General features: G+C 40.8%; 3 protein-coding genes across 22 annotated transcripts; 1 reads left to right on the forward strand and 2 right to left on the reverse strand.

Moving 5' to 3' along the window:
* Positions 1-29,821: 29,821 nt before the first annotated feature.
* Positions 29,822-150,019, reverse strand: CERS3 (ceramide synthase 3). Of its 8 annotated transcripts, none has more exons than XM_042988196.1 (14): positions 149,934-150,019; positions 146,324-146,386; positions 133,643-133,729; positions 129,628-129,744; positions 110,548-110,721; positions 98,728-98,845; positions 93,306-93,424; positions 86,550-86,607; positions 85,605-85,655; positions 81,323-81,415; positions 78,326-78,454; positions 75,993-76,099; positions 64,061-64,214; positions 29,822-32,135 (listed from the first exon to the last, which is right to left on the reverse strand). In XM_042988196.1, exons 5-14 carry the CDS (start codon positions 110,718-110,720, stop codon positions 31,971-31,973), a joined length of 1,167 nt encoding a protein of 388 aa, XP_042844130.1. In that variant the 5' UTR covers position 110,721; positions 129,628-129,744; positions 133,643-133,729; positions 146,324-146,386; positions 149,934-150,019; the 3' UTR covers positions 29,822-31,970. The 8 variants fall into 8 exon arrangements, with proteins under 8 accessions (XP_042844130.1, XP_042844132.1, XP_042844128.1 ...); XM_042988198.1 differs by lacking the exon at positions 149,934-150,019 and adding an exon at positions 149,493-149,856; XM_042988194.1 differs by lacking the exon at positions 149,934-150,019 and adding an exon at positions 149,322-149,856.
* An 8,941-nt stretch (positions 150,020-158,960) lies between these two features.
* LINS1 (lines homolog 1) lies at positions 158,961-181,784 on the reverse strand. 10 transcript variants are annotated; one of them, XM_042988203.1, is made up of 10 exons: positions 181,669-181,784; positions 180,879-180,914; positions 169,881-170,045; positions 167,262-167,762; positions 167,063-167,152; positions 166,071-166,212; positions 164,599-165,189; positions 162,789-162,960; positions 161,959-162,054; positions 158,961-160,947 (listed from the first exon to the last, which is right to left on the reverse strand). In XM_042988203.1, the coding sequence occupies exons 4-10, from the start codon at positions 167,682-167,684 to the stop codon at positions 160,065-160,067; spliced, it is 2,397 nt and encodes a 798-aa protein (XP_042844137.1). In that variant the 5' UTR covers positions 167,685-167,762; positions 169,881-170,045; positions 180,879-180,914; positions 181,669-181,784; the 3' UTR covers positions 158,961-160,064. The 10 variants fall into 10 exon arrangements, with proteins under 10 accessions (XP_042844137.1, XP_042844136.1, XP_042844140.1 ...); XM_042988202.1 differs by having other exon boundaries at positions 181,327-181,784; XM_042988206.1 differs by lacking the exon at positions 180,879-180,914.
* Positions 181,785-182,066: 282 nt separating this feature from the next.
* ASB7 (ankyrin repeat and SOCS box containing 7) lies at positions 182,067-233,903 on the forward strand. Of its 4 annotated transcripts, XR_006218452.1 has the most exons (7): positions 182,067-182,590; positions 182,754-182,847; positions 190,078-190,199; positions 192,588-192,849; positions 214,362-214,967; positions 217,332-217,477; positions 230,003-230,434. XR_006218452.1 is itself a non-coding variant. In XM_007095863.3 (6 exons), exons 4-6 carry the CDS (start codon positions 192,639-192,641, stop codon positions 230,595-230,597), a joined length of 957 nt encoding a protein of 318 aa, XP_007095925.1. In that variant the 5' UTR covers positions 182,067-182,590; positions 182,754-182,847; positions 190,078-190,199; positions 192,588-192,638; the 3' UTR covers positions 230,598-233,903. The 4 variants fall into 4 exon arrangements, 3 of the variants coding, with proteins under 3 accessions (XP_007095925.1, XP_042844145.1, XP_042844146.1); XM_007095863.3 differs by lacking the exons at positions 217,332-217,477; positions 230,003-230,434 and adding an exon at positions 230,458-233,903; XM_042988211.1 differs by lacking the exon at positions 217,332-217,477 and having other exon boundaries at positions 230,003-230,432.
* The last annotated feature ends 54,455 nt before the right edge of the window (positions 233,904-288,358 follow it).

The following is a 288,358-nucleotide window of genomic DNA, read 5'->3' on the forward strand; positions in this document are numbered from 1 at the left end:
GCATTGTAGGGTGACAGATAATGGCTACACTAATAAGCAGAGTATAACTTGAAGAGAAATTAAATCACTGTGTTGTATACCTGAACTAATACACTCAAATTTTTTTTAAATGAGCAAAAGATTTGAGTAGACATATTGCCAAAGAAGAAGCACAGATGAATAGTATCTGAAATATGTCCAATTTCATTAGTCTTAGGGAAATGCAAATTAAAAACCACAATGAAATAACAACTCTGTATCTGTCTAATGACTTAAAACAAAAAAAAGAAAAAATGATACCAAGCATAGTGGGGATGTGGAGGAACAGGAATTTTTATGCGCTACCAGGAGAATGTAAAATGGTACAACCACTTTGGAAAACATTTTGGCAATTCTTTTAAAAGTTAAACATATGCCGGGGCGCCTGGGTGGCTCAGTCGGTTGGGTGACCGACTTTGGCTCAGGTCATGATCTCGCAGTCTATGAGTTCGAGCCCTGCATCGGGCTCTGTGCTGACAGCTCAGAGCCTGGAGCCTGTTTCAGATTCTGTGTCTCCCTCTCTCTCTGACCCTCCCCCGTTCATGCTCTGTCTCTCTCTGTCTCAAAAATAAAAATAAACGTAAAAAAAAAAAAATAAAGTGGATTGTGCTCAAAACATCACACATAAGATGTTAAAAAAAAAAAAAAGTTAAACATATGCCTACCTAGTCATTCCACTCTCAGGTATGAAAGTATATCTCCACACAAAGACTTGTAAATGAATGATCATGGCAGTTTTATTCATAACAGTCAAAAACTAGAAATAACCCAAATGCCCATCAACAGGTGAATGGATAAATTGTAGAATACACAGTATACAGTGACGTGTACACACAATACACAATGAAATACTACTTGGCAATAAAGAAGAATGAACTATTCATACTTGTGACAATAGGAAGGAATCTCAAAATAATTGAGTGGAGGAAGCCACATATAGAAAACCAATACATAGTGTAAGCATCCAGGATCACATTTACATAAAATTCTAGAAAATGCAAACTCATCTGTGGTTGACAGATCAATTGCCGTCTGGGAAGGGGTCCGCACAGGGAGGTACATGGAAGAAAATACAAAGGGATAGGAGGGAACTGCAGGGAGTGCTAACTATACTCATCATGTTGATTGAAGCGGTGGTCCCATGGATGCATACCTATGTCAAAGCTTATCAAAGGACACGCCTGAAATATGTGCAGTCTGTTGTATGTCAACTATAGCTCACTAAAGTCGTTTCAAAAGCAATGTTGAATTTAAAATACAAATGGGATGAAATGTTGACGATACTTTTATGTAGTTAAAGCTCAAATCAACACTGTATTGAATTCAGACAGAGAGTGGGCTGGAAAGACATACATTAAATATGCAGATTGAATTCCTCTATCAGGGAGTGGGAAGTAAAGGTTTAAAAAGAAAATAATGAAGAGGGCGTTGGGGGGCCCAATGATGATACCGTGCAGAGAGTATGATTAAGTCCAATCTGTCCACTATTGTCCTGGGAGAGGGGAGGGGTGGTGCAAGGGAAAATTGGAGGGAGGAAGGAGAGAAAGAGAATTGAAGGCAGGGAGGAAGAAAAATAAAGGAGGACGAGGTGGGGAGGGGGCAGCCAGACACACAGATCTCAAAGATACATGGAGTCTGCAGAAAGGCCTCTCGCAAGCTGGGCTTGGCAAACACGCCCCTGGCGAAGGGCCAGACAAGGCCTGGGCTACATCTAAGGGTGAACTTACACGGGTTATCAAATTCCCCTTTCCTGGAGCCTCTGGAAGTTGTTGCCAAGAACAGAAGGGGGGAAAATCCGTCCCTTTGTCTCTCTTTTTTTCCCCTTGGACCTGATTTCGTGTTTTCCTCCGTCTTACTTCTCCCCGGGGACCATCCGGCCCCAGCTGCGGAGGGGGTAAGACGTGGGAGTTGGGCAAAGGGTGGGACCAAGTGAGGCGCGCTGCACCGGGTCCCCCAAAGCCGCAGAAGGGCACCGAAGGCGGGGATGCAACCCCAGCCTCTGCCCAAAACCGCTTCCTTAGAGGCGGGAGGCCAGGTGCGCCGCCGCCGCTCCCGGGCGCCAGGAGGAGAGGCCGCGGCGCTGGTCCGGGGCTCTCCAGGAGCCGCCCCTCTGCGTTCCCCCGCGTGGCGGCGGCGTCTCCACCCGCGCGCGCGCCCGCCCGCTCCGCCTTCTTAGCCTGGCCCGGGCGCAGAGCAGGAAGTTCACACACGCGAGGAGAAGCCTCTCCAGAAGCATTTGCACAGCTCTCCACCATCCGGCCAAGAGCCGGGCCGCTGGGGTAGCCTGGCAGGGGTGCGTGTGTGTGTGTGTGTGCGCGCGCGCGGGCGGGGGGTGGGGGGAGCCCTTGAACTTGGCGGGCGCTGCGGCTTGCTCTCGAGGAGGCTTGCTCCCATTCTTTTCCGTCCGAAAATATTTGTATTGTGATAATACACAGTCCCCGAAGCGAAAGTCAAACGGGCACCCAAAGATACCTTGGGGATCTTCCAAGCGGACAGATGGACAGAGCCACCCGTGCACCGAGATGCGGACAGAATGCAGAGGTGCAGAGAAGTGATGGTGGGGGGTGGGACGGGGGTTGGAAGGTAGGAGAAGTGGAGAGGGAAGCCGGGAGGGAGGCTGGGAAAGAGCGCGAGACGTCGGGAGGTGGGGCAGAGGGGGCGGTGAAGGCAGGGCTGAGTTGGGAGGAGCCAGGAGAGAGGGGAGGAGGAAGGGGACCTCTCGAACACTCTGTTCCAGATCTGCTCCACCTCCCGGGATCTGCCCTTGTCCCGCTTTCTCTCCCCACTACCCCAACCCACTCTTTCTCTTTCTGGCCCTCTGGCTTTTTGTCCTTTGCTCTCTGTTCACCCGCTGCCCCCAGCCCCCATCTCCCACCCCATCCCTCTCTTGTTCTCCCTCTCTCTCATGTACTCTTTTTAAAAATAATTTTTAAATGTTCATTTATTTTTGAGATGGAGACAGAGCACGAGTGGGGGAGGAGCAGAGAGGGAGACACAGAACTCCAAGCAGGCTCCAGACTCCCGAGCTGTCAGCCCAGAGCCTGATGCGGGGCTTGAACTCACGCACTGCATGATCATGACCTGAGCAGAAGTCAGGCACTTAACCCACTGAGCCACCCAGGTGTCCCTCTCATTTACTCTTTTTGGGTTTACTCTGTTCTCTCTCCCCCTAGGTTGCCTGTGCTTGCACTCCCCCGCCCCCAGGCCCTCTCTGACTCCAGTGAGAGCAGTGCGCTTGAGCTGCCAGTTATGGGGGCCTGAGGAGGCTGAGCTGGCCTCTGCAGGAGACCACAGACTCTTCCCAAGGTGGACCCCAGCCAGGCATTTTCTCGAAGACTTCTAATCAGAGTGACCACATTGACCACTGTGTTCTTGGATGTCCATCCTGCGCCAGAAGCCCATAATATATCACTTTATAATTGCTCCAGATTTTTTTTTTTTTTTTTTTGCCTTTTAGGGATAGGTGTAATGAATTCATTGTCATGGCCCATTTAATATAATGGGGGGGAGGGGAGAGTTAAAAACACCCATCATTCATCCCCCTATTTTGTCACCCTAAGCTAAGCTCCATTACTGGGAAGGGGAAGGAGCCAGCCTTCCCTGTCATTTACCCTGACCAAATCCCAACCTCTGTTCAAAGTCCACACCTCTGCTGCATTTGCAATTATTCCCAATTAATTACAAAAAAGCTGAGCTCCCAAAGATTAAGAGGAGTTCACCAAAGCCCAAGATAGTGGGGAGCAGAGTTTGGAGTTTCTGACTCCAAAGCTCTACTCATTCGTGCCTACTCGTGCCTACTACTCGTGCCTTATTTGTATTAAAAAAAAAAAACATTTTTTAAATTTTTATTTATTTTGAAGTGAGAAAGACAGAACACGAGCAGGGAAGGGGCAGAGAGAGGGAGACACAGAATCCAAAGCAGCCTCCAGGCTCTTGAGCTGTCAGCACAGAGCCTGACACCAGGGCTTGAACCCACAAATGGCGAGATTGTGACCTGAGCTGAAGTCCGACACTTAACCCACTGAGCCACCCAGGCGCCCTGTTGTGGTTACATTATTTTTAAACTGTAGAATGCATCCCATATACAGAAGTGTACATAAAACCCATATACAGAAGTGTACATAAAAGGTATGCGTACATTTAACAAATAGTAAAATGAGTACCCATGAACCTATCACTAAGCCCCTGCCCCCCATGCTCCCTAGATTTATACACCTCCTCCTCTCCCAATAGACAACTGCTCTCTGGACTTTTACATTCAATTCATACCTAAGTATGTATCCCCACATAATATGTTGTTGAAGTTTAGAAAACCAAATAGCAGAATAGCCCCTGTTAGGGAGAGGCTCTCTGGAGAAAAGTTGCTAAACAGAATCCCCAGGTCATAGTTTGGTTTTGGCTCCCCTGAGAGCTTCCCAAGAGGCCATTCTCAGAAAGTATCATGGCAGGGCGCCTGGGTGGCTCAATCGGTTAAGCGTACAACTTTAGCTTGGGTCACGATCTCACAGTTCATAAGTTTGAGCCCCACATTGGGCTCTGTGCTGAGAGCTCAGGGCCTGGAGCCTGCTTCAGATTCTGTGTCTCCCTCTCTCTTTGCCCCTCCCCCACTCACGCTCTGTCTCTCTCTCTCTCTCTCTCTCTCAAAAATAAATATACATTAAGAAAAAAAATTTTTTTAAGTATCGTGGCAAGATCACAAGCAAGCCCTAGAAACACAAGTCTTACCTCACTAAGCTTACAGAGAATGACTAGATGTTGGTCTTTCCTCAGTAGTATGTAGGGTAAGGAATGAGATGCTTAATAAGTCTGGCTTCTAGGCTAGCCATTGCTGCTGGAAGACAATTCTCACAGGCCTTTTGCATTTCTGTGAATTTTAAAACATTGATCACTTCTGTTCCAGACTATCTTTTTAAGGGTATTTGTACAAACAAAGAAACAAAGGCACAATGTCTTGGAAGTGGAGATAGTATCTCTGTATCAAAAAGATCTGTTGGCTGTCCTGTGTAATACAAATAATATCTTCCTCTGGGGCCAAGATCAAACAGGTTTGCTAGCAGACCCTTTGCAATGGTTAATCTTACATGTCAACTTGACTGACCATGGGCCACTGGATTAAACATTGTTTCTGGGTGTGTCTGTGAGGATGTTTCTGGATGGATTCGCATTTAAATTGGCAGTCTCGGTAGGGTGCCCTCCTTGCTGTGGATGGGCATCATGCAATCCACTGAAAGCCTGAATAGAACATCCTGAGAATAAATACACTTGAAGTTCATTTTCAAATTAAAATGTATAGTGATACGGTTATCTTGACACTACAAGCTTTACAAGATAAAACAAGAACATTCTGCTTGGTTTTCAAGCCCAGCTCTGCCATACTCAACTGGGTTACTTTTTGATCAATGACTCTTATCTCCAGGTTTTGGCTGCTTCTTCTTAAAAACAAGAGAGTTATGCAGTCAAGGTAATGGCAGCCATTTAAATACAAATCTCCAAACACATCCTTGGAAAAGTAATACAGAACAACATGAAGAACAACCATAACTTCGGAAAACCCACATCCTCTAAAAACCTAGAAGACAAAAAATGTCCAAGTTCAAGTATCATGTTGTTAGAAAAATTAACACTAAATCCCACTGAACAATCAGGCTCTCACCAGATGCCTCCAAGGAGAGCAAGTATAGTACATTAAAAAGGGGTGGGGGGCTCCTGGGTGACTCACGGCTCAGGTCATGAGCTCATGGTTTGTGAGTGCGAGCTCCACGTCAGGCTCTATGATGACAGCTCGGAGCCTACAGCCCGCTTCAGATTCTGTGTCTCCCTCTCTCTCTGCCCCTCCCCACTCACGTTCTGTCTATCTCTCTAAAATAAATAAACATAAAAAAATTTTTAAAAAACAGTAGAAAAGAAGGGAGCTATCAACAGGTCCAAGATTGATAAAATTATTTCCAGAAAGAGAATGTCCACAAAGTGTGAAAATCCTGAAACAAGGCTGGCAGACCAGAGCACGTACTACAGTGTGACTGTCTTGGAAGGACATCACTTCTAGAGACGCTTTGCACACATTTTTTTATGTTTATTTATTTTTGAAAGAAAGCATGAGCGAGGCAGAAAAGTGGGGACAGGATCTGAAGCGGGCTCTGTGCTCACAGCAGCGAGCCTGATGTGGGGCTCGAACCCATGGACCACAAGATCATGACCTGAGCCCAAGTCAGATGCTCAACCAACTGAGCTACCCAGGTGCCCCTTTGAGAACTTCCTAGGTGCCGGGCCCCTGGTGTTGTTCCTCACAGTGGGCTCCAGGTGTTCCTGGTTTCTGACTGTGCCATATCTCTGGGAGCAAAATAGAAGAAGTAACACTCCTGGGAAGAAGCTGACCTTAGGATCCACAGTATCTCAAGTTTCTCAATGAAATTTCTCAAGTTAAAGTAAGAGGGGGTTTTGGCAAAATGCAAGTGGAACCTAGCCAAGTTCCTTTGGTCAAAGATAGAATCCAGGGTGTTTGCCAACTCGAAAGCATCTGGGTTTATCACAGCCTTTTCTTTCTTGAAAAGCCCTCAAGACCACCTATAGGTGAGAACTTACATTGTCTAGCTAAGCTTGGTGGAAAATCCAGGGCCTTGGTAGCAGAGAGAACTTTCGGTTGTGGCCCATCCCAGGACAAGCAGGCAGGCTGGAGTCTTTCACCAGGGTGACCAATTAGTTGTGTCCTACAGACAGGTGTCGAGTGAAGGGCTGCCCGTTCCAAAGAGAGGATGGCTGCTTGGAAGATAATGACTCTGGAATCAGGACACATTGATTTTTCTCAAGAACGCTTGCTTATCAGGTTCTTTTAAAAATATTTACTAAAGTAGAGGCACCTGGGAGGCTCAGTCAATTAAGCATCTGACTCTTGGTTTCAGCTCAGGTCATGATCTCGGGGTTCATGAGTTCGAGCCCCGAGTTGGGTTCTGCACTCATAGTATAGTGCAGAGCCTGCTTGGGATTCTCTCTCTCTCCCTCTCTCTCTGCCCTTCCCTGCTCGCATACTCTGTCTCTCCCTCTCAAAATAAATAAATAAATAAACTTAAAAAAAATAAGAATACAAAAATCTTTACTAAGGTATAACCCACATATGAAAAATGGGCAAAATGTAAATGGAAGGCTCAGTGAACCACTACGAAATGAAGACCCATATAATCAACCTATAGAATAACAATATCATGGCCATCAGATCAGGAGCCCCATTGGCACCTGCCATCACTGCTGTCTTAACTTTGATGCTATAGTTTAATTTTGTGATTCTTGGATTTTACATGGATGGAATCACACACTATTTGTATATAGCTACTTTGACATAAGTCACATGTTTGTTAAATTGGTCCATGCACACATCATACTACGTACAACGGCAGTTCATTTTCATTGCTATTTATTCTTTCACTGTCTAAAATTACCACAATTTGTTTTTAACAGCTTTATTCAGATATAATTCACATATTACAAAACTGACTTTTTTAAGGCATACTGTTCAATTTTTTTTAGTACATTCACAGGGCTGCGTACTCATCACCACAATCTAATGTTAGAATAATTAATCTTTGGGGTGCCTCGGTGGCTCAGTCGGTTGAGCATCCGACTCTTGATTTCGGCTCAGGTCATGATCCCAAAATCGTGGGATTGAGCCCCTCGTTGGGCTCTGTGCCAATTGTGGAGCCTGCTTAAGATTTTCTCTCTCTCCCTCTGCCTCTCTTCTCCACTTGCTCACTGTGTCTCTCTAAAATAAATAAAAAAAGAATAATTAATCTTGATCCAGTTATCATTAGCCATCACTTCCTATTCTCTCCATGACACCCCTACCCTGAGGATATACTTTTTGTCACCATGGATTCAGCTATCCCAGACATTTTGTGTATATGGGATGAGTCTCTTGTGACAAGTTTCTTTAACATAGCATAATGTTTTCAAAGTTCATCCATGTTGTAGAATGTATCAATACTTTTATTTCTTTTCTTTTTTTTTCTTTTTCTTTTTTGTCAAATAACTCTAATGTGTGGCTGTACACATTTTGTTTTACTTTTTGGCTATCATGAATAATGCTGCTTTGAACATTTGTATACAAATTTTTGTGTGCCCCTGGACTGGAAGACAATATTTATAACATGTCAATTGTATGAAGGAGCTGATCTACAGATTCAGCATAATATCTGTCAAAATGCTAGTTGACTTTTTACAGAAATCAGCAAGGTGACCCTAAAAGTAATGTGGAGATACAAGGGATCCAAATAGCAGAACAATTTTGAAAAGGAACAAGTTTGGAAGGATAGACATATAAAGGGAGTAGACTTGAGAGCCCAGAAATAAATTTAAAAACAACTCTAATTTTAGCTAGTATCGTGCATCTATAATTGTACATCAGTAGTAGTTTTAATGTCCACTTCCCTAATGACTAAATGTGGGGGATAAACTTAGGAATCCCCCAGGCCTACACCAATGGGTTAACAAGGCATAAAGAAACACAAAGTCATAAAATGCTCACACCCGAGTTTGGGTAACCAGATTGGCACTCCAAGAATAGGGAGGCACAAAGGTGCCAAGAATAGGGAGGTGCAAAGGCACCCCAAAATAGGGAGGGGGTGCTGAACTCCCCAAAATAGAGGCAAAGGCCTGAAATAGAATCGGCACAAAGGTGCCCAATACATAGGAATAACAAGATTAGATATTCAGGGTGAAAGCACCCCAAGTTTAGTACTATAGCAGAAAGCTGCTTTCATAGGAGAATAGGGCCAGATTTGGTAAATTGGTGAATTGGACTTTGGACCACTGGGCTTGTAGGCAAAGCAGCCCGGAGTGGAGATGGTTAACAAAAGAAAAGGTGTCTTGTTAACTCTGAGGTTATTTCCCCTATCTGTCTCATCCCCTAGGATAGCAAAGATCAACAGGCACGGCGCCTCCTGTCTGCTGTTAACAACCATCTACCCATCTGCCCGGCGCATGGATTTTTTTTATATTGACCCAAACCCCAAACAGTGTATATCTTCAAAATCCCCTTTCCCCCCTCACATCCACAAGTTAATGTTCCTAGTTTCTTTGTCTCTTTGTACATGCCCATCACGTTTGCAAGCCTTCTGATCTGAATAAATACGGGGCAAAGCTCTTGTCTTTTTCCTCCGGACATTAGCCATCTCTCTTTTTAATCCCGCGTCCGCTCTCTTGCTAGGCAAAAGAGAACTTTAGACTTAGAGTCTACGACAACTAAAAAATTTACATTTTAGATTTTCTTGGCCATTAAGCTATTTTCTTTGTAAGGTGCCAATTCAAGTCTGTTGCCCATTTTCTATTCTTTTTCTGGTTGAGTTTTAAACTTTCCTCACATATTCCGGATATGAATTTTTGGCCAGATATATTGCAATTATGTTTTCCCACTTTGTTGGTTTTATTTTCACTTGATTAATGGTGGTTTTTGAAGCACAGATGATTCAAATCTTAGTAACGTCCAATTTACCAATTTTTGCCTTTGTTGTTAGTGCTTTTGTGTCCTACTTAAGAAACATTTGCCTATTGCCAAATATTGAAGGTTTTCACCTATGTTTCCTTCCAAAAACCTATAATACATTTTTAAAAGCTAGAAACCATTCTAAAATCTAGAAATGTTCCCCAAATCTATGTTTTCTTCTGGAGTTATTTTATCTTTGACATTTAGATTAATTATCTGTAGAATTAATTTTGCAGAAAAGGGGAAAAGATATTTTTCTATTTATGTTTCCAATTGAACCAGTATTATTTATTGAAAATAATTGTGCCAGTGATCAACTTACTGCCTCTCAGCTCCAATTACACATTTCAATGCCTTCTCTGCAGTAGGGCACAGAGCTTCTTAAGCAGTTCTCTGTTATGTGAACTCCACACTACCCTTTTTCAGTAGAAAGAACTGGAGGGACACTGAAAGGGGAGGGGCCTCTCCTGCTGCTTTCAGTGGCTGCAGTGTGAGTTTGAGGACATCCAGTGATGTTTGCCTAAGCCATAAGCCCACTTTCTCAGCAACTTGGCAATACCAGCCCAGCCTGGTGCTCACATTTCCATGGCTCCCTTGGGCACAGGCACTGCACACTCCGACCTCTCACTTCCACCAGTGCCCCCTTCTGCACATTTATATGCTTGGCCTTCAGCTGTGGCTCATTTGCAATCTAGGGGTTGCGTCCTGCTTGCCCAGCAACTGTTGTCCAGCTCTGGTTGGGGAAAACCAGAGAATTCTGACATCCAGGGGCTCCAACCATGCCTTATCTGAAGAAATCTGAGCCTCAGTCTGAGAATGGAACCCTTCTCCCAAGTTTGTACCTCCCTGAGTACTCTTGCTCAGACCCAGCATCCTCTTATATCTTATGTTATCTCATGTATCATAGCTCAATCAGTTATAAAGAACTAAACTTCCCTTCTTTAAGTCACTGGGTTTCCGTGTCCTGATTGGACACAAACTGATACAATAACCATCATTTCCCCATTGTGCTTTGGGGCAGCTTCCTAGGCATGTGTGGGTCTGGGGCCAGACTCTATTCTGTTTCATGTATCTTCGTCTAACCTTGAGCCAATAACCACAATAATGTCATAACGATTTCAATACTGAGGTCCCGGAATTTTTTGTTATATTTTTATTCTCATATATTTGCATTGTTATGTCATAGTAAATGGTTTAAATCTTTAAATTTTGACTTTCTATCTTTTGTTACTGGTATGTAAAATACAGTCTTCGACTAACAGTGGTCCAACTTAACATTTTTTACATGTTCAGTAGAAACAGTAATTCAAATTTTGAATATTGATCTCCTCCTGAGCCAGTGATAACGTGGTACAATATTCTTTGATGCTGAGCAGTGGCGGTGAGCCCCAGCTCCCAGCCAGCCATGCTGTCACGAGGGTAAACAATCCATATACTTACCACCATTCTGTCCCCATACAGCCATCGTATTTTCCACTTTCAGGGTGGTGTTCAATAAATTCCATGAGCTATTCAACACGTTATTATAAAATAGGCTTGTGCTAGGTGATTTTGCACAACTGTAGGCGACTGTAAGTGTTCTGAGCACATTCAAGATGAGCCAGGCTAACCTATAATGTTCAGTAGGTTGTGTGTATTAAGTACAGTTTCAACTTAATGATGCGTTTATTGGGATGTAGCCCAACGCAATTTGAGGCAGGTCTGTACAATTGACTTCTGTAGGTTGACTTTACATTTAGAAAGCTTAGTAGATTCACTGACTGACTAATTCTAATAGTTTGTAAGTAGACCCTTTGAACGTTCTATGTATATAATAATGTCATTTGAGAATAATGATTATTTTATTTCTTCCCATTTCTTCTGCCTTTTCCTTTTTCATTGTAACTTATTCATTAGCTAGGACCTCCAGGACAATGCTGAATAGGAATAATGATAGAGGGCATTTTTGTTTCACCCTGGATCTCAGAGAGAACATCTTCAACACTTCACCAATACATACTACAGATATAGTGTGTATCTGTTGGTGCACAAACCAATTTTCATCCCTTTTGGAGTAATACCATCTCTACTGAGAATGCATATAGTAACATCATCATATTATTTGTTTCTCATTTTTTCCTGTTAATGTGATAAGTTGCATTAATTCAATTTTGGGTGTCAAACCATGATTGCATTTCTGGAATAAGACCCAGTTAGTCAGGATGTATTATCTTCTTTATATATCATTGGATTCAATTTGCTACTATTTTAGTAAGGATTTTTCATCTACGTTCATCAAAGAGATGGGCTATAATTCTTTGTCAGAACACCCATGTCAGGGTTTGAGATCAAGATCATGCTGGTCTCATGAAAGTGCTACAATGTTTCCTCTTTTTCTGTTATCTGGAAGCATTTAGGTGCAATTGGTGTTATTTTTTAAATATTTAGGAAATGTCATCAAGAAAGCCATCTGGGCTTGGGATTTTCTTTGTAGGAAAGTTTACAATAACAAATTAGTTTGTGAGGAGGATTTTAATTTTATTATTCTTTTCAAAGGACCCACTTGTGGCTTTGTTGATTTTTCTAATGCCCATCCATTTGCTGCTTCATTAATACTTGGCTTGTCTTTTTTGTTTCTTTCCTTTCTCTCACTTAAGTTTGATTTCTTTGCTTACAGCTCTTTTGATGGCATCTAATAACACTGGGTTTATGTTTTTGTTTTTGCTCTTTTTTTTTTTTTCCTTTTGGCCTTTCATGTATATATATATGCATGTGAAGTCAAAATTCCTCCTGGCACTGTTAACAGCTACTGCCCATGTGTTTTGATCTCTTCTTTACCATTCATGCTAAAATATTTTCAAATTTTTGTTTGGAACTTTGGACACATGGACTATTTATAAGCAGAGTCTTTAATTTCCAGGCAGTTGAGAATTTTCTGACTCTCCCATGGCTCTGTTTTCTGGCTTACTACCCTGTGGACAAGAACATACTCTGTCCTGTTGAAAAGAAATGTATTGAGGCTTTCTTTCTGGCCCACATATAGTCCATTTTAATATGTGCTCTATCGGCATTTGACAAACATGCAAATTCTGTCATGGTTTGGTAAAGAGTTCTTTGTGTATTAACTAGGTCAGATTTGTGGATTGTCTTATTCAGATCTTTTATATCTCTATTAGTTTTTTTCTCTTTTTTAATGTTCTGCTTATGTTATTTAGAGAGGTGGGTTAGAGTCTTCCACTTGAGTGAATTTGTCTATTGTCGTTTTAGTTCTGTAAGCACCTGTTTTTTATTGCTTTTAGAGAGCTGTTTTCTTTCTTTTTTTTTTTTTTTTTACAGTCCAGTTGACCTTTAAAAAACATGGGTTTGAATGGCACCAGTCCACTTATATGTGGATTTTTTTATGACTACAATACAGTATTGCAAATGTATTTCTTTTCCTTATGATCTTCTTAATAACATTTTCTTTTCTCTAGCTTACTTTATTGTAAGAATACAGGATATAGTACAGACGATGTGCAAAATAGTGATAATCAGCTGTTTATGTTACCTGTAAGGCCTCTGGTCAACAGCAGGCTAATAGTAGCTAAGTTTTGGGGGAGTCAAAATTATATGTGGACTTCTAGCTAACGAGGGATCAGGGCTCCTAACCCCTGCATTGTTCAAGGGTCAAGTATAAATTATTTCCCTTGCTTTTAGTACAACTTTCTACGTCTTTGTATTTAAAGTGTATCCCTGTAGGGGCACTTGGGTGACTTCGTTGGTTTAGGCATCTGACTCTTGATTGCAACTCAGGTCGTGATCTCACATGTTCATGAGCTCAAGCCCCACATTGGGCTCTGCCCTGACAGTGCAGAACCTGCTTGGGATTCTCTCTCTCCCTTTCTCTCTGCCCCTCCCCCCACTCGTGCAGGCGGGCACACACGTGCGCACACACACACACACACACTCTCTCTCTCTCTCAAAATAAATGAATAAACTTAAAAAAATAAAGTGTATCGCTGTAAATAACTTATAGCTGGTAAGAAATAGTCTGCATTTGGGTCCCCTCGTCTAGGCTCTCCTTTGAGATTTGGAGGATGATTTTCTCCACGACACTTGGCACTACAGGAATGTCCTTGCATTTTGTCCTGCTGTGTGGTTTCAGAAGTTGACACACATCTCAAGGGTCCATCTGGGCATCTGTCTGCAACTTGCAAGTCCAGCCCCAACTAAACAAAAAGTTGTTTGTGCTGAGTTCTTTGTCCCACAGAAACAGCCCTCTTCTGGCATCTCCCCATGGATTCTGGGACCCTTACTCACCCCAAATTGAGAAGTGTCCCCAGGGAAAGACTAATCTCAGCAAGCCAGTATCAACTCACTCTTCCCTTGAGGACATTCGGTTCTTACTTACTGTCCCCCAGGGCCTCTCTCCCTCCTGAGTCTTTTCTCGCCCAAGCACTGGTCCATTTCTCTGCTTTTCTAAAGTTTTTTCTTCACTCATTAGCTTCTTGCCTGCGTGCCTTCAGAATTCAGCAAATGTCTCCAGGAAACACCAGCCAGGGGCTTGAGGCCCTCAGCTTTATATTTCATCACTCCAGGGTGCTGCCCAAAGCCAGGTTGGCTTTTCTGGCCCTGGGCAGCAGCCCGGGCAGCAGAGGAGCAAATGCAACCAAATTCCCTGCAGGCAGAGGCAGGGGAGTATCCTAGCTGAGGTTCTGTCTTCCCCCGAACTTCCACTCTCTTCAGCCCTCATTGTTTTCCTAGCTTCCCAGTGCTTTTGCACACAGGATTTAAAAATACGTTCACCCAGAGGATCCTAGGTGGCTTAGTCAGTTAAGCAACCACCTCTTGATTTCGGCTCAGGTTATGATCTCATGGTTCGTGGGTTCGAGCCCCACACCAGGCTCTTCATTGACAGTGTGGAGCCTGCTTGAGATTTTTTCTCCCTCTTTCTCTGCCCCTCCCCTGCTCATGTCCTGTCTCTCTCTCTCAAAATAAATGAACTTAAAAAAATGTTTTAAAAATGTGTTCACCTTTTCTAGTTGGTTGTCAGCAGGAACATTAGCTGGCTGAGGCCTACTCCATCCTACCCAGAGGCGGAGGGAGAACTATATTGACTTTTTTTTTTTTTACATCCAACGTTCATAAAATTTTAAAAACTTTATTCAGGTAACATTGACACATAATAAACTTCACATATTAAGTTGTGTACAATTTTATAAATAAATAAATAAATATACGTACATGTATGTATATATCTGTGTACATATATAAATGTATGTATCTGTGTTTTGTGTGTATATCTAATATATATATATTATATATTATATATATATATATATATAGTAAAAATGGAATATCAGAGTTTGTGCTCTTTCTTGTCTGGCTTTTTTCGCTCCAGATTCATTCTTCCATGTTGTTATGTGTATCAACAGTTTATTCTTTTCTGTTGCTGAGTAGTATTTCATTAGTTATGGATAATCCAAGTTTATTGAACCATTCATTTGCTCATTGACATTGGGCTGTGTCTAGTTTTTTTCTGTTACAAATAATGCCTCTATGAACATTCCTATAAAAATATTTATATAGACATATGCTTTTATTGTTTTGAGGTAAGTACCTAGGAGTAGAATGACTGGCCCATATGGTAGATGAGTCTTTAACTTTTTAGGAAATGCCAAATGACTCCTGAGTGACTCAGTCGGTTAAGCATCCGACTTTGGCTCAGGTCATGATCTCACTGTCGTGAGTTTGAGCCCCGCATTGGGCTCTGTGCTGACAGCTCAGAGCCTGGAGCCTGCTTCGGATTCTGTGTCTCCCTCTCTCTCTGCCTTTCCCCCACTCACACTCTGTCTCTCTCTCCTTCAAAAATAAATAAACATTAAAAAAAAAAAGAAATGCCAAATGATTTCCCAAAGCAACTGTACCATTTTACAATCCTATCAGCAGATGAGATTTCCACTTGCTTCAAATCCTTGCCAACACTTACAATGGTCAGTCTTTTCATTTTGAGAAATTCTAACATGTGTGGTTTTAGTTTGCTGACTGATAATGTTGGGTATTTTTTAATGTGTTTATTTGCCATTCATCTGTCTTATTTGGTTGAGGATCTGCTCAAATCTTTTGCCCATTTAGAAATCTAGTTGTTTGTTTTCTTAATATTTAGGCTTGAGAGTTCTTTATGTATTCTGGATACAAGCCCTTTATTAAATATGTGATCTGAAATTATTTTTTCTCCCACTCTGTCACTTGTCTTTTTGTTTTCTTAGCTATGTCTTTTGAAAAGTAAACATTCTTAATTGTAATGAAACCCAGCTGATCATTTCTTTTCTTTTATGGATCCAGCTTTTGGGGTTGTACTGAAAAAATATTTGTCTCTTCCAAGGTCACAAAGATATTCTTCTATGAGTTCTAGAAATTTGTATTTTAGATTTTACGTTTAGATTTATGATCATTTTGAGTTAATGATCATCTTGAGTTAATAAAGAGATGTGGATCCAAGTTCTTGTTGTGTTTGTTCTTTGCATGTGCCTCACCAATTATCTCATCACCCTTTGTTGGACAGTAATTTTTTAAAGTTAAACCACTCCTGCTTTTCTACAATAAACTTAACTTCGTATGGTGTATTTTAAAATAAGTTTTTAAATTTTTAAATTCTGTTTGTTCGTAATTTGTTTTGGATTTTTTAATTCATGTTCATGAGTGAGCTCGGCCTGCAATTTTCCTTTCTCACAATGTTTTTGTTAGATAATCAAGATTATTATAGTCTCGTAAAGGAAACTGGAAGTGATTCTTCTTTTCCTATTCTCTGTAAAAGTATATATATTGAATGGCATTATTATTGTTTAAATATTTGGTAGAATTCACCAATGAAGCCATTGGAACTGCAGTGTTCTTTATGGGATGGTTGAATTTAATGTTTATGCAGTCGTAGGATTATTTCACGCAGGCCCCAATCCCGACCCTAATAGAGCATAATCCCTGATCGGTGCAATTCAGCTAGAAAATGACAATAAAAATATCACTAGGAAATGTATATGTGTTTAGAAATTAAGAGATATACTTCTGAGTAACCTATGGGCCAAAATAGAGTCATAATGGAAATTTTAATATATTTTCAATTAAATGACAATGAAACAACTATGTATTAAAATTTCTGATTTGACTAAAGCCATCTGTAAAAGGATAATTTATAGCCTTTATAGTAAAACGGAAGAAAGGCTGAAAAACCTATAAATACTCATATCAAAAGGGTAGAAAATATCGGGTGTGTGGGTGGCTCAGTTGGTTAAGCGTCCGACTCTTGATTTTGGCTCAGGTCATGATCTCACTATGGTGAGAGGAAGCCCCACATCAGGCTCTGTTCTGGGTGTGGCATCTGCTTAAGATTCTCTCTCTCCCTCTCCCTCTGCCCCTTCCCTGGGCTTGTTCTGTCTCTGTCTCTGTCTCTCTCTCTCTGTCTCTCACTCTCAAAAAAAAAAAAAAAAAAAAAAAAAAGGTCGAATGCCAATCTTCCACACATTCTGGAATAGAAAGAGTGATAATGTCCTAACTTGTTAAGGAAATTTATAAATTACGAATACTGGTCCTTTGACTGTAATGAGGATTATAGCACTGTGTAAATAAATGTCTTTGTTGCTTGCCCTTTGTGTGTGTGTGTGTGTATTTGTACTAATTTTTATCTCTTCTTTTTCAGTTGCATCTTGTTAGGCAGAAGCATGACATTATCATTGTTGTATGGAATTCTGAATATGTGTAGAAGGTCCTGTGTGGGTGCTGAGTTGTCAGATGGAGAAGCTGTGTTAATTATTTACCTATTACCGCTCAGCTCTAAATGCCCCCTTTTAAACTCTGCTCTGTCTTGCTGAGGCCGGTTCTCTCCTAACTACACATCCTAGACCTTGCCACTTGGCTTCTTGTTAGGTTTGCTTATAGGAATACTTAGGAAGGCACTAACTGCAACTAGTTAACTAATTAGTTAACTGGGAATGTAGGAGGAAGTGAGAAGGATGCTCCTTCCTAATTTTAAGCTTCTTTCTTTTAATGTTTGTTTATTTGAGAAAGTGAGAGAGAGAAAGAGAATGTGAACAGAAGAAAGTTAGAGATAGAAAGGGAAACAAGAATCCCAAGTAAGGATATCCCAAGTAGAGCTAGAAAGGGAGACAGAGAAAGCCCCCCATGGGGGGCTCCAACCCACGAACCAAGAGATAATTATCTGAGCTAAAATCAAGAGTCAGATGACTAAGCCACCAAGGTGCCCCATTTTCCAGCTTCTGTTGGCAGCAGCTGACAGCCTGGCCCTAGTGCTCAGAACCAGCTTCAACTGAGCCCCTCAGAAATGCCAGCAAGAGCCAAGTGCTGCCCCTTTGAGAAACAGAGTGCCAGCCCTCTGCCTCTTTCTTTCTTTTTTAAAAGTATTTATTTATTTATTTATTCATTTAGAGAGAGGGAGTGGGGGAGGGGCAGAGAGACAGGGAGAGAAAACCCCAAGCAGGCTCTATAATGCCAGCACAGAGCCCAGTGTGGGGCTTGAACTCATGAACTGTGAGGTCATGACCTGAGCTGAGATCAAGAGATGCTCAACCAAATGAGCCACCCAGGTGCCGCAGCCCTCTGCCTCTTTCACCTGCCAGCCTGGGCTTCCTCTATGGAGGTCCCAGCACTGTGTCCCCTTCTCAGAGGTTCAAGAACCAGCCACAGGGCCTCCTCTCCTCAGTGGTACAAGCAGCAGCTGCCTGGACTTATCACCTACCCAGAGTATGGGGGCCAGCAGTGCAGAGTCAATTCTCTGGGAATTTATGCATTAATCCCAGGGGGGACCTCTCCTCCAGGCACTTACATTCTGGAAAAGCTTTTGTATCCACTTCCTGCATTTACTATCTCTAGGTAACTTGGTGTCCCTTTGACCTTTCTCAGTCTTCAGCCCCTTTAGAGCCAATTCCCTGCATTAAATCTCTTCTGTTTGAAATACCTTGAGTGATTTCAGTGCTTCTCTGACTGATACACCTGTTTTCTGTGTCCCTTGCCCACTAGATTTAGCATGAGCAAGGTTGGGGTGTGTTTTGTGATAATGTGTGTCTTGGAATGACACATAGTAGGCCTTGATAAATATGTTTTAATCACATCAATGCAAAGAGTATCATTCTTAGAGATCAGTCAAAAGTGCAGATTTAAATCTAAGCTCTGCCATTTACAAGATGGGTGACTTCTGCCTGTATTTCAGAAACAAAGCTAGTACTATTTTTGTGTCATTTCAAAAGAGATCTCATTTAATCCTTACAACATACCTTAGGGGAAAGCATTATTCTTAGAACCAAGAAAATAGTGGTTCACACAGATGAAGAAGCTTCCCCAGGCTGCATATTTCATAAGCGGTGTGCTGTGACTCCGAAGTGGGGACACCAGACTCCAGAAACCATCCTCTGTTGTATGGAGTTCAGCTTTACCTAGCTCCCCACAAACCCTTGTCTCCTCATCTGCACACTGATGACCTATAATTCATCATTTGGGTGAAATTATATGAAATATCACAGATGAAATTATATAAATAAAAAAGTGAATCCACTTTTTAAAAAAAATTTTTTAATGTTAATTTTTAGAGACAGAGCACAAGTAGGGTAGGGGCACAGAAAGAGAGAGACACAGAATCAGAAGCAGGCTCCAGGCTCTGAGCTGTCAGCAGAGACCCTGATGTGGGGATTGCACTCACAAGCCATGAGATCATGATCTGGCCTGAAGTTGGATGCTTAACTGAGCGACCCAGGTGCCCCGTTTGTTTTTCTTTTTAAAATAAATAATCTGTGGCTTCATAGTTTAACCTTAATAGTAAATCCCAAGCTAGCCCTACCCATGGGCCTGGCCTTCCCATACCTTTCCTTGGTGGCCACCATGCATATTCTGTTGAGTTATCCTAATGTACCATCTGACTTGTTGCCCTCTTATCTCTAACCTGACCCCAGTGGGGCTGTCTTTGGATGCCTAAGGGGACAGATTCTTCTGCCTCTGCAGAGGATGACTCGGTTGGGTCCAGGTTAAGGGCTCCTACTCTAGAGTGTGTTGGATACAAAGCCCCAACAGCATCCAGACCCTTCAGTGGTATTTACAGCCTGCAGTGAGAAGCACTGAGTTCTGTCTTCTAAGATCAAATTCATATCCTAGGATCTCAATATAAATGTTACAAAGCCCTTCCCTTACCCCTTCGCCTTCCTCCGAACAGCAGCATCCGAAAGCCTGGGGCAAAGAGACTTTGAGCCCCAACCCAGCAGCCTCTGTTGGGGGCAAGGCGTGCATGCAGTTCGTTCCATGTCTGTTCCGAGAGGTCTCTACCACGTCTGCTTCAACCCATAGGGCTGGTGCAGAAGCCCAAGGATGTGGCCCAGGGGCTCCTGTCTATCAACGGGTTTGTTCACTGATGTCATTGTTATAAAAAGGAAGGGTGCCCATGGAAGACCAGTTCTTTCATTTGGTAAGGTAGTGAGTTCCAGGGGATGTTTCCACCACTTACAGCGACCAGTGGGAATAGCACGTGTGAGGTGATGCCCAGTGTGGAAGAATGGCTGGCCAAGGATCTCAAGCACTATTGTCCCAAATCCCAAACTGCTTGGGCACCCACAGCACCAGCCCAGGGACAGATGTCTTCCCAGAGCAGCCCTGGTCGAGGCTTCCTGATTTATTCCTTTCTCTTTGTGACCTACCCTCTCTCTTGGAAAGCCTGTGGATTTTGTCTCTACCCACTTTCACCCTTCTCCTTAACAGGAGCTTGAGGGCCACATGGTGGAAGGTTTTATTTGCCCTAAGGACAAAGGACAGTGACAACAGGTTGTGAGGAGCCTGGATGGCTCAGTCAGTTAAATGTCTGTCTCTTGATCTGGGCTCAGGTCATGATCTCATGATTTGTGAGATAGAGCCCCATGTTGGGCTCTGTGCTGACAGTGCAGAGCCTGCTTGGGATTTTCTCTCTCTCTTTCTCTGCCCCTCTCCAGGCTGGCACACACTTTGCTCTCTCTCTCAAAATAAATGAATAAACATTAAAAAAAAAATCAACAGGTTGTGTGTGAGGAAGCAGCCAGATGGCAACTCACAGGTCTAGGCAGGTCTAGGCTTCACTGGGACATAGGACAGATTTACTTACCAATGACTTAACGTTCTCTGCACCAGCTTGTGTGAGACAGGCTGAGTTACTTGCTCACAGGTACTGGGGCTGAATGGTGGCTGTTCGCAGGGACCCAGGGACATTAGCTGGTAAGCCTCTGGAGATATATGGCTATCACTGGTGGGGAGGTGGGGGTAAAGAGCCAAGAAAACTGCCAGAGTAAGAAAGCTGCTTGTAGTGTGAGGGTTTAGAGCCAAGTCTTGAGGGGAAGGTGTGGGGTTTCCTGTTCAGATTTCAAGTGGGAAAGTTTCAGCCCCTTTGTATGGATTCTGTGTTCTGCCAGGCCTCTGTCACTATCACAAAGGACCTGAGTCCTTTACCAAAAGGTGCCCAGATGGGACCTAGTATGACTTAGTCACAATGGGCAAGTCCCTTCTCCTAGGTGGACTTAGGTTTCTTTATTTAAAAACTGACCCATCCATGCAGTGCCTGGGTGGCTCAGTTGGTTGATTGGCTGACTTCAGCTCAGGTCATGATCTCACAGTTCTTGAGTTCAAGCCCCACATTGGGTTTGCTGCTGTCAGCTTAGAGCCTGCTTTGGATCCTCTGTCCCCCTTTCTCTCTGCACCTCCCCTGCTTGTGCTCTCTCACTCAAAAATAAATAAACATTTAAAAAATAAATAAAAATAAACATTGGCCCATCCAGGGATCCTCAGTAATGGCCTGTTGTTTTGTTTTTAACACCTGGGACAGAAAAGAAAGTTCAATAAAATCATCTTACTGATGGGACTAGTGGAAGATGGAAGACAAAGTGTTGCCTTCCCCAAGGTCAGCAAGCAGTGGGTGGAACCAGCTCCCCATAGACTCGGGATCCCCAGACCTCCTCAGGGATTTGGTTTCCCTCTTCTGCAATTCCAGAATGTATGTGGGTTTCCAATAGAAAATCAAACCTTGTTACACAAAATATTCCTAAGTGGTTGCAGGGTGAGTTAAATGTAAGAAAAATACTCAAGTTGTACTATTTAAAATATATATTGGTTGACCCCAATTATCTCTTCATTTTCCAAAGGAGCACATCCACAATTAGGTAGACACCAAGGTTTCCATGTTAGAAATTTGAACCAGATTTCACTTCCCTTTCAAGACATTTAACATGGAAAAAGGAGGAACTAACCTTCTTCAGGGCCTGCCAGAGCCAAGTGTTATCTATAGCTCTTGGTCTGGATCACCCTGAGCAGGAAGGCTCTCCCCAGTTTCCTGGTGTGAGCCAGAGCTCTACTAAGACTGGAAGCTAGGAAACTCTAGTTAATATCTGAAATTATAACCTCACACATAATATGTATAAAGTTAACCATTCAGAAGTCTAACATGACTGTAAAGCTTCCAGATTCACAGAAGGGAAACACATACCTACATGCACTGCAAAATAATCCCCACAGAAAAGGTAAAAAGGAGGAGAAATTTAAAATCTGAAAATAAGAGAGAACTTAGACCAAATATAAGTGTTATACCAATAAATATGAATGGAATAAACTTAATTATTACAAGAGAAGACTTCTAGACAAGATGGAGTAAATGCACTTCTTCCTATTCTGCCCACTAAGTACAGTTACAAACCCTGGATACAAAACATCAAGCAAGCATGAGAAGACACTGAAAGGTGGAGAAAAGAACGCAGACTGGCTAGGGACCTCAGGATCCAAGGAACAACAGTAGTGACTTCCTTGGGTTTTCCTTCTACCTCATAAGTCCAGGACTGAGTGCTGGAGAAGCTAGCAAATCACAGGCACAGACAGCCCTCCAAAAGCCCCATTCTCTCTAGCCAAGAGACTAGCAAAGAGAGCTTAGCAAGACATTGAACAATGACAATAACTTCTCTACCCTAACACTATGGGAAAAACTATGCTTTCCCCCTACTTCTATCAGCAAAGATCAGTGGAGAAGTCTAGATTTTCAGCAGCTGTAACAAGGCATACTGCCCCCCTCCCTACACTGGGCTGGTGTCAGAGAAGGCAGAGTGAACTAGGACTTTCACTACACTCTATCAATAATGAGAACTCACCCTGCTCTGCAGTGTCAGTGGAAGCCACATGGGGAAGCAATGAGGTGTCCCTACCAGCCAGGGTGGCATCAGTATATCAGCCTAAGTCTGGTGGGGAGCCTGAGAAAATAGAGTGAACCAACAAACAAAAACATGCGGTGCCTGGGCGTCTCAGTTGGTTGAGCAGCTGACTTTGGCTCAGGTCATGATCTCATGGTTCGTGAGTTTGAGCCCCATGTTAGGCTTGTTGCTTGTTGGCGCAGAGCCCACTTCAGAGTCTCTCTCTCTGCCCCTCCCCTGCTCACATTCTCTCTCAAAAATAATATAAACATTAAAAACAAACAAAATAACCCCAAACAAAACCATGAAGATAGCCTCATGGACCTGTGTAAGTGTAACTGAAGAGCTAATATGTGTGTCATTGGACTCCCAGATGGGAAAGGAAAAAAAAGAGAGGGGCTGGAAAAGTCTTCAAATAAATAATGACTGAAAATTGTCTTCATTCAGTTAGACATAAGCCTATAGATTTAAGAAGCTGAGGAAACACAATATAGGATAAATCCAAAGAAATTCATATCAACATGTGTCATAATCAAACTTTTAAAAACTGAAGACAAAACTTACAGTGTCAAGAGACACATGACATCTATCAATAGGGGACAGACAATTCAAATAAGGACAGATTTCTCATCAGAGACCATAAAAACTGGAAGGAAACAACATTTTTCAAATGCTGAAAGAAACTAACTATAATTATATAGTTATTTATTCTATAATTCTATACCCAGCAAAAATATCCTTTAGGAATGAAGGCAAAATCAGAACCTCCTTAGCTAAAGGAAGCAAGGAATTATGAGCACCTACCCCAAAAAAGTGTCTAAAGAGAATATTCAAGACAGAAAGGCATGATAAAAGAAGGAAACTTAGAATACCAGGAAGGAAGAGAACACAACAGAATGAGTAACAATATGGGTGAATATAACAGATCCCTTCAACTTTTCTTTTTTTTAACCAATTTTTTAAAAGTTTATTTATTTTGAGAAAGAGAGAGAAAGCGTGAGCAGGGGAGGGACAGAGAGAGAGGGAGGGAGAGAGACCTAAGGCATGTACATGAACATTATGTGCATCATGTGCATTTATTATTTTACCTTATTATTTATTTTATTTGTTTGATAGAGACAGAGACAGCATGAACGGAGAAGGGGAAGAGAGAGAGGGAGAGAGAATCCCAAGCAGGTTCTGCACTGCCAGCCCAGAGCCCTATGCAGGGTTGGAAGTCAGGAAACTGTGAGATCATGACCTGAGCTGAAACCAAGAGTTAGATGCTTAATTGACTGAGCCACCCAGGCACACCTATATCACGTTATTATTATCCCAAACTGCCAGTGCAGAGCCCAACGCAGGGCTTGATCTCATGAACAAAACCGTGAGATGATCATGACCTAAACCAAAACCAAGAGTCAGATGCTTAATCGACTGAGCCACCCGAGCCCCTCATTTTCGCAACTTTTTAAGAAACTTATACCTACATAAAAGCATACAAACCATAAGTGTACAGTTTGATGATCTATCACAAACTCAACACACTCATGTAAGCCCTATCCAGGTCAAGATGCGGAAAGTCACTGGTACCTTAAAACCCACTCTGACCCAATCCGGGCGCAGGATCTCTCTTCTCCCCAAAGGTAACAAGCATCCTGACTTTTTCTTTTTTTAAGTTTATTTATTTTGAGAGAGACAGAGAGAGCATGAATGAGGGAGGGGCAGAGAGAGAGGGAAAGAGAGAATCCCAAGCAGGATCTGCATTGCCAGCACAGAACCCAATGCAGGGCTTGAACTCACAAAACCGCAATATCATGATCTGACCTGAAACAAAGAGTTGGATGCTTAACCAACAGAGCCACCCAGGCACCCTCTGACTTTTTCCATCATAGATTGGTTTTGTCTGTTTTTGAACTTTATGAAAAGATGGAAATGTAAATTATATATTCATTTTCCATTAGCTTCTTTTGAAAAACAGATAGGAAGATGAAGCTACATTGTTGTAAATACCAGTTCACTTCCATTGCTATATTGTATCCCATAATATAAATACAATAAAACCTTGGATTGCCAGTAACTTGTTCTGCAAGTGTTCCACAAGACTACCAAACACATTTAATAAATTTTAACTTGATAAAATGACCAATGTCTTGCAATATGAATAGTATGGATGCTGAATATCACTTGATCACGGTTGTGCCAATGATTCTTCTCTCTCTTTCTCTTGGTCTCTCTCTGCGAGAATGTGGGTGATGGTCTCCTATGCTCAGATGCTTGGTCTCAGGCCAAGGTGTTTGGCAGAAATCAGTGATTTTTTTCAGAACATTGGAAGGTACCCACAACTAATACTAGTGTATTTTTTGTCACTGCGAAGCACCTATAGACAGTCCTTTGCTTTTCCATCCAAGAGTGAGCTTAAGAATGCTTTGCTTCGTTCTAGGTCAGGCTGCCTGCAGATATAGACCCTTTCCTCTACCACCTTATTACCAGTTATGTTAAATACAGTATATGACAAGAGTTTATTGATACTGTACTGTAGTCAACATCCATGCAAGCGTATACAATGGCCCCCAGGCAGAACAAGGTTGAGGGGCATCTGGGTGGCTCAGTCAGTTAAGCATCCGACTTTGGCTTGGGTCATGGTCTCATGGTTCGTGGGTTTGAGCCCTGCGTTGGGCTCTGTGCTGACAGCTCAGAGCCTGGAGCCTGCCTCTGATTCTGTGTTTCCCTCTCTCTCCAACCTTCCCTTGCTCACACTCTGTCTCTCTCTCAAAAATAAATAAACACTGAAAAAATTTTTTTAAAAAGAAAAAGGTTGAAAAGAAAAGCAGTGAGAAGAAGGAGATGATTACAGTGGAAGTTAAGAAGTCATCAAGAAGTACAAATGAGGTATGCGACTGGCCAAAATCGCAAGATTTTGTAAGAAGTCTTCATCTGCATCTTGTCTGCAGAGGAGGAGGAGGAAAAGGGGGAGGAATCCCTCACTTCAAATGAGATTAGGGAGATGTGTAAAATGTGGGAGACAGTGCAAAGTTTTGTAGAAAAGCACCACCGAATAAGGCTGTAGCATTGCGAGGGATGAATCTAGCGACAACGCAAAGTCACATTTCTGCGAAATCCTCAAAAGGCTGCAAAAGGAAGTGTCATTGGATAGATTCCTTATTAAAGTTGCACGTAAAGAAAAGATTCCACTGAGCCAATAGCAGTGATTCCATTAGTGACAGTGAAAGTCATAATAACCCTCCTCTCTCTTGTCTCCCTCACACCAGCTGTGAAGGTCTTCAAAAGTAAGTGCAGGTTAATTTATTTTTCTTTGTATTTTCTATTTTTTAAAATATTTTGTATTATATTACTGTATTGTAATAATTTGTATATGAATATTTTTGGGTTGTAGAATGAAACATCTGAGTTTCCATCATTTTTTATGAGGAAATTTGCTTTGATATACAAGTGCTTTGGATTACAAGCATGTTTACAGAACAAATTATGCTCGTAAACCAAGGTTTTACTGTCTACCACAATTTACTTACCCATTCTACTCTTAATGGGTATTTGGAAATGACTTGTTTAGGCTATCATGAACATTGCTGGTAAGAACATGCATATGCATTCTTTTGAGGTTCATGCATGTGCTTTTTAGATACGCACTTAATAGTAAAGCTGCTGGATTGTAATATGCACATACATCCAATTTTAGGAAATGACAAACATTTTCAAAGTGGCTGTAATGATACTCCTGCAGCAGTATGTAAGTTCTTATTGTTCCACGTGATCGCTGCTTGGTACTAGCAGCCTTCCTAATGATTAATGAAATTGAGCGCCTTTTCATATATTTACTTAACTGTTATGGTATTCTGTAAAGCATCTGGTTAAGTGCCTTGTTGATTTTTTTTAATTGGGTTGTCAGATTTTATTTGTAGGAGTTCTTTATATGTGTTGGATATGAGTCTTGTCAGTTTTAAGTATTGCAGATATTTTCTCCTGCTCTATGGCTTTCCCTTTCACTCTCTTCATGGTGTCTATTGAGAAATAGAATTTCTTTATTATTATTTACTCTGATTTGTTAATGTTTTCCTCTATGTGTAATGCTTTATTTTTTTAAGTTTTATTTCTATTGAGACAGATAGAAAGAGAGAAAGAGAGCGTGCAAGCAGGGGATGTGTGGAGAGAGGGAGAAAGACAGATCCCAAGCAGGCTCCACAGTGTCAGCAAGAGAGGCCGACTAGGGGCCGTGAGATCATGAACCGTGAGATCATGACCTGAGCCAAAGTCAGATGCTTAACTGAGCCACCCAGGTGCGCCCCATATTGCTTTTTGTTTTAAGAATCCTTTGCTTAAGGGCTAGTATCCAAAATCTATAAAGAGCTCACCAAACTCCACACCCGAAAAACAACCCAGTGAAGAAATGGGCAGAAAACATGAATAGACACTTCTCTAAAGAAAACATCCGGATGGCCAACAGGCACATGAAAAGATGCTCAACATCGATCCTCATCAGGGAAATACAAATCAAAACCACACTCAGATATCACCTCATGCCAGTCAGAGTGGCCAAAATGAACATATCAGGAGACTATAGATGCTGGAGAGGATGTGGAGAAACGGGAACCCTCTTGCACTGTTGGTGGGAATGCAAATTGGTGCAGCCACTCTGGAAAACAGTGTGGAGGTTCCTCAGAAAATTAAAAATAAACCTACCCTATGACCCAGCAATAGCACTGCTAGGAATTTACCCAAGGGATACAGGAGGACTGATGCATAGGGGCACTTGTACCCCAATGTTTATAGCAGCACTCTCAACAATAGCCAAATTATGGAAAGAGCCTAAATGTCCATCAACTGATGAATGGATAAAGAAATTGTGGTTTATATACACAATGGAGTACTACATGGCAATGAGAAAGAACGAAATATGGCCCTCTGTAGCAACGTGGATGGAACTGGAGAGTGTGATGCTAAGTGAAATAAGCCATACAGAGAAAGATACCATATGTTTTCACTCTTATGTGGATCCTGAGAAACTTAACAGAAACCCATGGAGGAGGGGAAGGAAAAAAATAAGAAAGAGGTTAGAGTGGGAGAGAGCCAAAGCATAAGAGACTCTTACAAACTGAGAACAAACTGAGGGTTGATGGGGGGTGGGAGGGAGGGGAAGGTGGGTGATGGGTATTGAGGAGGGCACCTTTTGGGATGAGCACTGGGTGTTGTATGGAAACCAATTTGACAATAAATTTCATATATTGAAAAAAAAAAGAATCCTTTGCTTATCTTAAGGTCATGAAGATGAATGTCCTCTTATGTTTCCCTCTGGAAGCTTTTTCACATTTAGATCTACAAAAACACCTGGAATTTATTTTGTATATGGTATTAGGTAAGGATCAAGTTTAATTTTTATCCTTAAGATAGCCAACTGTGCATATATGCATGAGTTTGTTCCTGGTCTTTATACAATTTTATTGTTCTATTTGTCTATGCTCATACCAATCTCACACTGCTTTACTATCCTTTTTGGTAGTATGTCCTGGTACTTAGTAAAATGAGTTCTCTTGCTTTGTTATTTTAAAGATTGTCTTAGCCAGTCTTGTTTCTTGACATTTCTGTATAAATTTAAACACACACACACACACACACACACTATGTGTGGGATGTTTTGCATTTCATTTGTAATATGAGTTTTTATTTACTTTTTTCAAGCCTCATAATTTTTATTTCTTGAAATATTACATTAGGCAGGATGAAAAATACAATGTTGAATATATTCAGGATGATGGGCATCATTAATGGACATCCCTCAGTGATCATCCCTTTGGGGAAAGCTTTCAGTATTTGGCCATTATAGCATCATATGATGCTGGCTTGATGCTTTTTGAAGGTGCTATTAAATCAGATTAAGGAAGTTCCTTCTTTTCTGTGAAGTTTTTTTTTTTTCAAATAAATAGTTGTTGAATTTTATCTAAAGCTTTTGAAGATACGGCTTTTTCCTTTACTCTTTTAAAATGGTAACATTGATTTTCAAATAATAAATCAACCACAACTTCCTGAAATAAACCCAACTTGTCTGTCATGCATTCTCTTCTTTACATATTGTTGAATTCAGTTTGCTTTGTGTTGAGGAATTTTGTACTTAGGTTCACAAATGATTTAGCTAATAGTTGTTGGGTTTTTGCCTCCTAATATTCTTTTCAGATTTTAGTATTGAGACTATGCAGGCCTTATGAGACAGGTATGGATGTGTTCCTTTGGTCTCTACAGAAGTTTGTATAATACCTGTGTTAATTACTCCTTAAATATTGGAAGAATCCACTGGATGAACCATCTGGGCCTAAAGATTTTGTGTGTGTAGGGGGTAGAGGAGTGGATTTCAAAATTTTGGATTGAATTTTGTTTCATTTAGATGGCTATTTAAATATCTACTTCTTTTTGTGCCCATGTTAACAAGTTGCATTTTTCTAGGAACTTACACATTTTGTTCACACCTTCAAATTTAGTGACATAAATTTGCTCGTAACATTCTCTTATCTGTTGAATGTCTACTTGCTCTACAGTCACAGTGAAAATGTAGTCAAGAAAGTTCCTTTCGGATCAGTCCCCTTTCTTAGCACTTCAACATTGCCTTGCACCACAGGCCCCAGATGCCATGACCCAGGTTAGACCCCAGCCCACACTGGTCTGTCCGCACTGTGTACAGCCAAGAAGGTTACCCCCGTCAGGCCTATTTCCTCTTGTCTGGAGTCTGATATGCCAAAGGCAGCAGCCTTAATGTCCTAACTTGGTTCTACCCTTCTCCCTGTTCCCTCTGATTTCCAGCAGGGCATTTCTAGAGGCAAATCTTTTTTTTTCCACTTGTCGGTGAGAGCGATAATGATCTCTCAGAAGCCAAGCAATGTGTGTGCTGAATCTACTCCTCCGGATTCTGCCTTTGCTTTATTGTAAGTCTTCACCATTATAACATTGGTGGCACAGTGGACTGTGTTTTTATAAAGTCATCTGGCATAGTGTGAGCCCTTGGTTCTGGTACGAAGAGAGGTGACCTTTAAAATGACCACAAAAGCCATAGAGGATGTTACAAAAATGCATATCTACCTTTCCAGAGGTAGTTCAGTGCTTCCGGTTGTATCAGAGAGAGCTGAAGTTGGCCTATCAAGTTTACCTTTCACATTTAAATAAGAAAAAAAAAAAAGAACTGGAGGCTAGAGCAGCCAATAAACATGTTTTTACCTTAAGTGAGAAGATAATTTGGTACAGAGACAAGACCAAAATAAATCAAGGAAAAAAACAGTATGTTAACTGGAAACATAAAACATAGTGTCTCAATGGGATTTTTCTTCCACCAATAATAATAATATAATATAATATTAATAATAATTTAACAGCTATGTCCTAAAGGGAGTGGAGGCATTCTAGATTTATAATATAACATTGTACATATGATGCCTATGTCATTGTACTCATAAAAGCAAATAACAGGCAGAGAAAACTTGACATAGGTTTTCCTGTTGTTCTAATGACTCCTCAGGAAGAGATCTTGATGGGGAAAGAATTAGCAAGGGTTTTGAGTTTTGTCTTTGTTTATCCTGAAGATTTTAAAAACATCTTTTTATTAAAGAATAAAAACCGGGGAACCCTTGCTGGGCTGTGCCTTTCCACTCAGCAGCAGCAGCCTGCATCAGGGGGGCCTGTGTGGATGTCTTGCCAGCCCTCACAGCCCTAACTCCCGCTTGGTTTTATAATAGGGGCCCCAAGCAAATGGGACAAAAGTGCAAAATGTGGCCCCCAAAATATGAGAGATTGGTGTGTGTGTGTGTGGAGGGGTATCTGTGTGTTCCGTTCAAGCTCTTCCTCTGCAAGGCTCAGCCTCTCCTCAGCCAGCTGAACCCTAAGTCTCAGGTCTGCCCTGCACTCTGGGCTCAGATGTGCCCCCTGAGGGGGCCACCAGCAGGCTACTGACCCACCAGCCTGTATTGGTATCTGTATCTGTATTGGTATCTGTATCTGTATTCCCTGAGTGGTCTGCAGCCCCAAGAGCTGCCATTGACTCTAACACTTGTCCTTGGACATTTCTCAGGGGGTATTTTGCAGCCTTTTGTTTTGTTCTGTCTTACTGTTGAGCAGTCTGATTGGGTTGCATAGCAGAGATGAAAGAGTGTGGCATTCTCTTTCTGTTTCTAAGATTTCACTTGGGTCAACAGCTCGCACACATGTCATGTCCCAAAGGCTCAGGTTTTCCGGGAAATAATGGCTAGGTGAGCAGCCTGCCCTGGGTCTGACTCTCCGGGACAGGCCCCCAGAGGGATCCTACTGCTGTCTGGGCAGCTCTGCCAGCCTGAAGGAGGGGCTCAGGGCAGGGGCAGGGGCAGGAAAGCTTCCTTCTCAGGAAGCGAGTGAGAGGCCAGCAAAAGACAATAAGGAATTGGGGCCCAGGCTGCCTCCACTGGCCAGGGGACCTGGGGGTAGAGAATTTGGGGGAATTTGAGAATCATCCCTGGGTAGCTGTTACCAAATATAATGGAAACAACCTTCTGGATATTTGAACTTCTGGGTATCTCCAGACACATTTAAAATAAATTTTTTAAGATTGTGCCTTTTGTTCAGGCCCATTCAGTGCCAAGTGTAGCCAGATTTCTGTCTCCCAGAGTTGGCATCATAGTGAAAACAGGGTCAGGTAACAGTCACATTGCAGTTGGCAGTTATACGCTTTCCTTCTGTTGTTATCTCATTTGATCCTTACTCCAACTCCATGAGGTAGGCCAGGCAAATATTACTATTCCCACTGGACACCAAGGCTTGGAAGGTTTAAAAAAAACCACACACATCAGAAAGTGGCCAGTGAGCCCTGGAAGCCTGGTCACCTCCTTTGGTCCTTCTGCCACTGTTGCATTGCATCCTCCACATCACTTTGGGAGGCAATGAGCTGTTCTCTGTGGCTGAACACACCTGAAAAAGTGGGTTCCCCTAGAACCTCTCAAGTAATCCTGAGAGTGAGCAAGGTGGCAAGGTGCAAAGTCCTACTGGCATGACATGAGCGCATGGAAAACCACCAGTCTCACATATATGAATGAACACAAAACTGAAATGGGCCTCTGGAGAAATCCTTGAAATCTTTGACCAGTCTGAGTCCTAACTGCAGTAAAATCCATAGGGATGCTATATTTAACATTTTAACACAAATTAACAACATTTTGTTAAATACATCTCAGGGGGAGAGGAAGGTAGTGGTTGAAAAGAGGAAAGGGCAGAATCTGGGGTCCCTGTGGCTTCTGTAGGCCACAGCTGTGGAGGGGGAAGCAACTCTGGCTTCCAGCAGCCCTTAGAGGACACTGTGACCCGGTAGCTGCATGGACTTCAACCTAACGGCCATGTTGACCATTGAGAATGAGATGCCTGTTGGCCCCAAGGCCATTCTTCAAACAGTCTCTCTCTTTGCCTTTGGTGGCTTCTTCCTCCTCCTCCTCCTCCTCTTCCTCGTCCTCTTCATACCCATCCTCATCATCACTCCGCACATCGTGGGTGTCCTAGAGAAAGAAAGGAATGGGATGTGAGTGACAACCTTCCAGAAAGAGGCTTGAGTGATTAAGAAAACCCAAATCCCAAACTCAGAAAGAAAATGCAAATTTAAAAAACCAAACATTCACCAAGGTAGAACATATCATGGGTCACACAATCTCAACAAACTTAAAGAATTGAAATTATGCAAAGTATACTTCAGATTATAATGGAATTAATCTAGAAATCAATACAAAAAATAGGAAAATCTCAAACCAGTTGGGAATTAAACAACACACACTTGACAATGGATCAAAGAGTAAGTCACAATGGATATTAGAAAACATTTTTATTAAAATGAAACTACAGCATATCAAAATTTGTCAAAGGTAGCTAAATAGTGCTTATAAGGAAATTTATAGCATTAAATGTTTATATTAATAAGAAGACAAGTCTCAAATAATTTGAGCTTCCACCTTAAGAAATTAGAAAAAAGAAGTGCAAAATAAGCCCAAAGCAAGCAAAAGGGAGGAAATAATAAAGAAATCAATGAAACCGAAAACAGAAAAAACAATAGAGAAAAAGCAGTAAACCAAAAGCTGGTTCTTTGAAAAGATCCATAAAATTGATAAATCACTAGCAAAGGAAAAGAGAGAGAAGGCACAACTTGTCAGAAAATAAAAAGAGGATTCAACTATGGATACTACAAATATTATAAAAATAACAGAATACAATGAGCAATATTATGCATATATATTTGACAACTTGGATGAAATGGACTAATTTCTCAAAAACTACAAACTACCAAAATTCACCCAATATGGCATAGGTAACCTAAAAAAGTCATATAACTATAGAATAAATTAAATTAGTTATAGATCTTCTGGAAACGAATATCATCAGGCCCGGAAGTTTTCACTGGCAAATTCTATGAAACATATAAAGAAGAAATAGCACCAAAGTTCCACAATATCTTCCATTAAAAAGAAGAAGGAATACTTCCCAATTTATTTTGAGGCTAGAACTACCCACATACCAAGGCCAGAAAAAAGACAGCATAAGAAAAAACAACTACAGACCAATATCTCTAATGAATATACACATAAAAAAACCTCAACACAATAGTCCAAATCAAAACCAGCAATGTATAAAAATAATAATACATCACAATGAAGTGGGGTTAGTCCCAGTAATGCAAGGCTGTTTCAATATTTAGAAATCAATGAATGTAATTCAACCTATTAATAATCTAAAGAAGGAAAAAATATATAATTATATCAGTTGATGAAGAAAAATCATATGACAAAATTCTACATCCACTCATGATCAAAAAAAATTCAGCAAAGAAGAAATAGAAGCTAACATCATACTTAATGAGGAATGACCAAATGAACGCTTTCCTCCTAATATTAGGAACAAAGCAAGAATATCTACTTTCACTACTCCTATACAACATTGTATTGGCAGTCCTAGTCAATGTAATAAGGTAAGAAAAAGAAACAGAAGTCAAATAGATTGGAAAGAAAGAAGTAAAAGCATCACTATTTGAAGATGACATGATTATCTATGTAGAAAATCCCAGAGACTCTACTGAAAGCTCCTAAAATTCATAAGTGAGTTTAGCACAAAGTTGCAGGACACAAGGTTAACACACACACACACACACAAAATCTTGATTTCTATATGTTTTTTAATGTTTCTTTTATTGCTTGAGAGAGAGAGAGAGAGAGAGCATGAGCAGGGGACAGGCAGAGAGGGAGGGAGACCCAGAATCCGAAGCAGGCTCCGGGCTCTATGCTGTCAGTACAGAGCCTGACGTGGGGCTCAAACTCACAACTGCGAGATCATGACCTGAGCCGAAGTCGGAAGCTTAACTGACTGAGCCACCAAAGTGCCCTGCATTTCTAAACAATAATGTAGTAGCCTGAAAAATGTCCTCAAAGATATTAAGTACTAATCCCTAAAAACCTGTGACTGTTACCCGATATGGTAAAGTTTTTGCAGATATGATTAAGAATCTTGAGAAGACTGTCCTGGATAATCTAGGAATGCCCTAAGGCCATCCGAAGTGTATAAGAGAGGCAAAGGGAGATTCAACACAGAGAATAGGCAATGTTAAGATGGAGTTAGAGACTGGAGTAATGTGGTTGCAAGAAGGGAATACTGGCAGCCACCAGAAGTTGGAAAAGACAAAGAACAGATTCTCCTACAGCCTCTGGAGAGAACACAGCCCTGCCACACCTTGATTTCAGCTCAAAACTGATTATAGACTTCTGGCCTCCAGAACTGTGAAAGAATAAATTTGCTGTTTTAAGCCATCAAGTTTGCTGTTTTAAGCCATCAAGTTTTGTTACAGCAGCCACAGGAAACTAACATGACTAGCAATGTCTGACTAAAAAAAGAAATTTAAATATATGTAACATTACAAAAGTTTCCAAAAAATAAAATGCTTAGGTATAAATCTAACAAAACACATATAGGATCTGTATATAAAATCTATAAAACTCTGACGAAAGAAATCAAAGATCTAAATAATTGGAGAGATATACTATGTTCATGGATTGGAAGATTAAACATAGTAAAAATGTTAATTACCCCCAAGTTGATCTACAGATTCCACACAATACCAATTAAAATCTCAGCAAGATTTCTTGTACATATAGACAAGCCGATTCTAAAATTTATATGGAAAAGCAAAGAGACTAGAAGAGCTAAAGCAATTCTGATAAAATTGGAGGACTTAAACTACCCAAATTTGAAACTTACTATAAAGTTATAGTAATCAAAGCTGGGTGGTATTAGCTAAGGGATAAGCACATAGATCAGTGGAACAGAATAGGGAATCTAAAAATAGGCACACATAAATATGGCCAATTGAGTTTTGACAAAGGTGCAAAAGGAATTCAATGGAGAAAGAATAGTGTTTCCAACAGTGTTGGAACAATTAGAAATCCATAGGCAAAAAACTAAACTTTAACCTAAGTGTCATATCTTACACAAAAGCCAACCCAAAATGGATCATAGATCTAAATGTAGAATATAAGACTATAAAACTTAAATTTTTTTTTAAGTTTATTTATTTTTGAGACAGAGAGAGACAGAGCATGAACGGGGGAGGGTCAGAGAGAGAGGGAGCCACAGAATCAGAAGCAGGCTCCAGGCTCTGAGCCATCAGCCCAGAGCCCGACGCGGGGCTCGAACTCACAGACCACGAGATCGTGACCTGAGCCGAAGTCGGACGCTCAACCGACTGAGCCACCCAGGCGCCCCAAGACTATAAAACTTTTAGAAGAAACACGTGACCTTAGGTTGGGTGAGGGGTTCCAAGATGTGGAACAACAACAATAACAACAACAAAAAACTCCATTGGAAAAAACCAATAATCTGGACTTCATCAAAATGAAGTCCACTATAAAAGACACTATTTAGAGAATAAAAAGACAAGGTGCAAACTAGGAAATAATATTTGCCAACCTCATAGCTGACTTGTATGCATAATAAAGCACTCTCAAAACTCAACAATAAGAAAAAAGCAAACCAACTGAAAAGTGGGCAAAATATGCAAAGAGAAGCATTTCCTTAAAGAGGATACAGGATGTCAAAAAGCATTTGAAAGGATGTTCAATATCATTAACTGTTAGCAAAATGCAAATTAAAACCAGGATGAGATACAACTATAAACCCATTAGAATACCTAAAATTAAAATTACTGACAATACCAAGTGCTGACAAAGACGCAGAGTGACTGGAAGGAACTCTTACACATTGCTGATGGAAATACAAAACGGTACAGGCACTTTGGAAAATAGTTTGACAGTTACTTATAAAGTTAAACACACGTTTACTATATATGGCAGCAATCCTATTTCCGAGTATCCACCCTGGAGAAATGAACATTATGTTCACATAAAAACAAATGTTTATAACATCTCTATTCATAACTGCGAAAATTGGAAGCAACCCAAATGTTCTTCAATCAGTAAATGGATAAATGGTGGTGCATCTGTACAATGCAACACTACTTACCAATGAAAAAGAACCAAGTGTTGACATTTACAAGAAATTGGGGGAATCTCAGAGGCATTATGCTAAGTGAAAATAAATTAGTTTTAAAAGGATACCTACCATATGACATACTAATGTTATTTACATTCTCTTCTTTTTAAAAAATGATACATTTTTCTTAAAGTTTATTTATTTTGAGAGAGAGAGAGCAAGGGAAGAGTGGGGGGGGGGGGAGAGAGAGAGAGAGAGAGAGAGAGAGAGAGAATCCTAAGCAGGCTCCTCACTGACAGTGCGAGTGCACACTGACACTGACACCGGGCTCGAACTCACTAACAGCGAGATCACATTTACATGCTCTTCTTGAAAATACCACCTATCTGGATGGAGAAGGGATGCCAGGGGCACCATTATGGTGATGGCTACACAAATCTATACCTGTGTATAGATTCATCAAACTTTATACAGATGGGAAAAAGTCAATTTTCCCGATGGTGTTTAAAAATTAATCATATTTCTTTTCAGATAGAAAATACTATGGTTTTCCCAATATGCATTTGCTAAGTAAAGTATTACTCATGTAGGCCTTTTGGTTGTCAAGATGCTCTTATTGTCGGGAATTAGGATGGGTTCTATTTTCTTTATGCAGGGACTCTTTCAAGGGCAGTTCTTTTTTTTTTTTTTTTTTTATTTATTTTTTATTTTTATTTTTATTTTTTTAAGTTTATTATTTATTATTTTTATTATATTTTTATTTAATTTATTTTTTATTTTTTTTATTTTTTATTTTTTATTTTTTAATATATGAAATTTACTGTCAAATTGGTTTCCATACAACACCCAGTGCTCATCCCAAAAGGTGCCCTCCTCAATACCCATCACCCACCCTGCCCTCCCTCCCACCCCCCATCAACCCTCAGTTTGTTCTCAGTTTTTAACAGTCTCTTATGCTTTGGCTCTCTCCCACTCTAACCTCTTTTTTTTTTTTTTTTTCCCCTCCCCCATGGGTTTCTGTTATGTTTCTCAGGATCCACATAAGAGTGAAACCATATGGTATCTGTCTTTCTCTGTATGGCTTATTTCACTTAGCATCACACTCTCCAGTTCCATCCATGTTGCTACAAAAGGCCATATTTCATTTTTTCTCATTGCCACGTAGTATTCCATTGTGTATATAAACCACAATTTCTTTATCCATTCATCAGTTGATGGACATTTAGGCTCTTTCCATAATTTGGCTATTGTTGAGAGTGCCGCTATAAACATTGGGGTACAGGTGCCCCTATGCATCAGTACTCCTGTATCCCTTGGATAAATTCCTAGCAGTGCTATTGCTGGGTCATAGGGTAGGTCTATTTTTAATTTTCTGAGGAACCTCCACACTGCTTTCCAGAGCGGCTGCACCAATTTGCATTCCCACCAACAGTGCAAGAGGGTTCCTGTTTCTCCACATCCTCTCCAGCATCTATAGTCTCCTGATTTCTTCATTTTGGCCACTCTGACTGGCGTGAGGTGGTATCTGAGTGTGGTTTTGATTTGTATTTCCCTGATAAGGAGCGACGTTGAACATCTTTTCATGTGCCTGTTGGCCATCCGGATGTCTTCTTTAGAGAAGTGTCTATTCATGTTTTCTGCCCATTTCTTCACTGGGTTATTTGTTTTTCGGGTGTGGAGTTTGATGAGCTCTTTATAGATTTTGGATACTAGCCTCAAGGGCAGTTCTTAATGAAGGGGTATAGGCTCCCCCACCTCTCTCAGGTATTCTCAGAGAAATTCTGGGAGGAAGACTCTCAGAAGAATGACATTGCTACAGATCAGGCTTCATTCCAAAACAGAAAAGATGGTATGGATTATTAGAACAATACTGAGAACTCAGGCTCTGGGCAAGGCCAGTGTTGGCCATGACCCCGCACCCCTCTAAACCAGTTCACAGACATCTCTATTAAACTTAGACTAGAAAAGAAAACAAACAAACAAACAAACAAACATGGGAGCATCTGGGTGGCTCGGTTGGTTGAGCATCCGACTTCAGCTCAGGTCGTGATCTCCTGGCTCATGAGTTCACCTTCATCAGGCTCTCTGCTGTCAGCACAGAGCCTACTTCAGATCCTCTATCCCCCTATTTCTCTGCCTCTTCCATGCCCCCCTCCCCACCAAAGCGAATAGAAATTTAAAAAAAGAAAAAGAACATGGAAGATGAAGGCTGGTTCCTGACACCCCATTTTTTGAGATGCCATCTATAGCCATATGAGTCACTTTCTCCTTTTGTGACCTCCAGACTAAACCTGACCACCTCTGGGTATATGTAACCGAATACCTCCTCTGTGTACAATCTTCCTGCAAACACAGCTTTTGAAAAAACCCAATGTACCCATATTCTGCTGCCTTAATCACAGAAATGTCACGTCATGGGCTCTTCTCAGTACGATCGGTTCTTTTCCGCAACAACACAGAAAGGGTCTTAAAGTAAAAAGGCTCACTGTAAACATGGAGGCATAAACTTGGTGTCTCATCTGTTATGCAATGGAGAAAGGCAATCTTTTTATGATATGCTGGGAGCAGGGATCAGAAGTGCTGTTCCCCTCTGCAGATGGGGTCCTTCAGGGAAGGATCATGCGTGGCTGATGATTGCTTTCATGGACCACGCCCCTTGAGTCTCCTTCTTCAAAAGATTTTTGTAGGGAACAAGGGGAAATTTGAGTCAGAATAAAGAAATACATTTCTCTCCAGAAAAGCAGACTAGCATCTACTGTCCCATTTCTCCAGGACTTAAGGAGCTGCTTCAGCTGAGATATGAACTGGTCCTAGAAGATGCTTCCCATTGCCCCAAGCCACATCACCAGCCCTCTTACCTCTAGGAAGGGGTCCTGGACCAGTGGAGCCTTCTGGAAATCAATGGCGTCTAATGGTCACAAAGGTTGGGGAGCATCACTGATTTTCAGTAAGCAGTGGCTAGAGATACCATATATCCTACAATGTGCCTGACATCCTAGCATCCTGCCAGACCTCTGTGTAAGTGAAACTGTGTTTCTGTGTTTAATCATCCAAGCCTAGAACCTAATTCCATTTTACATTCAAGCATAGTAATTCTTGTGTGGTTTTAATATACTCTCAATTCTCCAGGAACATAACTATGTACACAATTCAAAGGAAGGCTATACTTTGTTTTGTTCAGGGCTTCATAATTTCAGAAAACCATGTCACAGATGACACAACACTACCGGGGGGAAGTTGAGTCCCAGCACAACATGCCTGCATCAGTCTGTGTTTACAGCTGCCCCATTCATGGTGAGTCTCCACATGAGCAAGCACGGCATCTGTTGACCCCAGGATCCTTTTGAGTGTAGTTTTGCACGTAGGTTACACATGAAATGAATGTTTTATCAGAAATGCCTCTTATATCTTTTTCTATTACAGTTGTAGCATTATATTAATTTTGAAATTATGATTATAGGTGAGTTATATTACCTGGGATTTTTTTTTTTTAATTTTGAGAGAGAGAGAGAGAGAGAGAGAGAGAGATTGAGAATCTTAACCAGGCTCCACACTCAGCATGGGGTCCAATGCGGGGCTCAATCCTATGACACTGGGACCATGACCTGAGCTGAAATCAAGAGTTGGACGCTCAACCGACTCAGCCACCCAGGCGCCCCCTTAACCTGGGAATTTAATTTCAGGCTAGTGAATGAGATATAGGTCCAGTAGGATTGAGAACCATGGCCCTAGATGATGCATCAAGCTCAGAAAGGATTTTTGGATAATGAGAGTTTGTTAGATGGATGTACAAGTGGTTGCATGTTATGCAAGCTTACAAAATATAAATCGGAAATGATGGGTATTAAAGTATTGCTAAAAGCTCATGTTATATTCAATTTTATCTTGTATATGCCGTCTATAATAAAACCGTAACAGCAGTGGAAACCTCAAACGGATTTTTTTCCTCTGCTCTAAAAGTCCGCTGTGCTCCACCTATTCATCCCTCCCTCTTCCCCAACCCCTCGTGACCACTGACCTGTCTACTGCCTCACAGATTTGTCTTTTCCAGAATGTCATATAGTTGGAATCATAGAGTATGTAGTCTTTTAAGATTGACCTCTTTCACTTAGTTATGTGCATTAAGGTTCCTCCATGTCTTTTCATGGCTCAATTGCTCATTTCTTTTTATTGCTAAGGAATATTCCACCGTCGGAGGTACCACAGTTTATGTACACATCCACCTACTGGAGGACGTCTTGGTTGCTTCCGAGTTTTGTCAATTGTGGATAAGGCTGCTATAGACACTCATGCTCTAAATGTCTATGTGCTGAGCACTGGACCAAGCAGCTAGTGTGAACAATAACATTCCCTCCTCACAGTAACCCTAGGACATAGGAGCCAGTCTCTTTACTTTACAAGAGAGGAAACTGAGGCTCAGAGGGATTAAGTAACTTAGAAGGCCACACAGCTAAGAAAGGCAGATCGGATGAAAACCCTACTCTAAGCTTAGAAACTGTGAACCGCAGTGCTCTACAGACCCCTGCTGGAGTCTTCTGCACACACACTTGAGACAGGGCACCCAGGAGGCAGACACTCAGTTCTGTTTGAGGTCAGTTCTCTGCATAAGAAAGCTCCCTCTCCTTTCCTACTGAACAGAGCACCAGTGGTCTCCTTATACCTCCTCACCCTGTTCTGACTCTGCCCTTGGTACCAGCAGGACTGACTTCGAAGCATAAAATTGGAAATAATGAAATTCACCCCTAATTAATTATTTTTACTCTGTGAGACAAACACTGACATGTTTTATTCTGTTCTGTTTCATTGCAAAAACGGTGGTTGAGACCTAGGAAACTGGATTACTGATCTGCACAGTTTGAAAAACTGATCCACAGTTTGAAAAAAGCTGACTTCGGGTATGCCAGAAAAAAGAGGTTTTTCTAAATAGCCCAAATCAGAGAATATTAAAATACAAACCATAATGCATGTTCTGCAAAGCACCTTTTCACAACTACAAATCTTTCCCAGCAATTACAACACTTAACAGAAATCAAAAACAAATCAAGCTTGCTCTAGTGGAACAAGGAATTAAATACTTGCTAAAGGTCAAGCCACAGTGTTTTCTGGAACACTACCTGTCTGCTTTGACAGAGTGCCAAGACTCTGCTTACACAGCAGCATTGAGTCTGTCTCTTGGAATCAGCCCATTTCTTTTCCTGCATTGCCTTTCCCTACACTGTTCTCTGCACACTTTTAGTTGTCACTGGGCTAGTAGAACTTGTCTCATGCAAATGTTGGCCTGAAACCCTCCCACAAATTATTAAAGGCCCAAGAAAATGCACGCATAAAGAGGACCCAGAACCTTTTGAAGAGTGAACTGGACCTTGGATCAGCAGCCAAAGGGTCACAGCTACTTGGTTCAGTTCTCCCACTTGCCCAAGCATATGGGCTCACATGCTCACCGTGATCTGCCCACCTGAGCTGCCCCTCAGTGAAGGTCTCAGCAGCTGCCATTACAGAGAGCACATCACTATCTGATCACTTTAGATAGCATTCTTTTGAATTAGCAAAGATATCTATATGCAACTGAACTTTTTCCAGAAATGACCTGGGCCCTCTAGAACACGTTATTAACAATATTATTCATTCCACGATTAAAGTGGATGAGTATAATTTTTGCAAAGTCTTTTAAGAATCCCCTTCTCACCTGGCAACAACCTTTGGTTGCACAAAACGGTGGTGGAAAGAATGAGGGACAAGTTACGTATGTAGCGGAGACCGTGTTACTAGCCCTAAAGGGGGCTCTGGAGCCCCCACATCACCAAAAGGCATCAATATTGGCAAATGTCATCTGCCTGGCACTCCAAGAGGGCAGAGAAGATGTGTGTTCAGAGGATGGGCTGAAATCACAGCCACTGTGAAAGGAGACTGGCAGTCAGTTTGGAAGCATCCCATACACTAGAAGAAATAGAAACCTCTGAAATTGGGGGACGCCTGGGTGGCTCAGTCAGTTAAGCGTTGAACTTCAGCTCAGGTCATGATCTCATGGTTTGTGGGTTTGAGCCCTGTGTCGGGCTCTGTGCTAGCAGCTCAGAGCCTGGAGCCTGCTTTGGATTCTGTGTCTCCCTCTCTCTCTGTTCCTCCCTCCACCCCCAAAGATGAATAAACATAAGAAAGAAAGAAAGAAAGAAAGAAAGAAAGAAAGAAAGAAAGAAAGAAAGCTCTGAAATTGGGATAAAAATGGCCTTCCTCAATTAAAGTCATGAAGTCAAAATACCCCTTTGAAGAGTGGGTGCCAGGAATGGGGGCACAGAGCTGAACTGACTTATGTCCAAAGACTCAAGAATCTGATCCGTAAAGTAATGAACACACTTCCAGCTTCTGCTAGTCTCCTTTTCTTTTGGGGAGCTCACAAAAACCTGGCTGACTTTGTAATAGTACATGGTAATTACCTTTGGTTGGTGTCAAATCTCTTGGACACAGAATGCCAGGATCAAGATCACAGCCCCAGCTGCCTATAATTCTGAGTGTGAGTCAACGTAGTACCTAGCCCTTTATGTCCTGTGGAGTTTGGATCCACATCCCTGAAAACATACCCTGAGATTGGCTTGTCTGTGTACACAGAATGTTTCCTCTTGAATTTCAGAGCCAGACACAAAAGTTGCTTTTTAAACTGCCCAACTCACCAGTGTAAACTAGAATATAACCCTTGAACAACATGGGGTTTAGGGGCATTGACCTCTGCACAGTTGAAAATCCACGTATAACTTTTGACTCACCAAAAATTTAACTGCTAGTAGTCTACTGTTAACTGGAAATGTTATCAATAACATGAATAGTTGACTAACACATATTTTGTGTGTTACGTGTACTATATACTATATACTTAAAATGAGCTAGAGAAAAGAAAATATTATTAAGACAATCATAAGGAAGAGAACATACATTCGCAGTACAGCACAGTTCAAACCCGTGTCGTACAAAGGTCAAGTGTGCATTCTATTTTCCACTGATGGCTTTTTTCATTTCACTTGGTGCTATCAATGTCTCTAATTTCCTTAAGAAATGAATTCATTTTGCTAAGCCTTATGGGGGCTTTGAAAAATGAGCTTCTAAGAGAAGAAGTCAGTTTTAGGGCTAGGTGGATTCTAGAAAGTGTCTTGTCAAACATGTTCATTTTCCAGGTTAAATAAGAACTTCAAGACTCCATCGCACCCAGCTGAGTGACACAGCTCCGCAGCAGCTGCATGGTTCTTGATAACAACCATAGATGTCTTTCATATTCTCTGTATTACCTAAAAATTAATTAGCAATGTACCAGACTCTGTCATAATCATCCAATTGCGATGGATGTGGAAAATGATTTGGTTTCGTAAATGTAATTTGCTTTGGGGATTGGAACCATTAAAATTAGCGCATTCTCTAAACTGTCATATTTTATGGCCTTTAGAAACAGCTTTAGATTCTATGGCCTGGAAATTTGACAACCCTAACAAGGCAAAGATACAAAACGATTTTGGAAAAAAAAAATCACTAGGATTTAGGTAAGCATCTTTTACGAAATAATCATAGAAAGGTGGAGGGTTAAGTATATAGTCATAGAAAATGTGTATTAAAATTGAAACGTTCAAATTTGTTTTAAATATTAGCATCCAACAAAGAATTTCTACACTCCATTAAGAAGGGGGGAAAAACACAATGTGACAGAAAAGTAGACAAAGGATCTGAGCAGGCAATTCACGGAAGAGGCAACATTTGTGACAAATAAACTATACAAAATGCTTAGTAATCAGGAAGATGAGAATTAAAATGAGATTAAAAAAATCTCACATTCATCAAACTGGTAAATATTGAAAAGTCCGATAAAAGTGAGTGTTGGTGAGGATGTGGGGAACGAGAGACTCTCACACACTCGGTTTGAAAGATAGTTTGACAGCATCCAGTAAAGGTGATGTGGGAATCCTCCCTACAGAGAAACTCTCATTATACATTCCCAAGGAGACAGATATAAGGATGTTTATGGTAGAATTGACTATAAACAGGAGGCTAAACAGAGTGTGGGGTATCTGATTGGTGGAAAACTGTACAGGAGTTAAATGAATTGATCCACAGAGTAACATGTGTCAATGTGAATGTCATGGATGAAGAAAACAAGATGCACAATTATATATACTAGATGTAAAGTTTAAAAATAAGAAAGCAATACTCCATATTTTTGACTGTATTCAAGTCTAACAAGCATATGAAAGCATGGGTGGAAGGACACAGCTTCACTGGTTCTCTTTGCAGGGGGAGAGAGGGGAATACAATCTTTCTTTCTAGTTTCTCTTAGGTGATTCCATCTAGTGTGCAGTAGGCCCTCAGTATCTGTTTGATGAGTGAGTGAATGAATGAATCTAACACCACAGCAGAAACCCCCACCTTGACTCCCAAATTTATACCCCAGTGTGGACCTCTCTCCCTGGCTTCAAACTCAAATGCTCACAGCTAGACAATCTCCTCTCAGCTGCCTAATGGGCTTATCAAATGCTGGTCAACTCATACACCACCTTTTCTCCGGTCTTCCCTATTTCAGCAAATGGCACTTCCATTCATTCAGTTGTTCCAGACAAAAACCTCCAGATCATCCTCAGTCCTGCCCTGTGTGGGAGACCTTGTTTCCCAGCCCATCATCACACTCAGTGGGGCTCTTTGGTACAGACCTCTTCCCTTGTCTTCAGCAATTTCCAAACTGCATCAAATCCCTGTGGCCAGGATCTAGATCCTGCGTTAGCTTGGCCCATGGGCTCAGCAGACTGTAGCACAGCAGTCAGCAGAGCTGTGCCACACAGGTTTGGATCCCCAGAGCCCCCTCCTGACCTAGAGCACTTTGCAGCAGACTCATGACAACCACTTCAGAGAGTTCTTGCGGGACAGGGCCGTTTCCTTGGTTCAGAGGAGCCATGCTGCCATTGTTGCTGAGATTTCTGAATAAGGAAAATTCACAAAGTATCTCACCACTGTCCTTCTCCAGTGGTAGACAAAACACAACTTGTTCTTAGGCAACCCCAATCCACCAGCTCACATTCAAAATGGAATACATAACATCATTATGGCCCATAGCAACTAGAGTATCGTGGGGCTATTCTACACCAGAGTTTCCCAACTGGTGTGCCAGGAAAAGGTTAAAATATGCTGAGACATTGATTCCTTTAGATCTTGGAGCAGCTACCAGAGCCCCAGTCTCCTCATTCTTTGGACGGTAGCGGCGATTTTCCCTAGCATGCTGTGCAAGTATCAGTCTCTCAGTGCCCTGAGGGAAGGAAGATTGGGAAGCGCTGTATGGGGCTGAAAGAAATGTTTCAATAAGTAGCAACCTTGGAAGACTTCCTCCTAAGTACAGTTGCTTGAACTAGAGATGGGAAACTGTGTAGCTCAAACTTGGATGCTGTGATTCCAGGGGAGGGAAAGGTATGTGCGAAGGGCAGGAGGTGAGAATTAGCTGCTTCCAGGACATGAACGGTTCTGCTGCTTAGACCCAACATTCGACAAGGTTGAGAAGAGAAGAAATGACAAGACAGAAATGGTCACTAAGTGAATGAAAAGGAACCAAGAATGACTGCTTGGCATGGTCAACCCTACCACTATTCCCTTCCCAACCCAAACTGTACATGACCATGAAGGAATGGAAAGTTGGCAGTGTTATAAATGTGTTCATTTTCACCCAGTTCCAACTGAACAATAAGCTACAATCTTACTCTCTCCATTCATCAGAACTTTCCCAATGCAGTTGCCTGATTTCAAAAGGAAATGGCTGGCAACCATTTGGAATTATCATTTGAATAATTTTAAACCACCAATATTTACATCTGAAGAAATGCTACCCAGCTAATTACACGGAGCTTGGCTTCTCAAGAACTAGCGAGTTTGGCTGTTCCGGCAAAACCTACCTTCCCTCTGTATAGAATGACAACGGGAGGTGGGAAAGCAGGGAATACTTTGGGAACACCACCAACCACAAAGTGGAATCAGCCAAAAGAGAAAGAAGGTCATCCATCCATTCCAGGAACCTCAGCCTAGGCACTCTTGACATTGTGAGCCTGGCAATTCGTGGTATGGGGACTGTTCTACTCATTTAGGATGGTTAGCAGTAAGTTTCTTTAGTTTCTTTCCACTAGATACAGCTGTGACAATCAGAAATGTCTCCAGAGATTGTCAAATGTCTCTGAAGGGCAAAATCCCCACTGAGAACAACTGGCTCAAAAACTATTTCTTGAGCCCCAGTGCATTGTGCAAGGCATCAAGGACATAATAGTCTTTGTTTTCAGATAACTTACAGTCTACTAGAAGAGCCAAATGCTAACAGCTCAAACAAATAACAATAAATATAGAACTACACATTTATAAGTGTTACTATGAAGTAGAGAAAACCACCATGTGTAAATTAGGGATCTCACTTAGATGGGGTGACGTCAGGTAGCTGTGCCAGGGAAATGGAACTCGGAGGTAGTAACCTGAAGGGTAAGTAGGAGTGGTCAGGAAAGAGTGGGGTGAAGAACATTTCAAGAAGAAATAGTATGCGCAAAGGGCCTCAGGTGGGGTAAAATCTTGTCACGTTTGAGGGATCAGAAAGGCCAATGCAGCTGAAGCATAGTGAGAAACATGGAGCATGTCCTAAGATGAAGTCAGGGAGTGAGCATGGACCGGATTATCAATTTCAAAGATCACGGTCAGGAGGTATATTTTATTTCTAAGTCCAACCAGAAGCCACTGTGCAGCACCGTCTGAGATAGCAACGACCAAAACAGACAAGGCGTCTATACTCAGAAAACTCCTGCTCTAATGGGGGGAGCTGGTTGCTATATAACAGCATTCCTGATTGCTGTGTGGAAGGGGCTGGAAGGACTTCGGAGACACCAGAGGTAGAGGCTGTGCAGGCTGTGACTGTAGTCCAGGGTAGCAGTGGCACGGATTGGAGGGTTAGCACTGGAGATGCAGAAGGGGTGTTACTTAAGAAAGATCAGTGCCCAACGGCCCCCAGGTTTGGAAGGGACATTTAGGCTCATCTAATCTAGTTTCTGTTGACACATACACACTCCTGCTCATACATCTCCAATAACTACAGTAATTGTCCAAAAGGAGTCTGTGTATTTCCTTCAAACATCGGTCAGTTTTTCAAACATTTAAAGACAGTTAAATCCTCTTCAAGCTAAATATTCCAATTTCCTCCCACAGCTCCTCATATGACACAACATCAGAACCCCTCCCCGTGCTGTGTTATCTTAGAGAATATACTTCCATCTGTAGCCATCAATCTGAGTTGTATTAATGTGTGTAACACAACCAGCACCACCCAAGTCATACACGACTTATCACTTTCATATCCACCAAAAAAAAAAAAAAAGTGGGAGAGGGGGCGTACAATAAATGTAAATCAAACCCTGATATCTACACTTCTGGCTTTACTGTTTCATGTAACTTTTTCTTATATTTTAAGATACTGGAATATAAGATCTTTATCAATTAATCATGATTTGCCTGTTAACCAAGGTAACATCTGGCCCTGGCCTGTCTTCCTAAAAACTGATTGCAAGGATTACCAAGCAAAATAAACATTGACAATGAGGAAAAAATATACTAATGCTAATGAGATAAAATGCTCATTTCAAGTAAATGAATGATCTCTGCCATAGCATTTCCGTATACCTCTGGGAAAGACATCTGCAGCTATGGTTTCAATAAAATTGTAGAGCTGTGTTTTTGAAATGCCTTAAGGAAACTCTGGGCTTGGGAATCTGTGGTTCTACATTAATGTCAAAAGCCCAGGAGGTCATGAATGACTCATAATGTCCCACTGCTTTTTGAATGGCTCCACATCTAAATCCACAGTTGGCAATGAAACAAAGGACAATATAATAAGCATTTTATGCTGTTTTGAAAGCAAACTTTTCACTTCAACTGTATGAAAAGAAAAAGAGGTGCATTCAGTCAAAGAGTTCAATTTTCTGAACTACTACCCAAATACATTCCTTTTTGTTATATTAGTTCTTATGATCCAAAATGACAAGGTCACAGAAAAAAACAATTGGGTTTTTCTTTCTTTTTTTTTTTTCCTCAAAGAGGCTGCATTAAATTTAAATTGGATTCTATCAAACCTAGCTACACAGGGACAGTTACTGTTAGTTACCTGGATCTGAATTTTCTAGACCAGGGCTTCTCAAACTTTAATAGGCATATAATCACCCAGAGTTCTTGATGAAGTACATGCTCTCATTCAGAAGTGGGACCTGAGATACTGCATTTCTGAGGGGTTTTTTTGGTAAGTTTTCACTTATTTATTTTGAGGAGGGAGGAGCAGAGGAGAGAGGGAGAGAATCCCAAGCAGGCTCCACGATGCCGGCACAGAGCCTGATGTAGGGCTTGATCCCATGAACTGTGAAATGACCTGAGCCAAAATCCAGAGTCAGACGCTTAACTGAATGAGCCAGCCAGGCACCCCTGGTGAAGCTGCATTTCTAACCAGCTGTAGGTGATGCCCAGGCAGAGTCACCACTGTGGTTAGCAGGCTGTTTCTGAGGCCACAGACTCTCCCTAGATTGCTGCCCTCTGTGAAGAGAGGTGCAGCGAGTCACCTAAGGATATTTCTAGTTTGAAAATTCCATGATTTCAAATAATTTTTATTTCTTTAGTATCTATATATCATGAGTCTTTAAAAAATTTTTTTAAGTGTATTTGTTTGCTTTGAGAGAGACAGAAACAGCGTGAGCAGAGGAGGGGCAGAGATAGAGGGAGGGAGAGAGAATCCCAAGCAGGCTCTGCACCGTTAGCTCAGAGCCTGACATGGGACTTGAACTCACCAAACCATGAGGTCATGACCTGAACCAAAACTGAGGGTTGGACTTAACTTACTGAGCCACCCAGGCACCCCCTAAGATGAGTCTTTTTAATCCAGAAAGGCAATATAAAATTACCAATATGTCTCACTTCCTATAAAGGATGGCTGTTTACAATTAATTAGTCAATCATCTTATAAAATGAGTCAGGCCTTTAATTCTCCAGAGAAATGTACTACTTAAAGAATTCTGGGTTTTCCCAAAGGAAATAATCTCCAAGTGTTTCAATAGTCTGAGTTTTCTTTTGTAAGGATGTTTTAGCATTGAGCACCTATGTGACATGAAAGTCTGCTGCTCTTGTTAAAATTTGCAAGATGGGAGTATTTGTTGAGGTCATGTCCACAAACTCCACACATGTGGGGGAGAAATGCAGCTATCTTTGGTTTTTAGAAAGTAGACAATAAATGGAGAGTCATCCACGGACATCTGTCCAGCAGTGGAGAAGACACACAGATATACACATACATGGACTTCTCGACTTTCTAGTGGCTCTCAACCTGAGAGGCAGATCGGAATCACTTATATCAGGGGGAGAAGTCAGTCAAAAATTCCAATGTCCAGGGCCACCTGGGTGGCTCAGTTGGTTAAGCGTCTGACTCTTGGTTTCAGCTCAGGTCATGATATCATAGTTTGTGAGTTCAAGCCCTGCTTCAGGCTCTGTGCCAACAGCCTGGAGCCTGCTTGGGGTTCTCTGTCTCCCTCTCTCTCTCTGCCCTTCCCCACTTTCTCTTTATCTCTGTCAAAAAAATAAGTAAATAAACATTTAAAAAATTCCAATGTCTGGGCCTTGTCTCATAAATCCTGATTTAAATGGTCTGAGTTAGGACCTGGCCATGAGTGTCCTTCTTTAAAGGCTCCACAGGTCATTCTGGTCAGGTGTAGTCAACATAGCTAATGTGTAAAAAGTTCATCTGAAACAAAAAGTGGAAATCCTAGGAGATCTTCTTGTCAGTGTGAGCAGTATACCTCACTCTGTATTTGCCCTAAATATAATCACAATCCTCACCTGATGAAAATATATATCAGGAAAAATAATAAAGACTTTCTTCATGAGATGGTTTATGTAGAATACTCCTTAATTCTTATAACAGACGTCCTAGACAAAAGGTCCTCAGGAACATTTAAGCATCCATCACCAAATGTCCTCTTTTCCATTCTGTTTTTTTAAAAAAATTTTTACATTTATTTATTTTTGATAGACAGAGAGCATAAGTGGGGGAGGGGCAGAGAGAGAAGGAGACACAGAATCCAAAGCAAGCTCCAGGCTCTGAGCTGTCAGCACAGAGCCCAATACAGGGCTAGAACTCACAAACTGCAAGATCATGACCTGAGCCAAAGTCGAATGCTTAACCGACTGAGCCACCTAGGGGCCCCTACTACTTTTCATTCTTAAGCAAAACGTTCAAATGATAAGCTTATTAAGCAAAGTGATGTTTAATAAGAAGGAATATAACTTCCATCACAAATCACCACCATCACCAGACAATCCCCAAATGGAGGAAATGTGACTTGGCCCATGTGAAAAAGACTTAGAGGTTTTAATCAATTTCAAGCTCACTATAAATTAACAATGTAATGTGATTATCAGCAACTCGAAGCAAAACTAGGCTGCATCGATGGAAGTAGAGTTTTCACAAAATGAGACATCAGACCTGCTTTTGTATTAGTCAGACCATGTGTAGAAACTGATGCTCATTTAAAGGAGAATCTGGATAAAATGAAATGAGAGAGGTAGGTGAAAAGGCTCAATAGCATACCTTGGGATGAGGTACAGTTTAAAGAATTGGAGATGTTTAAACATTTTTTTAAGTTTATTTATTTATTTTGAGAGAGAGAAAGTGAGAGGGAGAGAAAGAGAGAGAGTGGAGGAGATGCAGAGAGACAAGAGAGAGAGAGAATCCCAAGCAGGCTCCACACTGTCAGCACAGAGCCTGATGTAGGGCTTGATCTCACGAACCATGAGATCATGACCTGAACCAAAATTGAAAGTCGGACACTTAACTGACTGAGCCACCCAGATGCTCTAAAAGAATTGGAGATGTTCAATCCACAGAAGCAGAGCCACACGGGTGAGAGTAGGGCATATGGTTGATATCTAATGGCTACCATGCAGTTCTGTGCTGCTAAATGCAGCTTCCATACTGAGACATCATCAAGATTACATGTGAGAATGGAGGAAGAAGTCTATTATTAAAAACGTTTTAAGCACCTGTGTGCAAATGATTTACTTGAGGACTTCTGGGCTTGGAGAACAATCGTAGACTGATTCCACATTTCTCCCTCACTTTCCAAAAACAAATACAGCATCAAATGCCTTCAATTTTCCTGGGAAAGAGAGAACACTGTTTGGGTATCTATAAGAAGAAAAATATATATATACAAATTCGAATGAGCTCCCTCAGCCCTCTAACTTGTGCTGGGAACATGGAGAGGGGAAGGTTGGAAGAATGAGCAGGATGGGTGTATTGACCTAGAAGTGCAGACAAAATCACCTCCAGAAAGAGAAAGGGAAAGTATAAATGCACAGGCTGGGACCTGGTAGTTCATAGCCCTTATTAAAGAGAAGGAGCCCCAAAGTGTACCAGACAGGAAGTGTCACTCTCAGAGAAGCAGAGTTTGTTGGGGAGAATCAGGTATATAAAGAAGATGTGGTACTTGGAGATAAGCAATGAAGGGAAAAAACAAAAAATAAGGATGTCAAACAAAAAACAAACAAACAAAAAACAAAAAATAAGGATGGGGGGCACCTGGGTGGCTCAGTCAGTTAAGTGTCACACTTTGGCCCAGGTCATGATCTCATGGTTTGTGAGTTTGAGCCCTGCATCACTTCAGATCCCCAGTTCTCCGCTCTCTATAACCTTCCCCAGCTTGTTCTCTCTCTCTCTCAAAAATAAATAAATACTAAATAATTAAAAAAAAATTTTTTTTAAAGACAATAGGTTGGCTTTTGTCCTCTATTGCTCACAAACTGAAAACTTCTTGAGTGGAAAAGGAAAGGTAGTGGGTACAGCCAGCATAGTATAATCAAGCATAACAGTATAATTGAGCATAACACCAGGGGCCCCATGAGAACAGATCACACATGAGAACATATCCCACCATCTGTCTCAGATGCAGGAGGAGAGAAGTACAATGGCTATTCTAGAGCTGGGAGCTACAACATCCAATGTGGTAGCCATTTGCCACATGTGTCTTTTGAGCAATTGAGTTGTGGTCAGTCCAAATTGAGAAGTGCTGTAAGTGTAAAATCCACACTGGATTTCAAAGACTTAACATGAAAAAAAAAAAAGAATGAAAAAGGTCTCATTCCTAGTTTTTTGTATTGACTGCTGAATCACTGTATTAGCTGTAAATATGATTATAATCCTTCCCCGATTAAAATACACACCAGGCAAAAGATACCACAGGCAAAATTGAAATGATAATATTTTGCTTATGTTGTGTTAAATATATTGCTAAAATTAATTTCACCTGTTTCTTATGGTTTTAAATGACACTACTAGAGAACTTAAAATTATATATGTGGCTCACATTATATTTTATTGGACAGCATTGGCCTAGAGGGAAAGATCAGGAGTAAAGAGGAGCTACCTAACAGTGATGCTCATTTGAAAATGAAACAGACTATCTCAGGAAGTGTAGAAACTATTGTTATTTAGAAAATAAAATACTGTGACAACTGCTTCTGGCCAGGATGGAAAAACAGGGAATAGATTATCCTAGCATGTTAAACAACTAGAAAGCTGGATAAAATATAAAAATAGCTTTTAGACACTGTTCAAGAAGTAGCTCAGGACTGTGATTCCTGAGAAAAGGAAAATGGAGGAGGGGAGCCGTTCGCCTGTCCCAGCATACCATCTTACCATTTCTAAGCTGAAGCACAGTGAAGAAACCAAACAGAGCCCCATGGTGCCACTGAGTTGAGGAAATAGAAATTGGAGTTTACCACCAGGCAGGTATTTGTGGGACAGAATGCTGGAGAGAAGGAAGATATGCAGAGAGAGAGAGCTTCAGAGATCTTTAGTGGAATTCCCTTCAATCTTTGACTCAGCACTGACCAATGTGTGTGTGTCAGGAAACTACCAAAGGCCAGGCAAAGAATCACCAGAAAAAAAGTTGAAAAACAACTCCTGGAGCTCATACTGGGGTGGCAGTTTGTTGTCTGCTCAGCAGCCAGAGTGAAAAGAACTCTTTTTAAATTTTTTTTAAAAGTTCTTCTTTCTTTTAATGTTTATTTACTTTTGCGAGAGAGACAGAGACAGAGACAAAGTGCAAGTGGGAGAGGGGCAGATAGAGAAAGACACACACACAGAATTGTAGACTCCAGGCTCTAAGCTGTCAGCACAGAGCCTGATGCAAGGCTTGAACCCATGAACCTCGAGCTCATGACCTGAACCTAAGCCAGATGCCTAACTGACTGAGCCACCCACTTGCTCCTTAATGTTTTTTTTAATTTTAAAATTTTATTATTATTTTTTTTTTATATATGGAGAGGGAGTGTGAATGGAGAAGAGTGTTAGAAACAATTCCAAGCTGGCTCCACACTCAGTGTAGAGCCTGATGAGGGGATTGATCCCATGACTCTGGGATCGTGACCTGAGCCGAAATCAAGAGTCAGACGCTTAACTGACTGAGCCACCCAGGTGCCCCAAAAAGAACTCTTAGTATATGGACATCAAGGAGAACACTAAGAAGGATTTCACTGTTAATTAATAGCCATCGACCAATGGTTATTCTGGTCTCACACTAACAAAGCTTAAAAACAAGCCTTGAAAGCATCAAACTTATGACAACACCTTGACTGCATACAAAAACAAAATACACTAGTTGTACTACATACAAAAACACTATTTAAAGGCATACAACAAAATCCAGCATCCAACAATGTAAAATTCAAAACGTCTCACATCTATATTAGTATATGTGCTGCTGAAGTGAGCACTGCCTGGCATCTAATGAAAAATTACCAGGCTTGCAAAGAATTTGGAAAATATGGCACATAACCAAGACAAATTTCTATGAATAGAAACAGAACCAAGAATATCAGAGATGATGGAATTATCAAACAAAGATGTTAAAATGGCTTTTATAAATATGCTCCATATATTCAAGAAAGTAGAGAAAAACACAAACATAGTAAGAAAAAGGGAGGATGCAAAAAATACCAAAATATAATTTATAGAGATGAAAAATATGATATATGAAATTAAAAAACACCCTAGATGGGATTAACTGTTGATCAGACACTACAAAAGAAAAAATGAAAGATTGTGAAGACATAGCAATAGTAATCAGTCAAAATGAAGCATAGAAGGGAAATAAAAAGACTGAAAATGAACAAAATATCATTGATTTCTGGGCCAATGAAGTGGTCATGCAAGTGCCACAAGAACAGGACAATAGAAAGGATAACAGAAGAAATTTTGAAACATTTGTAGCAATCTAAGTTTGATGAGATCTGGAAACCCACAGGTTCAAGAAGCTCGACAAACTCCAAGCAGAATAAACATTAAAAAAAAAAAATCTTATCAAGATACATCATGATCAAATTGCTGCAAACCAGTGCTAATGAGAACAATTTTAAAGCAGCCCGCCCCCCCGCAACAAAGAGCATATTTGTTTAGAGGAACAAAGATAAAACAGACATCTCATCAGAAAGCATGTGAGGCAGAAGATAATAAAGCAGCTTCTTTAAAGTAGTAAAAAGAAAAAGAAGAAGAAGATAAAGAAAACCGTGGTATCTTAAATCCAGTAAAAATATGAAGAGAGCCAAAAATGGTAAGAATAAAGGGAAATATTAAAAAAGTTAAAATTTTATCATTTTAGAAAATAATTAAATGTTCAAAACAAAAAAATAGCAATATAATAAATGTAATTAATATTTATATGTAGATGTATATTTTCATATATAAACATATGACATTTATTATATATTATTAAAATGCATGACGACAACAGCACAAAGCACAGGAATAAATAAATCATGCAATAAAATGAAGCTTTTGAAACTTCTATAAAAAACACCGTGTGCTGGGGGAAGAAAACATGATGCACCTCTACAGAAAGGGAAATGGACATATGAACCGATAGGTGGTGGTTCTCAAACAGGATGAGAACATCTGGCAACATCTGGAGACATTTCAAGTTGCCACAACTAGGGATGGGATTGCTACCAGCATCTGGCAGGGAGAGGCCAGGGGTGCTGCTAACCACCGTACAGTCCCCAGGACGGCCCCCATGACAAAGAATCATCTGGTTCCAGGGGTCACCAGTGCTACTGTGGAGAAACCCTGAGACAGATGCAGACCTGCCAATTGCAGAGACGCTTCCAGAACACGTATCACTCCTGGGGAGGAACGCAAGTGTGAGTGCCAGGACTGCCTGTAGAAAGTGGGAGCTGGGAGGGCCACCTTCTCCAGGGGTGACGGGGCACAAGTGGAGGAGACACGCAGAGCCACCAGACCTGCCACCTCCAGTGCCTGGCACCCGACACATTTCTAAAGGCTCTCAGAAAGGCCCGGCCTGACTCCAAACCCCACAGGGCAGTGTCTAGGGGTTCAGCCTCCTGCAGCCTCCCCACCTTCCCTCTCCAGAAACCTGTGAGTGCCCCTTTCTCACCAGACACTTCAGCAAACTGTTTCAGTGCCTCCTGGATGCCCTAGGGCTTGGTGACTGATCTTCCACAGCTCAGAAAGGACTTTTGGCATGAGAGAAACAAGTGTCTTGCGAGTGGGGGGTGGGGGACAGGAAGTAACTGGAAATGACTGACTAGGAAACCATGGAATGTTTACTGCAATTGTTATAATCAAAGATTTCTCTGCCCCTTGAAGTTTAGAGAGCCATCTCATTCACGTTGGCATTTTATCCTGTAAAGTAGGTTGGGCAGTTATCACCCCCAATGAGAAAACAGAAGGTAAAATAATAAATAAATGACTTCTCCAAGGCTTCACTTCTACGTGTTTGGAGCCCATGCTCTCGGATGCCTAGTCTGCCTATAGAGGTACACGCAGTCCTCTTCGTGGGGACTGCTGTTAGGTTCAGGATGGGGCAGGAAGAGGTGGGAGGCCCTCAGAACCATGGTTCTAAACCCCCAGCCCTGGGGGCTCCAGGAATGTCCTTCTCTGGTATTATCCTTGGTTGAAGAGAGTTGCCTTGTCTGGAGTTAAGCTCCCTCCCCACAGGGCAGCCCACATTTAGCGATAGGTTAATGTCAGGGGACAGAGGTCCAGCCTCTTTGCCACAACTGGACATCTCTGGAGGGCCACCCAGCTCTAGGGTTTTCTCTAGGGTTGGCTGAGGCCTTAGCTGTAACAGCACCACCTCTGCTCAGTTCAGCTCCCTTCATCCTCTCACGGGTGTGGAGTCCCACAGCACCCCTGAAATCCCCCTGTATGTGCACACACACACACACACACACACACACGCAACTGAGTCGGGGAAGCAAGAATGGTACAGAATGCAGGCAGTTTGTTTTCCATCTCCTCTACATCTTCGCTGACCTTTGCCCTTACCTGTTACTCTCTTCTGGACAGCCAGGAGCCTGGGGTCATCCCAGAGCCTGGACTTTCCACACATTCTTCATATCATCTTGTGCCCAGAGAAGTGGGTAAAGGAGATTTCTGAGGGGATGTGCATGTAGATTTAGAGGCTCCTACCAAATCATGACATAAGTAGTCACCCATTATAGCTCCTATAGGATCAGCTCTGACTTTAGCCTGTGACCCCACCGCGGCTGGGCCTTGGTGGAATGCTCTAGAGATTTGATTGGTGGTCCCAAATCCAACCATGTGAGTGAGAACAACCAACCCCATTCCCTTGAAAGACATGACCATCATCTCCGGAAATTCTAAAAATGTTATAGAAGTGTACATACAAGCCCAAGTCTCTTGGAACAACACTGAGGCTGAGGTCTGACTGAAATGAAAGTCTCAGAGCTGGCATGCAAAATGGGCTGTGGGACCACAGGAAGAGTGTGTGTGTCCAGTGATGCTCTCTTTAGGATTTCCAGAGTCCACCGTATGTGGCAAGCAGACACAATTTGCAGAAAATAGCCCCCACTGAGAGTCCAGGGTCCCACGGATGGCATACCTGTTATGCCCCAAACAGAACATAGATAAAGGCATCATGATGTTAAGGCCCACGTGATACATCAAAATGAAAATGTTGTACAAATTAATTTATTTTACCCATTATCTATAAACTGAATGAATCTTCGGGAGTAAGGTTTCTTTTGTGTTACATAAAGCTCTCTTCTGAGACTTATGTGGTGGGGGAGGGATGGGGACCGCAGGGAGGGTGTGGCCACAGAGATTTGTGGGATATTAACAGAAACAGTGCACCTCTCCCCCCTACCCCTGTTTTTACCAGGCTCTCTGGCCCAAGAGCCCATTAATAGTACTTTCACATCCTGGTGTAAGTGTGTAGATTTATTAACAAGCCATAAATTGTTCCTGTCTCCTTGTCTAGGCTGATGGAAACAGAAACTCAAGTTCCAGGGGCGCCTGGTGGTGCAGTCAGTTAAGCATCTGACTCTTGATCTCGGCTCAGGTCATGATCTCGGGGTTTGTGAGTTTGAGCCCTGCGTTGGGCTCTGCGCTGACAGCATGGAGCCTGCTTGGGATTCTCTCTCCCCTTCTCTCTTCCCCTCCTCCACTTGTGCTTTCTCTCTCTCTCTCTCTCAAAATAAACACATAAACTAAAAATAAAAAAGGAGAAACTCAAGTCCCATATAAGATATCTCTGTGTGTACATGTGCTAATGGGCATGTGTGTGTGGCTTCTTCTCTACTAATTAAATGGAGTATCTGTTCTTTTCAGGAATATATAAAATTCAATTCCATTTTCGTGAAATGGTTTTTAAAATCAGGTATGAAAGCTGTCAGAGCATCTTTTATCTCTTCTTATTTAGATCTTCCCCCATCCCTCACCTCCTTTTCAACTTCAGCAAGATATGATCAGTGGTTCAAGGAAACATCCAGGGCTATATTTGGACAGGGAAAGAAAGGCAGGATTTGAGTGCCTACTGCCATCCTAGGTGCTCTGGTTGTGCCCTGGCATCTGTTCCGAGGCCTCCTAGTCCAGGGCGAAGCAACAGGAATCCTGCTGGAGGCAGAGAGCTGGCAAGAGGCGGGTTTGCTCACAGTCCTCTCAGGATACATTTCCCTTCTGTGATTATCTTAGAGCCATGATGGTTGCCTGTTCTACTCTGATTTCTTTAAACAATTCCACACTTTCAAGTTTCTAAAAACTCAAATTTATGATTGTTTCAAGCCACAGAATCCCCTAATGGGGATAGCCCTAGGGAGATTTTCTAAAGAGCATTCTCTATGAAGAGCAGGAATTCATGGATTACTGGCAAGGAGACAATGACAAGTGAGCAAAGTCATGATAAGACTATGAAGTTTGTAGTAAAAGAAAGTAGAGAAGAGCATGCTGTGTAACTTCAATTATATAAGGTTTAAGAAAGTCAAAACTAGTCTATGGGGACAGAAATAAGAACAGTGGTTTCTGGGGAGCCTGGGTGGCTCAGTCAGTTGAGCGTCCGACTCTTGATTTCAGCTCAGGTCATGATCCCAGAGTCCTGGGATCGAACTCTGTGTCAGGCTCCGAGCTGAGCACAGAGCCTGCTTGGGATATTCTCTCTCTCTCTCTCTCTCTCTCTCTCTCTCTCTCTCTCTCAAAATAAACAGTGTCTGCCAATGTGGGAATTGGTGATGACCAGAAGTAGGCGCTAAGAACGTTATAGGGTCAAGGAAATGTTCTACATCTTTCTCTTTTATTATTTTTTTTGATGTTTATTTATTTTTGAAGGAGAGAAAGACAGAGCATGAGTGGGGGAGGAGCAGAGAGAGAGGGAGACACAGAATTCAAGCAGGCTCCAGGCTCTGAGCTGTCAGCCCAGAGCCTCGAACCAGGAGATCATGATCTGAACCAAAGTTGGACGCTCAACCAACTGAGTCACCCAGGCGCCCCAAATGTTCTACATCTTAATAGAGTATTGGCCGCTTGGTCTATACATTTACTAAAACTCACCAAACAATAAACAAAAAGATAATGAAATTTGTGAGGACTGAGTGTACATCCACTGAATGCACATGCAGGGAAATACATATAAACACACACATATTAAATACATATCACTCATGTTAGGAGGACGTACATTCACAAACACAGAGCTGCTGCAGAGGCAGGAGAGCACAGCACATGAGCAACATGGGCTGTGAAGTCTCAAGCTTTGCAGGCATGAACCCCACTCCCGTGTGACCTTGGGTAAGTCATGTAGCTTCGCCACTCACCCTCCTCTCTTCCTCTAGGAAACACAGAGCACAGTTTGATGTGCAAGGGAGTGGTACACTGCAGTACAGTGGGAAGGACTTGAGGAGGGGGTCATGGTGTCCTGGTGGATGCGTAGTGGTCTCTCCCAGTTCTGCAAGTCTATTTCACGGCTCGGCTGAATGTAGTGTGTGGAAGAAGATTCAAATTTGAAATTCCTTAAGCCAAGCAACTTTGCATGGTTACTTTTTACAAGTTTATAAACTCTACTGTTGCTTCTTCAATAGATTGTTGTAGGGTTTTTAAAGTGTTTTTTAGTGTTTATTTATTTTTGAGAGAGAGAGAAAGAGAGGGAGCATGTGTGCGCGTGTGCATGCAAGCAGGGGAGGGGAAGATAGAGAAGGAGAGAGAGAGAATCCCGAGCAGGCTTCGTGCTGCCAGTACAGAACCTGATGCAGGGCTTGAACTCAAGGACCATGAGATCATGGCCTGAGCCAAAGTCGGACACTTAACCAACAGAGCCACCCAGGTGCCCCCAATAGATTGGTAAAGTAGTTAATCTATATAAATACTTGGAACTATGGAAATGTAAACTGATAGCATTTTTATAATACGCTATTTTAACCGCCAGCCTTTGTGATATTTTACCTCTTGTCCAGCAAAGGGCAGGTTTTACATCCACTGCTAACTACCACGAAAAGAGACCTAGAGGTTTCCTAGATGTTACAAATTTTGTATTTCTTCCCCAACATGCTGATATCGGAGTGTGTCAAAAAGGATCATCAGAATGTGAGTCCCGAAAGTTGTCTGGCAGAAGACAGCTTAGCAAGGGCTCATGGGAGCCCTTGGACTGACGCCTGACTCAGCTGCGGCATTATCTAAGCGGAAGGGAGGGAGGGCTTGACTGACAGCCAAGTGCCAGGCTACCTGGAAGTCACAGGCTCTCCATGACTTGGCACAAAGAACCTGAGTTAGTAGTAATAATGGTAATGACAATGGTAGCTGACATTATCATGTGCTTGCCATGTGCCAGATGCTGTTCTAAGGGCTTTATACTACAAGGCAGGTGTTAATATCACCACCTCCATTTTATAGGTGGAGAAACTCAGGCAATCGATGGAAGTAATATCCCTAAGATCACACAGCCAGCAAATGAGAAAGCAGAGATTTGAATCTACACAGAGCCTGCTTCACAAGGAAGTGATTTGAAACTAAAAAAGTAAATACAAAACATGTTCTTATGTTTTCAGAACGTTCAAGCACAAGTTAAAGGATGCGTGCTGAGTTTTATTCTATTATCTTGATGACTCAAGTTGTTTTATGGACTATTTTTTTACCCCTACAAGTATTTTAAATTAATTTTCTGGTTATTTCAAAGCAACAATAATTAGAAAAGGCAGAGTATTACATGTTAAGAGACCCACGTTCTAGTCTCAGCTTTGCCATAAACTTACTATGTGACTTTGGTCGAGGCCTCAGTTTCCCCTATTTCTGAGAGGGTTCCTTTCTTTAACTAAAAGAGTTCACCGCGCATGAAGTGTCATCTCTGAACTGAAGAGACGCTGCCTGTCCGGAGAAGATGGCTGGGGCAGGTTGCCAGGGGCCGGTTGCCCTGTCCTGGCTGTGACGGCTGCGTGCAATGCTCCTCCCTTTGCAGTTTGGCTGTGCACCAGCCTAAGATGTCAGAGAGACATGCTTGAGTTGGCCAGCACCCAGTGTGATATTTAGAAAGAAGAAAATAAAACCAGAAGGATGAACAAATTCTCTGAAGTAATACTAAACGAAAGCATGCCACCCTCCTTCCAACTTCCTCTGAAAGCACTTCTCGTGTTTGCAAAGAGAATGACAAGACGGATGTATCAGCCCGTCATACTTCCCAATGTGATGTGTGGGCTGGTAGTTCCTCACAACCCCCCCCCCCCCCCCCCCCAGTTTAGAGGAACCACTTCGGTTCCTCTGTTGCTTTAAGGTCTTCAACAACAGGAGCAAACGGTAGAAGGTTTTCATTCGTCATACTCGTGCAGTGACCCTACTATTTAGGGAAAATAAGGTATGGATATTTCCAAAATTGCTATTTTTAGGATGTATAATCACTTTTGTCTTGCCAGGCTACCAGGCAAATCCGTGGAGGCCACAAAAAGGTTAATAAACAATTTTGTGACTTTCCACGCCCGTGTGGTTTGTTCCCTTGAATGACGTATTCATTTGCATATTCAAAACTACTCATTAAGGGCCTAGAAGCTTCAAAAGACAAATTCCCAACCTCTGTTACAAGATTTGAAAGACACTTGAAGAGGCCTGAGAACTTCTGCAATTCCCTTTTTTAAATATCCAAGAATTAGTCACCTTAGTAACAACTGAGGTGTACATTAAATGCTAACTACGTATTAAATAGAGTTGAAAACTGACTTGTTAGTTGTTCCTCTAAGAATGTCAACTCCCACCTTTATCTGTCTCCTCCCCTTTGCAATGCAACTGTGCCTTCAAATAGCATTCTTTAAAAGGCACTTTACGGCTTTGGAGGAATAAGCTGATTTCACAGCCAGTTTTGCCACCGCTATGGAAAACAGAGTGTGCATGCAAGCCAGCTGAAGTCATAAGAACTTCAGGGATTAGGGCTGCAGGGGCCTCCACTACTGCTGTCAAAACACAATTGGAAACAGCTTTTCCAAAGTACAGCATGAGAAATCGGGAATTCCTGTCCACGGCTCCCCAACGCACTGGGTTTTTAATCAGGCCTGGTACAACACATTAGAGGTCAGAAATATGAAAAATTATGCTGAAACCAAACAAGAGTACCTTCTGGTCTCCAAGTTTTGTTCTGCTTGGATCCCTTCCAGGCCTGTAATTATTGTCACTCACCAGCCATTAAGGGAACCGTTTCTGCCTAGGGACGGGCACTCCAGGAAGGCTTGACTCAGTGGTGGGACAGGCTCAGTTCAGTGGCCTGCCTTCCTTCCAGCCCCTGGATGTGCAAATTGTCTAAAGACTCAACTTCTTAACCTTATCTCAGTCCCTTTAACTTTATCAGTCGCTCAGAGGTAAAATAACTTTTGCAGAGGTCAGGAGAAAACTATTTAGAATATTAATAAACTAGAATCTTTGGATGAAGGTTGTTTGTTTGTTTGTTTGTTTGTTTGTTTGTTTGTTTTTTCCTGGGCATTCCTACTTAAGGGAAAGAGTCCACTCTCAAGAAAACAAGTTCAAGTCAGTAATTTATTTAAGCAAACAAACACTACTTTCAGAATCTGGTTTGAGATTAATCCAGATGCAATTTCCTATACCTCTGTCTAGATCTAGAAGCTAAGAGATGGTAGAAAACCCAGAGGTCGATTATCGCAATGTTCATTTCATTTGTCAACTCTTCAATAATCTTTGAGGCACATTTACTAAAATAGGAAAACAAATGAATTGAACGGCTGATCAAAATGTGAGCTTATCAGATAAATTGACAGGATACCAGTTACATTACAAGCCACTCCCTCTGATGATACAGTGTCATACTACACATGAATGGTGACACCAAAAATGGGCCCACTGTAACTTCCACCTTGAAAGATCCTTAATTAAAACTCCCTTAAAAGTATGATTTCCAGGGGCACTTGGGTGGCTGAATCTTAAGTGTCTGACTCTTGATTTTGGTTCAGGTCATGATCTCATGGTTTGTGAGATCAAGCCCCACATCTGGCTCTGCATAGACAGCACAGAGCCTGCTTGAGATTTTCTCTCTGCCCCTCTCCTGCTCTCTCTCCCTCAAAATAAATAAATAAATAAACTTTTTTTTTTTTTAAAAAGTATGATTTCCAGACAAAGAAGGAACTATGATTTTATTTTATTTATTTATTCTTTTACTTGCCTTAAAGGCTCAAGTCAAATTCTGTCTATTCAATAAAACTTTCCCTGGTTCCCCCCCTGGAGTCAACTAGTTTCTGTCTTCCACAATATAGGTGGTCACTAGTAGGTAAATATGCCCCCCACCCCAGATGCTGGGTTGTTTCACCAAAGGCAGTAATCATATCTTACTCATTTTGGAAGCCTTCCCCACCCCTGTTCTAGGATTAAATCCCAGAACTGAATTCAAAACAAACAAACAAAAACTTCTATTGTCTAAAATGTATTATTAATTTGTTATTACTTAGAGAAGAAGCTTTTTTCAGAGAAAAAGCATAGCCAAATGAGAGACAATATTTCAGATGTAGGAGAAAGCTCAGAGGGAGAGCATTATGTGCAAATTGAGTGTTCAGTGAAGGTAACCATAAGGCTCTGAAATACTACTCAACTTTCACAATAAAGCTTACCCCAAACCAGACCAAATTTAGACTTATTAGGACATTCTTTAAAATGCAACAACCAAGGGGCACTTGGGTGGCTCAGTTGGTTGAGGGTTTGACTCTTGATTTCTGCTCGGGTCATAGTCCCAATGCCGTGGGATTGAGCCCCGCATCGGGCTCTGCGCTGAGTGTGGAGCCTGCTTGGGATTCTTTCTCTGTCTCTCTCCCTCTGCCCCTCTCCCCTGTTCATGCTTGTGCTCTCTCAAATAAATAAAAATAAAAATAAAAATAAATTAAGAAGCAGCAATCAATATTTGGATAAAAGTTTTATAAAAATTACTTGTCTTCTAATAAAAGCAATTTTTAAAAAGCACCTTAGAGACCTACTTAATGGAAAAGATAGTTACCTTTTAGATACATTTTAATCAATAATGATCAAATCAAGAAAATATAAAGAATTCTGGTTAACTATTAATTAACTAGAAAGTTCCACCACCTGGGCCTCACCTTCAATCTAGCAATGAAATCCACTCGTTAAGAACAGTAAGACTCAGACAGCCCTTACCTTCATGAATATACATCTTTTGAGCATCTTCAGGATGAAGTAACACCAGTAGAGGTGAAGGGCTTGCAGGACCATGAGCTGGAGGTTGAGGAAGATGTATGAAAAGAAAGGCTCAAGGTAGTGCAGAGGAAGGATTAGCGTGCAATATAAAATCCTAAAAAAAACAGAGAAGAGTATTTCATTAAAAAGCACTTGTGAATTTTCAGTGAGAAAACAAATACTTTTTCTCCCAAGGCATACAACATTTAATTCATTTCTAACCACGTCCAGGAAATCCTCAAGGGAAAACAGTATACTAACGTTACCTTTTATATCACTGGCGAGCCACACACACAAAAATACAGTCTGCCTCTTGGGAGAAAAGTTAAAGCAAATGGAATTTTTATTGTCACACTGCCTCCACTCCAAAGTTTCTGTACCTGGGTTTCCTCTTTGCAAACAGAAGAGCATACAGAACCCTACTAGGCTTCCCGGGATTTGTAGAACAAATAGGGTAATGCATGTTTACATGGAGTTATAATTGCCTTTATAACACAATCTCATTTATTTGACAGCAAAGGTGAATGGGGGATTTTATGAAAGTAAATTTTCCAATAAGAGAGGCTTTTAAAGAAGCAATGATTCTATTACTTCCACTTTCTGAAGTGAACTGAATACTTTATTGATTTCATGAACAGACTCCCGGACATCATTGGAACTGCCCTTGATGACCCAGAATGCACAGTGCCTTCAGATACAACTACAGTGTGAAGGGCTACCTGTTTCCTTCCCAAACTTCATACACTACCATGATCTTAGAGTTTCTGGATAGGTTGACTTGTAAGTATATTATTCTAATTATAAAAATAATCTAAGGGCATCTGGGTGGTTCAGTTAGTTAAACATCTGACTTCGGCTCAGGTCATGATCTCATGGTTCATGAGTTCAAGCCCTGCATCAGGCTCTCTGCTTTCAGCACAGAGCCAGCTTCAGATCCTCTGCTCCCCCCCTCTCGGCCCCTCCCCCACTTGTTCTCTTTCTCCCTCTCTCTTGCTCTCTTTCTCTCTCTCTCTCAAAACAAATTTTAAAAAATCTATTCATGAGGCATCTAGTTGGCTCAGCCAGTTAGGTATGCAACTCCTGATTTCGGCTCAGGTCATGAACTTGCAGTTCATGAGTTCAAGACCCAGGTCAGGGTCTGGACTGACAGCTCAGAGCCTGGAGCCTGATTCGGATTCTGTGTCTCCCTCTCTCTCTGTTCCTCCTCCTGATTTTCCTCTGTCTCTCTCAAAAACAAACAAACAAACAAACAAAAAAACAAATTTAAAAAAAAGTAATTAAATGAACTCTAAACTCTGTATAACAAAGATAATAGCCATTTATCCATTTTATGTATGCCAATCATTTTTAGACACTTAGGAATTATAGAAAAATATAAAGAGGGAAACTAAAAGTCACCTAAAATCTCACAACTCACAGATAACCCAGTACATTTTGGTAAATGTAACTGAAGTCATTGCTCCTAAAAATACATTCTTTAAGTCTTTAAGTCTTTTTTCCCCTTCCTCATCATCACATAATTTTATATAACAGAAACACACTTTGCATGTGATTTTTAAAATTTTTTTTTAATGTTTATTTATTTTTGAGACAGAGACAAAGCATGAACGGGGGAGGGTCAGAGAGAGAGGGAGACACAGAATCAGAAGCAGGCTCCAGGCTCTGAGCTGTCAGCACAGAGCCCGATGCAGGGCTCAAACCCACAAACCGCGAGATCATGACCTGAGCCAAAGTAGGACGCGTAACCGACTGAGCCACCCAGGCGCCCCTGCATGTGATTTTTGTATCCTGCTTTTATGACTAAATGATATGATACAGAGAGATTTCCATGTCAATGACTCTATCTATATATCAGGGATCAGCAAACATTTTTGTAAAAGGACGGATAATAAATAATTTAGGCCTCTGGGCCATTTGGTTACAGTTACAACTACTCAACTCTGCCACTGTAGTGTGAAAGCAGCCGTAGAAATATATCAACTAGTGGGTGTGGCTGTGGGCCAATAAAACTTTATTAACAAAAATAGTCAGTGGGCTGGATTTGGCCTGTGAGCCAGAGTTTGCCAACCCCTACTATATGCCATCCTCTAAACAGCTGCACAGAAATCTATTTACAGGTATCATAATTTATCTAATCCCTTATTGATAGCTATTTGTTTCCAAAGTTTCATTACGTATAGAGAATACTGTAAGAATTACTTGTAAAGATATTTTGATAGAACCGTTTGATTATTAGAATGGCTAAAATCCTTAATCAGAAAGTATACTCATTTTACATTTTAGAATATGTTACAGGACTGCTTTCTAGAAGACCATACCAGTTTATAATCTTGCATTCAATGTATGAGGGTACCTGCTTCCTTAGATCTTGAGCAACATTGTACTCTGTCAGCCTCTACCTAAAAGAACATCACATTGTTTGTTTTGTTTTTTTTTTTTTTTTTTTTTTAACATTTTATTTATTTTTGAGACAGAGAGAGAGAGCATGAACAGGGGAGGGTCAGAGAAAGAGGGAGACACAGAATCCGAAACAGGCTCCAGGCTCTGAGCTGTCAGCACAGAGCCCGACGCGGGGCTCGAACCCACGGACCGCGAGATCATGACCTGAGCCGAAGTCGGACGCTCAACTGACTGAGCCACCCAGGCGCCCCAAAAACATCACATTGTTTATAGTTACATTTGTACTTCTTGTTAAATGAATATACGTGTATATATATTTATATTTTATTTGGTTACTTTGATTTATACATTGGTGAACTGCTTCTTCATGGTATCTGTCCATTTTTCTATTGGGGTGTTTACTTTTTCTGTTGACTCATAAATGTTCTTTACATATCAAGCACAACATTATTTTTAAAATCATATTAAATATCATCACATAGTCTGATTCTTTCAACCTTGTTTATTTTTTTGGGGGGGCGGGGGTGGCAAATCAGCTTCTAAAATATTTTTTTAACCAAATTTATCAATTTTTGCCTTTATAGGTAGCCTCCATGTTATACTTTAAAAGGCCTTTCTCACCTCCATCATTATAAACTATATTTTCCCGTATGTTCTTTTTTTTTTTTAATTTTTAATGTTTATTTTTGAGACAGAGACAGAGCATGAGTGGGGGAGGGACAGAGAGAGAGGGAGACACAGAATCCGAAGCAGGCTCCAGGTTCTAAGCTGTTAGCACAGAGCCCAACGTGGGGCTTGAACTCACAGACTGGGAGATCATGACCCGAGCTGAAGTTGGACACTTAACTGACTGAGCCACCCAGGCACCTCTCCTATATGTTCTTAACATAACTGGCTCTACCACTTAAAATCCTGGTTCTATGTAACCTTGATCCACTTCTCTGTGCATTTTCTCAATTGTAAAATGGAAGCAATGATTATCTACTTTATTCATTCAATAAATATTTATTGAGCACCTACCCAAGTGCTACTTGGCACTTCATAGGAGCCAGGAATGTAGCAATGAATAAAACAGACCCAAATCCCTGAAGTGCTAAGGCTCACATTCTGGGGCCTGCATTCACAGGGATTTCAGGAAAGAATGTACAGAAAGCCTCTTTGTCATTCTGATTTGCTGGATCTTTGGGGAATTGTGTGCCTTTTTCTGTACTCTCTCAGCTTAGAATGTCCTCACCTGTTCCCTTTTATTTTTTTAATTTTTTAAAATGTTTTATTTATTTTTGAGACAGAGAGAGACAGAGAGAGAGAGAGAGAGAGTAAGCAGGGGAGGAGCAGAGAGAGAGGGAGACACAGAATTTGAAACAGGCTCCAGGCTCCAAGCTGTCAGCACAGAGCTTGACACGGGGTTCAAATGGTGACCTGAGCCAAATCATGACCTGAGCCGAAGTCAGATTCTTTTTTAACGTTTATTTATTTTTGAGACAGAGAGAGACTGAGCATGAATGGGGGAGGGTCAGAGAGAGGGAGACACAGAATCTGAAACAGGCTCCAGGCTCTGAGCTGTCAGCACAGAGCCCGACGCGGGGCTTGAACTCACGGACCGAGAGATCATGACCTGAGCCGAAGTCGGCCGCCCAACCGACTGAGCCACCCAGGCGCCCCAAAGTCAGATTCCTAACTGACTGAACCACCCAGGCACCCCGCCCTTCCCATCTTCAGCTAAAACTCTTTTCACCCATCAAAGCAAGCACGGGAGCCTCTGTAACAAGTCTCGGTGCTGTTCTGATCACCTCTGAATGTATAGTATTTCTCTAGGCTCCCCCACTACCTCCTCCTTTAGAGCGTTTGGCCTGATTCATTCAACCTGCCTTGTACTAATAGATGCTTGTACGTCTTCACCTCTGTGCCCTCCCTTCACCTGTTCCAGGGGCTTGCTCCTTACTAGGTCCCCGATAGGGATTTGTCAGTATCAAAAACAGTAAAGGAAACTACTCAAAAGCATCCACTTTACAGATTCTACCAGGGAATGTGAATAATGCAGTTACTCATTGTGATCCATGCAAAGGAAAGAAAAAGGGTTCTGACTGACCTGCGATTTCCCTATTTCTCTATTCTTAAAGGGAAGACACAGAAAAAAGGGTTCTGGTTGGAAGGAACCACATGTACAGGGTCCTCGGGTGGGAGGCATCATGGAAAAGTCAAGGGCTAAAACAAGACCGGTGCAGCTTAAGGGAGAGGACCGTTAGAGGGGGGCGGTGTGAGATGCCAGTGGAGAGTTGAATGGAGCCATCTCATGTTGGCCTTGCATGTCATGGCATCAGGAAGCTTTGCTGGATGTAGAAAGGGGAGTGATACGCTAGGACTAAACTCAGCAGAGAGGATTCCCGGGCTGAGGCCATTCCGGGGCTGTTTTCTTGCCTCATAACCTGAGCACATGTCACTGAGCTTCCTGGTCCTGGGACAGGGTGGAAGTCACCCCCTACCCCTGTGACAGGGAGGCTCCAGGGGGACACACAGCCAGCTTTGCAAACTGTGGAGTCCTAGAAATGGAGGAGACTACCATTAAAATGCAAATGCCTTCTGAGAGAGCTGCAGAGAGGAGAGAGACAAGGCGTGGGCTCTGGAGCCTGGTAGATTAGGATCATGTCTCTCCTGCTGTCTTCAGCGAGTTACAGAACTGCTCTGGGCATGGTTTCTTCTGTCAGATCAAAACAACACCACTCCCCTCGTCAGACTGTCAGACTGTCGTGAGGGTTAGAGGAGTTGACAAATGGGAAGAGCTTAGCATACAGGAAGCACTCGAAAAATGGTAGCTGGGACTATTACTGTCACTACTGTTGTGAGGATGACTGCTTTTCCACCCACCCGTTCCCACTACAGGTGGCTTATGGGGTGGGAGGGGAGTGCAGCTCCCTGGGCTGGAGTTTCTGCTTAGGGAGAGGAGGGGGGAGCCACTCAGGAGAGGGAGAGGAGCTCCAGAGGAGTGGGGACGCTGTGCTGCCAGAACATTCTCTGTGGGAGGACAGAGGGGACAGAAGTGGAGAGGAGCTCCAAAGGGGGTGGCCACCGTGGCCCCAGGGACAGCAGGTTTGGGGGCTGTGGTTACATTTTCAGGACCTCCTTCTGTTGGTCTCAGGGTGCTCACTAAGGATGGTCCAGTCTCTCAATCCCAATTTCTTCTCCTCCTTTGCTAAAAGAAGAATGGGAGGAAGGGAAAAATAAACACTTTGTCCTCCTCAGTTTTGTCCCAAACACATGTGTGTCATGTGTGCTGGCACATGAATGAGCATGCCAACACCTGTTTACCTTCCGGGCTACATGGAATTTCTCACTTCACAGGGGATGCCCCAAGACCGCTGCGCTCCTGGATTCCTGGAGCCACTTTGTTCCGTCCACCGCCTTTAATCTGTCCAAACGGTGGCAGGAGTACCACGCCCCGGGATTGCGAACCTTGGCTTTTCCCCGCTTTGGTTCTGTTTCCCATCTCCACTCTACGGCAATCAGTGCAGCTTTGGTGGCTTGAAAAGTCACATTGCTGGTATAAATAGTAGCTGGTTTTGCTGGGCTAGATAAGGCAGCCACCACAAGTTGTATTTTCCTAATGCACACCGAAAGGTCTTCTGCTAATCACGGGGGCGAGCCCTAAGCCTTTTCAGGATAACAAATACTGGTTCTACTGGTGAGTAATTGCCTACCTTATATTTCAGGGATGTCTTGTATTTCAAAGTGACTGCGTAGTTGAAGAAAACTTAATAAATACTTAGGGAAGGCAAATTATGCCTGCTTTTAGCTGTCCAGTTTAGTCATTTAATTTGAAACATATCTGTTCTCAGTTTCAACTGTCCTGTTTCTTGTCTCGGTTCTTTCATAACTAGCTGTGTGAGCCCAGAAATATCTTAACCCCTCACCTGGAAAATAAATGGGGGGTCTAAATGCTTCAATAATGTTGATGACACGAGACACGGGAAGGGTGAGGAACTGTCCCTGGGGGAATGACAACTGAAGGCAAAATGTGATCCTGGGCCGGATCCAGGAGGAGGGAACAAAGCAATAAAGGCATTATTGCATCAATGGACAAAACTGAAACATGGATGGTAGATTGCTACATTTCCTGAAATCGACAACTATTCCTGTGATTCTGTAAAAGGATCTCCCTGTTCTTAGGAAATCCGCACCGAAGAACGAAAGAATAAAGGGACATGATGCTTGCAACTTTCAAATGATTTAGAAAAAATATATATGTACACACGTGCTTGTGTGTGTGTGTGTGCGTGTGTGTGTGTGTGTGTGTGTGTGTGTGCCCCGAGAGTGGTGGGGCAGTGGGGAGAGAGAAGGGAGGAGAAAGCAAACAGGACACAATACTAACTAGTAAATCTGGGTGAATACAGTGAAGCTCTTTGTAACATACTTGAAATTATCCTGTAAGCCTGGAATTATTTCCAAATATATAAATGACCAAATTCTGTAAAAGGTCCCTTTTCTAAAATACCATGATTTGAAGAAGGGTGAGTGCTGTAGTTGTCCTTTATGAACTTATGAACAGCAGAAGTGCCAAGCATGTGGGGTGCGAGGGAAGGAGCTCCAGTGAGGGCACCCTGTCGAATGAGACACTGAACAAACACAGGCGGTGAAATTCACAGTCTCCCTCATAAAGTATGTAACTGGAAAGTCTAGTTCCGAGATACTCATCTGCAGCAGAGGCTCAAGGGAGTGGCCCCAGCTTCAGCAGAGCCACTCTTGCATTGCACAAGTCCCTCCTTTCCTCTGGTGGCTATGCGCCATCCCATGAGGGCATGGCGCCATGGCACAATTGGACCCATGCTCTGCCCTTATCATTCAGAACAGAGGCTCCAGAGGTACCCAGGGGCACATGGGTAGCTTAAACAGTTAAGTGCCAGACTTGGGCTCAGGTCATGATCTCACAGTCAGTGAGTTCGAGCCCCGCGTGGGGCTCTGTGCTGACAGCTCAGAGCCTGGAGCCTGCTTGGGATTCTGTGCCTCCCTCTCTCTCTGCCCCTCTCCTGCTTGCACTCTGTCTCTCTCTCTCAAAAATAAATTAACATTACAAAAAAAAGAACAGAGGCTCCAGGCCTTATGACAATGGGAAAGGTCCACTGTGTCCTTATTCTTGTTTCCCTCCGATGAGTGTCTGCTAAATGCACTGCTCTACGCTTTCAGCTTTGTCTTGTCTTTTTTAAAACCGTCCTCTTTCTGATAGCCATTCTGAGTATTTATATTGTCACATCATTCACAGAATTCCCTTTCACATGAGGCTTCCCAGAGTACCATTTTTCTATGCCAGTGAGAGCCAGATCACCAAAAGCTGCAGGCTGAAGCCCAGTGAGCCAGTGATGGGGAATATAAAGTTACCACAGCATGTGGACCCTTGGAGGTCAGGAAGTTACTTATTTGAATATTACTCACTGTTGGAAATTTTTTTTTGAACATCCAGTAGACAGATCACATAATATAATGGTCTTCACATATATAGATGAGGTAGTTGATACAAAGATCTCTTCTACCACCGTCGTGACCTCCTGCACAGTAGGAACTGTGTCTTGTTCGTCCATGTATTCCTCACAACATCTAGCTGTGATGAGTTCCAGAAATGGAGAAGTGCAGTGAGCCAGCACCACCACCTGTAAACTTCAGCTGAGACAGAGAGCTCCTTTCCTTCAGCTGGAACAGCCTGGACTAAATTGTTATCTGTTCTTGTTGTTTATGGAGGAAATTTTCGAGAGTCAGGGGAGTTGTTTACCTGAACTTAGGAAGGGCTTTCTAGCCTAATGATTCCCTGGAAGTGTTCAGATACTGTTCCAATAGATAGGTACATCCAATAATTCAACAGTTTAGAAGTCATTATTTTAAAACAACAGTTGGTAATAAAGTGTAAAAAACTAAGCCTGAGATTTAAATGGCTTTGAATAAAAATGCAAACAAATGAGGTAAGTAGGCAGTTAGATTAAAGTAATTTGACCAAGGCCAGTTGGAATTCCTGCCTAATGTTGAGAGGAACAGTATTTTAAAAAACAATGTAATTACTTCTTGCTGACACTGATTGAGTAAGAACTGGCTAAGTAAGATTCCGGAAAAAAGGAGGAGAGAAGAGAAGGCACAGTTGTACTAATACAAAGAGAAAGCGATCAGACAACAGCAAATATGCTTGAGGCTAGGGAAAATGTAGGGAAAGTGAAAGAAAGGGAAAGACATGTGTAATGGACAAGCTCTAGTTCTTTCTCTCAAAGTTTCTGGATACATTTCAGAGGGGTCAGCTTTCTCCCCACTCAGCCCTTCATCTTACCACAAAAGGTGCAACAAAAACAGTTGGGAGGAACAGAGCAACTGATGGCCAGCTGCCTCCCACGGCACCTCAAAAATGTCTGAATCTGGAAATAGGTCGATCATCTGCACATTGTTTGGTCCGTAGTAAATTCCATCCCCCCCAAAACTGAACTAATAAAATATCCTTGAAAATTGAATCTACAGTTACACATTTTAGACAGATGCTTGGAGTCAGGCTAACAACAAGGAACTGACTTTTCCTCTTTGGCACCGCAAGATGATTGTGTAACACGTTCAAGCTGATGGGAACACTATTTAAGCTAGAGTAACACACTGCAACTGATTCTTTCAAAAACCATCAAGAACCAATCACCCAAACTTCCAATAGCTTGGTGAAGTTTTCCTCAACCTTCCAATGAGGACCAGTCAACGTCAGCGCAGAAAAATTTTTACCAGCAAAACGATTTTTACAGTCAAGTCTGTTAATACTGGTTTATTTGCAATCCAACTCCCTGAAGACAGCAAACCGTGGTATTGGCTGCCCTCTGCAGTGGGCTGGTGAAGTCAGCGAAGTATCAAGATCAAGAAAATGCCAAATACATGCAACTAATTCTCCTTGAAATGCAGAAATGCTGGCAAGGGAATGACTTAAATCTAGGATTTTTAAAGACGAGGGTATGTGGGAAAGTTCACACACCACCTCCACAATCCCTCAACCCCAGCATGATGTTTGGTTGTTTTCTGGGCAAGAGTAAGCTTGCTTGTTGATTTAAGACATCATGGGAATGTCTGAGGTTAATGTCCTTCATTGCTAAATCAAAAGCCAACCACAGCAGCAACACTTAGAAGCTTCTCAGAGAGTTCCCTGCACTGAGAGCTTCCACGGTGTATGCTTTTTAAAATATCCCCGCAAATTCTTTGAAACTACTCCTGTGGATAAATGGAGTCTAATTTTCCTTCCCTCAAATATGAGCTCGGCTTAGTCACCTGGATCCAATGAAGAACAAGAGGTCGGACGTGGCATGATGGTACTTCTGCAGGTGGGTTATAAAAGGAGACACAGCATCTGCCTAGCTCTCTTATGAGCTGCTCACTATTGAAATCCGGCTGCCATGCTATGGGGAGGTCAGGCCAATGGAGGGTACGCCAGCTGACAGGCCTACCCAAGGTCCCAACTAGCCATCAGCATCAACCAATTGATCCTATGTGTGTTATCTCAACCATGTGGAGTGTGGAAGTCTTTAAGAAGAGTCCAATTCTGGCCACATCTGACTGTAACCACATGAAGAGACTCTAAATGAAAACCACCTAGCTGAGGTTGGTCAACTCCCAAACCCGTAAGTCATAATAATAATAATAATCAATAAGTGTTGTTTTTTTTAAAAGAGAGGTCTGCAAACTGAGGCCTGGTGGTAAAATCTGGCCTGCAACCTGTTTTTCTACAGCCTGTGAGATCATCTGGGTTTGGTACATTTTTAAAGGGGTGTAAAAGAAACAAAACAAAGCAAAGAATAATATGTGACAGAGACCATATGTAGCCCTTAAATCCTAAAATAGTTATTCTACGGCCCTTTACAAAAAAAGCTCCTTAAACACTGTCTTAAGCCACTAAGTGTACAGATGGTTTATTATGTAGCAACAGATAACTGGAACGCATGGTGTCTTTGGAACATAATAAGAGGAATCGATGGACAAATGCTGGATTTATAGCATCATAAAATTCACACTGAAAAGCCGTAAGTCAACAGTTACCTGAAAGTCAGTACTTATCCTATCAATAATTGCTATCATACAATATTATAATTTCATAAACACACTTGCTCAACCAAAGCAAAAGTGAGGATAATGTGATTCTTCAACCAAGGAGAGTATTTCAAAGATGGACCTCACATTTGATTCTAGGTGAAAATTCTAGATGAATCATCTAGATGATTCTAGATGAAACTTCAAATTCTTGGAGAATTATTAATAACTTCAGCAAACATAGCTGACATTTGCTGAGTCCTTACTATGTTTCAGATGTCATTCTGAACTATTTTATATGTATTATTTTATTTAAGCCTTGTGACAACGCTTACATTTTACATATGAGAAAACTGAGGCACAAGGAAATATCTAATATGTCCAAGATTACACAGGTAGTAAGTGTGGGGCCAGGATTTGAATCCACACCCAACTTGCATCCATGAACTTAACTACCACATGCTGCTGCTCCTCTCCAGAAAATGTCTAAGTAAGATATTGGTCTATGTTTAAAGCTGTAGCTGGCTTCCATAGGGAGGGCAGCATCCCTTGACCTCTCTGACCAGACTTCCCTGGGGTCTAGTCAAGGATGCTGTCCACCCACTAGGAACCAGGCCTGGAAGTGGGTCTCCATCCCCTTCCCCTGCAACCCAGGATCTTCAATGACACTAACTTTTCTGCTGAGAGGATCTGAAACTCCTAGTCCAGCCCCAAACTATGGCTGGTTATAAGTTCTTTCTTCCAAACCATCAAAGACTTCCTCACATTTGTCCTCTGGTTCCTGTCAATCAACACGTGGAAAAGTATGCTTGTCAAAGGGATGACTGTCAGGGGAGACACTATATAAGTTCTTCAATCCTTGCCCTTGACTAAATAAAATCAACAGGCTGATCGAGAGCCGATCAATATTGAAAAGATATCCAGAACTTTGTTAGGGCCAGTGATCATGGAGAATGAAATCAGTATCCCTTTCTTCATCTGTGAAGTAGGACTGGTAATACCTATCTTTATGATTTGTTGTATAGACTAGAGCCAAATTATACAAAGGGCCTAATCCAGTGTCTGGCATTCAATTAATGGTGACCACAATTACTGTTATTTTTAACATAGAACATGCCTCTCTTTCAAAGAGCTGCTGATTGGCCAATGATATTTCACTGAATAACTGGAAAAGCTGTTAATCACAAAGATCCATATTCACAAAACAAAACATAGAGTCAGAGCTGCTGCTTACCCATTGGGTTACACATTTCCCACCTCCTTTTGTAATAAGCCTTTTCCACGCTGGAAGGTGTTGTTTTAATTATTTATAAAAATGGCCCCTTCACATTAGTGTTTCCAACTGAACTTGGCACTAACGACTGGACATCAGTGTAAGGAGGAGAGGGCAACACTCTGACTTCGACAACATGCCAAGGCCACCTCAGCACAGTGACCAAAGTCATGGTACAGCACCTTGTCTACTCACCAGAAGGGAAAGACAACGAGGCGGCTGATGAAAAATATGGCGGAGAAGATGAAAAACAGCGTGTTACAAGTTTGCTTCCATCCAGCATAAGAAAACATCTTCGCAGACTGAAAACAAAAGAAAGCAACTGCGTTCAGATAAAGTGATTTAGTATAAAATTCTTCAATTAAATATTCATAAACGAAATGATACGATGATACCATTAAAGGGTTGGGTCCTGGATCCAAACTTGAACGTGTGGAAAACTAGAGGGTCAGGAAGATGCTTGAAGAAGGCAAAGGCACCTTCTGAGTAAGAGTGATCATAGATATTGGGGCTATTTTTCCTTGCAAAGAAAGAGCTAAGAAAATGACCTACCAACTCTCTTGAGGAATCTGAAAGATCAATAGGCACCATCTTTAGGAGGGTCTAAACAGGGGCAAAAGTTGTACCACGTCTGGGTTCAGATAGAACTTGCCCAAGAAGACAAACACTAAAACCAACTACTCAAGGAAGCTGTGGACTAGGCACCCTCTGGAAAATATAAAAAAATGAGCCCCATTCCACTACTTCATGCTGCCTCTTCCCAGCTGGTGGAAGGTACTGGCCTTGCTCGTCCAACCTCAAGTTAGATCATGGCTTGTGAATCAGAAATGATTCATGATCACTAACAACATGAAGCTGTTCTCATAGTTTATTCACGAAGGGACCTCTGAGTTTGACATTTCATTTTTCTTCTGTTCTTTTTTTTTTTTTTTTTCACCTAAGAACCCCAGAACATTTCCAAACAGTAATGAGCTAAATTTCACAATATACCCTAAGGGGTAGATGTGACTTCTCATATTACAGCTGAGGACAGAAAACAAAGCATTAAGTGATTTGCCCAAATCACCCAGGGAGTTCTATCGTGTCAGTGATAAGGTGGGGGAGGGTGGACAGGGACAGCCCAGTGCTTATTCCCAGTCCCAACAGCTAACTCCCTTTTAACAACACAGTGAAGCTGTTTTACAGTGGATGTACACCAAAGGCTAGAGGGCTTAGAAGCAACAGAGTAGCATAAAATTCTTAAGTCATGGCCAATATGGTTTTAATTTACAGGCAGGGTTACCGAGATATGATCAGAGAAGGAGGTAATATAACAGAGATGGCTACATTCAGACAGCGATACATGAGAAAACTGGCATAATCCTTCTTTTGCTAAGCCATCTGCTGCCCTGAATAATCCAGACCTTTAGAATGGGATTTACATGTCTAACTGCAATTGCATAGAAGAAACAAAATTCTGTGCACATCTGATGTTTTAACAGTAGCCAGTTGCTTCAAAATAGCTTCAAATGACTTCTGGTTACATCTAGAAAAGGGTTTAGCAAACTACAGTCCAGCCTATGGGCTAAAGCTTGTCACTCCTTAAGGATGGGTTTCACTTTTTAAAGGGGTATGAGAAAATAAAAAACAAAAAGAATATATGGCAAGAGATCCTATGTTGCCCACAAGGCGAGATTTACTATCTGGCTCTTCACCAAAAAGTTTGGTGAACGCTGCTCTAGAAAAACAAGATCCTATCAAATTTAATTTCTTCCATACCAACCTATATTCAGGCGATCCTGAACATGAAACAGGTTGGCATCGTTTTCCTCAGCTGTATTATAAGCGAAGGTATTTAAAGGACACACTAAGTGGCTCTGGGAAATGTGACCCTAAGTACAGCAGGAGAGCTGGCCGGGAAGAGGACCCTCGGATCACTGCCTCAGGGCAAACGGGAACCAATACATAACAGAAACATGTAGAGAAAACAATCCTAATTTTGTTTTGTTTCTCATATTTTGTGTTGTTTGGGATTAAGAAGACTCTTGCTTTAATGTCCCCTGCTCCAAAACATTCCGTCCTTAGAAAAGAAATGTCATTTAAATAAACATCAGCTCTCATTCCTTAAAGCTGGAGGACCATCCGTGTGGGGGAGTGCAAGCATCCAATGGGTGTTCATCTTTGGCTTAAGGAAATATATGGTATCATCCAATATTAAGAATCCATAATGCCACAAATCCAAGGTTTCCTTTTCAAAGACTAGAGTTCATTCCTTCCTCAGAGACATCAGTGTACTTTGTGAGCTAGTATCTGCGTGCGACTTTTGCAAGTGGGATCCCATGAGTTAACCTCTCTCAAGTACCCTGGAGAAGGATGGAAACTAAAAACTAAAAGATTTCCTTTCTTTAAGCCCGGAGACATCCTGAGACTTCGGGTGTTTTCACGACAGAGAGCCCTGCTAAATCACTCACAGACAATTCTTCCTGGGACGAGACACAAAAACCCGGGACGTGGTATTGTTATTACTTTTTTTAATGGCAAAAGTTTACCTCCAGCCAAATGTCAGCCACGTCATGCACGATCATCACGAGGGTCCCACTGCGGATATAATTAGCACACCAAGAGAAGCTCATCAAACTAATAGCAGCCAGGTGGTGGATGACATGAGCTAGAAAATCCTATATAATGAGAGGAAAATAGCGGCTATTAAGCAAATGCAGTTATTTCCTAATCACTGGAAGAGCTAACAACAACAACAACAACAACAACAACAATATTTAAAAAAAAAAACCAGTAACTTACATCTGCACCTTTTTGAAATTTGTAAAATGCTTTCACTTTAATTCTTAAACACAATCCTTGCAAGGGAACTAGCACATATTATCCGCATCACTGAAGTCACTGAACTCTGAGACAGCATTGAATAGTTGTCATCTAAATCCTAAACATCTCCTAACATCTTTCCACTGCCTCACACTGGATATACATACACATCCCATCCCATATACATACACACATGAGTATATTCCTGTGTATATTTACATCTATCACTTATTCCCTGTCTAATTCCAACAAGGGAAAAAGACAGATACACAATATAGTGAAACTATACAACCATTAAAATAAGAGTTGCTGCATATGAAACAAGTAACAAATGAAAGTGTAACAAATATATTAGCAAATCTAGGCTAAAGAAAGCTATTACAATTGAACATAAAACCTTAAAAGGTTTTCTGCAAACAAAATATACAAATGGCCAACAAGTACACAAAAAAGACACTCAACCCATGGGCTGTCAAGAAAATGTAAATCAAAACCACTTCATCCCCACTAGGATGGCTATAATAAAAATGATGAAGAAAAATAACAAGTGTTGGCAAGGAGGTAGAAAACTGGCATGCTTATATATTGCTGGTAGGATGTAAAATGCTACGGCTACCTTGTAGTTGCTCAAAAGGTTAAATATAAAATTATCATATAGCCCAGCAATTCCACTCTTAGGTATAGACCCAAGAGAAATAAAAATATCTCCATGCAAAAACTGGCCTATGAATGTTCACAGCAGCATTATTGCTGGCAGCCAAAAAAAGAAAACATCCCGAATAGCCATCAAGTGATAAACAGATGAATAAAATGTAGTATATCCATACAGTGGACTATTATTTAGCAATTAAAAGGAATGAAGTATGGATACATGCTTCAACATGAATGAACCTTGAAAACATTATGTTAAGTGAAAACCAGACACAAAAAACGATTTGTTATATGATTCAATTTATACGAAATATACAGAAGAGGAAAATCCACAAAGACAGAGAGTAGATTAGTGGTTGCCTAGGGCTGAGGAAGTTAGGAGGAATGGGGAGTGACTGCAAAAAGGTACAGGATTTCTTGTTGGGGGTGACAAAAATGCTCTAGTACTGACTATGGTGATGATTGCACAGCTCTGTGGATATATTCAAAACCACTGAACTATGTACTTTAGATGAATGGATTGTAGTATGCAGACACCTCAATAAAGATGTTTTAAAAAAACTTAAAGATTTCAGTTTCCTTGTAGCCAAAGTAAAAGAGTAAATATGATACTACTAATAACAGCCTAACTAATTGAGCACTTACTGTATACCAAGAAGTGCTTTGTATGGGTGAATCTGCTTAATTCTCATAATAACCAGAGACAGGAACTATTTTTAGCTCTATTTTACAGATAAGAAAATGAAGATCAGGGGGTTTGGCCAGTTAGCTTGAGATGTTAGTGAGTGGTGAAGTCACAGATTCAAACCCAGGCGTTCCAATTCCAGAGCCTGTGTTTTACCCCCCTCCCGATAGTTGTATGTCTCGCATGTCTCTGAAGACATGTATTTACAAATATATGACATATATTTACATTTAATTTTGAAAAGGTACCCAATGCACTTGTATGTAATAAAGAGAAACCAACTACTGAAAAATCAAAGGTGGGAGAAAGACAGGATAGTTATAGGATCAACCCACCTTAGTATATCTATGAAGACCTTCTAAAAAGTGATTATTTTCAATTCTCTCCCTTGAGAAAATGGCTCAAACAATTTCATTTTGATGTATTCTTAGCCCAAACTAAAGTTAATGACAGTTAATCCACAGCTATTATTAAGTGTGTGGGAAGGAGATTGTTTCTATCAGATTTTTTCATAATATGTTCTTATACTTACATTCCAGAAGTTTTCTGTTAGATCTCCAGTTAACTGCAGTTGATTGAACCCCTTAATGTGGACAGTGGACACCATCACACCCCCAAACATCATTTATTCAAGCCAATTGGTCTTATCGCCTTAAAACTGAGTTCAACTTAACTTTACTTATCACACAAATTTTGTTACAAACTGACTTTTAAATAGAGAATACCATATGAAGTATATGCCAAGAGTATCATTTGATATGTGTTGCTAACATAGATGATGAAATCTTGTGATTGCATTGAGATTCTAATATGGTTTTCTTTACCAGCAAATCGTTCCTAAACAGTTCTTAAAATGCCTCACTTTGTTATGTGGGAGGATACATTTAACATGCCTGTAACTCAATTTCCCTGCATATAAAGCAAAACTAATCATGCCTGAAACAAAGTTTCCTTGTAAAGATCTTGGATGAATTAAGGACAGCATGTTTTTAAAACCTTTTGAGTACATCAAAGAATTACATAAGGTAGGTTGTAATCAACTAAAGGATGTGGCCGCAGAATTAAAACTACTAGGACCTAAAGAACATCAAATTCCCAAACCAAAAGAAAAAAACAGATCACATAACGGAGAGTTCTCTTCTCACTGAACAAAAGGCGGGGTGGGGGAGGGTTCCACATTAAAGTTTCTCTAATGTTCCACTACAAAAACCTGCCAAGGCACCAAAGTATGAGCAAGATTTGCATTAATCTGTGTGCTATATAAAATGCAAAAAGGCTATGAACTGAAACTACACACATGGAAGAATACAATTTAAAGACTAAGATTTGGGGGGGAGGGTAAAAATTTTTGAAGAAGTACAAGTAGTTTTATAAACAAGATACTTACCTTCCTCTTGACATCAGAGCCAAAGCTAAATATCAGAGACCAATAAAAACTCATCTCCAAAATGTAGTACCAGTACTGAGAAGGCAGCAAGGGCTGAGGAAAATGAGAAATGAGAAAAATTCACTGCTTTAGCATCATCAATAACTCATTATAAGGCATTAAACTATTGTTTATACCTATTTAATTCCACAAAATTACAATGCTTTAAGATTTCAATTTCTGAAAAGGAATCAAAGATAATATTTCAAGGCATTTTATTTCTAAAAGGGTAGATAAAAATTCCAAAATCAAGTTAAATGTTTTATTTAAAAGTTTATAAAACTATGGAGTGCCTGGGTGGCTTGGTCGGTTAAGCACTCGACTCTTGATTTTGGCTTAGGTCATCATCTCACGAACCATGAGATCAAGCCCTCTGTGCTGACAGCTCAGAGCCTGCTTGGGATTCTCTCTCTCCCTCTCTCTCTGCCCCTCCCCCACTGACATGTGCACATGCATGCTCTCTCTCTCACTCTCTCAAAATAAATAAACACTTAAAAAAAAAAGTTAATAAAACTACCACAGGTGTGATTGCATTATTTTAGTTGATTAAAAGTTAAATTAGGAAAAAAATTCAAAAATCTTTCCTTAAGAATACTGGCCAGTCTGTTCTGCTATTCCCATAATTTACCTTGTTTTATGTTTCTTGAATACTATTCAAAATTTGATGTCCTAACCTCTTTACTGGTGACAGTTAAGTAATCAGAATTGGCCTATTCTCAAAAAAGGGCAGTAATAAAATATACACAATTATTTAAATACTCCAAAAATGTCTTCTGAAAAAAAATTTCTACATCTAGAATTTTACTTAATAATGTTATAGTGTGTGTATGTGTGTGCGGTGCCTATCTTAGGTAAGTTGATATATTACTTGGTGTAATGGATTGTTACATTAATGCCTCCAGTGAATTTCACCTTCTGATATCCATGCACTGGTATAGTCTATGTGACCATGAACTTGATCTTGGGCTTTGGTCAAGGGATCATAAGCAAATATGATGCAAGCAGAGAGTCTATAATCACCAGGTAAGAAACCTGAGCTATCCTGCTGATAAGAACAAAGTAGAGGATCAAGGTGCCCACCGCCAAAAATATGAATGAGGACACCAGGGACATGAACCATCCCCTAATCAACCCACCAACCAACTGAAAAATGCATGCACGAATTCATTTAACACAACATGGAACAGAAAGAACTGCTCAGTTGAGCCCAGCTCAAATTGTTAACCCAAATCACGAGCAAATAAATGGTTGTTGTTTTAAGACACTGTATTGAGGATGGTTTGTTAGGTACCAATAGATAACTAACATACCTAAGAAGTTCAGAGTAAGTTGGAAGCAGAAGAATAAGACTGGAGTTTGGCCTACATAATGCCTGAGTATCTTATGGCCTAACCTTTGATTCTTTAATACTGAAGCTAACATATTAAAAGGAATAATTTTCTGGTCAACTAATCATCCTCAGTAAGGCCATAAAAGAATGAGACAGCTGCTGCTTTCTTCTATGTCAGACAAGCACCTATGAGACTAATTCTCCTAGTGAGAATAACTAAAAAAAAATCCGGGTAAAATGCATAAAAATATCTGTGAGAAGGCATCAAAGAGCAACCAAGGCATCCAGAACCTGTGAAGCTAAGAGTTCAAAGAGAAAAATGCATTAAAAGTGAATCCTTTATTTCAAATGCATCCTTAATTCAAGAAGTACTACAGACCTTAAAGAGGATAAATTCAAAGAAAACTACACCTGTGTATAGCATTAGTGAGTATTTGTCAATTTATAAGCAGCATGGACCCAGAGACTAAGAAGTAGATGAAGTTAAATGGACTTTTGGCAATCTCATACTGCTAGGATGCAAATTGGTACTCAGGGCCAGCCAAGCAAGAAGAGTCCTGGCAAACGCTGTAGTCTTTTATTAAAACCACTAGGAAAATATCCTAGGAATATGGGTAAGTTGTAAATACATCTGCCCTCAAAAAGACTGGAATCAACCTTGAATCAACTCAATCACATATAAGATGAAGGTGATCTGTCTCTATTATAACTAATTGAAGTGAAAGTAAATCTTCTCAAGAGGAAGATAATATTATCCTGAGCATCTATACTTTTTCATATACAATATCTATCATTCAATAGAAAGTTATCAAGCACAAGGAGATAAGAATAAGAAAATAGAACAGACCCATAGGTGATGAAGACATGGGATTCATCAGACCAGGACTTTAAAATAACTTTGAAAACTTGGTTAATATGTGGAAAATTTCAGTAAAGAACTGGAATCCATTTAAAAAAAGAATTAAATGAAAATTTGAGAACTGGAAAACAGAGTAACTATAATTTATAAGATATATTTAACAGCAGTTTAGACACTGCTAGAAAAGACACTAGCAAACTAGAGGACACGAAATACAATATATCCAGATCTGTGAAGGATCTGAGATTTTACCCTACTTGCAGGACAGCTTGCCACAGTTTCATGGATAATGATTAAAGATATGAAACTCCTGGGTCAGAGATAAAGAATAGTTTATTATTCACAGTAATAGTAGTTGCCAGAGTATCAATATTTGGGCCAGTTCTCCCATCTTAATTCATGTAGGGCTAAAAAAAAGGGTCAGATGACATCTGCACATGTAATGGGTTGTATTACAAGAGAGGAACACTGAGCTAGGAAACCTGAATCTTTCATAATAGATAGTAACATGCCTACCCTTTGCTCCAGAAGGAGACATTTCTATTTTCCCAGGTTGTCTGTTATATAAACATCCTTGAGAAGATAGTACAGAACAAAAGGCAGGCTGTGCTTCATTTCATTTGACATGCAAAAATGCAAGAAATCTGTGGTGGATTAACTCCCAACAGACTAAAGCTCAGAGAAGCAAGAGGATGGAAAACACTGGAAAAAGCAAAAGAGACATACGGGACTTAGTGTAAAGGTCTAGAATGTTAGTACACCTGTAACTGGAATTCCAGAAAGAGAAAAGAAAGAGAAAGGAACTAAAGTAATGGCTAAGAATTTTCCTTTCTTCTTAAAAAATGTTTTATTTATTTTTGAGAGAGAGAGAGAGAGAGAGAGAGAGCAAGCAGGGGAGGGGCAAAAAGAGGGAAACAAAGGATCTGAAACAGGCTCCATGCTGACAGCAGAGGGCCCAATATGGGGCTCGAACTCACGAACTGTGAGATCATGAACTGAGCTGCAGTCAGATGCTTAACTGACGGAGCCACCCAGGTGCCCCAATGGCTGAGGATTTTCTAAAACTGACTGAAGATATCACACCACAGATTCAAGAAGTACTATGGACATTAAAGAGGATACATTCAAAGAAAACCACATTTATGCGTATCATAATAAAATGTGAAAGACAAAGACAAGATATAGAACTCAGAGAAAAAAGACATTTTGTTCAAGGAGGCAAAAATAAAAACTGACAGCTGAATTCTTAAAGAAAATTATGGGATCCAGAAGGCAATGGAATGCCATTTTCAAAGTGCTAAAGGAAAATCACTGCTAACCTAGAATTCTATACCCAGGAAAAATATCCTCTAAAAAATGAAGGCAAAGTGATAACATCTCAGAAAAGCAAACCAGAGGGACTTCTTCAGCCAGAAGGATAATCATCCCAGATGGAAGCATGGAAAAGCAAGATATAAGGCATAGCATTGGGAGGGAGATTTAACTGATTTACAAAACAATAATAGCAATGACTTGTCAGGTTTTAAATATTTGAAGGAGGAAATAGGAGGGGGATATATACAAAGTATTCTAATGACTGTTCAGTGGCTGGAAAGAGGTAAGAGCACTACGTTTTATTAGACTCCATCCAATAATTTAAAAATGCACATGGTGATCTCTAGGATAAATACTAAAAGAATAAAAGCTAACTGAAAAGCTAATATAAAGAAAAAAGTGGAATAATAATTTTTTTTTCAAAAACTTGACTGGCCCATAAAAAAGTAAGAAGAGAGTACAATAAAAGGAAATGCACTAGGTGGTACAAATAGAAAATAAATAGTAAGATACTAGATTTAAACTCAAATATGTAATTGCATTAACCATAAACCGACTAAAGGAAAAACACATGTGACGGGTAAATAAGGAATAAGGAGGAGTAAGCTTCAGTAGAGAAAGAGCCAAAGAATTGCACAGACATGGACAGAGAGTAGGAAGGGGGCTCGGACCTAACTCATGGGACAATTTAAGGGGCCCAAAGCTGACATAAGGGAGGGACCGTATCACAGGGGACTTACCTGCCTGGGATAGCCATTCCACACTTCCCACAGGTCATAAACCCAAGGTTTCTGAAAAAGAAAAAAAAAGGAACCAAGGGAGAGAAAATAAGTCTTTGGAGTCAAAGGCAGATTTCAGCAGAAAACATAAGCTCTTCCTGATGTCACTGATGGGGGCACACATGCACAGTAAACTGTTGCTCCTGCTGAACCTCTCTCTCTTTGTACATCTTCCCATACAACATATCTGTGATGCTTATGACTTCCAGTGAATCTGGGACCACACACCTTGCTGTCTCATGCAGGGAATTATTCAAACAAGCGAAACCTCTAACGATATTACTTCCGAACCAGACTGCTGTTTCTGCAGCAATAAAAATATCTTGAAAGAAATCTCTAAAAGCTGGTCATCTTTTTTTTTTCTGTGAACTATCTATCACTTAATGAGGTAATCATTTAATAACTATTTAAGCAGACAATGCAAAGGAAATATGGGAAGGGAAGATTTCTGATGAGTGAGTACCGAGTCTTGATAGAACAAGTGGGATTCGATATGGCAGGGATGGGATTTGGCAGGTAGATAGGGGTGGGAAGGGCAAGAAGTTTCTGGCAAAGGGGATGAAATGTGCTAAAATCCAAAAGTGAGGATATACCAGTGTGTTCAGTGGATTGTTAGTAGTTCAGGGGTAGCTGGCACATGGGTTGTGCGAGTGGAAATAGAGATTAGGTTTAAGACTTATGTTTGCAAAAAAAAAAAAAAAAAAAATAGTATTTGCAAATTCAAAGCTTAACAAAGGCTCTGAAAGACAGCCTGAGGGTTTCTGACTTCTCTAGACATTAGGATGAGTTTAAAGGCATAAAAGCTGGTTATTTTACTGAGAATATTATTTTCCAAGGAATTCACAGGCAAGAATTTTTAAAATTAAAGACAAATTCCAGTCAAAGAATATCAAAGAGACAACTTACATCATAAAGAAATACAATTCCAGCAACAGTCATTATTAAGTAAAATGTAAATCGCCAGCTGCCAAAAGAAAGAAAAATCTTGTGAAGGTGATTGACATCTGAGGAGAAACGCACTTTGTATGACAGTTTGGAAAGAATGCACGGACAAATCTAATGTGACATCCTGACTCTGCCACTTGTTAAATGGCTGAAACTGTAGGTTAGCCTTAATTTCTTCACCTATAAAATGGGAATGACAAAAATTACCTCAAACTGCAGAAAGAATTGAAGCTAATTTGTGAAAAGTAAGCATCTGGTATGAAGTAAGCAACAACAGGTGACTACTATTATTACCGTTAGTATCATACCTGACATACGATAGACCCAATTCTTGACACACAATAGACAATGGGTTGACATTAGTATTAGTCTAATCGTTTATTTGCACCCCATGTAATCCCCAGTGAAAAGGTTTCCATGTGGCCAGATTTTCGTCTTGTCTCTGAAAAGCAGATTTTGAAAGAAAATCTTTTCCTCATGTATGAACAGAGACTTAAAAAGACATATCAATCAACTGTACTGTGTGGGTTTTATTAAGATCCCAATTCAAACAAACAGACTGTAAAGAAAATTATGAGTCAATCAAGGGAATCTGAACACTGATTAAATATTTACTGTTATTACAGTTTTTCTGAGGTATGATACTGGTGTTGCAATTTTGTTTAAAAAAACAGAGTATCTCTTAGAGATACATACTGAAATATTTATAGTGAAGTCATATAATGTCTGATATTTGTGTCAAAAGTAATCCTCAAGGGGCACCTGGGTGGCTTAATTGGTTAAGCATCTGAGGTTTGGCTCAGGTCATGATCTCAAGGTCCATGAGTTGGAGCCCCACATCAAGCTCTGTGCTGACAGCTCAGATCCTGGAGCTGTTTCAGATTCTGTGTCTCCCTCTTTCTGCCCCTACCCTGCTCACACTCTGTCTCTCTCTCTCTCTCAAAAATAAATAAACATTAAAAAAATTTTTTAAAAAAAGTAATCGTCAGTCATAATTGGTTGAAGGTGGTCAAAAAAAACAAACTTTCAGTATGGGATAAACAAATACTGGGGATGTGATGTACAACATGATGATGATAGTTGATGCTGCTGTCTGGTGTACTGACAAGATGCTAAGACAGTAGACATGTGTCCTCATCACAAGGAAAAAAACTTTTTTTTTCTTTTTTGTACCTGGATGAGATGACAGACATTAACTAAACTTACTGTGGTAATCATCTCATAATATACGAAAGTCAAACCATCATACTGTGTGCTTTAAACTTAGACAGTGATATATGTCAACTGTATCTCAGTGAAACTGAAAGAAAAAAAATTTATCCACAAAAAACAATCTGTGCTAGGAGAGAAAAGTAGGTCAGGGACACAGATGACACAGGATTGCCTTCAGTTGGTAATAATTAAAGTCCGTGATGGGTACATAGCACATATACTTCATTATATACCAACATCTACTGACCTCTTGACTCTGTGCCAAGCACTGTGCTAAGCACATGTGTGTTATCACATTTCTATCTTCACGTTTGTGGACTAGGAACTGTAATTAGCTCCTCATTATGGATAAAGGGCAGATAAGGTGGCTACCACTAAAGGACAAAAGAGGTTGGGAGAGATCACATAACTCCCCGAGGCTGTGCAGTGACCATCAGATGCAAGCACAAAACCCAAGTGTCAACATTTTCCTGGACTGGTCTTGTCAGGTTGCATTACACCATCCCAGGGGTTTCAAGGTGTGTGCGAGGAATTCCTGGCATCAAAATATTTTCATAACACCACCACCGTGTTATTGCCATTTTCACTCATCCCCTCACAAGCATACAGTGATTTCCAGAGGCTACCTGACGTGGGGCGCCATCTTTGCTCTAAGAGCTGATACACTGTGTGCTTGTGTACTCTCATATTTTATAAATGTCTCAGCTTTCATTTCCAATATCGGTAGGCATAACACACACAAGCTAATGCTCTTTGTGGTCTTTGACACTTTCAAACCAAGAAGTTTGAGAGCGGCTGCCCTTCACTAATTATAAGACAAATGATAAGGTCTTATCATTGTTGTTTCACTGGTTTCAGATGAAATAGTTGGCAAAACTTCCCTTTCTCCCAGGAAAGATGCAGACAAATATAATCGCAAGGGAAAACGATCTCTTGGTGGTGGTGGTGGGTGGGTGGAGGGGGGGGGGGGAGGAAATCCAGAAACTGATTGGTCAGGCTCAGACAGTAAGTACAGCCAGGGGGACTGGACAGAGTAAATTCGGGCAATGGCAACAGAAGCTGACAAGGGCAGTGACAGGGCTCAGGAATGGGCAAGGCCCAGTGGAGCAGGCAGGGACCAGCCCTAGGGTCAGCTAAGGCAAGATGGCAGCCCACCCAGCCAGAGGAATGCTCCAGGTATTGAGTACTGGGAATCACCTGGTATTTTCATAATAAACTTCCCACCGCTAGATGGAAATGCTTATTTTAAAAAGTGGTCAGGTAATATGGAATTTGCTTTAAAAATAAAGGATGCAGTGTGGATTAAAACCCTGAATTCTGAGGAACAGGACTTAGGGGTCATTATTTTAAAAAGTAACGAAGTACAATAGCCAAGATATGGAAGCAACCTAGTGCCCATCAACAGATGACTGGATAAAGAAGATGTGATATATATGGACACAATGGAATGTGTCCATGGGCACATGGAATATATATATATATATATACATATATATATATATGTATATATATATATATATACACACACACACACACACACACACAGTGGAACATGTATGAAAATGAAATCTTGTCATTTGTGACAATGTGGATGGACCTAGAAGGTATTATACTAAGTGAAATAAGTCATACAGGGAAAGACAAATACCATATGATTTCACTTAGATGTAGGATCAAAAAAAAAAAAAAACCCACAGCAAATGAACAAATAAAACAAAACAGAAACAGACTCACAGATACAGACAACAACCTGGTGTCTGCCAGAGGGGAGGGTATAGGGGAATGGGTGAAATAAAGGAAGGAGATTAAAAGGTACAAACTACCAGTTATTAAGTGTGTAAAACTCGGGGATGCAATGTGCAGCATAGGGAATGTAGTTAATAATACTGTAACAACTTTATATGGTGGCAGATGGTTGCTAGATTTATTGTTGTGATCACTTTGGAATGTATATAAATGTCAAATCGCCATGTTGTACAGCTGAAACTAATCTAATATTATATGTCAACTATACCTCAATAAAAAAAAAAAGAAAGTAACCAAGGAAACAATACAGTAAACTTAAGGTGTTCATCCTGATATTATAGAGGAGTTTCTGCCTGTTGGAGAATAATTTGTAAAAGCTTGGTGTTGGGAAATAAATTTCCTGAGATTTCCAAAATGCCTGGGGCTAAGTATCTCTTCGTATGATTCCCATAGCACATCCCATAGCTGGTGCAATAAAGTGTAATTAAATAGCTTGGCATTTTGCTTTCGTCTATTTATTTAGTCTATAATAGCAGTGTTCTGACTTAGAGGAAATTTGTGACATTTCTAAAGAAGAAGGTAAAGCTTAAATTTTATTTGTTGGCCCTCTCCTACTTCCTGAACACATTGTAGAATTTCCTGCTTTGTGTCTTTGCCTTACTTGAAACATGCTACTCTCCAATCCTGATTTCTTTTCTCATGGAAATCCCAACTCATTCCTCTTGGTCTGACCTCCCTTTCTCTAACGTATCCAGGTTTACTGACACCATCTCCTCTGAATGCCCACAATGCATCTAAACATGACCGTGAACTACAGGTATACAGGCTCATGCACCATCGGGGTGGAATCACTGGATGGATGTTGTGGTTTCCTAAGTGATAGTCTTGTCTCCCTGATTAGCTGTGTAAGGCGAGTGACCAGGCCTTCCACTTTTATTTCCCTCCTAAAATCTAGAACTCCACCCAATGTGGGAGAGTGCCACATACAGAGAAGACTGTCAACATAACCCTCTCCTTTGCCTGACTGATGAATAGTTGACAATTTGAAATTCCCTTCCATGGCCTGAATTATTAGGCTGACTTTCAGCAGGCTAATTGACAGCCAGATTCCCAAGTGTTAGGCCTTGTTGACCCAACCAGTTAGCTGATATGGTGGGTTTCTCCTTGCTAAGAGGTAAGCATTAGGTGTCAAGGGGCAGTACCATGGAGCAGAAAGAATACCACAAAAGGAGTCAGAAGATATGAGTGCAGTAGCCCGGCCAACAGCTAGGTTATCTCAAGCAAATTCCTTTAAGAAGATGGACCTGTAGTTTCTCATTTCTTTTTCTTTTCCTCTCCATTTTTATTGAGATTTCATTGACATAAGGCACTGTGTAAGTTGAAAATATTTTCATTTCTTACACAGAGCTAGCTCCACCTTTCCTGATTGTTTCACACCATTGGTGGGAGGCTGCAAAATTATTTATAAACTGTAAGTCAGCACTGTTGGGGAGCTGGGTGGCTCAGTCAGTTAAGCCTCCAACTTCGACTCTGGTCATGATCTCACAGTTCATGAGTTCAAGCCCCACGTGGGGCTCTGTCCTGAAAGCTCAGAGCCTGGAGACTGCTTCGGATTCTGTGTTTCCCCCTCTCTCTCCCCATCCCCTGCTCACGTTCTCTGTCTCTCTGTCTCAAAAATAAATAAACATTTAAAAAAAAATTTAAGCTGTAAGGCACTGTAATGTATAAGAAATTACCACAGACTTTCAGGGGCACATGATCCAGCTCAGGAGTAGACAATTAATTCCTGCCTGGGGACTTTATTTAAGATAAGAATCATTTACTAGAAAAAAATTAATGAATGACAGTAGGCAAACAGGAAGATGTAATATGTAATATGAGACTTTTTAGTGTTTTGCACTAATGGTTTAAAGAGATTCTGTCATGCCAAGCTGACATCAGTAGCAACAATATTAATCTCTCAAGAGCTAAAAATCAAAGAGCTAGTTAGAAGACAAACCAGGAGGGCTGCCTGGGTGGCTCAGTCGGTTAAGTGTCTGACTTCAGCTCAGATCATGATCTCACGGTTTGTGAGTTCAAGCCCCGCATTGGGCTCTATGCTGACAGCTCAGACCCTGGAACCTGCTTTGGATTCTGTGTCTCCCCCTCTCTCTGCCCCTCCCCCGTTCATTCTCTCTCTCTCTCTCTCTCAAAAATAAATAAACACTAAGAAAAAAGAAAAGAAAACAAACCAGGACATTCACATTGAACTTCCATTGGAAGCCAGTGATGAGAAATTACTGTTTTGAGACACCCTGAAGACGTGGGCTGTACTCCTACACACGATCAGCATCACAGCCAGATCACATCAGTCAGGAATATCCAGGTAAACTGAAGGAAGCCATTACAGCTTAGCCTCAGACTCTATTTATTTGACACTCTTACATCAGCTCGCTATTCACTTCACCATTAAAATAAAATAATATATCTGGTGAAAATCACCGGCAATGAGAGAACTGTAAGAAACAGGGAGAAGGAAGGGATGCTATTAGTGTATACAGTGTGGAATCAAACACAACCCAATAAATGAGCATTTGTCTGGATGCAAAGCAGAGGAAAAGGGGGTGCCTAGGTGGCTCAGTCAGTTAAGCATCTCTCTCTCTTTTTTTTAAAGTTTATTTATTTATTTTGAGAGAGACAGAGACAGAGTGAGTGGGGGAGGAAGAGAGAATCCGAAGCAGGCTCTGCACCACCAGTCCAGAGCCTGACGTGGGACTCGAGCTCATGAGCCATGAGATCATGACCTGAGCTGAAACCAAGAGTTGGATGCTTAACCGACTGAACCACCCAGGTGCCCAAGCATCTGACTCTTGATATCGGCTCAGGTCATGATCCCAGGGTCGTGGGATCAGGCCCCTACATTGGGCTTTGCACTGGTCATGGGACCTGCTTGAAACTCTCTCTCTCTCTCTCTCTCTCTCCCTCTCTCTCTTCCCTGCCCCTCTCCCCCACTCATGCACTCTCTCTCTCTCAAAAAAAAGAAAAAAGGAAAAAAAAAGAGGAGGAAAAGAGTAAGAGTGGTGAACTAGTGTTCCTTTTTCACACAGGTATCAATTTCTGTCACCAAGGGAGTAACCCAAAGTACAACAAAATTCTACAGGAGGGGGAAAAAAACCCACAGAGCCCAAATGAAACCAAAAATAAGTGCAATGCAGCCTCACTGCCTGCAGAGCATATTCAAAGTAGCCAGCTCTGAAAAATCTTACTTGGTACCCTAGCCTACCCTGACTCCCCTGCTAAAACCAACTGGGAAACCCAGAGGAATTGGCCATCCAGTCCACAGGCAAGGGGTGGAGGGGCTGGTGGGGGAGGAGCCAAGCGAGACAGAGGAACAGACACCGTCTCATTTTCTGCTCTTATAATGTGATATAATAATTGGAATGTGCTTGGAAACAGGTGATAAAGTCTTGTGAAGTAGGGCCAACCTCTACCCTAGAAAAAATAAACACCAGTTAAGACGTTTGTATTGTTTTTCTGGACTTCAAGGTGAATACATAATATGTCCTATTCATTTCAGAGAGTTCATAGCATGCCCCATTTCATGGAGAAGGAAACTGAAGCAGAGAAGGTCAATGGGTGACTAGCCTAAAACACCCAACTGGTCAGTGACAGAGCTGGGTTCGAACCTTCTTTTGCTCCAATTTCAATGTTCTTTCTGAAATGACCATCCTGCTCCATGTAAAATCATGACATTTCAAAAGCTTGAACTGTCCTACTTACCAAGCTTCTTGGAATCTTTTCATCCTGCAAGGCCTCTGTTGATTCCGCCGACTCCTAAACCATCTTTCCACCTGGCGCTCTGTCAAGTTACACTTCTTCGCCAGTCCATAAATATCAGCCTGAAAGGCGATAAAATGAATGAACAAGTGATAAAGAGCAGTCATATTGGCCAGCAGTCAAGAGACAGTGCAACTGGCTTACAGGAGTTTGTGCACTGGAGAGGAGAGAGACCATGTGTTAGATCTTGGGACAGTGAATTTGCCTCTTTTGCTTATGGAATCACGCACACACATACACAGGAAAAAAAAGAAAAGGCTGTTAGTATCCCGGCACTCTGAGTTACTAAAAACGATCAATTCTCTGTAAGTTGGCAGCAACCCATACATTCAAGCTGCAGATGTGAGCTCACTCAATCAGCAAAGTTTTATTGAGGGCTTCCCAGGTACCAGGTAGAGAAGCATAGCTTAGATGTTGATCAGATCCAACTGCCTCATCTTTCCTATGAGAAGCTGGAACACCAAGCGTGTTAGTAAGTTTTCCAAGACCTAAAGTTAATAGGAAAGCAAGGACAAGAACTTAGGGTAATGCACTTTCTGTTCTTTCACACGATCTTTCTGATGGCTCCAAAAGATAATACAGGAAAGACACAAACAGGTGTTGGCCATCACTTTCACATTTAATCAGATGTAGAGCCTATTTCAAATGAGTCCAAAATAATACCAATCATAAAAAAAAGTAAAGATTGCAGAATATAATAGTGATGATGGCTTCTCTTCTGGGAGGCAGAAATTATTATTTAAATCTGGAAATAATATGGATGATCGATTAGCCCAAAGGTCATAAACTCGAAGTTCTCCTTGGGCCAGACAAGAAACAAACATGATTGAGTGGACCAGGTCTGTTTCGTGGTGGGATTGGAAGTTGTATTCTTTTCACACAGGCAGGTTTTATACATTAAACCCACAGTTCTTTCAGCCAGCACGGAGAAATTAGCTCTGTAATTTTCTGAAACACTTGCTCTCTTGATCTTTCATTTTCCAACACCAGTACAAGAAATATTTCCATTTTCTCGTCACTAGAAAAAATAAAATTTCATACTGGCCCTCAGCTTCAGTGTGGAGGAAACAAGCAGGAGCTACAGATGCGGTGGACAGAAAAGCACATGCTCTCCCCCAAGAGTGCGGCCATGAACAAGCTCTGGCTGATGGTCCCCAGAGTCCAAGTGTACACACAGAGCTTTTATGTGAAATCACCAGGGATTTTAATGTTGATGACTAATACCTCAAAGTAAATTTCTTTTTTATTTTTATTTATTTATTTTGAGAGAGAGAGAGAGAGAGAGCAAGCGTGCAAGCAGGGAAGGGCCACAACAAGAGGGAAAGAGAGAGAATCCCAAGCAGACTGCACTGTCAGTGCAGAGTCCAACGCGGGGCTTGAATTCACGAACTATGAGATCATGACCTGAGCCCAAACCAAGAGTCAGATGCTTAACTGACTGAGCCACCAGGCACCTATCAAAATAAATTTAAAACCAATTTTGGGGGCATCTGGGTGGCTCAGTCGGTTAAGCATCTGACTTCAGCTCAGGTCATGATCTCGCAGTTCATGGGTTTGAGCCCCGCGTCTGTGCTGACAGCTCAGAGCCTGGAGCCTGCTTTGGATTCTGTGTCTCCTTCTCTCTCTGTTCCTCCCCCACTTGGTTTGGGCTCTCTGTCTCTCAAAATAATGAATAAACATTAAAAAAAAAAAACCAAAAACCAAAAAATAAACAAAAAAAACCAACAAAAAAACCAATTGTGGATCAACATTGCAAGGGCCGGACAAAGCCTCCCCAGTGGCAGGACACCCAATAGTCTGTGTTCAGTCATACAGTTTCTGCTATGTTGTTGTGCATAATTCACATAATTGTTCAGTCGCACAAGGTAACAGTAGATAAAATTCAAAACGAAGCTCTCACGCTAAAGACTGGCAAAAGACTAATTGCAGCTTCTATGTCCCTACTAAATTGCTACCTGTGATTTAATCTGCAAGAAGGAAAACAAGACAAAACAAAAACAGGATATAGCCCATATTATACTCTGGTAAACTGCCCTATCTAATACCTATTCTTTTTATAGGCTAAGGGTTCACCTGCTGTTGTTTTTTGTTGTTGTTTTGCTTTTGTGCTCTTGAGGAGACTGAGTTGGCAAAACCATTGATTGGTGTCTACTTTTTGCAGGCCTTGTGCCAGTCATTGGAGGTCCAAATGAGTAACCCTGATGTGGGCCTCCCTTTCACAGGGTACAGTCTGTCTGGTGAGGAAGTAAGAAAATAAAACAAAAGAATTCCAATCAAATACCAAGAGTGCTAAGACAGGGGAAGATTAGGATACCATGGGACCTAACTCTGTGTAAGCAGTTCCTGGAAGTCACACATACGCTGGACCCTGAAAAATGCCCTGAGAAGGAGAGGATAAAGAAGGGAAGTGTCCTGGCAGAGGGTCCAGCACATGAGGTCATCTGGAGATGAGAGTGTGGATGCACAGGGAAGCCTGAGGAACAGAAAGAAGTCTGGCTGGGTAGAAACATAGGAAGAGGAAAGGAGAGAAAATGTGGCTAGGCTCACATCAAGGGGGGCTTTGTTGGGGATCTATCTTGGGGGTGACCGGACATTTGCACTGTTAAGTCCCCCTCTTGCGGTGCGAACTGAATGGAGGCGCAGGAACACATCTGGAGATGGACATCTTTGGCCTTTTTGTCCAATCCCTCTGCTCTCACAGCGAGGACCTCGTGCTGGACAACTCTGGAAGTCTAGATTCCCTAGCCCACGAGCCCCACGCACATCAAACTCCCTCACAGGAAGCAAGAACACAGTATTTCCATAACAAAATATGGCAGGGAACTGAGAGCAGAGGACCCAGTTCTGCTACTTCATTGCTGGGTAGCCCGAAGCACTTCCTCTGACCCCCTGTGGAAACGGGGTGCTAACAGCATAAGTGCTTGCTTCCTGCATCACCTCACGGGGATGGTTACAGGATCTGGGGGCTCCTGAGGGAAAACGTGCTGTGCAAACTATCCTGTGCTACATCAGTGCCAGAGATTATGGCTGAACCCAGAAAGGACGCCACGGGCTGAAAATCATTTAAGAAAAAGCATTCCTTTACTTCTGAAATACTTTGCAAGCAAGAATTGATTCCTCGAAACAGAGGACATGCTTCAAATGCTGTTGGTTGGTCCACAGTAGGACATATACTGCTATGCTGCAGCACTATATCCTATTTGCTTGATGACTGAAAGAGTTCTGGGTCTAGTTTGACTGTTATAAAAGTTTTATATACTCAGGCATTCGAAAATATTTAGTGGGCCTCTATTCACAAGTGCCATGCACCATTCTAGATGTTGGAGATTCGGCAGTGAGCAAAAGAAAGTCCCTGCTCTCATACTGGAATCTTCTCAAATCTGGGAACAACTTAATTTTATTATCCCATCATTTCTACAGATATCTGCTTAATAAATTGCATCTAGAAATAGCACTCGAACATGATTTGAAGCAATTTATTTTCTGTTTTAGAGCACAGATGAATCTGGTTGAACGTCAGTCTTGACAATACTGGCTTCATACACTCTAATATTATTAGGATAGAATCCTCTTGCAAACAAAAGTCTCTAGAAGTATTTTCTTATTGATATATAAAACAATACCTCCAATGCACAGAAAATTGTGCAAGATGTTATGTTAGTACTTCTTCAACTGTCACATGGCTCTTTTGTCTCCACAGCAGGGAGACTTGATAAAGATAAAATTTTCTACATAATTTTAAATTTCCTAAAAGCTGACCTGAAGGTTTTGCTATAACAAGTATATCAAGTGATGGGTAGCATAGCACAGTTCCTTATGTGTTATATAAGGTATTACCCAAGTTCGTTGTCCTCAAACAGAAAGAGAGAAAAATAATAGGGACTCTCTGAAAGAGTCCCAATTTCTCATAAACACATTTCAAGAAATGTGAAATGATGTGTGGGCACTATCATCACCAGTAGTAACAACAGTACTGAATTAAACAACAGCAGTCATTTAGAGCAGGTGGAAATAAAAAACACGTGGAAATGGCTTGTCAGACTGTCCTCATTTTAGAAAAAACAAAGAATTCCAGGACAGAAGCTGAGGGCAGAATACGTTACAGACAGTGCCGGCTAGCTGTGAAACTATTCTGGACATGATGCCTCATGCTATGTGCTCAGACTTCCACATGCCTTCTTTGGGCAGGGAGCCCACCAGACCAACAATAGAAACAGTTATCATGAAACAACTGAATTCAGCAAATAAAGTTCAGCACCCTTAAAAATCTACCTATCCTAGGGGCACCTGGGTGGCTCACTCGGTTAATTGACCAACTCTTGACTTCAGCTCAGGTCATGATCTCACGGTCCGTGGGTTCGAGCCCTGCATCAGGCTCCGTACTGCAGAGCTGGCTTGGGATTCTCTCTCTGCCCCTCACCTGTTCTCTCTCTCTCTCTCTCTCTCTCTCTCTCTCTCTCTCTCAAAATAAATAAAGTGTAAAAAAATCTATCTATCCTAAACTGTGTTAGCATACACTCTCGACTTCCAAAATTACCAGTGATTGCTGTCTGTAGTCATCATAGAGGGTGTACCACTTTTGAAACAGTTTGTATTCCATCTCTCATTTTAACTATGGTGGGAAAATGAAACTAGACTTGCCTAGACACTATCTTTTTTACAGCCATTACATCAAAACCTTTTTTTTTTTTTTTAATGTTATGCACACAAGCAGTGCACTACAACATTTCATTAAGTGCATCTTGTATTGTGAATAGAATTCTGACTTTCCTAAAAATTCTATCTCTGGGGCATCGTAGGAGCACAGCACATTTCTGAATGTGTTGAGGCCTAGGATAAAATAAAGTGCCCCTTCTCACAAAAGCCATCCCAGTGAAGACTTTAAAAATGTGTGCAATGTATATCAATGGTGCCACAATCATCAGAAGTCTCAGATAGGAGCTACTCTGCCTTAACAACGGTCTTTTGTGATTAGTATACTTTTGTATAAGTATATTTTGTACTTTGTGTATATATTAGTATACTTGGCATATCTACCCTCCAAAATTTAATTTTGATCTTTATACCTAAATTATGGCATTGATTGTTAAACACTGTAGTTGAAAACAATAGTTCAGCTACGAGCATTGGTTATTTTATATTATAATATTTACTTGTCATTTTATATTATGTTTGGAACGCATTCCAAGCATATAACATATGCCCTCAATAGAGGGAAAAAAATCCAAATGAATCAAATCATTTAATGGTTAACTGGAACAGATATCTTGTACAGATGAGGTAAACCACTGGTGACTGAAACATTAAGAAAGGAGTTGTTTTTTTTTGTTTTTTTTTAATCCCAAAACAAAGACTTTGTACTTACTTGAGATGGTTGCCTTGTGGAACATTTGAAAAAATTCTCTAAGATGGTATTTGGTATAATCTTCTTTCTAACTTCCTCTTTAATGCCAAATGCTTTTGCTAGAGGCATGGCGATAAACCTACAAAATATGAAAGAAAGTAAGTCCAAAATCTGAGAATGAACCCACAATGACACCAGAAAACTCAAGCTGTAACTTTAGGTTCCAAATGAAGGACCAGTCATTGGGTCATGTTATTCTTGGGCTATCTACAACCAACCTCTGGCTGACAAAGAAGTTCAAGGAGAGCAAATTTTGAGACCCTCTTATACAAGCAATAACTTAAAAAAATAAGTTGCATGCTGTTCTCAAATCTACTTTATGTAAACCCAAATATATTTATATATAAGATCCAGGAATTAGGATAAGCCATTTCACTTAGAGTTTCGTTTTAAGACTCCTAGGGATTAAAATGAATAATTTTATTATATTTTTAAGTTTATTTATTTATTTTGAGAGACAGAGCACGAGCAGGGGAAGGGCAGAGAAAGAGGGAGAGGGAGATTCCCAAGCAGTCTCTGCGCCATCAGCTCTGAGTCCAATGTGGGGCTTGAACTCATGAACCATGAGATCATGGCCCGAGCTGAAACCAAGAGTCGAATGCTTAACCAACTGAGCCACCCAGGTGCAGTTCTGGAAAGTTTTATTTGGTGATATTCTCTTAAAGAATTACCGTGTTCTTATCTGAAGTTCCAACTTTGAGAAAAATAGCCTGATTCTTGGGTAAATATCTCAGAGTGGAATTGATAGGACAAGTATACACTTAACTTTATAAGAAACTGGCAAACTGTTTTCCAAGATGGCTGTACCACACTGCATTCCTGCCAGTAAAGTGCCAGAGTTCCAGTTACTCCATATCCCTGCCAACACTTGGTCTTGCCAGTCTTTTCAATCTCACCAATTCTATGGGGTGTGTACTGGTTTTCACTGACTTTCCAATCTAATCCTTATTATTTCCTAACTTCTGCTTGCTATAAGTTTAGTTTGCTCTTTTTTTTCTAGCATCTTCTTTTTTTTTTAATGTTTATTTTATTTATTTTGAGAGACACAGAGAGAGAGAGAGAGAGAGAGAGAGAGAGAGAGAGAGAGAGCGTGAGTGTGAGCAGGGGAGGGGCAAAGACAGAGGGAGAGGAAGAATCACAAAAACAGCAAGGACACTGATGTGAGGCTCAATCTCATGATCTTTGAGGCCATGACTTGAGTCACCCAGGAGTCCCTTTTCTAGTTTATTAAGGTAGAAGGTCAGATTACTGATTTGAGATCTTCCTTCTTTTTTAATATAGGTGTTCACAGCTATAAATTTCCTTCTGCTCACTGTTTTTTGCTGCATCTCATAAGTTTTGATATTATGTTCTCTTTGTCATTCATCTCAAAGTATTTTCTAATTTACCATGATTCCTCCTTTAACTCATTGGTTATTTAGAAGTATGCTCTTCAATTGCCACATATTTGCTCATTTCCCAATTTCTTTCTGCTACTGACTTCTAATTTCATTTCATTGTGATTGGAAAACATACTTGGTATGATTTCCATTTTTTTACATTATTGAGACTTGTTTTATGGTCTAACATATGGTTTATCCTAGAGAATGCTCCTTGTGCACATGAGAAGAATGTGTCTTCCATTGTTATTGGGTGCTATGTTCTACAGATGTCTGTAGTGTTGACCAAGTTGGTTTATAGTGCTGATCAAGTCTTCTATTTCCTTTTTAATCTCTCCCCTAATTCTATGCATTATTAAAAGTGACATATAGGAGCACCTGTGTGGCTTAGCCGGTTAAGGGTTGGACTTCCAGTCAGGTCATAATCTCACAGTTTGTGGGTTCAAGTCCCATACTGGGCTCTCTGCTGTCAGCATAGAACCTGCTTTAGATCCTCTGTCCCCCTCTCTTTTTGCCCCTCCCCCACTTTGCGCTGTCTCTAAATAAAGAAATAAATAAATACTTTAAAAAGTGAGATATAGACATTCACAGCTATTTGTTGTCTATTCCTCCCTTCAATTCTGTCAGTTTTTGCTTCATGTATTTCACAACTTTGTTGTTAGGTGCATATATGTTTATAATTATTATATCATCTTGATATATTTACCCTTTTACATTATAAAATGTCCTTGTCTCCAGTAAAAATTTAAAAATCTATGAAAGTCTAAATTGTCTGATATTAGTACAGCCACTCCAAGTCTCTTTTGGTTACTGTTTGCTTATTTTTTCCATACTTTTACTTTCAACCTATTTATGTCCTTGAACCTCAAGTGTGTTTCTTCTAGAAAGCATATAGTTGGATCATGTATTTCTATCCATCTCTCCTATCTATGCCTTTTAGTTGGAGTATTTAATTACATTAAATACTTAAGTATTTACATTAATGCAAATTATATTTAATTACTGATAAAACAGGATTTAGGTCTGTTATTTTGTTATTTGTTTTCTATATATCTTATGTCTGTTATTTCTCTATTCTTCCATAAGCTATCTCCTTTTGTGTTAGATATTTAAGTGTATCTTTTTAATTCTCTCTTCCTTAAAATATTCTTCTTTTAAATTATTTTTCCTAGTGGTTAACCTAGGGATTACAATTGGCATTTTCATTTATAACATCATAGTTCAGATTAATACCAAAATAATTTCAGCAATATACAAAAGCTTCATTACCTCCCCTCTCTGTGCTGTTATTATCATATAAATCATACATTTATAAATTATATACTAATCAACACAGATTCATGATTTCAGTTTTATGCAGTTGTCTTTTAAATCAGATAGGAGGAAAACGTGTTATAAATTAAAACTGTGTGTATACTTTCTTTTTATTTCTTTTTTTTTTTTAAGTTTATTTATTTATTTTGAGGGCAGGGAGGGGCAGAGGGACAGGAGAGAGAGAATCCCAAGCAGGCTCCACACTGTCAGCGCAGAGCCCAATGAGGAGTTCAAACTCATGGAACAGTGAGATCATGACCTGAAATGAAATCAAGAGTTGCACACTTAACCAACTAGGCCACTAAGGCGCCCCCTTTTTATTTCTTATGTAGGTGACTTTACTGGAAGTGCTTTTTATTTCTTCCTGTGGATTCAAGTTACTGTCTTCTGTCCTCTAATTTCAGTCTGAAGGATTTCCTTTAATATATCTTGTAGGATGGCTCTGGAAGCAACAAATTCTTCCAGTTTTTGTTCATCAGAGAATGTCTTAATTTTTCTTCCATCTTGAAAGATAGCTTGTTCAGTTGACAGTATCTTTTTTTTTTCATTTCAGCACTTTTTATATGTCTTCCAACTGCCTTTGGCTTCTATGGTTGCTGATAAGACATCGACTCTTAATCTTATTGAAGATCTCTTGTATATGATAGATGCTCCTCTTGAGCTTTCAAGATTCATTGTCTTTGTCTTTTGACTGTGATGTATCTAGCTGCTGATCTCTTTAAATTTACCCTACCTGGAATTTGTTTAGCCTCTTGGATGTGTATATTAATGTTTGTCATCAAATTTGGGGAAATTTTGGGCCATATTTCCTCAAATATTTTCTATCCTATTCATTTTCTCCCCTTCTTCTGGAACTTCCATTATGCATATGTCGTTATGCTTCCTGGTATCCCACATCTCTCCAAGTTTCTTCATTTTCTTTCATTCTTTTATTTCCTTTCTCTTACTCAGACTGATGACTCTTCTACCTGCTCAAATACGCAGTTGGACTCCTCTAGTGAGTTTTTCATGAGTTATTGTACTTTTCAACTCCAAAATTTCTTATTTCTTTTATAATTTCTAACTATAATCTTTTTATTGATATTCTTGATTTGGTGGGACATTGTTCTCATTCCCTCCTTTAGTTCTCAAGCATGGTTTTCTCTAGTTCTTTGAACATATTTAAAATAGCTGATTTAGAGTTTTTGTCTAGTAAGTCCAACATCTAGGCTTTGTAGGGGACACTTTCTGCTGATTACTATTTTTTTCCTGTGCATGAACCATTCTTCCTTGTTTCTTTACATGCCTTATAAGTTTTGTTGACAATCAGACATGTTAAATAATATGATGTGTCAATTCTAGAAACGAAACTGTCCCTCTCCTCAGAGTTTGTTTGTTTTGCTGTTTGTTATCATTGTCCATTTGTTTACCTAGTTCCTCTTTTGAACTGATCTGTGAAGTCTGTATTCTTCGTCATGTTTGGGCAGTGGAGTCTCTATTGGATTAGCTTAGGTATCATTTCATGATTGGACATAGATTTCCTTAAATGCCTGGAACCATTAATTCTCTCAGTCTTTGCCAAGGAGCTCTGCATACATTTTGGGACACACCTTCAGCACTCAGCTAGGCAGTTGCCAACTTTGCCTTAGCCTTCACTTTCTTTTTGCACAGAGCCTCAAGATCATCCAGAGGTGAGAGCTAAGGGCCTTCTCAGATCTTTCCTGGGCACGTGGATAGCCCTGGGCATACTCAAAGCTCTACAACTTCAAGTGGCCTTCTGATTTCCAAGAATATGTCCGATCTTTTCAAAGCCCTCTATGGACATCTCATTTTCCATTTTATTTTATTTTATTTTACTTTATTTTTTATTTTATTTTTGACGGTGGGGGGGGAGAGGCAGAGGGAGAGGGAGAGGAAGAGGGAAAGAGACAGAATCTTAAGTACCTCCACACTCAGTGGGAACCCCAATGTGGGGTTCAATCTCACAACTGGGATGTCCTGACCTGAGCTGAAATCAAGAGTTGGATGCTTAACCAACTGAGCCACCCAGGAACCTTTCCAGTTTTCCTTTTTAAGTATTTTGCTTAATCTATTGTTTGTCCCAATTATTATCTACTACCTCAGGCAGTTTCAAAGTTAAACTATTGCCTCTACTTGTTTTAGACAAGCACCCTCAAGGAAAGACTTTTCTGAGTCAGATCCAGTACAACAGCCTTGTAAGTACTGTATTCTAGGCAACCACAAGACAGGTCAGGTAAGGATAATTCTCTGGTAATGATGCTTTGAAGGAGCTCTAACTCTCTTCTGCTCCCTTCAATGGCTGCCAAGGTGATGGTTTCCACTGAAATTACAGGTTGTTGGTTTTTCAAGGCTATCACAGGGGTGGAAAGGAAGGATAAAAATAGGGAAGTTAATATGCCACAAAGCTTGCTATTCCTTCCAAGAGTCAGTTGTTTTTCTTAAATAACAATCCCTGGATTGTTAATTATGAATTCTGAAAAGTTTATTTTGACAATTTTTGCTAGTTTTCTGATTGCCTTTAGGGAAGACAGAATTTTTAGAGGAACTTTGACATTTTTGTTAATTTCCAGGGTGTAGTGGTTTTAATTTGCATTTGCTAATGACTAAGGATATTGGACACCTTTTCATGTGTTTACTTGCCATTTGTATATCCTTGGTGAATTATCTATTCAAGCCTTCTGCCATTTTAAAAATCAAGTAATTTTTTTGTTTATTATAATTTAATTATAAGAGTTCTTTATATATTCTGAATTTTAGTCCCTCATTAGATACATGTTTTGCATATATTTTCTCCCAGGCTGTGGCTTGTCTTTTCATTCTATTTACATTTTTAAAAATAACCACAAAGGCGGGGTCCTTGGGTGGCTCAGTCGGTTGAGCATCCAACTTCGGCTCAGGGTTCATGAGTTTGAGCCCCACTTTGGGCTCTGTGCTGACAGCTCAGAGCCTGGAGCTTGCTTCAGATTCTGGCTGTCTCTCTCTCTCTCTCTCTCTCTCTCTCTCTCTGCCCCTCCCCCACTCACACTCTGGCTCTCAAAAATAAATAAACATTAAAAAAATAATAACCATTAAGGCATTTTTGCATATCATATAATTCACCTTTTCCAAATATACTATTCAGTGTTTTTTTAAGTAAATTTACCAAGTTTAGAATCATCATCACAAATCAGCTTTAGAAGATTTTCATTGTCCCGATCTAATCCCTTATGCATATTTACTGTTAATCTTGTTCCCTCTCACCCCTGCCCCAGGAAATCACTAATCTATTTTCTGCCTTTACAACTTTGTCTTTTTTGGATATTTAATGTAATGGAATCATAAAATAATATGTGATTGCTTATATCTGGCTCCTTTCACTGAACTTAATGTTTTTGAGGTCCATTTGTATTTGGGGATATATTTGGAGTTTATTCCTTTTTATTAATGAATAAAAATCCATTGTATGTATGTATAGACATACATTAACAATGTCTTTTGAAGAGCAAATGCTTTAGCAGTTTACCAAGGGAAACAAGAACATGTGTCCTTATAAATTCTTGTACTCAAATATTCATAGCACCTTTATTTGTAATAGCTAAAAACTATAAACAATCCAAATTTCCAACAATTAGTTGAAGGATAAATGAATTGTGGTGTATCAGTGTTGAAAGACTACCCAGCAATGACAAGGAATCACTGATACATACAACAACATGAAAACAATCTCCAGTGCATTATGTTCAATGAAAGAAGCCAGACACAAAAGACTATGATCTACATGATTACATTTCTAGTAATAGAAAAGGCAAATTATGCTGATAGAAAGCATATCAGTGATTGCCAGGGGCTAGTAGGAAGGGAGAAGATAAACCAGACAGGGTACAGGGAAGTCTTTAAGCTGATGGAAATCTTCCATGTCATAATTGTGGTGATGGTTACACGACTGTATAGTGGCTAAAAGGCATCAAATTTTGGATGAACTCTATTATATGTAAATCATACCCCAATAAAGCTGATCTTAAAAAATAACGATATGTCCCTATTCTTTCTTCAGTTCTAACAAAGGCTCTATCTTCTGCCAGGTCAGTCTATTTTAGTACTTACTTAGAGGTTTCTGTGTTTAATTAAACGCCAGAAATTTTTGGTTATGAATGATCATTTAGCTCTTCAATTCACTTTTTTATGACCGTGGGAGTTGAATAAAATTTTTTCTAAAACAATTTGATAAAATATATAAGCCAATCCAACTTCCAAGTGGACTGAATTCTCCTGGAAATGGCCCATACATTTCAGAGACGTAGAAAAACAAACTAAGTATGCGCCACATGTACATAGAGCAATGTGGATAGATCATAAAACACGAGGCTGCATTTTTACAAAGAAGAAAGAAAATGAGGTCTCATCACAATACCGTTTATGTCAACCAACGCTAACATGCACTTTATGTTTATGCACATGTTTTGCCGGGTCATACAAACAAAAAGCCATCAAATCCATTAGAACCCAGAGGGCAGGAATGGGACTAGGAAACAAGGATGAAAGGTAATTAATGAAAAGAGTTAATTCAAATCAATCAGTCAAGAGGTCTTACACAGACCAAAGAGAGAATGCTATGATTTGAGAACTATGATTAATTTTCCCTTCACATAAAATGTCCAAATCAAACAAAAACTAAGATGTCCTTGAAACTAACAAAGTCTCCAAATACATATTTGACAAGGTTTTGGATAAATAATGGAATTTGTTCATTTGTCCAACCTACGAGTTGAAATGTTTTATTGGGAGGGAAACATTCATTGTTTTTACTAATAGAATAACACAAATATACAATGTTTTAATATGGTAATGTTCTCAGTCAGAGTCACTCAATGCTCTTTCAAATGTTAGAAATGAAGAAATTAGGAACAATTTTAAAAGCAAAGCAGAATTGAGCCAAAAAAAGCTTTATGCAGTAAAGGAATACAACCAACCTCAAAGCCGAATAAAGTGTAACATTCCACTCTAGAGGGTCATGTGGGAGATTAGTATATGGATAAATATATACAATGGGTGAATATACATATCCATAGCACACTTGCTGATCTGAGGAACCCACCTGTATTAAAATTATCAATTTAACCAAAAAAGAGAAATATGGTCTCGTTTTTTTTAAGATGCCCAGGTTTCAAGGACAGAAATAACATTTTTGACGAAACACAGGAAGTATATAGTTTTCTATTTTAGCATTATCTTTCCTTTTCAAATAAATCTGGAAAATCAATCACTTCATCTGATGTAAGTGTAAATAATTATGAAGAGGTACTTAATTTAAAACTCTGTTTTGAAAAAGGAGAAAAGAATGGAGTATAAAAATATTTGATAAACTGAAAAGAGAAGGGAGACAGGTCTTAACTCTAGAAATACCTTAGAGATTAACTTGCCTGAACTTTCATTTTATGGATATGGAATATAAAAAAAAATGTCCAAGAGGAAGAAAAAAGAATGCGAACTTCTGCTCCCATGTAAACGGTTCAATGTTAGGTTAATTGCCAAGGAATGAGTCTCTCAGGTTTGCTACTATTGCAGAACTGAGCCTTCAGATGGCCCCATGCAGACACCCAGACAGCCCCCTCTTCATCTGGCACTTCATCAGTTGCCTGGGAGCCAAAAGCCTAGCAATTTGAGATCCCCCTCCCCTTTTTTCAATATTCTTTTATAGAATAAAAGGAAGGCAGCCCTAGGCAGATATTAAGCATGTGAAGTCTAAATACTGTTCCTTAACCACAGGGCACCTGGGTGACTCAGTAAGCGTCCAACTTCGGCTCAGGTCATGATCTCGCAGTTTGTGAGTCGGAGCCCCATGTAGGGCTCTGTGCTGCCAGCTCAGAGCCTGGAGCCTGCTCTGGATTCTGTGTCTCCCTCTCTCTCTGCCCCTCCCCTGCTTTCTCTCTCTCTCTCAAAAATAAATAAACATAAAAAAAAATTAAACACTTCTCCTAAACAGAAACAATAACCCACTGGCATAATTATGGTCGATTCCCAGTTGCTAACGAAGGATTCAAAGGCTCTTTGAACAGAGTTTAAGCCGGGGTTTATTTTATTTATTAAAAAAATTTTTTTTAATGTTTATTTATTTTTGAGAGAGAGAGAGAGAGACAGGGTGCGAGTGGAGGAGGTGCAGAGAGAGAGAGGGAGACACAGAACTCAAGTCAGGCTCCAGGCTCTGAGCTGTCAGCACAGAGCCTGAGGTGGGGCTCGAACTCACAGACTAACTGACTGTAAGCTCATGACCTGAGCCAGAGTTGGCCGCTCGACCGACCGAGCCACCCAGGTGCCCCAAGCCGGGGTTTATATGAGAGAACAAAATATCTGGAGCAATGTAAGTCTCAGATAACATTTGAGTCTAATGTACATATTTTGAGACGATTTCAATTTAGGACAGTTAATAACAATCCTTCTTCAACTCTTGGAAATTGCTACAGATGGGTCATTCCACCTTTCCTTCTTTGAAGAATGAGGACATATTAGCCCATCATGAGCTTATGTTGCTCAGTAGAAATGGTAGAAATGGGGAGTGTATTCAAGGCACAATTAAATGAAAGAAAAAAGATTACCTTTTGACTTTACCACCTCCGTCCTTGCCTTGACCCTTCTGGGACCACAATTTACTTTGAGACAATGTGTTTATTCCACAAGTATTTAAATTTGAGTGGCTCAGATCCCCTTTAAATCACATTTCAGACACATAAAGGAATGCATAGAAGAGTCTGGAAAAACTGGTTAGAAAGTGCTGTGCTGGACTCCCCACTACCAACCCCAGTCAGCAACAACAACATGCACATACATATATGCCACAAGCTAAAACTTAGAAGGAAAAGGAGTCCAAAATACAAAGCAAATGTCAGTCCCTTTCAAATGATCTACTTCTTTGTTCTTTATCAATTCTCTCTCTCCGTTCTTGTTATTCTAGGAAGGGACATCACTTTCTGATCTTAAATGGCTCCTGGCTAGCACTAAGGGATAAAAATAAACCAGCCAAATCACAGCTACTGGTCACTTCATGGAATGAGTACGTGTAATATAAACACAGTCTAGGACCAAAGAAGAAAGGTTTCGTGTGATAAATATATCGTGGGAGATGCTGAAACAGTATCAAATTTACATGAGTTTTTAAGATAGTTCAGAAAATTTCACATTTGCTAGCTTATGTTTTCTGTATTTTCAAGAGATACTAACTAACTCTTGTCTGCCATCAGGAGTATTGTACTGTGAAAGTCCAAGAAGTACTGGTATAATGGGAAAAAAAAAACCCAACAGCCCTGAACTTGGTGTCATAACATGTCAGTTCATGTCCCAAATCTACCCCTTGAATACTAACTGTGCGATCTTGGCCAGGTTACTCACTTCTTATTTTCTTGACTGAGATCACATCAGTTGTGATTTTATGTACTTGTGAAACTGTAAGTTTCTATTCAAATGCAAGGTGTAAGCAATATTTTATTTATGACATATGTGGTTTAATCTAATGCAAATGATATGGTAAACCTTGAAAAAGATATAAGTGCATGCTTCAAAAGACATAATCTCACTTCCAAGTTAGATTTTCCTTACTTCTATTGCATTCAAACAGAGATGTGAGGCTAGTGGACCAACACATCATTTTCTGTAGTGAATGGAAAAAGCTAAGGGTGAATTATTGGGAGTTAAAGCTACATGAGGAGATTGGAAAAATGACATAGACTATACTTAATCCCTTGAGAAGAAGCAAGAATGGTCCTAGGAATTACAAGAGGATTGGATTCCTTCCTGATTATTGTTGGAGCAGCTTAGGCTAAGACAGAGCAAGTTGGTCCTCCACAGCTGTGCTGCTTTGGCAACCAAAAGAGTTTTCTAGTTCTAGTCCTGATCAAAATGTAAAAAATGGAGCTGTCCACCAAGAAGTGGGAAATCAGCAGTGCAAATCAGGAGAAGACCTGGATGCCAAATTCAAAGATCACCACATGCTATGCAAGACAAGCAAGGAGTTCAGGGTAGTAGAAAGTAATTTGCTAAATCGGATGTGCAGCGGCAAATCCTACTTTATTTATGCATTCTTTGACAAATCCAAACATGTGAGTAAAAAGTGGAATTAATGGTCAAAAAGGAAGAACATTTGCAAATGTTTCCAGCTAAAGTTTAAGTGGTATCCAGGGGCTTCCTCTTCCTCTCGATAGCAATAGCACATTGTTGGCCCAAGTAAAGTTGTTATTTGCACAAAAACCTTTTGGAGAGTCTATGAAGCAGAGTTGGTCAAACTAACTCTTGAGATAAGGACCCTGCAAATGGTTATAAACATATGATCTGAATTACAGTTAGTCTTGGACTAAATGATCTTTATCAAGTTTTGTCTTAAGTTTTTCCAACTTTGACATTCAAATATTCTTTTTGCTCCAAAAAAGTTAATGTGCTAATAACAGTTTTTGAAATAGAGACAGCCATGGAGATTATAGATGAACATTTATCTCCTGTTATCATAACACAAGCACAGTTTTAATAAAAAGGTTGGAAGCAGTATCTATTTAAATTAAATTAAAGAAAAAGAAAAGTTTGCTTTTTCTGAGAAAGCAAATTGATATTTTTTCTTTGATTTCCTTATACTTTGGAATGAAGGACTGCTATTAAAACTTTCAGTAAACCTTTAAAATTATGCTATAAAGCAAATATTAAGTTTGGTCTTTAATGAGCCATTTTTGCTATTTTATAGGCATTCTAAAATGACACAGACTCTTCTAGCACTGACTTTCTGGGAACATTTATCCTTTGTCAGACAGCATGGGACATGGAAGATGAAGTGGGTCCCCACGTTGTCACTGGCACTAATAAGTCCTATGATCCTTAACATCTCTTGACCTCAATTTTCTTCACTGTGAAACTAACACACTTGAGGAGATTGTGCTCCTAATTTTCACTTGTTTGGCTTCTAGATAATGTTTGGCATATATACTATTTGATGAACTCCCCCAGAAATCTGTAGCCCATTAATGGCCACCTCTGAACAACAGATTATTTAACGTTCTTACAAAGATTCCAGTATTCCAGAGTTGGGGCAAAGAAGAGGAATGGGAAGGAAAGACACACAAATACTACTTACTTTTCAAAGAAATGTCTGATAACCAGCAAGACGAAAGCATACGGAATTGTCATGTACAAATGAGAGGGTTTTACAAAGACAAGTCCATCATGATCTTCAAGATCTGACCACTTTATTGTTGGAGGAAGCCAGAACCGTTCCAACCAAAACCATTCTTTAAACGTCTGAAACATTCTAGAGAGATGGAAAAAGAATATGTTAGGCTTATAAAGCAAATACTTAAAATTAAAATAACATCGAACACCATTACTCAAAATACCTATGCCAGAGAGTTTTGAAGACAAGGCAAAATGGAATCCTGTTATTCAATGGGTTTCATGATTGTTCATTGCATTAAACAAGAATTACTCTGCCGATACTCTCAGAACAATTTGGCTGTGGCATGGCAAACTGAAGTTTAACATACCACTGTTCATACTTTTGGCACAACATACATTGATATCATGGGTATGTTTCTTCCTCTTCTATGACTCTATCTATGGTATGAAAAATTATTTAACAGTAATCTATCTCTACACCTTCAACATGCCCAAGGTCAACCTCATGAAAGCTCCAAGTATGTATAAATCTACATTAATACCCTGATAACTTCTTTGGGAAATAAAGAATAAGTATATTTAATTTCATAGTACAATAAGGAGCTCAAATCTGTTCATGTCAACAAATATTTATTGAGATTCTATTATTTGTCAACCACTGTGCTAGGCACTGAAAATATAAAGATTGAAAAGATAGCATTCTTGCCTTGAGGACCTTACAGTCTTGTGGGCAAGGCAGGCCTGAATATCTAGATGACTTTGACATATCTTTTTTAGGTACAATAAAAAAGGCACAGGGTGTTGTTGGAACGAGATGATGGGCACTGAGCCCAGCCAGGAAGTGTCAGAGAAAGATCCCTGGAACAGATGATCCTTGAGATGTCCTGAACAATAATGGAGATAAACTAGGGAAAGGCAGGAAATGGGAGTGGGAAATAGAAGTTTTAAGGAGGGAAAAATGCTATGATCAAATAACCAGAAACAAAGAAGAAAACAGAATTAGATGCCCTAATCTCATTGTTTAAGCTATGAACAATTTTTAGTCTTGACATATTGACCTTGAGGATGTTTTGATTTCATCTTTTAATAGTTAATCAGAGAAAGGAATCAAAATGTCCTCAGATTGATCACAAGGTGGTCAAAGTAACTCTATCGAAACATCTTGATTTGTAAATATTGCAGTTCCCGTTGAACACGACCAGCAGTTTGGTACTACTACAGTGTAAGAATCCAAGGTGTGGGATGGTTACACACAGGTGCCCCGACAGTCTAAGTTCATTGCCTCGGCACGCTTCTTAATAGTGCCCCCTTACTTTCAGAAGTGCTCTAGTTTGGCCAATAAATCATATGGTCACTCTCATCAAAAGGCTGGTGAGTCAAGTAGGACTTTGTCATGGAGGGTGTGAGACCCATGCTAAGTAGCTTGGACTTTAGCTAATGACACCCACTGAACAGTATTATGCAAAGGAGTAAAATGGTCAGATATTTTTCAAAGGCCACTTGGCAGCCAGGTCCTCTGTGAGCCCAAATGGTGTCTTTCTGCAGATAGGAGGATGGCGTCGCCTCTGGGCAGACACAGCCCTTCTACCCAGGGGGCTGAGGGCTGGATGTTAAGGCCCCGTGAGTCCCCTGGCCAGGCACATATGTGGCTACTTGGTTGGCAGTGGTATGGAGTCCGTTTCAGGAGACAGGAAGACTGGAGAGCAATTAGGAGTTTCAAGCGCTGAATACAGTCAGCAATGGGAAGGCTTGCACTGCAGTGCTGGCATCAGGCACTGAGTATGCTGATAGTAACATCCTACATGAGACTACACATGAGATCCCGACGAGGTAGAGAACAAAGAATTAAGAGAGAAGTGAGGTTGAAGGGGGAAATAGACAACCCCAAGAAGCAGAGGTCAAAGAACAAGTATGATGGGAGGGACTAAGGACCCCAGAGGGCAGGAAGTCTCAATCAGAGGTGAGGATCAGAGGGTGGAGTCCTGACGTTACAGATTTCCAACTTCAGGTGAGGAAGAATTCCGGAGTGTGGACCCCGATATCCTTCTGAAAAATCCACACCCCAAGCAACAGCTGAAGCCTGCTGAGATAATTCCGTGCTTCATTTCGTCTCTCATCCAATGTTAAGAGATGTGCTTATCCGAAGTAGCACTAACTCGGTCACACCCACAGCTGCAAGGCTTGTGTGCAGAAAGAGAAGTGCTGCCTTCTTTCTCATGTGTTAATTATTTCACTCTGATTTCTACTCTGGGGGAGGATGAGTCCTATGAATATAGCTGCAGTTGTGCAAATATGGAATGAAGATAATCAAGAAAGACTAGTTGATATTTCCTCCCTATCAGGCTGTGGGGCTACAGAAAGGAAAGGGGTGATCCTGGACTCAGGGAGCTTATGACTGAGTCAGGACTCGTGGCTCTGGACTCAGAGGGAGGCAGTGAGAACAGGGGAGAGGGTAGTCAGGAAGGGGAAGTCACACACTTTGGGAAGGGAACTGGCGATTCAAGCTCGGTTGCCTGGGCCATCTGACATAACTGGCCAAAAGAAGGCATGAAGAGAGGTAATCTGTTTTGAATGCATGGCCAGATACAGCTCAGTAAAAGAACAGGCCTAAGCCTTGAGTCCAACTCCAGCTGAAATTCAAACTTCCTACAGATCTCAGAAACCAACTCTGGCCATGGGAGGCTCTGTGTAATGGGCAAATCTTGGGCCAGGCCTTGACCTTCACCACATCAGAATGAGCTACACCTGCAAGGGCAGAGAGATTTTTTTTTTCCCCCTAAAACTTTGCCTCAGTATGTTCATAACTTTGTTAGCTGTAAATTTAATAGTCTAAGGGTGCCTGGGTGGCTCAGTCGGTTAAGCTTCCAACTTTGGCGCAGGTCATGATCTCACAGTTTGTGGGTTTGAGCCTCGGGTGGGGTTCTGTGCTGATAGCTCGGAGCCTGGAGCCTGCTTCGGATTCTGTGTCTCCCTCTCTCTCTGCCCCTCCCCCACTTGCACTCTGTCTCTGTCTCTCAAAAAAATAAATCAATGTTAAAAAATTTTTTTTTAACTTAATAATCTAGGGTTCAGGGAACAAACAGCAATGGTGATTGAGTTACTTTTTCTTTTGCTATTGTTATAGTAATTGTTATACAAAATAGTTCGCTCACTCCTAGAATGCAACTCCAGGCAGCACAGATTATTTTGTCCAGAGTGAAAACCAATTAAATAAATAGTTTACAACAGCTATTTAGGAGTTGCCACTCTAAATTATGCCCTTGTGCCTCATATGCAAGCAATGAACCAAGATGTTGAAAGCCATAGTAATGCTAATATCCCACAGCTTAAAACATTTAAAGGGAAATAGAAACAATACAAAAGTTGAGGGTGGCCCCTGGAAAATGTGGCTCAGACTGCGAAAAAAATAAATCTAATTATTTATTCATTCTTTTTTATGTGCTGCCACCAAACATCAGTTATTGCTGCTTCAAACAGTCAAGGATCCCTTCTTCACACCATTCACAAAGTTTAACTCAACACGAAGCACAAACCTTATAGGCATTTATGGACCCTTATAGGGCTAAAATTAAAACACTCTTAGAAGACTAGATAGGTTTACGCAGTCCTGTGGGTTAGTCAAAGCCTCCTTACATATCACACCAAAAGCACAAATGCCAAAATTTTTATAATTGATAAATTGGATTTCATCAAAATGAAAACCTTTTGTGCCCAAAGGAACACCATCAGGAAGTGAAGAAGACAACCCACAGGATAGGAGAAAATACCTGAAAATCATATGTCTGATCAGTGATTTGTATTTAGACTATATAAAAAACTCTTGCAACTCAATAATAAAAGGACACGTAATCCAACTTAAAAATGGGCAAAGAATCTGAACCTGAATATCTCACCAAAGAAGATACACAAATGGCCACTAAGCTCATGAAAAAAACTCTCAACTTCATTAGCCATGAAGGAAATGCAAATCAAAACCACCTCAGAGGTACTGTTCACACCCAGTAGGATGGTTATCATCATAAAGATAACAGGTGTTGGCAAGGATGTGGAGGACATGGCTGGTGGGAAGTAAAATGGTACAGATGCTGTGGAAGACAGTCTGGCAGTTCCTTGAAACGTTCACCGTGGAGTTACTGTATGACCCAGCAATTCTACATGTAGGCATTCAAGAGGGTATGTAGGAGAATTGGAAGGATTCATGCTACAACATGGATGGCTCTCGAAAATGTGCTAAGGAGCCAGACACAAAAGGCCACATATTGTATGATTCCATTTATGTGAAATGTCCGGAAGAGGTAAATCCATAGGGACAGAATGTAGGTTACTAGTTCCTTAGGGTGTATGAAGGGAGTGTGGGGCGAAATGGGGAGTGATTGATAATGGGTACAGGGTTTCTTTTTGGGCTGATGAAAATGTTCAAAGATTGAATGTGGTGTTGGCTACACAACCATGAAGATACTAAAAAATGTTGAATTGCACACTTTAGATGGGTGAATTGTGTGGTATATGAATTACATCACAAAAAAAGAAAAAAGAAACAGGAAAGAAGCTTCCTCCACAGGGTGCCTGGATGGCTCAGTCAGTTAAACGTCCGACTCTTCATTTAGGCTCAGGTCATGATCTCGTGGTTCATGAGTTCAGGCTCTGCATCAGGCTCCTCACTGACAGCGTGGAGCCTGCTTGGGATTCTCTCTCTCCCTCTCTCTCTGCCCCTCCCCTGCTCTCTAAATAAATAAATAAATAAATAAATAAATAAATAAATAAACTTTTAAAAAATTAAACAAAGAAGCCTCTTCCGCTTCAACCCTTTTAACCCAGAGCTCATCCTGCTAAAGCTTCCCATTATTTCATTTATGGGGCTTATGTTTACCTCCCAAATTCACCTGTGTCAAGCTTGTGTCCACGAACCAAGAAAAGTAATTAAATGAAGGAAAGACTATATCCAGATTCAGATTTCAGCATGATTTAAAGTTCATGACTTTCTGGGGGAAAGAAATAGCATGCTTTAAAAAGCAAAAACAGACTAACCGCCCTGAAGGAGAAGCGGCTGTCCTAGATGATCGCCCCCCTGGGTGTAAGGGTGTTCGGTAGACATCCACAAGCCCACATTTTAGCTCTAGCAGTGGGCTTTAAAAATTCAGGCGATGCCTCCAGCCAGCCTCTCTACCATCCTGTTACTTCTCTCAGGATGAGATCAGAGGCTAAACACAGAGAAATGAGCTGAAGAAAACCGGGGCCAGCAGTCTCCAATCCTCTGGGCCACTTGGGTCTACTAGCAAGAAACAGGTCACGGTCCCTCAGCCTCCTGCTAGCTGTTCCTACGGCCACAAGCCTGTGCCAGTACCTCTGGCCTCCTTTATAGCCACCTCTCCCTGACCCTAGTGTATCAGACATGCCATTTTGGAGGTAGCCCAGCATCTGGCTCTCAGAGCAGCAGGGGAAATCACCACCAAGGGGGGGGGGGGCGGAGCACTGCCTTTCCCACTGAGAGAGCCAACATGGACCGTTCTCCATCTGCTGACAGTTGGCTGGGATGGCCTAGGCTTGGCCAGCTGGATGCTTTTCTCAGGGCTTTGAGTCTGGAGCAGACAGCGATATCCAGCGGCAGCCGATGGCATCCTGCCTAGGCCGCTGCTGTTGAAAAGATCGTTGTCATCTCTTAGCTTTTTGGCCTTCCTGATCCCATCCCCCCACCCCACCCCCCAACCCCGGTTTCTTGGTTTCCACTGTCATCCAAGTCTGATCCACCGGCCTTCCTTCAGGGCTGTGGGCTGCTTCCAATGAAGCCCTGTGTTTAAGATGGTTAAGAGAGAGGTGGATTTTGTTGCCTCTAACCAAGAGGGCTTACACGGAGAAGCAGGAATCTAGGGGCAGGCAGCCTGTAGCATTTGTCAGTTCCTCCCCCTGACCTCATCTTGCAGACAACGAGCACTTATTTATCCCCTTTCTCCTCTCCCTCTTCCATTTTGGCTCCTGCACTGCCTAAGTTTCAAATCACAGTGGCATTATTAATAGTCACTGTGTAAGGTATTTTTTGGTTCAGTGTAAAAGAGGCTGCTGGCCTCCCTGACACAGCCATAAAAAGATGCGTGGTAGATGACAAGATATATTACCTGTGCAGCCAGTGAAGCGATATCTTTATGCTGTGTTAATGAAGTATAGCAATATTTCAATAATAGCCAGGTGGAAAGAGAATTAGAAAATACTGACATGGGGGAATACTTGCATTTTTTTATGTTAGAGAGAGAGAGAGAGCTCACATTCGAGGAGGGGAGAGGGGCAGAGGGGGGGGGGGAGAGAGAGAGAGAGAGAGAGAGAGGATCTTAAGCAGGCTCCATGCTCAGCAGGGAGCCTGATGTGGCACGACATTGGGATCATAACCGAGGATCGTGACCTGAGCTGAAATCAAGAGTCCAGATGCTCAACCGGCTGAATCACCTAGGCATCCCAGGAAAAGCCTGCATTTTTAAAAGCCTACACAGGTTACTGCTGTAAGCACAATCCTGAGCATTGGCAACAATGAATCTGTCATTCAAGGCCTCTATGCCGGTGGCGTCTGGGACAGTCTGGGAAGCCCACTGACTCCCATGGCAAATTCGCAGCCCACCTCTCCATTCCTTTAGCTCAGCTCTAGGCCTTTCTGGCAACTGAAATATTGTCAGCTCTGTTGACAACTCTTCTGTCTCTGCTTGGTACGCTCTTTAAGCAAATGTATTTTACTCGTTGGCCACTCCCAGTGCCTTTCTTTTTTTTTTTTCTCATCTGCTACTCAAAAGTCCCCCTTTCCCATCCCTCGTCCATTCTCTGAGTACTGCAACTCCTATTTATATAAAAATATCTGAAGGAACCGTAGTATTTACATTAAAAATATCTGAAGCTCTTTTTTAAAGTAAGAAATATTTGCAAGAAAAATACCTGCATTTATTTCTTTTCACTTTGAGGAAGTATCAGTATTGGAGGTAGCATCACAGTCCAGCTGTGTTTTCCCACCTGCCAATACTGTGGAAGTTTCAAACCCTGTTTGCGGCTGCAGCTGCCAGTAGTTTGCAGGAAGACAGTCTAACTAATGTGGGTTTTTATGACTCATGATTTTCTGACCTCATGGATACAGAACCCCAACAGGGTGAAAGAAGCCTGCTGAGCCACTTTCTCAAATGAACACCATTAAATTTGACCTTAGGACTGAAGAAATAAAACCATCTGGACCACAAGTTCATCACTATTTGAAGCAACATTTTTGCAAAGTACTAAAAAAAAATGTGGCACTTGAACCCTTGCTGAGGTGAGAACTCCAAGTTAGGCTGAAATTTTGGGCAAACTATCAAATTCTGGTAATTATCCATGCAATCCCTACTGCTAATTATCCATGCAGTACCGACTGTAAGTAACCCCATTACCTGAGGAGATAACACTACAGAACATATCTCTTGGAGAGAGGAGAGTGACGAGAGAGGGAGTCTACAGAACAGAACACAGCTCTCAGAGGCCAGTGACGAGAAATGGGAAACTAGGCAGACAACTCTAATTGAAGTTACGGTGTATTTCTGAGCAATAAAGTGATGGAAAGACCCATTTGAATCGATGTTCACTATCTCAGAGTATTATTAGTGTTGGAGGATGTGAGAGTTGGTGAGAGCTTTGGAGACTGGGTGACCGGCCAGATTACAGTGGGACCAGGGTCCTCTGCTAACAAGAAAGGCAACTCCAGAGGAGCAAAGAGTGTGCCTGGATTGTTCACTATTGTACACCCGAGGCTTGCCACACAGTACACACCAAGTAAGGACTTGTTGAATGGATGGACAGAAGGTTTGCCGAGGCTGGCATAGACTTTTGAACAATCAAGGAGTGACGCTAGAGCCAAAAGTGATATGTAATTTAATTATCTAAAAACCATCTCATTTTTATTAGTTGCAAAACAATTTTTAAAATTTGGTACAAGGGATCAGGTAAATATGTTTATCTACATTTCATCTGTTTGTGTTTTCTTTGGAATGAATTCTACTAACTCGGCCAAAAAAACTGGTTAAGCCTTCAAGATAAACACATAGGAAAACATTAGCAGCTACTTGCTTCCTGTCAATGGCGTAAGGACTGAGCCAACTGTAAATTCCAGCTCTAAAAGCATTTTAAGGGGCGTCTGGGTGGCTCAGTTATAAGCCTCTGACTCTTGACTTCTGTTCAGGGCATGATCTCACAGTTCGTGAGATCAAGTCCTGTGTCAGGCTCTGCACTGACAGCACTGAACCTGCTTGGGAGTCTCTCCCTGCCCCTCCCCTCTCGTGCGTGCTCTGGTGCGCTTTCTCTCAAAATAAATAAAAACTTAAAAATAAATAAATTGTGCCATTTCAAATGGATAAGACAATGCAAGTGATAGACTAACTTACCTCTGAGGAATATTTATTGTGATTAAATTAGTGCACTAAAAGCCTATAAATGTTTGGGCTTACAGTGAGAAAACTGAAGAGAAAAATGAATGAAAAATAAATAAATAAATAAATAAACAAAACCTATACTCTGTGTAGAGAAGTAACTGACTTACAATAAGATAAGTAACTCTCTCATGTTAAATTTTACCATTATATCAATTTAAAACCTTGAAGAAATTCAAGACAGACCTATAGCTTAAAAAAAAGAAAAATACAGAGCATTTGCAAACACAACCAGGATATCACCTCAAAGATGTCATTGAGGGGTATCAGGATGTCTTGAGTATTCAATGATTCTTCCTTTTGGTTATAGTCCCCATATACCCCTGGCCCCAGGTTTTCCCTGGGCATGTGGCTGTCCTACCATGTGAGACACTGCCCAACCTCCCCTGTGGCTAGATTTGGCCATGCGTGACTGTCCACGTCAATGACACAGCAGTGGAATTCACTTGAGTAATCTCCCTAAATACCAAGCTGTGTGTCTCTGTTTCTCTCTTTCTTCCATCCTAATAACTAGAAAGAGGGATGACAGGATAGAAGCAGTCTTTGAGGCCAATTAGCCCATTATCCTGGCCTACCACATGTCTGCACAGTTACATACAAGAGAAAGAAACTCTTGTTGTCAAGAAGCCATTGAATTTTGGGTCCTTTTTGTTTTAACAGCTCAGACCGTAACTCTCATATATATAGAAAAATATGAAGGAGAAGGAAATAAGAACTACATTGCCATATTGTGTTATATTTTTTCCAGGTAGATTATAAAATCTGGAGACATCTGCTCAACAACAACAAAAATATCACTTAGAGAACAAAAAGGAAGCCTATAGACTGGGAGAAAATATTTGCAATATTTGCAATAGGAAAACATTGTATCTAGAATATATAAAGAGCTCAGTAATTTAAATTCAATAATTTAAAAACTCTGGGGGACTTTTTAAAATAATAAGTCAATTGGGGACCTGTATTTCCATTAGTATTCTGCCTACTGGGGAGCATGCTCAGGATTTGCTCTGCCTACAGGGCTTCTTGTATGGAGCCTGTGCCAATTATCAATTCATTGCCTCTCAACTGCAAATCCACCGTTTTTTTTTTTGCCTGTCTGTGAACGGGTCTGCTTCCTTTCCTATTTTCCCTTTGCCAGCTGGCCCTGGAGCTCTATCAATAGAGGATGGTGGAGGGATGTTGCAGGATGAAAGGGTTTTGCTTCCTGACTCTGGTGCACTCCCAGTGAAAGGCTCCAGGAGCCCTGAGCAGCCAGCAGATTCTCCCTGGGGAGTTTTGTACTTGGGGAGTGCTGCCAGTGAGACACTTTCCAGTGACTAGGTCTCCCCCGCATTCTAGAGGGCAGATTCCTGGCAAGTTCTAGGGGGCTGCTTTCCAGCCTATTCTGCTGGTAATTCCTCTGTGTCTTCCCCAACAGGTGTGCCTCTGGCGGAGGGGGAGGGGGCGGTGCAGATAGGGTGGCATTTCCTTGCCTGCTCTAGCTCAGCCCCAGGGGTCATGAGGGTTTCCTACAGCAGTGATCCCTGCATTCTATACAGTTCTTCCTACTGGCCAATCCTTTATTTTCTCCAATCTTGATTGAGCCCAGACTGCCTTGGTGGAAAAGTCCAATTTTTAATCTAATATGCTTAATCTAATATGAATTAACAGAAGCTAAAGTTATTCTGAACAAAAAAAATCAAAAAGTCAAAAAAGCCTCTGAAGTTCCAAAGCAGAAGGGAGAACCCTCTCATTTTTCCCTTCTAATACTGTGTGTAGAGTTTGGTTACAGATTAAATGATGCCTGGAGATTTCAGAAAGATGTGCTTCTCCTCCTCTGCTCCTTTCTCCATTCCAAGGCTTAGGTTAATGTCCCCATGAGCAGCCATCACTTTCCACTAGGGCAATAAGTTCTCCCTGTTTAGTAAACATAATTGGGATATTTTCCCAGCAAAACTAATAAACTCCTAAAATGCCAACTAGGCACTTGGCATCTGTATGGGGTCAAGCTCTCTTTGAAGCCAGGGCTATCCCCTAGTGCCATTCTCTTCAGGCCATGTTTCTCTTGGCTCTGTAATAAAATTTCACAATACGCCTTGATCTGGGTTCCTAGCTTAAATAGCCCGCTTCCTAACTTAAATATTGAGCCAATGAAGTTTAATTCCTAGAAAATCACAACTTACTGTTTGCTGTTGTGTGCAGAAAAACCCAACGTGGGGATGGCTCTGCCAGAGGCTTAGGGTCCAAGCGGCCCCCCCTTTGTTTGGAGGCAGCTCCTCATGGCCTGCCCTCACCTCTGCATGGTCTCCTGGGAATGACCCTGGAACACTAGATCCCTGTCTGCTTTTCCAGGCTGACTTGTGCCTCCCATGCTCCTCACTTTGTGATCTCGAAAGTCAGGTCTGCTTTCAGACTCTTGAGAACAAAACACAGAGTTCTTACCTGCCTCCCAGTATGTGCATTGACTATTCCTTCTGCCAGGACTCCTTTTCCCCATCTTCACCCAACTCTCTCCTCCTAATCCTTCAAGCCCCAACTTAAGCCTCCCTAAGAGTTCCAGCAAGGATTTCCCTGACCCCTGCCCCCCACCACACATTGCTCCAAATCTAAACCAAACATTGCCATCGCCCCCCTGTTCTTTTCCTTCATAACCTGTGTTAAATTTGTAATTACATGTTTGTATGTTGATTGGATTCTGGCTCCCACCTTAGACTTCAAGATGCACAAGAATAGGCGGGACACCTGTTTTGCTCACAACAGCATCCCTAACTTGGCATACAGTAAGTGTACAAACAGTAAGTGCTCAATAGATATTAAGGGAGTCAGTATACAGCACAGTAGTCAAGCACATGGATTTTGGAGCAGACTGCTGGATTTAAGAACTGGTTCTGACAGTTGACTAACTATGTGCCCCAGACAGCTAACTTAATGTCAATGTCAATCTCTCCATCTATAAAACAGTGGTGGTAACTGTACTCCGTGAGTGAGTAAATGTTTGTAAATCACTTTATCACATGCCTGTTAATAAATAATAAATAATAAATAAATAATAATAAATAATAATAAATTGGAGTCAAGCTGTTCAATATCATTTGCCCTTCTGAAGAGGAGGAGCTGAAATGAACTTTCTTCTTTAACTTTAAATTCTTTAACTGACACCTCTTAAATTAAGTTATTTAAAAATAATATACAGTGCTGTGATATAGTTAAAACTACTACATTTAAAAAAAAAACATAAATGATACCACCCTTTAGAGTAATAAGTTTAGGAGTCACCAAAATGTTCAAGCCTACCTAGGAATATATGTGAAACTGAACAAAAAATATGTTTAGGCTATAGTTAATAAATACTACTTCAGTCTCAGTGTTCATAATAATGATTTTTAAAAATCTGAAAGGTTTAAGTATATTTGTTAGCTCTATGCAACAACATTCAGCTAAGACTAACAATTATGATGTTTACCAAAATGAGAAGTGTTTAGACTTGTAAAAAAAACCCCAAAATTCAAAGTTATATCTATACTATAATGATATGATGGTATATCATCTCATTTTTATACTACTTTATACATATACATCTCAGTGTGTGTGTGTGTGTGTGTGTGTGTGTGTGTGCAAAGGCAAACTAGAAGGAATGAAAAAATGGTAAAATTCTTGGTGTTGAAAATTTTAAATTATTGTTACTGTTGACAATTTGTTACTGATGATCCAATATTAGGAAAATTTATAACCGATTTCTGCTTAATGACTCAAATCAACAAAAGTAAATTTTGCTCTAAAAACCATACAATCATCCAGTCCAGCCCTGTACATATGAAGAAACGGAGTCCTAGGGAAATACAGGTGCACTGTCCAAGCAAACCCAGGAAAGCCAGCTTTTTCCCAATACACACACAGTTTCCCATTACTAAAAGGTGTTATTAAGGTGATTTGTTTCACATTAACATTTTAAGACAATCATTTTTTTCATGTAAATGTTTCACTTACAAAAGCTAATGGCTGATTTGAAGTAAGGCAAGTTTGTTACCTACCTAAAACTTCTCATAGCCTTCTTAAAGATGCAAAAGCTAACTATGAGAATATCTTTTGTACTCTAACAATTCCAGAGAAAATAGAGTGTGCTTCCATAGCCAGTAGAAAGATCTATCTATATAAACTGACTTGAGATGCCAAAGGTAATGAAGATAAGAGAGAAAATGCAGCTTATGGAGACAGGATTCACCAAAATGTAATTCTTCCAGATGCCTCTTCAACTTTATCACATTTCTACTTTATCTCTGTTCCAGTCATTAATTGACAGACATTGCCAAAGTCCAGCTCAGGGCCAAAAACGAGGCCCTGATCAAGGATGTTTACTGAGACCAGTCACATGGCTAAGAACTTGCAGAAAAGCAGGTATGACTGAAATCAGAAGGATGTGAAGCAAAGTTACAGAATAGATAAGTCTTAGAAGCATGTAAATCCTAGGGTTCAAAGAAAACGGGCCGAGAGATGATTGGGAGGGAATCTATGAGAAAGTTACATAGGATGGATTGTTCATAATTCTGCCTTCAAAGGTAGAATTCCTCCCCACCCCCACCCCCCATTCTTTTAAAGTTAACTTTCGAAGTCTAAAAGGTAAATGAATAGCTGGGTAACTAGGCAATGCTGTTGCAATGTAAAGAAATTTTAACCCAGTTAGCATCACATCACCATTTCCTTTCCAACTGCTATTAAATATTTTGCTCCTCTCCACCGAGTCCTTTCTTGCAAGCTCTCTTCCCTGGCCTGGTCAGTCACCCATCTTGCTCCACAAATTACCCTGTTATTAGTCACAGGCACAAGTGAGTGATGTAGGCAAGAAGGGGGCTGGGAAGCTCGCTGACGGTGACTCACAGAAGAGCCTGAGGAGACGCCCTGGTCCTGTCTCAGTTCTCCCATTTGAGAGACCAGAGGATTGGCCTCGTGTCTGCAGAGCCCTCCTGGGTGGCGCGGAAGGGGGCTGCTGCAGGAGCCTCCCCTCCATGTAGTCAGAAGAGTCAGCAAGACTGTCCCACAAACTGCAGGCCCGTAACTGATGAATATAATCAAAAATTTAAAAAGAAGAAAAAAAAAAAGAATGTAGTGCTTCACACACCAGCTCAAGTAGCTCATTCATTGTCTTTCAACCAGTCACAAAACTTGAGAAAGAACTATGGCTTTAGTGTCAGAAAGCCCAAGGTTCGAGGGCCAGCCCTGCCTCCTAAAACTAAGTGAACTTGAGCAACTCAGTCCCTCTGAATCTTTGTTTTCTCCGCGTGCTCCATGGTGCCAGTCCTGCCTTCCACAGAGACCTATTGCAGATTAAGAGTGATTCGGTATGTAGAAATACCTGAACACGGCAGAATGCTGGACCTATGTTACAGAGTCATGGTATCTTATGATCTTAACCCTTACCGGGTCTGGCCAAGAATCCGACGTCAGGCTGGTTTAGACAGTAGGATTAAATTCTAAGTTTAAAAAGATTCCCCAAGGGAGAGTAAGGAGACACCCCTGCCCCTTCACAACTACGTTCTCCCCATAACCTGCACATTGCTCACTGCTGGGAAACGATAACCAGTTCCATTTCTTTCTTTCAGTAAGGGAAGCCTACGTGATGGACACAAACTTTGCCAAACAGAAAACTTGGAGACAGTCCTGCAGAGGCAATACTACACAGTGTCATCTAGTTGAGACCTTCCCGATGATCAGACTCCCCTAGGGTGATACCCAGACCCCAGCACCCCCCAACCACGACACACCGTGGTAGAATTTCTGGGACAGGACATGGGGCAACCCTAGGCCTATTGGCTTACCAAGGAATAGGGGTTTGGGACTTTGAATGCTCATCGTCACCCTTTCCCGATACCTGAGCTAGGAGAGTGCATGACTTCCTCTAAGCCTTGAATTCCTCATCTGCAAAATAGGCATAATATTTTTTACTTCTCTACAGTCTAAGTCGGCATTAAATAAGGTCATGTGTCTAAATCACTTTGTGTAACTTGGGGCGTCCAGGAAGTGCTCAATAAGCTGTAGGTGTTAGTACTGTCACTATTTACATTTCCTCATCAATGGCGCCATGGCCTTCCAGGTGGCCCAATAGTCAGCCATCATTCACTGGCTTCCTGCAATACCCTCATCACTGTTAAGGCTGCCTAGACCAAGTGTTGGCAAGGCGGCAGCTTTTCTGAGGGATGAGTGTCACTTGACGCGGTAACTCAGTTCCTCAGTGACAGAGGGATTTCTTACCTCACTAGAACCTGTCTTGGGCAGTGTCACCAAAGGAGTCATTTTATGAAAGAGAGTAAAACCTAAAGGAGGGTGTGGGGCCCCATCTTGATCAAGAAAGAATCTGGAACATTCCTCTCACAGATGAGGAGGATGCCAAATTACTTTCAGGGAAGGACATGGGGTTACTAAGGCACACTGATGAAGCAAGCCCAGATTTTAATGGTTTTAAAACATATGCTTATGTAATACTTAAAGGCAGGGTTTCCTGTCACACAGCCTGCTGCCCCCGCAGAATGAAGCAGTCTTTGGAAAAGAACAAGATGACAAAGATTCTAGAAATCTTCAGAGGAGGGTGAGGTGTGGTGGGTGTGGAAGCTTACAGTATGGGGCCCAGAGGTAGTGAAGGAGTGCAGGAAAAACATCCCATCTGCATGTTCGCAAGGGCCTTCTTCTTTGAGTCCGAAATCACAACAAATTTAGGACAATAAGGGGCACGTGGCTGGCTCAGTCAAACGTTCAGCTCCTGATTTTGGCTCAGGACACAATCTCATGGTTTGTGAGTTCGAGCTCACAGTCGGGCTCTGCACTGTATCAGCACAGCGCAATTTAAGTACAGAGCGGGAGAGACAGAGACAGAGAGACAATAGAGATCAAGAGAGACAGAGACAGAGACTTAGGGAGGGCATGTGCAAAGTCTAGAACATAGGGAAAATATTTCATTTATTCATTTTACAGCTTTTGATTAATGATTAAATCCATGGCTTCAAATTTAGAGCAATTTTGCCTGCAAAAGTGGCTGGAGGGAAAAACATCCTGCATATATTGTATGAAAATGCAACATTATTTAAAAATAAAAATTTTCCTAGGTTTCCAGACTTTTTTTTTGAACTTTTTAAAATTTATTTTTATTTTTTAGAGAGAGACTGAGAGTGTGAGTGGGGGAGAGGGGCAGAGGGAAAGAGAGACAGAATCCCAAGCAGGTTCCATGCCCAGCTCAAAGCCCAACACGGGGCTCGATCCCATGACCCAGGGGGTAATGACCGAGCCAAAATCAAGAGCCGAAATCAAGACCTCGGGTAATGACCCGAGCCTACTGAGCCACCAGACTTTTCAAACATACATTCTTTCCAAAAGGGTATCCTTAACTTTCTCCCTAAAACATAATTTTCATTTCAGTCTCTGATTTCTGTCTATTAATGCAAATCTATGCTACAAACAAGAGAAAACACTATGCTAACATATACAGAGTTCCCTATGTCAAGGCCACATCTTGCACCCAGTCAATACCCTTTTCCCTGGGGGACATACGTCGGTCATGTGCCAATGTGATTTTCCAGCTACTCCTCTATTGATCCTAATTTGAGGTCTACGGCTTCCTAAGCCTTCCTTTTTAGAGACCTTTTTCTTTAAGCTAAGACTTTTTTCTCCAAGAAATATAGTTGGCTGAAGTGCTACTGGGGATGACTAATCCGAATTTTGTGAGCAGGGCAACATGTGAACCTAGGGGAAGAGACGGTGGTGGAACTGGAGTAGAGAGGACCCACAGGGCAGGCGGCTAGCTTCACGTGCTGAACGGGGGGATTCAGAGTTCCTCTGTGTCACTCATGTTAGTGAAGTTTAAATATGGATGTCTTAAGGCCAATGTGAAAGACAGCAATGCTCTGAAAGATGGTGAATGAAAGGATTGCATGATATTCAACAGCAAAGATCCCAAGTGCAAGAAGTGTATGAAATATAAGTGAAAGAGACACCACTCTAGGGGCATCTGGGCGGCTCAGTCGGTTAAGAGTCTGGCTTTGGCTCAGGTCATGATCTCATGGTTCACAAGTTCCAGCCCCGAATTGGGCTCTCTGCTGTCAGCACAGAACTTGCTTCAGATCCTCTGTGCCCCCACCCCCACTCTGCCCCTCCCCTGCTTGTCCTGTCTCTCAAAAATATGTAAATATTAAAGAGAGAGAGAGAGAGAGACACTAAACTTGTGTGGAGTCTCTTAAAATATACCAAGAGATCCCTATTGGAGCCTCAGTGAAGTCCTTTCGTTCAAGGGTGGGGAGAACCCTAGATGCTTCTCTTCCCCGCCAAGTGAAGCTGTTTCTCAGTAAATTTTTCTTCCTGCTAGTTTATGAGGTTGGGAATGTTACTCAGCTGTCAGTCACCTTATGAAATCTAAGCAATTTCAACCTTTGCCATGCTGTCAGGTGGATGTTTACAGGGCGTGATGGTAGAGAGGAGTCACATTTACATAGTCCATGGCAATTCTGAAATCGCTCAGCCTTTGTCACTCTGTCATGCATCAATTAGTGATATCATTAAGCACCAACTGTGTACAAAGGGCCCTAAGCTTCATGCCCAGAAGCAGTCCCACCCTTACACCCTGGCCTTATTTTAAAAGATGCCACTCTGGCATTCCTCTGGCCACACTTGTCTCCCACTGGGCAAAGAGTCCATAGGCCCAAGGCTACATGCCCCCACACACACCATAGCCCCTTTCTAGACTCGCTAGGGCTGCCTAGGACCCTAGAATTCCATGCCTAAACAACCTCTAAGTCCACTTCCAAGGCCTACATGGACACTTCTCCAGGTATATCCTTCAAAAAAGTGACAGCACAACATACCCTTAGGCCTAGGGATGGCCAAAAGGAGACTGTTGGGGAGGAGACGAGGAACTCACACTTGGGCACCTACACTGGGGCATCTGCACACATATGTCCTGGGCTTCTAGCCCAGCAGGACAATTTTGGGGCTGGGAAGGGGGATAGGGCCAGGCTGAGGGCCACCTAATTCCACACGCACTCCTGCCCTGGGCCCTTCCAATGTTAGGGGTGGGCCTGTCTACAGGGCCTCAGGGTAGGTCTGCAACTCTAGAAAGTCCCAGCAATTCTGGAAGCCAAAGATCTACCCAGGCTGTGCAGCCACCAGAGGAGACAGAAATCCTCATGTAATTTCTGACTGTCCAGCTGAACCACTCCTTCCCAGAGAAAGCGCCTTCTTCATTAGCAGAAAGTAGTTTATTCACTCCAGCTTACACATGCTTCCCCAGTTTCCCCTCTAGCAGACTACTGCTTCACTGTTGGCTCTCCCCTCACTAGAAGGTAGGCAGGAGAAATAATATTTGTGATCAATGGGGTTTGTGTTTAGCAAAGCTTTTGGTAAGGTGTAGAAAACTGTAGGCTAAAAGGCAGGGGTGGGGTGTGTTGGTCATGAATCCCTTCTGCATTCTCTACTGACCCACTAGGAATTGCTTTGGTGGGATGTGGGGCGAAGGCCCCTGCAAGCAAGGACTGTGGGCTCAGGGGACAGGGTAAGAGATGTGATTCAGATGCCCAGCGGCTCTGATATCTGCTTTTGCACCTGTAAACTGGGAATAGCAGCATTATCTTTTCACAGACCTTTACAGAAGTTCAATGAGGAGCACCTGGGGGCCTCAGTTGGTTGAGTGTCCAACTTCGGCTCAGGTCATGATCTCGCCATTCATGAGTTTGAGCCCCAGATCAGGCTCCATGCTGTCAGCTCAGAGCCCACTTGGGATCCTCTGTCCCCCTTTCTCTCTCTGCCCCTTCTCTCTCTCTCTCTCTCTCTCTCTCAAAAACGAATAAACATTTAAAAAAAGTTCAATGAGATGATCATAATTATAACGATCATAACATACATCACAATTTACAAAATTTCCTTCCTCACATTCCACTCATTGTATCCTCAGAAAACCATGCCCTCAATTTACAGATGCAAAGTGAAGGTTATAGGGATAAAGTTACTTGCTCAAGGTGACCCAGAGCTAGACTCAAAGTAAACTCTGAGGGTAAAAAGGCTATTTCTCTTTAAAGTACCTGGTTTTGCCTTTCCTCAAGTCAATATCTGTAAATGTGCGCTGTGAATAACTCTTCCCCATACAAATAATCAGTTCTGTCACTTGTGATGACTTTGAAGCAATGTGCTTTTGAAAGTCCTTCTCTCACAGGGAAGAGACTGGAAGCTGGAAAGTGCAGGACAGATAGAGCTAACCTTTCCTTCCTTCTGATTAGAAAGGGGGTTCGGGGAAATGGGAAGGGGAGGGTGGGGGCCAGACCAGAGCACAGATGGAGCTCTTCGCCACCTGGTGCTCTCAAAGGAAACTTTCACTCAACCTCTCTCCTCTCAAAACAAAACAAAACAAAACAAAACAAAAAAACAAAAAACAAAACCAGAATATGGACCTACAGTATTTCATAGAGAAGAACACGGCACTTGCCTTCCCCAGACACCTCTCCTCCCCAGAACACATAAAACAATATCACATAATAATAAAGCTTTGGGTCACAGCTGTAGTTTTCCAAGATCACAGCTAAGAAAACACAGTAGAGATAAAATAAAACAAAATGTAAAATAAATTAAACAGTAAACGTACAAATAAAATGAACAGTAATTACCTTGAGTATAAATGAGAGCTTTCTGCAGAGGAATTCACGTACTATATATGTATGTACGTGTGTATATATATACGTATATATATATATAAAAGTTTCGCCTTCACTTTCACAGCATCCCTGCAGAAGCAGAAAAGGGAAACATAATTAACAGTCTATACAATTATACCCATAAGTTTCCTTCTAACTCTAAAACTTTAAGTCAGGGTTACAAACTGGTGGCAGATCTTGATATAGGCTGAATTGGACCTCCCAATCAGTTTGGGACCTACATAGTGCTTTAAAACAATTTGAGCCAACATTTCAAATTTAGGAATTTTCACATAAAAATCCAGATCTATAGTTTCATTTGAAAAGACCAGAAGATCTGGAAATAATCATAGGACCTGCAGGCCTTAAGGGAGGCACAAGATTAATCACCAGGCCCTGCTAATCACTGCTAATTTGTTACCTGCTTTGCTTTCTAAGCCATTTAACTTTGTGATTCCTTATGTCTCTAAGATTTATCAATGTGAACTATGTCTTCAAAGTCAGTGCAAGTTAAGTAAAGATAGTATGAGCCTAGCACAGCCTCATTTAATGATTATAGTTTGTATCAGCGCATGGTGTTTGAAGGAGCCAGCTGTGACCCATTAATGCACTGGCTCTCAACTCTGGATCTCTATGGGAATTACCTGGAAAATATTTTTAAGCCAAGCTCTCCCCTTAGACCACATAAATCAGGATCTCTGAAGGTGCCATCCTGTCATCAGTATTGTTGTTATTGTGGCTTAACAAACATATGTATTAAAGCACAGTGTAGGATAGTAAAGTAACAAATCACTAAAGTAAACACACCTGTGTTAGAACCAACAGCCAGACCAAGAAACAAGGTATTACCAGCATCCTAACCCCTGCATTTGTGTCCCTTCCCAGTCACTACCCCACTTTCTCCAACTATCCTAGACTAACTTCTAACAGGAAGGATTAATGTTGCCTAGTGGAACTTATATGAACAGAATCCCACTGAATGCATTCGTTTGCATGTAGAGTCTTTCCCTCAACATGTATGACTAAGATACATCCAGGTTGATGCAGGTAACAGTGGTTGACTCATTTTCACTGGTGTTTAGTATTCCATGGGATAACTATATCGCAATCTATTTTTTTATTCTCCTGTTGAAGGAAATGTGGGTTGTTTTGAATTGGGGGCTGTAACAAATAATGCTATTTGTTAACATTCTCGAACATACCTTTGGTAAACATACATATGCATTTCTGTAGGGCATATAGTTACGCAGTTTTCTAAAGCTGTTGTGCCAATATATACTCCCACATGTGTGTATGAGAGTTCTAGCTGCTTCACATTCTCACCAACACCTCTGTGGTCTTTCAAATTTTAGCCTCTCTGGTGGGTGTGTAGTGGTACATCCCTGTGGTTTTAATTTGCATCCCCCTAATGGTTAATCAGGGGAAGTACCTTGTTTCATATTTTTGAGCATGTTTCATGTTTCTTGGCCATTTGGATACGCTCTTTTGTGAAGTACCTGTTCAAATCTCTTGCCCAGGGGTGCCTGGGTGATTCAGTTAGTTAAACATCTGACTCTTGATTTTGGCTCAGGTCATAATCTCACGGTTCGTGAGTTTGAACCCCGTGTTGGGCTCTGTGCTGACGGCACGGAGCCTGTTTGGGATTCTCTCTCTCTCTCTCTCTCTCTCTCTCTCTCTCTCTCTCTCTCTCTCTCAAAAATAAACATTAGGGGAACCTGGGTGGCTCAGTCGGTTAAGCGGCCAACTTCAGCTCAGGTCATGATCTCACGGTCTGTGAGTTCGAGCCCCGTGTCGGGCTCTGTGCTGACAGCTCAGAGCCTGGAGCCTGCTTCAGATTCTGTGTCTCCCTCTCTCTGACCCTCCCCCGTTCATGCTCTGTCTCTCTCTGTCTCAAAAATAAATAAACGTTAAAAAAAATTAAAAAAAATAAATAAACATTAAAAAAAATCTCTTGCCCTATTTTCTATTGTGTTGGTCTACCTTTTTTAATGGACCTGTTTACTGATTCTGGACATGACTCTTCATTGTTTATGTGTATGGCAAATGTCTCCTTCCCCTCTGCAGCTTGTCTCTTACTCTTTTAATAGTAAGCTTCGATGGAAAGAAGCTATTCGCTTTAGGATAGTCCAATATATAGATCTTTTTCATTATGCTAGTACTTTTTGTGTCTTGTTTCTAAAAAAAAATCACTGCCTGCCCCCAGGTCATGAATATATTCTATTTCGTCATCAAGAATGATGTTGTCCAGTGGAAAAATAGTTGGAGCCAAATATGTAACTGAAAGTTTTCTCCTAGTCACATTTAAGGAAGAAAAAAAGTGAAACTAATTGTAATAATGTATTTTATTTAACACGATATATCTCAAATACTATCATCTCAACATATAACCAGTATAAAAATTATTAATGAGACATTATGAATTTTTTCTCTCTGGTAAGTTTTTGAAATCTGGTGTGCGTTTTGCACTTATAACCTGTCTCTACTGGACCAGCCATATTTCAGGGACACAATTGCAACAAGTTGCTAGTGGCTATCATATCAGAACAATGCAGATTTAGAAATTATAGTTTTACCCGCCACACCTAAATTAACATTCAGATGTGCATAAATTTCGAGGTTAGAATCAGGATTCTAGGCTTTTCCCCCCATCTGTATATTCAAATGCCTATCCCTTCTGTATAGTATCAACATGATCATAAATCAAGAGTCTAAATAGATGGAGGCTTATGTCTAGAATCTCTAGTTCATTTCATTGGTCTACTGTGCCTTTGGCTTTAGTTTCTTTTCTTTTCTTTTTTTTTTTCAAGTTCCCTAGTTGATTCTTATATTCAGCCAGTATTGAGAACCACTACCAGTAGGTCACAAAATTTATTAGTAGCTATGACCAGAAATTTTATGGAGTGGAATGGGATGGAATAGAAGAGAAAACATCAATACGTACCCAGTATTGTTCTGTGAAACTTTCATTTCGGTCAGGGTGTGTGTATGTGTGTGTGTGTGTGTGTGTGTGTGTGTGTGTGTGTATTTAAATTGAGATCTAAAAAGTATTTCTTACCATCAGTGATGTCCCCCCCCCCCCACCAAAAAGGTCTGAAATCTACTACAATAGTGCAATCTGTGAACCAATTACTTGGGAAAATTCAGCTTGCATGTTATCTTATAGTTGTCATCTAGAAATGCTCTGAAGCTTTATTCTTATACCATTGGTTATAGACCAAAGCAGATCTCCATTTGAAACAAGTCAGGGAAAGCCACTTACAGCTAATAGGACAGGAGGAGCTCATTATAAAACCCTGCAACTTTGACCCAAAGCGGAATATGATAATGAATTCATGATGTGAACATTACAAATGAAAATTGCTAATCTGCATAATTTGAGATTTGTTCAGCATCAGCAGATTTTATGGTTTTCAAGTTTTAATGGGATGTCAAACAAGAAAACAAAATTTGAGGGGAAGAAATTGAAGCCAATTTAGCTATTAAATGATGTTAAATAACCTTCGTTATTGAAGAAAATGCTCTCAGAATTTTTGCTTGAATTTTGAAAGGATTATTTTAATGTTCGGCTTATGTCAAGATCAATCTAATCAACAACTATTTATTGACTATCCACTAAAATATGTCTGGCAAAGGAATCAAAATAAGAGGAAAACACTTTGTTCTTGCATACAAGTACTCTGTAGAGAACAAATGGATTGTGGCATACGATTTTCCCTAAGTACTTCATTTTAGAACATGGATATAGTAAATAAAAATGATTTCAAGCCCCTTAATGTAACATTTTGTCTCTCCAAATGTAATATTTTGTCTCTTCAAATGCATGCCTTATCTGTGAATTTCACAGTTTTCCCATTAAGAGATAAAGGAGGGATATACTTGGTGGTTATTTCATAAGACATACAAATGTTGAATTATTATGTCATATACCTGAAACTAACACCATGTTCTATATCAGTTATACCTCAAAAAAAATTAAAAAGCTGGAGACCTGTTTTCATTTTTCCCTTCTCCAGTCCTAGTGACCACATGTCACATGTTTCAGAAGGCCCAGCTACAAAGATGAAAGAAGAACCATCTATGACAGAAAGAGAAATAAACCATGGTTACACACACACACAATATATGTATCCTTTGGTTTTATTTTTATATTATCCACCTGCACGTAAATGTATGTGTGCAAGAGAGAGACTGTGGTGTGTGTGTGAGTGCCAATCTTTAAAAAAAAATTTTTTTGTAATGTTTATTTATTTTTGACAGAGAGAGACAGAGCATGAGCAGGGGAGGGGCAGAGAGAGAGGGAGACACAGAATCTGAAGCAGGCTCCAGGCCCCGAGCTGTCAGCACAGAGCCCAATGTGGGGCTCGAACTCACAGACCGCGAGATCATGACCTGAGCCGAAGTCGGACGCTTAACCAACTGAGCCACCCAGGTGCCCCATGTGTGCCAGTCTTAAAGAGATTTGGAGATTTTCATTAAATATCTCAATTTTTTTGATATTTCCTGAAGATAGAATTTGGAGATCAATAAAAAGGAAGATTTCCATTGAACTGAAACCTCTATAAACCAAATACCAGCTATGTGATAGGCCTTGGGTCTGTTGAGTTTACTCTCCTTAAGAATGCAGCATGAACTGTCTCCACAGACTTTCCAATGACCAGATGGGGGAAAAACAAACAAACAAACAAACAAACAAACAAACAAAACAAAAAGAAGAAGAAAAGAAGAAGAAGAAGAAGAAGAAGAAGGAGGAGGAGGAGGAGGAGGAGGAGAAATGGTTATTAAAATGAACCAAATCCCTTTGACTTTACATTTCTTTATATTTGCGAGGAATGTAGACACTCACAGCTTGAGAAATTTTAAATTCTCATAATTAGGAAAGGTGAAGTTTGTGTCAAGGTCACCCAAGTTAAATCCCCTTCTCACTAGAGCCACCATCTATTTGTTAGTGGGCTTTCTCAGACTTTAAGGTATGATAATAATGAAATTTGAAAATAACTGTCTTTAAAAGACAGTGATTGCTAACGTCTATTTATAACCAAACATCTGTCTTCCATCAACAGAAAGCCCTGTGAAGAATTTTGGCTGTTACAGTGTTGTACAAGGTCGAAGATTTTTAATATCTCCACTCACTTGCCATTTTAGGGTTTTATGCCTAAGCCCTAATTTAGGTTTTTAGCGTGATTTCTGTTTTCATCTAAAAAACCCACTGCAAGATGCAATCTTAAGGCAATGTATATAGTATGACCCATAACATGATGAGACTGATGGTTGCATAGGGCTTAGGAAAATAAGTCTTGCTACTTTAGAAAGTCTTATTTCATAGTGACAATTGTCTGGACTGTCTAAGGCTGTCACAAAGATTTCTTCAATCATTCTGAGTCCACCAAATAAACAAAACAACAAACTTGGGCTGTGTAGGACCAATAAAGTTGGTGTATTGGGTGTGCAGGTGTTTCTAAGAGAAGGGAGACCTGCATTTGATTCCAAAGGGAGCCCCCCTGTTCCTCTCTTCTATCTCTCTGTAGGGAGAGATTGTCAAAGCACCATTCTTGATGCCAACTAGCTCATTTGGTGAACGTGACTATAGGCTTTTAGCCAGTAAATAAATCAAATACTCTTCTTCAAATCCACGTTTTTGAAGGTGTATTATCTCCAGTTCATTCTTTGGACTCCATCCCTAAATTCACATTGGGGATGCCTCAGAAAGCCCAAGGCTATTGTACAGATGGCCTAGAGCCCAAGGTAAATGAATGGTTGCCATGCTACACTCTGTGTTTTATGAGACCTTGGACTCTCCTCCCATGCACAGCCTGCGGGCAATGTCTTGGGGGCCTAAGAAAACTCAAACGAACTCTGTGTGTGTGTGTGCATGTGTGTGAAGGCGCGTGTAAAAACATATCTTTCCTTTAACTCTGCAAAGATTAGCACAACAAACTGATACTTGCAAAAGAGTTATCTGATGCTCTTGCTTTTTGCCTGATTTTACTATGCTTCGGGGGGCTCTTTGCATAGGATGTTTACCACTCTGCCTCATAGGCTGTGTCAAAGCCAGATCAGCTCCACCACAGAAGATCTCAATAATCACCACCTGGTTTTCAAGGAAAGTCAGTGACACTATGATAGAATAAACAACACTGGTCAGTTCCATGAGGGCACAGTCTTGTCTGTTCACTGCTGATACCCCTGAGCCCAGAACAGGATCCAGCACACTGAAAACATTAGCAAATAACTGGAGAAATGAATACTATTTATCAAAAGCCTATCATTTGTCAGCCATGCAGAAGGCACTTTGCATACCTTGTCTTTCTATCCTTTATAACAAATAACCCTGCGGGATGGATATTATAATAATTAGCTTATAAATAAAGAAACTGAGGTTTGAAGAATTTCACTGGCTTGCCTAGGTCACATAAATAGTAAGCAGAAAGCAGGGATTCAAATCTAGATCTGTCTGCCTTTCTAGCCCATGTTCTGTTCACCACACCATGCCTTCACCCCAACAGAAGCAAATTATAGACTGACTTTTGGTCTTTTGCTATCAGATACCAGGTTGGCATATTTACATATTATCATGGCTTCAGAAACCCCTCTATAGGACAAGGTTTCTGAAGAGCTGACAGAACAGGATACGAACAGAGAAGGCTCCAATCATGTATTTCTGTGTGCAACAGACTTTGGGCTTTCTCACTTCTCTGCTATGCTACTATACCTCTCACTAAGCTGAAATGTCCTCATTGGAAAACTTCAGAACATGAGTTCTGTCTCACTGAATTAAATGGGCAATGCATTTATGCACAGCAAGGACTCAATAAATGTAGATTATTACTAACCCAGAATTATGTAGGTTATTACTAACCCAGAATTGTCTCCAAACTATGTCAATTAATTTGATTGCTTTTGGAAAAGGCAGAAGTATTTTTAAAGGGAAGATTATGCAATTATTATCTATTTCCCCCCCTTAAAAAATGTGCCCCTTTGTTCAGCAAATTCTACTGATGAAATTTTTAAGTGGCAACCCCTTTTTTAAAAGCTTATAGGGGAAAAGGCAGGAAAAGGTGCTGTTTAAAGTCAAAAACCTCACTCGTGATTGAGAAAGTACTTGAATATTGAGGATTAACACATAAATTAATATTCATCATCTGGTGAGTCCCATAGGTTTCTTTCCCTTGCTCTGCATAAGGCTTTTCAGGAAACAACACTGTTTCAAAGAATATCCTCACTAAACGTGTACATGAGTTAGAAAAAATTTTATTATGTTCCTCTAGCCAAGGCTGACAGTTTTATAACTAATCGGCTAATGCCCTCTGGACACACACAGCATGGAGAGGGTCTCATCCAAGATAGAGCCGGTTTAGAGAAGTTGGCCGCTGTGAGGTGAGCAAGTCCTGCCTTGTTCCAAACTTAAGACATGCCGAAATGGTCTGAGATGGCCTTGGCCATGCCACCTGGAGACCTGTGGTCACCCTTTCCATTTCTCCTTCCGAATACACCAAGCTGTACTGACTGAGGGCTCAGCCTCATGTGAGTCCACTCCCAGATTCCACTCCACTTCCTACCCCTACAATGAATCCATTTACACTTGCCAGAGAGCAAGTGATACAGGTCACGACGAGAAGTCTGGACTCAACATTTGCTCTCCACTACTGAATATTTTTGAAGGAAAAGTCATCAAGCAATGGGATTCAAATGATCAGGCCAAAAATGAGCATTTTGATCATCTCTCTCTCTCTCTCTCTCTCTCTTACACACACACACACACACACACACACACACACACACACACATACACAGTCAAGGCCAACGTGGTTTGAAAGCTCTCAAATGGCCACAACAAAAGCAAAATGGTGCCTACCTTTTCTGAAATCTCAGCCCACAAAAGATGCCCCTTGCCTGTGAGGAGCAGTCAGAGGCAGATTTCCAGCGTTCCAGTCAGCTTCGTTCTCATCAGAGAGCAACACACCTCATCTCTGTGTAAGCTCTGAAATTCTTTCAGAGACCCACCCTCTAAAGTTGCAAGTCAAGATTTCCGACTGAGGGCGATCAGTGACGTGAGGCAAAGCTACTGGATGGCACCTTGAATTTCTTCCTGACGGGAGGATGCTTCCTGTTTCACCACTTGGGAGAGGAGAGGACTGGAACTCAGTCAGACACGGGATGACAAATGCACGATTGCCTCATCGTTGTTGGTTTTGGTGCTCACCGTCATTGGCCAACTACTAAACGAGGTGGTCTTACTGTTTGCGTTAAAAGGAAGGGGTTTATGTGGCGGAGAGAAACCTGAAACACTGTTGACAACCCTACTCTCCTCGCCGAGCACGTCTGACAGCAGCTATAGCACTTTCTAGAAGCCTGGGAATATTGTCGGAGCTTTGGACTAACTAAATCCCTACCACAACCACCAACAGCATGCCACCCATCCGCAGAAAGGCAACTACTTCTCTGCCTGTTTCCTAGCGGGGGGGGGGGGGGGGGCAGCGGCGAGGAATATCAGTTTTTTGAACCACGTCACAAAAAATAAAAGTCTGACCACCCTTTCCTTTCAGAATAGTCAGAGGTAATGCACTTTGTTTATATTCGTGTCAGCCTCAGAGAACAGCCGTCACAGACAACGAAAGGCGAACCTGTTAGTAGCAGGACACAAACGTTGTCTGTCTGCTTGAGGCGCTCCAATTTCAAAGGCAAGTATGCCTACATTTACAGTGTTTATTTGAGATATTAGACCTTTTGGGGCCGTTTTCACTTTCTCTTGCCTGAAGATGAAACAACTCTGGGCGTGGATTATTTAAAGGTGCTTTGACGAGCAAGGAAGCTTCACAAGTTGGTACTTGCACCCCCTCGTAGCCAAACCTCACCTCCCGGGCGGTTCCGGCCTGGCCGCCTACTCTGAGGGCCTGATTCAAGGCCCTTCCCATCGGCTGACTTCAGCTGCTGAGAGACACCTTTCTTCTCCTGTCAGCTAATCAATGACAGCAAATTAAAAATTAACTAGAGGCAGAGAAGAGGGGAGGCCAGTTTCAGACTCCACAGTTTCTCAAGTTTCACTAATGAAATTCCATTCACAGATGGAAGATTGGTGAAGGCCCTTTCACGGGAGCCTCGTTCACTGAATTCTCCCTACCCTGTTTTTCTCTCCAGACTTTCATTTTTTTAAATTGTTTTTATTTATTTTTTGAGAGAGAGAAAGAGATAGTGCATACACACAATGGGGAAGGGACAGACAGAGAGGGAGACACAGATTCCAAAGCAGGTTCCACGCTCCGAGATGTCAGCACAGAGCCCGACATGGGGCTCAAACTCAAGAACTGAGAGATCACGACCTGGGCCAAAGTCAGATGCTCAACTGACTGAGCTACCCAGGCGCCCTCTTCCCAGACTTTCTTTGGGCTATTGACAGGGTTCGGAAATCTTAAAGCTCATCTGGCAGGAGGGCTGAGCTCTCAGCAGAGTGGTCACTAAGTGAGGCAGGTTGTGTGGTTCAGATTCTGATCATGTCTTACCAGGCGACTCCGTAGAATTGCCTGGTCTTCCTGACCCCAGGCTACTATCCCTTTCTAGTCCATCATTCTCCAACTGCCACCCAGCTAACCTTCCTAATTAAATTGTTTTTCTTTATCGTGTCTCTCTTCCCCACTGATAAAGCTCTACCAGCTACCTTTCCCCTGTAAGCTTTCTTAGCATGGATGACGGCCTGGTTCCTGGTTGCAAGTGGCAGAGCTCAGTACCTCCTCAATAACCAGAAGAATCCCATCATCATATGCTGTACTGAGTCACTGTCAGGGTGTAGTCCTTTCTTCCTTCAGGGACAAAGGTAAAACTTAACCTGTTGCACAATCTATGTGATGGGGTACCTCCAGAGGGATAGAAGTGGGGAATTCTGATGGTTTGTGGGTTGTGACATGGGGGGAGCTGTGTGCGTGCACATCAGCCCAGTGTGTCTTTGCACAACTCCTCTGAGGAAGACAAATAAATACAAATATGGTTCTTTCAAAGACTCCGAAGGAGATGCCTTTCCTTTTCCCTTTCCCCCTTGTGCCTCATGATGAATGTATCAGTTCACTGCTAACAGAAGAGAGAGAACCCCAGGAAGCATGTAACCCCAGGAAGCAGGTAACATGCGTGTGTGGGTGTCTCTTCCCTGGGTAACACTTAACTGTCTCATTTTATGAGAAAAGTTCAGAAGCCAGTTAAGACATTAAATCTGTTGTACATTTTAAGTCCTCATAAATAGATGTTGTTTATTAAATCCTAATGATTTGCTTTTTGAAAGTGAACATCACACCTCTGCCAATTAAATGTGGGCAGTTAAGCCTGATATTAGTGGACAAAGTTTCACGGGGAGCCGCCAGGGGCTGCATTGCAAAATGGATGGGTTTTAACACGCAGAGCAAGCTTGTTACTAACTGTTACCGAAGTGAGTGAGTGTGTAAAACACCTACTGGGAATATTTCAAAGAGTAAAACAGGAGAGGGGGACAAGGTAAGAGCAGTGAGGACCCTAGGCAAACCTAGTCAGGAGTCTGGAGGGCCACTTAGGAACTCACAAGAGAAACACAGCATAAGCAGGACACTGGAAAATGGACTCTGGGCCACAGCAGGAAAGCACAGAACTAGAAATTGTGTCCAAAGTTCTGCTAGCCAGGAGCAGAGGGTGCACAGGGTATAGACACAGAGGAAAGGGACGGGGAGCAATTTCTGATATTTAAATTGCATGTTACATTGCAAACCAAGTCTGAGCCTAATTTTCTAGAGAAGGAAATGTAAGTTTGATAGAAGTGACCTGCTTTTACCTCAAAGGAGAGAAACCCTTCCAAGAAACTTAATGAGTACAGTTTGGGCTACATTGATCTTAACCTAACCAGTCCAATTTTCTGGGCTTTTAGGTAAAAAAACACTGTTTCCTTATAATGTTTCATCTTATCATTTTCACAGACTTTCCAAATGCAAAGGTTTTTCTGATAGACAGATATGTTAAGTCAAAATGCTACCAAACTGTGTATTCTTTAAATAGGTACATGGAAAACCTCCTATGGGACAAGGTGATGTCTTCACAAATGCCTAGAACAATATGTACACCAACTCAATTTGAACACTACATCTTCTTGGTGTAAAAAGCTCCCTGGATGATTTGCCTAAATCCCCACAATGGACGATAGATTACAGACCCACCTCAGAAACATTATAGGTTTGGTTTCCAGACCACTGCAATAAAGTGAACATCTCAATAAAGCTAGTCGAGGAATTTTTTTGCCTTCCCAGTGCATGTAAAAGTTATCTTTATACTCTACTGTAGTATATTAAATGTACAATAGCATTATATCTAAAGAATGTATATATCTTAATTCAAAAATACTTTCTTGCTAAAAATACAGTATCATCTGAGCTTTCAACCAGTCCTAATCTTTTTGCTGGTGGAGGGTCTCGCCTCGATGTTGATGGCTGCTGGCTGATCAGGGTGGTGGCTGCTAAAGGGCGGGGCAGCAGGGGCAATTTCTTAAAATGAGATGACAGTGAAGTTTGTTGCATCGATAGACTCTCCCTTTCATGAACATTTTTCTGTGGCTTGCAATGCTGTTTGATAGCATTTTACTCACAGTAGAACTTCTTTCAAAATTGGAGTCAATCCTGCCGTTGTTTGACCAACTAAGTTTTGTAATATTCTAAATCCTTTGTTGTCATTTCAAAAATCTTCACAACATCTTCACCAGGAGTAGATTCCATCTCAAGAAACCACTTTCTTTGCTTATCCTTAAGAGGCAGCATTTCATCCAGTTACGTTTGATCACGAGATGGCAGGGGCACCTGGGTGGCTCAGTCAGTGAAGTATCCGTTACCCCCACTCACCAGGTTCCACAATCCCCCTGGCCTAGTGTTAAAGAGCATCATTTGTGTGTTCACTGAGTTTCGGCTCAGGGTATGAATTCACGGTTCATGGGTTCAAGCCCTGTGTCGAGCTCTGTGGTGATAGTGCAGAGGCTGCTTGGGATTCTTGCTCTCCCTCCCTTCCTTCTCTGAGGTCTTGAACCCTTGAAGTCACCCATGAGGTTTGGAGTCAACTTGTTCCAAACTCTTGTTCATGTTGATATGTTGACCTCTTCCCATGAATCACAATGTTCTTGAGGGCATGTGTAATGATGAATCCTTTCTGGAAGGTTTGCAGTTGACTTTGCCCAGGTCCAGCAGAGGAAGGACTATCTATGGCAGCTGTAGCCTTATGAAATGTATTTCTTAAACAATAAGATTTGCAACTTGAAATGACTCCTTGATCCATTGATTGCAGAATGGATATTGGGTTAGCAGGCATGAAAACAACATTAATCCTACTGTACATCTCCATCAGAGCTCTTGGGTAGCCAGGTGCATTGTCAATAAGCAGTCATATTTTGAAAAGAATCTTTTTACTAAGCCATAAATGTCAACAGTAGGCTTAAAAATAGTCAGCAAATCATGTTGTAAAAAGATGTGCTGTCACCCAGGCTTTGTCGTTCCCTTTACCAAGGGCAGGACGAGAAGATTTAGCTTAATTCTTAAGTGTCCTAGGATTTTCAAAATGGAAGTGGGCACGGACTTCAAGTTAAAGTCACTAGCTGCATTAGCCCCTAACAAGAGTTGGACTGTTTTTTGAAGCTTTGATGCCAGGCACTGACTTCTCCTCTCTAGCTGTGAAAATCTTGGATGGCATCTTCTTCCAAGAGCAGGCTGGTTCATCTACACTGAAAATCTGTTGTTTAGTGTACTCACCTTCATTGTCTCAACTAGATCTTCTAGAGAACTTGATGCAGCTTCTACATCAGCACTTGACTTGATGCTCACTTTGTACTTTGATGTTATGGAGATGAGTTCCTTCCTTAAACATCATGAACCAACTTCTTCCAGCATCAAACGTTCTGTCTGTAGCTTCCTCCTCTCTCTGAGCCTTCACAGAATTGAAGAGAGTGAGGGCCTGGCTCTGGATTAGGCTTTGGCTTCAGGGAATGTATGGCTGGTTTGATCTTCTATCCAGACAAAGTTTTACGTTCTCTGTATCAGCAATAAGGCTGTTTCACTTTCTTATCGTTCGTATGTTCACTGGAGTAGCACTTTTCATTTCTTTCAAGAACTTTCCCTTTGCATTCACAGCTTTGCTAGCTGGCTCCAGAGGCCTAGCTTTCAGCCCATGTTGGCTTTCGACACACCTTCCTCACTAAGCTTAATCATTTCTAGGTTTTGATTTAAAGTGAGAGACCCATGGCTCTTCCTGGTACTTGAGCACTTAGAAGGCATTGTTGGGTTATTAACTGGCCTAGTTTCAATATTGTTATATTTTAGGGAACAGGAAGCCCTGAGGAGAGGGAGAGAGATGGGGGAACATCTGGTTGGGGGAGCAGTCAAAACACACATATTTATTGGTCAAGTTCGATGTCTTATGATTACAAGAGTAACATCAAAGATCACAGATCACTATAACAAATATAATTATAATGAAAAAGTTTGAACTGTTGCAAGAATTACCAAAATGTGACAGAGACACCAAGTGAGCAAATGCTGTTGGGAAATGGTGCCTGCCGATAGACTTGTTACACACACAGTTGCCACAAAGTTCCAGTTTGTAAAAAATGCATGATCTGTGAACCACAATAAAGTAAAGCACAATAATAAAGGAATGTCTGCATAGAATCTGAACTGAGTCTCTATTACCCCCACTCACCAGGTTCCACACTCCCCCTGGCCCAGTGTTAAAAGATTTCCTGGCAGATAATTTGAGAGAAAGTGAGAAAACGAAAGAGAGATCATCAGAACTGATGGTTCTCATATATTCATACTTGAGTGCCACCCCCTAAGCTCCTTCCCCTCTCCTGCTTTAGGTCTCTTCATATCACATTCATCACCATATACCACATGTGACCTCTTATTGACTTGTTTGTGACCCATCTTCCCCATCAGAATATTAGCTCCATGAGTGCTGGGATTCTTGTCTAACTTGCTCATGGCTGAGTCCTCTGGGGACAGAACAGTTCTTGGCACTCAATGCTGAGTGGGTACACTTAATTTGGTTATTTATGGTTGAGTCTCTTCCTATCTACCACAATAGACAGTTGCTTTTTTTCAAAGGTAGTTCATTGGGCTTTCTCAAAACTTACAGGTGGGTACTGGGTGTCATGAAGATGGCCAGTTCTAGTCTGAGTTTGTTGGGAGAGAGGGAGATTTTTCCCTCAAAGACTTACGTCTGTTACACTCTGAGTACTTAAAGCAAAGGGTTTTTAGAATCCATCTGGCTCATACTCTGGGAAGGCCATGGAGCTGTCTGCCAGCCAGATCATACATTGTCGTGTGAGCTGCCTGCCTCTCAGTCCACAGCCCTCACTGAGAGATGGCCAGAAGGTCTTTGCATATGGCCCTGGCCACAAGTGTGGCTGTGGGTGACCAGGCAGCCCTCATCTCAACTTGCCTCTTCCAGAAAGTTCTTGTTGCTACACCCATTTCCACTTTGTGCTAACTATGTGATCTTATGCTTATTAGCTGTGTGACTCCAGGCAAATCACCTAACCTCTCAGCCCGTTGGATTTCTCACATGAAAAATGAGGAAAATAACAGCAACGCCTCAGAGTTGTAAAAACAGTAAATGAGGTAATGTCCATAGAAGAGCACCTGGCATATAGTAAGACCTCTGTTGACGTTAGCTATGATGATAATTATAATTGCTGTTACTAATTTATTTCATCTATAAGCTTTATTCCTATGTTACTTTTTAATAGACTTTATTTCATGCACATAGACATAGATGCTCCAATTAAATCTTGAGTAAGACTCCAAGTAGCACCCATTACCATTCTCTGAACACACACATTTATTCACTAACTCATTGATCAAGTATTTCATTGGGTTCATACCATGTGCCAGGCACATCATATCTTTTGTGGGAGCTAAGGATCTCAAGAATAAAAATATAGCGTGATTGCCCAAACTGATACAGACACACACTCATATGGATGAGCATAAGTGTTCACAAACCTACTGTACAGAGTACAATAGGCTCTGCATCGGACAAATTGGGACCACAGAGGAGATGAACTCTCAAACATTTACTATTTCATATCCTACATGCATGCAAGCATAAGCTGTGGATTTTAGATGAGGAGCTAAGACTGTATAATATGGCATCAGGAAGCAGACAGAAGGGTAAATAAAATTTTCATTCCCCAAACAACCAATCCCCTGATTGTCTAGGTCTGTGAAGGTACAGCTTGGTAGCTTCAACAGCTGTGCTCCTTTATCCAGCATTGTGTTGGGCATCAAAGTAAATAGTCCATGTGCTTTGAATAGACTTATATGAGTTGTGTCAACAATAGGTAGGAAGCAACAGGCGATAAGAGGGAGATGAGTGTCTCAATAAACACATGGGCTGTCAATACCATGTTATGTGTGATAATGGGAAACAAAATGCCCCTGATCCATCCAGCCATCACTTATTCAACACATATACTATACGAGGTGCTTGACATATAAAGATGGAGACAATGTCCCTGACCTCAAGGAGACTACCATCTATCTTTGCCCCCTTACTTTATTCTCCCTCCTACCCCATACCCTACATGCTACCTGCCAACAAGGAACCAGGAGAAGATCTGCTTGGCTAGCCTGAGACACCCCAAAATGGGCACATTTCTTCAGCTTGTGAATTCTTGGGTATGATTTTTTTTTCAAGCCGGACTAAGTTTCATGAAGTCAGCCAACTAAGACTTATTCGCATGAAAAAGACACTCACCCATCTGCCTGCTTGTGAACAAAAGACTGATTATTCCATGGGGCACCAGAAATGCAGCCCAGGCTTGAGGTTAAGAGTGCTGATCACCTGTGGGATAGTGGCTATCGGACCACCTCAGTCACTCTCTGGTCATTTCCAGATTCCCTATGATGGAGTTCTAAACCAAGTACATTTCCCTTCATCAGCTGCTTTTTTGCCACCAAAGCACCCACAGTGACCAGAACATCCCAGTGCAACCTAGAATGGTACTGAGATCCCAGTCCTTGGGGGCTGTTTCCCTTTTCCTTTCTGGTTCCTGAGGTAGAGCCATCCTCCTGCATGTTGCTACCAAATAATCTCAAAACACAGCCTTTATCAACTGACTTCTTTCCTCCAGAATGTATGGCATCTTTATGCTGGTTACATTCGATCTAAATTTCTATGACAGCTGATTTCCTAAACTCCCCTCAAAAATGGGATCCCCACCTAGGCTATCCCCTTGTCATCCCCACTGTACTCCAGTACCTTGAGTCCCTGGGCTGAGCCCGTAGCTATGCTCACTCTGACCTTCGCTTGCATCCCACCTGTGATCAATCCCTCCTCATCCAAGACCTCCATTTCCATTTCCTCTGGGAAATTCTGCCTCTCTAATCAACCTGAATCACCCTTTCTCTTACTTGAGCCTTTACACTTAATCTGAATCACACCATGAGCCCCATTTTATATGCAGCCCCATTCTTACCAGTATAGAACAAAATCCTTCCATCATATAACTGGATGAGTGTGTGTGTCATACACATGCAGGTATGTGCCTTGTCTCCACTAGGCTGTAAACACCCTATGAGCCCAGATAGCCTGGAAACACTACCAGGTTCATAGGAGACCCTCAATAAATATTAGTCGAGGATCTGATAACACTCCTTCCCCCTACGTTTTAAGCTATAGGTACCTTCTGCTGCCGCTGTTCCTCCTTCCACAGTATTTTCATTCCTTCAACAATTATTTATTGAGCCTGGAAACAGGAAAATCACAATGAACAAGGCAGCTATGGCCCCTGCTCTCTAGCTACTCAGTCTCAAGCTCTGCCTAAGGTTGGAAAGGCAACCACATTCCCTGAATGTCAGCACCCATTTCTTCTCCCTCTTTGGGAGACTATCCACAGGTCAACGGTGCTACCCAGCCAATGCTGGGGTCTAACACTTTGGAAGACACTAAAAGGATATGAGCACAATACTATATACACCAAGTTGATTACAAAGGGTCCTTCACTGCCTTCTACTGAGACCTCACATCAGGAAAAAGAACCCCTTTTGACCTCTTTTACATTAGACTGGTTTTGAATTAGAAATTCAGATGTCACATAACTTGTTTCACTACTGGGTGCTGCCACAAAGTGTTCAATGAGATAGGATGATTTCTATTCACTTACACAGCAGATGTTTCATATCTTTCCTGAAAAAAACACCAAATGTTGGTTCTTCTTTCTTTATTTATTTTAAATGTTTATTTACTTATTTTGAAAGAGAGAGGGGGGGCAGATAGAGAGAGAGAGAGAGAGAGAGAATCCCGAGCAGGCTCCATGCTATCAGCACAGAGTCCAATGCAGAGCTCGATCTCACGAACTGTGAGATCATGACCTGAGCCAAAATCAAGAGTCAGATGTTTAACTGACTGAGTCACCCAGGTGCCCCTAGTTCCTCTTTAAAAAAACCAGGTATAAAAATTAAGTTGCACTAAAAACTAATAATATGCATCACTGAATGTTTCCATGAATAATTTATAATGTTCATTCATTCATACATCTATGGAGTTGTACGTACTACATCATACTATATACTATATATACTACATCATAGCAGTTATGACAACTATAAGTGTGGTTATAATAACAATAGTTTGCTTGATCATATTAAACTGTCTGCAAGGCGCATTTGCAAAAGAGAATACTAGCCATTTATAAGTAAATATCTAGGGGCACTTGGGTGGCTCAGTCAGTTAACTGTTTGACTTCGGCTCAGGTCATGATCTTCTGGTTTGTGGGTTCAAGCTCCGCGTCAGGCTCTGTGCTGACAGCTTGGAGCCTGGAGCCTGCTTCGGATTCTTGGTCTCCCTATCTCTCTGCTCCTCCCCTGTTCATGCTCTGTCTCTCTCTCTCTCAAAAATAAATAAACATTAAAAAAATTAAAAGTAAATGTCTGGCCTAAACTTTTTTAAAAGCCGGACTAAGTTTCATGAAGTCAGCCAACTAAGACTTATTTCCATGAACAAGACTGTCACCCATCTGCCTGCTTATGAACAAGACTGGTTATTCCACGAGGCACTAGATACAAAGCCCAGACTTGAGGTTAAGAATGTTGACCACCTGTGGGATAGTGGCTATTGGACCACCTTGGTCACTCTTTGGTCATTTCCAGACTACCTGTGGTGGAGTTCTAAAGCAAATACATTTCCCCCCATCAGTTGCTTTTGTGGATAAATTGTATACAGGGAAATTATCCTCAACAACTCTGGTTCAAACTTTTCATTATTTAAATCCTTAAAATCAAAATCAACCGACCAATCATTCAACAGACAAATGCAAATACAAAATATGAAAATAATTATTATAATGAGCACCAAGGGCTTCAGATTTTAGTTAAAATTTTTTTTAACATTTATATATTTATTTTTGAGAGACAGAGAGGGGGTGGGAGAGGAGCAGACAAAGAGGGAGACAAAGAATCTGAAGCAGGTTCCAGGCTCTGAGCTGTCAGCACAGAGCCTGACACGGGGCTCAAACTCATGAACTGTGAGATCATGGCCTGAGCTGAAGTCGGACGCTCAACCAACTGAGCCACCCAGGTGCCCCAGATTTTAGTTAAATTTTTAAGAAATCTTTTTTTCAAAGCTGAGAAGACCACCTGTCAACAGCAAAACTTTGGCCTCAGATATGCTTTGCATCAAGGTCCTGTTTTCCAAGACAGTAACATAATAACCAGAACAGATGAGAAAACTCTTGGACTGTTAATACAGGTCATCACTGAGTTTCAGCAGGGACAATGTAAAGCAAAGATCCTCACATAGTCACACAATAGGAACAGAGGTATGTGTAAATCATGCATAATTTCACAGTAACAATGATGGCTTGTGGCTCCCATAATTGCTAACCACCAGTGACTGATCTCACATAGTGAAGCAATTCTCCCATTCCATTCCTTACATATCAGGAATGATCTATACTGAATGTGATGGACCGGATACCCAGATACATGCCATGCTAATACATGTAAAGTAAATGTAAAACACACAGAGCTAATGAGGACAGAAATAGCATTTGATTCTTCCACAGTTCCAATCATGTAAATAATTGTTATTAAGATAGGTTATTACTACTGTAAGCGTACTTTCTGTATAGGTAACATATTTATCCTGGTCTAAACCAGTAACTTAATTTTTAAATGTAACCCACAATACCTTTGTACATACCTTTTACATCATGACCTAATACAAATATACCTACAAATATACATAACTGAAACCAAAGTTTCACAAAACAATACTTATCCATACTATCTATTATCTATTCTAGTCTAATATTGACTCTTTAAAAAATGCTGGTCTGGACCTACTATACTGGTTTACTCACCCATTATGGGGTGACAGAGCACAATTTATAGGGTCCAAAACTACCTAATTGGATTGCTTTACCCTTTCTATAATTCTACATACTACTTAGATTTTTTCCCCCTTCATTTCAGTTAATTTAAAGACATTTTCTGATGAGATAAAAGACAAATTTGGATAAGCTTCAAGTTTCATAATTTTGGTCTCCAAACTATGACTACTAGGAAGAGAAACCTACAACTGAGTCTAAGCACATGCTGAACACTTGATAAATTTTGCTGAATTTTAGAGTAAATAAATGTGTATTTTCAGTATTTTTTGAAAGTAGGGATAATAACTTTTACCTGACAAAAACCAAGCCCACTCAAAGAGGCTTCCCGGCCAGAGGCACAAAGGCCATATGCTTGTGGGATCAAGTCTAGGCTCTCAAGTCCATTTCTGGACAGTGTCCACAGCTCCCTGCTGAGCCCCCTACCACAGAAAAGAGCAGTAACCTGGGCCAGATCTCTATTCACCTGGTGGGGTTAATATTCAGAAAATATGGAGCCAACCCAGCGATTCACAAAAACCCACGAAGACAAAGGCACTCCAGCCTGGGATGGGCCTAACTGACTTTGCAAGGCCCAGTACCAGTGGGCTGCAGCAAGATGGGGAGGCGACTCGACCCAGGACACAGCCTGGGCCTGCACGGGGACAGGGCCAGGGCCTGCGTGGGGATATGGACCGGGGACAAGGCCTGGGCGGAGACAGGGACCAAGGGAACGACCTCAGCCCTGAGAGGGGACAGGGACAGGGCCCCGGCCTGCGTGGGGACAGGGACTCAGGGCATGTCCTCGGCCTGCGTGGGGACAGGGGCCTGGCTCAGCCTGCGCAGCATCGGCTCCGGCAGGGAGGTCAGCCTGCCCCGCGTACACCCCCACCCCCAGAGCCCCCGGAGCCACATCCTTCCCCAGCACCTTTCTCCTCTGCTCGGAGCCGAGCCGGGACTCCAGTGCGCAGAGCCAGGGCCAGGGGTCAGCACAGCGGTGCATCCTGGGACGAGGGCCCCTCGAGGCTGGAGGGGGCACGGTGGAGGGGCGGGGGTGGTGCGCGGGAGGCGGGGTGGGGGTGGGGAGGCCCAACAGGCCATCAGAATACTGCAAAGGGAATGACAACAGCTTCCTGTGTGGGCGCCAGGTTCACGGCAGGTACTGTACCTAGGCTGCACTTCTGTTAATGGGCACACTGACCTTGTAACACAGACTTGTACCACAGGCCGAGTGACTTGCCCGAGCTGTCCTGCTGGTACATAGCTCAGCTGGGGTTCTAATCTGGGTTTCTAATAATTCCAAACCTGGCGCCCTTGTTACTCCATTACACAACCTCTCCAGAGGTTAAGTAGCAACTGGTCTACAAACTGTCCACAACTTCCGGGTGCAGGGCAAGGAAGCTCGAAGCAGTTCTGGAATAATTCTGTAAGCCCAGGTAGGTGGTGATCTCTCATTACAAGGTTGAATTAACAGAGATAGATCAATACATAGCATAGAGATAAAATGAAGCGATGAAAAATCTCCAGCAAAAGAGAGGGAATATTATTTCTTTGAATATTTGACTAAAATATGAACCTGTGAAAATCATTTATACAGGAGACAGTATTGTGTAGTGGTTAGGAAAAAAGGCTTTGGAGCCAGGCAGCCCTGAGTTCAAATTCTGACTCTAAAATTTACTAACTTTGGGATATGTGACCTTGGGCTTTTAAATGCTTTATCATAGCCTTTTAAAATGCTACTTTCCTCATAAGTAAAATGAGGGTAATAATTCCTCCTTGCAGGGGGTCCTAAGGGTCATATGAAAGAAAGTCTATGAAGTATTTAGTATGATACCTGGTAAAAATTAAGTGCTCAGAAAATGATAGCTGTTTTGCTATTTAAGTACACAAAAACGTTTAGGAAATGTATGTTCTTAATAATAAGTAACTCAATTATTACTGTTTTGTTTTGTTTTGTTAGGTCTTACTACATTTTCCATGAGATAAAAATAAAAAGGCATCAAGGAGAGCTCGGGATGAGATAAAATGGCAAGCAAGGAGTTGGGATACAGGCACCATATGAATAGAGATGGAGGAAAGATTTCAAGGAAGTGGAAAAGTAATCACAGATTTAAACCTGCTTTGGAAGTGATAATGAGTTGAACTGACATTGGAGAAAATCAGATCAGGTACAAAGAAGTAAAAAGTTCAGATGTTCTCTCAGAATGCACTGGAGAACAAAGATCAAGGTGATAAGGGAGGAAGATAAGCATGGAGGTAAGAAAGCAGAAACTCAATCTACAAATGACAACATAAAGAATATCTAGGATGTTATATAAGACATGTTCTAGACAAGAGTACTCAAAAGAGAACCAGATCTAGACAGAGTTTCAGGAAATTTTTACCTTTTGAGGACAAGAAATTATCTGGGATGCACCCACCGGAGAAATCACAGTTAACCCTAAAAATAATCAGTGAGGATGGTCTTGCCTTTCTCCTCCAGAACAACTAAGGATAGAAAACAATGAGGCAAAATGGCAACGGTTGAAGAAAAGTTGCAACACAAAAAACTATTCCCAGATAAGTCATTTAGGTCAACAAAAGGAATGGCAACCAGAAGACACGGTCTGATATGCAAGGTCTCAGAAAATATACCCACCTTCAGTTGCTGAGAGCCATACACCAGTCATCCTTCCTGGAAACTTTACCTGGAGAGGAATCAAAATTAAGATTAGCTCATTGGACACACTTGTGACAGAAGAGGAAAGGAGAATAAAGACTAAGTGATAAATATAATAATAGTAATAAATATAGTAATGATAATAAAATGGAATGTAAAAAGCAAAAGTAAAATTTGTAGAAGATACATAGGGTAAAAGTTTATTGGGAATAGCCATGTGGTTTATGAGTTCAGATGACATTAGCAATGGCCAGAGAGCTGGAGGAGCAAGGAAGTGAAAGTGAGCGAAAATGTTACACAGCATGGAGTCTATGCTTATGGCTTTGGTCTTGGTTTAGATGACTAGAAAAAGGAATTTTCGAACATGGTTTTTGAAAGCATAAAAAGATAATGATTTGTATAGTTAAAAAAAAAGTAGGTATGTTTCTAATTAACTACAAGACATAAATCCAAATTATTTATACGAATAAATATAAATTACTAACAACCCATATGCAACCCAAGAAAAAACAAAGGAAACATCGAGGAAGAATAAACTGAAATAGCAAAGATGTAATTTATGACAAGAAAAATCATCTGTAAGGTTAAAACTATGTATGTTATACTTTGAATAAAAAGGAATAACTTTTGGATTATTAAAAACTTTTTGATTGTGTTTATATTATAAAATAAGTCTGCTGTTTATATGGTTGACTCTTGAAAAATGTGGTGTTGCAACACACCTTGAGGTGCTGACTCTTGTGCAGTAGAAAAATCCATGTATAACTTTGACTCCCCAAAAACTTTATAGTAGCCTACTCTTGACTTGAAGCCTTACTGATACCATAAGCAGCCAATTAACACATATTTTGTATGTCCTATGTATTATATACTGTATTCTTATAATAAAGTGGGCTAGAGAAAGTAAAATGTTATTAAGAAAATGTATTGAGAAAATACATTCACAGTACTGTACTGTATTTATTTTTTTTTTAATTCCAAATAGAAGTGGAACTGTGCAGTTCAAACCTGTATTGTTCGAGGGTCAACTGTACGTGGTCAGACCAAAGAAATCATTCCAAAAGGTTTAGTTGTCAAGGTCACATAATAGATCATCCAAAACCCCTGGTCTTGGATGATCCCCATGCACTTTTCTTTAGATACTACAGTGGTTTTTCTCACCGGCTGGTTCCCAGCTCAATTTGCAGGGTCAAGGTAGACAATGTACACTGCACAAGGGTTCCAGCATCATATGTTCTACGTATCACTATTCCAAATGCCATGTCCCCATGTTTGTGAGTCCAGTCTCCCGCAGTGGATATGTCGTCACTGACCTATAACCACTGTAATGACACATCTTCACTGGAGATGGGCCTTTTCCATCCCCCACAACAGACCACTAAAGAACAAAATAAGTAGTCTTGTTAATGTACTTTTTGCGATGTTGTTAAAAGAAATGCTTCTGATGGAATCCCAGTGGCTTCTTCTTTCTCCATGCCAATCTAGGATGTGCAGAGTACTGTTCTAGATCCATTTCCAAATCTCCATCTGAAGGTGTGCTGACGTTCTTTTTTTTGCCCGTGCGGACGTTGGAGAGAATTGGGCTATTTGTGATTACTCTCAAATGTTACTTTTATTCTCCTATTAGTTTGTAATGAGACTCACCCATATGGTAGAAAAGCTGTTGCCAACTAATATTATTTTCCACTTACCACTTATCTTCCCTTCCATGTAATCATCAAATCATTCCTTATACATATCAAAAGTGACACACAATTAAGAGGGCATATGCCATATTCAAGCAAAAGATGCCACATGACATCAAAAATGATTTACTTGTCAACAATCTAGAGAGTAAGGGAAATATCTTTATTGTAGAAATTAAGCAAACTCAGAAAGAATTTTGTCATTTACAAGAGATTTGACAGTCAAAATTCCAATTCTATTTTATACAAGAAAGCTATACTACTCTTTTGTTTTGTTTTCAGAAATGAACAACAACAACAAAAAAAACACCTAGCAATTTAGAGATAGAAAATATACTTTTCTCTTCTTACCAAATAAAAATAGTGTAGCTTCTGGGAAAGCCACCAGTCCTTATTACAACGTATTGAATACCTTAAAAAAAACAAAGTCATAAGCAATCATAAATGTGCTGTTGGTGTGTTCATCTCATGAGACTCAAGGGAGAAATATGCCGACGGGAGACATAGAGCCTTTAAAAAAACAAGTGCTGCCATGAAGCCACAGACAATCTCAAGCACATTAGAAGATATCTTTAATATAGATGCATGTTTTAAACTCTGTGGCTTTCAATGACTAGGTGGACTCTTGTCTGAAGCCAGACTAAAAATACCTGAACTTTTCTCACCAGGAAGGAAATCATACCCCGATCACCTCCCATTTCTCAGTTCTTCTAAGTATAAAAAAACCAAAAAACCAAAAAACCAACAACTGTATTTTCCTTGCAAACAAAGCTAAAGTTCCAAGCGGAAAAGTACAAGCAATACTAGCTCTCCACAAACATGTATTTTACCCAGTGTGGGAAGTAACTGTATTAGTTTGCGTCAAACTACTTGGTATAGCTCAATGTCAATGGGAAATTTAGAGAGGGATCATTGTTTTTCCCAGATCGTAAAAAAAAGCATCCTAGTGGGTTTTGTAATTAGGACGGGATACATGGCGTTAACTGTAAGGGCTTTTTGATCTGCGTTGTTCAGCTCCACAATCAAGAAAAACTTAGACTTGGTTTGTTAGTTTGGGCTATGATAATATAGTCAGAAAAAGCATTTTATCAACCCCAGTTTTAAAATAGACATTTTAATAGAGCAAGACAACTTTATACACTGTGGTAAATGACAAGACCCATTAAGGTTCAGTATTTAGGTCAAGTTTCCCAACACCTGGGCAGTAGGAGTAGGCTGAATGCAGCCAAGAAGAGGTGGGAGGAGCAGCAGCAGGTCAGACCAGAGCCTGAGGAGATGCTTGGTGGCAAGAACATTGCCTCTGGGGATAGTGTTCAAATTGTTGTTAACTCAGATAGTTTGCTTTTCAGCATTTCTACCACTTCAAAGATGCCACCAAAAATTCCAACTACTGAGATGGTACAAATGTGTTGAAAACTACTGTCCCTGAGGTTTCTCCATCTTCTCCTGTGCATACTTGGTCCAACCAAATCCCTCTTTCCTACTTCACCAACAGCCTCCTAATGGTTAAAGCGCCCATTAGCTTCTTCTCAGAGATACTCAGAGCCATATGCATTTTCTTTCTCAAAGCCCTGCCTAACACCTCAGAGTTTCCTCAGGGTATTTCTTGCTCTCCTGTCCTTGGCCTGTCACTTTTCTTCTTCCACCAGGCCTTTTCTCCAGCCTCACTTGAGTCTCAGGGCAATCACACTTTGCCCCATGATTTTCATCAGACCTGTGTGCGACTGCCCTCCATGTTTGCCGAGGGCCATTCTAACTTTCAACATGGGACTTCTGTCTGTCTGCTGGACATCAACATGTGTGGGGGACAGTGTGTGAAGTCGCTCAGGGGAAACTGAATCTGTCTCCCTCCTCACAAGACTTTCTACTTCCTTATTTCCATGAACAGCAGCATCTTCAGCCACACAAGTGAAAAAATGGCACTTGTCTCTCTGGTTGGTCCTGTCTCCCCTTTTAAAAATTTAGATTTTTTTTTCTTTTCAGTTATATATGCAAATATTGTTTCATGATGCAAGTCTTTTAGTTCTGGAAATTTTTCTTGAATTTTAGTACTGTCTCCCTTTTTTCCTTCTCTTTCTGGAACTTCCATTATCCTGTTGTTTAAACTTGTGGACTGGTCCTCAAGTTTTGTTATAGTTTCTCTCTCCTGTTTTCCATTTTCTTTGTCATGTTGCTATACTTTCTAGAATTCCTCAAATTAATTTGACTACATTTTTGTTGAGTTTTTTATTTCTGCTATCATATTTAAAAAAATTTTTTTTTAAAATTTTATTTATTCTGAGAGAGAGAGAGAAAGCACAAATGGGGAGTGGCAGAGAGAGGGAGAGAATCCCAAGCAGGCCCATGTTGTCAGCAGAGCCTGATGCAGGGCTTGAACCCATGAACTGTAATATGACCTGGGCTGAAACCAAGAGTCGGATGCTTAACCAACTGGGCCACTCAGGCACCCCTCATTTCTATCATATTATTCATTTATATGAAAAAAAATTTAAGTGTAATATCCTCTATAACCATTTATCTCTGAGGATATTCATAGATTAACTTCCTAACAGCTTAATCTGTCTAGTTTGTTTTGGCCTCTCTTCCATGTTAGAGACTTTCCCCAAATGCCTGATGATCCTTGGCTGTTCACTCATACTTAAGAGTTGAACATGCCCATCAGAAGGTCTATGCATTTGGGTGAGGTTTGTGACTGTGGGCTTCAGAGTAGGGTGACTTGGTGAGAAATTTCTTTGGGGAACCTTCCCATATAGCTTTAGGTCTTTTTTCTCGGGTTGGTCAGATTCCTCAGAAAAGTGGTATCTGGTCTTGTGGCGGAGAAGGCCGGGGACAACAGAGGTTCTCAACTTTCAGTGTGTCTACTTAATCCCATTTTCAGTGTGATATGCCTATCCTCAGCTGTGCCTGGTGTTCCCTAGTCCAAAGTCCCCGTTTCACTCTCTCTGGGAAATAAGCCTCTTACATACCTGAGAGAGAGCACAATGGTTTAGCTACACGAAATTGGACAGAGGGTCTAGAGGCAATTCTCAAATAGGCTTTCAATCAACCATCCCCTGGCACACAGTGCAATGCTCGATACTCCTGTCTTCAGGGAGATTCACCCGGTAATCAGGATGCTCAACTTTCTCCATTGCAGCCAAGAATTTGGTTTTCTAAGGTTTGCTCAGTCAGTCCTTGTGTCTCATTGCCTCTTTACTCTTGTTGTCGTGGGTCTCTGGAGAGAGAGAGCTGGATGCAGGCATTCAGCCAGGACTTGCTGCCTCATTGCCATTTCCACTGCCCTTGACTCCAGTGGGACTCCTGCAGGACTCTTTCTAATCTTGCTGCTTGTCCGCCTAGCTACTATATTGCTATGGAAGTCACCTTTTTTTTTTTTTTTTTCAAACACAAAACCAGTCATTTACTCAAAAACCTCAATAGCTCTCCATTGCCTATAAAACAATTAAAACTCCTTAGCATAGCCCCGAAGGTCGTGGATGATCTGACCCCAATATCCCTTTCTAGCATGAGATCGTGGAGAACAGTATGAGGACATTGGAACCAAACTGCCTCGATCCATTCTCTGGGCTCTGCCACTTTACCAGTTGGGTGATCTTGGCCAAGTTACTTATCTCATCAGCAACACAAGGATTATAATAGTACCTGCCCTCCAACATAATGGCGAGTATTATTAGAGCCCTTAAAACAGTGGCTGGCATAGGAAGTGCCATGTGAGTGTTAAAGGAAAGCCTCTGCACACCTGTCTCCTCCAGGAGATTATCAAGTCCTTGGAGAGGGCTCTATCCCATTTAGTCAGCATTTGTGGGACATATAATGGCACAGACATGATGCTATCCACAAACGACTATGTAAAAGGAGCTTGGCAAATGAAGACTGACTAAGGATTAAAATATAATGGGACAAACCCTACAATACAGGAAAGAGCACAGTGAAGAGAATACGAAGCATGTTAAGATCTAATGGTTGAGAACAGTAGGGGAAGGCTTCACAGACCCGACATTTAAGATGGGGCTTGATGAACAATTATGTACGACAAAAGGTTGTGCTGCTAAGACAGTGGGTGGGGGGAGACCCGACAGGTGAGGCTGGAGAAGCAGGTTGGGGCCAATTGCACAAGGCCCTGCATAACCTGTTTGAGTCTGTATTTTGTTTCAACCAGTTTGTCAATTTCACCATCCTAGCATGCTGGGAATGCCAAGACAATTTTGAGGGGTTAAAGGTATTTTGTTACTAATAATAGCTGAAAGGCGCTTCATTGGCAATTATTTAAAAACCAAATTTGAACACATTTCCAAATAATGTTCAAGAGGCCAGCCATAAAAGAACACATACTTAATGATTCCCTTTATAAAAAACAAAACCAGGCAAAATTAGTCTATGTTGCCGCAATTTGGGATGGTTACAAGTGGACAGTGACCAGGAGGGGATCCCAGCAGGACTCCTGGGGTGCCAGTAGTTTCTTGATGTCGTTACTGGTTCCACAGGTATGCTGTTTATGAAAATCTATCAAGCCGTACACTTATATGTGGAACTTGCTATATCTGTTAATATTTCTAGTTAAAAAAATAAATTAGACTCATGATACTTTGTGCTTACTTGGAGACACATTATGTGTTCACTTAAAGAGGTGGAGCTACAGGCTGGGAACTCATCACGCCAAGCATCACTAGTTTGGTCTTCATTTATGGGCTAACTCAGAAGGGCTCTTGGATACTCTGAATGGCCAAGGATAGCCAACATCCGTCACCTTGACCACTAATAGGACTTCATGAGTGTGTGACAAATTGACTTACACCCAAAGGTCAGAGACTGAAATACCAACACTCAGTATACGTAGAAGATGGCCTCTTCCCTCATTTTAGGTCTAACAAGGGGCTGATGGTTCCATATTAACTTTATAGAGAAACACTGTTAGGTCAAAACCACAATAGTATAAGCATGTCTTTTAAGGCATTCAACATGTATGTACCGTTAGGAGCATAAAGAATCCAGTTTGTTTTCTGCTTTTCTTAAATAAAAGGTTACTTTCACTAAAACAACAAAAATAAAACTATGCACCCAGTTAAAAACAAATAAAAGAGTAAAAAAAGATATACAACGAGAAGCCAAATCTTCTGATTGGTTTTCCGAGGCAATCAGTTAGGACTTTCTTATATAAAGGTTTTGTACACACAAAAGCATATATAAATGTATAGGTGCATTACTCCTGTCTCCTTCTTTTCTTAAACAGATGGGAGCCCTATATATTCACTTGTTTTTTCCTGCAGATACTTCATCTCTGTAAACATGGATATAGCCCATTGTTTCCACAAGTATAAAGTTTTCTATAGAGTATATATGTTATTTAACCAGGTATTTCTGCTTTTTTTTACAATGTGCATCGTACATCTTTGAATACACATTCTTTAATATGCTTTTTAAATTATGCAGAAACTGCCCCAATGTATGCCAACTGTTAGCAAACTTGCTGACTTCTGCATTTCTTTCTTTTTTTTTTTTTAATTTATTTATTTTGAGAGAGAAAGAGAGTGTAAGCAGGGGAGAGGCAGAGAGAGAGAATCCAAGCAGGCTCCACATGGACAGCATGGGGCCCGAAGTGGGGCTGAAACTCACGAACCATGAGATCATGACCTGGGGTGAAACCAACTGAGCCACCCAGGCACCCCTTGACCTCTGCACTTCTATTTGGTTAACATTAGCATCTCATTGCTGTCTCAGTTAGCAGTCCTCTTTTTAGTTCCACTGATCTTTCCACTTCCACCTGAATGACTACTAAGCCTGATACAGGGCTCTATCTCATGACTGTGAGATCATGATCTGAGCTGAAATCAAGTTGGATGCTTAGCCGACTGAGGCACCAGGGGCACCTTACAACGATTTTAAATAGAAGTATTATCTAGTGATTGAAAAATGTGTTTTAAAGAATAGACTCCTTTTCACAGAACAGACCATACACCTACATATACAGAAATAGTCACTGAGATTTTAAGTTCTTATGTATCATATTACAACATGTAAATACCTCGGAGGGAAATAACAAATAACACTGGATTAAATAGTGTCATTCCCAAAACTCACATCTAGCCAGAACCTGTGACTGTGACCTTATCTGGAAATAGGGTCTTTGCTGATGTAGTAAGATAAGCCCATACTACACGACAGCAGACCCTAATCCAATGATCGGTGTCCTTGTAAGAGGGAAACTGGATAGACACATACAGGGAAAACCTCATGTGACAACAGAGGAAGAGACTGGAGGGACACAGCTCCAGGCTGAAGAATACCACGGAGTGCCAGCAATCGCCATAAGATAGGAAGGGGCGGGGAAGGTTCTTCCCTAGAGCCTTGAGAGAAAGCATGGCCCTGTTGACTCCTTGATTATGGACTTCTAGTCTCCAGAACTATGAGAGAATAGATTTCTGTTGTTTGGACCACCAAGTTTTGTGGTAATTTGTTACAGCAGCCCTAGCAACCTAACAAAATGACCAACCCAAATTTGAACCCTGTAAATTTCAAGTGATTTATCAGGTGACTTGGCATTTGATGTATATTTGTCAGTCACTAGGTTACTTCGAAAGGACAAAAAGATAGACTTGATTTAGAGAATGCTTGTGAGGGTGTTTTGGTTTTTTGTTTGTTATTTTTTTACTATTATCTCATTAAGGCACAATTTACATTAGGGAAAAACAGCTCCTGGAAATAAAGTGCTACCGTTTTACAAGGCGTTCATACTCTCATTATATATCGCCCCGATACGTTTTAACAACTTTAAAAGTGCTGTGGGATTATACGGGAAAAGATTTTTCTTCTGCAAGCGGTAAACAGCACCTTGTAGTTCCTCAAAGCACTTCAGTGTTTTGGAAGACAGTCCCACTTCAGAGACGTTATTCGGGACTGTATCCCAATCAACGGGGAAGAGAATATTAGACTGTTTGGGAACCAGAGGCCTTGACTGAGGCTGGAGGCTCACTTCTTTTTCTTCCCCACTTGTTCCAACTGTGTCCTGAAATTTCTTCACTGCTTCTTGGTGTAAAGATACTTGTTTAGTGTTTGCTGAACGCTGGTCTGTGCCTTCTACCTCAGAATCATCAGAGCTGTCATAATCTACCAGACTTTGAGAAGCTCGTGGGGGAGATGGGCTATCAGCCAGGAGCGTGGCGGGGGTCTCCTTGGGCATCACAAGCTGGTTCAGAGGTTTGGAAGAGGCATCAGAAACCCAGGAGCCGGAAGCACGGGCATTTCTGTGATTACCAAGAGCAGCCGAAGGTCTCAGTTCTGTTTGGTTGCTGCTCGTGTCTTGGATAAGTGAGGGGCTACAAGCACAGATATTTATGTTGTCTTTAGATTTGGTTACATCAAAATACTTGCAGATCGTGAAAAAGTCAGTCCAGTCTTTTTGTAGTAACTTTAAATATTTAACAAAATATTCAAGGAAACAGGTTTCCGATGAAATCAAAAAGTCAAGAAGAACTGAAGCATCAAATCCTATATTTTTTAGTAAGAATAAGAAGATGCAGTGTGGATTATAGCCATATTCATGTGTGTGATGGTTGCACGTTTCTTTTTCTTGGGTCAAGCTTTCAGCAGCTTTACACTCTCTGAAAATAAAGGCAACAGAGACTTCAGATTAATGACTTTTTACAAAAATAACAGTTTTAACAGATACAATTCACATACCACAAATTCACCTATCGGATTACTTTTTAATCTATGCATTATCTTCAAAGAAAAAAACATCAAAACAATCTCTTCCTCTACAAACTCTATATAATAACCCAAGTCAATAAAATAAGTAAAATTCAGGGACCTTGGCAGTACTAGTTATTGTCTGCCAAAAAAAGTCCTCTGTCTTCCTGTCTTGACATCAGAGTTCCTCACGCCTACAGGTAACTAATTGCATGGAGTAAGGTGGGGGCTGGAGACTGACCTCCTTCCTTTCCTTCCAAGGTCTCCTCAATAAGGATGGGTACGTGACCCAGACCGCCAGTCAGAGTGCCTCATGCTCCTGGCTACAATGACTGCTTCCTTAGATGAATCTGTGACCCAAGCAGGCTAATCAGATCCCCCCGCTGGGACTTTTGCTAGAGCTATTAAAGATTGGAACTGTAAGGATGGTGTCAGCTGGGCACTGCCGGCAGCCCTGCCTGAGAATGAGTGCAGAGAAGAAGAACGATGATCAATGACGTGACTATATCCCTGTGTATACGGTGACGTCTGATGCCAACATGACCCCCTGGAATTTCTAATTTTGAGCTAATAAATTCTTTTTTTTTTTTTTTTTTTTTTTTTTTGCTTAGACCAGTTTGTGTTGGTCCTTTTACAACCAAACAATCTTAACAGATACAACTACATTAGGAAAAATACGTAGGGCATGAGCACATGCCTCTCTGGACATAGTGAAATTAAGAAAGTTAGAAATTTAATTCAGAGGTTTCCTCCTTCCTGAGGAGTAAGAAGTCAGCTTTGAGCACAACTAAGATCTATTTTAATAGGCATGTGTGTTTTCAGATTGAATTTGTGTCTCACCGTTTTGGAGCCTAACTCAAATCACATGCAGGAATTTTGTGTTCTTGATTAGAACCTTTTGAAAATTGGCCCCAAACACTTACAGTCTGAAGGCAGCCACTGCCAGCAGGGCCATAATACAAGTCAGAAACTGGCAGCGTGACACTGTGCCGTTGGTCATTAGTAAGAAATCCCTTTCTCTGAAGCCAAGAAAGAAATGGAAATAAGGCAAATACTTTAGGACTTTAATAAAGCAGAGCAGAAATAGTGTAAAAGGTCATCAGTTATTAACTCCGTAGCCGATTACAGCTATTTGCCACGGGATGATATGACCCCATGTGCAGCTGCTTTACTAAAGCAGAAACAGGATCAGCGGAAACCATGTCATCACTAACAAAACTTCATGACCAATTTCACATATTTGCATCAGGTTGGTATCAGCCTCAGTGCAACTGTATACTAAAATGAAAATTTCGAGCTGCTGCTTTGGTTACTTACACGTTTTACTCACCTTTAAAAAGGTGAAAGTCCTAGAAGCTCATTATGGGAAAGTTAGTCTTGGGGGTGAAAAGCATTTTTGAACATCGATTAAATTAAGGTTCGGACAATGGTACTAACGTACTCCTGATCGCACAGGTAAAACTGATGAAGCGTAACCAGAACCCGAGTTTTCCAGCCCCCTGGTCTGGTTCTACTGCCTTAGATCTGCCTACCCAGCCAAGTTTTCATAATGAGAACTCAAATGTAATCTCATTTTCATGTAGGGCAGGGTTAAAGAAAGGAATTGGAACTTATAAGGAAACCACAAGATTGTTACGGATTTTTTTTTTCCCCCCTTAATGATGGAAAGTAAACAGTATGTCCAGCACATTATTAAAAATGTTTTCTGCTTTCCTGGCATGTAGTTACTACCATTACTTTAAAATCTACTGGCCTGATCAACGTTAGGTAGATGCCCAATGATGCTCTGGCAGCTTCCACCATGTCATCGTCTTGTTCTATGAAGACCCTGGAGATCCACTCACATGCGTTGTGTGGCTGAAGGGAGGGCTGAAGGTGAGGCTTTAAGAAGGTCAGTAACTCAGCCATGAAATTCTGTAAACCAACTTCAAAAAATGCAAATTTCAAAGAGCAGGCAACAGCTCAGGAATGCATTTATATCTTGCTATATAGAAAACTATAGCATTTCAAGTATTCCAACATGCATTATCATCATAATGCACACTTTTCAAAAATCCTGTGAGGGATGAGCTCTCTTTTGCAAATTAGGAAACTGAACATCAGAGAAAAAGAAGTGACTCATTCAAGAAGATACAATTAAAATGTACAACCAGATCATCTACTTGCCGCAAGTGCCAAATAATGGATGCTCTCTGAGAAGCAAGAGTTACATGAATTCTTGCTAGAAACATACAAATGAAGGAGTAGCAGACAAAAGAAATCACTTCGCCCGAAGCTGCAGCTGTCTGTTACTAGAAGCAACAATGCAACCAAGAAAAAATCATTTTGCCTCCAAAATAACAGGAAAAAATTTTGTTTAAATATTTAAAGTATTAAAAGAAAGACTACTATCAAGCACAAAAACCGAAAAAGTTTTGGGAAGTTGTAACCGCAATTTAAAACTCTGACTTGTAGAACATACGCCACCTAGTGTTGTAAATTATAACTGCACAGGGTGAGGACGGTATTTAGGATGTGGTAATTACACCGTAAATGGTATCCATTCAAAGCAACGCAGGGAAGTCACGGCTTACAATTCAAACCTTTCAGTAAAACTATATGTTGCTTGTTTAGAGACATCTACTATTCCTTTTTATCACATGAAATGGAGGACATGTCTTCCCCAACACCTAAATTAAATATTCTACTTTAAACAGAAGTCTTTGGAGTTAAGATCCTGAATATTATATGTAACAATTTCTTTTTATTTTTTTTAAGTTTATTTATGAGAGAGAGAGAGAGAGAGAGAGAGAGACAGCATGAGTGGGGGAGGGGCAGAGAGAGAGACACACAATCCGAAGCAGGCTCCAGGCTCTGAGCTGTCAGCACAGAGCTTGACATGGGGCTCGAACTCACAAACCATGATATCATGACCTGAGCCGAAGTCAGACGCTTAACCGAGTGAGTCACCCAGGTGCCCCTATATGCAACAATTTCTTAATCAGTGTAACTTCTCACATGTTAGTTTCAATTCATTTCCTAGTTATCCATTATCTACATTAGTAGTTACCCCAATTTTATGAAGCAGAATATGAATGAAATAGTACAAATATCTTAACTGAACAGACTTATATCACCTGCCTTGAGGCGACTCAATAACACCTTTTTAACTTTTGTCATTAATTATACTATATGAATTCAGTTTAGCCCACAAAAAGTTGACTTGTTTCTTCTTTTTTTAAAAGCTTATTTAAAAGAGAGAGAGAGGCAGAGAGAGAGAGGAAGAGAGACACAATCCCAAACAGGCTCTGCACTGTCAATGGGGGCTCGAACTCATGAATTGTGAGATCATGACCTGAGTGGAGATTAGATACTTAACTGACTGAGCCACCCAGGTGCCCCAAAGTTGACATGTTTCTTAAGGGAATTCTAATTCTTGTTTTAAAAGAAAACTTAATAAATTATAACTATGATAACATGTAGATTAGTGAAGTTATAGTCCTAAGATTTGATAATTATGAATTATTTTATATCACTAAACAATTACTCATCACTTTGCACACAAAAGGAATTCAGAGAATTACCTTTCATTTCATTTGCTGAAGCACAGTTTTGAAACTTGATTTCTAAGGATTTAATGATAAGTAGGCTTGCTGCTCTGAGGATTACATGATCTGGACCAGGGACACGCTCATGTGCAGGTTGAACTTCATCTCCACCGAAGAAGGGAGGTTTTCCATGGACAGACAATGTCCTCAATAAGCCCAAATCCACAGCTTGCAAAACAGCATCAGCTAAAGCCAACATGTCTACACCTAAATGCTGATCTGGTGGCATCAGGGCAGGGCCAGATCCCCGACACAGATCTTCACCCACTTTCCAGAGAAGGCACTTTTTGATGAATATGATGAACCTCCTTTTGACAAAAGCCTGAACAGGCCAGGTAATAACACCTAGCACACAAGAGGGTTTCAAAAATAAAATCCTCTGGCAAGTGAAATGTAGCTTCAGATGGACTCTGGAAGCTATAAGAAGTTCAAGCAATTCCAGGGAACATATCAAGCTATTTATTATTTTAGAGGTATCTTGGCAGCTTTCAAAATGCTGAGAAAATAAGGAATTGTAAAAAACTTCAAAAGCAGTGTCAAAAAGAGTCAGGAACTGCTTTAAAATTTCTGCAATGATAAAAACAGTAATATTAACAACAAGAAAAACAAAGGCTTCTTAAAACACAATTTACAATTCAATTTTTATAAATACTATCACTTTACACGATGAAAAATGGATTTGGATTATTTCACTCATGTGAACAAGTGAAGATACATAGGATAACGGCTAATTTAAGAAGAGGAGGATTTTATACACAATGGAATACTACCCAGCCATCAAAAAGAAATCTTGCCATTTGCAATGATGTGGATGGAGCTAGAGTGAATTATGCTAAGCGAAATAAGTCAGTCAGAGAAAGACAAATACACAGGATTGTACTTGTATGTGGAATTTAAGAAGCAGAACAGATGAACACAGGGGAAAAAAGAAAAGAAAAGGCAAACCAAAAAACAGACTCTTAACTACAGAGAACAAACTGAGGGTTACTGGGAGAGAGGTGGCCAGGGGGATGGGCTACATGGGTACTGGGGATTCAGCTGGGCACTTGCTGGGATGAGCACTGGGTGTTGTATGTAAGTGATGAATCCTGAATTCTACTCCTGAAGCCAATATTACACTATTTCTTAACTAACTAGGATTTAAATAAAAACTTGAAACAAATGAACAAACAAAAGAATAAAAGCTAATAATCATGGTTAATTATCCTTTTTACAAATATCAATAGCATCAGACTATGAAAGGGATATATAATAATAAAGAGGTTTAATTTTTGTCTTATGTTTTATTTTAAAAAGGTATCTTCAGTCAAAAAATTTGGAGGGAGAGTCTTTAGTTTTTCATACATGAGGACAGATCAGATGCTGTAAAATAAATTTTAATCTTCATTATAAACATCACACCCCTTGGGAGCAAAGGAATGGCATTTATGGGGGACCATAATTTGTACCTGTTTTTTGTGAACATGTGTCTTTAAAGATTTCCTTTATTATAAAAGTAAGGGTCCAGAGGCAGTACACTGCTTTCTCATTTTCAGGGTATTCAGAAAGATTTGTCTTGCAAAAAGCAATCCAGGAATTACTTAATGCTATCTACGACAAAAAACAAAAAGTAAAGTTATAACATAAAACTTTCTTTATAATTACAAATTACCTATTATATACAACTTCATATAACATTTCTTATTCCCTTGGGGGAAAAAAAGAAAGCAGAGTATTTGGAAAACAAGGACACAAATATCCTAATATTCTTTAAAAAATTCAATATGCCATAGAAATAAAAGCTCAACAGTGAACATGAAAATATTAGCAGTGATTACTTCTAGGTGGTAGGATAATGTGTGGTTAACGTGTGGTTATTTTGTTCTTTACACTTTCTCCCATTTTCCAGATTTTCTACTACAAATACCACCTTTTTGTATTTAGGAAAAAAATGTTGAGAAAACAACAAGGAATTATAGCTAAAATAAATCAGTAGGTGCTTACATTTATTAACGAATTCTGAGATAAGAGAAAAATCTGATGCTGTTTGTTTGTATTTTTTTTTTTTTTAATATTATGCTGAGGACCATTCTTAGAATTTATTTATGTTAAACCTGTAAAAATGGTCTTGGTCTTCAGCAGGGGTTCCTAAATCTTTCTTTGGAGACAAGGAAGCAGGCCTACCTGCTCCTCTGAGAAGCTGAAGAAAGTTATGGACTGACTTGAAACCCATCCTTGAGGTGAAGAATCGGATTTATAATGGTTTACAACATATTTAAGACTCTAATCTTTGATATAAGTCACTATTATATTACTCCATTCTTACACTTTTGTGGATTTATGTGTTCTTAGGTGAGCAAACATTTTATTGGTACAAACATCTGAAGGGGAAAATCGAGGGCCAAAGAACAATTTTAAAGAAACTATAAAAGAAGTAACATAATTTGATTACTTATCTTACCTCTTCTCTCATTTGGAAATACAGAAGTAGTGCAAGGCACTTGGCAGCCATGTGACATAACAATTTATCCGAGTTTTGGAACATACAGGTCTATGGGAAAACAAATAAGTTTATCCACTATTGCCAAATGTTGTCAAAACTTTTGTCCTAAAAATCTGCATCTAAAGAAAAAAAAATCCACAAAAAACAACTGGCTTACTAAGGTTGAATCGATGTCAGAGGATTTTAAAAGAATTGTAATTATATCTCTGTATTTTTCCTTTGCGTGGAAGTCCGTTTCAACAGACAATATTCTGGTTATCATCACTTTGATTACTGTTAACTGAAGGAGCATGATTTCTCGGGCACTGCATGTCGGAGAGTGTCTCTTCAAACACACAGACACTACGGAAATGGTACCCAACGTGGTGCTGGGTGGCTGGTGCCTGCCTTGGACACCATGGCGGTTCAAGCATTCTGGAGAAGCGGCTGTGGAGCAATCCCGAGCTAAAACTGCTGGGTTGAGATAAAAGATGTATTCCTGGCTCTCATTTTCAAGTGTGGCTCCCAGAAGTACCTTCTTGTAGAATTGTTCTAACACTTCAAAAAAAGCTTTCATTTTGGCTGCCAAAACACATCTCATGAGAAAGCTGACGACTCCAAACTGTAAATATTAATCTTAGAAATGCGATGAATCTCTCAGAGGGTTCTTCGGTGAAACCTAAAATAGGAAAAATAATTTTTAAATTACAAGTGTTATATACATCGTAGTACAAGGGAAAGGCATCTGTTTCCACTTAATCATTAGTCTCTCAAGTTAAAGGTAAGGACGACTGCTTAATTTCTAAAATGGAAAACTGGTAATAAGAACATTATTTTAAGACCATAAAAACGAAATGCATGCTTTCTATAAGATTTAAGGCCATAAAATTATTTTTAATTTTATCGGAGCAGAAACTTCACCTTCCCTCTAACATTTTTCAGTGGGCCACAAGGGCTTCTCAGCCTTGGCACTGACACTCGGGACTGGATAATTTTGTTATGGGGAAGCTGGCCTGTGCCTTGTAGGCGGCATAGCAGCATTCTTGGCCTCTACCCACTAGATGCCTATAGCACCTCCTTTGGGGGCAAACCCACTCAGGCTGAGACCCATGGGGCTCAATTCCAATTCATTAACCTTCATCTCAGGGGCGCCTGGGTGGCTCAGTTGGTTATGTGTCCAACTCTTGATCTTGGCTCACTCAGATCATGATCCCATGTTTCGTGGGATCGGGCCCCATATCGGGCTCTGTGCTGACAGTGTGGAGCCTGCTTGGGATTCTCTCTCTCTCTCTCTCTCTCTCTCTCTCTCAAAAATAAATAAACTAAGAAAAAAACACTTTACCTTCAATGTACAGATGAAAACCTAGTTAGATAGTTATGTGGTCAAACTATTGTGGTTATGATGATTAATTCCCAACTTCAATTTAGTGATAATATAAAGATCCTTAGTCACCGCTTTCAACATTTAATAAAAAATTTAAAAATGCCATCCCAAGGAAAAAACAAGATGTTAATAAGCAAAAGTAATCCAAACGGGAGCACTCTGTACTTGTAGCTGGATACAACTTTAGACATTCGGGTGTCCCTGACTCTGACACAATGGAGACCAGCAAGAGTGGGAAGAAGGGGTCAGGCATGGCTTATAAAGCAGGGAATATGGACAATCACTGATAGATGAATAGAACAGAAAATATTATGAGTAATAGGAGTATTAATGTAGTTACTAAAGAGCAAGATGATGAGGAAAAATTTAGGATCTTGGCAGAAACTAGAGATTACTGAAAATCCAATGGAATGCTGAGCCTCAGGAAATTATCTGATCCTCTGGGACTCAGTCCTTTCATAGCCTTTGAGCTATTTCACACCTTTGTAAATTGTAGATTACTGATAGCAATGCAAATAATTGTTATCTTACAACATGCAAATATAAGACTACACTGTATGTTAACTAACTTGAGAATAACAGGGAAAAAAAAGAATGTAAAAAAAAAACCCCACTAAAACGGGGGGGGGGGGTGGGTGGGGGTGGGGGAAGGGGGAACCCCCAAATCATGTAAATAATTGTCTGGGGAGGGGCAACCTCCCCAATCGGTGGGAAAAGCCAATTATGCTTTCTATTTGTAAATTTATTTCCACATTTCTTACTCCATATAAACTCATGTGGCTCTTTAACTTTTCCTCTTTAGGCCAGTTGTGTCATTTGCCTAGTTCTTTCATTAGTTAACAAGTTAAATACAATTGCAAATAAAGTTCATTGTGTACTGGTGATGATTTTGTTGTCTGACAATCTACCCTTTAATAAACTCCAGGGCCTTGCCTCATCTACTCTGGCCCATTTATAAATGCCCTGCCCATCTTTAACCTCAGTCATCCCTGGAGGAAACCTACTAGGAGTCCTGTCACTTACTTTGGGTTGGTCTCACTTCTACAGTATGGCCCACTGATTTGCCCCTGCCTGGTCTTTAAACCTCCCTCACTACAGGTTTCTTTCCCTGGCTTAGCTTCTAGGGCATTTCAACTCCTGATTCCTACCCTCTCCTCCGCCAAGATGAACTGCCTTGTTTTTGCCCTGTAAGTATTAAGAAACCTGTAAATTTTAATGTAAAGTTATGAGTGAAACTTTGGTTAAGTTTCTCTGAATCCTCTTTTCAAACTGTGACATACATCCCACATCATTTGGAAATGTAAGTAATTATCGGTAACTTTGTTCTATCTGACAAAGTTCAGTGTTATCTGTTACCCTGAACACTGTGCTCCCAGAAAGCAAAAATGGTTAATGTTAGAAGAAAGTGCTCACCACATTCCCAGATAGGACTCCCCTCCATGCTTCCTCATTGATTCCCTTGTTTCATAAAAACTCACATTCTCTCCTTCTTCTTTGAGAGGTATTCTATTAATGAACATTCTCCCTTTTGCAATAGCCTGAATAAACTTATCTTCTTAATTGTCTGGTGAGTTCCGTCTGCCACAAATCAGAAACTAGTTTTCATATTCTACTTCAAAGTCCATTTCCATTGTACTTATTTTACTTTATATTTTAGTTATGACAGTAACATTTCTTCCCAATAAAACCAATAACATCTTTTACTTAAGTTGACATAAACTACTGACACTTTTGTATGTCAAATATCCTATGACAATAGACTATTTTAGGTTTTAACTAATAGCACATGTGTGAGTGTATTATAATTTTTAGCCACAAAAGAAATTATTTTTATTTCAATGCTACAACAGTAAAAACGCTTCCAATAATATTTCTATATATCTTATAAGTTCTTGAATTTTTACCATGAATGAGAATAAGACTGCTGCTAATCAACCATTTTTGACCTAGGAAAAGGGCCATTTCAGCACTCAAAACTGAAGTGGATACCAGTAAATGAATAAATAAACAAACAAATGAGCAAGTGAGCATTTCGGGGGGGATATGGGCTATTTTCTGTCATAGTGGGACCCAGGTTCTCTGGTAAGCGTGGTCGCGAGAAATCAGATCTAAAAGTTATAAACTTTCAATTAAGGAGAGACATTTTCAAAATGACTCTTTATAGACAGAGGAAAAAACAAAAGCATCAACGGGTGCCCACACATGCCAGGCAGGTGTAGCAGGGCCAAGGACAGGCTGCCCTGAAAGGTGCCACTTTGGCACATTGATTATTTCAAATAAAAGTTACTTAAGAGATGGCCTGTCAAGAACGCTCAGACCCTCCTCCGCTGTCCCTGCCAAAGCAGGAAATAAATCTCCCATGAGAGGAGTCCTCCCTGTATCAGGAGGCAGAGATACCCTTACCTCTAGAGATAGGGAATTTAGAGCCAAGAAGGCTGTATAACAACCCTTGTGACTTTTTACTAATTTATTCCCCCAGCCCAAATTCTCTTTAGAATTCCTTACTAATAAAAGCTCCCAAAGTTAAGTTTTCTCTGTCCTGTTACTTCCTCACAGATTTATTGTCTCTTTGTCTAAAAACTATAAAAACCGCTTATCTTGGTCATTTCTTTAGGCGTCCCGGTCATTATTGGGCCTCTGTGCACACATCATAAAACTTTTTTTCTGTTAATCCATCTCATATAAATTTAATTCTTAGTCCTGCTGGAAGGCCTTGAAGCTTGAAGGATGGAGGAAGAATTTTTCCTTCCCTTCATACGCAACAAATGAATGAAGAGGACAGATGCTAGGCTGGTTCTTCTGTGACTAAGCATCAATCTTTCCTCATGACAATGTCTTTTCAAGTACTGATGCTGGCCAAAGAAACCTGCACTGAAACAAACGTCTGTGAGCAGCCTATGGAGAATGATAGCTTTTTTTGTGAAAGGAATTATAGTATTACATGAAAGGACAAATCCTGCAAAAACGAACTAGGGGATTTGACCAACCACACTTTTTCCCCTTGAAGTGTCGTTCCAAGGTTGGTACATCTCAAGCTCATTACCAGCCTGGGCTGGAGGAAGGCGTACCCCTCAGACAAGCTTTTGAGCAAGCCATGCTAGATATACATGAGAAATATGTCTAGCTTGAGAAGGAAACAAATATTAGGAAAGGTCTGTTTGGGACAGTAAATGGGTAGTGTCTTTCAAAGAGTTTTTTTCAGAAAAGGCCTCTTGGCAGAGGAGAATGAACTCCACCACCAGACTGCCTAAGTGAATACCTAGTATAAGCATAAAATTTGCCTCCAGTCTCTCTTTTACTGTTGAAGTGCTATAAATGATTTGAATTGTGTATTCTATTCCTAATAAACTGTGTTTGTCTTAATATAAAAAACAATATATTCCCACTCATCTTCACATAAAGTCGATGCTTTGGGAATAATAATTGTTAAAGTTTACTGAGTGCCTACTATGTACCAGACACTGATCTAAGTGAGTGATAGTTTCACAACAGATTTATGAGGTGGATAATTATCATACCCATTTTACAAATAAGTAAATTAAGGCAAGGAGAGATAAAGTTAAAGAGTTAAGTGGCAGAGTCAGGATTTGAACTGACAAAGTCTGATTTGAAAGCCTGGGGTCCTCCTCAAATTTGTCTGATGCTCCAAGCCTCAGGACAATGGATGAACAGAGGAGCTCTAATAAACTTCCAAAGCGAAAACTTTGTGAGTAAAAATTCACACAGACTAATCTTCAACACTCTCTAGATTTTCTCCCGTAATACTGTAAAGCAGAATACCTATTCTTAGAATGATTTTCACATGCTGCACAAAATCTAAACTCAAGGTCAATTACCAAACAACTTCCCAACGCAAACCAAGATTACTTTTTTCAAAAGACACTCAGCAACCAAAGGTTAAAACGCTAATCAGGACATCCATTTGATTGAATTTTTATATTAAATTACTTTCAGAAGATACATCAAACCCAAGATGAAAAGCCAAAGTATCCACACATCATACATCAACATGAGCCCATCAACAGTTAAAGGCAGTATAAATATGAGTAATTAAGACCTTGATTTTACTTCACTTAAAATAGTTTCAACTCTTCACAAAAACTAACTCAAAATGGATCATGGGCTTAAGACTTAAATAAGACTTTAGGAAAAAAGAAAAAAAATAGGAGAAAAATATTTGGGATTCAAGGTTAGGCATAAAGTTCTTAAACTTGGCTCCAAAAGTACAGTCTATAAAAACAGAAATTGATAAACCAGACCTCAACAAAATTAAAAACTTATGCCCTGTGAAAGACCCTATTAAGAGTATGAAAAGACAAGCTATTGACGGAGAGAAAATATTGGCTACTCACATATCCAACATGGCGCTAGTATCTAAAAATCTATAAAGAATTGTCAAAACTCAGTATTTTAAAAGATAATAATAATTAGAAAATGGGCAAGAGACATGAACAAACCTTTCCCTGAAGAGGATATACAGATGGCAAATAAGTGCTTAAAAAGATGTTCAACCACATCAGCCACTGGGGAAATATAAATTAAAATCACATTAAATACCAGTATCATTATAACTGAAATAAAAATTAGTGACACCAAATTCTGGAGAGGACATGGAGAACCAGACCACTCTTATGGTGCTGGTGAGATTATGAAATGGTACAGTCACTCTGGAAAACAGTCTAGTAGAGTCTCTTTAAAAAGCTAACATACTCTTAACCATATGTTCCACCAGTTGTGCTCCTTGGTATTTACTTGAAGGAGCTGAAAACTTATGTCAACACAAACACCTGCACCCAAGTGTCCACAGCAGCTTTGTTCAAAATTTCCAAAACTTGGAAGCAATTAAGATATCCTTCAGTGGGTGAATGAATAAAGAAACTGCGGTACATTCAGACAATCGAATCTTATTCAGTCCTAAAAAGGAAGAGCTATTGAGCCATGAAAAGACACAAAGGAACTTTCAATGCATAGTATTAAGTAAAAAAAAAATCAATGTGAAAGGCTATATATTGTATGATTCCAACTATAAGACATTCTGGAAAAAGTAAAGCTATGGAGACAGTAAAAAAATCAGTGGTTGCCAGGGGTTGGGGTGGAGGGAAGGGATGAATAGGGGAGCATCCCTATTAGGGCAGTGAAAATACTCTGTATGATCCTATCATGGTAGATACGTATCATTGTATCTTTGCCCAAACACAGAGGATGTACGCTACCAAGAGTGAACCCTAGTGTGAACTATGGACTTGGGAAGTAGGTTCATCAATTGTAACAAATGTACCACTCTGATGGGGGGGGTGTTGATAATGCAGGGAAGGGCTATGCACGTGTGAGGGGCAGGAGGTATGTATACAGGAAATCTCTGTACTTTCTGATCAGTTTTGCTGTGAACCTAAACATGCTCTAAAATAAAAGATCTTTAAAACAAAATAAGAAACTAAACATGCAACTACTATATGACCTAATAATTACACACCTGGTCATTTATTCCAACAAAATGAAGACTTACATTCACACAAAAACCTGTACATGAAAGTTCACAGCAGGTTCATTTATAATAGCCAAAAACTGGAGATAACCCAGATGTTCTTCAATAGATGAATGGTTGTCCTGTGGTACATCCATACCATACTGGAACACTACACAGCAATAAGGAAAGAACTATTGATAAATATAATAATTTGGATAGCTCTTACGTAATTAAGCCAAGAGAAAAAAGCCAATCTCAGAAGGTTGCATATTGTACGGCTCTACTCTTGAAATGACAAAATTAGAGAGATGGAGAAGAGATTAGTGGTTGCCAGTGGTTAGGGAGGGCCCCTCCCGCTTAGCAGTAGGATTATACAGGCCAACACAAGGGATCCTTATGACCATGGAACTGGTGAGAGCAACACTAACCTGCTGTATGTGATAAAATTGCATAGGACTAATTATACATACAGATAAATGAACAGAGGTAAAACAGGAAATCTGAACAAGATCAGTGATTGTACTAATGTCAGTGTATCTAGCTTCTGATACTGTACGATAGTTGTGAAAGATGCTACCATTGGAAAACTAGGCAAAGGGTACACAGTCTCTCTCTGTATTATTTCTTACACTTGCATGTGAATCTACAATTTCTCAAAATTAACAATTCAATTAAAAATATCATAATTTCAGGGGCACCTAGGTGGCTCAGTCAGTTAAGCATCCAACTCTTGATCTAAGCTCAGGTCTTGATCTCAGTGTCATGAGTTCAAGCCCCATGTTGTGCTCCAAGCTGAGCATGAAGCCTACCTAAAAAAAAAAAAAAAAAAAAAAGAAGAAGAAGAAGAAGAAGAAAATATAATGATTTCAGCTACAGACATCAGCCTTCTGATCCCAAGCATTAATATGCATAGAATTTCATTAATATCAACTTTATCTAAATATAAAGATATTAGAACTTTGATTCTGAAAATTCCTAGAGTGAAAACTAAGCAGAATGGCATTTTAAAATGCTAAAAAGTATTTAAAAAAATTTTTTTTGTTTATTATTTGTTATTGGGAGAGATACAGACTGCAAGCAGGGGAGGGTTAGAGAGAAAGGGAGACACAGAATCTGAAGCAGACCCCAGGTTCTGAAGTGTCAGCATAGAGCCTGATGTGGGGCTCGAACTCAGGAACTGTGAGATCATGACCTGAGCAGAAGTCGGATGCCTAGCTGACTGAGCCACCCAGGCGCCCCTAAAAAGTATTTTCTTAAAAAATATTCCTAAGTAAGGGGCGCCTGGGTGGCTCAGTCGGTCAAGCATCTGACTTCAGCTCAAGTCATGATCTTGCCATTCGTGGGATTGAGCCCCATGTTGTTGGGCTATGCTGACAGCTCAGAGCCTGGAGCCTGCTATGGATTCTGTGTCTCCTTCTCTCTCTGCCTGTCCCCTGCTCATGCTCTGTCTCTCTCGCTCTCTCTCTCTCTCTCAAAAATAAACATTAAAAAAACTTTTTTAATATTCCTAAGTAAAAAATAGGTAGAAATTTTAAGTGCACAGTCTATTCATTAGAAAACATTCTGCCATCACCCAATTTCAAAATTATAAAAAACCAAGCTGCTAGTAATTTAATCCTTTTTTGTATGCAGAAAATAAAAACAACAACAAAAAAGGTGCCACTATCTCTTTAGGATTTTCTTTAGATAACCTATATATTTAAATTCAGAATACAGAAAAATAATTACTTTCATGGTCATTGTTATAATGAAAAAATGCTTTTCTTTATATGAAAAGCTATTATAGTTTGTCAATTGACTGAAAAACTCAAAACTGGGCTTTGGCCAAATGCAACAGCAAGTTCAAATCTGATCATAGCTCCACAGGTCACTGAATCGACATTGCTCCATTAATGAAGATGCTGTGATTCTAAAGGCAGAAGTTGAGACTTCTAAACAAAGGCTATCCTTCCATGATTCTGGTTTCTGTCCCAACTAAGACAGCAATCATTATGTCTAAACAAACAAATGAACGAACAAACAAATAAAATGAGTCTAGTTAGAGTCTACAGAAAGTTCAAGGGTGATGCCAAAGTCAGGGGAGGCTGAGGAGGGTGGCTAAGGCATTGACAAGGCCTGGAAGACAAAAGGAACATAGCTGGTGAACTGTGATTTCAAGAGGACCTCCCTCCCCTATAAAAGATGGACGCAGAAGGGATATCTTCCAACAGCATGTCATGTGCTTTGCCCTCCTAGTTCTACTCTTCATCTTTCTCCATGCCCCAGTATTCTCCAATATTGGAAGTCCTAGGTAGAGCAATCAGGCAAGAAAATTAAATTAAAGTATCAGAATTAGAAAGGAAGAAGTTAAAACTATCTCTATTTGCAGATGACATGACTTGACATAAAGGAAATCCTAAAGACTCAACCAAAAAAATGTTGGATCTAATCAAAGAATTCAGTGAAGCTGCAAGATACAAAATTAAATATGAGAATGAGTAGCATTTTGTTACAGTAACAACAAGTTTTCTGAAAAAGAAATAAAGTAATTGATCCCACATGTAATAGCACCAAAAATAAACAAACAAAAACATTTAGGAATGAATGTAACTAAGGAGGTGAAAGATCTCTGAAAACCACAATGCACTGATAAAAGAATTCAGAGACAAAATACATGGAAAGGTATCTCATGTTCACGTATTAGAAGAATTAATATTGTCAAAATGTCAATACTACTAAAAGTCATCTATAGATTCAATGCCACCCCTATTAAGATTCCAATGGTATTTTTTTTATAGAAGTAGAAAAAACACTCCTAAAATTTACACAGAACCACTAAAGACCCCCAAAAGCCAGAAAAAATCCTAAGAAAGAACAAAGCAAGAGACATTACAGTTCCTGATTTCAAGCTACACCATAAAGCTATAGCCATCAAAACTGGCATGAAAACAATCAGACCAATAAAACAGAATTGAGAGCCCTGAAATAAATCCCCACATATACAGCCAACTAATATCTAACCATGGATTCAAGAATATTCAATGGACAAGACAGTCTTTTCAATAAATAGTGCTGAGATAATTGGATATTCACATGTAAAAGAATCAAATTGGATCCATATCTTACACTCACAAAAATTAACCCAAAATGAATTAAAGACTTAGATATAAGACCTGAAAGCATGAAACTCCTATAAGAAAACACAGGAATAAAGCTCCTTGACATGGGTGTTGGTAATTTTTTGGATGACTGCTAAAGCACAAGCAACAAAATAAACAAGTGGAACTATGTCCAACTAACAAGCTTCTGCACAGCTGAATAAATCATCAGTAAAGTGAAAAGAAAACCTACAGGATGGAAAAAAATATTTGCAAACCGTACATCTGATGTCCAAAATACATAACGAACTCGTACAACTCAACCAAAAAACCACAAATAATCCAATTTAAAAATGGGCAAAGGAAACAAAACAAAAAGCAAAAATGAACTATTGGGACTTCATCAAGATAAAAACCTTCTGCACAGCAAAGGAAACAATCAGCAAAACTAAAAGGCAACCAATAGAATGGGAGAAGACATTTACAAATGACATACCAGATAAAGGGTTAGTATCCAAAATCTACAAAGAACTTCTCAAACCCAAAAAACAAATAATCCAATGAAGAAATGGGCAAAAGACATGAGAATAGACACTTTTCAAGAGAAGACACCCAGATGGTTAACAGACACATGAAAAAATGCTCAACATCACTCATCATCAGGGAAATACAAATCAAAACCACAGTCAGATACCATCTCACACCAGTCAGAATGGCTAAAATTAACAACTCAGGCAACAACAGATGTTGGCAAAGATGTGAAGAAAGAGGAACACTTTTGCGCTGCTGGTGGGAATGCAAACTGGTGTAGCCACTCTGGAAAACAGTATGGAGGTTCCTCAAAAAACTAAAAATAGAACTACCCTACAACCCAGAAATTGCACTACTAGGTATTTATCCAAGGGATATAGGTGTGCTGTTTCAAAGAGACACATGCACCCCAATGTTTATAGCAGCACTATCGACAATAGCCAAAGTATGGAAAGAGTCCAAATGCACACCAACAGATGAATGGATAAAGAAGATATGGTGTATATACACAACGGAGTATTATTTGACAATCAAAAAGAATGAAATCTTGCCATTTGCAGCAATGTGGATGGAACTAGAGGGTATTATGCTAAGCAAAGTTAGTCAGAGAAAGACAAATATCATTATGACTACACTCATATGTGGAATTTAAGATACAAAACAGATGAACATAGGGGAAGGGAAGCAAAAAGAATATAAAAACAGGGAGGGGGACAAAACATAAGAGACTCTTAAATATAGAGAACAGAGGGTTGCTGGAGGGGTTGTGGGTGGGGGGATGGCTAAATGGGCAAGGGGCATTAAGGAGGACACTTGTTGGGATGAGCACTGGATGTTATATGTAGGGGATGAATCACTGGATTCTACTCCTGAAATCATTATTGCACTATATGTTAACTAACTTGGACATAAATTAAAAAATAAAAAATAATAAAAATAAATAATTAAAAAAAATAAAAATGGGCAAAAGAGCTAAATAGACATTTTTCCAAGGAAAATATACAAAAGGCCAACAGGTACGTGAAAAGATGCTCAACCTCACCACTCAGGGAAATGCAAATTAAAACTACAAAAATGAGATATTACTTCACACCTGTTAAGAATTGCCATCATGAAAAAGAGTTAACAAATGCTGGCAAGAGGTGGAGAAAAGGGAATCTTTGTGCACCATTGTAATGTAAATTGGTGTAAATGTAAATTACATTGAATGTAAATTGGTGCAACCACTCTGGAATATGGAAAGCAGTATGGAGGATCCTTAAAAAATTAATAACAGAACTACCATATGATGCAAAAATTCCACTTCTGGGAATATATCCAAAAGCATCAAAAAAAACCAACCTGAAAACACATCTGCACCCTCATGTTCCTAACAACATTATTTAAATAGCTAGGACATGGACGTGACCTAAGTGTCCATTAATGGATGAAAAAGTTGTGTAATATACATACAATGGCAAATTATTCTGCCATAAACAATGAGGAAATCCATTTGCAATAACACGCAAGGACCTTGGAGGCATTATGCTAAGAAAAATACTGTATAATCTCACTTATATGTGGAATCGAAACAAAAAACAACTCCAAACTCATAGAGAAAGAGATAAGACTTGTGGTTACAAAGGCAGACGATGCCGCGGAGGGGAATTCAAGGAAGGTGGCCAAAAGATACAAACTTCCAATTATAAGTTCAATAAATACTAGGGATGTAAGGTACACCATGACGACTATTGCTAACACTGCTGTACGACATACAGGAAAGTTGCTAAGAGAGTAAGTCGTCAGAGTTTTCATCACCAGAAAAACATTTTTTTCCTTTTTTTCTTTCATTTCTTTTTATTGTATCTATATGAGAAGATGGGTGTTAGCTGTACCTTCTGCGGCAACCGTTTCACAATTTATAAAAATCACACCATCATGCCATATGCCTTAAACAGACACAATCGTGTATGCCGATTATTTCTCAATAAAATAGAAAAACAGTTGGCATCTTTAAGTGTTCAGTCCTCTATAGCCTCTCTCTTAGAGCAATTTCATGGATTCTGAATGTCTTCAATTATTATCTCGATGCTAACAACTCCAGAATCCAGTTAGGGTCTAACTGTCTTCTGGGTGCTATACCCAAGTATGCCCAGAGAGTTTTGGGTTCCAGACTCAAAACGCTATCAGAGAGTTGCACTTGGAGGTCCCACAGGCACCTTTAGCATAAATTCAGCTCAACTTCTAAGGTCCCTCAAACTTGTTTTCTCTTACATCTCACTTTAGGTGTATCTCCGAGTCAACCAAGCTAGAAACTCAGACATCTTCCTGGAACCCTTCCTCACCCCAATTCTCTCCATTTTCACGGCCACTATTGCAGTACAATACTTCTGCCCCCCACAAACTAACAGATTTTTTGCTACGTGGTTGTTTCTTAGCCCACATCACACCCACTTTCCTCTGAAAAACCCCTCCACCTTCCTTAGGAAAAAGTCCAAACCCCTGGACAGGGCTCAGAGGTCCTTCAAGATCTGCCTCTTGGAATCCCTTCAACTTTCTGCCCCACAAACTAAGCTACAGGATTTCTCTAAGGTCCTCAAAAACCATGCACTTTAAGGGTTCCCAAGCTTTGCCTGGCACCTTCTGACTAAATCACATTCAACCTTCTCCCTCCCACGTTCAACCTTTAATGTGGAAACCTGCAGTCCAGGGGAAGGCTTTCACATATCCAACTCAGGATTAGGGGGCCGTGCCAAGTGCTCCCTCAGCCTATACTACACTATTTATCTCACTGCATGGTCTATAAATATTTTCTAGTTTGGTTTACCCACACTTTGACTATGGGCTTCCCTGGGCAGGACTGAGGTGCTTGCTTACATAAGCCAGTATGTAGCTCATGAGGAAAGCACCAAAACATGTACTCCAGAATGAAGAATAGTGTAGAAGACAACGTGGGGCGGGGGGCGCGTGCAAATTCAAAGTGTTTGCAGCGACCCCCGCCGGCCACACAACATCTTAATTTATCTTATTACTTAAAAGTAATTGGCATATTAAATTACTTCCTTTATATAATCAGACAGGCCTTTCTATGTAGACATTGGTGGTAGCCAAATGTTTGGTATATCAGATGGCTCAGTTTAAAATAATGTCAATGCTTGTTTAGATTACTCTAATAGCCTTCCAGATTTGCAGTAACCCCGCTCTCAGCTACAGTCTTTCCCCCTGAGCAGTCAGGGATTTTTTCAAAAAATAAATAAGATATTGTGATTTCCCTACATGGCTTACAATGTCCTGCAAAGATCCGCAGTTTTTCCCACACCCCCAACCTTACTACCAATCATTCTCCCTTTTACTCACTCTGCTCAAGTACGAGGGTCTTCTTTCTTGCGGTTGCTGTTAAACAGCAAAGATTATTCCAGCATCAGAGCCTTTGCACTGTTGATTCCACCTGCCTTCAAAATTATCCCCAACCCATCGCCCCAGATCTTGGCACGGTTGGCCCCTCCTCATTCAGATCTCAGCTCAAATATCACTTCCTCAGAGACCTTTCCTGACTACTTATCTAAGATAGTCATCACATCCTAGTCAAACTCGATCCCACTATTTGCTTCACTTTATATAACCTATCCCTTTGTGATAATTTTGTGTTTATCTGTCTCCTATTTTAAAGCGAAAGCTCCACGAGGACAGGTGATCGCACCTCTCTTGTTCACTGTTGTCTCCCTACCGGCTAGAACCGTGTCTAGCCAGTTATCACTTTCTAAACGAATACACGCACTCAATAAACCCGTCCATCTCGCATTACTTTCCATTCTCCTTTCCCCTCCATTGTCAGAAATCCGTGAGGGTCGCTATCCTCGCAGGAAAGCTCTTGCAGCGTTACCACCGTTCCAAAGAGAGTCCTCTTCTCCTCTCCGGGCGAGGCAAGCCCAGCCTGGTCGGTAAAGGGGCCTCGGGGACCGAAAGACGAGCCACAGACCCGACACCCGCCTCTGAAAAGCGCTGAGGAGGGGCGGCGACACAGGGTGCCTCTCTCCTCGCTTCCTGCGGACTGCTGCCACCCCAGTCTTAGACCCTCTGACCTGCCTTTCAGTCGGCGGCACACATTCCTCCCCCGCCGCCGAGCTCCGCGGCCGCTCCCAGTTACCTGCCAGGGATCTGGCTTGGGAGACTCAGCCTGGCCACCACCATCCTAACCCACAAAAGCGCCCTCCAGGCCACCGTACTTCGCGGAAAGTATAAGCTAGTTTCTCCTTCCGCATGCGCAGATGTCCCGTTCGGCGTACAGTGTCTCTTAGCAACGGCTTCGAGTCCCTCCGCCAGGGGCGGAGCATCGGAAGCCACAGTGGGGAAGCCGAGGGGGAAATGAGTGAGGCCAATCCGAGACGAGTCCCAGCCTCGATCGGCACGCCTCCTCTAACTGTCGCGAATGCGCAGATGGCTTTACGGCAGGCAAGGGGTGGGGGCAGCTGGGGGTAAGGAGGGGAGAAGGAAGCAACCAACCAACCAAGTCGCCCCCACCCCCCACCCCCACCCACCCCGGACCTGGTTTACGGCTCCGGGCTCAGGCTCCAGTGCGGCCGCTGATTGGCTGCTGAAGGCTTGGTCCCATCCCAGTGACCCCAAAGTGCTGGAGGGAGGGGGCGGGGGTGGCCCAGTGCAAAGTGCATCCCGAAAGCCCCCTGCCTGGAGCCCCTGCGGCTGGCACTTCGGACCCTGTATGACCCGGGACCTCGCTGCCCCGAGACCTCTCGTGTGCCCCGGTAGCTGGGAGCCTCCGGCCCGGAGCGCGGCAGCCCCCTGCTCCGAGCCCTCAGACCGGGACTGCCCCCCCCCCACCCGAGCCGGGACTTCCTCCCTGCACCCCTGCCCCGAGGCTGCCCGGCGGTCAGGACCGTCGCCCCCATTCTGCTCGGCTGTCTGGATGCTCGGCGGGCTGGGGCCGTGAGGCATCAAGAAGGATCAGGAACACCCGTGTCCGGCCCTGCCTGGGATGTTTGTTCAATGGAGAAGTTGGTGAGTGTGGAGAAGGCTGAAAGGAGGAAGAGAAGCAGCAGCTGAGGAGACAGGTAAAGTCAGTTACCTCCCCCGAGGGGAAGGGGACTGGCGGGGAGGAAGAATCACTGCTTCTTCCTGCCTGCCCTTATCACTCTTCCTTTTGCTACCCCTTCTCAGAGCCCCTTCCTCCTCGCCCCTGGGTCACTGCACCACTCACTGGTTTTTGCTTTCCAGGTTTGAGCTGGCTAGAGGAGACGAGAGAGCAGGAAGGGTCAAGCCACCCACCAGAGAAGCAGCAGAGAGCCTCTGACCAGCATCCTGTATAAAGGTAATAAGCCAGATCTCCCCACCCCATTGTTTATTTCTAGCCCCTATCTCATTAAGCATTGCTTTATTTTCAGCGTGGTTACCTGGAAATGCAAGTCTTTCCTGGCACCCAGTTTCCCAGCAAAAACAAAACTCTGCCGGTGCCTGATCCTTAAGATTTTAATTAATAATAACTTCTCTATCCCAGAAACATATTTTCCCTTCTCTGTACATTGTGTTTTCTTTTTTTCTTTTCCTTTTTTGCATTATCTTTCTGTACACTGTACCATTTACCCTGCTCTGAGACTTTGAGACCTTTTTGTAGCCCCCCCCCCCCAAACCTTACTCTCAGAGGAATTCCTCAATTCCTTGTTAATTGCTTGTTAATTCTGAATGACTCTGCTTTTTAATTAAACCACAATTTTCTGTTTTCCCCTTATGTCTGCCTATCACCTTTCCTCTAACTCTGTCAGAAAATCTTTTGAGTTAACTAACGGACAAGGGTTTGGTAGAGGAAGATGCGGTAATGGCTTGAAATTTATGACTTTTGGAAAATAACTTGACTTTTTCTGCTAGTGAAAAGTGAATCTGTGTACCTTAATAGTGTGGATAGTATGAAAGCAATATTTGCTCCTGAAGCACGTACCTGTAACTAACTCTTCTGGCTTTTATGTGTTTCTGTTGACAGATGTGAATGGGTTCTGAAACTGTTATAAAACGATAAGTAATATTTGTGACACCTTAGATTTTCTAGAAGAACTTACAAAACTTCATACAATATTTTGTTAATCATTTGACACTCAAGAATTTGAAAACAAAGGGATGTTTTGGTGTGTTTAGAATCTAGGGCTTTATTCTTGCACTCTTCATAGATAAGGTTTATTTCAAAATCCTTACAGATAATTTGTTAGATTGAAATTTAAGCATCTAATTCATGTGATCACATTTCTGTCGTCGTATTTTGTTGCTGCTTCTGGAAAATACACCAAAGGTAAGTTTAGGACATTCATGTAATTCCTAAAGAGGGAATATGATCAGGGAAATTATATAAGAGTTAATTCACAAATTAGTCAAGTGAATGACTTCTCTAACATCCAATAACAGGAGTATAAAGTGACTTGTTAATCTCAGAGTTATTTTAATATCTCAGATTGTTTAGGGAATTTCAGGTACAAAGAAGTACTTAAAATAGCAGAAGTTGTTAGGAAATCGTTGATTTACTCTGTTCCACTGGACTTTCTGCCTTTCCCCAAAAGAAATGTATGCCTTTCCTGATTCTTTTAATTGTGAAGACATTGCTAAAGATACTTTTAAGTGCTCTGAGGGTTTGCATATTCTTGAGACCTGGTACTGGACTCCAAAGGGAGAGTGTATGCTACTGAATGGAATTGAAAATCAGTATCTACCACTGACTGTTCCATGGTGAACATTTAGGGCAGCCTTTATGTGCATATAGGGTCCACTTCACTTCAGTAAAAGCTAGGCAGAAGTCTATAAAAGTTAAAGGCAATTTTCATTATGCAAATAAGCAAATCTCCAGAGAGATGCCCAATGATTACTTTAGGAATTTTGTCTTTTAAATGCTAACATATTTGGAATATGTTTTTAAGGTAAAGACAAATGATGTGTTTTCTATTCAGGCCTTCTCACTTACATATTTTTTCTACTTTAGATACGACTCTAGCATGTTTTCATTTGCAAGGGGTGTTACCACCTGAGATGGTAAGGGAGCAGGTCTGTGGCGAGTCAGGCTTGTAAGTTACAGAGAGAACACTGCTTTCTTCTGGTTGCCAGCCAGATCATTCTCATTGCTTAAATAATATTTCATTGCTCCTCTCAACTTTTAACTGCCTTTCTCTGATTAGGGAATATGTATATAAATCGTTGGCATCTATTCCTAGTATTAGCATGATTGAGAGTGTTTGGTCTAGATTATGCTGAACATTTAAAACGTTTAATATGGGTAATTATTTACCAGCATGGACAGTTAGGTAGTTTATATTTTTCAGATTGGTAGTTAACTTTGTGTTAATTCGATTGCCGTGTATACAGGTTTTTAGAGAAAAAAAAAATGGAAAGCGCCTGATTTATTTGATAACCAAATATAGATTTATAGTCACATAGGGGGAATAACTGATTTTAACTGAAGATCTACAGTGATGCATTTAGAGTATGCTGTGGCTCTATACTTACATTCTTTATACCTGAAGTAATACCATGCATGATTATTTAATATTCTATATATATCTATTTTCTTCACGTTTAACTTTGGTAACACAGAAGTTCATACTATTCCTAAAAAGCCTAAAGTCAGATAAGGTTTATATATTACCTAATATCTGACTTACAGCCTTTTATTTCATTTTCAGCTGAAGACACTCCCTACGGAGAATGATTGTCTCTTTTTTTGCAAACCTTCTAGGTACTGATGTAAGGCTGCTAAGATGATAAAGCCGGACAGGGGTTAATATGATAATATTGACAAGACCTCCTCATTTACAACATTTGTGATTTAAGCCTTGAGTTGAGTCTGCATAGTGAATTATACAATTTCCTTTTTTTGCCTCCTTCACATTCCATGAAAATGGTTGGTTTTTCTGCTGGAACATTTGAGAATTATAGATAAGTTGTGCATGATAACACATCCTTGTGTTACGCAGAGGCCCAGTAATTTGGAGGAAATATGAATACCCTTACTTGTTTTAGAACATAAACACCATGCTAACCATGAGGAGTGATACTAGAAAACACTTCTACTTTATTTTGGGTTCCATGCTCTTGATCATATCAATAGTGCTGGTCAACATAGACCTCGGCCATGTTGTACACTTTGGGCCTTACAGTGTTTCTGCAGCCGTCTTCCCTCTTAGAACTTGTGACCCAATGGTGTTTTTTTTTTTTTTTTTTCCCTCAGAGCCAATATCCTTGGAGTTGCTGATTTTATTTTCTTACCAGCCTGTATATCTCTGTCTGTTCTACAAAGAAATGCTTATTTCCTTTTTTGAGTAGCAAGCTGTTATCTTGTTTCTAGTGGTGTGAAATCTGAAAGCACAGTTCTAATTTGTATCACCTAATCCAAAAATATGTGGACTTTTAGTGAAAATAATATGCAAAGAGCCATTAGTGACTAATCATTTATGCCAGAGGAAATCGGGGACATGTGGCAAATCTGGTGAAAGTTTTATACAATTTTAGACAGGTCTTAAATATATTTTATATTATAGTTATTTTACTCTTCACTCTGTTCTGTGAATATAAACTTCTTTTAATTATGTGAAGCAAGAAGTTTAGTTTTAACTTAATGAAGTTCCTTTGGCATCTTTATAGAATTTAGTGTTAACATCTTATTTTTTATTTTTTTAAAATGCTTATTTTTGAGAGAGGGAGAGAGACAGCGCAAGTGGGAAGGGGCAGAGAGAGAAAGGGGGAGACATATTATCCGAAGCAGGCTCCAGGCTCTGAGCTGTCAGCACAGAGCCCAATGTGGGGCTTGAACCCACAAACCGTGAGATCATGACCCGGGCTGAGGTCAGATGCCCAACCGACTGAACGAACCACCCAGGTGCCTCAGTGTTAATTTTAATTCCTAAATGTATACTTTCTAGTATGGTCAACAGTGTAAAAGCTCAGAGGCCTGCATTGTTTCCTTTTGACCTGACGTAGATTAGAAAAGATGGATTCGTAAAATTTAAACAACACAATTCACCACACTATTCTGCAGTAAAACCTCATATAAAAATGATAGACATTGGGGAAGTGGCTCATTTTGATACATAATTCTGAAGTCTTGTCTGCATGGTTTGTTTTTTGTTTTTTGTTTCTTGTCTTTTCTGACTGAAACCTGGAATGGGATTTCTAAGATTATACCCTCAGAATTTTAGTCATTGTGAGTCATTAATTTAAAAACAGCTTACACTGTACATTTATTTCTTTAGAAAATAGCCTCCTTGGCCATATTCTATTATTTTATAGGTGACTTCTTCATGAACTATCAGATTTTCAAATGTGCACTCCTTGAGAATATAGACTTTTCTCCATTTTCCTGTGTCTGGACTTCTCTGTGATTTTTTTTTTTTTTTTAGTATTTATTTTTGAGAGAGAGAAAGAACACGTGCAGAGGAACAGGGGAGGGGCAGAGAGAGAGGGAGACAGAGGACCTGAAGTGGGCTATGCAGTGACAGTGGAGAGCCCGATGCGGGGCTTGAACTTATGAACTGTGAGATCATGACCTGAGCCAAAGTCGGACACTTAACCGACTGAGCCACCCAGGCACCCCAACTTCTCTCTGATTTTTTAAATAGCATGTGTAGCACTAGATATTATATTTACTTTTTAAGTTCAATAGTCTTTTTTTTTTAAATGTATTCATATGTGGATAGCTATACTCTATTAAGTGCAAACTCTCCTAAAATAACACCAAGATAAAAATTAATTACTTGTCTGGTGCTTTGGACTATTAGGATGTTTTGGTAATGGTAATTAAGTCATTGCCTTTCATAATTTAAGGGATGCAGCTGACAAAGGACTCTGTGTGCATGGTATGTGTGTCTTGTTTTTTTTCCAGTAAAAACTATTGCATCTAAAGTGCTCTTTTGGTTTAAACCTATAGTTATTGTTTATAGCACTTGGTATTGTCAGAAAAGGGAAACATGATCTTAACATTTTTAGGTGTATCTAATTTATTTTAAGTATGCAGAACTCTCTAGTAAAGTTTTACCAGGGGGCGACACCAGTGGCCAAGGCCTAGCAGTGTGCCAAACACATGTCAGGGGCTCCGTGGACTTTCATCTGTCTGATTGAAGTAGCCCATACGGCATTATTGCAAGTTATTGTGGTTTGTGCATCTTTCTTGTTCAGAGAAATAGTCACTTCATCCTTTAACACAAAGCCTTTTCTTGATATTATTAATAAGTCAGTACCATTTCATATTCCCCTCAACCCCCACTTTGCATGCCCTCCTCCCCACTTACCCCCTCTGCCTCCATGGAAGGGGCGATGGGTAGATAGAAGGCCTAAGAACAAGATTCCTAAAGGCTTGAAACCATGGAGAGCTATCTCCGCTTCTCTTGGGAGGCAGGGGATACCAAGGACACCCTTAGAAGTAAGGCAGCCAGTGCCATTGATTTTTGCAATGTAGATGTAGCTCATGTGGAAAATAATCACCTGTTCCTTTGTGGAAAATGCTGGAGGCTTATCATTGGAGACCTCGGTTTGCATTTTTTAAACAAATTTTAGTTTAGTATAGTTTTAGACTTACAGAAAAATTGCACAGACAGTACAGAATTCCCATATACTCCACACCCAGTTGCCACCAACAGCTTATATTAATAGATGGATTTGTCACAATTAATGAACCAACAATGAGCATTATTATTAATTAAAATCCATATCGTGTTCACACTTCTTTAGCTTTTACCTAATATGCTTTTTCTGTTCCAGGATCTCATCTAGGATACCACATTACATTTAGCCTTCTTGTTTCCGTAAGCTCTTCTTGGCCATGACAATTCCACAGACTTCCTTGTTTTTGATGGCTTTGACATTTTGAGGAGCACTGGTCAGGTATTTTGTAGAATGTCCCTCAGCTGGAATTTATGGGGGGTTATGGGCTTTAGAGAGAAAGATCACCACGGTAAATTGCCATTCTCCTCATTCCATGCTTGTCACGTGACTTGGCACTGCTGCCTGTTAACCACGATCACCAGGCTGAGGCAGTGTTTTTCAGGTTTCTTGCCGTAAAGTTGTTCTTTCCCTCCTTTTCCATGCTGTCCTCATGGGAAGGAAATCTCTACATGGCCCACACTAAAGGAGAAGGGAGTTATGCTCTATGTCCCTGAGTAGGGGGGATCCATGCAATTATATGGAATTCTGTACAGGAGATTTGTTTCTGCTCCATCCTTTATTTATTCAATCAGAGCATTATGGGCCTGTTGGTATTTATTCTAGACTTTGGGTTAGAATCCATACCGCTTATATTTATCTTGTTCAAGTTGTTCCAGCTTAGCTACTAAGAGCTCTTGTGGTTGGCCCATGTTCCTGTGACATTCCCCCATCACTGCATTTCTCTTTGAGCACTTCCTTTTTGGCACAGTGAGATGCTCCAGGCTCATATTGTATATTTCCTGCCCCACCCACTCTCAGAATGGGGCATCTCTGTAAGGATAGTTCTGCATTTTTTGCAGCTTGCCTTGTAGGAGTTGTTCTGATCATGTCTAATTCTCTAATTCATTTTTTTAAGAAATGATAGTCCGTTTTAAGTTAAATATTGTTTCCAAGTGCGTGCTGGCCAAGTCTTTGGCCTTGGAAAAAGGAAAGAGTCAAAGTGGACTATATACTGATGTGGATTGGTTGTAAATTCTGGTGTGCAACCAGCGGCACCTAGGACTGCCACTCTTCCCCATAGTACATCAGGTTGTCAGGTTTTCAGGTAGCCCAGCCTTTCCTGTTTAAGTGATGGAGGGCTTAGCATACCTACCCTACTGGGATGGGGTGGGGTAGTAGTTCTCCCAGTGAGTAATTTCTAGAGTGATTTGAGCATAAAGTGTGGAAGTCACTTAACATGTGCTCTTAACCTTAATGGAGTTCATAGACCTAGGGTTTAATCTATATGAAGAAAGATCCTTTTTTTCTTTCAATTGTAGAGAGGATTTTTCCAGAATTCATATAGGGAAGCTGGCAAGGATGTTGTTAATCTTTTACGCAGTTTGATGTATATATAAAGGAATAACCATTTCAAAATGATTAACATAATGCTTTTTAGGGCATATGAAGAACCAGCATTTAAAGATATACTCTCCTTTTGGTTGTCATAGATTCCATTTTGGCCCTGACCACCTACTATATTGAATGAACACATACTTTCATTTTTGTCCTGTTTAGAAAAGAGCACACGCCTAACAGTGTCAGTTAAAAAGTAATTCAGATGAAGCAAGCCTGAAAATATATTCTGAATAGAGCAAAAATAAGATAAAAGGAACCTGTACTTGCATCTGAATTTCAAATGTGTGATTTTTTTTTTAATTTACTCTTTTTCAAAAAACTGCCCTTTTAAGAAAAAAAAATCCTGAAAATACACCATATCCGTACCAGTTTGGAGATTAATGTAATGTAAGAACTGACCTGAGTTCTTTCTCTGCTCTGGAAGTTTGATAGAAAGCACTAAAATTTAAGCTCATCGAAAGGTAGAGTGTGTAGGCATCTCTGATTTTTTATTATTTTTAGGAATCTTCCCATAATTGGTATTTGTTTTTAGGTTAAGAAAGCTCAATCACGCTGCAATCTGGACACACTCTGAGCCTTCTCCTCACAATGCTGTATGTGCACAATGGTTATTAGGCAATCCACGTATCAGAAGAAGGGACATTCTTCCACAAGGTAAGTGACTGAAGGTTATTGGTCATCTGTGCAGTTCTGGGGAGGAAAATCCATATAGCTTTTGCTTTTCCCTTCAAAGCAGCTAACATATACTAAACACAACACTTGCTAAAAGAAAATCCAGGTTTTTGTTTGTTTATTTTTTATACTGTTTGAATCTTACATAGTAGACCTCATTTAAGAGCCAAGATAATGGTCTCATTTAAAAAAAAAAAATCTGTTAAAGCTGATTTTGAGTATATAGTAGTAGTTTTCATTAATTTCTTCCAGTGGTATTCAGTGTCTTTGCTTACAACTCTAAAAATACACAGAAACCTATTCCAAAAGGGTTTTTGCTCATTTTTAAGATGAGAGACTTAGTTTTATAGTGTTGATTGAAAAAGTAATTAAGCAAAGGGATAAGGGGGAAAATCATGTTTATTAAGGAGACAAATTGTCAGGAAATTTCTCATTTCCAAATTTTCTCTGAGGAGATAGCTCTTTGTAATAGTAGCCTGATATTTTTAAATTATATTACTTAATAGGAATACGAGTTTGAAATAACCATTTTCACTTTATGAAACAACATAGGACATTTGATTGTATTCTTAAGCTGTGATGATTTGACCTAGGTCAGGCTTAAGTTTACCTTTGCACAATCTATAGCAAGAGGTTTTGCAAGATAAATTATTATTGGTAACAAGATTATCCCAAGATGTCTAACCTACATAGGAGACCAAAATGTCTTTAAAGGACTTTATCACATAATTTTTTATTTTTAGAAATGGAAGCCGCCTAATTAGGAGATGAGTCTAATCTATTCCTTAAAATTAGCCCAGATGGAATGGCTTCTTAGAAGCGTGTTAGTTTAAGCTTCTGTAAGCTTCTGTAAAGCTTAAAAACCCACTGAAAAAGTTTTTGTACACACACATGTAAGGGCCACTTTTCACAATTCACTTTGGACTTTTTCCTCTTTGCGTGAAGGAGATCTCATTTTATATTGAGCCTGAGTGCACACCTCTTTTGTGACCTGTTAGAGGGTGCAGAAGTCCAGGACACTACTTTTTCTTTAAAATGATTTTTTTTCATGTGGCGGTGTTTCGATTCTTACAGTTTTTTTTTTTTTTTATCTCACTTGGATTTTCTACATTTTCTTTTTTTTTAATTAATTTGTTTTTGAGAGGGGAGGGGGCAGACTGAGGATCCGAAGTGGGCTCTGCGCTGACAGCAGAGAGCCCGAACAGGGGCTCAAACTCATGAACCGTGAGATCATGACCTGAGCCAAAGTCAGATGCTTAACTGACTAACCACCCAGGTGCCCCGATTCTTAGAGTTTTTAGATATTTTGTGTGATCTTGGTACTTTGCCAATTAGAGTAAAACTTTTAGAAAACTGAAATTAGAAAAGTAGAAAAGATAACGTGGCAGAAGAAGGGGGTGGTAAATCATGCATCAAATAACAAAGTGGGGAGGATAGAAAGAAACGAAAAAAGGAAAATGCATACTCTCTATGCATTTTACTTTACCCCACGCACTTCTTTCCCCCCCAAACCTTTCACCCTTTGGAGCTAAAAATAAAATATTGAAATACTTTAGGGGACTCATCTGAAGTTTTTCATTTTTTTTTTTAAACTGCTTCTCATAGTCTTTAATCTTAATAGGCTATGAATTGACCATTTGATACCCTGCATTCACTCACTGATCTGTGATCGAGTCCTTGAATGGTTTATAACTGCATGCATTAGGGAAATTAACTCTTTTTAAAAATTTTTTTAAAATGTTTGTTTATTTTTGAGAGAGAGAGAGAGAGAGAGAGAGAGAGACAGAGCATGAGTGGAGGAGAAGCAGAGAGAGAGGGAGGTACAGAATCTGAAGCAGGCTCCAGGTTCTGAGCTCAGCACAGAGCCTGACGGGGGGCTTGAACTCAGGGATCATGAGATCATGACCTGAGTGGAGGAAGTCACATGCTTAACCGACTGAGCCCTGTCCACCACCGCCCCCCCCCGCCCCCCACAGTGCCCCAGGGAAATCAAACTCTTAAGACGAGCACTCACCTGACTACTCTGTTGTCTCCCATTTTCTGGCTGCCCAGCATCACCTTCCATTATACCTAAAATAATGCTGCTATGTTCATAGGATGTTTGCTTTGAGTTTTCAAAAGACTACAGAAGAAATTTCCTGTAACCGCAACTTAAGGCATTATGCCTGGCTTTTTGTTTGAAATCTTTTATAATCTTTGGGAAGCTACCAAAGTTCCGGTTATAGGAGGTGCATATTAATTAGTTGTAGTAGGGATGAACTGTCATGACTAAGATTTACATGATTTAACAGTGGAAAATTCTGTGCTATTTAATAGACACTGCGAGGAGCCAAGTATTCTAAACTTCACATATTCTACTTGCCCTTAAAGGCTATTCCCTGTGACCTAATGAATCCTTGGTAAAAAGTGGACTCAGCTAGGATGTTACACCACCATTGTCGAAGGAACCCTGAACTCCAGGAAGAATTGCAGATTCAGGCTGCAGTGGCTGCCGGGGATGTTCACACAGTACGAAAGATGTTAGAACAAGGCTATTCTCCAAATGGCCGGGATGCTAATGGCTGGACCCTTCTTCATTTCTCTGCAGCAAGAGGGAAGGAAAGATGTGTTCGAGTATTTCTAGAACATGGAGGTGAGTTTTCTGGAAGCAAACCTTTTTTGTCAAGGAGAAACTTAAATTATATTTAGTTTAAATATATGTGTACGTGTATATAATGTTTAATGCTTCCCTTTGGTTGATACCCACCTTCTTATTCTCTCCTTTGTGAAGATTTGTTGCAGGTGTGCTGCGTTTTGCTTAAAACCAGATTGTTTAAAGCGCAATTTGGTGAATATAATGTGCTTCCCCCGCCTGTAACTGTATTTATACACAGCCAGATTTTCCTGGGTCATTTCAAGTAAAAGCAACCCTCCATGTTGTCCGGCTGCTTCTGTTTCGGAAGCAGAAGTGGTTGTGGTACCCACAATTAGAGAGTTGCACAAGTTTCCCGTTTGATAATTGCTCATGCAAACAGACCTAGCAGGGGTCCCTTTAAGTGTCATGCCCTTAATGAAGTCCTATCTTTTGAAGTTACCTCTTTAAAAAAAAAACTTTTGGATGGCATCTTTTATTACTATTTTAGAGCTCCTGCCTTTTCCAGATCTGTACATAGTTTGTAGGTTAGAAGATAGATTATCTGAGGTCTTGTTGTGTATAAATATACACATTTGGGAATGACATCTGACATTTTATGCTTTTGCTTTGAAAATCTGTGCATTCCCATAGTTAACAATTTCCATAATAATAAGAACTAATAATTATCCCAGACTAGTTTACTTTTTTCCCCAGTTGAATTTCTTAATTTTCCAAAGATGGGCTAGATGTGTTCTGTATTCATACCCATGTTATCTTTGTAAAATATGGTGTAAAGCAGCTTATTTGGGACTCAGGTTCCACACATGCCCCTTCCGGGGCCTGCATTGCTCTTTGACAACCATTTGGTTTTGTTTTAAAGTGTGCTATGTTATGAGATGAGTCAGCCTTGTAAACCCACCTGAAGTACAGAAAACTTGAGAAGTCCCAGGGCTCTCTTGAAGGTCGTGCAAATTACGTGAAACTAGGGACATGGAGGCTGTGAGTGGGAACTAATTGCAGGGCGATGCTAAGCCCGGGACCCTGGGTCTTCACACATCCCAGGGGTTCTGTAACAGCAACTAAATCCCTGAAACGGTGGATCGTTGACGGCCCAGCCATTCGCTGTCCCATGCCTGCTGTGTAGCTGTCCTCCCTCCCTCCTGCCACCCTGGCTCTTCCCTCAGTTCACCTTCCTCTTTAGAAACCTCAGTCCTGATGTTGATGAAGGGGAAATACGGAGAGGAACAGGAGAAAGATCAGGGAAATTGAAAGCCATAGGATCTGAAAAATTCTGGCAGTGCTTACCAAGATCAGAGTTGACATTTTTTTTTTAATGTTTATTTATTTTTGAGAGGGAGAGAGACAGAGTACAAGCGAGCAAGCAGGGAGAGGTAGAGAGAGACACACAGAGTCTGAAACAGGCTCCAGGCTCCCAGCTCCGAGCTGTCAGCACAGAGCCTGACATGGGGCTTGAACTCATGAACTGTGGGATCATGACCTGAGCTGAAGTTGGACGCTCTGTCAGCTGAGCCACCCAGGTGACCCCAAGAGTTGACAACCTAGTCCTGTTACTTTCTGCTTCTGCCAGCTTTGCTTCTAAGCAATTAACTAAAGGGGAAAAAAAATTCAATTACTCAGGTAGTAACATTACTGTGTCTCCTTAAATAAAACAGTTTTCAAATGAATCACAAATAAAGCCAAAGACCCCTTTGCCCAACTCCCAATCCTTTCTGCCTGCCCCTCTCAGAAGTAACCATAGGTATGAGTTTGGGATAATTTCCTCATATTGTTACTTATACTTACAGAAAATATGTCATATTGTGTTGTGTGTGGTTTTAGAACATAAAATGATATTGTACTGACCATGGTATCCTGCAGTTGTTTTCTGCTGAACTGTACAACTTAAGATTTTTTCTAAATAAGGGATTGGCAAACTCCTGTAAAAGACCAGATAGGAAATGTTTTAGGCTTTGCAGACCCTACTGTCTCTGTCATAAATACTCCACTCTGCCTTTGTAGGTAGCATGAAAGTGGCCATAGACAATTTGAAGCAAATAAGTATGCCTGTGTGCAAATAAAACTTCATGAAAACAAATGGTGGGCCAAAGTTGGCCTGTGGGCCACAGTTTTCTGAACCCTGCATCCTCACTCACCCTCCCCTCTGTGTAGCCATGGGTGTGTGTGTGTGTGTGTGTGTGTGTGTGTGTGTGTGTGTGTGTGTAGGTATTTTTAACAGCTTCTATTGAGGTAGAATCCACATGCCTTACAATTCACCCATTTAAAGTGTGCATATAGTTCAGTGGCTTCTAGTATATTTGTAGAGTTGGTCATCCATCATCACAAGTAATTTTAGAACATTTTCATTACCCCCGAAAATACTTGGGCCTGTTCTATAATACACATAGATTTACTGTGTTCTTTTTAGCCGCTAATTATAATATTTATTAGTATGGACACACTGTCTTTTGTCTAAACCATTCTTTATTTTTTATTATTTGAGCATGGCTAAAATTTTCTCAGTGGATTTTATTTGTTGAGAACATAACATATGTGGTTAAAAACCAAAGGATAGTTATTCTGCACTGTTCAGTGAGGGGAAAACGCCTGCTCTCTAGCACCTGTCCGTGACATCCCTTCCCAGAGGCAGTCACTCTTACTGGTTTCTTTTGTGTCCCGGCAGATATAACCTGTGTGTCTAGGTGCATATAATATTCCATCCTCCTCCTTCTAGCCTGCTCCTTTTCTTGTTAATAGTCTATTCCACATCTTGCTTTTTCCACCTGACAGTTTAGCCCAGCAGTAACTCCTTATCGCTACTGACAGTATCTCACAGTCTGTCGCACAGATGTAATTTATTTAAACTTATCCCTCATTGTTGGACATTTTGATTTTTCATTTTTCTACTACTAGAAAGAGTATTACAGAGAATGTCCTTGACTGAATTTTTTTTTTTTTTAATGTATGTGAGAGTTTATCTCTTGGATAATTCCTAGAAGTGCAATTGCCAAACCAAAAGGATGTTAAAAAATTTTTTTTTAAATAGATTTTTTGACAAATTGTTCTGCAAATGTTAGGATGGCTCTGTCTTTACTGACCAGTAGGATAGCACCTGTTCCCCCACCTTTGCCAGGCATCCATCACAAGATGGTTTGCTCTTCCTCTTTGTGATTTGCTTGCCTCTTTCTCTCTCTCCCTCTCCCCCTCTCTCCCTCTCTCCCTCTCTCCCTCTCTCCCTCTCTCCCTCTCTCCCTCTCTCCCTCTCTCTCCCCCTCTCTCTCCCCCCTCTCTCCTCCTCTCTCTCCTTCCTCCCCCCCAACCCCCCATCCCCCCCCCCCCCCCGAAATGACATTTGAGTAACAAAACATTGCAACACTGGGCTGCTTTGCTGGTCCTTTCTTATTGGCTTGTAGGAATTGTTCGTATATTCTTCTTTGTTAGATATGTGTTGTGCCAATCTTCTCTCCGGTTTTAGCTTTATCTTCTTGATGTCGTGTTTGTTTTTGTTGGGCAGAAGTTTGCATTTTATTGTAGTTGAATTTTTTCATCTGCCTTAGGATGTGTGCTTTTTGTGTCTTGCACACCATGCCAGTGGGTCATTATTTGCCTGTATTTTCTTCTAAAAAGTTGTACGGCACATAGATCCTTAATCTATTCCAGAGTTGATTTTGGTGTCTAGTATGAGATGGTCAGGTACAATTTCATACTTTTTCCCCATAAGGGTAGCCTCAATCATCACTTATGTCCTCATTGCTATATCTTTCTGGCTCAGATATAAAGTTTTCATATATGCATGGTTCCATTGAGTCTAGTGTCTGTTGGTATAACCCTGAGTTAGTATAATACTGTTATAATTAATATCACTCTGTAATTAAAGTTTTGATTTGCAGGAGGAGGCGGGTATGGCAAATCTCCTTGTTATTCTGTTCTTTAAGGATGCCTTGGCTACTCTTAGCCCTTTATGTTTTCTTATAAAATTTTAAAACAATAGAACTAAATGTTTTGGAGAAGCCTCTCAATTGTTTTTACATAGCACCTTTTACTCACTCCTGTTACTCTAACAGAATTAGGAGGTTTGGGAAGTATTTTTTTCCTAGCACATTATATATCAATTTGGAAACGTTAACAGGAGAAGAACTTTCCTCTTTCCCTGTGCCCTTGGCCGCAGGTAATGCTTCTCAGTGCTCTGTGTTTAGTCTAAGCCTGCCTTCTGACCTCTAGACCAGCGTGTTCAGCTGCGTGTTAAGCCTCTGCACGTTCCTGGCTCACACACAGCACAGGCTGCTGCTTGGACATGTTCTTTTATGGCTAATGGCACCACAGCCTGCTAGGCCAGCAGTCTAGAAACCACCCTTGACGCTCTTCTAAATAGTTGCCAGATCTTCTCATTTCTTTTCATTGGAGGCACTGCCCCACATTTGGGTGAGGAATCCTCGTGCCTCACCAGGACTGTGATGATGTTCTCCTTCATCCCTGCTTCCAGTCTTGCCCCCTCCCAGCCAGTCTCCAAACAGAATGATCTGTGATGAAAATTAAAATGGGGCGCCTGGGTGGCTCAGTCATTTGGGCATCCGACTTCAGCTCAGATCATGATCTCACGGCTTGTGAGTTCGAGCCCTGCATCAGGCTCTGTGCTGACAGCTTGGAGCCTGCTTCTGATTCTGTCTCCCTGTCTCTCTGCTGCTCCCCTGTTTGCGCTCTGTCTCTCTCACTCTCTCTTTCTCTCTCCCTCCTCTCTCCCTCTCTCTCAAAAATAAATAACATTAAAAAAATTAAAATGAAAATATTTCCTTTTTAAAATCACTGAAAGTTTTCCATCTCTCTTAGGGTAGTAGTCAAAATTCTTAATGTGACCTACATGACCCTCATTGTTCTGGCTCCTCTGAGATATCTTTCCAGCTTCATCTTTGAGCCGCAGCCTCTCTGTGTTCATTCACATCCACTGAGCCCAGAGGCCTATGCGCAGGACCTGCTGAGTCCCCCTGCTCACCCTGCTGCTATCACTTTCACCTCATTCATGCCTGCTTCTCTGTCAGCTCTCATGTATCACTTTCTCAAGGAAATCTCTTATCATCCAGACTTGGGCAGATCCTTCTGTTGTATGATATTATTGTCTGTACCTTTTTTTTGTAGCTCCTATCACAAGTGTAATGATTTATTTGTGTACTATTCTGTTTAATGTCTTTATCTCCTGTGGAAGCTTCGGAGGGTAGCACCCATATCTTCTTTGTTCTCAATGAGAGAGAGAGGAAACACATACCAGCTATCTCACAGAATTGCTCCCCAGCCATACAGAGACAAGACTAATCCTTTCTTTAAAAATATTGAATATTGGTTGAAAATAGGCCAGACTTGTGGTGGGATTAGAAAGGTGTTTGAATTTGACCTACCTGCTTTTGTCCTAAAACCATAGTTTCTTTAAGAGCTTGAAAATTTCCAGATTGGCCTCCCACTCCTGTTAATAAGCTTCTCTTGTGATTGGTATTAAGGTGAACTGAAGTCCAGTTCAAATGTGGGTAAGTGAGCAAAATAAGCCACAAAAAACAAAGGTTCATTTCTCTTCCCCTCCTCCTCCTGGCCCCCAGTCCCATGAGGGTGGGGGAAGGTTCATAGAGATAGTTAGATGAGGTGGCCCGTTGGTCCTCCATAAATCACTTATTCATGTATTTATTCTGCAAATATTCGTTGGGTACCTAACATATGCCAGGCTCTGGGCCAGGCACCAAGGTACAGAATGAGTGTTGTGCTAGCTGTCTGGTCCTTCATAGTCAAGTGGCTGGATAGATTTATAGCCAATGCTTATTGAGCACTTAGTAGTAACCTAATGCTTCACAGCAGCTCTGTGAGGGTGAGTAGTAGTTTTTCCATTGAGAAAACTGAGCCACAGAATGGGAAGTAATTTGCCCAAGGCCATTCACCTCATAAATCGTGGAGCTAGGGTTCAAATCCACTGTCTTAGCTATGATTCTGTATGGCCTGCTTATACGGATACAATGCCGTTCCAACAGAGTGAGCTAAGTGCCGGGTATAAAAAGTCCCCACTGTTGCAGTGGTGGATGTGGGGGCCACAGCAAAAGAGGTTTACTAGAGAAAATATGGTTTGACTTGAGATCCTGAAAGGTGGGGCAGGGATGGGGCAGTGGAAGGACAGAGATGTGGGATTTTTGAAACACATAGGACACTGAGTGTGAAGGGTAGAAGAAGAAAGGAACATGTTTGGTTTTAGGAACTGAGAAAAGTTCAGTATGATTAGAGCATATCCAATAATTTATTCTATGGACTGTAATAGCCATTTGACATCTGATAGAGAGGAGTGGCAGAAACGGATGCGTTTTAGCAAATTCACTAGTGATAGTATGTGAACTTAGTGAAAGGGCCTGCAATCTCAGCAAGAGCAGGTGGGTGCCTGCTTCCTGATCAGAACTCTGGTCTCATTTCCCTGCACCCCACTCTAAACACATTTATTGAGCACCTGCTATGTGTCAGGCACTGTTCTGAACATAATGGGAATACAGCAACAAAATAAAGTCCCTGCTGTCATGGCACTTACATTTCGTTTTTTTGTATTTAAGTTTATTTGTTTAGAGAGAGCGAGCGTGTGCAAGTGGGGACGGGGCATAGAGAGAGAACCCAAGGATGCTCTGCACTATATCAGCATGGAGCCTGATGTGGGGCTTGATCTCACGGACGGTGAGATGAAGACCTGAGCTGACTCAAGCAGGCTCCGCACTATCAGCGTGGAGCCCAATGAGTGGCCTGAGATCATGACCTGAGCCAAAATCAAGAGTCAGTCGCTTTAACTGAGCCACGGAGGCGCCCCAGCCCTTAAACATTTCTGAGTGAAGGAAATTGACGGTGAAATGTACAATGTCAGGTGGTGGTCAGTGCTGTGAAGAAAGGTGAAGCAGAGAAGGGATAAAGAGGTATACAGGATTTTGTTTTAAATTAGGTATTTAGGGAAGGCCTCCAGTGTGCTGTTTGAATTGAGTCCTGGAAGAAATGAAGACCACACCATGAGAATATCTGGGAGAAAAACGTTAAAGATAAAGGGAACAATGGGGCACCTGGGTGGCCCCAGTTAAGCGGCCGACTTTGGCTCAGGTCATCATCTTGTGGTTCACGAGTTCAAGCCCTGCATTGGGCTCTGTGCTGACCACTCAGAGCCTGAAGCTGCTTCAGATTCTGTCTCTGCTTGCACACTGTCTTTCCCCTGCTTGCACACTGTCTCTCTCAAATATAAACATTAAAAAAAAATTTTTTTTAAAGAGGCAAAGGGAACAAGCGAGTGCTGCACAAGCTCTGGGAAGGGAACATACTTAGCACTTTGAAGAAAAAGCCAGGAAGACTACAGCAAGAACAGAACGATGGGAGAGAGGCTAAAGAGATGATGAGCTGGCATGTTCCGTAGGTCCTTGAAGGTTCAAAAAGGCTTTGGACTTTGTTCCAACTGAGAATGGAAAACCATCGAAGGCTTCTCAACTGAAGAATGAGAAGACCTTACTGAAGGGCTCACTCTGGCTTAAGGAGGTAGATTGTAGAGGAGCAAAAGATAAAGGGGAAGACCTGTCGGGAAGCTTTGGAATAGTTGAGGCAGGAGATGCTAGTGGCTCATCCTAGACAAGAACAGTCCTACATTGAGAAGTGGTCAGATTCTGGAGAGGTTTTGAAAGTGGAGCCAACAGGCTTTGCTGATAGATTAGTTGGCCATGTGGTGGCAGTGAAAAGAAATCAAGATAACTGAGGTCTGGGGCCTGGGGGAGAAAGAGTTGCCATTGAATGAGCAGCTGAAAGTTAACCAAATGCAATTAAGAAAAAGGGGACATAGGGGCGCCTTGGAGGGCTCAGTTGGTTAAACGTCCGACTTCGGCTCAGGTCACGATCTCGTTGTTTGTGAGTTTGAGCCCTGCATTGGACTCTGTGCTGACAGCTTAGCCTGGAGCCTGCTTCCGATGCTGTCTCTCTCTCTCTCTCTCTCTGCTCCTCCCCCACTCGCGTGCTGTGTCTCTCTCTTAAAAATAAGTAAACATTAAAAAAAAATTAAAAAGAAAAGACACAGATGCTTAATACAAACCATTCACCACTGTAATACCAGTTCACCTGCACAGTGAAACCGCCAGTGAATGATCAGCTCTAACTCAAATGCAGAGATAACAGGCTGCCTGGGACCCTACTGGGATGCCAGCGATATGGCCACCAGGGAAGCCTGGTCAGGGAACAGCTGTGTGAAGCCATACTTGTTGGTCCTGTGGGAGGAATCCAGTTTCACTGAGAAAATGAGCAAGTTTGACTTGGTTAGTTGATGCTGTCTCTATTCCAGAAGTGAGGTTCTCTTTCTTATTTAATCCTAGGCTGTCCGTAGCAGGCATGGCTATTTACATTTAAATGAAATTTTAAAAGAAATTAAAATAAATTCTAAATGAAATTTAAAAAATTCAGTTCTTCATTGAGAGTAGCCGTGGTTCAAGTGCTCAATAGCAACATATAACTAGTAGCGACTGTGTTAGGCCTCACAGATATAAAACATTAGCTTGTGCAGGTAAATTACATTTTGCTGCTTTGCAGGCATTCCTTGGAGATGAGCAGGTTGGGTTCCAGACGACGTCAATAAAGTGACTATCACAGTAAAGCAAGTCAATGAATTTTTGTTTTTCCAGTGCACGTAAGGGTTATGTTGATACTATACTGTAGTCTATTAAGTGTGCATTATGTTTAAAAATATTTATACATGCCTTAATTAAAAAATACTTAATTGCTAAATGCTAACCATCATCTGAGCTTTCAACCGGTCCTAATCCTTTTGCTGGTGGAGGGTCTCGCCTCCATGTTGACGGCTGCTGGCTGATCAGGGTGGTGGTTGCTGAAGGGTGTGGTGGCTGTGGCAATTTCTTCAAATGACAGTGAGGTTTGCCACATCGATTGCCTCTTCCTTTCGTGAACATTGCTCTGTAGCATGTGATTCTGCTTGATAGCATTTTGCCCACAACTTCTTTCGAAATTGGAGTCATTCCTCAAACCCTGCCACTGCTTTATCAACTAAGTTTATGTACCATTCTAAGTCCTTCGTTATTTCAACAACCTTCATAGCATCTTCACCAGAAGTAGATTCCGTCTCAAGAAACCGCTTTATTTGCTTACCTGTAAGAAGCAATTTCTCACTGTTCAAGTTAGATTGTGAGATGCAGTTCAATTCCATCTTCAGGCTCCACTCCTTTTTAAAAAAAATTTTTTTTATATTTATTCATTTTTGAGAGAGAGAGTGAGACAGAATGAGCAGGGGAGGGGCAGAGAGAGAGAGAGAGAGAGAGAGAGAGAGAGAATCTGAAGCAGGCTCCAGGCCCCGAGCCGTCAGCACAGTGCCCGATGTGGGGCTCAAACTCATAGACCACGAGATTGTGACCTGAGCCAAAGTCGGATGCTCAACCAACTGAGCCATCCAGGTGCCCCTTTCAGGCTCCACTGCTAATCCTAGTTCTCCTGCTGTTTCCACCACAGCTGCAGTCCCTTCTTCCTCTGAGGTCTTGAACCCTGGAAATCATCCATGAGGGTTGGAATCAACTTGTTCCAAACTCTTGTTCATGTTGATATGTTATCTCTTCCTGCAAATCACAAATGTCCTTAACTACAATTAGAGTGGTGAATTGTTTCCAGAAGGTTTTTAATTTTCTTTCCCTGGATCCATCAGAGGAATCACTGTGTATGGCAGCTGTAGCCTTAGAAAATATATTTCTTAAGTAATAAGATTTAAAAGTTGAAATTACTGCTTGAACCATTGGCTGCAGAATGGATGTTGTGTTAGCAGGCATGAAAACAACATTAATTTCATTGTACATCTCCATCAGAGCTCTTGGGTGACCAGGTGCATTGTCAATAAGCAGTCACATTTTGAAAGGAATCTTTTTTTTCTCAGCAGTAAGTCTCAAAGGTAGGCTTAGAATGGTATGTTATCCGTGTTGTAAACAGATGTGCTGTCATCCTGGCTTTGTTTTTCCCTTTATAGAGCATTGGCAGAGTAGCTTTAGTTGACTTTTAAGGACACCAGGATTTTCGAAATGGTAAATGAGCACTGGCTTCAACTCAAAGTCACCAGCCACGTTAGCCCCTGATAAAAGAGTCAGCCTGTCCTTGGAAGCTTCGAAACCAGGCATTGACTTCTCCTCTTTAGCTTCGAAAGTCCCACATGGCATCCATCTTCTTCCGATAGAAAGCTGTTTTGTGTACGTTGAGAATCTATTGTTTAGTGTACTCACCTTCATTAACTATCTCAGCTAGATCTTCTGGAGAACTTGCTGCAGCTTCTACATCAGCACTTGACTTGACGCTCACCTTACACTTTGATGTTATGGAGACGGCTTCTTTCCCTAGACCTCATGAACCAACCTGCTAGCTTCAAATTCTTCCTCTTCAGCTTCCTCCTCTCTCTGAGCCTTCACAGAATTGAAGAGAGTGAGGACCTGGCTCTGGACTAGGCTTTGGCTTAAGGGAGCTTGTGGCTGGTTTGATGTTCTGTCCAGACCACGAAAACTTTCTCTGTATCAGCAATAAGACTGTTTTGCTTTCTGATCATTTGTGTGTTCACTGGAGTAGCACTTCTCATTTCCTTCAAGAACTTTCCTTTTGCATTCACAGCTTGGCTAGCGGGCTCCAGAGGCCTAGCTTTCAGCCCATTTTGGCTTTCGACACGCCTTCCTCACTAAGCTTAAATCATTTCTAGCTTTTGATTTAAAGTGGGAGACACATGGCTCTTCCCTTTCACTTGAATACTTAGAGGCCATTATAGGGTTATAAATTAGCCTAGTTTCAGTATTGTTAGGTCTCAGGGGACAGGGAGGAGAGGGCGAGAGATGTAATGGCTAGTTGTTTTTGCTTATTATTCCCATCTTATGTGGATATAGTTCATGGTGCCCCAAACCATTACAACAGTAACATCAAATATTGGACACATAATATAATATATTAGTAATATAATGACTAATATAATAATTAGTGATAGTATATTACAAATTCTTAATCTTCCTGTTCAGATTAGTGTGCTGTTGAAGTTACGCAGAAGAGTCTGTATTATAATAGTGGAAAGTATAAGAAACCCATTATTACTATCATCTTCATTTTCCCACTAGGAATCTCTCTAAAAATTCTAAGATCATGTTGGACATTTTATAAAAATAACATTAAGAGACCCTATCTTAGGTGTGATCATTTATCTTTAGATTGGGTTCATGTAACTAACCTGGAGGGCAGTAGAAGTTAAGTCCGTAAAGCACATCCCCATAGGAGCCTGAGGAAAGAATCTCAGAGTTCTTCTTGAAACAGTAGGTAAAATCCTCATGGTGAAACACATGAAAATAAGCTAGAGAGGTAAGGGATGAATCAAAGAAATCCATAGCAGTGTGGTGAGAAATTATTTTTAGCTTTTCAAAAAGGAAAGATTTTGCAAATTATTATCCCAAATGTGATAAAGAAGAAACATTAATGGTAGGAATTTATGAAAGCACTTCTAGAAAGCAGTTTGAAAGTATGTATTAGATCCTTAGAATTGGAAGATCTTTTTGTCCAGTAAATTTACTTCTAATTAATTTATTCCAATAAATCCATCTTAAATGAAGGAATTTTTTTGTGTCTGAAAATTTCACCCTTCATTTCATATAATTTTTAAAATTCTCATGCCCAAATACAGAGAAATGATTAAATTGGTAGACTATAATCACAAGTATGTGTAATTTTTTAAAAGGTATAGAAGAAAAGCTGCAAGCCTACTGTCAGTGGTGAGGGTAATTATCAGGAAATGCTGGGTTTTTGTGCTGCTGCTTTTCTAAATTTTCAGTTTTTCATTAATGAAAAAATTTGTTTCTGGGAGAAATCCTGTTTGGAGACATTAAACCATCTGACTTTCCAACTTTGTAGTTTTTGGTGAATTCTTAGCAAAGTTTTAGGTATTTGTCTAGATTTTTTTTTCCTCCGTCACTGTTGCCTTTCTATCCTGTGTTAATACAGCACAATGTATAACTGTTTTAGACCTCCACGCAATGCCTGTACCTGTGTAACTTAGCTAATTGTATTTGGTGCTTCCCAAACCTTTTTTTAAAGAGTAATCACATGTATAGTGAACTAGGGTATGGTGTTTATCTGTGTATTTTCCTGATTTGAGGATTTTGCTTTTAAATACAAATGAGATGCATATCATAGTACATCTATACAAATCTGGTTATGATTTTGGCCAGGTTAGTATGTATATTCCCATCTTTAGACCAACCACTAAAAAAAAACCAAAAACAAAGATGTACAGTAGTAAAACCTTGGATTGCGAGTAACTTGTTCTGTGAGTGTTCTGCAAGACGAGCAAACATTTCTAATAAATTTTAACTTGACAAATGAGCAATGTCTTGCAATATGAGTTGTACTTGATGCCAGATATCACGTGATCACAACGGAGCCAGTGGTTCTTCTCTCTCTCTTGCTGTGGGATTGTGGTTGATCGTCAATGCAGTGTTACATTTCTATGAAATCTTCAAAAGGAGGCAAAATAAGGGTCAATGGATAGGTTCCTTGATAAAGTTGCACAAAAAGAAAATGATTCCCTTGAGTCAGTAGATAGCTGTGATTCGTTAATGCTAGCAAAAGTCGTCCTGTACAATAACCCTCCTCTCTGTTGTCTCCCTCACACCAGCCATGAAGGTTTTCAAAGGTAAGTGCAGGTTAATTTGTTTGTTTTTCTTTATATTTTGTATTTTCTTTATTATTTTGTATTATATTACAGTATTGTAATCATTTTTATATGAATATTTTTGGGTTGTGGAACGCATCTGAGTTTCCATTATTATGGGGAAATTCGCTTTGATATACAAGTGCTTTGGATTACAAGCATGTTTCTGGAATGAATTATGCTCGCAAACCAAGGTTTTATTATATAGCTAAAAAGTCAATAGAGAAATTAAAATAGAACACTAAAAAATGACCTAATAGTATAAAAAAGGCAGTAAAGGGAAGAAGGGGAACAAGAGAGGAGACAAATGGAAAACAAAATGGCAGATCTAAGCTCATCTAAGTATCAATAATTATATTAAATATTAAATGGACTAAACACTCCCAGTTAGAAGCTAGAAATTGTCAAAAAGGAGTAGACAAGATTCAATGAAGTGCTGCCTATAAGAGATACACTTTAACTATAGAGATACAGATAGGTTGAAAGTAGAATGGATAAAGATACACCATGCAAATGGTAATTAAGTGAAGGCCAGAGTGGCTATGGCTAACATATAAAATCTATTTTAAGACATAAACTAGTACCACAACTGAAGAAGGAGGAGTAAGGATCATGGGATGTGTACACAGTAAGAGAGCCCAAAATACAGGAGGCAAAAAATTGATAATTAAAGGGAAAAATGGACAGTTATACAATCACAGTTGAAAATTTTAACATCTTGCAGCAATTGATGGAACAACTGGATAAAGAAATCAATAACTAGAGAAAATCTGAAAAACATCAAACACATTGACTTAATTGAGATTTTTGAAAACTGCACCCAGCACCTTCAGAATTTACATTTTTTTTTCCTGTGTACGTGATTTTTTTCATGCGTACATGATAGGATACCAGGATAAAGTCTCAGTAAATTTTATGAAATTGTAAGAATATGTTCTCTGACTACAGTGGGATTTTATTAGAAATCAACAACAATAGGATATCTAGAAGAGCCTCAGATGTTTGGAAATTAAACAGTGTTCTGAACTGAATGCTAATGAAAATACAATATATCAAAATTTGTGGGATGTATTTGGTGCTTAGAGAGAAATTTATAACTTTCACTGCTTATAGTAGAAAAGAATTTTATACCAGTTATCCAAGTTTTTACCGTAAGAAACTGAACTCAGAGTGGCTGCCCCCATCCGCCCTTTCTGTCCCCCAACAATCTCTATGGCACGTTATCATGAGGACTCGCATTCTTCTTGCTACCAGTGGGCAGACCTGCTTTTGGAGCTCAGTAGAAATGCCCTAAGCCTGGAGCATTGTTGAAAATAACAGTGGTCTCAAATTAGGTGGCAAACAATCTAGAAAGGCCAACAACACAGCTGCCTCAGGCTGTGATACTGGTTGGAGCAAGCAACACAGTACCCTCACATTTAATAAGAGACCTGGAGAATGAGACAGCCATTTGAGCTTTATTGAGCTTCTGTATATTCCTGGGAATTTGGAAGGCTACATGCATGCTTAAGAAAGACCACAAAGGACCCCAGTTATCGACTCAACCCTGGCTGAACAGGAGACCAGAAGATGAGAGCTTCACTGAATATTGAATGTGTGCCTCAACCTGTATACATATCACCTTGGCAAAAAGTGTGGGAGCCTTGCTCATTAGAGATGTTTAAGTACAACCCCTGACCAGTCATTGGTCAAAGAGAGTTATTTTTGCCAAACATAAGTTATTCTTGGTAGTGGCCCCTAGAAGCCAGAATTTAATAATATTAACAGCTAAGCAGACATGTAAGTGGCTGCATACTGCAGAGGAGACAGATTTTGTATAGTTAGCCTGCCCATTTCAGTAAAACAAACAGCAATGGCATCCCACCTGGATACAATCAAGGGTTGCTACAATATAGTCTAAAATCTTTAGTTTTCAGAAAAATTGTGAGACATGCTTAAGAAACAGGAATGTATAGCTCATACACAGGAAATAAAGCTGGCTAATAGAAAGTGTCTCTGGAGGGGCCCAGATGCTATATACTTAGTTAACAAAATTTCAGAGCAGCTATTATAAATGTGTTCAAAGAACTAAGGACAGATACCACATTCAGAGAATTAAAGGAAAATGTGATGACAGTGACTCATCAAATAGACACTAGCAATGCAGAGATAGAATTTACATACATATGAATATATGTGTGTGTCCCCAAATAGAAATTCTTGAGCTGAAAGTACAATAACTAAAATGAAGAATTCATTAGAGTAATTAACAGCAGATTTGAACTGGCAGAAGAAGGAGTCAGTGACCTTGAAAATTGATTAACAGACATTATTTCAGTTTGGGGAACATATAAAAAAAGAACAACAACAAAAATAGAGCCCCACACACCTGTGGGACATTATCAAGAATACTGACATATGCCTGAGGCATAATGGGAGAGCCAGAAAAGAGAGGAGAGAGAGGAAGAGGCAGAAAAAAATATTTAAATAAATAATAGCCACAGCTTCCCACATTTGATGGAAAATATTAAACTACACATCTGAGGAGTTCAGCAAACTCCGAGTAGGATAAACTCATCTGTACACATACTAGTCAAACTGTGGAAAGCCAGAACCAAAGAGAAAATCTTAAAAGCACCTAGAGAAGTATCTCATTATGTACAAGAATTCCTTGGTAAGATTAACAGCTGATTTCTCATAAGAAACAACAGTGGCCAAAAGGCAGTGGGATGACATATTCTAATTGCTGAAAACAAACTGTCAATCAAGAGTTTTATGTCTAACAAAACTGTCCTTTGTTTTTCATACAAAAAAATAAAGATCACTGGTAAAGGTAATCACTCAGGTACATCTAACAAACAGTATATTCATTTCTATTACTGTGCAACAAACTACACAAACATATGGCTTAAAACAGTGCACATTTATTACCCTACAGTTTTAAAGTGTTGGCCAGAATGTTTTCATCTGTAGGCTTGAGTAGAGAAAAATTTGCTTCCAAGCTCATTCAGGTTGTTACCAGGTTAATTTCCTTGGGCTTCTAGGACTGAGCACTTCAGCTGCTTGCTGGCTGTTGGCTGGAGGTTCCAGTGGTTGCTGCAGGTTCTTGTCCTGTAGACTTCCCCACCCGTGCTCCTTACCTCATCAAGTCAGCAAGGAGAGTCACTATAGCGAGTCTGCCGGCAAGATGGAATCTCATATAACAGAACACGATCACAGTAGTGACAGGCCATCACCTTTGCCACACTCTTGGGTTAGAAGGAAGTCCTACGTTCTGCTTACAACTGGCCAGGAGAGGATTACAGAAAGGCATGGACATGAAGAGGCAGGGATTATGGGAGGGGCCACCTTAGAATCATTCTGCCATAAACAGTATAAATGTATTTTCCTCCTTTTCATCTCTTAAAGACAACAATATAAAACAAGTATAAAACTGCTGTTAGGCTTATGTAGAGATATAATATATTTGACGATGGTAGCACAAAGGAGAGGGGAGGGGAAAAGAGCTGTATTGGAACAGTTTCTATGTACTGCTGGAATTACACCCAAAGTAATAATAGGAATGAATAATAGAAGAGAAATCAGTGGGATTGAAGATGGGAAAATGATGGGGAAAACTGATGAAGAAAATAAAAGACATATCACCAGTATTATGTATGGACAGATCCTACAGACATTAAAAGGGTAATAAGGAATATAATGGACACCTTTATGCCATTCAGAAGAAATGAACCAGTTCCTTGAAAGACACAAATTGTCAAAACTGACTCAAGGAGAAATAAAACAATTTAATAGCCCTATACTGGAGAAATTTTGTTGATAATTAAAACTTTTCACTAAGGAAACTTCAGGCCCAGCTGCCTTCTCTGTTGAATTATTTCAAATATTAAAAAAAATAAACAATAACAGCACTACCCAAACTCTAAGGGAACACTTCCAAATGTACTGTACAAGGTTTGCAGTGCCCTGATACAAAACCAAATAGACACTGAAAGAATACCAGTATCCTTTGTGACAATAGATTAAAAAAAAAAAAAAAATCCTGGACAAAATATTAGCAAATCTTATCAGTATACAACAAGAAGAATATTACATCATGGCCAACTACAGTTCACCCCAGGAATGTAAGGTTTAAGATATGAAAAACATGGTAATTTCCACTATCAATAGAACTAAAGTAAATACCAAGTGATCATTTCAATAGATGCGGAAGATGCATGTGACAATATGAAATACCCATTCATCAATAAAGACTCAGCAAACAAGAAGCAGAAGATAACTTCTAAAACCTAAGGAAAGGCACCTAAGAAAAGCTATAATATGCATCACAGTAAATGGTGAATTGCCTATTGCTTTCCGAGATCAGGAATAAGGCAAGAGTAGATGTTTTTACCACTTTTATTCAACTCTTGTTTAAATAAGAGGCCTGTGGATTGGAAAGGAAGAAATGAAGCTTTCTTTGCACAGAATGTAATTGTGTACATAGACTAGCATAACAAATATACAATAATGTGCTTTAAAATTTAGTTAGGTAGACAATACATAGGTCAGTATGTAATGAACCTTATTTCTCTATATCAGCACTTAATACTTGGAAAATGAAATTTTGAAACTGCATTACTATACCAACAAAACTTAAAATATTTAGCAATAAATGTAATGAAAGATGTGCAAGACCTACACACTGAAAAGTACAAAACATTCCTGACGGAAATCAAAGAAGACCTAAATAAATAGATACTTCATGTTCACGTTTGGAAGAATCAGTATTATTTAAAGTATTAGGGGATGGTTTCCATTTTTAGAGGTGATGAAGTTCCAATCAAAATCCCGCAGGTTTGTTTGAAGAAATTGTCGATTCCAAAATTTATTGGCCAAAAAAGTTTTTAAGAAGGTTTGCGGATATCAAAACTTACTGTAAAGCTGCAGTAATCAAGGCAAGCCAGTATTGGTGTATGGATACACTTTTAGGTCAATAGAACAGGATAGGGTTTGGAAATAGACCCACACTTGCGTATGGTAAATGGTTTTCAGCAGTGGCACAAGCATAAATCATTGGGAAAAAGATAGTTTTTACAACAGATTGTGCTGGACAACTAGATACCTGTGTGGAAAACAGTGAACCTTGATCTGATCGCACTGTACACAGAAATCAGCTAGCAATAAGTCATTCTTCTAAATATGAGTTGAAAGTTTAACACTTCTAGGGGCGCCTGCGTGGCTCATTCTGACTCTTGATTTCACCTCAGGTCATGATCTCACGGTTCGTGTGAGTTCAAGCCCCACATCAGGCTCTGTGCTAACAGCACCGAGCCTGCTTGGGATTCTGTCTCTCCCTCTCTCTCTGCCCCTCCCCCACTCACACATGCTCTTTTTCTCTCTCTCAAATTTAAAAAACAAGGTATAACACTTCTAGAAGAAAACATAGAAATTCTATGTGATACTCTGTTGGGCAAAGATTTCTTAAATGGGACACACAAAAAGCACAAGCAATAAAAAACAAAAAAAAGTCGACTTCATCAAAATTTAAAACTTCTGCTCTTCAAAAAACAAAACAAAACAATATAGAACAAGAAAAGGCAATCAAGAGACTAGGAGAAAATATTTATAAAACATACCTAACAAAAAGCTTGTATCCAGAATATATACACAATTAAATTATAAACTCAGTTATGAGAAAATATAGCCACTTAGTAAAACAATGTGGCAATTTCTTGGGAAGTTAAACGTGCACTTAATATGTGACCCAGCCAGTTCTTGCCTAGGTATTTACCCAAGTGAAATGAAATCATATGCACTTACAGATTTGGTTGTGAATGTTCACAGCAGCCTTATTCATAGTAGCCTCAAACTGGAAATAACACAATTGTCCACCTGCTGGTGAATCATAAATAAATGTGTATCCATATTATGGAATACAGTTCAGCAATACAAAGGCATGAACCTTTGATACACACTGATAACATGGGTGAATTTCAGAAACATCTTGCTGAGTGAAACAAGTCAAACACAAAAGTCTACACACTATGTGATTTCACTTCTATGAAATTCTGGAAGGGCAAAACTTTAGTGGTTGCCTGGGACCCAGAGTCTGGGCAGGGAATTGACTGTAAAGAGACAGGAAGGAACTTCTTGAGATGATGGAAATATTTTGATTGTGGTGGTGGTTACATGGCTGTATACAATTCGTCAAAGTTCATCAACCTCCGTTTAAAATGAGTGGATTTTATTGTACCTCAGTCAAGCTGTTGGAAAAAAAGAAATCCTATTGGTGGGAAGCATTTTTTATACACACTTTAAATTTTTTTCAGTAGATTTAAATGGATTTCTTGAGACTATACTATAACTTGTGTAAAATAAGTTGCACTTGAAAAACATAAAAATAGAAAATAAAGTAAGTTGCACCTTGGAGGGAGGGAGGCTTGCTATAAGCGGACAAAGTAATGAGGTGGGTGGGGCTGCTCTGTTAGTGTTCAGAGAAAGTTTTTTCTCAGAAGGGACATTTGAGCAGATACAGATGAAGTGCATTGAGTTCAAAGAAATGTCTTGACATGTGCCTTGCTCCATCTCTTAATTTCTATCTAGATTTCTGTGGTTTCTGTTACTATCACAAATGAGATCTTTTTCTTATCTGTTGCACTTGCTAATAATAATTCTTAAATTAATCTTTGTTTGCATCCTCAATGGTCTTCTGTCTCCCATTTGTTAATTCCTTGAGGACAGTAAGTATACAATTTCATGCATTGTTAATTTACATCTCTGCTGTGCTGTGTTTCCAGCATGTGCTTACTTAATGCATTTTCATGGTTTTTCTGAGACTAAGCAGATCCTTGTTGTATCTGTTAATCTTTGTTTTTCCTAGCTCAGTATAGCACCAAAATGTAAGTAGCACCTAAAAAAGATGTAGTAAAGTGGAAAACCAAAGATGCTAGTGCCATTTCACGTAACATATTTTCAGTCTTAACTGTCAAATAGAGCAAGTATCAGATGCACACAAGACTGTGTGCTGGCACCTTAAAGACACCCCTTGGTGGATGAAAAAAGGTGAGAGAAATGAAAGAAGGTATTCTTAAATCTGACAGGTTAAGAAAGAATGTCGGAAGCAGCTCATTATAGATTAGAAATGGAAGTCTTGGCAAAATTCATTGTTTCATTTGAATTAAAGGTATTCTTTTAGATTTATGCCTGTCTTCACTTGGTCTCTGTATATAAGGGAGGTAGGTTTCAGATGTGAAGGCTTCAGTGTCAGCTGTCTAAATGAAAACATTAGTAGCTGAAGTTCATGCCTGATACCAGCAGATGGCAGCAAAATGCTTTGTTTAAATGTTCTTGCTTTTTTTTTTTTTTTCTTGCTTTTTTTTTTTTTTTTTTTTTTAAGTCACAGAGTAAATAGGTATTGTATCTTTTTCTTTTAGCGAAGGCCAAGGCAGATGGAATACTCTTAGTTTCTTTAAATGGTAATACAACCTTTGGGTACTGTCAGTTTATACTAAGTGGTTTTATAAATTCAACTGATACAGCTTACATAAAAATGTTAACTTTTTTTACAGGTTTTGTTAGCAACTACTTCTTAATTGTCATTTTTATTCTCCATAGTATTATTAATATTTTATATATAGTTTTCTGCCTCACAGATTTTCCTGAGGGACACAGCTGTCCTAATATAGTTTGGAATGAAATAACATTTTAGTAAACAATACTTGAATGTTTAATCATATAACTTGGGAAGCTTTTCATTTGTTTGAAAAACACTCATGAATTTCTCTCTTTCATGAACAAACCAGAAATTAAGGGTGATGTTTATAAGGAGAAAGCATTTTAATCCTAGGTAGTTAGGTCTGAACAATTTATTTTCACGTGAAATTGCTAGCCTCCAGGCAGTGACCTACATAGTAGGAAGGAGCACTTCTACCCACAGACCCGGAAGGTCAGCGGGAGGAGAGCTATACAGAACTGACCCTTGCTTTCAGGAGAGATTGGGGGCAGGTGACAAGTCAGTGACATAGCAGATAGATTATTGTTGCTTTTCTTTCTCTTTTATTCTTTCCTCTTCTCCCTCCTCCCACCGTCCCCTACCCCCGCCCCCCCCCCCCATTTCTCTCTCTCTCTTTCTCTCCAGAAATCAATCCATTTAGGAGAGAGTTTTGGAACTGTTTTAGAAAATAATATTTATACAGTGCTGAGGTTTCTCCGAATTTTTCACCCAATGTGGTGTTTAATTCTTATAAACTCCAAAATTCTTGTAAAACTAAGAATCCAGAATAGTCTTTTATCTTACAAAAACATGATTTATCAAGATCACTTAACATATATCTTACATGCTTTGGAATTTTTACAGACCACAGAAAATATTTTTTTTTTCTTTTTTTACCTAATACACCCTAAAACAACGTGGCCTGCCAGACCACAGTACATCCGTAATTTAGAGCAGCAGATGTTGCTACACATGCTTCTCTTTAAGACCAAGAAACACAAGAGAAAATAAAACAAAAAGTTCAAAACAGAAGAGAAACATGAAACAATACAGAGATGAGAGAGTTGAGTAGCCAAAAGCAATTGGTTAAATTAGCCAAGAGAGGGGATGTGGCGATCTGAACTCTCTGTTTTTGCCCATCTATCTTTTAAATACTTTGTAAGTCATTTTCATTCTGTTAACCCAGGTTTGATAACTTTCTACCAAAATTTATTTTCCATGAAACTATGCTTCAATTGAGGAAAGAAGTACTTGATGTTCATTATAATGTTCAGTCATTTCGCAATTTTTATGGAAACGTCTTAAATGCCCTGTGCCATGGTAGAGTCCATTGTTTTGTCTTCAAGTCTGCTAATGTTTTCGTTTTGGTTTTAACCCTAGCTGATCCTACAGTTAAGGACTTGATCGGAGGCTTCACTGCTCTTCATTACGCAGCTATGCATGGCCGGGCCCGGATCGCACGCCTGATGTTAGAGTCTGAATACAGGAGCGACATTATTAATGCCAAAAGTAATGACGGCTGGACTCCCCTCCATGTGGCTGCTCACTATGGGAGGGACTCTTTTGTCCGACTTCTACTGGAGTTCAAGGCGGAGGTCGACCCGCTCAGTGATAAAGGCACAACACCACTTCAGCTCGCTATCATCCGAGAGAGGTCAAGCTGCGTGAAGATCCTCCTGGACCACAATGCCAACATTGACATCCAGAACGGTTTCCTGCTGCGATACGCTGTGATCAAAAGCAATCACTCTTATTGCCGAATGTTCCTTCAGAGAGGAGCAGACACAAACTTGGGTCGCTTAGAAGATGGACAGACTCCTTTACATTTGTCTGCCCTTAGGGATGATGTGCTTTGTGCACGGATGTTATATAATTATGGAGCGGACACAAACACAAGGAACTATGAAGGACAGACCCCATTGGCTGTTTCAATAAGTATTTCTGGAAGTAGTCGACCATGTTTGGATTTCTTACAAGAAGTCACAAGTATGTAATTTCATTATTACTGTCATTGCATTTAAAATGTTCATCTTCTGAGGGGCTTTAGATGTTTTCACAACTTAAAATGACCAGACACTAATGATTCCTATTAGCCCTGCTTATTAATAAGTTATTATTAATATTCTTCTTCATTCATCTGAAGTAAAAAAAACTTCTAGATCACAAGGTTTCATACAAATTCAGTTGTGTTACTGAAAGTAACAGGGGTATGTATATAGGTTGAGAGAGGAAATGGAGAAAAGGACAGAGAGAAGAGAAATTTTTAAATTCACTAAGATCTGTGTTAGAACAAAGCAGTTCTTGCTGGTCATTAACATAGTCATTCAGGCTTTCATGGACTTCAGCTTGAGGAATGAGAAGGAGAGTTTGGGATTTTAGGTTCTGTGTCTGTGTAAGTGTCCTAGAAATTGTGCTTTCTTGCTAAGCTGTTGCTCATCGTTTTATTGTTTCTTTGCTGGCTTCCTATGATGTGACCCCACATGAGATGAACAGCAGTGTTCCTGATTTAGGGATACTAATAATGCAGGTTAAGGATGCTAGAAGTTGTTGTAAGAAAAGGTTTTTTTGTCAGTAGGAAACTTGGTGCCACCGTCCCTGGTCCACATGACTTCCACTTTCAACACGGTTTTGTGTGGGCACTTCTTAAAGCCTGGAGGCATGTGCCCTACCTCATGTTGTGGTGCACATGTTTACATCATTTTTCCAGCAGGGGTATTGGTTTGTGCGGACACTGCCTCCTTCTCTTGCTGGATGTCCTGTGTGACTAGTCGAGTGTGTGTCTCAGAGCTCAGCTTCCAAACATGAAGCTAAAGTCTATAAACAAAATATATGATTTTACCAACTGCTGCACTTTTTAGTGAATTCCTCTTTCCTCGCCTGATTTTTACCTTTCAGTCATTAATAAGGAAGAAGTTAGGGTACCAGGTACCGAGGGGTATGGAGTTTACTTGACCTTGTAGATAATCTGCCCCCTTGTTTGGAACTGAACTTGGGAGTAGAAATTTGCAGATTCTTTCAGCAAGTTTTCTAGCAGTCTAGAAATGAAGTATAATTTGAATTTTGTATGTTTGTAAAAAGGAAAAGACATTATCACCACTGGGTGTATACACACTAAAGCATAAAAAGAAATCACACTCAGGATCTAACTTGTGCTGTCCAGTAGGTCTTTCTGCGTGGTCTGAAAATGGTCTGTCTGTGCTGTCCAGTATGGTGGCTGTTGTACACTTGTTACATGGCTAATGCCACTGAGGAACTGAATGTTTTTAATGTTTATTCATTTTTTGAGAGAGAGACAGAGCATGAGCAGGCATGGGGGCAGGGGGCAGAGAGAGAGGGAGACACGGAATCTGAAACAGGCTCTAGGCTCTGAGCTGTGAGCACAGAGCCCAACGTGGGGCTTGAACCCATGAACTGCAAGATCATGGCCTGAGCCGAAGTTGGACGCTTAACCGACTGAGCCACCCAGGTGCCTCAAGGAACTGAATTTTTAATTTAACTGTATTGACTGTAATTACAAGCGCCTGGTGTTTCCCATGTTCCACAGTACAGGTCTGTGTGCCTTGGGAGAGGTGTTTTGGGCTGATTGGTAGGTGGTCCCTTGCTGAGAGCTTTCTAGGCACGGGACCTCTGGAGAGATGGGAGATGTTGTGTATGTTGGTTCCTCACCAGTTTACTCTGACTCTTCAGATCCAGGCCACATTTTCTGAAAAGTTTGCTGTGAAATTTCAAGTGCTGATTCTTTTCAGCAAATTTTCTAGCAGTCTCCATGCATAGACTGGGAGAGGTATTGGTGTTATGAGAGAGAAGATTACTCTTGAACTTGAGCTTAGGATTCTGTCATGGTAAATAGCCTGTGAAGTATCTTTTATTCTTTATACATTCTGAATATCTTTGTGTTCTTGCTGTCATTTTTGTCTTAACTTCTCACTAGAGACTCCTGGTTTTATTAGCATGACTGCCTTCGGGAAGGCATATTATATACATAAATGCCTCAGCTCCTTTTGTTAAATACCTCACTCGGCAGTTAACAGCATCAACTAGAGCTAGGTGGCCCAAGCTCAAGCCCTGACTCTGCCACGTGTCAGCTTGGGCAGGTTACCCAACTGCTCTGTGCCCCAGTGTCCTCTTGTTAGCATTAGGATAATTATATCTGTTTTACAGGCTTGTCATGTGGATTAAATGAGTTAATATTTATAATGCACTTAAAACAGTGCCTGGCACATTTTAATGGCTATGTGTACTTTTCTAAATAAAATAATTAAACGAGAGTGGATGAACAGCAAAGGCTGGCTTGCTTCCAATAGAGCGAATCCCCTAGATTCTTATTCTCCCCTTGCTTCCTAATTTCAGCTCGGTGGACTCTTCTGTAGTCTGCATATGGAGACCCAAGGAGGGATGGGGGGCGCTGCCCTTTCCCATCAGCCTCAGAGCTGCTGAGTTACAGCACAGAGTGCTTCTGGGGAGCAAGACTGTTGAGTTACAGAGAAAACTCACAGGTACCTTTAAAATTAGGGGCACGTGGAAAGAGTTACGGGGTTGCCTCTTCATATTTGAGATCTCCTGCTTCATGTAGAGTGGAGCTGTGTACCTGGTAGGCCCTCAGGAAATGTGGGTCAGCTGGTTGACTGGTGGTTGGTGGCCGAGCAAACTTGGTATGCTTTTCAGAAGTGAAGGGCCATCAACCTTTTGAAGGCTACAGTATCGTTGTGTTCAGGTGCCTCAACATAGTCCATTCCTTGTTGACTCTCCAGTGATGTTTCCTGCCAAAACCAAAGTTAACATTTCTGCTTGACCTGTGCATCATTTATTGGATTTTCTTTTCCTAGTGAGTAATTATCTGTTAGAAGAACCAACTGTAACTGATGCTTTTTGGAGCTCTCTACTGAGCTCTCTTGAAAGCCAGAGTGAAGGAAGGTCGGATAGTTCAGGGAGCACTAAGTCAAATCTGCAAGCTCCTTCTGGCCTCCACAACACCATTGAGCACCAGGCACCGAGCTGTTGGCTTCTAATCTGAGACCCCTGAGGTATAAGGATGGCAGAAATGCCACTTGGTGGTCTTTATTCAAGTCTCTTCTGTTCATTGCACCATTGTGACTAGAAGCAGTTTATTTAAGTTAGAAGAGCTCAAGACAGTTATAATCCTATGGAATCTAAAAGCTACTGTGGCTTTTTAGAAAAATTGCCATAAAAACTCTGATACAAACCGCATAGAAACAGAACAGGTCGAGTGGCTTAGGTATAAACTAGTATCTGCTGGTGCCTTGTTGACTGTGGGTAGAGGCAGAAACCATGAAGAACTGCTGGTACTGTTTACCTGCAACCAGACTTCCGGAAACTTCTGTTTCCTAGAATGGCTGGAACTCGACATGGTCTCCTCCAGAAAACCAGTCAAGTGAAGGAGCAGCTTCTTTGTGCCCTGGAACAAGAATGTGGATCATTTTGCAGGAGGAAAGATGTTTCCAGCTTAGAGAAGCCAGTTTTTGTTCTTTTAGTTCTTTTACTTGGAAGAAAAAATGAGAAAGTGAACAACGGAACAATGCAGGTGTGACTGATCACAGGTAGAAATGGTAGTGGAGACAGTTTGCAGCAGACACCCATTTGTTGGTAGGGAGAGGTCCATTTAGGGCTGAGTCCCTGGATGAGGAGTTAAACAGCCCCTTGCACCAAAGCCAAGGCTCGGGTGAGGCAAGTGGGGTGTGGGTGCCTAGGGCACAAAATTTAAGGAAAAACCTCATTCTCAGGATCATGCAAATGAACACAGGTAATTAAAGGAGAATAATTTGCACATAGCGTCAAACACCATTACGGAGCAAAGAGGATCCTGGAAGCTCTGGTCTATGGAAATGGGCTCAAATTCTCCAGCCTGAGGGAAGAGCAGAACATTGTAGGAATGTTTGCCCAATTCAAAAAAGAAAGTAAACATTTATGAATAAAAAAAGGGCAAGCACAAGAAAATGTTAAAACAGGTACAGTATTAAACGTGGATAAAGACTATTTCATCAGTAAAGTTTACCCTGAGGATATGGTTAAATAATAACCAAACTCAGCCTGAGCTATTCGATTGTAATCCAGTGCTCTTTTACCCCTTATCATCTCCCTGTGCCATAATGTAAATTCCCCTCCCTACTCAACATACCTACTGACGAAGGAATTACTCGGAATGTAAAATCTTTGAAGAGAGAGGAATTCCACAGGAAAGCTGAACCTCAGGCATTGACCAGCAAGAACTTTTAAACTTATGGGGGGACAAAAAGGGATTTTAATTACCTGCATGCCTGGAATTTTGTTCGGAGAGAAGTAGTGAGGAACTTAGTTTCAGGGGAAAGCCTACTTCTTCATGCTCAGGCACAGATCACACATGTGGTCGCCATGGACTTTCTTCAGCCAGCCACCTCTGCAGGAGAAGGCCTCAGGACTGAACAGAACTGGTACCTGCAGCTCCTTGTGCACAAGGGTGTGGAAATTGGAAGAAGGTTTTAGAGAACAGAGTCAAGTCAGAGTAGAGAGGGCAGTAAACAAGATGGCTCCCTGCTGGAGAGCGCCACTTGAACAAGATGACTCCCTGCTGGAGAGCGCCCCCTGAGAGGACGCTGCCTCCATGTCTGATAGGCTGGACTGTTTGAAGAACGGGTGCCGTGTTGTGCTGCCTGCCGAGGAAATCCTTCAATTGTAAGGCTTACCCTTTCTGCACAAGAAGGAAATGTTCCGAAGGCAAAGTGGAATCAAAGACTTGTGCAAGCAGCAAGGTCAAGAGCTATTGGAGAGGTTGCGCTCGTCACCCATTCCTTACTTTGCCAGTGACATCCACGTCTATACTTACTGTGTGGAATCTACCTCTGCAGAGCTGCTATTTCATTAAGGCATTAGAGAGGCAAGATTTTACCACCACCATCAAATATTTTCGTTAGTTTTAAAAGAGCAATCATAGTTAAATTGCCTGTCTGATAATTCCAGCATCTGTGTCATAGCTGAGTCTGCTCTGATGCTTGGCTTTGTCTCTTCCGACTGTTGTTTTTTCTTGCCTTTTAGCCTGTCTTGTAATTTTTTATTGAAGCCAGGCATGATGGATCAGGTAACAGGAACTGAGGTAAATAGGCCTTTAAATGTCAGGTTCTGTGTTAACCTGGTGAGGAGCTGGGCTGTGTGCTGTGTCTGCCAAGGCTGTAGGTGCCGGAGGCTTCAAACTCCTGCGTCCTTGCTTTTGTCTCCCCTCTTGACTTTGGGCTTCTCGGAAGTGTTGGCGTCTCGCGGCTCTTTCACATGCACCTGTAGTCCACTGTCCTCACACTGGACCCCTGTTGCTGTGGAGGCAGGGTGTGGGGAGGCTAGCAGTCCACAGTCTACAGATGAAGATCTCAGTGTATCCAGGGGCCTGTGTCCCTGGGCTGTGGCCTTCATAAGCGTTTCTTAGTTTGCCCCCTCACGCCCCCGCATCTTTCTCCTCCTCAACACTTACACCCCTTGGTGAGACCGAAAGCCTGTTGGGGGCTGAAGTCAGAGAAATGTTCTTTCTCCAGGTGGGATAAGACTCTGGTAATGTCTTTCCTTGTAGAGAACAGGCCTTTGTTATGGAGAAGGTTCTGGGCATAGGTCATATGGTTATTCTTGCCCTCCCTTGCTAGAACCACAAAGGGGTTTTTATCAGCTATTCACTGTGAGAACCTGGTGGGGCTCCTGAGAGTAAAACTGAGAGAACAGGTGGGGGCTCTCCCTGTCAGGCCAGTCCACACACAGCCTCAGGTAATTCATCAAAATTATCATTTAAGTGTTTCTGCCAGTTCAGGGCTCTGACGTCTTCTGCACCAGGCACACACATCTCCACAGTGACCCTCTGGATTTGTTCCTCTCTCCTGATTCTGTGATGGACGTTTGCCCTGGGAGGTCTGTTCACGGGTGGGCTGGTCCAAGGGAAGTCATTGATTTTGAGCTTGTTCAGCTTTTCCTTCTTATGAGGATGGGAGTGATAACTTCCAAGCTCTTGACATGTTTGGGAGCTGAAACTGGAAGTCTGTTCATTAGTTTTATCATATTTACTTACAATGTGAAAACTATCCTATCCGTGGTCATTTGGGCTGAGTGGTGATTTGCCCACTGGAATTGAGAGGCACATCTCTCCTATTTACCATTCTGAAGACACAGCTCTGCCTGTGTCAGAGGTGCTATTAAATTAGGTGTATCTAATGGTGGAGAGAGGGGCTAATGGGTTCTTGACCCTGTGTCTGACTTGCCTAAAAACACTTGGGCAAGCCGCTGGGCCTCCCCACTCCCCCTGGTTCTCAGTGCCCCACCTCTGAACCATGGGGGGATGAGACCATAGTCTCTGGGGTCTCTCCCTTCTTAAAATTCTTGCCAGTAACCACTCTTAAAGGGGATGGTTTCCTGCTGCTTGAGATTTTATTTTACAATTTATGTGCAACAGTGGAGACTCCCCGGGGGTCCTCGAGACCGTTTTAGGTGCCCACGCAGACAAAACAGATTTCCTAGCAATGCTACGTGATTTGCCTCTTTCACTGCACTGACATTTGACTGGGTGTGAATGCAACAGTAGGTGAACCTGCTGGCTCCTCAGGCCATGGCCCCCAAGGGTACCAGCAGTCCTGGTGCTCTTCACCGCCAGGCAATCTCACTAAAGAAGATTCCAGTTCCATTTAGGGATGTCTTTGACGAAGCAGCAAAATTAATCCCATTAAATCTGATCCCTCTGCGTGTGTGCCTTTTAATATTCTGTGGAATGGAGATGGAAAGTATTCTTACTGAGTTGCAGAGTGCTGTGATTGAACTGAGGAAACGCACTCCTTTGAGTTGTTTGAGCTGCACCAGCAGCTTTTGTGTGTGTGGAACACCCATTTTTACCTGGAAGGGCGACTGACAGCCACACTTATAGCCATTTCACCTTGGATATTTGGCAGACATTTCCTTGTCACCCTAAGGGAAACAACTGACAGTATTTATGGCAAGCCATAAAATCTGAGCTTTCAAGTGAAAATTAGAATTTTGAAAAGCTTGTGTTTGCTACTGTGACTTTGGTACGTTCCCAATACGTAAAGACTTTTTTGAGATCAGCAGCGATACTAACAAAAGTGATTTTTTGATACCGTATAATGAAATCGGCCAGCATTTGGAAGATCTCATAAAGTAGTGAACTGTTCAAAGGGCAAGATGGACCAATGGATTTTAATGTGAAAGAGTACAAAAGGTTCATTGATTTTGTTTCAGATTTCCTATTGCAACTAACCTTTAAAAAAATAACACTGTCGAGTTTTGGTGAAGTATCAAAGATGATGATTATCTTAAAAGGCTGTGAAAATATTCCTTCCCTTTCCAGTTATGTGAGGCTGGGTGTTCTTCACTTACTTCAATCAAGACAGCATATCACAATAGAATGCAGGAGCAGATCTCTGAATCCAGCTGTCTTCTATAAAGCCAGACTTTAAGAAATAATTTGCAAAAACATGTAAAACAGTGCCACTCTTCTCGTGAAACCTTTTTTATCTTAGAAAGCAGCTTCTTTTTCCCCACAAAAATTTACTTCAAGTGATGATGAATTTATATTACTGTTATTTTTATTTTATTTATTTTGTTGTATTTTTTTAAGATTTTATTTTTTAAGTAATCTCTACATGCAACGTGGGGCTTGAAGTCAAAACCCCGAGATCCAGAGTCACAAGTTCCACTGACTGAGCCAGCCAGGCGCCCCCCACCCCATATTACTGTTATTTTTAAATGAATCAATGAATACGTTTTAAATTTCTCAATCTTCCTTTCTAAGTGTGGCAAATACTGATAGATGTAACCCACACAACAAAAATTCTTTGAGGTCCTCCAATTTTAAGAGTGCATAAAGGCCATAAAACTTAAAAACTTTGAGACCTAATGATGTATAACCTCTCTATTCAAATTTTTAAGGACACCTTGTTAGCCTAGTGTTTTCAAATTTGGTGAAATCTCTGATATATTTCTCTTTGCAGTTACAGTTTCTCTTTCTCTATGATCACATAAAACAACGCCTGGATAAAATGAAATGCTTTAAATTACGACTTGCCCTATGCCAGCATATTTACAGTTTAGGATCTCTGGAGATCAGTGTTTGCTGAAGTGTGTCTGTAAAACTGTGGTTCTATCAGATGCATGAGGGCAAACAGATTCATTATTCAGATTAATTTGGAGGATTAGTAAGTACCCTGGATTCTAGATCCCACTTCTAGAGAGCAGCATATCCAAGGCGCAAGAAGTCCAGTAAATTAACCATTTAATTTTGTTCACTAAACAGCTGAACAAATTACACAGCATCTTTTATTCCTGTGGCAAGCTCTGGTATAGATTTTTTCTTACGGCAAAGAATATGCTATTTGGGTTTGTGTTTACTGTCCTAAGGAGTCCAAGTTGATGCAGCGATCTGGGTTTCCAGTAGATGCTGTTCATAGACCTGAAGCAACCACTCAGTATGCTTCAGTGGTGCGTAAAAGATAGGACTGGGTTGTATTTCAAATTGTATAATTTAAGAAATTAAATGGCTTATATTTCTGAAAAAAAGATTAGGTAGAAGGGAAATGAATTGGGTAAACTGTTTTGGTGGAGACTTAAATCTGTCAAGTACGTAAGCTTGTTATTTTCTAGAACAGCATCACAGGTGTTTAAAAACACTGTTTTAGGGACGCCTGGATGGCTCAGTCAGTTGAGTGTCCGACTTCAGCTCAGGTCATGATTTCATGGTTCGTGGGTTCAAGCCGGGTGTCAGGCTCTGGGCTGACAGCTCGGAGCCAGTTTGGGATTCTGTGTCTCCCTCTTTCTCTGCCCCTCCTCCACTCCCACTCTGTCAATCTCTCTCTCAAAAATAAACAAACATTAAAAAAAAATTTAAGAACACTGTTTTATAAACACTGCAGTAATCTGAAGTGTGTTTTTATTTAAATAGTCAAACACTATGTTTTAGCTGCAAAGTTAAAGTTCCAAAACAGTTTCGAACTTTAAAAAGTAAGAATACAGGTCATGACTTTTTTTTTTTAATTTTAAGAAAATTTTAGGCTGTGGTGTTCTCTGCTAAATCTAATGGAACGACAGGCATGTCAGCAGATGATCACATAAAACAACACCTTTATATCAGGTGCCCTTATTCCTGTGTTTCTTTCAAATGCTTCTTTAATCAATTTCTTTGATTTTTTTTTTTTTTTTTTTTTTTTTTTTTTTTTTTTTTTTTTTTTTTTTTTTGGTAGGATGATATCAAAACAGTGTTACCTAGTATAACTCTTTGGAGAAATCATTTATGTAACACATTTTACCTAAGGTGATTTTTGATTATTGATTTTTTTTCCCAAAGAAGTTGGGAATTTGCCAGACATCGACATTGTAGTCTTGATAGGCTTTTCAGTACCAATTACTAAAATCACTTTTAGAAATAAATAGTACACAGTTCTAAATCAACTTATCCTACATTTTAAGGTTCTTTGATATAGAAAGTATTACCTTATTCTGACTTTTTTTTATGATACTAATTTTGCTTTCTGAATTTTTTAAAAATACTTATTTATTTTGAGAAAGAGAGTTTGTGCACATGTGTGCATGAGCCAGGGGAGGGAGAGAGAGAACCCCAAGCGGATCCACACTGTCAGCCCAGAGCCCACTGCAGGCCCAATGCTTGAACTCACAAATTCTAAGGTCATGACCTAAGCCAAAATCAAGAGTCACTTAACCGACTGAACCACCTAGGTGCCCCTATATTGCACTCTGCTTTTTAACGTAGGCTTCTAGAGATTTGTCACTTGTTAGGAAGCAATATTTTGTTTGGTGCAAATGAAGAATATAGGTCAATGCTCACTTAGCCTGTGGAAAAAAATGTAACCAATGGACAGATGTCATCAAGGCTGATATTGTATATATTTGGATTCTAAGGCTTAAATTATTTTACAATACCATGATTTTTATTTTAAGGCAAGGTAGAAATTGCCATTGTCCTATGAAGTAAGATTTGTTGAACGCATTTCTTTTTTTTTTTTTTAATATTTTTTAATGTTTATTTATTTTGAGAGAGAGAGAGAGAGAAGGTGCGAGCAGGGGAGGGGCAGAGCGAGAGGGATACACAGAATCAGAAGAAGGCTCTAGGCTCCGAACTGTCAGCACAGAGCCTGACCCAGGGCTCGAACTCATGAACTGTGAGATCATGACCTGAGCCAAAGTCGGACGCTTAACCGATTGAGCCACCCAGCTGCCCGTGTTGAACACATTTCATACTGAGTCCCTGTGAAAGGAATTCAGAGAGAAGAGCAAAGGAATAAAACATGTTTATGGTAGGATTTTAAAATGGGAAGCTGAAGTAAAACAGAAGAATTGGGAGACCATTCCAGATGCTGACCTGAGGTGGGGAGGTGCTTGAAGGGACAAGCTGGATTGTATAAAGCAGTCCAGAGGAGGCTCAGTCTTTCCTTGTGTTTCTTTCCACCCTCCCCTCTGAAATGTCCAGCCTCTTCTCCCTTTCTCCCAAAGAAGACTGGGACCTTTGTTGTGCTTTCATTTTCTTTACTTAGCTTATACAAAAATGTTTTGCCTATCCTATCATAAATATGGTAATGGTGATATCAAAAGGAGGTGGTTTAGGACATTTAATTTTCTAAATTATGCTGCTGCCTGGTTTTGTAATTTATCCTAGACCAGACCCTTCAAAAGCTGATTTCCTACTTTAGACCAGCCCAATTATTACTAATGATGGGCTTCTTTACCAAATGGAAAGACTAATAACCCTTTGAACTGTTATGCAATTCCATTGTAGTTTGTTAGTGTGAACACCTTATAGTGTTTCTGCATCTCCCCAAGTGTTTATGATTCCTTAAATTATACTCTTTTGTGAGATTTCCACCCCCCCCCCAGGTCTCCCCTGTTACAATCCCTTGGACAAGGCAGTTGTTATTTAGTAGGGTAGGAATAATTTTCTGAGACACCTAATAAACACTGTGCACGTGCGTATTGAGGGTTTTTGTTTTTGTTTTTGGTTTCGTTCTCTTTATTCTCTTCCTCTGCCTTCTTCTCCTCTGCCACTGCTGCCTCCTCTCCCCTCACCCCTTTAATCCTTGGGTGGTGCATTTTTGAGTACATAGTAGGTGCTCCGTAAGTACTTTTGAGTGATGTATTGACAACAAAATAAGTACTTCTTTTTCCATCATGACCTTCCATTCCTAAAATGATACTCCTGAAAAGATAGCTCCTTAGTCTTAGAAATAGCAGTAATTACAACAAGGAGTTCTTACCACTCCTTACTATTTAGCCTGCTTTTCATGGCAAGATTAGTTCAGATCTGTATTTGTGTATTTGTGGCACCGTTGTAGAAGGACATCTCTCCCGTCGTCACTGCACAGCTGTTTACACAAAGCTCTTACACCTCTGCTTGAGTCGTCATGCAGTGATTTCCAGAGTGCCATTTCCGTCATTTTGCCCAGGGTCTTTTCCCCATAATGGATTACCAGTTGCTCCCATGGTGTCAGCTAGGTGTCTCACTATCTTAACACCAGGAAGATGGAGACCTCAGCTTCCAAGAAGAGTCCTCTTCTTTTCTGGGAAGGAGAAGTAGATGTTATCCTTACAAGTATTTACAAATTACCATTTTAATATTTATTTACCGAATACTTAAATAGCTCTTACTGTGCCATAAGCATGTTAGCAAAATTTACTTTTTATGCTGGTAGAAAGCCTGTGATGTAGGTGTTACTATCCTTGGTTCATGGATGAAGAATCTGAAGCAGGCGGCTGAGTAGCTTGCCTAGGACCACACAGATTGAAAGTGGTGGGGCCAGGACTCAGACCTGGGCCATCTTGCTCCAGGGTGGATGCTTTTAACCACCAAGATAAGCCTCTCCCATTAAAGGCCATTCTGCAGACAGGGATTATACATGGTCAAGAAATTTCTAAAAAATCAGATTGTCCCAAGATAGGCAAAGATTGCCACAGCACAACAAACTGCTTAAGGAGAAGGAAAATCAGTAGCAAATTGAGTAAAACTATCTGATATTTAGACATAGAAAGTACATCTCTCCCTGGGAAAGGCCCATGTGGAGATACCTTCTGAGGATGATAGTATTTCTGTAGCTGCATCCCTTGGATTAAAGTTGCTAGCTTATCTTTGCCTTCTTGCATTTTATAATAGACAATGAGGAGAGCCAGTATTCTGGCTGCGGAATCTTCTTAACCAGGTCATTAGGGCATTTACTACATTCCACGTTACAGCAGGGGACAGTGTTGCCAAACTTTCTGCCACTAATGAAAGATTCTCCTTTCCTCCAGCTTCTAGTAACATTTGAAACATTCTTTTAAGCCCTAACAGCCTCCTCAGAGCCCTTCCCTACCACCTGGTCCCACTGATAGAGCCACATATTTTAGATTTTTTTTTTTTTTAATGGCAACACCCTGCTTCCGGGTCCCAGGATCTCAGTTATCGAATGCTACAAATTTTAGTGCCTTCACACAGTAATTGTGGATTATTTTGCTTCTCTGTTCCATCTGGAGTCACTTGACTGGGTCCTCTCCACTTTGAAAATGGTTCACTCCAATGGCTGGCAGTTTGGTGCTGGCAGTTGGGAGCTCAGCCAGGGCTGTTGGGCAGTGAGTGACCTCAGTTCCTTTTTATAGACTGCTTGGACTTCTTCGTGGCATGGGGGTAGCTGTGTTCGCAGAGTGAATGTCCCAAGGGCCAGGTGAAAGCGTGTCCCCTTCTATGACTTAGCCATAGTAGTCACATAACATCACTTCTGCTATAGTTTCAAGGAAAGGGCACCTTAATGGTGGTAGTTCTCAGTCTGTACAAAAAGAGCATGAGGCATAGGCGAAGGTGTAGTTACTTTTGGAGAGCATGGTCTCCCACAAGACAGGACTATCAGAAGATCCCCATACATAATATTCCTTTGTCTCAATCCCTTCTTTTTTCCTTAGCTAAGCAAATTCCAGTAACATAGTTTTTCTACTTTGTTGGATGATATGTTTTCATTTAAGTGCGCATGTATACCCATACATGTTAACTTTGTCCTCACCTGCTTTTTTTGCCTGAATACATTGAGCTTATTCCTTTTATTAATGTTCCGTTTGAAAAGAACCTGCCATCTATTAGGAAAATCAGATTCTTTGTTTTGAAAAAAAAAGAAGGTTCATATCTAACTCCTATTCTGGTTTGCATTTGCAGATCAAATACTGTAAGCATTTATTGAAAAATGACAATGATAATTTATTCCCTTCCTAATGGTAGCCCATGAAGGGTGGTGAAAAATAATTCAAAACAGGTTAGAAAATGATTTGCTGTTGACATGGGTGGGTTTTGCAATAAGTTGGCTGGTTTATCCCTTATGGACAAGCCTGTTAAGTATTTATTCATTCAACTAGTATTTATTGAGTATTGTGTCAGGCACTGGGCTTCCTTGGCAGCCAGAAGTGGTCTTGCCCTCATGGAACATTTGACATAGTGAGGAAAGTGGGCATTAATAGATAGTCACCAAATAAATGTAAAATCATAACCTTATTAAGTGCTGTAGTAGAAGAGAGCTCTAGAGTATCTGATGGGGAACCTGACTTTGTCAATCCTAATGAAGTGCTTTTTTAGCAAAGATTTGGACAATGGAGAAGACAAATCTTGGCGAGAGACACGTGAGTGTGTATGTGTCACAGCCTCACATAGATCCCAGGGCAGATATCCGTAGATACCCATGCACCTGTTTTACAGGCATTTCCAGGAAAGCAGTAGCTTCTGCGATTCTGTCAAGACACCATGTCTTAAGTAACTCTTGGAAAGCATATGTTCATACAGGCTTTACAGAGCAGTTTAAGGAGCCCTTTTCATTTATGGAGAATTACTTAATTTTGAATAATGGCGATTGCTACAAACAAGGACAGTTCAAGTAAGGGGTATGAAGTACTAAGGATAGCAGTGGTTTCCCATGTAGGGCCTGGGGACCCCTGGAGCTCCACAAGACCCCTTTCCCATCTGAGGTCAGAACAGTTTTCAGAATACTGAGACATTACCTGCCTTTTTCATGTTCCTTCTTTCATGAGTGTAAGTGGACTTTTCCAGAGACGAGATGATGTGAATTTAGCACAGCAGATTGAATGTAGAAGCATATATGAGAACTCCACTATCATCTATTAAGCCAGCCTGTTAAGAACTTTGCAAAAATGTGAAAGAATGTCATTCTTCGTATTGTTTTTCTAAACATTGTTATTTTTGTGCCAGTGTTATTTATGGCAACGTGTAATGAGCTTACTTTTATCTTTTTTTAATGAATACGTATTTCTAAAATTTGCTTTACCTCCTAATTATTGATAGATACAACCCACATAGATGGAAGTTCTTTTGGGTCCTTGATAAATTTTTTAAATGCCAAGAGGTTTTGAGACCAGTAAGTTGTGAGAACCGCTGAAGTATGGCATTCTACCTGACTTTGAGTATATTACTTAATCTCTCTGAGACGCAAGGAGTCTGTAAAATGGGGATGATGATCAAAGTACTTCCCTCATAAAAGGATGAAACGAGTTAGGGTATGTCAAGAGCTTAGAAGAGTACGTGGCCCGGAGTAAGCGTTTGGCATGTTAGCTTTTGTTATTATTCCCATTTAATATGGAAGCAGAATTTATGTGAATCCAAACACGACTGAGGCACTGCTGCTTCGAATTCTTGCCCGTGTTTGTGGTCATCTAAGTCGTTTTGGTAAAATACAGTGTTCCAAAGCGAAAGAAATTGGATTTTGTAATTTTTCTTTTGAGTGGCAGCAGCGGTTTTCATTGGCACATGGCCAGGGTGTGAGGTTTGAAGACACACAGCTTCAGAATAGTGTGGAGTGCTTTCTCCGCCTGCCTCTCTGCCCTCGCAGTCCAGGCCTTCATGCCCACAGCCAAGGTGTGCCACGTCCGGAATCCTGGCGAGCAGGTGCGCAGATGTTGTTTGAGAAAGCTCCCCGGAGATCGTGCTATGTCTAGGCTCCAGTGTCCTGGATGGTGAGCTGGAAGGAGGGGCCACATTAGACAGCATTTCATTCAGCCCCCTTACTTTTCAGATGGAGGAACTTTCGCCCAGAGGGATGATTTGTTCATACGGACTCACTCAGCATATTACAGGCATCCCAGGATGAAAACCAGCATTCTGATTTGTAATGGAAAGAATACCAGCCTTAGAATCAAAAGAACTGTTTTTAGTCTCTGCTGAAAAGCCTTTGGTGGTCATCTGACATTGAGCAGTTTACTCCCATCCTTAAGACTTTGAGTCCTTATATTTGTAACATGGAGATGAAAATATCCATCCTCCCAAGGTTGTGAAAAGCATCAAATAAGACCTCCCACAAAGGTACCCGGGATGTGTCCTCTCAGTAAGAGTCTGTCTGATCCTTTGCATGTGAAGTCCACAGAGGGGCGCATCCCTCTGAAATAAACAGTTGTTTTCAGAACTGAAAAGCCTGCCTTAAATACTGTACTTTGTAGCTTTGTAACAGTTTCTTTTTTTCTGTCTTTTTAGGACAGCCCAGAAACTTACAGGACCTGTGCCGAATTAAAATTCGACAATGTATAGGCCTTCAAAACCTAAAGCTACTTGACGAACTACCAATTGCCAAGGTCATGAAAGACTACTTAAAACACAAATTTGACGATATCTGATGTACACAGAACTGTGAGCAAGATTAGGAGTTATATTCCAGATACTTAAAAGGCTTTTTGCCTTGCACAAAGTATATCCTATGCAATTTCTGATTTGCTGTGAAGTCAGAAAGCAGGTATACACCTTTAGGTTTTTTGTTTGTTTGGTTGGTTGGTTTTCATGGTAGGGGAGGGATTTTTTTTATATATATATATATATATATAAACACACACACACACAAACACACACACATCCCCACACACACACACACACATCCCACATGCTTGAAGGTCTTAATTTGGTTTCTTGGTCCAAGTTTAAGAGGTCCAAGCTTTCTATACAATATTGCATTTACAAAACTTGTTTTTCCAAAATGACACAAGCAGGGCTGAAGTGGAGAATTTACCCTTTCCAAATTTATGGTTTCGTGGGCGCGCACGACGGTATGAACCGGCAGAGCACTTGTTAAGGTTTGGAGGCACAGCTCCACCCGGGGTGGGGGGGTGGGGGGGATCCTGGGTTCTACTGGAAAATGCCCGAAGAAATTTTTAAAGTAATGCTGTCACCTCATTCATTTTTAATGAGTACAAATTGGCGGTTTCAAACTGTTCCTTTCCTAATTAATGTAGCTTTCGGATGACATAAATCCAGTACCTCTGCTTTCCTGTTGGTGTGCTCTTATTTTTTAACTTATTTTTTTAACAACTGTAGTACACTACCCGGAGACATTGGAACTCAACTTCTGTCTCTAGTTGAATCGTGCTTTTAAAAAAAAAAAATTAATGGAAAAAGAAGATAACTTTATAAAGCCAGTGTGTTCTGTTTTTAAAACAGTGCCTCCGTGCAATACTCTTTCTGGTGTATTTTATCCATTATTTCACTTGATGTTTCTCATTCCACAACCGGCTCCAACATGCCCACAAGGACAGGAACCGCTACTTTTAATTTTAATTGCAGAACCATAGTGTGTCAGTTGCAATTTCCATTGTAAGCTTTGTCGTTCACTTTAAGCAGAAAGTTTCATATCCTGGTGGTAGAGTCTTCCCTAAAAATAGCCCAAAATATTGTCAAACCATTTGGCTTTAACGGTTCAATAATTCGGGGTGGTTTCATGGTGTTTTCTTTTTTTCTGTTCTTTTTTTTTTCCTCTTCCCAGTTTAAAAAACGATTTCTAAAGGGTACAGTTTCGAATGGGTGCGCAGTTGTAAGTCTGGTTAATTCCTGTTATGCTAATTAAACATTTCCTATTCATTTTAAGGTTATGCACAGTGAAACTCTTCTGGACGGTCGTTTTATTTTCTGGGTTGATTGGGCATACGTTTGCAGTGTAAACATGGTTATGATAATGTGTACCAACGGGAAAGGTTCCAGAAGCATTAGGGATCTATGATGATGCCCTTAGAAATGTGTTCTGTGCTTGATTTGTCATCGTATTGGTTTCAGAAGAACCTTTTCAAATATCCCAGTATTGTTCTTAGTGCTTTGGGAAATTTCAAAATATTTACACACTAGTAATAAATTTGTTATCAGAAGTTTACAAGATGAAGGGCTTCTCTCGTCTGAATTTCTAGTTTTAAGTCATTCAGTATAAAACGTTTTCATCTGGAAAGTGCAAGCAGAATTAAGAATCTACTCTGGCTTTACATTTTTTAGAGAGCCAGCAGCGCCATTTTCTCAAGCACAAAGTCTGTTCTCTTGGATGCGGAGTAGCTTTGGTGTTGGAGTATCTGATCTGCTGTAGGCATTGCATAGGTTTATGAAGAACAAGAACGGGCAGCTTTGGAAACAATGATTTGGGGATTGCTGATGGGGTACATGGACTCTTTTGCGGGGAGCCAGTGAGAACATGGCCAGTTTTATAACCATTCCAAAACTAACTGGAACTTGATGGATAGAAATGGGTCATCTCCATCTTCCAAGAGAGAGAGTCCCTTTTGGAAGTGAACTGTGTTCTCATTCTTTTAACCAGTGCCCAAGTCAGAACTGAGACATACTTGCAGCATCAGGGGCATGGCATGGCCAGAAATGAATTGAGTGTTACTTCCCCCTCAAAGCCCAGGCCTTTAGGGAGGCGAGGAGCTGGGAGGGCGCCTGGGACCCTGCACTCTGAGCAGGAATATTAACATTACCGTCACACAGGGCTTCTTTCCTCAAACGTGTGTATTCATTTATTCAGGTAGATTAAAATGATTTCTTTCCCCAGCCATTTGGAGGTTTCCAAACTAAGTTAGCCACTGAGTTTGAGTCAGGGAATTCCAAGTAAGAAGATCAGATTAAGGAAAATTCTTTGTTCTGTATTGCTGCTGCAACTTCGGAAAAAAATTATGAGAGCTCTTCCTGGAATTGAAATTTCTATTTAACGAAGAAGCGGATAATTCCATTGTTTATTGTTTGAAGCTTGATTTACCTGGAAGCTTAAAGAGAATGTTTTGGTTTTGTTAGTGAAATCCCAATCACATACCCTATTCAACCACAACTAAAACTTCAGTCTCAAAGGTGGTAACCGGTAGAATACAGGGAGATCGTGCAGGTCCGCATTTGAATTTAATTGGCAGGGATGCATTCTGTGGTCACATCATGAGTAGAGAGAACAAGTATTTTCAGAAGATCAACTGATTGGTTTTTCCTGAATCTTCACCACAGTGTTCCAAACATTATCAAATTTGTCACTGAGCCTTCTATGTTCCTTTTGGAATTTATTGTTTAAACCTATTCTTAAACCTTTATAAAAATATATTTGGCAAGTACACCAAAGAAACCAACTCATAAAAGATTATGATCATTAATGAACTGCCAACCTCATCTTTTGAAAACAGATTTTTTTTGTGTGTAAATATTTGTGTTTATAAATGTACAGCAGAGTTAAGAGTGTTTTTTAGGTTATTTAATTCCCATATTTCTAAACTATTTACTACAGAATAATCCACGCTTGTTAGTTTGGAGGACTTGACTGTTTTGTTTTTTTTAATTCATTATCAGTCATGCTTGGAACAGCATTTCCGCTAGAGAATTCAGTGTTCTGGCAGGAGAAAGAGTCCACATCTGGAGCCTGAGGAGTCTAGAGTGATTTGTCAGACGCACACCCTAAGAGACAAGAATGTATAGTTTCATTACCAGAGTGGACCATATGCAAACAGATTCTAACTTCCCTGCAGGTTTGCTCAGTAGCCCAGAATGTGATTGGGATGAGGCCCTTTGCCCACAAATTTAGCTTTCATGTAACTCCTAGTGTTATATCATAATGTATTTTGTTCTTCCTTTGTAATGTAAGTTTTGCTTTGGGTCAATTTGAATTAAAAAAAAAAAAACTTAAATCTGGTTTAAAACCCTTTCGGAATTGTGTTTTATTTCTAGTCTACCTTAGCTTTTTCATATTCTAGGCTGTTCGGTGAAAAGAAACGAAGATCTGTCTTTCATTCGTCGGCATTTTAGATCATTGGGAACTGCATGGAGAGCGTGATCCAGAAAACAGCATCAGTTTAGATCAGAGAAGGCAGTTCTTGCCCCCTCCCCCAATCACTTATTTCGCCATGTTCTGCATGTACCACCACAAAAGAGTGTTGATTGAGCACCAAGCCCTTTTGGGCCCAATTCACCTCTGCCTCATGCCTGCCACACCTTGACTGAGCACAGAGTTCGGACCACGTTGTTTCTAAGCACAGAACAGAATGATTAATTGGAGGTAGTTGATTAGTCTGCAGGAGATAGAAGCAAGACAACTCTGATTTCACACTTCCTTTATGTAATATAAACACAGTTTGATTCAGGAGAGACTTCACACTACTGTGAGTGACGGTGTGCTGAGGAAAAGGGAGGGCAGACAGTTGAGACGGAGCACCCCGATGCAGAAATAACCGATATTTTGCAACTAACTTTGTTGAGGACTTGTCCAGGGTTTGGCACAACCAAAGGCCAAGAATGGGACATTTGAAACCATTCCTAATGATCAGCAGGGGAGTTCAGATGTGAAAAATAGCTGTGTTGCTTGGAAATCTTGAGGTCATTCCCTTTCCAATATGATGTAAGTAGTGTTTTGTTTTTTCAGCTGACAATTTACAAAAATGGCTTACTAGCTATTGATAAAACAGATTATCTACTTGATAAAAAAATATTTCCACATCCCATGTAGCAGCGTTTCAGAGAAGAGAGAAAATGGATTTGTATCTGCTGCCTGTATTTATGTAACATAATGTAACTGTGTTCTCTTAACACGTCTTACGTGTTAGAACTTATATGAGCTTAAATACCAATAAAGATTTTAAATATCCACTGCCAGATATTTAGGCCCGAGTTGCTCTAGACTCCTAAGATACAAAGGTAATTGGTCTTTATTCGGTCATTAGTTATTCGGTCATTACCATTGAGATGTCTTAAGTGTTAGATAACTGAGGTGTCAAGTCGGCATATGGCGCTGCTGGATCTCATGACTTTTCTTTACGCTGCTGGTAAATAGTATTTAAACTTTTGTAAATATATTTCTTTACTAAGGGATCATGATGCCTTTTATAGGTATTTCTTTATCTTCCAGAAGAACTCTGTGATTCCTGAGCGACAGTTAACATTCTGAATCCCATTTGGAAAGACTGAGGTGATCTGCGGGGAGGTCCTGTAAGAGATGGTCGGTGTGGGAATGAAACCCTGAGCTAGTGCTGCTGCTCCAGCGCTCAGTCTCTTGTCCTGAAGGAGTGTCACACTCAGTATTGAAATGTGCTCTTATGTTTCCTTCATTCGCTGACGCCCAGAGTGCCTTGTGCTGCGTTTTCCATTGCGCATCCACAAACCATGCAATTTATCAATTCTGAAGATCCATTACGGGTAAAGGATCAGATTCCAGGGAATTACTCTCTTCTGTTGCAGATAGGACCTTAAAAAAAATTCGTATAATTGTTTGTGGTTACTATAAATACGTTCTGAATCTTGGTTTATTCCGGCATCTTAAAAATCATGCTTAGCACATTTTTTATGTTTCCTTTTAATTAGGAAATTGTTTCACATTAGTTAAGTGTGACTTCTTTTACATTACACTAAGTAGTAATGAAGTGATTCACTTTTCTCTGAAATAGTATTTTATGAATCAGAAAAGAAGTGGCTTAATTTGGACAACAGGACTTAGTTGAAGTTGAGAGACTCGGTCACATGATGAGTAGGCTGTGCCATTGTGACTGACACAGAGGTAATCCAGCTGCAGGGAGTTCCTATTTTATCTGGCAAATGGAGTCCTATTTTTCTTGCTGCTCAGGCTTGAAGCTAATGTTGCTTTTCTTCCTCTGATAGTGTTGGGTCAGGTCACTGCTCAGTTTTCTTTTTCTTTACTGAAAAAAAGAAAAAAAAAAAAAAGACCATTTGTAGGGGTAGGACATGGGTTTACAGTACATGACCATTTTGTATTTCTCTAGGGGCTTTCTAGGTTTTCCCTCTCTTAGTTCTGGCCACTTAACCCTTTAGCGAAGTACATACACGTGCACAAGGTATGGCCTTGGCCACACCAGGTTGCTTTTGTGTGCTGGTTGTAGAGTTCCCAGATTGTTCGTTTTTCCTGCCTTACCTGGGTAGAATTCTAGCTTACTACCATTTAGGAAGAATGCCTAGCAAACTAGTCAGGGCTACATCCATCTATCATCTTGGGTAGCGCCACAGAGGAACAGATTGCATTTCTTCTTGGTTTATTACCAGTGCTCTTAAGAAACCATTTGCTGTGAGATCTTTGCACAGTGAGCTCCTGGGGGACAGATCCCTGGTCTTATTTGCCTAAATCTCAAACAGTTCCCTTAAAGCCTCCAAGGAAACCAGGAACAAGTGGATGACAGCATCAGCTTTTCTCAGTTCCAAATCTCGGGTAAGTGGAGTCCTCATTCCTGCCAGTATTGCCTTTTGCTGTTCCTTCCTCCTCCCCTCTGTCCACATCCTTCTGGCCTCCCCTCCACCATAGTCACTGGGCAGTGGACTCACATGATCGACCATGCGTGACACTGTGATGGCAAGCTTCCAAAGAGAGACTGCTGGACTCTGGCTGCAGGGAATTCTGTCCACCAGGAGACTGCATCCTGAGCTGGCACAGCGCATCAAGCTTCTTGAAGGATTCCTGTTCCCGTTGGGGCAGTGGACACTCCATGTATGTCCAATTCAGCATGTCTAGACAGGGATCCCCGACTCACTGTGTATCTCCATGGGCTAGAGCCATGCTTAGAGCTCTCCTCAGTTCTCAGGGCAGCTAGATGGGGACCGAGGCAGAACCCCTGGCCCATCACTACCCTCCATGCTCAGCCTGTAGAGCACAAATCGTATCATTTTCTATGTAGTAGGAAAGCACCAGCATAGGTGGCTCTTTATGTTCTTTAACCTTCTCCTGAGTGCCTCCTTGGCATGGTGCCTCACAAAGTATTACACAATCAATATTTTTCAAATGACTGAATCTCATCCAAACCCTTCCTTTTACAGGTGGGAAAGCTGGGCAGTTGAGAATGGAAGTGATTTGGTAGCTGTGGCCACGCACGTAGTGACTGGCGGTAGGGCATAGAAGCCAGGCTTCCTCAACCCCTGCGTTCTCCGGCCCTCCCGGGACTAGCTGGCTCTCCTCTCACTGGCACCAGTTGCTTCCCATGAACAGCAATTGACCCATTGTTCACACAGCAGTGATGGGATGAGACACACTTTGGCAAGAGTTGGCAGGGCTCGGGATTTTCTATACCTACTTCCTAGATTTAAAGCCCACACATCCATACACTGCCTGTAATTTCCTACAGAATGTTTTCTGAAAATTCCATTTTAGCCTCTGCCACAACTTTTTGAACTGAGGAGAAACAACTACGATTCTGGAGACGCCCTTAGGAAGTACACTGCCATCCTTGTGAGCGTGGCAACAGAAATTCTCGGCATGCTGTGTTTCTGTTTTGCACTGCATGTTTACAAGATGTCCCATAACTGGATACATGAGCCTGTACTGAGACCCCTGTGGCATTCAAACTCAAGCTTTTTTTTTTTTACCCCTTTCATCTTTCATGCAGGCAACTAAGATTGATAGATGTTCCCATCCTTCCATCACATTTTATGATCTCTTACATTCATGATATACATTCCCATTGGGAGTTAAGGAGACCTGCCAAGGAGTAGAGGGAGGAACTTGGATATTTCATCTTAGCAATAAGGTTGAGTTGAAATAAATATCCTTGTATCAGATAGCAGCTAATTGTTGTGTACACTTTAAAATAGATGCTTCTTTAAAAAGCAAAATAAGAAATAGTTGTTTTTTATCTGGAGGCTTCTGAAGTTTGTATGTAGGGTGCTGATAAGTTTTCTTAGGGATTAAATCGTTACCTTCAGCAATTAAAAAGTAAAACTTGCAGATTTAGAGGTGGGGGGGGACCAAGTGTCACTACTGACATGGAAGGTGTCATGTTAGTTTAACCCACAACTATATGGCCAAGTAATCTTTAACAAAGCAGAAAAAAAATATCCAATGGGAAAAAAGTCTCTTCAACAAATGGAGTTGGGAAAACTGGATGGCAACATGCAGAAGAATGAAACTGGACCACTTTCTTTGACCATACACAAAAATAAATCCAAAATCAATGAAAGACCTAAGTGTGAGACAGGAAACCATCAAAATCCAAGAGGAGAACACAGGCAGCAACCTGTTTGACCTAGGCTATAGCAACATCTTACTAGACATGTTGCCAGAGGCAAGGGAAACAAAAGCAAAAATGAACTATTGGGACTTCATCAAGATAAAAAGCTTCTGCACAGCAAAGGAAACAACTAAAAGCCAGCCGATGTAATGGGAAAAGATAATTGCAAATGACATATCTGATAAAGGGTTAGTATCAAAAATTTATAAAGAACTTATCAAACTTAACACCCAAAAAACAAATGACCCAGTTAAGAAATGGGCGGAAGACATGAATAGACATTTTTCCAAAGAAGTCATCCAGATAGCTAACAGGCACATGAAAAGGTGCTAACATCACTCATCATCAGGGAAATACAAATCAAAACCACGGTGAGATACCATGGCACACCTGTCAGAATGGCTAAAACAAGAAACAGGTGTTGGTGAGGATGCGGAGAAAGGAGAGCCCTCTTGGCACTGTTGCAAAGTGGTGCAGCCAGTACTCTGAAAAACAGTACGGAGTTTCCTCAGCAAGTTAAAAATAGAACTTCCCTACAATCCAGCAATTACAATACCCAATAAAATATTGGGTAAAAAATTACAATATTTACCCAAAGAATACCAAAAGATTTGAGAGGGTACATGCACTCTGATGTTTATAGCAGTATTCCCAACAATAGGCAGACTATGGAAAGAGCCCAAGTGTCCCTCAACTGATGGATGGATAAAGATAATGTGGGGTGTGTGTGTGTGTGTATATATATATATATATATATATATATATATATATATATATATTACTCAGCCGTCAAAAAGAATGAAATCTTGGGGCATCTGGGTAGCTCAGTCAGTTGAGCATCCAACTTTTCATTTGGGCTCAGGTCATGATCTGGTGGTCATGGGATCAAGCCCCAAGTCAGGCTCTGTGCTGGCAGCCTGGAGCCTGCTTAGGATATTCTCTCTCTCTCTCTCTCTCTCTCTCTCTCTCTCTCTCTCTCTCCCCACCCCCCTCCCTCTTCTTCCCCCTATTCTCTCTCACTCTCCCTTTCTCTGTTCCCCCCCCCACTCTCTCAAAATAAATAAATAGACATTAAAAAAATGAAATTTGCAACAACATAGATGGAGCTAGAGTGTATTAATGCTAAGGGAAATAAGTCAGAGAAAGATACCATATGATTTCACTCATATGTGGAATTTAAGAAACAAAACAGATGAACGTATGGGAAGGGGGGAAAGAGGGAAACAAACTGTAAGAGACTCTTAATAATAGAGAACAAACAGGGTTAATGGAGGGAAATTGGTGAGGAATGGGCTAGATGGGTGATGAGTATTAAGGGCACTTGTGATGAGCAGTGGGTGTTGTATGGAAGTGATGAATCCCAGAATTCTGAAACCAATATTGCACTGTATGTTAACTAACTAGAACCAAATAATTTTTTTAAAGGAAGGGTGTCCAATTATTTTACCCTAATTCATCAGCCTTTAGAAGTATGATGCTTTATTCCAGAAAGTATCCATGGAACATTTGGAGGTCCCATGGTTAAAATCACAGCACACATGTCAATAAGGTGGTCATTTCACTTCCAACTTCCTGTCAATCCCAATTCAGGGTAGATTTGAAAGTTAACACCACCACCTCCCCACCCCTGGCAGGTGTTTCTAAGGCATGAGTTGTAGGGCCATTAGGGTCTCCACCTGCCGAGGTAATACCAGTAGTGGTATTACTCGCCTCACACCTCCTCCTGGGAAGAGCTCGTCCGGGGAGGAATGGGTTCAACACATGGCCACAGTTCCATAACAAAATCATCAGCCAAACAAAAAGATACACCACCAGGAGCCTAGAATTGAGACAGCCAGAGCTAGTAGCAGTCTCTTCCTTACCTTGGAGCCCCTTAAAGAATAAGGGATGGCCTCACCTGAGTCACAGAAGCTGTGGGCCTGGGATGCAGCAACTTGCTACAGCCTGTTGAGCACACTTGCCTTGACTTCTCATTCCTGTTCAATCTGTCCTCCGGTGTATCTGTCCCATAATACATAAGTGATGAATGTGTTAACACACCCCCACAAAAGCGTGTGTGTGTGTGTGTGTGTGTGTGTGTGTGTGTGTGTGTTATTACTAAAATAAAGCCTTAGATGAACAGAGATGAGATTTTGATCAAAGAACAGTGTTGGACAGAAAACTGGCTCTCATGGAAGTAGGGCAGGCCTGCGTGCCTCTGCAGAGGTCAACTCTGATTGTGTGTCATGACGTGAGCAGGACTTCCATGTTAGGGGCCTGAGTATTTATAGTAACCGGTTAGTCAGGTCTAGAAGGGGATGGGAAACTAAGGCAAGGAGGCAGTGGAGGGGCTGGTGCTCGGGAATGAGTGTTAGCTGGGAGATCTGTGGTGGGGGGAGCAGGGCAGGGGTGTCCCGTCCTATTGGACACCCAGCCCGAACCCAGGACAGTAGTTGGGATTGCCTCTTGGGACGGCTTCTCCAAGGCATTCCTGTTCCAGTGGTGAGAATGCCCTTCCCCTCTGCCTTCCCTTGGGAAGTCATGATTGGAGAGATTGTCCTGCAGTTCCTCTTTCCAAGGGGGAAACCGGTTTGTAGGTTTGTCTCCACCTGCCATGTTGGAAGCCCCTGGAAGGCAGGGATCTCACATTGGGCTTTGTGGACCAACAAACAGAACAATGCCTGGCTGTAGTCATGGGGCCTCGTAGATGGTGAGGGAGGGAGGGAGGGAGGGAGTGGGTATAACAGCCCCTTGAAAGCTCTCTTATCAGGTAAGAAAATTGGAGGAGAACCAGTATTCGATTTGCTCACATAGATTCCATTAAGCTACCATTTATTCTTTGTCGATTGTCACCAGCACCCTGTGAGGTAGGTACTTTGATCGTTTTCACAGCTGAAGAGACTGAATCTGGTTCTTCCCCACTCCAGTTTGCCTGTCAAGCTCTGCCAGGCCCTGGCCCACCCACCTCACCAGGGTGCCTCCTCCCCAGGGATGCTTCCCAAGCCTCCAAACGGGCCTCACTCACCCTTCCCTGGGCTCCTCCAGACATCTGCATTGCCCCTGTTATCACAGATGCCACCCACTGTCTTGTTCATTGTGTGCACTTGTGTTCCAGAGGGTTCTTAATGTAGAACCTATGAAATCTAAGTGTGTGACATATTGTATGGGTGCACATGTGAGTTTTCTAGGGAAGAGGGTCTGGGGTACTGTCAAATTGTCAAAGGGCCCTGTCATCCCCTAGTGTCAACAAGTGGCACATTGACCCTGTGGTAGTTGCCGAGTGTGTTTCCCTGCCAGCCCAGAACCAAGGGCAGCTCCTCGACCCACCTCTGGGGCCCTGCCCATGTACTTGGCCTAAGTCCTGAGTACTCCGCGCTGAGCCAGGTGATGATGGCATACACCTCCTCCTGCCTCCTGGGCCCAGAGTTCCCACCTACCCCTGACTGGGCTGGGGTGTGAGTCGGCTGCCTTGGTCTCCCTTCCTCCCCCATCTTTCTTCTCATCTCCTCACTTAACTATTTCCACATGAGTCCTAAACCTCCATCTTCAGTGAGAAGGTCTTAGGGAGCAGAGAGTTTTGGGGCAAGAAGGGACCTGGGGGACCCCATGCTGTAATTTGGGGAAAGGAGAGGATGCCCTGACTAGAAGAGCCTGGAGAGCTTGCCCGTGGCCTCGCAGCAGATGATGGTGCCAGCCAGATGCTGGGCCCTTCTTGCTGGCCGTCCACTGTGCTTCCCTCCACCCAACATCTGCAGGCTCCCCAGTTACCTCAGAGAAAAGCTCGGAGCTTCGAGGGGAACAACAGCAATGCTGACTCTCCCGGATGATGAGCCATGACATTACTGTCCTGAGAGGCCCTCAGAGGGTTACTGTGGCCAGAACGGGCTCTACTGTGGCCCATGGGTGGGGGTGCTGGCACTTTGGTTCACAGCCTTCAATTGCTTGCCTCATCCTTGAGCTAGGCTGGCTCCCCACGATGTATACCCCCGCATCACATCCTCTCCTGGGCACCTTTGTGAGTTAAGATAAAAGGGCTAGTATATAGGCTCCAGTGTGGAACATCTAAACCCTATATTATATGAGGATCCTGGCAATCCCTTTGAGAATTCTGTAGAAGCACTTACTCACCAAGCCTATAATTAAGTAAGTGGCTAGCTTCATGGAAATGCTTGATGTTTAGGAACTTATTACAGGGTTTCAAAAAACGAAAAGAAAAAAAAAAACAAAACCTGACCTGAGATTAACTGATACTATTACTTCCTTCCCCATATAATAATTTTTAAAATTAAAAAGTGCTTTAATCACTTTGTTTTAATGGGTAAAAATAAAATGCCTGCTTAGTAGTTTCTAACTCACCATCTCAATGATATAGAAGTTGAGATACTCCTCCAGTTGGACTGTGCCCCTGGAAAACTGTATGAGAAAGCTCCTTCCTGAGAAGAGTCCCTTGGTCTTCCTAACACAGTGGAACCCCAGTTGAGTTCTGGATGGGGGATCCCTTATGTAACATCCACAGACCTCACCACTGTTGTCTTTACTGAGCATGTTCACAAAGTCCCGGAAAAGTTGAGAAATCCAGTTGAGAACTGCTGGCTCATTCAATCAATACATACATATTTATATATATTTTAGCACCTGTGCTGAGGGGCCAGCATAGTGCCAGCATTCAAGGAGCCAGCTGGTGATGGAGCCCAGGTGACAGATAAGAGATAATGGGGTGGGGATTGTGGGAGAGGAAGAAGCAGGGCTGGTGTGGGGAGGCCAGGCTGTGTGGAAATCAGGTAGGGCTGTGCTTGCCCAAGGACTTCCATGTTTTAAATTCAAACTGTACACCATTCCTGGAGTGTGGAATTATGGTACTCCACTGTATACCTTGAGTGAGAATCAGAATCCCCCAGAGGGCTTTTTAAAATATCACTGAACTCCACTCCCAGAGTTTCTGATGCAGCAAGTCTGGGGCAGGGGGAAGCTCAAGAATCTGCATTTCCAATGAGTGCCCAGGTGATGCTGATGCTGCTGGTCAGCAGACAACACTTAGAACCACCACAGGCAGGTATTACCTCAGGCTTTTGCATGACAAAAGGGAGAAAAGATAACAATCCAACAGTTAGTATGAGATGTTATAGAAACCACCTTCCTACTTGTCCATGAGTTGTGAATAAAGTAGATCTAGTGATTCTCAGAAACCACAGGTAAAATGAGTCCCCTTTATGGGCCAGCCTGAATGGTTCTATATGTATTGTGTTAACAAAGAATAAAAATCTCCCCCCTTACAAGCTGACTGTACGTCTGGTCCTTTATGTCTCTAATTATCTTTTGCAACTACTTAATTTAAGTTGGGCACAGACAAAACCAGTACTCTGTAGTTCTGCTATCCTGCTGTTTTTGTTCTTCAGCCTAGTTAAGCAGCCTGTATATAATATGGCTGCCAAACATTGGTAATGACAGTCGTAGCCTGCTCTGGGGTGGGGGAGACCGTGACTCTAGCTGCTTCAGCCAGCATGTGCTTTGGCTCTACCCACGAGGCGAGCTGCCAATGGCGTGTCCCGAAGATGGAAAGAAGCATCAGCAGGGATGCCCCAAGCCAGGTTGGGCTGGGGGCAGCCTGAGCGCCCCACAGTAGCCTGAGGAAACTATTGTACCCACAAATCCTTTCCTAGCCCCGGGATGCAGCGTGGGCTTCTTGGAGACTAAGTTGGTATTACCCATTTTAAGACATATACACACACACAAAATCATCAGGAAATGAGTATAGCTTTGCACGGGCTGCTGCTACTGCTGGTTCAGGAGCCACTCTGAGAGCCACCAAAATGGACTCATCTCTGTATGGAATCTACCTGCTAAAAACAAAGAATTCATGGTGTTCCCTCCTCCCTACCATGTCGTGTTTTTTTTTTTTAACAGTTTAGTTGAATTTGTAATTGTTATACAAAAAGCTTTACGTATTTAATGTGTACAATCTGATGAGTTTGATTGTTCCCATTGGAAAGTTGGAAAAACAGACAACTTGAAGGAAAGGCAGTGTTCAGAGTTTGTCCTCATGGTGCAAGAAGCTGCTACATGCAACTCGGGACTTGGGAGAAGTAATGAGTGTCACTCTCAAGGTTCCAGTCTCAAGGGGCAGGGGGCCTGGGGGGGGGGGGGTAGGAGAGCAGGTTGAGACACATGTGGCAAAGACAATAGTGGTGTTCCCAAAGGTTCTGAGGGAACTTCCCAAGGGACGCTTTGCCTACCCCTTGCCCCAAAGACTGGCCCCAGTGGGTCTTGGGACAGTGGCTGCAGGTGACTTGTCCTGCCCATCAGCCATGTAGCCACAGCCTGTGTAAATGTGAGATAGAATGGGGGCTGGAAGTCCTTCATCAGGCAGAGGTGCTTAATAAAATATTCAGGGTCTCTGATGCCTTGGAAGGATTTCAGCAGGTCTATTCTCCAAACCCTGTATCTCCTGTTTGCCTAATTAAGTATTTTTCTAAAGGAAAGTGCAGCTGAATCCCTGGCCTCCTGGTCCAGGACAGACAATCCTGTCCTGCTATTATATTGGTTTTACTTGTCTGGTTTTGGTTGGGAGACCAAGTGAATATGACAAAATTTAGATGTGCAAAGTTTAAATTTTTTGTGTTTATTTTTAAGAGAGAGAAAGAGCATGAGCAGGGGAAGGCAGAGAGAGAATGGGAGACACAGAATCCGAAGCAAGCTCCAGGCTCTGAGTTGTCAGCATACAACCCAACACGGGGCCTGAAGCCACGAACTACGAGATCATGACCTGAGCCGAAGTCGGACCTCAACTGACTGAGCCACCCAGGAGCCCCTGGATGTGCAAATGTATTTTCACATTGCAAATATTGTGTTATATTTTCCCCCAAAACACAAAGGAAAATTGTCTTCTTGCCAGCTTGATTGTACGTTCTGTGTGGGCTGGCCCTGGTTTTTCCTCAGTTCTTGGATTCCAACACAGAGCTTGACACATAGCAGGCATCCATTCATGTTTTAGCCTATTGAGTTGAGGAAACACTCTTAGCATTCATCAGTTAACACAGTTACTAACGTGGCGTGGTTTCTTTCTTTTACACACTTGTATCCAGGGCCTCCTGAATACAGTGCACTGCAGTCAGCCCTCAGTAACCCAAGAGGAATGGGAACAGGAACCTACCTTCGAATGTTTAGGTCCTTGGAGAGAAGAGATGGTGAATGAAAATTACTAACGTGATGGAAAACAGGAAGGACCCTGAAGAACAAGAGATAAAGGGCTGACACAGAACACCCTGAATTGTAGCTCCCGAGATCCAGCTCCCTATTCTTTCTGATTAGCTTACTAGAGATAGAAAGATCCATAACTTGGGACTCACACGGCCTGGGCTTTTCTGGCTTTGCTGGTAACTGGCAGTGTGACTCTGGACAAGTCATTTGCCAAAGGATTAGAGGAGATGCGATAAGGGCTCCCTGACCTGCCATACTGTATGATTCTAAGTTACAGAGAAGACAGGAGGGGAAAGAATGGGCACCTAGAGCAGCAAACCAAGCTGTGAGCCCCAGCCGGGTTGTTTGTTTAATATACTCCCCTCCCCACCCACCCATCCTATTACCACAGCTTATTAGAGGTGGTTTATGAAAAGACTGGAATCCATGCTCCGGGGTCTGCACTGCTCTGGCGGAGGGTTTAGCACCATAAAACTCACTTTGTAAAAGTGCAGCAGCTGTGATAAATAAGCTTAAGCCTCAGTAATCACTTTTTCACTTTTACCAATTACGCTAGGCTGCTTTGTGACAGAAGTTAATGCCAAGTAAGAATTTTAAAGAAGCCTCATTTTCCTTGTCTAATTAAATTAAGTACTTGAAAGGTGATTCACATGTTGATTTTCCCCCCATTAGTCAACTGAAAATTACAGGGTCTTTTAGGAGTTGAAGCCACGTGATTCGCAGGCTCAGCCTCTAGGGTCAGGGAGCCCTCACCCCTGGAGGCTCTCCTGCCGGCATCCCACCTACCCACGTTTTGTGTGCAGCTGTCCATGGTGGGGCTCTTGGGCTAGCACTGCCCAGGAGAATTTAGGGAGGGCATGCCTGTTTGTTCTCTAATCCTTCCACAAAATTCTGCACAGGATGCCTTTGTTTCCAAGGTTTTGATATTCCCAACATGCAACAGGTCTTTCCAGGGTGAGGAACAAGGACCGCTTCCTCTTCTTTTTTGTTCTAAACCGGCGACAGAATTCACCTGGATTGAGAGATCATTGTGTCAGCATTGCTCAACTTCCTTCAAGGTGAAGATCTGGATTGTTTAAATGCCAGTAGCTCCCGACACCATTTCAACAATGCAGCCAGGATGCTGTACTTTGAAACTTGCAATACTTTTTCTTCCTTATTTTCTGTTTTTACTCATTCTGCCTCTTGTTTCTATGGTAGCACATAGGTGCATCAGAAGCAGTAACATATTCTATGCATGTATTTCCTTGGACACAGAGAGGCCCTGGGGAGCATCAGGGAGCCTGGCTGATGGCATTGAGTGTGAGCAAACGTGCTTTGCCCACATGTGAGAAGGATCATCACCTCTAAAGTGACTATGTCTGATGTAGGTGTCATGACTGGGTCAAACTGTTCACCATTGTTCATGGCTCGTTCCAGGTCTTCCCTCTGATACACAGAATCATTGTGTGCATACTTTGAAAAGTCTTTGTTATTTCAAAATGAGTATATACTCTTAAAATGCAAACAATAAACCAATATTAAGTAAAAAATGAAAGCCCTTGTTTTTCCCTCTCAACGTTAGTCATGTAGTGTGGATTCTTCCAAGACTTTGTGCATTTAGTTTTACCAAATAATCTCTCTGCAGATTCCTTCTCTCTATTCATGGAAACTCTTTCCTGTTACCATGTGTAACTATGCCTAATTCTTGTTAATGGCTAAATAAATTCCACATTCATTTTTTTTCTTCCAACCAATGTATATCAAGCAACTTCCATGTATCAGGTACTTTAGGAGTTGGGGAGATAGCAGAAACTAGTTCTTTTATGTGTCCATTTCTTACTCAATTCTTTCTTGAATCTAAAGTATACACCCTGCTTCCTAACTACTTTCTTATCAAGGGTTTTATTTTCTCAGGTTGAAATTTGCTTGACATATATTTGTTTACTGTCTGTCTACATTAAAGTTTAAACTGAAATTGATGACACTTCCTGTCTTGTTTGCCAATATATCCCAGCGCTAAAACAGTATTTGACATATACCAGTAGTTCAAAACCTACAGATGCTGTGCCTAGCTGGATGGACAGGTGGATGGACAGATGATTCTTATATCTACCATGGATAAAGGGAGGAAGTAGATCTGCTCATTGATGACCTTGACTGGGTTTCCTTAAACTTCCAATTCAATCCTAACTGTTCATTAGATCTTTATGCAAGTGTGTTTTTACCATTCCTTTGTTAAAATGTTGACTACTTCCATACAGATGGACAAATAGTCATTGTCTGAGAACTCCAGTGTCCCCAGCACCCCACTGGTCTAGGCCTCCTCAACTTTGGAAACCTCACCCAGATCTAGCAGTTCCAGGGGCTCTCCAGCATCTGGCTCTTGTGCCAGGACCAGCGTCAGTTCTGATTGGTCATGACATTGGTCCTGCAAGTTGTTCAATGCCTTGAATATCACCCCTGCCTTCATGGACATAACACTGTTCTGGTTCACTTGTTCAAGAGAATCATTCAGCTTTAACCTTTAAAAACACAAATCAGAGAGATAACTTCCCTGCTCAAGACCCACTGATTGCTTCCAACACAACAACTCTGAAGTGTTTATCATTGCTTTCAAACCTTCTCTGACCCATATCACCTCACTGGAGCTGCTCTGACCTCTTGTGTTCTTTGACACATGGAGCACACTCCTGCTCTAGAATCTTCCTTGCACTTACTGTTCCTCTGCCAGGAATATTCCTCCTCCGAGAACACAGAACAGCTTGTTCAGTCATTCCAGCCTTCTCAAAGGACAGCTTCTCAGAGAGCCTGTCCCCAGCCCTTTGTATAAAAGGTCAGTCTCCTGTTCTTAAGCCCTTTTATATGTCTTATGTTTTTCTTCATAGCATTTGACCTATGTATATATGCCTACAGCATAGCAGACCCTCAGTAAATATATATTTGCATATATCATATCTGTGCATACTATATACCTAGAATATAGCAGATCCCCAATAAGTTATTTATAAATATATAATACGTAATACTATATATATAGTATATAAAATAAATATATACACACTTATATAGATTTACACATATTTATATATATTTATGTATTTGTATATTTTTAAATATTATTACTTAACAAATATATTTATTAAATATATACACATACATATACCTGGAATATAGGAGACCTTCAGTGTCTGTATGTATATGTATATGTGTGTGTGCATATATATATATATATATATACACAAATATATATATATACATAGATATTTATCTATATACATATATATATTTATCTATGTATATATTTTTCTATGTATATTTATTTATCTATATACACACACTGTATACCTGCAATATAGCAGACAATGAGTAAATATTTGTGGAATGAATAAACAAACGAGTAAATGGAAGCATCACTTAATGAGTATAATTATTTTGTTTCCAGAGGACCAGAGACTCCACCATGAGAGCATTTTCTTAGCATTCACATACACTGGGCAGTGTTTTATTTTACTTGATATTTGAACTGTCATCATCAGTCTGTGCATGATGTGCTCCCATTTCATTTATTCATTTGCTACTATGTTCCAGTCAACAAGCCTCCATACAACACAAAAACTGGAATACTGAACTTTTCACTGGCATCTGCACTCCTCGTCCTCCTGCGAAGTCGCCACCAGCCTGCCCTGGGATTTTATAACGCTCTTATTTCCTTGCTTGGTTGGTGGGACTTTTTTCGCACATACGTTTTCCACTCTGTTTTTCAGAAGACAGAGGAGTGGAATGCATGGCTTCCAGTTACAATGACCTTTTTCCCCCCACTTAAAAATGTTTTATTTCATTTAAAAAATATTTCTCCTTTTATTGATATTTTCTAGTTTTCTCTTTATTTTTATTTTGCTTGTGTTTTTCTTTCCCCAGCCTTTAAATACGTTTTCAAACATAACAAGTTGAGAAATTATACAATGAATACCTCCAAGTAGCTACAACACCTGTGAGGATTTGAACATTATTGCTTTCTCTCTATGTGGATATACATGCATATTTTTTAAAGCCATTTAAGAGTAAGTTGTGGACATCATGACACTTCACGCCTAAGTGCTTCACCCTGCATGCAGGAATAAAGACACTCTTCAATAGAAACATGCTGCCAATATCGGTCCTAAGAAAATGATGGTAATTCCATAATCTAATGTAATATCCAGCCCATATTCAAAATTTCCCCCAATTGCCATAAGAATGTCTGTTATAACTATTTTGGTATTATTTTCAATCCGGATCTAATCTAGGTTTACATTTGGTCTTGATCCAGGGGTCTCTTTGGGTCTAGAACAATACCCCCTACCTTATGATTTATTTATTCATTTTTAATCGCATGACATTAAGAATCTAGAAGAGCTGCCTGGAGAATGTCCCATAATCTGGATTTGCGTGACTGTTTATTCCTGGTGCCTCTTAGCTTGTTCATCTATCTTTGGTATTTGCTGTAAACTGAAAGCCAGCCTGGCAGGGAGGTTGGATTCAGGGTAAGCATTCTCCATAAATGTGTTGCATAGACGATGCTGTGTACTAGCATACATTTAAACAGTTTCATCTCCGAAGGCAGTTGAAAGTAGACAGTTCCCAGGCCTTGCAGAAAGACTGCTAATCTACTTGAGCATTAAGCACGCAAGAATCATTTCTACCGGAGGAAAGCCTTAACGAGGAAAACATGTGGCTACTTAGCAGAGGCTGGGAAATGCTGGCGTCCCTTCCAGGAACTAGCCAGTATTTGGTGATGCACGGCGGCACTTCTAATCGACTTGCATTTCCTTCCCTGTATGTTTACTTCAGTTGAAGTGAGGTGAGGCCACCGGCCGCCCATGGAGGGTAAGACCTGGTCAGCCCTGTTTGTTTTCATCCGCATGGAGGATTTTGATCTTTATTTCATTACAACATGGTGGTTTTTTCTTTTTTCCTCTCTGTCTCTAATTCCATATTTCATCTTTCAGACCAAGAGCTGAATGACAAAATAGATGGCTCATGTTGGTTGGTCCCACAGAGTTGGAGGTACGGAGACTTTCTTGAAAATTCCCTGCCTCAGGTTTTAAACTCTGTGACTCTGGCTTCTTTGCATTTGTACACACACACGCACACAAACCCACTCAGAAATGTGGGTGGGAAAGTGGAGGATGGAAGACCATTATGTGTCTATGCTCCCACCTGACCTAAGTGACCATTTCTGGATGCCATTTTTAACTTTTTTCGTGTTTTATTTATTTTTGACAGAAAGAGAGACAGAGCGTGAGCAGGGGAGGGGCAGAGAGAGAGGGAGACACAGAATCTGAAGCAGGCTTCAGGCCTGCTGACAGCTCAGAAGCCGTCAGCACAGAGCCTGATGCGGGGCTTGAACTCCCGAACCGTGAGATCATGACCTGAGCCAAAGTCGCTTAACCGACTGAGCCACTCAGCAGCCCCTAGATGCCATTTTTACATCATTTCCTTCCTGTAAAATAAGAGGCTTGCATATTAAAGAAAATCATCTTTCCTGACATGGAGAATTATTGGGGTCTAATAAGGAAAAAGCATGAGGACGTGTAGTGTTCCCAGCTCCTTATGAGGATGCAGAACTCCCTGAGTGCAGGATGGAGGCCTGAGTGCTGGCATCTGCTTTGTCCTGAGCTCACAATGTGGCCTTCCTCTTGGACCATCATTTCCTCCCTGGCACTAGATGATTCTGTGGGGCTGCCAACAGCCCGAAGGCTGTGATTATTGAAAACTATTCGCAATGCTAGTGCATGGGTGCATGCATGTGGGTTTCTGTGTACACTTTATTTCATTTAACCCTTCAGAATGACTCTATCAGGTGGGTACTCTATTACCACAGGGTAAAGATGAGGAAACTGAGTCATAGAGGGCCCAAAGTCACATGGTGGGGTAGTGGTGGAGGTGGGATGGTGGCCCACATCTGTCTTTCTGTCTGAGACACTCTCAGAGTTTCCTCTGTGGGCCAAATGGCGTGGCATTAGGTCTAACTGAGCCCTTGGCCGACATTACTGTGGTGTTTCAAAACTTCACCCAGAGCCCAGGTGATGTTCCTCCAAGGACAAACTACTGTGAGTTTGGTTTTGATGGAAGCCATCTTGGCACATTTTGCTGTGAATCATTTTCTCCACTTCAAACCAGGGCTGAATCTTTGGCAATGTTCACATTGCAGAGCTGTTGGGTCCCTTGTCAGCTTGTCCAGCCAAGGGTGCGCAACAGTCAGACAGCCCAGCTCCACACCTAAACCAAGCAGCACAATCCAACCAAACACCCATGGCCTTCTGGCTTGAGAAACTTCACGGTGCATAAAAGCAGCATTTCAGTTTTCTGGAAATGTCTTCCCCACACCCCCAAAGAAAACAAGCTGTTGGTTTTATAGAACCATCCTAATTGTGTCACTGTGATGGGGCAAATCACAACCAGCCAGTCTGAGACATATTCAAGCACAGACAGGTAGTGACATATGATAAGGAGCCCGTCCAGAGGTCTGAAGGCACCCAGTGACCTGTGTGTGTGCTTCACATAGGGCTGGCCTCCTGTGGGCACTTAGGCGCTGATGTGGAGGACAGGGTTTGAGAGCAGGAATTGGCTCCCCAAGTCGGGAACATCATGTGTGCGTGCTGGCTCACTCCCACAGGGCTTCAAGCCATCCGCCCTAGAGGAGGTGACCAAGTCTCGGGGTGCCACAGAGATTCTCTAGGCCTTTCCACAGAGTCAACCCAGCTCTGATTCTGTCATGTGTGTTTGGAAAGCAAAGGAAACATGGTTGCTCCCCTGTTGGGTAGAGTGAGTCCTGACGAGGCAGGCTTTTGTGGGTGGAACTATACATGGGGTGAAATATTTTCTGAACCCTACATCAAGACTAATTGTCCCTCAGTGGGTTTTTATGCTGTTTGGGAGTCTGGGAAGCAGCCTGAGAAAGAATATTTTCTAGGTGAAATTTGAATTTCTGCAACATTTGACAGCTTTTGAGGACTGAGATTTAAAAACGTTTGGGATTGTGACTTTTCTGGAGAATCCAGGATGTTGGTGACTTTATGAGTTTGCTAGAGCTGCTCTAACAAAGTACCACTATCCAGGTGACATAACAACAGAAGTGTATTGTCTCGCTGTTCTGGAGGCTGGAAGTCTGGACCCAAAGTGTCAACAGGGTCGCTTCCTTCTGGGGGCCGTGAGCGAGAATCTGTTCCAGGCCTTCCTCCCAGCTTCTGGTGGTTTGCTGGTGATCTTTGGCATTCCATATCTTGTTGAAGAATCACCATCATCTTCATGCCTTCCTCTTCACATGGTGTTCTCCCTTGTGTGGCCAAATTTCCCTATTGTAGAAGGACACCAGTCATATTAGATTAAGGCTTATCTTAATGACCTTTGGTTAAATATGCAAAGGCCTTATTTCTTTTTTTTAATTAAATAATTTATTTTTAAGAGAGAGAGAGAGAGAATGAGCAGGGGAGGGGCAGAAGAGAGGGAGACAGGGAATCCAAAGCAGGCTCCGCACTGTCAGCACAGAGCCTGATGTGAAACTCAAACTCAAGAACCATGAGATCATGACTTGAGCCAAAGCCAAGAGTCAGATGCTTAACCGACTGAGCCACCCAGACTCCTCAACCATATTTCTTAATAAGGTCACACTCTGGGGTACTGGGGGTTAGGCCTTTGACCTAGGAATTTGGGTGGGGGGCACAGTTCAGCCGATTGCAGTGACCACGTTGAACCTCATCTGTGTGTGGCCTCCTTGGTCTAGTCAAGCTCCACAATGTCTTTGGACACTGGATTCAGGTGGAAAGGTGAGGTTCATCATTCAAAGTTTGCTCATCAAAGTAGGAGGCTGTGAGAAAGTTGGGACCCAGTGCTAACAGTGGGCCTTACCTGTGGCTTCAGGAGATAAGAAGAAGATGGAAGGGTTAGAACGAGTAAGCCAGTGTACAAGGAGTGTGAACTCTGCTCCCTAGCTACCTAACCCTCTCCTTTTTAACAACATGTCAGGAAGCTTTCCCCATAGGCCTTGGCTGGGCTCTGGCACAAGGCCACATCTACAAATGGAAGGTCTGACTTTTCTATATTGGAAAGGGAGCCCCTGAAGGCTTCCTAAGAGCTGCCAGAACCACAGGGCCACCATCAGCATCCCGGCACTGTGACTGCCATGCCCCTCTGTCCGTAAGAAGAGGGGACTGGAGAGCAGGAGGGAAAGTCAAGTTTGCATTGGCAGCCTTGTGGGCAGGGGCAGACTTTGTGCTCTTCCTCACCCCAGCCAAGTGAGGGAGATGGGTAGTGGGTATTCCTCCTGGAGTCCAGGGTGCCTGAGAAAGGGGACCTGGACCTGTCTGCTCAGCTGACTGCTTGCTGGACCATAAGACCACCAGCCCACAAGGCATGTGATGTGGAGTTCAGGGAGCACCTGATCCAGATGTTGGAAACTGTTCCTGCCTGAGATTTGCATAAGGACTTACAGGGGTGGACACCACCCCTATCCCATTCTGGGTCCTTGCATGGGACAGAACCAGAGCAAGCCAGCAGGTGGTCCTGACATATCCCTGATCATCTCCCCAGTCCCAGCTTCAGAGGCTAGAGAATGTGGACAGATGGAGGGGTGAAGGAAAGACAGCTCCTGGTCTCTCCACCTCCAGAGGAAGAAGCATTCGTTGGGCTGGGCTGAAGACAGCCAGGTAGGAGGCTGGATGTTTCAGCCTGGACCTCACTGCTTTAATATCTGGAAGGCACCAGAAAATGTTGCACTCTGCCAAGGGGCCATTCCCAGCACAGAGTCAGAGGCAGAGATGGAAAGGAAGAAAAGTCTCAGGATCTGACCTCCACTCAGAGACCCCTCTGGAATACAGAAGCACTGTGCGGCAGGGAAGTGAAAGGGGCCCAGAGCAGACTGCCCCCATGTGTCCCACAATGGCATAGTGATTATTTTGAATTGAAACTACTTGGAAAACAGCTGGTATGAGAACCCTCAGACCCTTCTCTATCCCCATGAAAGCAGGAAAGAAATCCCCCTATAAAAAGTACCCTTCTTGGGGTACCATGGTGCCTCAGTCAGTTGAACATCTGACTCTTGATTTTGGTTCAGGTCATGATTTCATGGTTTGTGAGTTCAAGTCCTGCATCAGGCTCTGCACTGATATGTTGGAGCCTGCTTGGGATTCTCTCTCTCCCTCTCTCTCTCTCTCTCTGCCCCTTCCTTGCTCGTTTGTGCGTGCTCTCTCTCTCTCTCAAAATAAATAAACTTTAAAAAATAAAAAATAAATAAAAATAATAAAAGTACTCTTCTTGAACTAAGAAGTAAAAATACATCTTTATCACCAGAGATATGACTTCAAAACCAAGAAAGCTGTAGAAACCTTACTCTTTTTCTAATTTACTACCTCAGCCCAAATTCTGCTTAGAATTCCTTACTAATTAAAGCTCTCAAGCATTTTTTTTCTTCATTCTGTCAATTCCTCACAAGCATATTGTCTAAAATGTATAAAAACTGCCTGTACTGGTTATTTCTTTGGGTCTCAATTTTATTATTGTGCCTCTGTGTGCACATAATAAAACTTTGGTTTTTCCTTCTTGTTAATCTGTCTCAGGTCAATTTAATTCCTAAACCAGCTGGAAGAAACTTGCAGGGAAGAAGAAAGTTTTTTTATCCCCTACACATGCATGTGACTTTCTCCCAGGGGAGGGAGGGGGTTAAGGAAAGCTGATTTGCATCTGGGTTAAAGCCCTGAGGGTGTTGTGCCCCTGGGGAGTCTCTGTGACTCCACAGAATTAGATGCACCTGTGTTCCAGTCCCACCTCACACCTCTTCCATGCTGTGTGGTCTCAGGTAGCCCCCTAGATCCCCAAGACTCAGTTTCCACATCTGGACAGTGGTCACAGGGCTACTGTGAAGACGGCTAAGATGCTGTGTGTCAACAAGAACTGTCAAATGACAGCCAGCAAGCAAAGTAAATTGCAACCAGCCTAATGCCCAACCTTGCTTTGCTGTGGTCATTCCTCACCCTGCAAAAACTGTACCATTAAATGTGGGTGCAAAGGCACTCCCTAAAATATCTGTGACTCCAATTCCTGTAACCATCTAGATATTCCTCATTTTTTTTCTTTTTAAGAGGAATTACCCAATCGAGGTTGGAATTTGTTTATTAGTGGTTCTTTGTGTACATCAGCAAAAAGGAGAGACGGTTGGAGACAGCAGCATTTAAAAACAAAAAAGCCCAAGGGCCTTTTTTTTTTTTTTAATAAACCACACAGTTGCTACGGCATGATCTGCTGGGCCCGTGGATTACTGAATATTTTAGAGTCCAAGTCTCTAGATAGTAAACAATTATGAGATGTGCCATCAGTTTAATGACTTTTCAGGGGGAAAACACCATCACCTTCAATGTACACATCCATTGTAAGAGGCATCGTGATTTCAGAAATATTAAAATCTGGGTAAAATGCCAACAGGGAAATATGGTGTGTGAATACTGAGTGTCCAGGGGAGGGCAGGACACCTGCTACCATGTTGGGGGTGGGGAGAGACAGAACAAGGGATGGTTTGGGGGTTCAGGGGTGCTGTTGAGTTGGGGGTTAGAAAGGTAGCTCTGTTTTGGGAGTGTGGGGGGCTTATATACATAAGCTTCCCTTTGTTTCCACACCTAGTTCAGAGAGCCTTTTCCTGGACTTTTAATTTTTGTTATTATTATTTTTTTTAATTTCAGTCAGCTCTTGAGGCTTACTTTTATCTGGTTTGGTCTGAACAAAAGTGTTGAGGGAAGGGAATGAAGGGGCCAAGATCGCCTCCCCCAAGTGGTGCTGTATATGGGCCTTCTCTCCCCAACCTCCCCAACCTCCCCAACCCCTGCCAGTGCCCCCCTGCTTGGGGCTGCCCGTCCCTCAGATGCTTAGGTTGCTTTGAACTGATTATGATTTTCACTTCATGCAATGGACTGAACGTCCATTTCCCATATTCTAATATGTACATTTTTTTTCCATATTTTGACATTTCTTTTTTTATGTTTATTTACTTTTGAGAGCGAGAGAGACAGAGTGAGCGGGGGAAAGGCAGAGGGAGAGGGAGACACAGAATCCGAAGCAGGCTCCAGGATCTGACCTGACAGCACAGAGTCCAAGATGGGGCTTGAACCCACAGACCGCGAAATCATGACCTGAGCCAAAGTTGGACGCTTAACCGACTGAGCCACCCAGGCACCCCCACATTTTAACATTTCTGAAATGGGTTGTGGTTTAAAATTGATGCTATCTCAGAGTCCATGACCCCCATAGCTGACCCACCTGGTACTTGCATGCCAAGTCTGTGTCCTGATGTTGCCCCTGAGGTGAAGGTCAAACTCTGTTGGCCTGTGCTCAGCCCCCTGTTGGTGTGACTGTGGCATGGTATTTCCTGGGCGCCCACCACACTTCAGACTCTCTGCCCCCATCCCATGCCAGACATTCTGCGGGCCTCAGCGGAGACCTCCCGTCCAGCCTGAAGCCTGCTCTGATGCCAAGACGTGGTAGGGTCTCTTTATTCCCTGCTTACGGGACTCTACCGCCCTCAGACTGTGCACTTCATGATCATGGGCCCATGTGTATTGTTCATTCAGCACCTGGTGCTCAACACAAAGTTCTGTAAAAAAAACGAAATTCAACCAGATAAATGTGAAGATCTAATTGGCTGTATTAGGGATTCATGAATCCTAGCAAACAGAGAGATGCTCCTAAGAGTGGTGCAAAATGGAAGGCAAGGAATTATTAGCCAAAGAAAAGAAAGGATTCTTCCAGGCCAGATCATCTTCTTTTGGGGAGAAGCGAACACTAAGATTTTATTTTATTTTATTTTTTTATCATGCATTTGACTTCACTAGTGCTGATCAGAAAACTTTAACAGATTGACTGTTAAAAGGTCACATTCCTGGGATCGGTTGAAACTGTAATTAAGTCTCCTTTGCTGTTGTGGAGTCGGAAACAACTTCGTTTGGGGTTTGCTCTTTCTTTTTTAGCAGTTTTTAAGAGAATGGATGAATAAGGACCATTGTGTTGCAACACTGGGTGAGTATGTGATGATTAAAACGTTGTGAAGGCAGCTGGCCACGGCACAGTCCATTCCCTGAAAGCCCTCACACACTTCATCCGATTATGGCAGCGCAGAGATGAAAAGACTGTCCAGGAAGTAGGGGTGAGGATGGGGTTACGGGCACCAAAGACTGCACCCACGTTCCTCCTGACGGCCCTGCCTCATATGGCGTGGATGCTCGTGGAATCCTGTCCCAACCGCTTTCACAAACCACATGGCATGTCCTCTCTGAATGTCCTGTCTGTATCACTTGCAAAGAAACTTGAAGCATAAGGCCAGACCTTGCACAGAGGGACACTGGAGAGCTGCTGGGGTATAAATTCCTTCCCACCCTCCACCCCCAACTGGGGGCATTTTCCACCCAAGTGTTACACCTGCAGGGTGGATGTGTACCTCCTGGAGCCAGGAACGGCTAGGGTCCTTGGGGAATCCCCAGCAGTGGGTCTGCTCCCTCAAGTTCAGCCCTTTCTCTTTCACTGCTGTTTGGTAATGAAGCAGTTGGTGTCACTGACTTACCCAGGTACCACCTGAAAATTTTGGCTTTGTCAAAAAACTCTGAAGTCTGACAGTTTTGCACCACTGGCAAATCAAGAGTGCTTTAAACCCAGGGTGCCTGAGTGGCTCAGTCAGTTAAGCGTCTGACTACAGCTCGGGTCAGGACCTCGTGGGTCCGAGAGTTTGAGACCCACATTGGGCTCTGTGCTGACAGCTCAGAGCCTGGAGCCTGCTTCAGATTCTGTCTCCTTCTGTTTCTGCCCCTCCCTCACTCATGCTCTCTCAAAATTGAATAATGTTAAAAGAAAAAAATATCTTTTTGAAAAGAGTGCCTTAAACCCTTGATAGTATTTTATTGTCAGGCAGAGCAGGATATTTTAAGGAAGGGTTGGGTCTATCATTAGAGAAGCAGCTGACATTTCCAGACCAAGTATTGCACTAGCTTCAAACTCCAACTCTTATTTAGAGATTTTTTATTGTGGATTCTGACAGTCTTTTCTAAACGTGTAAGTCATTTGGGGGCCAGCTGGGAGGGGGGGAAGGGTCAGAGTCCTGTGGACCCTGCTGTGGTTGACATTTTTCTAATGACCCCCAAACCTAATAAGGGGTCGTGGGGGAGCAGGTCTCCTGGTTCCATCCCTGACTGTTCCATCCACCCCTGTCATAAAGGACTGCAGTTCACATGTTCTCTCCTGTCCCTTTCCCCTGCTTAAAATACCACCTGCCCCTTTTAATTTGGAGGACCTGGATGGGGTGTGGGCCACTTCGAAGGCATTGGGGCCCATAGAAGTTAGCTTCTCCCTTTTGCTTCTAGAAGCTGGTCTCACGAAGTTCTCAGGCCCCGGCCAGTCTTTTGGGGAAGAGCTGCCTCAGTGAAGCATTAGAGTAAGAATGGCGCTCTTTACATCTCCCTCGCTCATAGCCCCCCACCTTCCCACCAGGAAGGGAGAGTTGATGGCCATCCTGAGCTTCCCAAGTGCCCCTAAATATAAGGAAACGGTGACTCCAATTGTGAGCAAAACGTGGCCCCCAAACTGAGCTTCCCTTGGCTGACATTCTGAGGCTATCAGTGCTCAGTGGAAGAAAAGAGGTCAACATAATGGTACAGTATTTGACCCCATTTTCAATGAGAGGTCCTGAATCACTCTTCAGCGTCACCAGGAACATCCAGTGGACTTTAGTTCCTTGGCTGTGTCTCACTGACATTGACCCTTCCAGAGGAGCAGGCAGACTTATAGGAAGCAGCGTTCAGGCGGAAGGACTTCCACAAAAGGTCGCAGGCTCCAACAGATGACAGATGACAAGCAGGCATCTCTGTCTGGGCTCTGGTGGACACTCTTCCTGAGTTCAGGGCATGAGGTGTCCTTTCTAGGGCATCCGGGTTGGACTGCCCAGGTGCTCAAAGAGATGTGGCAGGCAAGGCGGGGTGAAAGGGAAGGGTGGAGCCTAGAGGATGGGAGAGGTGGAGACCGTCCAGAAAAAGAGCCAGTGTGTTCCCTCCTTGTCAGACAGCTAGTGGGAAAGTAGCTGTGGGGTCGTCCGAGCCAAGCTGTGGACTGCAACCACATACACAGAAGACCAGTGCTGATTCTGCACCAGAGATAGGAGGTAGCTGCGGGCCCTGAAGGGGCTGTTTTTTTTTTTTTTTTTTCATTAAGTCTTTTATTTTAATTCCAGTATAGTTAACTTACAGTGTTATATTAGTTTCAGGTGTACAATATAGTGACTCAACACTTCCATACATCACCCAGTGCTCATCACAAGTGCCCTCCTTAATCCCCATCACCTATTTCCTCCAACCCCCTTCCCCCATCTCCTCTCTGGTAACCATTAGTTTGTTCTCTATAGTTGAGAGTCTGTTTCCTGGTTTGTCTTTCTCTCTCTGTTTTTTTTTCTTTGCTCATTTTGTTTCTTAAATTCCAACTATGAAATCATATGGTATTTATCTTTCTCTGACTTAATTCTCTTAGCATAATACTCTTTAGCTCCATCCAAGTCATTGCAAATGGCAAGATTTCATTCTTTCTGATGGCTGAGTAATACATACATATATATATATATATATATATATATATAATATATTATAATATATTATATATTATATATTTCCCACATCTTCTTTACCCGTTCATCAGTCCATGGATACTTGGGCTACTTCCATAATTTGGCTATTGTAAATAAAGCTGCTATACACATAGGGGTGCATGTATCCCTTCAAATTAGTGTTTTTGTATGTTTCGGATAAATGCCCAGTAGTGTTGAGACCCTTACAGAAATGTAAAAGTGAATGGAAATTAAGACAGACACACTAATGCTTCACCAAGTCTTGACTTCAAACTGAACAAATTTTGTCCTCATTCTTGAAGCCTCCCCCACTCCTTCCCTTGCTTTTCTGCACAATCTTCTGTTCCAGGAACGAGGTGTCAATATTGATACTTAGTAATGAGACTCTGATGGCAGCGCTGGCTAGTCATGAGACCACCTCGAAGACATAAGAACACGGCTGGCAGCAAGTAGCAGATTCCTCTTGAAACCGCCCAGATCCTGTATTGTCCTATTAACCCCCCCAGCCTTTTACCCCCGGAGGACTTGCCGTCTTGGAGGCATTAGCCACTACAGCCTCCGATTGCCTGGCAAAGTAATAAATTATCTTCCTTCTTTATCACGAAACTCTGTCTTCCAGCTACATATTTCGGCTTGGGGAGTACAGAGGTTGGTTTTCGACGACAGTGTGAATTGTAACTTGTAACAGTTACGTTTTTAAATTTTTGGGGCAATCTCCCTACCACTTTCCAGAGTGGCTGCACCAGTTTGCATTCCCGCCAATGGTGCAGGGGGCTTCCTTCTTCATGGAGGGGTTGTTCTAAAGGGCTGTCCCGAGGGACAGCTTCCTTCTTGTCACGAGATGGGTGTTGCAAAGGGGCCCCTCAGACTCTTGTCCAGCACCCACAGCCCCTTCCGAGGCTCCTGGCATGGTGTGGGAGTTTGCTGAGCAGTTGTGATGGGCCCGGGATGGCCTTCCTGACAAGACGCGGGGCGCTTGGACAACTGGCCCGGACAGCTCACTTCCCTGGAATGCAGCAAGTCTCGCTGAGCTCACCCCCAAGCAGGAAAGGCGCAGCCAGAAGTGACCTGCCCTGTCTGCCTTGGCCATCTTGGATTCTTAGGGGGGGTTTCCCCTCTTTGTTTCACTAGGCAGTTTGCAGGCATACAGTTAAGATTTCATATCTGGATATCCTCCTTGGGAAAGAGTGGGGTGAATGTGGAAAGGAGTTAACATGTTCTGTGCCCTCTGCTATCAGGAACTTTGAGGAGTTTATCTTCTGAAAGCCTCACACTTTCCTTGTGGGACAGATATCATTATGCCACTTAGCAGGTGGAAGAGATAGAGACAGGCCAGACAACCATGGAGTCAGGGTGCAGATGTGCACTTGGGAAATTGACCCCAAGATAGCCTTGCCTCACCCCTAGTGGCTAGTGAGCCCCAACCTCCTCACAGCACCCAGGGCAATACCTGCTGGACATCCCTCTGGGGAGAGAGGCACTGGGGATAACCCTGAAGGCACAGTGGAAGTCACCTCACCCAAAGGTGTAGAGGCCCCAAACTGGTTCCACCACCCACCCTCAGGGTGTGGTCTCTGCTGTTGTGGGGAAATTAGCCCCTTGGGAAAGTGGATGGCAGCCCCAGAGGCGAAGGGGAAGTAATACCAGTGGTTGTAACAATGATCCCCCACTTCTCAGTGGTTGAGCATAATAGACCTTCGTGTTCTCTCATGCGATGGTCCAAAGCAGACATTCTTGGTCAATGGGTGACTTTCTTCCATATGTTATGTCAGGCTAGAGCCCTTCCATTTTGGATCTCTGCTGTCTGCCAGTCCCTTGGCTTTCTATTTCTCTAGCGGGCAAATGGAGAGCAGAGTATGGGGAGGTCACATCTGCTTAGTGAGGACACCAACCTAAAGGGGCTCTCTGCACATCTACTTACATTCCATTGGCCAGAACTAGTCACATGGCTTCTCCTGAATGCCAGGGAGGTGGGAAATGTAGTGCAGGTGGGGCTGGAGCATCCCATACCCGGGTGGGGGAGCACAAAGTTTTGGTGTGCAGGTGGCCATCTCTGCCTCAGTAGGGACAAGGTCCAGACAGAAGTGGGTAATGGTAAGAGAAGGCTGCCCTCTGAGGGCCACTTACTGGAGGAGAAAGAGAAGGGAAATACTCTCAGGATCCCAGTCAAGAAGAGGCGTATCCCTGTGTGGGCCCAGACTCAGTGAGAGCATGGCTCCCTGAGAACTGTGGACTAGCTCTGGCTCCAGCCTTCTGTGCTGGTCCTGGGAGACAGGCTTAGAGCAGGGAACCTTGGTGGGGTATGTTGGTGAGCAAAAGAAATGGTTAGTTGTTAGGAAATGGGAGTTAGAGCAGAGCTAAATGTGGATGCCTTAGCCTGAAAGGTGTCAGAGTCCCTCCAATAGCACCATGCCCTGGAGACAGGTGGGTTCAAGGGTGAGGGAGCCGTGGATCTGGGTGGGAAAGAAGGCAGGCCTGGGGCTCCCACAGAGGGCTCATCTGTAACTCCTCTATTGTTTCCCCTGGCCAGTGGTTTGGAAATGGTCACCCACAAACATGCCAAGGAAAGGGAGGCATACGTAACAGGTGAAGTATGAATTATGGTAATTACTGGGACAATGAAGCTTTGGAAATCTGAATGAGTGCTTTTGATTTTAATCCTTCAATGTGCTTCACAAGTGAGTAAAGCAGATGACTAAAATTTTCTCTTCCAGAGCCTAGAATCAATCGTTCTGCTGTCTGGCTGGCTTCTGAAATATTCAAAAGACATCATTTGAGACCAGTGGTGAGACAAAACCATCTCTAACCCAAGTAGGAAGTGACTGAGGCATGAGTAAGACTTGGTGAGGGCAGAAACAATGGAAGGAAAACTAAGGAAAGAAAAGGAAATTGGTTTAAAGAAAGGAATATTTGCTTAGTGCCATAGATAGCCCTTAATTATTTATCCTTGGGAGAAAATGAAGGTTTAAGTACACAGCATGATAGTCAATAGGAGTAATTGTATCTTTTTTTACCCTTCCATAGACCCCCTCCCCCGAGTCATGGACACTCAGCCAAAAATGATATAATATGTAAAGCCAAAAATTTGAGTGGGAGAGAAACTTAATAATGATAATTAAATGGATAAACATACGTTCTGCCAAAAGTTCAGCAATGTTGTAATCAACTGAGTAAGAGTTTCTCAGAGATACTCAACACGAAGCCTCTCGGTTTGTAGGGAAACACAGTGAGCTTTCAACTGGAGAAAAATGTGAGCCAAAAACAAGAATGTGCTGTTCTGGCTTCATTCAGAAGGTCTCAGGATGGATTGCAAGGGTGATGGTAAAGGGAGAAATGGAAGGAACAAAATGGAAACGTCTGGTGGGCCTCCGGCTTCAACGGGGCCTGTAAAAGAAATCATTACAGGAAGTGGGGGACAGAGAGGCATTAATTACATCACTCGGCCCAGGATTACAAGAGCAGATGAGCAAATTACAGGAAAAGTGGGCTGTGCAGCTTCTTCATGCTGATGCAAGGGAAGAAGGTAGCCTATTACCGGCAAAAACTTCCAGCTCCTCCCCCACGCCAGCCCTGTTGGCAGGAATGATCCGTTCTGCCATCCAGGTTCCCAGGGGTCGGTGTCACAGCAGCAGTGGGGGAGAGGGTGTAGGGGGGAGGTGATCAGGGAAATAGGCAAGAGTCCCTGGATGGGTGAGGAACGAGGACCTTCTGACTGTAAATGTGTCCTGAGAATAAATCAAACAAAACCCCGAGCCAGATGTAAGGGAGAGGCAACTGCCCCATCAGCCTGGGCTGAGGTTCAGTTCTGAACCCCTCTTAGCTGGTGTTGCAGGGCTCCCAGTCGGGGCACTAGCTCAGCCTTGCCGTAGGCCTCAGATGCTGCCGAGTTATGTGTTCCTGCAGAGAAAGAAGCATTGGCCCGGGAATAGCCCCTCCTCTACTCTTTGGTCCAGAAGAGTATAGACCTTCTGGAAGTCCAGAGTACAGGCCTACACTCCCAGCCATACACCAAATGTTGGGATGGAAGCTCAGGATCTATGTCTAAAACCACCAAATCTCCAAATTAAGGCTGACCTCCCTTCACCACCCCCTCACTGCCTCCTTACCCTTCTGACTCTGCCCAGGAAACCATAGGATAAGGGGGTTACACATGGTTTGCTTCCCTGGCTACTGCATGGGAGGGAGCCTGTGGCCAGAGCAGGTTTGGAGCAGCAGGAAAACATGTTCTACATGCCCTGGTGATACTGATGACATAGAACTTGAATGTTTTCTATGATCTGAACATTTGTGACCTCCCCCCAAATTCAGATATTGAAGCCCTGATCCCCCAGTGTGATGGTATTAGGAGGTGGGACTTTGGGAGGTAACTGGATTTAGATGAGGTCCTCTGAGTGAGGTCCTCAAGATGGGATTAGAGTCCCTATTAGAAGAGGAAGAGTCACCAGAGACATGCTCTTTCTCTACTGTGTGATTTCTCTTTCTGTTACAGGAAAATCTTACAAAAATGATCTGAGGAATTCAAAATGTTGATTGTGCTCTAGTTCATTAAGTTTTTTGTCCTCTAGTAAAACCTCTGAGTTGAAGAGGCCAGAAGTATGAAGGCTGGCAGGAGGCATCCAGCTGGCCCTGCCACGTGCTTGCATTGCTGGAGGTGGGTTTGAGAAGGACTCACACTTCTTCACGTTGAAACTGAATCTTCTCCAGCTCCTAGAAAGGGAAGCTGTGTTTGTCCTTGGCCAAAGAAGACTCCTCAGCCTGGCTCTTTTGGACAGCTTCCCCAAGAGTGCGAATGATAGTGGCTTTCCGTTCATAACTTGTGATGGGACCCTACATTGAAAGGAGTGTCTGCAAGCACGTGTTGTACAATCATTATCTGTTCCAGCTCTGCTCTGGGTGTTCATTGCACCTTCTCTGTAAGAATAAGAACCTGAGTTGGTGCTTGTCATTTCTCACCTGAGTGTTCTAGCTGAATACCATCCACTGCTGGTGGATTGTGGGCAGTGGAGGTCACTGCATCTTCTTGAGTCTGGCCTTTGGGTCACAAGTGCCATCTGATCCCTCCCCCCCAGCCCAGACCCCTTATGTAGCTTGCCTTATCCCAGGCCTGGGGGCAGAATCAGTGGACACACAAAGAAAGGACAGTCCTGGGGAGTAAATGATAGATGACAGGTGTCAGGATCCGAGCTTGAACCAGGACTTGAAGCCAGGAACATATAACCTGGTCACATGGAGAACCCCCCCACCCCCAGGTGGATCTGGGTGATATCCTCCAATCACCTTTATGGATGGTGGGTGAGAAGTCTTCTGTGGGAAGAGCCAACAGTCAAATGAACAACATAATCATTCCAACTACTTACCAATTCTTTGGGTAAAAAAGTCAATTGGGTATTTAACTAAATCAGCATCATAGAAGTAATCTTTATGGGACAATGTTCTGATGGAATAAATATGGAGACAGACACCCAGAGAAGCTGTGTGAGGTGCCCAGAACCTTCTGGCCACTTGGTGGCAGAGCCATGCCTCAGTTCCAGTCCTCCTTCCTTCTTCCTCCACACAGGAAGGTACAGTATGCTCCATCAGTCCATTGACCTAGGTCTGCTTGGGACCACTTCCTTGTTTTCAAATTGCAACAAATGCAGTGCCTCATGCCTGAACTGTTTCTCTGGGGTAGGTGGAGCTGGGCTAGAATACTCTTGATGGGTCTTTGTAAACTTTTGGGATATTGCTAACTTTAAAAATAGGAAATAATAAGAAGGAACTGGAGAAGGATCTCTGATTTACAATATCTCTCTTAGTCATCTCTTAGCAGAAATTCTACCAACTTTCACTTCTTAAGGGTTACTGAGTGAGTCATATTCTCAGCCTTCATCAGCTAGCCCCTGAGTGCTTGCTAAGAGCCAGTGCACATCTTGTGGGGACTTGGGCTTCTGATCAGGCCAGAGAACCTGGGCCCACTTGGTGTCTACCCTTGCACACTTCCCTGAATATCTGTGATGCCCTATGTCATTGGATAAAAGCAGTGAAGCTGTTCTCTGACCCCATATCTGCCATTCCTTGACTAGGAGACAATGACGTTTCTCAGGCCACGAGCAAAGCCAAACTGGAAAAACTCCAAGGTAATTGAGGGTTTTCATAGTGCATAGAGCAAAAAGGAAGTGGCCAAGAGAAGCTGGGGAGGTGGCTTGACTGTGGCATACTGTGTCAGAGAGACAACATCTTGTTCCCATTCTGTGGTGTCCATGACTTGAGTAGGCACTTCTCTCAAAGAGATATATGGGCCCCTGTTTCTCCTCTTAGGCCTCCTCTGGGCTGTGCACATACTTAGGAGAGTGGACTTCTTTAAGCCTGTGTTTCGGCACTATACTCAGCATTAGCATAAAGTCAAAATTCAGGGGGTGCTGCCTTCTAGGGGTCCTTCTTCCTTTGTCATTTCTCAGTGGCTCATGATCTAAGTCATTTTACATGGCTGATTAAAAATGAGTCTCTGCCTACACAGTCTCTGTCTAGAATGATGGGACCTAGTGCTTTAACTCCACAGTCTTAGGGGTAAATGTTAACTCCACACGTGTTTATTGAATACATATATTGTGTTGAAAAAAATAAAATTGGTATAGTATTAGTGGAGTTACTACTACTTGCCAGGTGATGCTGGACACTTTACCCTACCGTGTAGCATCTCATCCTCATAAAACCTTTTAACGTAGATGCAGTTATCACCTCTACTTTGGACATGAGGAAACTAGACTTGGCCAGGGGCAGTGATTCTCCCAAGACCATATTAGTAAAGTGGCAGAATGAGACCAAACTCAGGTCTGTGTGACTCCAGAATCCATATCCTTCACATGACTCTGTTAACCTCCCAGTAGTAGATGACAGTTGCTTCAAGGGTTCAGAAGGTGTGATGGCTTCAGGAGGGTATCCAAGCAAATCAGACCTTACAAATAGTAGAACTCAGATAAGCTGAGAGGAAAGGAGGGAAATTCCAGGTGGGATGGAACAGTATGGACAAACACACATAACTGGTTTGATGGATGAAGAGTGAACAAGTTTGGCCAGAATCAAGCAGCATTTCTCAACAGGGGCACTGCTGGCATCAGGTTGGGATGTTTACTGTGTGGGACTGTTGGGAGTCCCATTAAAGGGCAATTTGCATGCATGGACCCTGCCTAATAAATGCCAGTCACCACCCTATCCTTGTAGCAACCAAAATGCTTCCATGCATTTCCAAACACCCTGTAGGGCACCCCTTGTGGAGACCCACTAGAGCTAACAAGTTGGAAATCAGGGTGGGATTTGCGGTCAGACTGAGGAAGTCCTTGAAAACCAAAGGAACGAATTTGGTCTTGATCCCTAAGACAATGGGATATCACTGAAGGTTTATGAGAAAAGAAGAGTATTTGGGGGAAGTAAAGGGAGCTGGAGTAGAGAAGAAGCTGGGGAAGGGGAGATCCCAGACTTAAATGAGAGAAGACTGTCAAGGTAGCTAAGAATAACTGTAAGTCACCCACTGCCTATCGCACTGCGGTCACTCTTGTGTACCTATGAGAGAGGATCCAGCACGACAACCAGAAGAGATGATAACAAGACAGAAGTGTAGGATGCTCCCTTATCCATCCCTGGAGGAATCAGAAAACTCTGGGCTCAGAGCATGTAGAGATCAAAACTACATAATACAGAGATGCACTACCCTGATATTAACACAGGGAAACTAGGAAAAAAAAAAAGATGACTGGAAGGCTTGCTAATGATAATTTCTTTTCTGTTTTGGCCTGATTTATTTAAACTATCTCTGAGCCTACATGTCTTTATCCAAGAGGTCATCAAACTTTTTCTTGTAAACTTTATCCCAGAATTAATTTACAAACAAGGGACATGTACCAACCATGGGTACTTGATTCAGAGATCTTAAAGAACTCGTGTCCACACTAATAGGTCCTCAGAAACCTTATCCTTGATCTCCAGGTGGAGATCAGACTCTGTGGGGTAAAGGAGAAAGGACCTTTGAGGTCCATGTGTGAGATTCCTGGGGCCAGATTGAAGATATCTGGGGATGCCTCTCTCCATATGTGTCCTGAATGGAGGCAGCTCCACTAGGAAATGAAGAATGAAGCATAAACTCCTGGTTTATGGGAGCCACCGGGTATCATTCTTTGGCTTGAAGAAGATGCTGCAATTGCTTGCATTCCAGTTATCAGACAGTTTCAAGAGTGATATGTAGTTTTGTTTATAAGGAAAAACGCCAAGCCCTGAGAAAATTCCCAGAACAATGATTGTAACTCATGACAAGACAGCATGTGAAATTTTTCTGGCGCCTTGGCCTAGGTTGTTGATGTAGAACCTTGTGGGATTTTCTTTTTCATCCTCTGAGGAAGTTATGCTTTTTTCACCAATGATACTGATTTTTAAAAATGAAATGTCATGGCTCTTTTGGGAGATTTCAAAGGAATCCTAACCTGAGATCAGTGTTCTAAAGAATTTCCTCTGCTCCATTTCAGCTGGGCTGGAAATCATCATTCCCATTAGGAGTGAAGGCTGATTTTGCAGTGCATTATCACACTAAAACTGGATTTTAGCTAAGGGGGTGGAGTGATGTGATCCTGGTTTAATAAAATTAAAAAATTTCCTGAGTCCTTCTAACACCCACAACAATATAACAGCAGAGCAAATTTTGTTATGTGTTTATTGAGGAACACCACCCAGAAACACATTCCAAACTTTCATCAGTTCTGAAAGTGTTTGGCCATTATCTCTACAAATATTGAGTTTGCCTGATTCTTTCTGTGCTTTCTTCTGATTAAATACGTATTTATCTTCTAACTCCATGTTTCATGTCTCTTCACCTTTCTTTCATATTTTCCATTTTTTATGTGTCTCAGTGCTTCATTCTGAATAATTTCTATGAACTTAACTTCCAGTTCCCAAATTCTTTCTTTAGCTTTTTTCTAACCTCTTATTAAAAGATCTGAGTTTAGGGCACCTGGGTGGCTCAATTGGTTGTCTGACTTGGGCTTAGGTAATGATCTTGTGGTTTGTGGGTTCAAGCACCACATCAGGCTTCGTGCTGTCAGCTCAGAGTTTGGAGCCTGCTTTGGATTCTCCCTCTCTCTCTGCCCCACCCTGCTTGCATTCAGTCTCTCTCTCAAAAATAAAATATACAAACAAAAATAAAATATCTGAGTTTACAGGAGGATCCTGGGAAGGTGGCAGAGAAGGAAGCACCAAAAATCTGTCTCTCAACCTAAACAACCATTGTACTGGTAATGTTTGATATAGCTATTTGGAGATCTGGGGTCTATTGAAGTCTTATAACATCCAGGAAAAGACTTGGATGGTAAAATTGGTTAATTTTGGGCAAGCTCTTAGCACAGTAGCAGCTACCCATCTACCATCCCCAGCCATATGGCAGGCAGCTGTGCATGTGTTACTAGAACAGCTTGCACACATCTTACAGGAGCTACAGTGGGCTCCTATCCTCCTGTCCTCCAAATACAAGGACATGCACTCCATATGTGATCACTGATTGCTACTTCTGCTCACAGGTATGTAGTCAAAGAGGCATGCAACCATATACCTCCCTCCATTTTTGGGAACTTCTCTCCATTTGGCTAAAGTGGCATCCAGGGACTTAAAGAGCTACTGTCCTTTGTCACTCTGTTCATTTTTTGCTTTTTCCTCTTTTGGGAGCCAGACGTCAGAGAGTAGGACATTCAAAAACAACTGCATGTATGAGGAAAATTAGAAAATGATCACACATGCCCATGGAGAGGCTCAGAAAAGACCTGAGAAGATCTTAGGTTTATAACTCAATCTGATCCTCCTCAAAGAGACAGCCTATAGCAATAAAATAAAAACAAAAATCAGTAATAAAAAACAGCAAACCCTGTGGAAGGTGGAGAATCTGCTTTCGAAAGTTACCACATTATTAGATTCAAATGTCTAGTGTTCAACAAAAAATTACAAAACATACAAAGAAATAAGAAAGGATGGTCCATTCAAAGAAAAACATAAATCAACAGAATCTGTCCCTGAAAAAGTCTTAATGGCAGACATATTAGACAACGACTTTATTTTTTGAAATACTTTTTCTATATATTTTTAAAAAGATTTTAAGTAATCTCTATACCCTCTATGGGGCTCAAACATACAACCCAAGATCAAGAATTGCATCCTCTGCCAACTGAGACATCCAGGCACCCCTAGACAAAGAGTTTAAAATAAATACATCTTAATGACGTTCAGAGAGCTAAAGAAAGATGTGGAGAAAATCAAGAAAATTATGTGTGAACAAAATGGGAATATCAATACAGAGATAGAAATGATCAAGAAATAGAAAACCAAAATAAATAAAAGAAATTCTAGAGCTGAAAGATACAATAACTGAAATGAAGAGTTCACTAGAGATTCACAGGCAAATTTGAGTAGGCGAGAGAAAGAATCTGTAAACTTGATCACAGGACAGTGGAAATTGTGGAATCTGAGGAACTAGAAGAAAAAAAATTGAAGAAAACTGAACAGAGCTTATGGAACCTGTGGAACATCATAAAGTCCACTAATATATGCATTGTAGGAGTCCCAGAAGAAGAAGAGAGAGAATATTTTTTAAAATAATGACTGAAAACTTTCCAAATTTGATAAAAGTCATGGATATAAACATAAAAGAAGCTTAACAAACTCCAAGTAAAATGAACTCAAAGAGAACCACAATGAGACACATTATAATCAAAAATTCAAAAGTTAAAGACAGAGAACCTTAAAAGCAGCAAGAGAGAAATTAATTGTCACATGTGAGGGATCCTCAATAAGACTATCAGCATATTTCTCATCAGAAATTCTGGAGGACAAGCAGTTGCACTACTAGGTATTTATCCAAGGGATACAGATGTGCTGTTTAGAAGGGACATATGCACCCCAATGTTCATAGCAGCAATATCAACAATAGCCAAAGTATGGAAAGAGCCCAAATGTCCATCAACTGATGAATGGATAAAGAAGTTGTGGTATACACACACACACACACACACACACACACACACACACAATGGAGTATAACTCAACAATCAAAAAGAATGAAATCTTGCCATTTGCAACTACATGGATGGAACTGGAGGGTATTATGCTAAGTGAAATTAGTCAGTCAGAGAAATACAAATATCATATGACTTCACTCATATGAGGACTTTAAGAGACAAAACAGATGAACATAAGGGAAGGGAAACAAAAATAATAAAACAGGTAGGGGGATAAAACATAAGAGACTCTTAAATATGGAGAACAAACAGAGGGTTACTGGAGGGGTTGAGGGAGGGGGGATGGGCTAAATGGATAAGGGGCATTAAGGAATCTACTCCTGAAATCATTGTTGCACTATATATTAACTAATTTTTATGTAAATTAAAAAAACATTAAATTAAATAAAGAAATAAAATAAAATAGTTCTTAAGAAAAGAAAAAAGAAAAAGAAATCCCGGAGGACAGAACAGAGTGGGCCAATATATTCAAAGTGCTAAAAGAAAAAAAAATATGTCAACCAAGAATACTATATCCAGCAAACGTATCCTTTAAGAGTGAGGGAGAAATTAAGACATTCCCAGATAGACAAAAGCCAAAGGAATTGTGCCCCCTAGATCTGTGCTACAAGAAATGCTCAAAGACTTCTTTGCTAGGTGAAATGAAAGGGCACTAGATAGCAACTTGAGCAGAATGGGGAAATAAAAGTCTCAATAAAGGAAAATACACTGGAAATTCTAAAACCAAATATTATTGTAACAATAGCTTGCAACTGCACTTTTTGTTTTCTACATGATTGAAGAGATGTTTAAAGAAAAAAATTATGTGTGTAAAAAAGGGTGCTATTGTAACTTTTGTTTATGATTTCAAATCTTATCTCCTACATAACTTAAAGACTAATGCATTTGAAATTATTAGTTTATGATTTGGGACACACATGTATAAAGATGTAATTTTGTGACATCAACAACCAAAAGATGTGGGGACAGAGCTGTAAAGAACAGAGATTTCTTTTTTATGTTATTGAAGTTAAGCTGATATAAATTCAAACTGGAGTATTATAACTTTAAATGTTAAATGTAATCTCCATGGTAATCACAAAGAAAATAGCTATAGAATAAACACAAAAGGAAATGAAAAAATAATTTACACATTTCACTACCAAGAAAACCCCCAAACAAACAACAACAACAACAACAACAACAAAACCTAACTAAACAAAAAGAAGATAGTAATACAGGCAATTAGAGAGAAAAATCTATAAGGCATACAGGAAACAAATAGCACAATGACAGAAGTAAATTCCTCTTTACCTGAAATTACTTTAAATGTAGATGGATTAAACTCTCCAATCAAAAGGCAAAAATTGCAACATGGATAAAAACATATGATCCAACTATATTCTATTTATAAGAGACTCACTTGAGAACCAAATTTACAAGCAGGTTGTAAGTGAAAAGATAGAAAAAGATATTCCCTACAAATAGTAACTAAAAAAGAGCAGGGTGACTACACTAATAGAAAAAATAGAATTTAAGTCAAAAAAGTTTATAAGACACAGAAAAGGACACTATATGTTAGTAAAACTCAATATAGAAATAGATATAACAATTATAAACATTTATGCACCTAATAACAGACCCTCAAAATATGTGAAGCAAAAATGGATAGAATTGAAGGGAGAAATGAACATTTCCACAATAATAGTTGGAGACTTCAATATTGCACTCACAGTAATGGATAGAAAACCTCGGCAGAAGTAAGGAAATAGAGAACTTAACACATTAACCTAACTATATCTGACAGACATATGCAGAACACTCCACCCAATAACAGCAGTGTATACATACATTCTTTTCAAGTGCACAGGGGACATTTTCCAGGATAGACCATATATGTTAGGTCACAAATTAAGTCTCAATAAAATTTTTAAAAAGATGTAATTTTAAATATACAATGTATATCTTCTTTCATCACAATGAGATGAAGCAACTATCTTAAAGATGTTCTTGAAGAATGTGAAATTAACAACAAAAAGCAAACTGAAAAACTCACAAAATTTTGGGAGTTTAATAGCACACTGTTTTTTCAAATGTTTATTTATTTATTTAGAGAGAGCACACATGAGCAGGAGAGAGGCATAGAGAGAGGGAGAGAGAATTCCAAGCAGGCTCCATGCTGTCAGTGCAGAGCCTGACATGGGGCTCAAAGTTATGAACTGGAAGATCATGACCTGATCTGAAATCAAGAGTTGTACACTTAACCCACTGAGCCACCCAGGCGCCCCCAAAATTTAACAGTGCACTGTTAAACAACCAGTGGATTGAAGAAAAAGTCACAAGGAAAATGAAAAAAATACTTAGAGAAAAACAAAAATGAAAATACAACATACCAAAACGGATCAGACAATATAAACATGGCAGGGCAGTGTAAATTTATAGCTATAACACGTTAAAAAACAAGAAAGATCTCAAATCAACAACTTAAGTTTACAATTTAAGGAGCTAGAAAAAGAAGAACAAGCTAAGCATAAAGTTAGAAGAAGGAAGGAAATAATGAAAATTAGAGAAGAGATACTGAAATGGAAAATAGAACAATAGAGAAAAATCAATGAAACCAAAAGTTGGTTATTTTTTTTTTAATGTGTATTATTTTTTGAGAGAGAGAGAGAGATAGTGAAAGCAGGGGAGAAGCAGAGACAGGGAGACACAGAATCCGAAGCAGGCTCCAGGCTCTGAGCTGTCATCACAGAGCCCGATGCAGGGCTCGAACTCATGGACCATGAGATCGAGACCTGAGCCGAAGTCAGATGCTCAACCGACCGAGCCACCCAGGCACCCCCCCAAAAGTTGGCTTTTAAAAAGAGATCAACAAAATTGACAAACCTTTAGCTAGATGGACTAATTAAAAAAGTGACTCAAATTACTAAAATCAGAAATGAAAGTGGAGACATTACTACTGTTTCTATAGAAATAAAAAATGATTACAAGAAAGTACTATGAATAACTGTATGCCAACAAACTGGATAAACTAAATGTAATGGGCAAATTCCTAGAAATACAAAACAAACCAAGACTAAATCAGGAAGAACTAGAAAATTGGAATAGATCTATAACTAGTCAGGATATTCAATCAATAATAAAAAATCTCCCAACAAAGAAAAGCCATGGACCTGATGACTTCACTGGTGAATTCTACCAAACATTCAAAGAAAAACTAATACCAATCCTTCTCAAACTTTTCCAAAATAATTTAAGGTAAAGGAATACTTCCAAACCGATTCTATGAGGCCAGCATTACTTGATACCATTGCCAGAAAAAGATACTCCAAGAAAACTACAGATGATCATCCCTTTTTAAAAATGATTCAAAAATCCACAACAAAATACTAGTAAACAGAATTTATCCGCATATTACAAGAATTATACACCATGACCAAGTGAAATATATTCCTGGAATTCAAGGACAGTTAGACATACAAAAATTAATGAGTATAATATGTCCCATCAACAGAATGAAGGGGAAAAAACCACATAATTATTTCAATTGTATAAAAAAAGCATTGGATAGAATTCAACATGCTTTCATTATAAAAACACTCAGAAAACTAGGAGTAGAAGGAAACTACTTCCATGTTATAAAAGCTGTATGTGAAAACCCCACAGCAAACATCATACTCAATGGTGAAAGACTGAAAACTTTTGCTCTAAGATCAGGAACAAAGCAAAGGTGCTTGCTGTCACTACTTCAGTTCAATAATACTGGAAGAGTAATTATGCAAGAAAAAAGAAATAAAGGGCATCCAAATTGGAAAAGGAAAAGTAAGATTATTTGTGCTGGTAGGTGATATGATCTTATATATAGAAAAGCCTAAAGATTCCAAACACATACACACAAAAACTGTGAGAAATAATAAATGAATTTAACAAAGTAGCAAGATACAAAATCAATACACAAAAACTTACTTACATTTGCATACATGAATGATGTATAATCTGAGAAGGAAATTATAAAAACAGTTCCATTTACAATGGTATCATAAAGAATAAAATATTCAGGTACTTACCAAGGAGTTGAAAAACTCATACAGTAAAAATTACAAAACATTGCCAAAAGAAATCAAGGATGCATAAATAAATGGAAACACATCATGAATGAGAAGAATTAATATTGTTAAAATGTCAGTACTAAAATCTACAGATTCAATGTTATCCCTATCAAAATCCCAATGATATTTTGCAAAAATAGACACACTTATCTTAAAATTCATGTAGATTCTCAAGGGACCCTGAAAAGCCAAAACAACCTTTGAAAAGAAGAACAAAACCATAGGACTCACATGTTCTAATTTCAAAAATTACTAAACTCTCTAGTAATCAAAACAGTGTGGTATCGACATCAAGCAGACACAGACCAATAGAATAAAATAAAGAGCCCAGAAATAAACCCTTTCACATATTGTCAAATGACTACTGCTAGGATTGCCAAGATTAATTAATGGGAAAATGGCAATCTTTTTAACAAATGATGGTGGGAAAACTACATGTACATGCAAACAAAAACAAAAACACAAAAAAAACCATGAAGCTGGATGCTTAAATAGACATTTCATCAAAGATAGACTAATGTGTATAATATAGTGATCAACACGGGATTCTCATCACAACAAGTCCATTCCTTAATCCCCATCACCTATTTCACCCATGCTTCTACCCTTCTACCCTCTGGTAACCATTAGTTTGTTCTCTATAATTAAGTCTCTTTCTTGGTTTGCCTCTCTCTATTTTTTTTTCTTTTTGCTCATTTATTTTGTTTCTTAAATTCCACATATGAGTGAAATCATATGGTATTTGTCTGTCTGACTGACTTATTTGGCTGAATATAATACTCTCTAACTCTATCCATGTCATTGCAAATGGCAAGATTTCATTCTTTTTTATGGCAGAGTAATACTCCATTGTGTGTGTGTGTGTGTGTGTGTGTGTGTGTGTGTGTGTGTGACATCTTCTTTATCCATTCATCACTAAAATTACACTTTATGTTAACTAACTGGAATTTAAATGAAAAATAGTAAATTTTAAAAATAGGGGATCGGGATTAAGGAGTGCATTTGTGATGAGCACCAGGTGTTGTATGGAAGTGTTGAATCACTATGTCATACACCTGAAATTAATATTGCACTGTATGTTAACTAATGGGAATTTGATTTTTTAATGTTTATTTATTTTTGAGAAAGAGAGAGAGAAAGCAAGGGAGGGGCAAAGAGAGAGAGAGAGAGAGAGAGGGATAGAGGATCTGAAGTGGGCTCTGTGCTGACAGCAGAGAGCCTGATGCGGGGCTCAAACTTATAAACTGTGAGATCATGACCTGAGCCAAAGTCAGATGCCTAACTGACTGAGCCACCCAGGCACCTCTAACTAATGGGAATTTAAATAAAAACTTTTTAAAAATACACAAATGGCCAAAAGTCACATGAAAAGTACTCAGTATCACCAATCATTAAAGACATGTAAATCAAAACTAAAATGAGATATCACCTTACATCCATTAGGATGGCTACTATTAAAAGAACAGAAAACAAGTGCTGGTGATGTGAAATTGGAACCCTTTGCGCACTGTTAGTAAGACTGTAAAATGGTACAGTTGCTGTGCAAATAGTATAATCGTTCCTCAAAAAATTAAAAATGGAATTAGCATATGATTCAGCAATTAATCTTCTGGGTATATACCTAAAAGAGTTGAAAGCAGGGCCTCAAAGACCGAATTGTACATCCATGTTCATAGCAGCATTACTCACAATAGCTAAAATGTTGAAGCAACCCAAGTGTCTGTAATCAGATGAATAAGCAAAATGTGGTGTATGCATACAGTAAAATATTATCCAGCCTTAGCAAAGAGGGATATTTTGCAATGTGTGACAACATGGATGAATCTTGAGGCTAACATACTTAGTGAAATAAGTCAGTCACAAAAAGACAGATACTGTATGATTCCACTTATATGAGGTACTTCAGTAGTTAAATTGATGGAGACAGAAGGCAGAATGGTGGTTACTGGAGTTGAGGGGGGACAGGAGAATGGGGAATTGTTTAGTAGGTACAGAGGTTCAGTTTTATATGATGGAAAGAGACTTTGCGATTGGTGGTGATGGTTGCACAAGAATGTGAGTCTATTTAATACCACTGAACTATACACTTAAAAAATGGGTAAGATGGTGAATTTTATGCTATGTGTATATTCCTTTTCTTAAAAAGGAAATAAATGGTGATATACACTAAAACATGGATGAAACTTAAAATCATTATGCTAAGTGAAATAAACCATACACAAAATGGAAAATACCATTTGATTTCACCCATACAAGGTACATAGAGTCATCAAATTTAGGCAGACACAAAGCAGAATCCTGGCTGCCAGGAACTGAGGGAGGGGGGGAATGAGGAGACAGTGCTTAAAGAATACAGAATTTTAGTTCAGGAAGATGGAAAAGTTCTGGAGATGGATGGTGGTGATGGCTACACAACAATATGAATGTACTTAATACCCCTGAATTATATACTTCAAATTTGTTAAAATGGTAAATATTATGTCCTGTATATTTTACCACAATAAAAAATGGAAGTAAAAGAACTATGAGTTTTGAATTTTGATTATTCCTTTTAAATTATTCCTAGAAGTTCTATTTGGTTCTATTTCAAGTCTTCTTTATTACTTTTTATAGTTTCCTATTCTCTGCAGATATGTCTAAGCTTTCAATATCTTTAAACATCCCAAGTGTTATTATTTTGTGCTCTGTGTCTTACAATCTAATAGCTGACTCTTTTTGAGGGCTGTTTCTGCTACCCATTGTTTCTATTGGCTCTCCCTCCTGCTGTCTCTTTCCTTATATACTTGGTTATTTTTTATTGTACGTTGCTCATTGTTCTTGAAAAAGTATTTGTGGGATGAAGTCCTTTTCTTCAGGATTTACATTTGTTTCTGCTAGTTGTCTGGGATGACTACCAGCTAATGACCACTTTAAACTAAACTGGCAACTGAGATTACTTCTAGACTACCCTAAAAATGTGAACTTGGGATGCAAATCTCCATAACGCCCTACTTAAGATTTCAAGTTCTGGAGTGGGGTAGTCCCTCTCACACTCTGCTTAGTGACTCAGCAACTCTCATTTAGCTCCCCAATTCATCTTTATTGTGAGAGTATAGCTTTTCAGGTTCTTAGCTTAATGTGGGGAAAGTCTCCTATTATACTGCTCACTTTTGATGTTTGCCCTCTCACCATCTGAACTCAAATCAGAGTTCAAGTTTGGCTCAATCAATAAATGCCCTCAGAGCAAAAGTAACTCCAGTATTGCTCTTACCTCTCTGGAGTTTCCTCTTTCCCTTATATTTTTGTCCTGTTAAGTCTTTACTATTAGGGTTGAAACATGTAAAATTGCTACTGGTTGACCTCTTTTGACTGCCGAAAAGCAAATATAATATTTAACCAGGCTTTGGATGCTTAAAAAAATGCTGCTTTTCTATCCAGCATTTTTAATTTTTCTCAGCAGGAGAGTTGGCCCAAATAATCTAGTCTGCCAAATTCCTAGAAACAGAATCCATCTTTCAATTCCTCCTGCTGATTGTTGTGGGAAGACTTCCCTCTCCAAACTCAGCTCCTCCATGTGTAATCTCTGGGAACCTTCTACATATTATCTCCTTCTCTCAGGTGACACATTTTTTTTCTCTTTTTCACCTTACTATTTCTCTTCTGCCTTTTTTTAATGGTTCATGTTTCTTTCTTCACTGGAAAACTTCTCTGGCATGTGGAAATTACTTCTTCCTCAAAATCTATCTTCTATCTGGCTTACAGTAGGGAGTAAAGCAGGAAAGAGAAAGTGAAAAAACTGAAATAAATGAAACACAGGAAACACACTTGAGAAGCAAAGGACTGTTGTGAAAAGCTAATATGAATGTAAGTCCAGAATTATAGCTATGTTGCTGGCTATCAGAGCAGCTGGTCCCATTCAAAGCAGGAAGGTAGAGGGCCACAGAAAAGAGATCTCCAAAAAAGAAACAAAATCAATAGATGATTGGATGTGTTCAAATGTATTGAGAGAATGTATCCAGAGCAATGTTAATGAATAACTAAGCAAGACAAGATAATAAGAACACATGTGCACACACATGCAAAACAAAGAAACAAATAAAAAACAAAAGCCATTAATAACTTCAGGGAAAAGAAAAGTTGTACAGTAAGGAAAGACAGTCCTTGCCATTATGTATGTGGTTGTGCTATAGATAATATATACAATTAGACGTAGATATAGATATTATAAATAATATTTACTATAGATAATATGACTACATGAATATGAAAAAATGGCTTATTGTGACAAAACTGTATTCAGAGAATGGGGAATACATTTGTGGGTGAGGGGTGGTATAAGACAGTAAATACTTATTTTCCATTATAGGAAGTCAATAGATAGTTTCTAAACCAAAAAATAAGAATAAAGATACAAATACAAGCATGACATTTGGAATTATAAATACTATAAAAATGTCAGAAGCAATAGCTAAAATAAATAAAAGCAGTTGCATCTGAAGATTCAGAATCAAAAGTGAGTGTGGCAAGGAACTGCTATTTTTAATTATAAATCTTCTAGTATATTATTTGATTTTTTAAACTATGTGCTTTTATTACTAAGATAAAGAAAAATTGATTTAAAATATAAACATCAGAAATAAAGGTAAAATTATCTTTATATGCACTTGTAATGGATTGGATATCTTGAAAACCTAAGAAACTAATTAAAAAACTGGTATTGATAAGAATATCTAATAAGCTTGCTGGATACAAAGTAAATCTATAGAAATAAATAGCATTTCTCTGTACTAACAAATTTAGTTAGAAATTAAAATGGAAAGATCCTATTCATGTCAGTGACAATAATTCAACAATATTTACAGTAGTAAGTCTAGCAAAAGGGATATGATACCTATTGAAAAAAATTTTCTAACTTTGTTAAAGGAATTAAAACAACATTGGAGAGACACACCATGTTTTGAGATATAAACACAAAGCTGTACAATAACAAAAACAAAATGCAGTTGTAAATGGAATTTCGGTGGTATATCTTAGAATGGAACAAATATGTTTTACAGGTAATATGACAAAATAAAGTCTGAGAATACCCCAGAATATTTTATTTAAAAAGAAATGGTGTGGGGAGAGTGTTTTGCTTCACCAGATTATTACAATTTACTTCAAAATGCTTTAACAGTTGGCATAGAAATGACATAAATCAGAAACAAATGAAACAAAATAAAATCCAGAAATATTAACATTTTCCTTATTGTCTTTGGCTTGTTTCACTTATTAAAGATATGTATTACTTCATAATTTAAAAAAAACCTAATAAAGACAATTTAAAAACAATCTAATGGAATATTTCTATTTATATACACTTTCCATATCTTTTTAGAAAAACAATGGTATTTTTTTCAGATGACTTTTTCTTTTTCTGCATGTGTTTTTCTTCTTTTTAATATTCCAAGGATCATTGTCAAGTATTCAATAACCCAGAAGTATATTGAGGAAAAATGGCTAAGTCCCTCTTCAAGATCCAGGAAAGTTTAATATGTCTTCTCCATTTATTCTTAAGATTGCTTTGCATGGTTTCAGATCACACATTTTTATGGCCCCGCACTATCATGCAAAATGAAGAATCCTGTAAAAATTTAAGTGTTTGCCTTTTAAAACCTAAAATGGCATAATTCTGGATTTGCTGTTCTTCAAAAAAATTTTAATTTATTTTATTTTAGTGTGTTTGTGCAAGCACATGAGTTGGGGAGGGGCAGAGAGAGAGGGAGAGATCCCTAAACAGGCTCCATGATGAGCATGGAGTCCAACTCAGGGCTCTATCTCACAAACCTGGGATCATGACCTGAGCCAAAATCAGGAGTGGGATGTTCAACTGAGCCACCCAGGCATCCCTTGTTCTTCAATTTTTTCTGAATTTTTAAAGTTTATTTATTTATTTTGAGAGAGACTGAGACAGCATACGCAAGGGAGGGGCAGAGAGAGGGGGAGAGACAGAACCCCAAGCAGGCTCCACACTGTCAGCACATATCCCAATGCGGGGCTCGAACTCACAAAATCATGAGATCATGGCCTGAGCTGAAACCGAGAGTTGGACGCTTAACCAACTGAGCCACCCAGGTGCCCCTTCAATTTTTTAATTATAATCTTTTAAAAATGTCAAGTCCTTGGGGTGCCTGCGTAGTTCAGTCAGTTGAGCATCCAACTTCGTCTCAGGTCATGATCTCATGCATGGTTCGCGAGTTCAAGCCCCATGATGGGCTCTGTGCTGGCAGCTCAGAGCATGGAGCCTGCAGATTCTGTGTCTCTGTCTCTGTCTCTCTGTCTCTCTCAAAAAGTAAACAAACATTAAACATAAAAATAAATAAATAAATAAAAATGTCAAATCCAACAGAACTATGGATTATTAAAAGTTTTTCATTGCAAAGCCTATCTTCCCATCTCACCCCCAATCTCATTTCTCTCGCCAGAGTAATAGATTGGTGAGGATCATTCTAGTTCTTTGTTTTGCAATAGGTATATATATTTTGAACGTAGATAAATGGGTCATAATAAATGTATTGTTTTGAGGCTGTATTGTTTGTATTTAAGAATAGGTCTTTGGCAGCAGCAGTAGTAGCACTGCTAGGAATTTCCCCCAAGGGATCCAGGAGTGCTGATGCATAGGGGCACTTGTACCCCAATGTTTATAGCAGCACTTTCAACAATAGCCAAATTATGGAAAGAGCCTAAATGTCCATCAACTGACGAATGGATGAAGAAATTGTGGTTTATATACACAATGGAATACTATGTGCCAACGAGAAAGAATGAAATCTGGCCTTTTGTAGCAACATGGATGGAACTGGAGAGTGTTATGCTAAGTGAGATAAGTCATACAGAGAAGGACAGATTCCATATGTTTTCACTCCTATGTGGATCCTGAGAAACTTAACAGAAGACCATGGGGGAGGGGAAGGAAAAAAATGGTTAGAGAGGGAGGGAGCCAAAACATAAGAGACTCCTAAAAACTGAGAACAAACTGAGGGTTTATGAGGGGGGGAGGGAGGGGTAGGGGGTGATGGGTATTGAGGAGGGTACCTGTTGGGATGAGCACTGGGTGTTGTATGGAAACAAATTTGACAATAAATTTCATATTTAAATAAATAAATAAACATTAAAAATAAAAAGAAAGAAAAAATAGGTCTTTGGTCTCTTCCTCCTTCTGTACATGTAGAACTGCCTCATTCTAGTAAAGGGCTGCATGCCATTTCATAGTAGAAATACACCATTATTAATTTTTTACAGCGTCAACCCAACAGACATTGAAATTTCCCCAAATTTAGTTATTGCCAGCACTGCTGCAGTAAATGATCCTGAACATGTGGTGTTATGCATGGTGTAAGGATTTGTGTCAGCTATGTTTTTAACTGTGAAATTGTTGAGTCAGAGGGTGACCCATTGATGGACACCACTCAGTGCCCTGTATAAACATGGTCCCTGTTCCATACTTCTATCAATAGTGTGTGATGGGTCCCTTTTTCCCATACTCTAACCCAGATGGAATATTATCAATGTTTTTACATTTTTGACAATCTGATAGATTTTAAAATGTCATCTCGTTGTTTGAATTTGCATTTCCATGCCCAATACTTCATGGTTTACCAGCCATTTATATTTCTTCTGTGAATTCCTTTTATAAATACCATTTGCCCATTTATTCTATTAGGCTATTCTTTTTTCTTTGATCAAGTTTTAGAAATTTGTTACAATTTAAAACTTGAATGTCTTTTATACATATTACAAATATTTTCTCTCTAAGTTTACCTCATCATTAAACCTTGCAAATGATGTCATTAATATATAGAAGTTTTAAAAATTATAGATATTTAAATCTGTCAGTGTTTTTATTATGGCCAGTGGATTTGGTATTCTGCTTATGACATTACATATCAAATATGAAGATATACCCCTATATATTTTTTCTAATACTTTTATAATTTTATTTTTCTGCACTTGATTCTTTAATGCAGCTGGATTTTATTTTTGTATATAGTGATGTTTTAGGAATATAAGTATATTATTTTTTAATAGTAGTACCTTCATTTATTGAACATTCTAGTCTGTCTCTGCTGGTGATGGTCCTCTATTATGTGATAAATTCCGAAATAATCATGAATCTGTTCCAAGACTTGTCCTTTTCCATCCATCTATTTGTCTACTCTGGCTATCAATATCACAATATTTTAATTACTGTAACTTTATAGAATATTTTGATATCTAGCACATCAAGATCTTGTCATTTTTATTTTTCCAACACTTTTGGCTATTCTATATTTTAAACAGAATCCATTTTGTACATTCCATAGAAATCCTTTAGGATTTTTTTTCATATTTTATTCAATTTGTGCATCATTTGGGACAGACTCTACCTCTTTATAAAACTGAACATTTCCAGTGAAGCTCATGGAGTTTTTCAGACTTCTTAAACGTTGTTCAGTAAATTGGTTTTCATTTTTTCATGTAGAATTTATACTCTTTTTCCTATAGTAGATTTAAAATATTTCATTTGGTGTTGTTTTGAATAGCATTTCCCCCCATTACAATTATAAATACTAATTGGGAAGTATATGCCTTTGTGTGTGGCAGTGAGGTGCTGGGGGAATAAAGGAGTGACTAAAAAGTATTTCTTCATTTGCTTTCATGGAAGTACTTATACCCCATCTTCATCATCTTTTATTTATTTATTTTTTTTGTAAACTCTGTGTCATGGATACTACTGATAATTCTTCAAGGTCTTCTATTTAAAATTTTTTTTAATGTTTATTTATTTTTGAAGGAGAGAGAGAGAGACAGAGAGAGAGAGAGACAGAGCATGAGCAGGGGAGGGGGAGAGAGAGAGGGAGACACAGAATCTGAAGTGGGCTGCAGGCTCTGAGCTGTCAGTACAGAGCCAGACACAGGGCTCGAACTCATGAGCCCTGAGATTATGACCTGAGCCAAAGTGGGACACTTAACCAACTGAGCCACCCAGCCACCCCAAGTTCTTCTATTGTTTTATCATCATTTATTAATCCAGTGATTCATAACTGGAGATGGGGTGGATACACCTTCTGAGGAGGCACATCAAATATACTTCAGTATTAGGAAATATTTCACACATACAAAGAATATGTATAATGTCTACATAGGGGATAAAAAATAATACAATGAACCCTCCTCTATCCACCACTCAGCTTAAAAAATTAAATATCACCAAGTCTTCGAATGCCTTTTGAAGGTCTTTCTGATCTCATTCTCTTTCTTCTCTTGAGGAAGTAAGAAATATCTTGAGCTATTTATCACTTTCTTGCTTTTCATCATTACTACACATATATGCATTGGGGCAGTTTTTAAATTCACACACACAGATATTTTAACATGGTTTTCCTTCCATCTCAAGCCCTCTCAATGAGAATCTTTGCCATAAAGAAACACTGTAACTCTGGGAAAATGTGGAGTACTCCAGAGACTGAGTTTGAAAATCATTAAACCTTTGTCATTAATCCCTTTGAATTTTATCTTGTATTACTGAAGCACTTAGGTTTCTTCTTAACTTTTTTATCCCATTTCATAGGTATGTTTACTTCTCCACTGGTCCCACACTTTCTTAATGATCGTAGCTTTAAGATAGGCTGTTTAAAAAATTGCCATGGAAAATTATCTTTATTAATCTTTTTAAATCTCTTATTAAAACAGGAAATATGTATCAATACAGAAAAGTACCAAAAACATTAGTGAATAATAATCTATTAAATCTTTACAAGGTGAAAATTCCTGTCATCAGATTGAGAAATAGAACATTTCTACCACTCTTAGAAAGTTCCCCATATGTCCCCTCTTGATTACAAATACTGAATAACATGTCCAAATAAAATAGGCTTTGTTTTAATATCTGGAAATGCATTATGCTTTTTTGTTTTAAAATTTTCTTCATTAATATTAGCTTTTCATTCCTCAAGAAGAATTTTATATTAATGCTCTTAGGTCACTCAAAAGGTCATCTTGAGCACAGATTGAAAATACATTACACTTGTAAATTAATTTGGGAAGAAATTTCATCTTTACAATATTCAACCTTTCCAATCAAGAGCTCAGTATCTTTGTACATTTGTTAAAATTTTATTTTATTTTCCTTATTAGAGTTCAAAGCTTTTGTGCTCACTTCAGCAGCACATATACTAGAGTTCATATACTAGCTTTCTCAACAAATCCTGCTTTTTTATGGTAAGTTCATTCTTACGTGTATGTTAATATTTTTTTAGTAACTAAAAGTATTGCTTCTCTGAGAGTCTGTAAAAAAGAATCTTTGTATATTAAAATTAAAATCTGCACAGTGAAGGAAACAATCAACAAAACTCAAAGGCATTCTAAATGGGAGAAGATATTTGCAAATGACATATCCAATAAAGGGTTAGAATCCAAAATATATAAAGAACTTAGACAAATCAACACCCAAAACCAAGTAATCCAATTAAAAAATGGGCAGAAAACATGAATAGACATTTCTCCAAAGACATCTAGATGGCCAACAGCCACATGAAAAGATGCTCAACATCACTCATCATCAGGGGAATGCAAATCAAAACTGCAATGAGATGTCACCTCACACCTAACAGAATGGCTAAAATCAAAAACACACTAATTGCTTCTTTAGTTTTGGTGAGGGTGTGGAGAAAAAGGAACCCTCTTGCACTGTTGGTGGGAATCCAAACTGGTGCAGCCACTGTGGAAAGCAGTATGGAAGTTTCTCAAAAAGTTAAAAACTGAGCTACCTTACACTCCAGTAATCCAGCTATTGGGTATTTACCCCCAAAATACAAAAACACTAATTCAAAGGGATATATGCACCCCTATGTTTATAGCAGCATTATTTATAATAGCCAAATCATGGAAGCAACCCAAGTGTCCACTGATAGATGAATGGATGAATGAAGAAGATTAAGGAGATATGATGTGGAATATATATATTCAGCCATAAAAAAGAATGAAATCTTGCCATTTGCAAAGACATGGATGAATCTAGAGAGTATAAATGCTAAGTGAAATAAGTCAGTAAGAGAAAGACAAATACCATATGATTTCACTCATATGTGGAATTTAAGAAACAAACAGAAAACGATAAAGGAAAGAGAGGGAGAGAAAGAAACCAAGAAATAAACTCTTAACTGTACAGAACAAACTAGAAGGGAGTGGGGGTTGGTTTAAATAGGTGATGGGGATTAAGGAGTGCACTTGCTGTGATGAGCATTGGGTGAAGTATGGAAGTGATGAATTGCTATATGATATATCTGAAACTAATATTATACTGTATGTTAACTATACTGGAATTTATAATAAAATAAAATTTTGTAAAAGGAATCTTTGTTAGGATGCGTTTGTTTAGGATTTTGGTCTCATACTCACCCTAAATGCTACATGTTTCTTCTTTTTTCTTGCTTTTTTTTTATTAAGGTATAATTGACATATAATATTATATTAGTTTCAAGGGTACAACATGATTCTATATTTGTATAGATTGCAAAATGATCACCACAATGAGTTAACATCCATCAACATATGATTCAATATTTGTATATATTGTGAAATGATCACCACAATAAGTCTAGCTAACATCTATCACTATACATAGGTAATTTTTGACAGTGTGGTAAAGCAGTCTTCCAGAAAGAAAAGCTACTGATTCCTCTGTGATTATTTTTCTTAGCTGGTTAGAAGGTGTCTTTTTGAAAATGTTCAAACAGAACTACCTAGTTTGTGGAATAGATCAAGATCAAATGAGAGTAAGAAAAGGCTCTTTCAAGCTGTAAAATAATATGTGAATATTACTTATTCTTGCTATTGTTTGAATTGGTCTTAAAGTCTTTAGCCAATATTCATCAGAGAAGGCTATGTCATGCTGTAGCAATAAATGAACCCTGTAACAAACAAAAGTTTGTTTCTTGCTCATATAAGGTCCACTGAGAGCTGGTTCTTGCCACCTGGTGACTCAGCAATCCAAACTGTCCATTTGTCTCAGGTCAGTGAAGTAGGGGAAGAGAGGGATGGAGAACACACACTGTCTCTTATTTCTTATCCTGGAAGGAAAGCACATCACTTGTGCTCACAATCCATTGGCCAGAGTTAGTCATACCTAATAGCAAGGGAGGCTGGGAAATGTTGGGAAGCTCAAGGATGGTAGGTAGGTGAGTATCAACTGTTCCCATGACACCAGCAAAGTCACGGTAAATAAACTCATGTGTGTGGTCTCGTGCCCTCACTGAGGAGTTTCAGCCACAAAGGACTGGCCTTCCAGCTGCTGACAGTGTGTGGGAAAGTGTGCTGAGCCCAAACAAGCTCTGGGGCCCATGGTCTATTTCCTGGATTTCTCATTCACACCCTTTGTTCTTTCTGACTTTAGCTTCTGTGTGTAAATATGCCTAGGTCACTCAATCCCTTGGCTTAGTCATCATCTCTAATTCCTCATGGGGCAATGGGTGGTTTCTAAGGCAGTGTCTTCAGTGCCTTGGGACCAGGGCAGGTCAGGCTCAGGCAGCCACCTGGAAGTCCCTGTGAGAGCAAAGGATACCAGTTTCAGGGCTTCACTCTTGTGTCTACAAGCAACAGAAACACATTCAAATTCAGACTTTTCTCTCACTTCCCACATCCAATGTCAGGAAGCCCTGTTGGTCCTCATGTGGTATAGATCCAGAACTGCTGCTGATTTGAGCATCAGTACTTCATATGGCCCAGCCATCCTCTTCTTTTTCTCCCATCTGGTCTCAAAAAGTGGCCAGGATGAATGTTTTAAAGCCTAAGTCAGCTGGTGACATTCTTCTGTTCATGCCCCCCAGGGGCTGCCCGGGTCCCCCAGCCCCTTACTTCTCCTGCCTCCTTCTCCATAGCTCTGCCCTTTGCTCACGTGGCTCCAGCTCTCTGGTCTCTTTGCTGTTGGTCAAACATCCCAGAAGTGGTCCCATGTGGGGTTTTGCACTTGCTGTGCCTTCTGCCAGAAGCAGCCTTCCCTCAGGTAGTATCACCTTCATCTCCTTAACCCAACAAGGATTCACCTGACCATCCTATTTAATATTACAACTTACTTCCCCACTCTCTAGGCCCCCAATCCCCTCCCTCTATTCTACTCTCAGCCTTCTAGCACCTGTAACTCTACATACTATATAATTGACCTGCTTGTTATGCTTATTGCTTATTGTCTGTTTCCTCCTTCTAGAATGCACACTCCATGAAAACAGGGTCTTTGTTAATGTTGTTCTCTGATATAGGCCA

Source organism: Panthera tigris, chromosome B3 (genome assembly GCF_018350195.1).
Source record: "Panthera tigris isolate Pti1 chromosome B3, P.tigris_Pti1_mat1.1, whole genome shotgun sequence".
In the NCBI taxonomy this organism is placed as follows: domain Eukaryota; kingdom Metazoa; phylum Chordata; class Mammalia; order Carnivora; family Felidae; genus Panthera; species Panthera tigris.

Excerpts from the sequence above, each read along its gene's own strand:
- CERS3 (XM_042988197.1), bottom strand. The coding sequence starts at position 110,720 with ATGTTTCAGACGTTTAAAGAATGGTTTTGGTTGGAACGGTTCTGGCTT. Across the intron at positions 86,608-93,305 it reads AAAAGATTCCAAGAAGCTTG|CTGGCGATTTACATTTTACT; the intron begins GTAAGTAGGACA and ends TTCTTTTGGCAG. Across the intron at positions 85,656-86,549 it reads GAATTGTATTTCTTTATGAT|AAACCTTGGGTTTATGACCT; the intron begins GTAAGTTGTCTC and ends TTTCTTTTTCAG.
- LINS1 (XM_042988209.1), bottom strand. The coding sequence starts at position 167,684 with ATGAGATGTGTTTTGGCAGCCAAAATGAAAGCTTTTTTTGAAGTGTTA. Across the intron at positions 165,190-166,070 it reads CACATGTTCACAAAAAACAG|AAATTTTAAAGCAGTTCCTG; the intron begins GTACAAATTATG and ends TTATCATTGCAG. Across the intron at positions 160,948-161,958 it reads GCAGTGGCTGCCTTCAGACT|AGAGTGTAAAGCTGCTGAAA; the intron begins GTAAGTGTTTGG and ends CTTTATTTTCAG.
- ASB7 (XM_042988211.1), top strand. The coding sequence starts at position 192,639 with ATGTTACACCACCATTGTCGAAGGAACCCTGAACTCCAGGAAGAATTG. Across the intron at positions 192,850-214,361 it reads AGTATTTCTAGAACATGGAG|CTGATCCTACAGTTAAGGAC; the intron begins GTGAGTTTTCTG and ends TTTTAACCCTAG. Across the intron at positions 214,968-230,002 it reads TTTCTTACAAGAAGTCACAA|ATGGAGGAACTTTCGCCCAG; the intron begins GTATGTAATTTC and ends CTTACTTTTCAG.